This window comes from Mesoplodon densirostris, chromosome 12 (assembly GCF_025265405.1).
Source record: "Mesoplodon densirostris isolate mMesDen1 chromosome 12, mMesDen1 primary haplotype, whole genome shotgun sequence".
In the NCBI taxonomy this organism is placed as follows: Eukaryota; Metazoa; Chordata; class Mammalia; order Artiodactyla; family Ziphiidae; genus Mesoplodon; species Mesoplodon densirostris.
This window is the reverse complement of record NC_082672.1, coordinates 42,345,779-42,634,136: the sequence shown is the minus strand read 5'-3', so window position 1 is coordinate 42,634,136 and position 288,358 is coordinate 42,345,779. Positions and strand designations below refer to the sequence as shown.

General features: G+C 39.0%; 3 protein-coding genes and 1 pseudogene across 6 annotated transcripts in view; 2 read left to right on the top strand and 2 right to left on the bottom strand.

Moving 5' to 3' along the window:
• Window positions 1-81,570, bottom strand: part of MCM9 (minichromosome maintenance 9 homologous recombination repair factor) — an 82,717-nt gene extending 1,147 nt beyond the window's left edge. Inside the window, exons 1-13 of one of the 2 annotated variants that reach the window (XM_060114801.1) lie at window positions 81,452-81,570; window positions 78,803-79,121; window positions 69,380-69,696; window positions 68,611-68,692; window positions 64,917-65,117; window positions 60,535-60,660; window positions 58,966-59,085; window positions 31,588-31,762; window positions 10,398-10,600; window positions 9,575-9,778; window positions 8,392-8,474; window positions 7,756-7,901; window positions 1-2,206 (exon numbers count right to left, since the gene is read on the bottom strand). The exon at window positions 1-2,206 is cut by the window's left edge and continues 1,147 nt beyond it. In XM_060114801.1, the coding sequence (XP_059970784.1) occupies window positions 733-2,206; window positions 7,756-7,901; window positions 8,392-8,474; window positions 9,575-9,778; window positions 10,398-10,600; window positions 31,588-31,762; window positions 58,966-59,085; window positions 60,535-60,660; window positions 64,917-65,117; window positions 68,611-68,692; window positions 69,380-69,696; window positions 78,803-79,106 (3,435 nt within the window). In that variant the 5' untranslated portion in view covers window positions 79,107-79,121; window positions 81,452-81,570 and the 3' untranslated portion in view covers window positions 1-732. The remainder of the gene's footprint in view (window positions 2,207-7,755; window positions 7,902-8,391; window positions 8,475-9,574; window positions 9,779-10,397; window positions 10,601-31,587; window positions 31,763-58,965; window positions 59,086-60,534; window positions 60,661-64,916; window positions 65,118-68,610; window positions 68,693-69,379; window positions 69,697-78,802; window positions 79,122-81,451) is intronic. The other variant, XM_060114802.1, reaches the window with a different exon arrangement.
• ASF1A (anti-silencing function 1A histone chaperone) lies at window positions 43,104-55,441 on the top strand. The gene is made up of 4 exons (XM_060114803.1): window positions 43,104-43,543; window positions 49,339-49,454; window positions 53,560-53,736; window positions 55,012-55,441. Exons 1-4 carry the CDS (start codon window positions 43,435-43,437, stop codon window positions 55,222-55,224), a joined length of 615 nt encoding a protein of 204 aa, XP_059970786.1. The 5' UTR covers window positions 43,104-43,434; the 3' UTR covers window positions 55,225-55,441.
• An 86,152-nt stretch (window positions 81,571-167,722) lies between the features above and the next one.
• FAM184A (family with sequence similarity 184 member A) lies at window positions 167,723-282,352 on the bottom strand. 3 transcript variants are annotated; one of them, XM_060115121.1, is made up of 18 exons: window positions 282,088-282,352; window positions 229,154-230,008; window positions 228,300-228,435; window positions 226,489-226,670; window positions 222,169-222,366; window positions 218,204-218,326; window positions 209,736-209,897; window positions 207,411-207,532; window positions 206,793-206,943; window positions 189,282-189,494; window positions 186,840-186,993; window positions 182,977-183,104; window positions 181,413-181,597; window positions 180,823-180,969; window positions 174,388-174,505; window positions 172,340-172,444; window positions 169,629-169,831; window positions 167,723-168,037 (listed from the first exon to the last, which is right to left on the bottom strand). In XM_060115121.1, the coding sequence occupies exons 1-18, from the start codon at window positions 282,253-282,255 to the stop codon at window positions 167,956-167,958; spliced, it is 3,432 nt and encodes a 1,143-aa protein (XP_059971104.1). In that variant the 5' UTR covers window positions 282,256-282,352; the 3' UTR covers window positions 167,723-167,955. The 3 variants fall into 3 exon arrangements, with proteins under 3 accessions (XP_059971104.1, XP_059971106.1, XP_059971107.1); XM_060115123.1 differs by lacking the exon at window positions 180,823-180,969; XM_060115124.1 differs by lacking the exon at window positions 169,629-169,831 and having other exon boundaries at window positions 167,945-168,037.
• Window positions 240,342-241,115, top strand: LOC132500158 (spindlin-1-like; annotated as a pseudogene).
• Window positions 282,353-288,358: the final 6,006 nt, after the last annotated feature.

The following is a 288,358-nucleotide window of genomic DNA, read 5'->3' as shown; positions in this document are numbered from 1 at the left end:
AGGTAAGTCCCCAAGACATAAAAAAGAATCTGAAGCACAAACTGTTGGCTCAAGAAAGAAAGGAAAACTCAAAAGGTCAATACCCCAAGAAAGCTACTATTTGACCAGTGGCCAGATCTCTATGACTATCATGCAACTGTGAGACCTCTCAAAGAAACAAAAGCTTCAGTCATATTTAATCTGACACTTGAGAATAAATACAAAAAAATTAGAAAAAAATCACATGATTTTGGCAAATCATAATAAATATTTACACACTCAGCACATCTTGGGTGAGAAAAAAAAAACACAGAAAAAAACAAACAAACAGAAAAAGAGTTCATCTGACTTGTCAGCACTGTGAGTGTTACCTTCCTGGCATTTGCTCCTGAGTGAACGAAGGGATCACAGGAAAACCTACCGCCTAAAAAAAAAAAAACACCAAACCCAAACAAAACAAACAGAAACATCTTTGGGAATATAAGTACTCTGTTTGCAAAAATCAAGTACAATTGTTAATTAATTAGATTCAATTAGATTCAAGCACTGGTATCACACTGACTTTGACTGATTGTACAGCTTTTCAAGTCATGAAGATAAACCTGAATTTATAAAACCTGATGGGGGGGCTGGTGTTCAGAATGGCGCCCAATATGGTCAATACGTCTATATATCCATAAACACCATGTTGATATCCTGAAGGTGCTGGCTTGAGTGGACGAGGGTGAAACTTGACCAGAAAGCTTTTCATGATTATGGCTTTTTTCTCATTTCTTCATCCCAATCAAAGTCTAATGGTTCATTGTCTAGTTCCGGTAAAGCGAAGAGAGATGTTTTGGAAAGACTCAGTCTCTCGGTGGATCCCCCCAGCTGAAAAGTTTTCCTTTTCCTGCCAAGCACTGTAGCTGCGGTCACAAGAAGAGGGCTGGGGCCTCCCTCACCCGGGTTCTTACTTTCAGGAGGAGGAGGGGATTCTGATTTGGATTCAGAGGGGGAAGGAAAGGAGAAGTTTGCCAATCTTGCTAATGTGCAAGCATGAACCTTGCCACTTTTACTGTGGCGCGAAACCTCTTCCTTTCTGTCCCTTTCAGAAGGAAGATGGAAACGTCCAGTGTTGCTCCCAAGCTCTAATTCAGGCTGGACAGCTCCCTTTGCAGGGGCACAGTCCCTCTTCTCTCTTGGTCCGTCTTTGTCCGGTGGCTGCCGTAACACCTCCTGTGTCTTACCTTGCAGCTGAGCTGGGCTTCGGATTTCGGAGGCAGAGGCCAGCTTTTCTGGACCCTTCCCAGGCAGAGCTGCTTTTCCTCTTGCTCTACGTTGGGGAATTTCAGGACTCTGAACTGCTGTTTTACTTGGGCCAGGAGACACATGGCTGCAATCTTCAGGAGAGTGCATCAGTTTTGACTTCTGTTTGAAAGTAAATTTTGCCAGTTTGGCCACAGGGGGACCCGGACTCTCAACACTTTCAAGGTGGGGCTCTTGCACCCGAGCAAGGGATTTCTGTCTCTTTCTTTTGGGAATTCCAAGCACTCTCTCTGGGCTCTGTACAGGAGTGGGCCGAGGATGAGGAGAGTTTGTGGGCTGCGAGGGCGGCCTGGCAGGATTCCTGCACAACTCCTGGGCCCTCTCCTTGCGCAGCTTGTGCAGTTTCCTGGGGACGTGATGAGTCACTACTGAGTCTGGCTCATCAGCAGATACTGCTGCTTCAGAAACCATTGCTGCCTTTTTTGCCTTTTCACCCTCAAGGCTGTCTGGCCTCAATGGAGCTTCTGTCTCTTCTGGTGTTGGAAGCGGTCCAGTTTCCAGTTGGCTCCTTTGGCCTGGCTCCCTTTTTTCCTTACCCTGAGATTTGTTGTTGGACATTTTCAAAGTCATTTCCCCCCCACTTGTTTTGGGACTAGGAGACACAGGAACAGTGTTTTTAGGTTCCATCGGATGAGTTGCTATGGAGTCAAACCAGTCCAAACTGTCATCTTGGCTATTTTTGTGCTCGGCTGAATGCCTTCTACTTGTCAGTCTATCAGGCCCCAGATGGGATGGGGGACTGAGAAGTGGGCTTCCCCCGGGACTGCCTCCAGTAGAGGACAGATGTGTGCTACAGTTCACTTCCTGCTGAGCTGATGGTCTGAGCTTTGATTCTTCCCCTGGATCATCTCTCAGGGACCCTGAAGTCGTCTCTGCTTCCATTGTACGTGGCTGGTGTTGACACACACTCTGATTCTGTAACCTGTAGAAGATAAGGAAAACGTGTACTGCTTTAATCTTTTCATTTCTTTATTCTCTGAGATGCCATCTAAAGGTTTAAGTCCAATATAATTCCGGGTTAATATGACATACAGTCCCTTAGAGCAGCAGGAGGAAATTATACTTTCATCAGGATAGAATTCAAGTGTTCTGATAATCATTCTAATTTGACCTAAAACGGTAGTAAAATAAAGAAAATGAAGTAGCAGGTTTGTGTACATATTTTCAGATCTCTCTGAAAGTCCATTTCATTCATTTTAGAATGCTCAGTCTTCTCTCTCGTGTTAAATGTTCTCCTACAGGACAGACTGGTGGCTATGTGCAGAGTCGCTGATTACGGACCAAGAGAAGTGGCTCGAGTTGTTTGGTAGCCAGGTTCCAGTCTGCAGATCTGAACCAAAGTGAAAGACTATAGTTTACGAGCTCCTCACATCTCTTGACTTAACTGAGGTACTGAATTTTCGTGCATCTGAAAAATCACCTTCCTCGGGAGAAGGCAGACTGTGACTCCTCCGTGCTGTGGCCCCTGCCCCTCCAGCAGCCACCTGCATGGCAGACCTCCTCCAGGCAGCTGTGACCTCTTCCCTGCCTAGCCCAGCCACGTTTCAGCATGTGTTCTGGGCAGCCACTCTCCATTAGACTGATACAGAGTTGAAACCTACTGACCGGCCCAGAAGGCGGAGCTCATCTTGTGATATTCGTTTTAAACTGGAATAATGCCAGAGGACCAATTTCTAACAGGGATTGTAGCTTCTCAAAAGGAGGTCCCTTAGAAAGCCCTTCCTAACAACCTAGAAATGCCTTCTCAGTATAAGGGGCAACATGACGCTGCTTCCGTGCACTAAATCCAAACAGAAACTACACCAGAAAGCAGATGAGTAAATTATTCTAAAGGTTATGGGTAATCATAGAAAAAGGAACAGAAGAAAATATGTTAAAATTAAATGGATTTTAAACTTAAATATATTTAAATACATTAACATGTTAATGATAGCTCTCTCTGGGAAACAAGATTATGTCTGATTTTTTCCTTATTAATTTATTATTGCTACTTTCAAAATACTCTATAAAGAATGTGCATTATTGCTTACAATTGGGGAAAAAAAATACCTGAAAATTATTTTGGGCTATAGTCACGGGTAGACTTGGGAACATCAATACAGGAAAACCTAGGTTCACTGTAGTCACAGCCAGACAAAAGCAAAACAACAACAAAAAAACCCCAAATAGCTTTCAAAATTACTACTATCTAGTATACTTTCAGTATCAAATTGAGGTCAGGGATGCTCGTAATTGTTAACGCTCCATAACTTTAAAAATTTATGGGAATTTTAAGGGTAGAATAATTTAGCCCTACTATCTTAGTCTGATTCTGATGTGGGAAATTAATTTCTCCACTGTTTAAATTCTGCATTTTAGTATACTCCTAAGACATCTTTACACGCTGTTTTTGTTTTTTTAACATCTTTATTGGAGTATAATTGCTTTACAATGGTGTGTTAGTTTCTGCTTTATAACAAAGTGAATCAGCTATACATATACAAATATCCCCATATCTCCTCCCTCTTGCATCTCTCTCCCACCCTCCCTATCCCACCCCTCTAGGTGGTCACAAAGCACCGAGCTGATCTCCCTGTGCTATGCGGCTGCTTCCCACTATCTATTTTACATTTGGTAGTGTATATATGTCACTGCCACTCTCTCACTTCGTCCCAGCTTACCCTTCCCCTTCTCCGTGTCCTCAAACCCATTCTCTACGTCTACGTCTTTATTCCTGTCCTGGCCCTAGGTTCTTCATAACCTTTTTTTTTTTTTTTAAGATTCCATATATATGTGTTAGCATACGGTATTTGTTTTTCTCTTTCTGACTTAATTCACTCTGTATGACAGACTCTAGGTCCAGCCACCTCACTACAAATAACTCAATTTGGTTTCTCTTTATGGCTGAGTAATATTCCATTGTATATATGTGCCACATCTTCTTTATCCATTCATCCATCGTTGGACACTTAGGGTGCTTCCATGTCCTGGCTGTTGTAAATAGAGCTGCAATGAACATTGTGGTACATGACTCTTTGAATTATGGTTTTCTCAGGGTATATGCCCAGGAGTGGGATTGCTCGGTTGTTTTGAGATGGGTGGAACAGCCACCACGTGAGGCTGGCTGTCACTAGTAAAGCATTTTCCCAAATAAGAGTGATAAAAATACAAACAGCTGTATTATTAACATGTGCTCTCCTTAAGAAATAGAAAGCTCTTTCCCAAGGGGATAAACCCACGTGCTACTGGGGGTTTTCCCTCTTGCTAAGCTTAGCTTTAGAGTGTGTCTTGGAGGTAATTCAGTTCCTTTGCGGGGCAACTGGCTTTGCTGCTGTGAGGATCAGCTCCGGAACATGCCCCTTGCATTACAGAGAAATACCAGAAGAAAAAAAACATTTTAAAGGCCACTTTAAGGTCTATTTTTTAGACCATCACCTACTCTTTTTTTGTTTTCCTTCTTTCCCTCCAGGAGGGTCATTTTGAATTTGGTAAGTCCAATTGCTATTTTTCTATCACACAACACTGGTTCTGAGCCTCACATCCCTTCTTTCCTGAATCCAGCATGTCAGTTTAGGGTAGTCAAAATGACTAGTTTCTGGTCACTCAAAATGAGCATCCTTTCCAAAAGCAAAGCCAACCCCAGGACAGGCCTGAAAAGGATCAGCTACATCAAACTATAAAAGAACCAGAGGAAGAGCTTTTATCGTGAGAAAGCCAGGAGACCAAAAAAAAAAAGAGTCTGATTTTAGACAAAGTGCAAGTTTACTGCAGGCTGGCACCTGGGTATTAGTGGGACAAAACCAGTCCCCACACTTCCCCAAAAGGCAGTGCTGAGGTTTTATAAACAGAACAAGAACACTGCTGGATGAAGAGAGTGAGCAAATAGGAGAGAAACGCCAGGAAAAGAATTCTCGAGGTTTTACTTCAACAGTCAGTAATCCCAGTGTGCTCCCCAAATTCTCGCTGTACAGCTGCTCTGCCCCCACATGCCCTCCATTCACCAGCCCCCAGCTTTGAGATCAACACCGGTAACCAGATGCAGGTCAGTCAGTAACCCACTCACACGAATGAGGAAGAGGCCCGATGGACACACTTGCCATCCCTCACTCTTGCTTCACAGGCACAGACTCAAAGGCAGGCTTTTTAGAAGCTCACGTATTTAGGGAGCATGCAAACGTGAAAGTTCAGGCAAAAATTCTTTAGGTAATGTGTGTGACACGTTCCTTCCCACATGTCCACATTTTAACAAGTCACTAGAAAGGAGAGTTTTGAAACATTGCTGTTGTCATTCCTGAGTTGTTCCCCTGTAGGATGAAAAGCAGTTCCTTCATGGTCTTCCCTGGTGGCAAAATCCCAGTGTGAATAACGCCATAAAATCAGTCATTTATTCAGTAGTCCATGTGAGGCACTGTGCTGAGTCCTGATACTAAAACAGAATATTTAAAATAACTGTCGGGACTTCCCTGGTGGCACAGAGGTTAAGAATCCGCCTGCCAGTGCAGGGGACACGGGTTCGAGCCCTGGTCCGGGAACATCTCACACGCCATGGAGCAACTAAGCCCGTGCGCCACAACTACCGAGCCTGCGCTCTAGAGCCGAGAGCCACAACTACTGAGCCCGCGTGCCACAACTACTGAAGCCCATGTGCCTAGAGCCCATGCTCCTCAACAAGAGAAGCCACCATGATGAGAAGCCTGCGCACCACAACGAAGAGTAGCCCCTGCTCGCCGCAACCAGAGAAAAGCCTGCACGCAGCAACGAAGACCCAATGCAGCCAAAAAATAAATAAATAGGGCCTCCCTGGTGGCGCAGTGGTTGAGAGTCCGCCTGCCGACGCAGGGGATACGGGTTCGTGCCCCGGTCTGGGAGGATCCCATATGCCGCGGAGCGGCTGGGCCCGTGAGCCATGGCCGCTGGGCCTGCGCATCCGGAGCCTGTGCTCCGCAACGGGAGAGGCCACAACAGTGAGAGGCCCGCATACCGCAAAAAGAAAATAAATAAATAAATAAATAAATAAATTTATATTAAAAAAAAAGAAAAACAGTTCCTTCTTTAACATAAAATACCTCATTCTCACTGGGGAGTTTTTTTTAGTCTGACTGTTAAATTGTAAACTTTTAAAAGTCACGGATTTGGGCATGTAGGGAAGGAAATCATGATGCTGAAGGGAAAGTCAGTGCTGCTGCTAATGGACCAGGAAGGCCTTTCCTGGGTGAGAGTCAGTACTTCTATCTCTACTTCTATAACATTACCAGTGTTCCAGCACAGGCTGGCCTGAAAGCAGTCTGGGTCTCTACCTGCGATTTTCTTCTACCAGAGATAGATAATGACTAATGATCAAATATTTATTATGCTTTGAAGAAAGCTTTACAAACAGTAAGAAAAGAATTAAAATATTAATAAGCACTAAGATTCTTTATGTAAAAGCTATTGCACATGTCCTCGCCTGGTGATGAAACACGATACAGCCAAGTTATAAAATATTTTGTGTCTGGGTCTGGCCCAGGATGGGATGGATCACTCCCTCCCAACTTCCTCTTCCTCAACAGCAGTCCCAGCCACCTCTCTGAGTAGCACTGCTCTATTTCTTAGACTGAGCCAAGGAAAGAGAAGAAGAAACAGTGGTGGCAGTCAAGAGGATACAGCCCATTCACCAAGGTTTCTTGATGGAAACTGTGTGTCATACTGGGTGTAAACTGTAGGTGGCACACCTTGGTGCTTCTCCTATCATCAGGACGCAGTTTATTACATATAGTAAAGGACCAGTCAGTGTTCTCCATGAGGCTCACCAAACCAGTAAGCCAAGGAAATGCAGCTGTGGAAGGTGGTCTCCAAAGAGGCAGCCGTCAATTCCCTCATTCCTGTATGACTATGCCACTTCTCCCATCAAGAGGTGGTGTCCATTTCCCTTTACGTTGCATGTGGGTTGACCCTGTGACTTGCTCTGAACTACAAAATGTGGTAGAAGTGATGCTGAGTCAGCTCTGGCCCAGCCCACAAGAGGCCTGCAGCTTCCACTTTTGCTAAGCTACTTGAGTCCTAAGCTACCACCTCAGAATTCTTACTACCTTACAGTAGAGAGAGCCCAGCTAGCCCCCGGCCATTTAAGCCACCCCTGCGAAGGCACCACACGTGATGGAAGCTATCTTGGATGTTCCAATTCCAATTGAGCTCCCAGCTAAATAAATGCAGGTATATGAGTGACCCCAGCTGGCACTATGTGGAATGGAGATAAGCCATCCACACTGAGCGCTCCTGAACTTCTGACTCCCAGAAAAGTGAGTGCTAAAAAGTTGTGGTGGTTTTTTTTGGTTTGTTTGTTTTGTTTTTAAGCTACTGAGCTTTGAGGTAGTAGATCATACAGTACTAGATAACTGAAATCCCCTACTGAGAGTACAGACAGATTTTCCACTTACTTTATACTTCTTCCATTTCACTAAATGCCAAACAAGCATTTTCCATTATATGCTTTTCTTGGTTTTCTTTTCTCACCTTTCAAGTCTTCTTAGCTCTTCCCTTAAGAGGCTGTGCAGCTCCAGCTTTTCCAGAATAAGTTCACACTGATTCTGGTACTGCTCCAGAGGGTTATCAGGGAAGGATGTGTGGAGTGCATTCACACCTCCCAGCAGAGCACCTCCCTGAAAGGGTGAGAAAATGGAAAATACCAGGGACAGTCACCAGGCTAGCCCGCAGACAGGAAGTACACACTAGGGGCCACTGATCCCAGATGGCTGAGACCAGCCCTCTACAGCCCCATCACGGTATCAGAATCAGCTGGGAGCCTTTTTCAAATTTCAGTGGTCCTCTCCCTCAATTCCTGGTGGCATGCATTGCTCTGGGAAGCCACACTGTCTCTAGTGGGACCATAAGCATCTCCCAGGAGTGTTGAGGAGAAAAAGGATTGAGACCCACTGCTTTGTACCAGTGGGTAAAGCAATGCTACTGATGCAGAGACTGTTTCTATGACAATTTTTCCCCCTTCTTTTAAATAGTTTCCTTTGGATATATTTCCAAGAATTACTAGGTCTAGAATATGATCATTTTTATAACTCCTGATAGGCTATAAACTGTCTTTTTTAAACAATGCTTGTAAGTAGGGTTCAAACATTAGGTACAAAATATCCTTACCTGCATGGAGGACTCCATTACCGACACCACTGTAATAGCATCTTCCAGAGTCACTGTGTCACGGAACATCAGGCGAGCATGAGCTAATAAGGTGCATTTGAAATTATGAAGAATTATTTTTATGAATTTTTGAGGTGATAAATGTAATACTCTCCTTGATCCCCCCTATTCCAAAACTGTATTTTATAAATGAGCTACTAATAACAAATTTTACTAGAACAAGCACATAAGTCTAACTTCAACTAGCTTTAAGGTTGTTTCTCTAATAATGGGCCTAATCCTTCTGCACAGCCCATGGCAATTCTGTGTATTTACATAAAAAGGTACTCTGGGCTCCAGCAAAGAAAGGTGCTCTGTGGCATATATTTAATATTCAGTGACTTTTAATCCTTACTTTCTAATCTATTATAAATCATACAAAATTAAAATTAATATTCATTTCTCATCTCTGGTACATCTCTTTATCTGTGAGCTTTTCAAAACTGCCAAATTTGCAAGCCTGAATCTTGGGTATTTCTTGCCTTAATATTAGTTATAAATCCTTGAAAAAGTGAGGCACTTTTGTTTTATAGAACTTTTTGGTAAGCATATATTATATCATCATATGATACAGTCAGCTCATGTGAAAAAAATTTAGGATTGTTTAATAAGGGCTAAATGTAAAAGCTGGTCTTAGAAGAAAAAAAAAAAGTCTGGAGATGCATATTAGCTGCAAGTATGCATGTAAGTCTCATACCTTAGGGATGGGATAGAGCATGGCACTGTTAATTCAGCATTATGGTGTTAGTGGTGGGCTGTGAGTGGCAACTGGTGAGAAATAACCCAGGGTGCTATACAGGAAACATTTCCCAGTAAGGGAGTATTCCAACCCAAATGCTAACAGAAGCCATCGAGAAACAAAACATCCGTAAATAAGACTGTCTAAATGAATGATGTCTTAAGTTATGGGAGGTTCTGAGATGTCACAAAGATTCCTCTTTCTGAACGACGCTTCGTTCCGCTCAACATCTATAATCCGTCCCCAGAAGAGTAGTTTCATAACTCCGGGTTTTTACTTTTTAAGCAACTATGAGCAAGCACCTCAGAGATCACCCTCCCTCATCTCTGAATTCACGGTGCCAAGCCCCATGCCTTGCTCACATTGGACACCCAATGAAAGTATTATCCTCTGAAGGAAATAAACCTTCTGCTAATCGTATCAAGCTTTCCAGCAGGCGGATGGTTGTCCGGGCAGCGTTCCGGGAATCACTCTGCCTCTGCATCTGGTAGTACCGGAGGAGGACTTGATTACCCTCATCAGACAGTGCGGGCTGCAGAGTCCTAATGAGGCAGAAGTAGGTTTTCATCTTTTCCATGCTCCAGAGCTTCTCTGATTTGCTTGGATAACCTGTATATATCAGGTATTGGGTCAGTAATTTCTAAGAACAGGCAAACATCTCATATTAAGGGTTTTGCTAAAGTTCTTGTACTCATTTTTAAAAAGATAACCTTCAGGTTTTGGGGCCATTGAAATCTAGATGTGTCTCTGCATATAGTTCTATAATAAACAGTCTTAGGCTCGAAGCTTAATAAAAGTAAGCTTCCTACAGAGGTTTAAATTATTCAGAATAATTCTGTTCTGCCATATACAGAAATAAATAGTACTTGGTAAATCTAAGTTTTTGACAGAAGTCCCACATTTAGAATTCTGTTTCATAAACTCAGTCCATTTTTTGTGTGTGCAAGAGGTGAACCACGTGGTAATTATATACCATAAGGTTGCCCCCGTTCACCACAAAGGACACGTTTACCAACTTTAATCTCATCAATGGCAAGCAGAGAAAGACCCTCTTCCTTCCGTTTGTTATTCTGGGCTCACTAACCGAGTCATCTCACTGCTATCTAAGCCTCTCTCTACTGCCCATTAGTTACGGTACCTTGGGTATTTATTTAATTTTCTTCAAGGAAAATTTCATTTGTTACATCTACTCTTTGTCAATTTGAATGATTTGTTCGTCTCCACGTACCTTTGTTTTCTAAGATAAAGGCAGAAATTATACGATCCCAGTCTTCATTCTTGGTATCAAGCAAAACCAGGATCAGGTCGAATCGACTTAAGAGTGGGCTGCCAAGGGCAATGTTCACTGACACAGACTCATGGGGGTCGTACTGGCCTTTGGGGTTGGTTGCTGCGAGGATGGTGGTCCTTGTGTTCAGCTTGCACACAAGGCTACCAAAAGAGAAGGTACAATTCACAGACTGTTGAGATTCAAATGAAAAGCAAGATTAAACTTGTTAATAGACAGGGACTGCTCTTGCACCTTGAAAATCTACAGTCATGTGAAAGAGAATGCGAATGATACAAACACCAAGTTCAAATGAAGGACGTTTACACTAGCCTATCTTGAAGAGAAGTAAGTATTTAACAAACACTTCTTATGCCCTGAGTATGAGCAGACCCCTCTGCTAAGGGGTGTTAAGAGATGTACAAAGTTAAACCACACATGGATACTGCTCTTAGGGAGCCTGCAGCCCACTAGCTATGATGGTAAGACAAGGCAGAATATGGTAAGTTCTAGAAACATAAATTTCCCAGGGGAAATAAAGATGATGTGTATTCATCTATGTGGATGGAAGAGACACTCAGAGAAACATTACGAAGTAGTTTTTGACCTGGGCCTTTCATGACATCTGGACTTATTCTGTGCGTTCACTTACTTTGTTTCGCTTTTCTAAAAGTGAAAGAAACAGGATGAAGGGAAAGGGAGGGAGGGAGGGATAAAAGAAGACGAAATCAGGAAAAAGAAAGGTTGATCAGCATAGTTTTTTTTTTTTTTTTTTTTGTGGTACGCGGGCCTCTCACTGTCGTGGCCTCTCCCGTTGCGGAGCCCAGGCTCCGGACGCACAGGCTCAGCGGCCATGGCTTACGGGCCCAGCCGCTCCGCGGCATGTGGGATCCTCCCGGACCGGGGCACAAACCCGTGTCCCCTGCATCGGCAGACGGATTCTCAACCACTGCGCCACCAGGGAAGCCCCAGCGTAGTGTTTTTGAGGAGCAACAGTGAAGGGAAGGCTGCGGAGGAGGGCTGGTCAGACGGGGAAGGACCACGGACCGGACACATGGGAGAGACAAGGGCAGTGGCCCAGGAAGAGGCACTCAAGTCTTCAACAGAGCAGTGACAGGATAGATACGGAGGTGACACAGCCTAGATGTTGTTTTTAAACTTGTTTATGCTGGGCAAGCCCTCAAAATACTATGGCACGTTCACTGACAGTAACAAGTATAGCATTCTTTCTCCGTGAAGTTGTATGCTGTCTAGTGATGACTGTTTTCAGTTACAGCGGCATGTCTGCCTCTCAGCAGTCACAACCCTGGGACATCGGCAAACATGTGCTATGTCTGTTAATCCCTGATCTATTTCCAGTTAGCTCTAGCAATTACCTCATGCCTGAACACTGAAAGAGTTTGAGAATTTTTATTTGTGGTAAATGTCACAAGAAGACACAGAAGAGAAAGACGAACAAGGCACTTTCACTGAAAACTAAATCCTCTTTTTAAAAAAATTATTGATAGGGAAAAAGTTTGAACAGAGAGTCCATATCTTAACATTTATGTACCAAAATGACTTTGTAAAGGCAGCTGTTTAGAACTCAGATTCAAGTTTGCCATAAAACCAATGTAATAAATGGTCCCTAACTAATCCCACAAAAAGCACATTTAATCCAATACTGAAGCGAGGCTGTTTGCATTTATCATAAAAAAGGAATATTGCTGCAATACTGGCAATGAAACAAAATACAACTGCATATGAATTAATCTCTCAAAAATTATTTTCTGAGAGGTAAAATTGATTGTTCTTCCTCTCTCTGACCAAGAGCTATTTACAAGCCATTTCCTGTGTGCAAAGGACTGTACTGAGAATTGAGAAGCGTGTATAGCTGGTCCCGGCCTTCAGTTAGTTTACAATAGGACTGCTGGAGGATAAGGAGGCTCAACACAGCGCCTGCCAGACAGGACGTGTGCAACGGAAGCTGGCGGCGGCGTCAGCGTTAGTGTCCGCAAAGAGAGACTTCTGTGGAGATGCCTGGATACGTGTAAGACATAGAATCTTAACGATATCCGTGACGTGAGAAGGAAAATGAGTAAGCCAAGACAGAAAAAAGGTGGTAAGTTATTCCTGAGGTAACTGGGAAAAAATGAAAGGAGAAGCTTAGGGAAGGGGGCTAAGGAAGATTTATACGTGAAGAAAACAGGTTTCCTGTGGGGCAGCTTGTGGAAATTCAAGCAATGAAGGTAGAGCGGTGGGCAGGAGAAGAGGAGACTGTGTGGGGTAGTAAGTCAGGCAGCTGCCAGTAGCAGAGAGGAGGATGGGGACGGCGTCAGAAGGGACAGAGTGGCCTCGATCACTTGAAAGAGGGGAAGACAGCGTATAAACCTGGTGGCTGCAGACCTGTGTACAAACATGACTGCATGACAAACTGAATGGGGCTGTAGCGAACAAAGATACTCACACAGTCTAAGTACTGTGTGCACAGTAATGCTTCGCTAAATACTACTGAATGAGGAACTCATGAATTAGGGGAAGGTAAGGGTCATTTTCCCAATCCAATACAAGCTCTACCTTCCTCAGTAATAAGAAGATAACTACCATATTTGTAATACCAAGCACTGTGTTAGGCTTTATGTATACATATTACCCCTAATCTTCACAACAACCTGAAAGGTAGATATTACTATCACCAACTTGGAAATAAGGAAACTAGAAGTCCCAAGATGTTAATAACTTCCCCAAGGTTACGTGGAGAGCCACAGAGCTGTGATTCAAACCCAGATCTGCTTAACTCCAAAACCAATGCTCTTTCATCTCCAGACTGCCACCCTGGTGGTGTCACATTTTAAACACTTCCTGTGGTCTTGAAGATTCTGCCTCATGTTTTAGGTATTCATTTCCTTGCCTTATTTTTTTCCTACTTAATTTGATCCCCCTTGAGGGCCTGTGACTTACTGTATAATGCTCACACTGTCACATACTAGATGCTCAATAAACCTATACTGAATAAGTGATAAAAAAATTAATCTTTACTTTACTTAGTACAGTATTTCTAAAAATTCAGAGTCATTTTATACCAACAGGCTTCATCAGTCATAAAATAATCACGCTAATATATTTTGTTTTCTGCATTAACTTCAAGGAGTGAAAACATTCCAGTTTCTGAAAAAGCTATTTTTCCATTTTTAATCCACATGTTTAAAACTTCCTACATACATGGGAGCACTTCTTCTAAACATCGTAAAGTTAAGTTACATAAATTATTTTTACCATGACAGGCCCTCCGGACAGTGTCCTTATTTTTGTGATGGTCCGCCATTACTCTCGTTACATCTTTACCGGTGATCCCCATCTTTGCTCATGGGTTTAATCACTACCTATAGGATGGCACTTCCAAATTTAGCTCTAGCCTGTGGCAGTGGCTGCTCTGTGTTCACCAAACCTTGTTTTCCTTTCTCCCTGGGGACAGAGCAAGACTAAATTTCTCATCCTCCTTCCCAGTTAAGGACAGCTGTAATAGCAAGTCTTGCCGATGGAATGGGGGTAGGAGAACATATGCTACTTCCAGGTCAGGCTCCTAAAAGCCTTCCTGTGCAACCCTCCCCGCTTCTCTCTCTCTTTGCTGGTACAGATGAGGATAAGGCCCTGGAGTCAGACAGCCACCTGAGGGACTATGGAGCACAGCGCCTCACCCTCCACCCACATCAGACTGTGACTCAAGCAAGAAAAACTCCCTCTGGCAAAACACTGCAGGAAGAGATGAGCACAGGAGAGAAGTGACCACTTTTTAAGGAGTAATGAAAGAGAATAGACAGCTCAGAAAGTTGAGGCTTTGAAGGGCTGGAAAAGACAGTTGCCTCTAGACCCCAGAAAGTAAGGGGAAAGACTGAAACAGGCCTTGATCAACAAAGGCCCAGTCAATTTTCTCAGTAGTATAAAGTGACCCAGATTAAGAGTGAAGCCTTCAGCTTAGATGGCCTTAGGGTAGCCACCATTAAGTTGAAGAAAAATGGAACGAAGGCCCACCCGTGTTCACAGCAGCTATCCACAACAGCCAAGAGGAGGAAGCAATACAAGTGTCCATGGATGAATAAATGGATAAACAACACACACACTCACACAATGAAATGTTATTCAGCCTGAAAGAAAGGAAATCCTGCCGCAAAATACAACATGGATGAACTTTGAGAACATTGTGGTAAGTGAATTAAGTCAGTCACAAAAGACAAATACTATATGATACCACTTATATGGGGTTTCTAGAGTAGTCACATTCATAGAAACAGAAAGTAAAATGGTGGTTGCCAGGGACTGGGGAGAGGGGAAAATGGGGAGTTGTTGTTTAATGGGTGTGGAGTTTCAGTTTTGCAAGATGAAGAGTTCTGAAGACTGGTTACGTAACAATGTGAATGTACTTAACACTACTGAACTGTATACTTAGAAATAATTAGGATGGTAAATTTCATGTGTTTTTTTTAACCACAATTTAAAAAAATGGAATGGAGAGCGTTATGGACTGAACGTTTGTGTCCCCCGAAAATTCCTATTTTGAAGCCCTGACACCCAAAGTGCTGATATTATGAGTTGGGGAGCTTAGGAAGGTAAGCAGGTTTAGACGGGGTTATGAGTGTACAGCCCTCATAATGGGATTCACATCCTGAAAGAAGAGGATGAGGGACAAGAGCTCTCTCTTCCGGCTCGCACGTGGAGGGGAGGCCATGTGGGCAACAGCAAGGATGCAGCTGTTTAAGAGCAAGGAAGTGGGTCCTCACTAGGAATCGAATCTGCTAGCACCTTGACCTTGGACTCCCCAGCCTCTGGAACTATGAGAAATAAATGTCTGTTGTTTAAGCCAATCAGTCTACAGTATTTTGTTATAGCAGCCCAAGACAAAGAAGAAAAAACCCCCAAAACCCAACAAACTGAGCTTGAGAAATATGTCAAGAAAGGAATTCTGGATACTGGCATATGCAACTGACTAGAAGCAAAGGGATCAGAGACCTAAATGACTACGGGATCTGCACTGCCAAAGAAACCACAAACTCAGTCTGAAGAGGCCTTTGTTGTGATGGAATAAAATTCATACTTTATGGCAAGACAAGAAAATTTAAACATAAAATTCTTCTCTGCCTATTTGGGCCTCCTCCCTCCCCTTTAGTGTGTATTGTGTACCTGCATTAACCAGACCTCTTTAGGAGATAACCTTCCTTCTTAATCTTGTAAGGGGCCACAATGATCCATGACCCACAACTCACTTTGTATGTGTAGATCTGGATTGTGTAAACTGTCAATAATACATCATTTGACATATAACCCTTCATGTCAAAAACTTATATAACTCTGCTTTGACCTCAGAACAGTCCTCAGAGCTTCCTGAAAGACTGTCACCCAGGTTATAATCTCAGGTTGGCTCAAATAAAATTTTCCATTTCTTTCTTAGATCGACTATTGATTAATTTTTTTCATTGACAATTGCTTTCAAGTTGTAAAAACAACCTTTTGCACATATGACACCAAAAGCACAAGTAAAAAAAAAGACAAAATAGGTAAAATGAACTGCATCAAAATTTGAAACTTTTATGCTTCAAAGGATGCCATCAAGGAGGTGAAAAAACCCACACACAGAATGGAAGAAATTATTATTTCCACATCATATATCTGATAAAGGACTTATATTCAGAACATACAAAGAACTCTTAGAACTCAACAATAAAATGATAAATAACCCAGTTAAAAATGGGCAAAGGATTGGAATAGACATTTCTCCAAAGAAGATATACAAATGGCTAATAAACGTATGAAAAGATGCTCAATGTCTTTAGTCATTAGGAAAATGCAAATCAAAACCTCAGTGAGGAAACCATAAACAAAATAGAAAAGACAACCTACAGAATCAGAGGAAATATTTGCAAACAATGCTACTGACAAGGGATTAATTTCCAAAGCACACAAACAGTTCATATAGCTCAATATCAAAAAAACCAAACAACCCAATCAAAAAATGGGCAGAAGACCTAAACAGACATTTCTCCAAAGAAGACATACAGATGGCCAACAGGCACATGAAAAAAGGCTCAACACTGCTAATTATGAGAAAAATGCAAATCAAAACTACAAGGAGGTATCACCTCACTCTGGTCAGACTGGCCATCTTCAAAAAGTCTACAAATAATAAATGCTAGAGAGGTTGTGGAGAAAAAGGAACCCTCCTACACTGTTGGTAGGAATGTAAAATGGTACAGCCACCATGGAGAACAGTGTGGAGGTTTTTTAAAAAACTAAAAATAGAGTTACCATATGATCCAGCAATCCCACTCCTGGGCATATATCTGGAGAAGACTATAATTTGAAAAGATACATGCACCCCAATGTTCATGGCAGCACTATTTACAATAGCTAAGACACAGAAACAACCTAAATGTCCATCGACAGATGAATGGAAAAAGAAGATGTGGTATATTTATACAATGGAACATTACTCAGCTGTAAGAAGAAAGACATAATGCCATCTTCAGCAACATGGATAGACCTAGAGATTATCATACTAAGTGAAGTAAGCCAGACAGAGAAAGACAAACATATAATATTGCTTATATGTGGAATCTGAAAAAAAATAAGATACAAATGAACTTATTTAAACAACAGAAATAGACCCACAGACATAGAAAACAAACTTATGGTTACCAAAGGGGAAAGAGGGGGTAGGAGGAATAAATTAGGAGTTTGGGATTAACACATCCACACTACTGTATATAAAATAGATAACCAACAAGGACCTACTGTATATAGGGAACTATACTCAATATTCTGTAATAACCTATAAGGGAAAAGAATCTGAAAAAATATCTATATATAGATATATAGATATATAACAGTATATATATCTGGATCACTGTTAATCAACTACACTTTAGTTAAAAAAAAAACACAGTGAGATACGACTTTAGATACACTAGTACTGTTATAATCACAAAGACAATAACAAGTGTCAGCAAGAATGTAGAGAAATTGGACCCTTCATACATTGCTCGAGAGATTGTAAAATGGTATAGTGGCTTTGGAAAACAGTTTAGCAGTTCCTCAAAAAGTTAAATATGGAGTTACCATTTGACCCAGCAATCTGCTCCTACGTATATACTCAAGAGTAATGAAAACATATGTCCCCACAAAAACTTGTACTTGAATCTTCTTAGTAGCATTATTCATAATAGCCCAAAATTGGAAACAGCCTAAATTTTTATCAACTGATGAATGGATAAACAAAATGTGGTATATTCATATAAAGAAAGACTATTCAGCCATATAAAGAAACAAACTATTGATACATGCAACAACCCGGATGAACCTTAAAAACAAGTGAAAGTTGCCAGACACAAAAAGTCACATCGTATATGATTCGATTTATATGAAATGTCCAGAACAGGCAAATCCACAGAGATAGAAAGTAGATTAGTATTTGCCAAGGACTTGGGAGAGACGGAAAATGGGGAGTGAGAGCTACAGGATATGGGATTTCTCTTTGGGGTGATTAAAATGCTCAGGAACCAGTGGTAATAGCTGCACAACTCTATGAATACACTAAAAACCACAGAATTGTATACTTCAGAAGGGTGGACTTTATGTAGTATGTGAATTATACCTCAAAGCTGTTAAGGGAAAAAGTCAGAGGAAAGGATAAAATAAAATGGTGCATTTGTAAAAAAACAAACAAACAAAAATAACAATCTTGGTCCCCTAAGCTTGCTCCAGGAGGATGCAGGCTGGGAAGTTCAGGCGCCACCTTCAGATATGGCCAAGGAGGATAACGGACAAGAAGAACCCTCTGTGTGCTGAGCTGAGCCAGGGGCCAGAGAACAGTGCGAAAGGAGTTATCTTCGAATTAGAACCAGGGTTTAATCACAAAACCTCCCTTAATAATGCCCGCTCAGCAGGACCCCAGAATTTCTACAGTCCAGTGCCCGCCATGTATTTTCCATTCTCCCCCTTTCTAAGTAGAGGCTGTCACTGTGATCAACCAGTCTGGTCCACCGTGGTATATACTGTGTGGGGTGGGAACATACTTGTCTTTCTCAGTTCGACAGTGCATTGCTGGGTTCCGTCGAAAGCTGACTTCTGAGACAAGGATTTAGGAACAGGGAGTTTATTTGGGAGGCAACCCTAGGAGTGGGGAAAGTCAGACCAGAAAAAGAGAAAAGTCAGTAAAGAGGACAATGAGGAGCAAGTTATGACGGCAGGAAATTGGGGCTCAGTCCCGCCAGGGAACCTCGAGGAACGTACATTAGAATTGTGCCACCCAGGGATGGGGAAGCAAAGATTACTGACTGACGATCCCTCAGTAGTTGAGGGTTACTTCTTAGGTTGTGTTAAGCCACGGTTTGCTACAGTGGTTAGTGTAGCCTGACCTGACTAATATATAGCACATCTCTCTACTGAGCTCCAGATCTGCTGGCTATGACAACAACCATCCCAGTGTTTAAGTGATCTCCTCCTAACCTAAAGAATCAGGCCAGAAAACAGCCTGGATGCAACATTCACATATCAGTTTCTGGATTATCCAACTTTTCTAGATTAACAGGGCCTCGATTTAAAAATAAAAATGTTTAGCACTCCCCAGAAATGGGAGGAAAAACCCCACAAAACTATACAAAACAAAAACATAATCATGATATTCTCACAATCCATTACATTCTTTTTGGCAATCTTAAACGCTGAGGTACACACACCCTCCCCTGCTTTCTAACAAGTTACCTTTCACATCTAGATTGACCCAATGAGGGGTAACAAGAGATGCACCGGCAATGGGAATAGGAAAGAGGAAAGGGGTGAAAGTACTGCTCGTATGTATCGTCTAGAAAGAACAGGACACTCTCCGAGTACCTGATTTGCACTTAGATTTTCACATCTTGGTGGCATGCTTGGATGCCTCTAAGGAACACTTCTCAATCTGTTCCCTCCTCTCCCTGTTTCCCCCTCTTAACCTGAGGCTAGTCTGTGAAGGATGCTACCAGAGAAGCAGCTTTTCAAGATCCTGGAAGGAGGAGGCAAGCTGGGTGCCAGGTGTGGAGGCATCTTACCCTGGAGCCATGCTTCCCAAGCCTGGCTTGTCGATGAGAACCCAGGTGGGTTTTAACAATACACATTCCCAGGTCCCACCTCCAAGATTCTGACTGGTAGGCCTGGTGTGGGCTAGAAAACTGAAGATCAGCCCAGTGGGGACTGGTGCTGTGACTCTTCCATGGCTATTAGAATCAAGGTGTACAATAAATGTTTACTTGTCTGTCTCGCTACAAGGTTGTCAGCATCTTGAGAACAAAGGCCTTGTCTTTTCATCTTTGTGGTGATAGTAGCTAGCAGAGACCATGATGCTGCTGAGTGTTTAAGACATGTTTACGGAGCAAGACAAGAAATTGCCATCTTGCTGTTTTTAAATTTTAGACTGTACTTCTACCTAGGCATATGAGTATAATTTAGTAGCAGCAAATATATAATTGCAATGTCAGATTTTCTCCTAAAATGTGTCCTCAGCAAATAGTGAGGGTATCCTCTATTATTTAAGAATCTGATACCCTGCCTTTGACGAGAAGCTATCCTAGTTAAGATTGAAAACAACCTGGAAAATATATGAAACATTATCTTTCCCAAATCAGTATTTAGTTTAGCATTCTACAGCCTTAAAGATCATCACCACATAAAGCTCTCTCAAATGACTTCACACAGTCATGTGGCATTGTGCTGCCATTTGCCAGTTGCAGGGACTGATTTGCACAGCTTAAACAGGTACATTCAAATACTGATACCCCCCTTTAAGTTTATACTGCATCCTTTCCTTCTTGGTTTCTTCTTCTATTTCATTAAGCAGCCAGGACAAATGTAAAGTGTTAAACTCCCAAACTTTAAAAATGTTTTCAGATTTAAGTAACATAAGCAGAGAACAATAAAACTATTGGTCTTTTCAAACAAATATGGATTCAATAAGACCTATATTTTGGTACTAACACTGTAAGTTACATTTTAGTAGACTGTAGACATCCGTAGTAGACATCCTGAGTGTTTTAGCATTTTTTTTCTATTCTGACTGCCCATAACAAGCTTTTACACCACAGAAATCATATTGACTGATTCTCTCCCAGCCCCTTGTGCATTTGAATGGTGAGTATACGGCTTATGATATGCCCTCGCAGGTATATGCTCACCACACGGATAAACTTTAACCTCAACTTAAAAAACAGTTTGTGGAACTGGCACAGTTACATGGAACAATTAAGTGTGTGGGTCTTATTTTTTAAAAGAATTCTCTACTTCTATGTAATGTATATAAAGTCACACACACATACACACACACACACACCCCTCTCTGCAAGATTCCCTGCAGCCTTGGCGGCCAGCCATTCTGATCCAGCAGTTCACATTGATACCCTAAAGGGAGATTATAATTCAAACAAAAATTCCTTCACAAGTCAATCAGACTTTAGTCACTTGAGACATGAGAGAGACAACAAGACAGAGAAAACAAAAGCATACATATCAAAGAGTTCCTAAAAATGATGCTGCAAGGTATCAAACATCTCAAAGACAATCTTGACATGGTCCTAGAGAATGGGCCCAGAACATCTGGATGATGATGGCTCATTGAAGGACTCCTATTCTAGGGGACAAAAGCCAAAGGAAGAAAAGTCTGAACTGGGGAGTGATGAGTAGGTAAGGTGTTTCAAGAGGAAAATTCAAGAGTATCCTTATTTTATTTTAGTTGAATACATGATTAAGTATTCCCTTTTCATACTTAACCCTTCTAACCTGCTTACTAATGAACAACCTGACATGCTTTATGTATCTAGAGACATTTTCTGAAAGAGTTCTGCATTTGGCAATTAACTGTATACTTGCCACTAGGAAGGTTAACAGGCTTCTAATTAGGGGGAGTGAACTTAAGATTCTGAAAACTGTTGGCCACAAGATTAGATGAGCAACTGCTTGAAGCAGATCCAACTTTTTCTTAAATTATAGAGTGACCCAGAGTAAGTGCTATGAAAAATGAACACATGAGTTAAGTGGAACCTGGAGAGTGTTTTCTTTGGTTCCCACCACCAAGGAGATGATAGATGGACAGTGGTAACTGAGGGCACACTTAACTGCCAGCCCAAGAGCAAAACCAACATGTACCATATTCTTGCACTTTTCTGTAAGTGGTATTACAGCTATTACAGTGACGTCAAAATAAAAGTTAAAAAAAAAACGTAAAAGGACAACTTGAATGGAGGAATAAAGATCACGTAAGCTATGGGAGCTATGATCTGGGGAGAAATTGTAAGAACTTCTACAAACTACAGAGCTTGACCAAGAGTTTACAACTCACTAGGTGCATGTGACTAAGTACTGTCTTTTAAAACCCTGCCATCCTTTTTGTCCATCTCTTTGAAATCCACTGAGCTCGAGACTTTTCTCATGAAGAGCTACCTCCTATTTAGATTGATTGACAGGGTACTCTGTCTGTGTAAACAAACTATTGTTTCCCAGCGTGGACAAATCTACTAGTACTTACAACTGACATATGACTTGTTCTTTGGTATATTTCTTAAGTGATTCTTTGTCCTCATTATAGTCCTGGACAGGCCAACCACTGGAATGCCCACCAAGCACATAACTCCACAATCCCTTGTATGTAAACTGCCGTACATGGACGACTGGCTGGGCCTGATATTGGAACCTGACCCAAGAGCAGTCAGCCCATAAACTGGCCAGAGGTCTCTGAGCTGCTCTTGCTAACTGGGCCTCTCTTGAGGGTATCTGACATGGACACAAGAGGGAGAGCTGAACTACTAAAGAGAGGTGAACAAGCCTAAAAGACACACAAACACACAGATAAATCAAAGACAGAGAAAATATGTGAGTCACAACAATGGGAGAGCAGGTCTGACAATGAATATACTTCTGATGCTAAGGTGGCAATGAGATAATATAGCTGCTATTTTATATCTACAAACTCCCATCCCCCAAGTTATGTTCCAGTCACACCAAAATGCAGCTTTTACTCTCCCACATACCCTAGCAGGCCTGGCTTAAGGTCTATTTCAGGTAACTTGAGCTAGTCTCATTATAACTTTAGAAAACCTTTACAGTTATCATCCACCTTGTAGCATTCACTATTTCATCCTAGAGCAGAACCATGTTTTGGCTGACAGCTCAGGGATCCTAGACAAATGCAGGAACCTGATGATGATGATGATAATGGCCCATATTCACTTATAACAATTTCAAAATCCAAAAAGCTCTTAAAAAAGGCAAGGTTTTCATAGGTAATCTGGCAGCAAACTCCGACCTAAATTGATGTGAGTCTTTATCCCATTTAGTGTGAAGTATTATAAGTTTCACTAAATAATTATTAAAGCGTTTGAATACAGAGTGCTGTCTCCGACACTGCTAGTGGGTTTCATAATACACGACACATGCATTGTAGTACTTTCTTAAAATTGAAACAGAAAATCTGAATTCCAACATGCATTTGGGCCCCAAGAGTTTCTGAAAGGAATTATAGACCTATAATAGTTAACACTTAAATGGCATTTATTATGTGCCGGGTTCTATCCTAAGCACTTTACTGGATTAACTCATTTAATTTTCACAACAGCCGTATGAAACAGAATAATTCTCACCATCCTACCACGAGGAAGCCAAGGCACAGAGGAGTTGCGTAATATGCCTGGCTAGTAGGAAGTGGAAATGGAACCTCAACCCAGCCAGACTAGCTCGGGGACTCTTGCTCTTCATCATTATGATAATTCTTTCAATACCCAATACATTCTTGTGGTCATTTAAAAAAGGTAGAGCTCTTGATGCAGTTTCCTGAACTTGTTCCATGTCTAGCACAGATCATGTTTCATATTTCATGATATAATGTGAAACCGTATTTTATGTATGTACATATTCTGCAATAAACCAGCCAGCAGCTGAATTCGTTCATCATGGCTGAGTTTGTGGGCCAGCCCATAATTTGCAGCATCTCATAGGTGGCACCTTAAAGGTTATCCATTTACTCATTAGATGCTTGAATTCCTTATACAATTTTTTCCTAGATGAACTTGAAGACCTCTAAACCCTATAGGCAGTCTACTTATCTCTAGGCAGCTCTAGCCACTAAGAAGTCTTGCTTGTACTGATTCTAAATATGCTTCCCTGAACCTTCAATACATTGATTCTAAAGAATATAGAACAAGTCTAATTCCATATCTATATTTGAGCCCTTCAAAATGATTGCAGATAACAATCTGTCAAATTACTTTTTCTGGAAATGGTTCAAGGAAAACACAGGTAATGTTTTAAAAATATACAGCAAAAGTTGGTGTTATTTAAACAACAAGAAAGAATAGCTTAAAAAACAAAATGTTGACGTCCAGGCTTCCATAGGATAATGGCAGCTGCTTATATCCAAATCTCTCAACACATGGTCCAGAGACCTTAGGGATAAACAAGAAGAGCAAATAAACCTGTAAAACAAAACTGAAAGCTAGCCAAGAGACAGAATACTACAAACTTCAATTTCCATGTAAACAGACATTAGAAACCAGCAAAGCTAATCTAGAGCCCATATTGGAACAGGAAGATGGATGGAGACTGAGTGAAAAGGAGGAGAGGGCAATGGGTTCCTCATGATGGAGGAACACAGATAAAACCACCCTTACAAGGAGGGAATCCCACACGGAGCAGGGAAATATTGAGAACAGCCTTGAGACCTCATCAAAGCAGTGACTACTGGGCAATAGAAAGAGGAACCTGAAAGTTCCTGGGACCAGAGGTGGCAGGCTTGGGAAGGGTCCTGGAGTGGATGGAGGTGACTTACAAGGGGCAAGGGTCCCTTGGAGTGTTGGCAATCAGGAGAAGGAGGCAAGTAGTATATTAAAGATCCACAGCACAAATGAGAAACACAAAATCAGAACACATCACCTGCCCCCCTTAAACCTTAGGAAAAAACTCTATTAAGTAAAATGCACTGAGCTGAGATTACTCTGAACTAAAAACTAGTACACCATCCAAACCTCTGACCACTACCTTAATAGAATAACTATTACTGATTAAGGAAAAGATAAGACATTTCAGAATGAATGGAAATAATATGCATTATTAGTACAAAACTACCACAAGAATCAAAATACCTTAGTTGACAAAACCCCCACCCCACCTCCCCCTAAAAAAGCCCACAAAGCAGAAGAAATCTGTATTTAATACGCTCACTTAAATTAAATATTCTTAAACAAACATTTGTATGTATGAAGAACCATTCCAAATCAGAATTCAAAAACCCAGAACAGAAAAATATAAAAAAGAGGAAGATGAACATCCAGAGATGACACAGGGAAGAAAATGGGGGAAGGGAGGGAGACAAAATAATTTCAGAACTGAACATTTAAATCTGGGCACCCAAAGAGAGGACAGACAGGAATGAAAATATAATAAAGGGTACTAAGGGGAGGAATACAAATGCCAAGAGAATAAAAACAAAACACAAAAGAGCTAAAAAGTCTCAGAAAAAAAATTGGTTGCTATAGAATCTAGGCAAAGAAGACCTAACATACATGTAATTGGAATTTCTGAAAAATAAAAACAAAACAAAGAACAGAATATGTGAAACTATAATTCAAGAAGCATTTCCAGAGAGAAATGAAGTCTTCTATTGATACATTTCAAAGAGCTCACTAACATCTAAAAAAAATGACCAAGGATAATCAACTAAGATATAGCCTAATAAAAGTATTACACTTAAACCACAAAGAGAAAAATCCTTCTGGGCCTTCAGGCAAGAAAATCAAATCACCTACAAAGCAAAGGATATCAGGATGGCATTAGATTTGTCAACAGCAACATGCAAAGCAAGATGACAGGAAAGAAAGTATAAGGCTAGGTCTTTATATCCAGTCACGCTGTTCTTCAAGTATCAAAGCTATGAAAAAGATTAATAGCTTTAAACCTGCACAAACTCAGTACAGTATTCAGGAACCCCTCCCAAGGAATCTGTTAGAGGAGACCTTCATTAAACCAAGAGATGACAGTGATACTCTGGCAAAAGGATTGATGGTGAGCCCTGAATATATTTAATTTTAGGTCTAAGACCAAAACCAAGGAAGGTATAAAAGTAGAAGAAGAGTATATAAATATAAGTGTTATTTGTCCTGACAAAGTATAAATAATATAACATTTTTTTTAATAGTAAAGAGAAGGGAGAAAAGGGAAAGTAGCATATGCTCATTGGTTACCAAATGGGTAATGAAGTACAGTCAAAGGATATTATTTAAAGCTCCCAAGGGAAGATAAAGGGGGCTGCAGGCATTATAAAAGGTATTTATAGGGCTTCCCTGGTGGTGCAGTGGTTGAGAGTCCGCCTGCCGATGCAGGGGACACGGGTTCGAGCCCCGGTCCGGGAGGATCCCACGTGCTGCGGAGCGGCTGGACCCGTGAGCCATGGCCGCTGGGCCTGCGTGTCCGGAGCCTGTGCTCCGCAACGGGAGAGGCCACAGCAGTGAGAGGCCCACATACCGAAAAAAAAAAAAAAAAAAGGTATTTATAGGTAAGCCCTAGAACAGGTGTCGTCAAACTACAGCCAGCGGGTCAAATCCAGCTCACTATCTATTTTTAAAGTAAAGCTTCACTGGGCAACAGCTACACCTATTCTTTTACATATTGTCTATGGCTTCTTTATTCTGTCCACATCATAGACATATTGATGCAGTCATATTGTCTACATTAGCAGAGGTGAGTAGTTGCAACAGAGACTATATAGCCCACAAAAGCGTAAAATATTTACTATCTGGACCTTTATACAAAAAATCTGCCAACTCCTAATGTATAACAAGAATGCAAACCTTCCTAAATGCCAAACAAATAGAAAAAGAAACGAAGTTTTTAAAAAAATGAAACACTTGACACCAAGCATATTGGTAATACCAATAAATGTAAATGTGCTTAACTCACATTAAAAGAAAAAGATTTTCAGGTTACTTGTAAGACAAAGCAAAGTAAAATAAAACCAACTTTATGCTGTATACAAGAGAACAAATTGCAATCAAAAGGCTGAACATAAAGGAAGAGGCAGATATATCAGGCAAATGTAAATAATATGAAATCAGGAGTTGTAATTTTGATACCAGGCAAGGTAAAATTCAGGCCACACAGCATTAACACAAACTGCAAATGCTAAAGCCACAGCAGCTACCTTGATAAAGCAGAAACTTTATGCAAAGTTTCTGATGTGAGAAATGCAAAGAGAAAACAACAGACACACAATAATAATACTTTAACAAACCACTTTCAGCCTAAGACACATCAAACAGACAAAAGGTAAATAAAGATATAAAAGACCTCATAACGTATAGTTTATAGGTGTGTGTGTGTGTATCACATCCTGATTATAAAGAATATAACTTCTCAAACAAAGATGGGCCAGTCATGAAATTGTTCTAACATGAGGCCACAAAGAAAAAAAACTCATGAAGTTCCTTAAAGTAGAAATAATACAAACAACATTCTCTAACCACAATGCAATAAAACCAGAAATGAATAGCACCATTGAAAAACAAATAATTTTCAAAAGGTCCTTCTACCTGGAGGTTAAAAAACTCTTTAAAACAAACCTTGAGAAAAAGGGGATGTACAAACCAAAACTGCAGAATTTATAAAAAACATATAAAAAATGATAATGAGGACACTACATATAATAATTACAGGATACCATTAAAACAGTGCCAAAGAGCATATATATTATGCTATCTTTTGCATAAGAAAGAGGGGAGGTGCACATGCACGTGTGCACAAACACCCACACACGTGTTTTTGATTATTTTTGCTAAAACAAAGAACATAGGAAGGATAAATCAGAAACCAAGGTTTATGAAAGGGATAGGAGAAAACAGAATGGAAGGTGAAGGGATATGAGTGTAACTTCCTTGGTATAATAGTTTTGACTTTTGAAATATGTTTTACAAATTCAGAAAACAAAATTAATCAAAAGGCAAACTCTAAAAGTGTACACAAACATAGGTTTAAAGACCTGTTTCCTAACTGTATACCAAATCAGTAATATGACCACACAAAGAAAAGAATTAATTCAAATAACTTTTGAACATGCACTCTGACCATATATAACCTTAGTGGAATATACTCTAAACCCAAAAAGAACTGCAAAGAAGGCTTAAATATTACTTAGTTTCTTTGTGGTTGTTGTTATAGGCAATGGTGTTGGGGTAATAATTCTGAAACTATTTTGGAGAATCAACTGAGTTCATAAACACAAGGAGTCCCTGTGAACACCTTCATATACAAATGAAGTAAGTAAGTTTGGAGAGTCATAAGTATCTTCTCACCCTCACTTTCCTATTGGCTAGAAAACTCTTTTGAAAAGTACATAAATGGTTGTACAACAATGTGAATGGGTTATATTTTTTCAAATTTGTATATTATTTTTTATTGTGGTAAAAAAATGCATATCATAAAATTCACCATCTTAACCATTTCTAAGTGTACATGCAATAATGTTAAATGTGTTCAAATTGTTGTGTGACCAGTCTCCAGCACTTCATCTTGCAAAACTGAAACTGAACTGCAAAACTGTTATCCACAGTGGCTGCATCATTTTATATTTTATATTTCCAATAATCCACAAGGATTCCAGGTGCTCCAATTGCTCCCCACCCTCACAAACACTTGCTCTTTTTGTTTGTTTGTTTGTTTGCTTTATGGTAGCCTCCTAACATTTGTGTGGTGATATCTCATTGTGTTTGATTTGCATTTTCCTAGTGATTAGTGATGCTGAGCATCTTTTCATGTGCTTGCTGGCCATTTGTGTATCATCTTTGGATAAATGTGTATTCAAGTTCTTTGCCCAGTTTTTAACTTGATTATTTTGTGTTGCTGAGCTGTAGGAGTTCTTTATATATTCTGGCTATTAACTCTTTTTCAGATACATTATTTGCAAATATTTTCTCTGATTCCACATGTTAATTTTTCACTCCATTGCATCCTTTGATGCTCCGAAGTTTTAAATGTTGATGTGGTCCAAATAAATAAATCTATCATCTTGCTAATTATATTCTCTTTGTCTCATCTATTCTTTGTTCCCTTTTTCTTCTCTTCCTGCCTTCTTTTGGATTATTTATGATATCATTTTACCTCCACAACTTACATATTAGTTTTAGTTTTGTCTCTTATTTTCTAGTGGTTGTTCTAGCATTTACATCTTTAATTGATTACAGTCTACCTTCAAATAATACCATACCACTTCAGGTAGAGTGCAAGGCCATCACAGTTAGGCCGGGGATTGGCACTGCTGTTGTGATCTTTACCCTTAGTGCAGCACAGACTTCAAATTCTTTCTATGCTGAGCTGTCATTACCCTGTGCTTTGTGTGGCGGTGTGGGGCAGAGCTGGAACATTATCCTTGGAGTTTCTGCTCCACCTTCAGCTTTCAGCAGTCCCTGCATACCTGCACCAGAGGGGTCTCATTCTGCACTCCAGTGCCTTCCCCAGTGGCAGACTGCTATTGCGTGTTACTGGTGTTAGGCTTGTTTTGGGGCCAGGTTGGTTCTTGGTCTCCTGGTCTTAGGCAGGCGCTGTGTATCTACTCTTGGAGGGGACAGACCAGAGAGAGAGCTGTAAGCCTTCCTGTCCCTCCCACCTGTGGCAGCTGAACCCTGCCATGTATCTGCGGTGGGTCTCAGGCAGGAAGTGTCTTTCTCTCCCTTTCCCAGTGGCACGGACCTCTGCTTTGTATTGGGTCAGAATCCTGGACCCGAGAGATTTTCCTGCCCTTCCCTTAGGAGATGATGGCTTTTGTTTCTACCCTCCTCCCCAAAGCAGCATCTTTTTGCCTGGCTCCTTTGGGAAGAAAGGAGGGAAGATTCTCTAACCTCCTCCTGAGGCAGAAGGATTTTTTTGCTTCTAGCCTTCCTCCAGAGGCCCGGGGATGAGAGGGTTTGTTGCCCTGGTCCCAGTGAGTTAAAAATTTTGCTTCATATGAAAGATGTGTCTGGAGAAGCAGCAGGGCTTCGTGCCTAGTACCCAGCAGCAACCCCCCCTCAGGTCTGCATGAATGATGAGGGCAGGCGAGGCATCTGTGGAGACCCAAGGAGGAAGGGCTTACAAGTGAGAACTCCCCTTGTACTTGGGGCTCCCAGTTATTCTAAACTGATACCCTATCCCATATTTGGACTTCAGGGAATTTAAAATTTTTTAGTTATTTCCTCTTATTTGCTTCTATGGCAGCCACCACTTCCTCTCATGCTCTGTCAAAGGTGAACAGTCTATGTGGCTCATCTCTCCTAGGAGGGGCCTGTCACGCCTTGGAATTGAGTCCCCTTGATTTCCTTGTAAACTCAGCCCTCTGATACATTCGGAAAGTTATGACTTTTGTGGGCTCTCTGGATTTTTCTCATTAGGATGAGAGTGACATTCTCTTACGGCTTTCTACATCCTAAGTGGAAGAACTCAGGCTTATGGTTTGTATGTCTTTGCCTTTTTATTTCATTTAAAAAATAAAATTTATGTTATAAAAATATTGCTCTGTGGTGGATTGAAAAACAACAATAAAACTGGTCCTTCACCACAAATAGTACGAAAAGCAGCACTGTTCCAGTGCATAAAGTCGTCATGGTTATGACAAGATTGTCCAATCTGAGGGCACACTGTTTAGCTACAAGAACATTTCTTTTGGACCTTATGACATACTTATGGATATAGCACAAAAGGTTCATACTAATTCACATTTAGCAGAGGGTAAGGCAGTAGGAGTGGTTAATAAAATATTTTCACTTCCAAAGATTTCTTCTGTAGACTATCATACAGCGCTGCTAATTTTCTCCCTTTCTAAAACAGGTTCATAGCATTTGTCCCAATTTTACCTGATGTAAGGGTTAATTATTTAGGAATCTTTCAAAATGTCTCAGATTGCCTCTGGAAAAGGCGTATCAAAATAAACCATAGGTTCTACCAACCAGCAAAGGTGCTAATTAAATGGAGACATAATGAAAAGAGAAAGTAGCCTTGAAGACACTTAGTAAACTATATCTCTAATTTCCCCTGATAAAGAGTTTAGAAGCAATCATTATTTTAAAGTATGTTCTCTTATAACACTTTCATTATGGACTTATCCCTTTGCTGCTCTTCAATCTTTCCCAACAAAATACTGAACACCTCAAGGATGGTGTTGTATCCATCTTTGTACTTCTCAGGGTCTAGCCCAGTGCCTGGCATATGCCAGGCTCTGAATGATTATATATGAAGTGAAATGAATAGATGTGATAATGGTTCCGCATAGCTTTTTCGTGTATTTTTTTCCTCTGGGGTATATCCTTCTCTTTCCGCCCTCTCCCCTTTCCTTTTTTGTGAGTGTATATATAGATCTCACAGAATCCCTAACTACCAGTGTCTGCCTGGCTCCTAGGTACCCACTGCTGTTTGAAGACTCTGCTGGCAGCCCTTTTTGCCTGATCAGCTAGCCTCACATCTATAATAGGAGCCTTAGGACTGAGATAGTTCTGGCTCTGTTCTTTGCTTGGATGACCTGGCAGCCTGCTTGATGGTCAGTCTTTGTAGCCAGGTAAGTTTCCCATAACCACCTCAGCACCTGGGTGAATGGATTTCTATCTGAACCTACCTAAGTTTCCTCCTCATTGGTCACGTGCAGCCAGAGACTCACATACCTGAACCTCTGAGTCTCCTTGAGTCACAGTAGGTACTTCATCTTATGCTATTATTTAGGTTTCTATATGCAGTGATAAACCTTCCATTAGGATATATAAGGAGAATGCCATGGAAAGCAGAAATTACATTTTTTTTCTTTTCAAATCTTTCAAAATTCCTAACATAGTACTATGCCCAGAGTAGACACACAATTACTGAATGAGAGGACAAGTTGAATGCTGCATTGAAAGCTCTTCATAAGTTCCCTGCAAGAATTAAGTCAACTTACATTTATACTTTAGCCTTCCCTTACTTTTTCTCAACACCTCATTTTTACTTCTTCACGTATCTCCATGGGAAGACTAATGTGTGTTGAATGGTGATAATTAATAATCTCTTAGAGGACCAAACATACATTGCAGTTCAATATGGTTCACATTTTCCCATAATCATATATTAACTAATCTCACTATTCCCATACATTTTAAAGAAAAGAAACTCTTACCCAGCCTTAGCAACACTTATGGTTTGTTGCTCCATTGCTTCGTGGATACTGGTTCTGTCATGCTCTTTGAGGCTATTAAACTCATCAATACAGCAAAGGCCTGCATCTGCAAGGACTAACGCCCCAGCCTCCAAATTCCATTCTCCTGAGTCTTTTACAGCAGTTACCGTCAGACCTAAGGAAACAAGCAAGCTATGTTAGCTTTTATTTTCGAAAGTGTATCATATAACTATGAAGGTAAATAAATTCCTATATTTTAAAGGGAAGGGGATAGAGTCAAGGCTTTAATTTCTACCAACAACAGATGGCATCAGGACAGCTACTTCAGGTATCCATTCACTGGAAGATCTCGGGAGATTCTATGTTCTGAAAATCTAATATGTGTTATTGAGTATTTTGTGGCAGACAGAAGTCCCCAAATTTTCTGTCTGTCCTTGGTAGGTACGCTCACTGAGCAGTCTAAACTTTTAGATGGAGCAACAGATCTCCAGAGATCTTATGACAATAAGTGCTGAACTACATGCTGTTTACAGAGAAGAGTCCAAAGACAGAGAACAGTAGATACTGCAGTCCAGTGATGAAAATGAAACGTTTGCTGCCAGTCACAGTGTGAAGGAGAGGATTCCCTTCATAAGTACTATCAGATTTTGAGTCATCCTTTATACCAGTCAATAAAGCAGAGCTGGTCAAAAGCAAAGGCTTTGGAGCCACCTAGACTTGGATTTGAACCTTGGATCTGTCATTCTGGCTGTCATATTGTAGACAAGTTTCCTGATACAGGCATACCTTGTTTTATTGAGCTGTGCTTCACTGCACTTCACAGATACTGTGTTTTTTACAAATTGAAGGTGTGTGGTAACCCTGAGTAGAGCAAGTCTACTGGTGCCATTTTTCCAACAGCATTTGCTTACTTCATGTCTCTGTGTCACATTTTGGTAATTCTTGCAATACTTCAAACTTCTTCATGATTATTGCATTTCTCGTGGTGATCTGTGATCGGTGATCTTTCCTGTTACTACTGTAACTGCAGGTGTGGTGGGAATAGTCAGAGAACTAGAATTAGAGGTGGAGTCTGAGGATGTGACTGAATTGCTACAATCTCACGATAAAACTTTTTGAGGAGTTGCTTCTTATGAATGGGCAAAGAAAGTGGTTTCTCGAGATGGAATCTACTGCTACTGAAGATGCTATGCAGATTACTGAAATGACAGTAAAGGATTTAGAATATTACAGAAACTTAGCTGATAAAGCAGCAATAGGATTTGAGAGAATTGACTCCAATTCTGAAAGAAGTTCTCCTGTGGGCAAAATGCTACCAAATATCGTCACACGCTACAGAGAAATCATTGGTGACAGGAAGAGCCACTGATGTGGCAAACTTCCCTGGTGTCTTATTTTAAGAAACTGCCACGGCCACCCCAACCTTCAGCAACCACCACCCTCATCAGTCGGCAGCATCAGCATCGAGACAAGACCCTCCACCAGCAAAAAGATTATGACTTACTGAAGGCTCAGATGATGGTTTGCATTTTTTAGCAATAAACTATTTTTTAATTATTTTTAATAGAATAAGAATCCAAAAATAGGCCCACAAATATATGGTCAAGTAATTTTTGATAAAAATGAAAAAGCAATTCGATGGAGGAAGGATAATCTGTTCTACAAATGGTGCTGTAATAATTGGATATCCTTATGCAAACAGAAAAAAAAATCAATATTTCTCCATACCTCACATTTAATACAAAAATTAACTCATAATGAATTAAAGACCTAAATGAAAAATGTAAAACTTATAGAAGAAAACACAGGAAAAAAGCTATGTGAGCTCCTCTGGTTTCTGGTGCAGCACTTAAAGAGCTCAGAAGTTGCTAATCCATCCTAAAAAGTGAAAACCTAAACAAACTGAAAAATCAACAATTGTTCTAAGATCCATCAAAAAAAATGAGCTCACAGGGCAAACTGCTGCCCCCAAAATTGGAAAGACAGAGAATTATAACTTACCAGAACAGAAGCCTCTATGGGCACCAGCACTGGGACAGGAAACCCTGAACTGTAACTGGCAAATTGCTGGAGTCTCCGTGTGGACAACTCTGAGAATTAAAAATTCCTTAGGAACCCAGTCATGGAGGGGGTGGGTACACACACTTCTGTGTTTCACCTCCAAGAGCTCTACCAGGTTCTCACATTGAATATCAAAAATTTGTCTCTGACATTGTAAACAGATTAAAAGTCTAAGAAAAAATCAAAAAGAAATTCTAGAGATCAAAATCACTAGAGATGAAGAATGCCCTTGATGGACTCACTTGTAGAGGGGACATGGCTAAGGAAAGAATCTCTGAGAATAAGGATACTCAGTAGAAATTTCCAAAACTGAAAAGTAAAGAGAAAAACATGGAAAATAACAGAACAGAATATCCAAGAACTATGGAACAACTACAAAAGGTGTAACATATGTGCAGTGTATGTAATGGGAATACCAGAAGAAGAAAGAGAGAAGGAACAGAAGCAGTATTTGAAGCAATAATGAGAAATTCCCAAAATTAACGTCACACACCAAACCATGGATCCAGAAAACTAAGAGACTATAAAGCAGGAAAAACACTAAAGAAACCATACCTATGCATATGATTTAAACTTTAGAAAATCAAAGGTAAAGAAAAAAGTCTTGAAAAAAGCCAGAGGGGGGGAAAAACCACCTTACCTATAGAGGAGCATAAATGAGAATTATATCCAACTTCCCCTCAGAATATTTCAATACAATCTCAAAAATACATTAAGGCAAGACTAGCATTCAGAAGTGAAGATAAAATCACACTAAGTTCTGCACTGGTTAGATAACATCCAGAGCAGGAGTCAGCAAACTATGATCTGTGGGCAAAATCTGGCCCAACCACCTGTTTTTGTAAAAATCATTTTCTGGAACAGTCATGCTCATCATTTACATATTGTCTATTGCTGTTTTCACACTACAATGGCAGAGTCAAGTAGTTGTGACAGACATTGAATGGCCCTCAAAAATCTAAAATATTTATATCTGGCCCTTTACAGAAAAACGTTGCCGACTCCTGATGTACAGTATTAATATCTACATTGAGACATCAAATTTTAAAAGAAATACTAATAAAAAAGAAAGTAAACAAATAATGAAGGACATGGAAATAATGCCACTTAAAAAGTAGTTTACTGCATAGGCTATGATTAGCCTGAAACAAAGATTTAGAGAAGAGAAAGTACTAATTATTACATATTTAGAGAACTATCCTATGGAAGATCAATTAAGCTAATTTGGGGTGGCTTCAAAAGAAATAACTGAGACCAACGTGCAGAATTTTACAGGGAACTACTGGAAACCTTGAGGTGTTTAAAAAGGAATGAGCTACTTTTCAAAGTAATAAACTTTTCATCAAAGTAATCTTTAAGTAAAAGTGGAAAGTCTACTTATCAGAGATAGTGTAGAAAGGTATTTATGCAATGAATAGGTGGCTGAACAACATGAAATTAGAAAACACCGAGATGAAAGAAAATGAAGATACAACATACCACAACTAATGGGATGCAGCTAAAGCAGTGCTTAGAGAGTAACTTATAGCTATAAACGTCTACATTAAAAAAGAAGATAGATCTCAAATCAACAATCTATGCTGCCACCTTAAGACACTGGAAATAAAGCAGAGCAAACTAAATCCAAAGCAAGTGGAAGGAAGGAAATAATATATAACAGCAACTACTGAAACAGAGATATAAAAACAATAGAGAAAATGAATAAATCCAAAAATTGACAAATTTTAGCTAGACTGACCAAGCCAAAAAGAGAGAAGAATAAAATTACTAAAATCAGGAATCAAAAAGTTGGGACATTATAAATGACTTTACAGAAATAAAAAGTATTACAAAGGGACACAACAAATAACTGTATATCAACTAATTAGATAATTTAGATGAAATTGACAAAACTCTAAAAAGACACTATCAAAACTGACTCAAGAAGAAAAAGAAAGTCTGAACAGACCTATAATAAGTAGGGATTGAATTAGTAATTTAAAAACTACCCACAAAGAGAAAACCATACACAGATGGCCTCACTGGTGAACTCTACCAAACATTAAAAGAATCAAATATGAATCCTTCACAAACTCTTCTTTAGAAGTAGAAAAGGAGGAAATACTTCCTAACTCATTCTCTATGAGAACAGTATTACCCATACACCAAAAATCAAGTAAAGACCAATATCTCTTATGACTACATATACGAAAAGCCTCAACAAAATACTAGCAAACCAAATCCAGCAATATATAAAAAGGACTATATAACCATAACCCAGTGAGATTTATCTCAGGAATCCAAGATTGGTGGTATAACATCTGGAAATCAATTAATGTAATATCCTCATATTAACAGAATTAGGGACAAAAGGCATATGATCATCTCAATAGAGGCAGGAAAAGCACCTGACAAAATTCAACCACACTTCATGAAAAAACACTCAAACCAGGAACAGAAGAGAACTTCTTCAACCTGATAAAGGACATCTTCTTCAACCTGATAAACCCAGAACTAACATCATTCTTGATGTAAGACTGAATGCTTCCCTGTTAAGATCAGAAACAAGACAGGGATGTTCACTCTCACTACTTCTATTCAACACTGTACTGGAGGTTCTAGGAAGGGCAATTAGGCAAAAAATGAAATAACAGACATCCAGAAGGGAAAGGGAGAAGTAAAACTATCCCTGTTTGCAGATGACATGATCTTACATATAGAAAATCCTAAGGAAACCACTAAAAACTACAACTAAAAAATGAGTTCATCAAGGTTGAAGGATACAAAATCAATTTTTAAAAATCCATTGTATCTCTATATACTTGCAACGAAGAATATGAAAATATAATTAAGAAAGTAATTCCATTTACAAAGCATCAAAAAGAATAGAATACTTAGGAATGAATTTAACAAAAGAAGTATATAAAACTTATACTGTGAAAAGTACAGAACATTGTTCAAAGAAATTTAAAATGACATAAATGAAAAACACCCCATATTCAGACTTTTTTTGCTTGTGCTTTTTATCATCTCTCAAAAATACTGCCTAATCAAGGGCCAGAAGATGGATGCCTGTGTTTTCTTCTAAGAGTTTTATACTTTTAGCACCTTACGTTGATGTCTTTGAGCCAGTTTGAATTATTTTTTGCATATGGTGTGAATAGGGATCCAAATTTATATTTTTGCATGTGGATGTCCAATTTCCCAGCAGTAACTTTTGAAAAGACGATTCTTTCCCTAATGAATTGTCTTGGAACCCTTATCAAAAATGAACTGACCATAAATGTATGGGTTTATTTCTGGACAATCAACTCTGTCCTGGTGGTCTACATCGTTATGCCATTACCACATTGGACTTCATCAAAATTAAAAGCTTTTGTGATGCAAAAGACACCCCCAAGAAAATGAAAAGATAAGCTACACTACAGGAGAAAAATGTTGCAAACCTGGTAAATACAAGTCTCTTATCAGAGACTATATATTCTATATATATTTAGAATATATAAATAACTCACAATCTAACCATAAAAAAGACAAATAACCCAATTTTTTAGATGGCTAAAGGAGCTGAAAAGACACTTCTCTACAGAAGATACATAAATGACTGATAAGCAAATGAAAAATGCTCAACCTCTTTAGCCACCAGGGAAATGTAAATCAAAACCACAGTGAGAACGACTTCTCACAGCACCCACAGATACAATCAGAAAGACACAGTAACAAGTGTTGGTGAGGATATGGAGAAATTGGAAAGCTTATACACTGTTGGTGAGAATGTGAAATGGTGCAGCCACTCTAGAAAACAGTCTAGTAGCTTCTCGTTACCACATGATCCAACAACTCCACTCTTAAGCATATACCCAGAAAAATGAAAACATATGTCCCCCACAAAAATCTGTATACAAATGTTGATAGCAATATATCTGTTATTAAAAAAAAATCACTGTGTGATCATACTGCGGGTATTTGGAGATAGATTCTTTGCATGCTGGATTCAAGGCCTTAACGGGCACAAATTCTACCAACAAGATCTACCAATTAATTAGCTATCAGTTCACTGTGAAACCTTTCCACTTCCTATCCTTTCTAGTTTTCTACCTTTTCTAAATAACCCTGCATATAAGGCCTCCAATCTCAGGAAGCTGACTTGCCTAGCTTCCGTCAAGCGTGACTCCATCTAACGTCATTTGTCTCTATAGTAACCGACTAAAAAAGCTGCTGTGCTTAGCAGAGGCTTTGTGCAAGCAGTGGTTCAGCCTAGAGATGTTTTAAAGACTTGAGTTCCCTCTCTACTTACCACTGAATTCTTCCTGATGCTAAGAAAAGGAGAGAGCCTCTGACAAACAGGAGAGGTGGAGGGTGAAAGAGAAAAGGACAGAATGTACAACATGAAGGACAGTGGACTACAAGCAGAGACTGAGCTCCAAAGGAAACGAGTTTAGAAGGAGCGTCATTTATAAGAGGACTAAGAACACATGGTTAAAAACTAGATACAAGAAACAGAATATAATTATCAAGCATTTCCATCCATATTCTTCTGGTCAGAAACAATACCATGATATTGAAATCATCAGCAGATTGTCCACAAGAAACATGATTATGGTGCTTCACAAAGCTGACTAACTGACAGCGATCCAAAAGGTGTTTAACAGTAGAGTCCAGCTATGGATAAGGGGCCAAACACAGCTTATCTCTTCAACAAATCTGTAACCTAATGGTGGGTAGCAATGAACACAAAACAGTGAAACCGTTACAGAGAATGGAGGAGGGGGACATACGTTATGTAACAAACATAAAAACCTTATTAAGAGTGTAATGATGCATTCCAGGATCTATCCTCCGCCACCTCCCAATCACTCCTCCCTCAACAGGAGACTTGGCCTCTGCAGCCTCAATGGGGAGGCTCCCACAGCTCTGCCTTGGCTGTAGCCTCCTCTCACTCCCGGTATATACTGGGGCAAACCTCATTCATGGAGCTTTGTTCCTCAAGAGTTCATTCATCAAGTCATTACTACAGTGTCTGCCAGCCTGTGGGTTCTTCCAGGAAATTATACCAACTGCATTTCTGCACGTAAAGTCCACTTTAAATATTATCCGACACAGTGGACAGAAAACAGAGAAGCACTAAGTCAGCACTTAAAGGAGCAGGTTTCTGAGCACCAGTGTCCTCATTTGTTATCTGGAGATGATAATACCTTACCTTCCTACCATACCAGCGTGCTACAAGGCTCAAAAACAGGTTATTTAAAAATTTGTTTACAAATAGTAAAGAAAACATCATAGGTATGTACATATATACTATATATCTGTATGTATACCGTATATATATATATATATACACACACACAGCCTTTATTGTGATACCATATTTTGCCTCCCATAGAACTTTAACCATTACTGTTAAAATTGCATCTAACACTTCTATTCTGTACCATACTGACTTGATTACGTAGTTCTCTTTCCTACTGGACCATAAGGTCTTTGAGGATAATGTCCACATACGTTTTTGTCTTTGAATATTCCGCAGAGCTTAGCACAATAATTCACATAATAAATACTTTCTCTCTATATATATAATGAGTTATTATTATTAAAATCATTACTCTAGGAGTTATTCCTTCTAGAAATGTCTGTAAACTGCAGCAAATCTCTACGTTCTACATTCATACAGAAATTTTCATTTAAAACTATCGTGAAATTTTGACATCCTATAACTAATAAGAATAGGGAGCCATTTAAAATAACTAAAGATCATATTACAACAAGGCTTACATGAGAATTTTTTTAAGAGATGGGGACAATAACGCAAATGTCTTCTCAAAGAGAATTCAACACAGTGATAATATAATTACCCCAGGTGAAATTTAGGATTTGAACAAAGGCAAGAGGTCAGCATTTCCATACCTATGATAACTTCCGCAGCAGGGAGGGTCTGAGACTTGATTTAATTCTTAGTTCTAATACATTTTAATCCAGTATATTTTAATTTATTTATTTTTTATTTTTGGCTGCACTGGGTCTCTGTTGCTGCACCCGGGCTTTTCTCTAGTTGAGGCAAGCGGGGGCTACTCTTTGCTGCGGTACACTGGCTTCTCATTGCGGTGGCCTCCCTTGTTGCGGAGCGCCGGCTCTAGAAGGCAGGCTCAGTAGTTGTGGCGCACGGACTTAGTTGTTCCGTGGCATGTGGGATCTTCCCGGACCAGGGCTTGAACCTGTGTCCCCTGTATTGGCAGGCGGATTCTTAACCACTGCGCCACCAGGGAAGTCCCTAATCCAGTATATTTTAACTTAATCCAATTTAAGTCTAGTACATTTTAACTCACTCCTTCATCTAGTTTTGTGTGTGACCTCAATTTAACTTCAAGTTTAAGATACTCAGGAGCCCTCTGTAGATGAGCTTTGGAACACAGATGCGAGTTGCATGTGGTCTGCTCAGAATTTAAGGTGTGCACGCCCTACAGCAGGCACTTCCTCTGAGGAACAGCTACAGCACCCCATCTCACCCCACCCCACGACCTGCTGGCATGGCTAAATGGCCCCTTGATAGATGGACAGTACGTGGATTAAACACACTTAGAGTACCAAATAAACTTAATTCTGGGAGGAGAAGTTACACCTGCATTAGTTGGCTAGGGCTGCCATAACAAAACACCAGACTGGGTGGCTTAAACAACAGAAACCTATTTGCTCACAGTTCTGGAGGTTAGACATAAAAGATCAGGTGTCAGCAAGGTTGTTTCCATTTGACTTACAAACGGCCGCCTTCTTGCTGTGTCCTCACCTGGTCTTTCTCCTGTGCATGAGTGCCCTTGGTGTCTCTTTTTACGTCCAAGTTTCCTCCTCGTATACAGATGCCAGTTAGAATGGATTAGGGCCCAACCTAAGGGACTCACTTTAACTTAACCACCTCTTTAAAGGCCCTGTCACCAAATACAGTCACAGTCTGAGGCACTGGGGGCATAGTAGTGCTTCAACATATGAATTTGGGGGTGGAGGGCACAATTCGGCCCATAACAATAGCTAACTAGGTTCATTTATCTCTGTCCTAGGCATTAATTTAGGCTTTGTTCATTTAAGAGCCAAAGCATCCTTTTTCAGCCATCCTTCCCCCAAGCAGTCTGTACAGAGAGAAGTGATTTGGGGATTACATTCCGTGTAGATCTCCAAGCATCATGTGGGTCCCCTTGGGTACCTAAGACATGACAGCATTCATGGTGACCCATCTGTTGCAATATGGTTAACTGTTTGAGGGTCACCAAAAAGTTGTTCAGCAACAGATCTTATAGACTGCCTCTGAAACCAGAATAATGCTTTTACAATCTTTACCCCTATGGCATGCCAGTTAATTTAGAGATATGCGAGGGTACATCTGAGCATCCCTTTGGCCTTTCCTAGAAAGCACTGTCAATGGTGAGGAAACCATTGGAGAGCATACCCAAAGGCTCTTTAATATTTCTGAGGGGCAGTAACAAAGAGAGTTAAGATGGGAAAGGCAATATGAAAGGCCTGGAGCCAATTCTGTGGCTTCCAGTGAACTAATAGGGAGGGTTTTTTTCCCCCTTAAATACTGTTATATACGACATGTTAAACAAAAGATGTCAAAGAAAATAAGCCAAACTAGTAGTATCCAGTAAATCTTCTCATTCTTCATGCTGCATATCCACCAGAAGCAAATCTTATAAGACGCACCTTATTATGACACACCTATGGTCAGATTCAAAATGCCCTTGATTTTACCAAGCTGATAAGGTCATTTTTATAAAGCAAGTGGATTAGAATCTCCTCTTAAGTGTGCCTGCAGTAATCAGGAAACTCCATACATCATTCTCAAGGGAGTCATGTTTTATACTTCAAATGGTTATCTTATATGTCCAGTGTGTCTTACAGCATACAGCAATTTATACTTTATCTGAGGCGGTGTTAGGCCCAGCACTAATAACAGCGAACAGGAAATACAGTTTATCACTCAACGTAATCTGCATCTGTCGCCACAGTATCACTCTTATAGTCTAATGCACACAAGCAACTGGGCTTGAGGCAACCTCTTCTAGTAGGTCATATTTGACTGCTAATCCACTGACGATAAAATGGGATCCCCATTCTAAGTACTCTCCCTAAATGCGGGGAGGCCTGGTATTAGCTGTCCCATATTAATTTTCAAAAGACCATCAGATGAAGAAGTCATCAAAAGCAACCTACTTAGGTATGAACAATGCCCAAAGAATGATAACTGAAAAATTCTCCACACCATACTAAGAGAGAACTTCCAGCATAGATGATACTTAAGAAATAATTTTCTCTCTAAATTTAGCCAAGTTTAATGGTTTCATTCAAAGTACTTAAGGAAAAAAATGGTTTATGCAGCAGCAGCAGCAAAAAAAAAAAAATCCCTTTATACCCCTCTTACTTAATAAATAGAAACAGTTCAACAACCTTACAAATGCATTACAAGCTCTCCCTTTCCCTACAGAGGTAGTCAAGCAGCATAAATACACTGACACTGAATGGAGAATAATCAAGCAAAGGTTCCTCTGAACTCGTGGTGTCAGCCACAAATTTTTACTTACTAACGGTTTAGGTCATGAATTTTTTGAAAATTGCATGTCCTGGTATGCTTTTGTGGTTTCTCCTCTGCTTTTCTCTTCTCTGTTATATCTGTTGCCCTTTGGTCTCCTGACACTTCCATTTTCTCCTTTTATGCTCCTGCTGTGCCCACCGCACGGGTGAAACCTGGGCGTAACTGATCCCACCTTTAATCATCTTTTTCTTATTCCAGACTTTCCAGGTTGGAATGCGAGGAAGAAGACCCAGGTGCAGCCCAAATATTACCTATTCCACAAAGTGTGGGTGGAAAAGCGTCTCCTCGCCCTTCATTTTGTATCTATTTAACTAACGGCGCTGTCGTGCCCAAACGCATACTGGCCAAGAACTAGATTTCCAAAATGGCTTTGCTCCTTTCGAGCTGGCATCAGTCTATAAAATGCAATTTACTTCCACTGCAAGTAACCCTTCCCTCTACCTCAAAATACTACCCAATATACAGACAACTGAACCTAACCTAGCGTAGACAGCGGATTCACATCTGCTAAATTCAGTAGAGAGCCGGCACAGCCGTTGGACTTATGTAAAGAAAGCGTTAAAAGAAAAAAAAAAAAAAAAACACACTAAGCAAACCCGAGGGGCGGGCTTCGCCGGAGATCGCGCCCTCCCGCCGCCGTGCCGACGGTGAGCAAGCCTTCCCGCCGTGGCCACGCCTCCCTCCCCCTCGCCGTGGCCACGCCTCCTCCTCCGACCCCGCCCCTCCGAGGCCACGCCCGACGTGAGGCGCGGGAGCCGCCGGGCCGGAGGCGGGGCCTGAGCCGCCCCTCCCACCGCCGCCGGCGGCCTCCGCGCGGGCCTCATAGCCCGTATTCCACTCACTTTGTTCTCCGCCTTTGTCCTAATCCACACCAGCAGGTGGAGCCGCAGTTAAAGTTTCCGAGTCCATTCCGAGAGCGGGAGCCCATCTTGCTCGCCGCGGAGGCCCTCGCTGGAGGAGGAGGGTCAGAGCTCGGGTGCAGCCAATCGTGGACAACGCTGCTAGTTATCAGAGCAGAATGGGCTGTAGTTTAGTGAAATAGGAAAGCTGCAAAACACTGTGGAGTGTTCCCGTGTAAATAAAAAGAGGAAAAAAGTTTCTCAAGTCACCGCTGCACGACATCGGGCCGGCGCCGGGGCGGGGGTCTGCGCTCTCCCGAGCGGCCACGCGCTGGACTTTATTGTGCCGCAACAAGCCCCCGTTCCCATTGTTTGTGCTTTTTTCAAAATATGGCAAAGGTTCAGGTGAACAATGTAGTGGTGCTGGATAACCCTTCTCCTTTCTACAACCCATTCCAGTTCGAGATCACCTTCGAGTGCATCGAGGACCTGTCTGAAGGTGAGTCGGGCGCCCGCCCGCCGCCGGGCTGTCAGTTGCGGGCTGCAGACGTTGAAAGTTTGCCGGGCCCGGCCTCGCGCGGGCGGCCGGTGCTCGGCGCCGGGCGGGCGGCGGGCTCGGCTCTGCGGAGGGAAACTTGAAGTTGATGGACGACGGCCGGCGAAGCGCGCGCGGCGTTCGGCCGCAGCCGGGGCGCCTGCCGCGGCTCAACTTGTGAGGAACTTGTTCGAGCGGAGGTAGCCATGTTGTCAGCTTTGTCTGGCGGGCGGACGGTTCGCGAGACCCGCACTCGCGCCCATGGCGCCGGCCGGGGGTCGCGCCGGGCTGGCCCCCCGGCCGCGAACGGCCTCTGCGGCCCCCACGGCCCCAGTGAGGAGGTGGGAAGGCGAGGCATGTGTGTGTGGTCGCGCCGGCGAGTTCGCAGCGGAGCCATCTTACCGAGTAGAGAACTGGGCCACCGACCCCGGCGTCACGACGCCTCCTCTCCGCGGGTGACGAACGCGGCGCCCCGCCTGCCCACCTTCCTGCCCCCGAGCAAGAGGCAGATCCATTTTTAGGGCTTACGCTGGAGTTGCCGTACTCTCCTGGGTGGCCATGCCCGGCCGCCTCGGGGAGGAGAGCGAGGCTGTCCTCGCGCTGATTTCTGGCTCCCTGGACCAACCAGCGGGGGAGGCGGGCGCAGGCTTGGCCCCTCGGCGCCGCGGGCCGGTGCTCCCGGGGGCCGCCGGTGCTCGCGGTCCGGCGCTCCCCGGCCGGTGCCTGGGATGCTCGGGGCGCCTGGGGATGCTGGCTCTCAGGCTCGCCCAGACCAACGTGGAGTCCTCATCCTTAATGACCGAAATCTTCTCTCAGGAAGAAAAATACTGCTAAGCTAGGAAGTTACATTTAACCCGAGAACAGAAATAAGTAAAATACTTAAATAATTTCCAGGACTTAATCACTGGCTTCTAAGTAGTCTGAAAGAAGACTTTCAAGAACGTGTTGAAATCTAAACACAGTAACTCCACATTCAAATACCCTGAACATAAAACACTACAGTGGGCTAGGAAATAAAAGGTAAAGTCCTGATGGCAATGCAAAATTTTTTACTATTTTTTTCTAAGTACTTTTTAAGGTCTTCAAAAAGATAAATATTTAATATATACAGTAATAAACTTAGAAAGCTAAAATTTGCCAAGGTCTTTGCGACTTTATTAAAACAACCCAGTGCTCCATTTTCAAAATTTGAGGGGGAAAAAGTTTAACTTCATCAATGGTAATTTAACAGTTAAATAGGGGACATACTTCTTTGAACTTACAAGTATGTTTAGCAAAATGCACTTTAAGTTATATGCTAATCAAGGCATGTAAAGCACTTTCACTTTAAAAATTAGTTCTTAATCTCTGTATAATGTATTTTATGTAGGGTGTTAACTTGTTAACTTTTTAAATTACAAAAACAATATATGCTCATTGTAATAGAGTTTTTAAAAGTTGTACATACATATATAAAGTTAACAGTCCTCTGTACTCAATACCTTCCCCCATCTCACTCTAAGTAACCATAATTAACACTTTAGTCTGTGCTCTTCCATATAGTTTTACTACATATATAAAGCACAAATGCACATGTATAAGTAGGGCACATTCTGAAAGACGATTCATTTATTAAACTAATTCCTAAATAGGCCATTGGTAATAACATTAAAGGGAATTTTTCTTATTACGGTACTTTGAAACTATTTGGTTACTTTCCCACAGTACTACCATAAGCACTTCAGCCACCAGGCCCATTTTCATGCCCATTAAACTAATTTTCCCTTTTTATTACCAATTGCATATAAAAATGGGCAAATGCATGAAAAACTATTGAGTCCTTTCCAACTTATACTACAGTGTTTTAGGCATTAGAACTTCTTGAAATTACGGGTATTTCTAAGTGATACCTTCCATTTTAGGAGCCAGTTCTGAACAAGGAAGTTAGATGGTTCAGGATGTTGTTACAGGGCTTTGACATTGAATGGCTGAAACCTGCCATTGATGTGTTCTGTTTGTTAACTAGGATCTGTTCAGAACCCAGCTGAATCACATCAAAGTTTTTACTAATGTCAGGAATATACCTACTTCTACTTGTATACCTCACTTCCCAGGGCATCTATACTGGGTGTTTATTTAGTATTGTTTAAGAGTTTAAGCTGAGTCATACCAAAGCTGCAAAGGAATCTTTCAAAAAGGTGCCATGCTTATGTACTCCACCTAGAGGCTGTGTGGATTAAGGAAATTGCGTTTACTTAGCAAAGGTTTCTTATAGGTCCCTCTTTTATACTGCAGTTCTTTAAAAAAAAAATTGTTCTTGAAATTGAACTACAGAATATTCTCAAGAGAAATTTTCACTTTATAATTTTGTCTCAAGTCCCAAGCCAGAGGTTGGCCGCCATTTTCCATACTTTAAGTTGTCAATAGCCTGCAAATGTTTTCACTTTCCTTTAAAAGCTGCCCTGTAGCTTTGCTTCAGAAAAAGCCTTGAGGAGTACTTACTCTTAAGAGAATTTACTTGTTTCTACTGTAAGACCTATACAGGGGTAGGACAGCAATCCACAGATTTAAGCAGAGGCTTTCCTGTAAATCTGGGAGTAGGAGACCTTGGATGTGTTTCATCTGATGGTCACCAAGCCTGTACAAGTTTTGATTGACTTTATTTCTCTCTTTGTTATGCCTTGTGGATTGCTGACTCTCTGCTTCTTTACTGAATGGAGCCTTTTTTTTTTTAAGTTGATCAATATCAATAATTATAGCTACTGTCAGTTGAGTACTTATAATGTATCAGAACTGAATGCTTCCTACTTTAAAACCTCAGGCTTGTACTAATTCACAAAGACTACATACTTCCCCCTAGATCACAGGTCTTCGCAAGTAGTGTAATTAGTTTGAAATTCCCTTGGTGACTTCCCTCACTCCCACCACAAATGGAGATAATTTGCAGGCTGAGATTACCATGATTAAATGAAACAGTTAACTTTTTAAATAAATGAGTAAACTCCTTCAAGTGATAATCTGTGCAAAGCATCTGACCATATCCCTTCTTGTTTCAAATATAGGAGACAAGGGAATGAAAGCTGGGTTCCAAAAAAAAAAGGACAAAACAACTGATGCTGATTTATAAATAAGTACTGAGCATTTTAAACTCAGTAGCTACAGCAAGCATCCATAAGCATAAAAATTAAGGTACAGGTGTTCCCTGAGTTACAGCCTATACTCCTTAAGGCTAGATTACCTCCTCATGGCCTCTGCCCTCACCCATTCCTTCCCACCTCCCACAATTAAGTTCCTTTATTTCACTATTCATTTGAGAGCTAAAAAGGGAAGAATTTATCTTCCTTAGATTTTTGGAAAGAGCCCAGGCTTTGGAGTTGGGTCCAAGTTGGGTCCAGGCTTTGGAGTTTATGTCCAAGCAGAGACATAGCTTGGATTCTGATTCTTCTATTTACTAGCTATATGAATTTGGGTATGTTACTTAGCCTCTCTGAGTCTCAACTTTCTTATTTGTATAATAGGTATAATTAAATCCATATGATACAAAGCTGTTGAGGTTTTAAACAACAGGTGTGAAGTGGCAAGACCAATGCCCAGCACACAGTAGGTATTTTATGAAAGTAGGTTTTTAAGTCATAACCATGTTCCTATGCCAGACCACAAATGCCAATTTATACCAGTTAAGCTAAGAGCACGATACAGAGTAGTACAAATACACATGAAATGAACAAAGCATTATGAAAACCTCTATGTGACAATTCCCAGTGTTATCTCTACTCAGCTAGTTTAGTAGCTTCCACACCCCTTTCTTCTTAAAACCATTTCTCCGATTGACTTTTGGGTTACCTACCTCACTAGCCACTAGTTTTGTAACTTTATTGATCTTATCTCCCCAACCTCTTAACTCTGGAGAGCACCCAGGCTCACTCCCTAGGGATCCCACCTATTTTCAACTAAATTTTTACCAGACCTATTCATTATCTCCACTTATTCATTATCTCTAGAACTCCTGATTGTTTCCCTCCCCTGCCCCCTGTAAAAATAAGTGGCTCTTACTGGCTCTATTTTCGGGATTTATCCAAAATATTACTCCTTCTCGCCCCCAGGGCTACATGTGGTCCAAGCCACCATAATTTCTTGCCTCAACTGAACTATTCTCCTGTTTTTTTCCCTTGCCCTCTTACAGTCTACACTGAACACAGCAGCCAAAATGATCCTCCTAAACTGAAAGTCAGATCATGTCACCCCTCTACTCAAAACCCTCCAGTGGCTTCCCATGCCACTCAGTGTAAAAGCCAAAAATCTTTACGATGGCCTTCAAAATCTTGCATCATCTGGCCACGGCTTTCGCCCCCAGTCTCATGGTTGGCTGTTTTCCCCTTTGCTCATTCTGCTCCTGCGCTGGCGACTTTGCTTTTTCTTGAGCATGTCAAGCATGTGCCTACTGCCTGGCCTTTGTACTTGCTCTTCCTTCTGACTAGATATTCATACTGCTTGTTCCCTCTCTTAATCTTCATCAACAAACAGATCTCAAGAGATGTCAGATGTAGGACCCTGCATCTGGAAATGTGCTAGAAACTGGAGATAAACTGGTCTAGGTCTGGGACAGAACCATGACATAATAAGAGAAAGTATAAACCTAAGGGATCTTTTAGTTCAATAACTTGCAGTTTGTAATACAGTATGAATGAGTATTACCTATACTATTTCTGTTATCTATTTAGGGAACAAAAATATCTACAAAGTTACACAAAAATGACAACACATGGTGGCATTAACTGGATTCTCCACAGGTGACCCAGAAACACCCTCCGGGATTGCTGGTGTAGACTCTGTGGAGTGAATCCAAGAGGCAGGCCACACGGTGCCAAACACCCTAAGAGGACCGGGAGGTCTCAGAGAATTTGTATTTGTAGAGTGGTCTTTCTCCCCCTACTAAAGAGGAGGCCTCTTCCAAAGAACAATCATTTGACTCATCTCTGGGTTCTTCTCACAGAGCACACTGTAAAGGGTGCTCAATAAAGTCTGAATTGCATGGAACGTCTTAGGTTGCACTTTATTCTGTCTTGTTACTCGTGCCTGTTCCCACTGTAAATATTCTGATGTATCAAGTGGTATAAGGATCCTTGGTTTCCTCTTCCCAGTGTAAAGAATGTATGCCATGAAGGGGTGCCATGAGGGAAAAACCCCGCTGTGGACCCTTAACAGTTGATGAGTTGAAGCCCTAAGGGGCTTCTGAGCCACAAGAGCAGTTTGCAAGTAATGATTTTTCCACTTTGGAGCTCTCTGATGATTTGGATCTGTGCAACATAGCATGGGGGAGCCCTTCCAAAGTGTGTTTAGCAGGTTGTTAAAAGATGACATACAGAGAAGGGGGGAGGGATTCCTTAGCCAAATAAATTTGGGAAACACTGGATTAATGGTACTGGTGTTCCTTATTGAAGGATTTTTCAGACCCCTTGCTCTGCCAGTGTGCTTTATGAATCCTCAAGAGAAGGTTGTAGCATTTCCCAAGTTTTTGGCCATGTTGTTTTGTTTGTGAGGAGCCCTGCCCAGGGACCAGTATTTCACAAAACAGCATTTTGAGAAACTCTGCTATGAAATGTAAGAATTTCACACCCGAAATTTATAAGGAGCACCTTCAGTGCCCTTCTGGATTTTCTGCTATGAAAAGCCAATTTTAGCAGCCAATAAATGGTGTAAGTGGACATTCAAAGGGTCTTTAATGTCATCTCATAATGTAATTAATGAATATGAAATAATGTTTTGGTTTTTAACCCTAGACCTGGAATGGAAAATTATCTATGTGGGCTCCGCAGAAAGTGAAGAATACGATCAAGTTTTAGACTCTGTTTTAGTGGGCCCTGTTCCTGCAGGAAGGCATATGTTTGTATTTCAGGTAAGATTATTCTTGGTAAATATGTATGCCAAATACATTTCTAAATGGTCCTTAACCCTTTCCTTTTGGGTTAAGTCACTCTGGTTCTGCTGCATTCACTTTTTGTCTGCTTCTATCTTGTTTTAAGAAGTCTCTGTCATGAAGGAATGCCACTTCCTGATTTTGTGTGCTGAGAGATGTTACTGTGATGTTTATACTTCAGGGTTTGCACAGCATGCAGTAAACCTTATACTCTGTCAGGGCCATGTGGTGGTTAATTTGGGGCTCTTCCTGTGAATAGTCCCTTAGTATGAGACCTTCAGGGTGGCTGTCCAGCAGCCCAAAACAGGGATTCAAAATGCTTACTACTAACTGGGGATAGTTAGTAATATGCATTTTCAGATTATAGTTTCAGCCACTAGGAATGATGATGATATAACAAAAACAACAACTTTATTTCAGCATAATCAATAACTCAGCTAGGTTATCAGGTATGTTAGAAGATAGAGATCTACGAGATCTTGGGTCACTGGAACTAAATGAAGTTCAGTGGTCTACTAAAGCATCTACTCTACACTTCTTATAGAGGATTACTGTTACAAATCCATAACTCTATTTATCATTTGTGAGGAGAAATTCTACTAACATAATTATGTTCTCAGATACCACTGACAGTATTTAGGTTTGTGCCGAGTCTTCAGACATTGTCTTCTGCATTCAAAAATATTACTTCTTTTAATCCATGTCAAATTGTTGTATAAAACCATTCAGTCACTTCTCAATTATCCATGTTTATTAGAGGGAGATATTTATAATAATCCAAAGAGTAACTAGCCATTGCTTTTTTAAAAACTATTATTCTTAATTTTGTTACAAGTATTTCTACCCAACGGAGTCTCATTAGTTAAGTAGAACCCACTGAAAATCTAACTTTTCTCTCCCTGACCTCTCGCTTTGCTCACTTCACAGATGGGACCAATTTAAATAAATACCGTTGGTCAAATAATCCCACCAGATATGAGCTAAGAATCTCTCAAACATATAGTATCTCTAGAGCTGCTACTGCTCCCTCCTGTCTCCTAAATATAGAATTCAGAATTTTGTTCTCCTAGCCCTAGTGCTTTTTATTAAATAAAAAGCAACAAATACTATATTTTAAATAAACGGTTAAGAAAAGCTTAAATATATTGACTAAAAGGCTCAAATATATTAAAAGTGCCGTGAAGCTGAGTTGTGTGACTGTGTGGGTATGCACTGCAGTTGTAGACCTGGTTCAGATCCTACTCAGCTGCTTATTAGCCACATGTGACTTCAGACAGGCTCCCAGCCTCCCCTAGTCACTCCAGTCATCCCTAAAACGTGGATACTAGCCTACCTCATAAGGACGTTACGAGGATTAAATGATGAATGAAGCAGTTTAGTTTAATCACTGACAGACGGTGCCTATTTCTATAACTGGAACTAAGCTTTTATTCTCTTAGCTTCTTGAAATTGTTATACAAAGAAACAGTATTTGCTCTGACCCACAAGCCTGGAGAACCTATACTTCACAGATGATAGATAATTTATGATGCAAGAAACTTGATTTGAGAGGTAGTAATATACCTTCCTATGCTGCTAAAACAAAACAAAACAAAAAACAGAACTTGCAAATAAATGCCATGTTTTTGAAACAAACTTAAAAATCTTTTCTATGTGTTTATGTTGGTTAAGAATACTCCTTAGCCTTTGGCTTGAAGTATCATAGGAAAAAAATTACTCAAAACTATTTCCCTCCAGTGATTTTTACCTTGGTATTCTGTGCACATGTTGCCAAAAGTACAAAGGAAGTACAGTGTGATTTAGATCATATGTTTAGCCTATGCATTTTTCAGAATTCACCATTATCAGCAGAAAGGAACTAAAACAGTTTTTATTTTATGTTTTAAACAAACTACCATAGCATTCTCCTGGTCTGCCAGGATTTTGCCTCAGAATAAGGCTAGCAGGAAGGTGCCCGGATGTCTGCCTAGTATTGCTTGTTGGAGTCAAAGATCTCTGCTGATCACTTCTCCATCCTAAATGATCTGAGAGGCTTGCAGCCTTCTCTCCTTGAATTTGCTCAAGCTGAATCCTTTAGCAAACAGCTTTTAAAACACAAACATGCCTAGAACCAATTTGCTGAGGGGATGGGAAGCAATAGAGGGGAAAGTTCCCATAGTACTGAACTACCTGTTTCCCATCTCCACCCAAAGGCAAACGGCATATTCTCAGGACAGGCCCTCTGTCCCCATTCTGGTATCTCTCCAAGAGAGATCATAAACCACGTCAGGGCAGGAACTGAGTTACGAATGAATTTCAAAATACTAAGTATATACTGTGTGCCTAGAGCTATGCCCGACTCGAGATCACAAAGATGAGCTGGATGGGATGCCTGCCCGAGATAAAGCTTAGAATCGCAGAGAAAACTGAAGGGGAAACATATTTAGATCATTGGACATATATTAATAGAGAAATTGTGTTGAATAATGAGTGCATAAAAAGTGCTATTAATTACACCTTTGAATTAGAAAGCATTTCACTAAAAAGGATACACTTGATGCAAGCTTCAAAGATGAATTTTTCAGAATGTTAGGGAAGGAGTATATGTAAGGCACAGAGGCATGAAAGCTTATTATTACATTTTAAAGAACCTACATTTCTAGATGAAGAGATGTGGAGTTAAGGGGGTTGTGATGTTGGTTGGAGACCAGTTGTGAAGGGCCTTATAAATGAAGTTAAAAACTGAGATTTTTATCTCAGAAATGAGGGTAATCATCTGAGGTTTTAAAACCTGGTAAAGGGATGGGAATGGATCTGTGCTTAGATAGCTAATGCTGGCCGTAGTGCAAATAGGCTACTGCTGGGGGAGACCAGTAGGGAAGTTTTAGCAATATTCCAGATAAGAGAAAAAGAACTTGAATTCTGCTTTCAGAGATGGGAAACATTGAAACTGCCTAGATGGAGGAGGTAGGGAAGCTGAGGGTGACAGATTTTTAGTCTGGGTAACTAGGTGAGTATTTTATGCCTTTTTGGGTCACCTACATGTGGTAGGTATACTGTAATCATGAGTCTTCTATGATAATGGCCTGATTGAGAACACTAGTCAGAAGTGTTCCCAAGCTAAGGCATTGGCTGAAGTGTTCACCGAGGCCCAGGGATGGTCCTTAGTGTCGTAGCAAGAGTAAGCCAATCCTCTGGGACTTCATGCACTTAACACTCAGAATAGCTGCTTCAGGTCATGCTCAGTGCCTCACCATCACTACCTGTCCCCAGTCTGTGATTCCTTCCAACCAGTGTCCTTACTGTCTTCCACGTGGCTGTGGACAGGGCGCTAGCCTTCACTCATGTTCTCAGCCACCTCTAGCTCACTTGCCCCACCTTCTGCATTCCTCAAGGTTCAGCTTACAGCACTTTGATTCAAAACAAGATCATTGATTACATCTGCTTCAAACAATCTTTACCTTCATTGAATTTCCATATGTGGGACTATTTGTATTTTTTGAAAATCTGCTATATAACTATTTCCATTCCATTTTCAGTTTTATATTAATTTACTATTAGAATATCTATGAAGGGTGGATGAGTGGATATGAGAATATGTGTCCTGGGAAACTGGATAACAAACATTTGCTGCCAAAAGGCTATATGGAGATAACTGAACATTTACTAATTTAGGTCTGAAAATTATGACTGGGAAAACTGAATATTTACTAATTTAGGTCTGAAAATTATGACTGGGAAAGGTTGGAATTAATAAGACTATTGATTTGCTTACTATATTTTATAAAAGGTTCTATAATTGAATATTGCATAATCCCTCATGAACAACCACACACTGTAGCCAGAATTATTTTTCTCTAGATGTAGTGATGCTTTCAAGAGCCCAGGGTACTTAGGTATACTGTGGAGAAACATGTGAATTATATTTTCTAGCTATAAGTTAGTTTCAAAAAAAAAGAGTGAGCATTTGCCTTCCCAGTATGATTTCCACGTTTTGGTTGCTGCACCCTTAACCAAAGGTGCTCAGTGTAACCAAAACTCCAGTTTTGCTTATGGTTAACAACCTTTTGTGATGTGTGTTTCTTTTCTTTTTAAATTATTCTAGGCTGATGCACCTAATCCGGGACTCATTCCAGATGCAGATGCAGTAGGTGTAACAGTTGTGCTAATTACATGCACCTATCGAGGTCAAGAATTTATTAGAGTTGGTTATTATGTAAATAATGAATATACTGAGACAGAATTAAGGGAAAATCCGCCAGTAAAACCAGACTTTTCTAAGGTAATGCTCTGATTATTCCTTTTTCATTAACTACTATACAACTTTTTTAAGCAATTGCCATATCATGTTACACTATGAAAATGGCTTTGAGACAATAAATTGGAGGTCCCTGTGCCAACTGAGCAAACTAATCTTTGTTCCATTACCATGGATGACCTCAAATCCTACCTCCAGATTAGTCATTAGTAATTACTGTTGGTTCGGCACCTTGAGAGTCTCTGATGATTTAGAAAATTGAAAGTGCCTCCTATAAGAAACAGGTCTCTATTAATGGCTCCCTGTATGACATTCCCCATACATCATGATTCTATCCATTTCCGTCTTTAGACATTCAAATTCATGTTTGTTGTACTGACTATTCAATAATATTTCTGTCTATAACTCTTCCCAAAATTGTGGGGGGAAGTTTTGTGTTTGTTTTTCATAGGAACATTGTTATCTCAAAGCTCCTATATGCCTTGCTTTATGTGCTATTCTCAGGTTAAACTAAAGGTCTTAAATATTATCTGGTGGTGAAAACAGCTTAGCTTCTGAGTGAGAAGCTGAAAATCTGTGATTCGGTATTCTCAAAAATACTAAGTACTTTATGATTTTCCATTGGGAGCTGTAATAGTTTAGTAACTGGTAATTTTTGTGAGATTGAACATAACACTCTATCTGCCAGACCATGCAAGAAAAATTACATGGGAGTAGAATGGAATGTTCTCCTTTCTGATAAAAAGGCTGGAAGCGTTTTTATTCTGATGTGGAACGTTCCATTTCTAATTTATTAGTTACCTGTATGGTTCCTTGTATAGCAAAAAGAGAAGAAACTAGAATATTGTTTCTAAGAATGAGCCATAATAATTAAAAGATAGGAAACCATTAATAATGAGAGGTCATATGTGGGAATATTAATATTAGTGAAGAAACACCACATTAATCTAGAAAGCATGTTAATTTGTTAAATAAAGTATCCTCTGAAGCATTCAAGAGATTCTCTCCACTTTAGGAAATAAGTACAGAGTTAGAATACTTTGTTGGATAGTAAAAGAGCTGGATAATTCCCTCAGGTTCTCCACATCTTGCTTCCATTAGACTAAAATAATTTCTTTGCTTCGGCCCTATTTCTTGTTTATTGGTTATGTTTAATGTGCTTTACTTGACTTACACCTTTGTATATGAATTAGCCCTTTAGGAGTACTAATATAAAGAACCATTCTATTAAGGTCTATTTGTGTATGGTAATCTAACTTTCTTAGTGTTTACCATTTATATATTCCCTTCTTCCTCTAGCTTCAAAGGAACATTTTGGCATCCAATCCCAGAGTCACAAGATTCCACATTAATTGGGAAGATAACACAGAAAAACTGGAAGATGCAGAGAGCAGTAATCCAAATCTACAATCACTTCTTTCAACAGATGCATTACCTTCAGCATCAAAGGGATGGTCCACATCAGAAAACTCACTAAATGTCATGTTAGAATCCCACATGGACTGCATGTGACCACCTGCCATCCCTATAGTACAAATTAAGCTATAAAAACACACAGAACTATTTCCCTCAAATTCCGTAAGTCCATAGTCAAGATACAATGTGAAGAATTTGTTTAAAAAACATCCTGTAGAAAGTTTATAAGAAAACCAGTATTTGAGCAAATTGTGGAATATAAATACAACTATTTTTAAGTAATTTTTTTCTCTAATGTGTTATTTTATTTGTTCTGAAACTAATCTGATTAAAACATATATATTATTTTCTTTTCCTCTATATGTAATTAAAGCACTTATAAAGAAAAATGAATCACTAGACCAGGTTGTAAAGATGTCTTAGCCTCTTGGACAATAATCTTTGGACCACTATTTTACTAATCTTTGAAAGAACAAAGTTAACTTCAACTAAAATGTGTCTTCCTGTGATAACACATAATTTGGTTTGATTTAAGGGGCAAGTTTTCATTCTTTTTACGGCATGCCCTTAAAGAAGGGATTTGAAGTCAACTGTATGCTACCAAGAACTCTAGGATCTGATTTTCCAGGCCACCTTGAAGCCTCTTATGGCTACTGTTCAGTTCATATAATGTTAGACAGCATTCAGTTTGGTTTCTAAGACAACAAATGTGGTTAATTGTTGATAAGGTCCTCTGGCTATGATTTTTGTTTTTATAACAGTTCAGGACATCAGAACACTCCGTGAATCATACATCATTATTACCCAGTGAATTCAGCAGGTCAAGAGCAGATACAAACTCCCTAAGTTTAAGAACAGGAGAGTATAATGACTTCGTTCCGTTCATTAGATTTATAATACTATGAACTTAACTCTTTAAGACTGTTTTGCTAGGTCATCTGTTGTTGGCAGCATTTATATAAAACCAGTGGATTTGGAAAGATATATCTAGCTTTATCATAATAGATAAGTTACTATTTTGGAACTATATATATTTTCACATGTAGTACTCTTCTCCGTATCCCCTGACACTCATGCACAATAAGATTAGGCATATTTGTGGTGGACATATTTTAGATAGCTTTTCCAGGTAAGTTTTTTAAAAGCAGTCTTGGAAAGGAATGCATTAACTAAATGGGCCAAAAAGTTCTTTTTCTTTGATGAGAGCTAGGTCCTTCCTCAAAAAGTTTCTTATGCTCCAGTAAATTAAATGTAGAATATTCTCATTACTCTTGCTGCTAAGCAAGACATTAGCCATATAATGCAGAGTTATGCAGTGCCTTCATATCTAAAACTTTTATACTGCACTTTTTAAAGCTTTTATTTTGAGGAAGGGAAAGGGGCATTTGTCTGAATATGGATTCTAAGTTGTATATATTTCCTGTCATTCTAAAAAGTGACTTTGTGAAGCAAAATTTTGCTAAATGTTAAAACTTTGAAATTTAATATACCAGATAATTAAAATACTGTCCACTAACTAGTTCATAGACTTTAAAAGTAAGATACATCCGGCTGTTAAAACAATATGAAGAAAATTTCATTTTTGTCTAATTGCAATTAAAAGAAAATGTTAAAATATTAAAATGAAAATAAAAGTAATACTTTCCAACCAAGAGCTCAGTGATTAATATAACAAGAACACAATATGTGCTTATTAGGAATAAAGCATATATAAGCCAAATTTCCAAATCAATTCACTGCTGAGTTTTTATTCTGATTAATTATGATTGGTTTGTACTGACATCAAAGGGTTAGGTTTTTATATCAATTTGTAAACCAACAGCCAATTTTCACAAAAGTTTGAGACTTAACAACTATTATCTATTATTTAAAATTTTTATGGTTCTATAAGATAATTTTAAAAATTAAAATAAAGATTTAGTATTCAGACATTAGGAACTAAGAAACTGTAATGCATAGGCTGTTTTTTATTTTTCCTGTTTAGCTAGATGCTGCCTGAATTATAGCTAGCAAGTTTAGAACTGTTTTTTTCCCTTTCTGATCATAGTAAATAGCTGTGTCCTGAGAAGATAAACATGAACAAATTAGTTATGCCACAAAAGAGGCACATAGGCTGGAGGGAATGAGGATATCATTTGAGCTGAGAAAACAGGCAGAAGTCTGAGAAACGTGCATGCATTCGTCCATTTATAACGTTATACAACCGTAGGCTTCCATATGGTCTTACCCTCAGGTTTGGGGTTTCTAGTTTTACCAAGAAAGCCTGTGGCAGCGGTTTTCAAAACTTTTTATGTAATCCATGGTAAAAAAAAAAAATTTAAGTATGACCTGATAACACAAATATGTATTTATATTAACAATTTTCATGAAAATGTGCCCTTAATAGTGCACCTTTACTGTGTGCACTAGTATATTCTAGTATCTTTTATTTTGTTTTGAAAGTGCTGGTTTTGACCCACTGAAATAACTTTTTATGACCCTCTAATGGGTTGTGATACAGTTCAAAGAAAGGCTAGTCTGGCCCTTTGGGTAGACGAGAAGTAGCAATAACTTTTCTACAGTTCTAAAATTTATATTCCCTCTACCTGTCATTTCTTTCATATTCGGATTATGAATTTGGCAATAAGAAAAAGAAGGAAAAGGGCTAATACAGTGAATTCATCAGCCATTCCCTTTAAAACTGTCCAAATACTCTGAAGTTACTAATAGTCCACAAATTGGACTCATTTCTTGACACTCCATATAATTAACTTAGGAAACATTCCACATTGATACTCAGGAAACACCTTTATTTGTTTGTTGTTAATATCATTTAATACAGAACTCTAGAACACTGGGTCATAACAATTTTAAAATGCACATGAAGTGTTCTTCATACATTCTTGCCTCCAGTATCCTAAAGCTTGTCTACGCCTCTCAATCCATAAATCCCTTCTTATCAGTGCTTAATATACTGTTTAGTTGTATTTCAAAACCTAAGAGTCGCTTAAAATGGGGCTCTTGTTACACTGGAGCATTTGCTGTTTTATGCTAAGTTTTAGACTATAAGCTTCTCATAAGAAATTTGAGCACAAGCCATGGACAGTAGGCATCCCTAACAAGTAACAAATAACATTTTTAAAATGTGTGAAACCGAAGGCCTATTATAGGAGAATAGGAGAAATATTTCCCCAATCAAAACAGTGTAAAAATTCAAAATGGCATCAAAACATGTTTTTTAAAATAATTTTTTCCTGAAGTCACTTTATAATCAAATCTTGACTTTATATCAGCAAAGGCTTTAAAATTTAAATATACTTGTTGAAGAATCATTACAATGTATGAATGAAGCTACACGTTGCAATGATGAAAGTACGCTTTCCACATACTAAGACAAATTTTCTACCTAAGAATTTTCAGTAGGAATTACTGTTGCCCGTGAGATCCATGAGCATGAAAATGTCTTAAGCTTTACGCCAGCTATGTACTTTTATGAAATGAGATTTTTCCCCCTATTTAATTAATTTCAACACTGTTTTCTGGGTCTTCACAGAATAACAGATGCTGCATAAACATGTTTGAAAGTAATCATTAGAGAATGAGAAAATTGAATAGGATCATTCAAAACTAAGATACAAAAAGATATACGGAATAAGCTTTTGGAAAATAAGTGAAGGTGGAGGTTTTAAAATATTTTCTTGAAGCTACAAAAGTAATACTACATATTTACTTAGGTTTTTGGCAGTAACTCAAAAATCTTGAAATGTATCCTGTTATAGGTACTTTTTCACAAGAAAGCAACCATTGTGTTAGCTTCTGCAGTAACATTAAATTAATTGAAATTGTCACATAAAATACCTGCACTAGTAGATCCAATTCCTGTGGTGAGCACAGACCTTGGTGTAATTTTTGCTGCATATTTGAGGAACTGAGATTTCCCTGTGCCAGGATCCCCAACCAATAAAAGATGAGATTCACCTAGAAAAACGTAAATAATGTAGTTTTAAATTTCTATGAAAAGACTCGTAAGTGTAATTAATCAAAAAGAAAATGGTCCACTTGGGATGCCCACACAATTTATATTTTATATGGTGCGTTTGCTTAAGGTCATTCAAGGAAGGATTTAACCAGAATATCTTAGAAAAGTTAACTTTCAAGGTAAATATTTAACAATCTTTTAATTGATTTCTGAATACCATTTAAAATCTAAATTTTTTAACAGATTTTTGTGCCATTTCCAGATGTTTAAGACTGTTTAACATTTAAAAATTTTTTGGCTTATAAAGTTTCTGATTTTATTTAATCTTTTAAATATCAAAATACTGTGATTAAATCTTTCCATCCCACCATATAAGTATTTTATTCTATTTTTATTTAAGTATTTTTAAGTGTCTGGGACTTTATAAGTGCTTTATAAATACCAAATCACTTATAATTCTAACAGTTAAGTGAAAACCTTTTCATTCTATGAAAATTTTAGTAGTTTAATGAAATATCTATCTTAAAGTACTCTTATTTTTCAAACATAACATAGATGAACATATGAACATCCTGCAGCATATGTTATCTCACTGATCAAGCAAATTTATTCAGTAATAATCAAGTATTTTCTGAATACATTAATAGGGAAATACTATATAAGCTCAACATTTAGCAGAAGGCCTTGCAAACAGTAGGCAATCAAAACATACAATACACATAAACCGTATTATACTTACTATTCTATACTGTACAGTATGGTTTTTGAGTCCCTACTACCAGTCTGATTTACAATAATGTCCTTTTAGTCTTTCGGTTAAGCCTTTGGTTATTATGACCCTCATATTGCCTATATGAGGGCCATAATAAACCTAGTTTATGCCAGATTCAGGTCAGTTAAGTGTGTTAACCACAAAAGAGCTTTCTGCCATTTGGATGTAATTACACACTTAGAGTAATTCTTGCTGGAATGCATGACCTATGGCAGCACCTCTTGGCAGATGGCACGTTTGCTACCCACCAGCAGAAGGGAACCAGCAGGCAGATGACTGAGAGCAGCAGTCTGAGACAAACACACTGACAGTCACAGATGGAGAGACACTGACTTGGAGACATTAAAAAGCACTATTTCTAATCTTTTCCTCTTGGAGAGAGACTGGGGATCCAATGAAAAACACAGACAGTAAAAGAAATGTAAAGATTTTATTTTGTGGCACCCTGATTGGCTGGAGCAAAAATATATACTCATTGAAAGTCTTTGGAAAGACTGGTATTCTACACAGTAGTTCCTGATGCTGGACTGAGTATTACATAGTGAACAACTGTCAGTTTTAAAAGATTACATTTGGAAAATAAAGCTCAACAAGCAATTTTTGTTCAGGAAAGAAAAATTCTAGCTTCTCTTCTTACTCTGTTAATATTTCTCAAAAATTTTAAATGGGTACTAACCTCTGACCCGTGTTCCTGTAGCATCGGTCCTTTGAATCCCACCAGCTAGCACCATGGCCACAGCAAGCTTTACTAGGTACATTCCAAAAACTTGAGGGCACAAGCTAGCCAATATTTCATTCCTTCCTGGGAAAGGCAGAAAGATGAGTTACCAATAATTTTCAAGAAATCCTAGCTGAAATTTCCCTTTCTATCCTATCATCTTAGAAACACTCTATGCTCTAAAATGATCAAGGGTACCATTTCCAAACGACTAAAAGGAGTGAATAACTTTGTTTTGGTCCTAAAAGTCCTTCTCTTATTATAATGCCATGAGATGAAAATTCTTTTTATTCCTGGGTGCTACCTGTTTGTTTCTATAAATTTAGCGTACTTTACAAGGGACAGAAAGAAATCTCTTTTCTCCCTCATTGGACCAACACTATCCCTTAAAAATAATACCAGCTGCACTTGTGCAATAATTTCAGTAAAATTACTCCACTGCCTAAATAAAAGGAAGGTGTTCGATCTCAGAAACAATGAGACAGATTGTAGAAGCCTGTAATCTTTAAATACAAAAGGTACTTGGAGCTCATGGAGCTTCTCCAGAGGTATAAGAGAGGTAAAATCAACCCATCCTGCAAGTCAATTCAGCATTTGCTCTGAGCAGTTTGGTAAACTGTCTTATCTAGACTAAGCATCAATGTATCAGGATATTTAGAAGATCATTATAAACGACAACTCTATCAATCCAAGCTGGAGGTCTTAGGATTCTTCTGATAACATGCTTTAAATAAGCGATTACCACGGTTTTAGGTTCTGTTTTCAGAAATATCAAACACCAAATCTGAGATCTGCCTATGCCATCAATGAATAAAGTAGGTATTTCATTTTGTCACTGGCCAATCAACCAATGAGGCCCACAGAATTTACGAGACTCTAACAAGCCCCTACGGAGTCTGTCTTATACGGAATTCACTATTATGATGGTACTCTGTATGTCTACATTCATGTTACCAGGAATTAATGTCCACATGCTGGTAACTAATCTGCACGTTTGAGGGCTTTTATATTTAACTCTGAGCCTGTACTCATGTTTCAATGATAGCTCTTTTGAGGAGGAAAATAATCATACAAGTACTACTTTAGCTGATGATTCCAGTTCCAGAAGCTTTTCCATCAAGATAAAGGAAAGGGCCTTCCTCCATAATTTGTGTCCCTATGCACAAAGGCTACTTTTCGTAACGAATCAAAATTGACTCAGCGGCAATTAAGCTATGGTGATGTGACCTGGGATGGCAGAAATGGGTAAGAAAGAAAACATTTTAGTAAAAAGGGAACCAAAAAGAAGAATTAGTAAATCCTGGAAGGAAGTTCATTAACTGCTGGAGGGAATCCCTCCTTTCCTGAGGTAGAAAGTCTAGAGAAAAAAGATGAAAAGTCTGAGATCTACATAGTTAAGACCCGACAGCAGGTATGTAAATTCTGACCAGAATCTGGAGATTACACATACAAAGAAAGAAAGAATAGCCTCAACAAGCAGGGAACAAGTAGGCAAACTGACCTGGAAGACACTCAACGCGGAGCTGTTAAAGAGCCAGCTTTTTCAGTAAAGGTGGATTCAGTGACTAATGTGCTGAGAGGAAGCAAATCCCACAGGCTCTGGTGGCAGAGCCCAGTGCTACTGTTTACTAGCTGTCTGACCTTGGGCAGGTTTCTTACTCTCTCCACCTCCATTTCCTTATCTGTGAAATGGAGATAATGATGGTATCTCGTAGGGTTGTTAAGGAGCTAATAGGTGCACAGCATACAGAATAGTATCTGGCACATAATAGGAGCTACTTACTTGTTAACTATTATATTACCTGTGCTACTTGTGCTTATTTCTCATCTCAAGGTTTCCGCACACTGTGGTCAATACACAACATACACTCTGAAGTCAGGTCTGAGGTACCAGAGAAAAGCAAAGGGGAAGGTCCATTCCCTAAATTTGTTATCTGAAGTTGAAAATCCCATGACTGTATCATGGAAGAGAATGCATTAGGGTGAACACTACCCCATTCCTTCCCTCCCTCCCTCCCTCTCAAATTTCTGGTTCTAGACCATGTTAATAGTGTGCCCATGTAATCCACTCTTGTGGCGTGGCCTTCAGTTACCCCAAGGAAGAGAACTCCTTAGATTGAAGATAAATGAGTCACCCTGGAGTGGGCTAAGATGGCCCAAAGGATCCCAACCCCTACGTTTGGGTTTCTATCTATGCATCAGGGCCAGGGGATCCCTGAGATCAGCATAGATCAGAAGAAAATCTTTAATTCCTCATCCATACTTACAGCACCAGAGCTTAATGCAGCAGGCCAGCCTCCCAGAGCTGAGCAGTGAAGTCATCTCTGGCTTTAGACCAGCAAAATGAAGACACACTTTTGGATGCAGCTCCGCACCTCCACCCTCCTCCCCACACCCCCCAACACACACACATACACTTTGAGATGGTAAAATATAGTGGGCTGATAATTGGTACTTAGGAAATGAAGAAAGCAGAATCTGTTCATACTAAAAAGAAAATAGTTGCCTCGTTTTCTCCCTGTCTTCTCACAGAATATTATATTTATTTCTTCTTTTCATCCAGTAAATGAGATGTATAGCTATAGCCTTCTAATTAAAACAAGATAGACTAATCACCAGCACAGAGAACTTCTGACGGCCTAGTTGGAACACTGTGTGATGCCCTTCCTTCACTGTTACTAGGTGGAGTGTAGCTGTGGCGCTGGCATTAAGAAGGAATGATTATGATCCAAGGAAGAGTTACAGATTTTTGTGAGGATTTGAGCCTAAGAAACAATTTTAAGTAAAAAAACTTATTTAAAAATACATATGGGGCTTCCCTGGTGGCGCAGTGCTTGAGAGTCTGCCTGCCGATGCAGGGGACACGGGTTCGTGCCTCGGTCCAGGAAGATCCCACATGCCGTGGAGCAGCTGGGCCCGTGAGCCTTGGTTGCTGAGCCTGCGCGTCCGGAGCCTGTGCTCCGCAATGGGAGAGGCCACAACAGTGAAAGGCCCGCGTACCGCAAAAAAAAAAAAAAAAAAAAAAAAAAAAAAAAAATACATATGATTCTTAAAAGGTTTGCTTAATAAAGCCACAACAGAGACCTTTGGTTCTTTCTGTGTGGATCAAGTAAAAGAATGATCTGTAACTACCATACTCGTGTTACACACATAAGCAAAAAAAAAAAAAAAAAAAAAAAAATCAGCCCACAAAATAAAAGCAAACTGCCTATATTTAGGCAAGGGAAAGCCTTTTCTTAAATTAATTAATTAATTAATTTTTATTTCATTGAGCCATGCGGCATGTGGGATCTTAGTTCCCCGACCAGGGGTCGAACCCACATCCCCTGCATTGGAAGCATGGAGTCTTAACCGCTGGACCACCAGGAAAGTCCCTGAAAGTCTTTTCTGGTGAAATGATATCTGTCCAGGTCAGCATGTGATTTAAGAATAAAGTAATCACTGTGTATTAGATTTGAGGTGAGGTTTATCAGAAATAGTCTTTTACTGGCTTCCGTTTATTTTTCTCAGAAGATGCCTCCAAGGAAGAATGAAAATAGACATTTGAAAATTTAATTGGTGTTTTATACATTTGGGATTTTTAAATAAAAAATACTCTACAAACCCAATGGCTATGTTTTAATCTGTGTAATGACATCTTAGTGTCAGTCAAAATTTTTTGCTGTGATGATAAAGCTTATTTTTTGCATCTCTTTCCTACTTCATATTTTTAAATCTTCAGCTAAAACCATGTGAAGCTGTCTTAACTGTATAAGATACATCAGAAAAGAAATGGTTTTAATAGGATGAAGTTTCATAATAGGATGAGTTTTGCCTATTTAAGGCAGAACTATGTATTTAATTGGTAAAGAAGGTAGAAAGCTCTGAAACTATTTTGGCAATATAAGAGATGTTAAAATAATAGTTGGAAATGGAAAATCTCTTGGAATTTCCAGTAAGATCTCTAAATAGAAAAGATTATACCAGAAAAGGGCTGCAAAGGGAGACTACAGCTAGAGGTACTGACTAATGCTACACCCTTTGAACACCGTCACTGATACATAGCATGTAAATCACAAACATTATATTTAACTAATGAATGAAATGCCGTTAATAATTATCAGCTCTAGGGCTTCCCTGGTGGCGCAGTGGTTGGGAGTCCGCCTGCCAATGCAGGGGACGCAGGTTCGTGCCCCGGTCCGGGAGGATCCCACGTGCCGCGGAGCAGCTGGGCCCGTGAGCCATGGCTGCTGAGCCTGCGCATCCGGAGCCTGTGCTCTGCGATGGGAGAGGCCACAGTGGTGAGAGGCCCGCGTACCGAAAAAAAAAAAAATTATCAGCTCTATACCCTTAACACAAACCTGCAAAAGGATCGCTCTTATAGTATTCCCAAAAATCTTCAAATTCTTTTCGGACCTCCTCATCCATGTTGATCCCTGCAGACTGCTCATTATTTACTTGGACGTAATTGGCTTTCAGGACTATCTCCACTTCACAGCGCACATCTTGCTGAAAGGGCTTCCACCGTTGCATTACAACCCCATAAATAGTGAGGTCATCACCTGGGACAAAGCACCGAGTGAGTCCAGCAGTAGCATCCTGCCTGCTTGGGCACAAACTCGACAAAGGACCAGAACCAGGAAATAAACCACTACCCCACCATGGTTTAGAGTAGTACACATTCTTCCAGAAACCATTTGGGGCAAAAGAACACCACAGAGTCCTGATTTTTTATTTTTTTTTTAAACAGGCACTTGTATTTGCACGGCTAAAAGCTAAAGCCAGCATTTTAATTTTTCTTAATCTGCCACATGATAGTCACACCAAATTCTAAACTTTCCCTGGGAAAATAGTTTACTGGATGATTTATTCATCGTGATTATACTGGGTGAAATGTTCATCCTCTCAGAATCTCTAACCATATAGTTCTCACTTAAAGAAGAGGTGGGAACTGCAGCCAAAAGGTTAAAGTACAGTCTGCCCTCAGTATCTGCAGGGGATTGGTTCCAGAACCCACCTCAGATGCCAAAATCCATGGATGCTCAAGTCCACAGTCAGCCCTCTGAATCTGAGGTTCCGCATCCGCAGATTCAAGCAACCATGGATCATGTAGTACTGTAGTATTTACTACTGAAAAAAATCCGTGTATAAGCGGACCCACAAAGTTCAAACCCATGTTGTTCAAGGGTCAACTGCATAATCAATTTGGTGTCAGGAAAGGAGACAACCTCGTGATAATGGATACTATACTAGTTTTAGTTTCTTGTATATTTCATTTTTACTTAACTGCATTTGTTAACATTCACTCACTGCCTTTTTTTTTTTTAATGAACAAAAGAATGAGTGCACTAAGAAATGAATGAATACTTGTTCTACTTCAAAGCTCCTTTCCATAAGCTATGAAAGCAAAAGATACAACCCTGCTTGTTCTTTCTTGGTTGGTTCCTTCCCATCTAAGGAAACTCTCCCATTCCTAATTGATGGGTAGAATATTAAACTTTTACAGATTTTCCTAAGAGGCCTTGGTTAACTTATAGGCACAATGACAACTGTTTTTATTATTATATACAATTCAGTTAACGAGTATAGGTGAGTGCTTGGCATTCGATATTTTGGTACTGGAGAAAAGGGGGCAGAAAAGGAAAGATAATCCTAGTCCCCCAGATTTCAATCTTGTTGAACATAGGATGTTGGACATACCTTAAATCCAATCCTAGTATTTATACTCTGAACTAACAGGCAAGTCTTCATTTCCAAGCCTATGTCAAATATATGATATCTGCTGATACAAAATGCCTTTCACTCTCTAAATGTCAATGTGTAATGTGTAATCTGCAGGGCTTTTGATTTCCTGAAGAAAAGTGTTCTGTGAATGCTAAATGCATGGAACTGGTGGTAGCAATTCACTGAATAGAAGGCATCTATTTCTAGCCAAAGGCGACTTCACAGTAAATGGTGATGAACACATTAAATCGTTTCTTCACGCATTTTCAAGATACTTCCTCAACCACTGCTGGATGGTTTTCAAATCCAATCAGGAATAGTGATCATTTACTATATTGTCTGCCCCCATTTTTTTAGATGAAAATGGCCAGGGCAACTTTATATGAGCACTTCAAAGAATTCTCTACTATGGTCATTTTAATGGGTTATATATAGGTTGTTTCCACATTAAGTCAAATGAGAAATTTAACTTTCAGGTGTTGCACCCACTAGTAATAACCTGACTTTACTAAGCAGCAGTAATGTGGAAAATGCAAAGTACTCAAGAATGGACAAGAGCACTGACTCATCAGATGTGGATTCAAATCCCAGCTCCACCACTCACCGGCTGTGTGGCAAGCTACCTAATAAACTGAGCTTATTTCTTGACCTACAAAATGGGAATAATTATACTTACATCATAGAACTATAGTGAGAATTGGGTCAGATAATGTATATAAAGTACTTCATGCAATATCTAGAATACATGCTCAATAAATATTAGCTATTATTATAATAAACCTACTTTATATTTGTAAAGCAACTAATACCATTAAACACCCTTTAATATATACATGTTTCCATTTACTCAGATATTTGAGAGACAGATTCATATGATCATCAGAACAACTGTGAGGTATACATGATAGTCCAAGGCAATAGATACTAATTTGAAACTTGCATGTTTTTCCATAGTAAATGTTACTGGAAAAAATGTTATTTTCAGAAAGCTAAAATCCTTACTTTTACAATCCAATCTCTTTGTCCCCTCTATCTTCTGCAGCATATTTACCACTGCAGCCACCCTGGTCAGACCCATCTTTGATCTCCTGCAGCACTTAACAGTTATCAGTACACAACCTCCAACTTTAGTACTCTGCAACGTCAGACTGGGGTTCCTAACTAGACTGTAAATTCCTGAAGGGCAAGGATTATGCCATTTATGGCTTCTGATTCTCACAGAGGTTTGTAACAATGGATAAATGAAAGATAGCTGATGACAGACTGCTTCCATCCATTCTCTATTGTTAGTGACATGTGAAAGAAAAATAGCTTAAGATTTTTTTTTAATTGCAGAAAGAATTCAGTTTAGATGAACTGCATGAAAACATCTTAATCTCTATCAAAGGACATTTTCATGTTCTGGCTAAGCTCATACAAGCCCTGCTTTGCTGATCCAGACATTACAGATTCTGGTTAAAAGCTAGAGTCTTATATGAACAAGGTACTTTGACACAGCCTTGTCCATTAAGCAGGCAAACCATGATCAAAGCTGTTATTTACTTAGAATACTGTTTAGACAAGTATGAACTGTTAATATATTTGACATAAATTTCAAACTATGGGTTGGTGATTCTTGGTGGAAGGGGAGAATATTTTGACAAGGAATTATTCTTGACTCTAGATACTGAACTCTTTGTTTCCATAGAGCCTTTGCCTCATCATTTTAATGAAACAGCAGCAGCTCAGTAAAAATGAGGCATTTGGAGAAGCTTAGGGTTAAGAAAAGGAAATGATGGAATTTAGAGACATAAAGCATTTTCGACTTGTCCAGTAGGGGAGCACTGGGATATGAAATAAGAGGTCAGACATACCTGTTACTGCCCAGGGGACACATTGGTGCTATTTTTTTTTTTTTAAATAGAGATTAAGGGGTTCTTAGTGAGGATGGGAAATATTTAAAGCAGGAAATGTTTAAGTTAGTTGAAAGGCAATCGTTGACAACAATCATTTGCATTTTCTGACCCACCTTCAATTTAAATTAAATGTTAAACAGCCAGTGGAAATTGCTAGGCAAACAGTAAAAGCAACAGTTTTTAAGTTGTTTGGAATAAGAGGAGGAAACACAAAGAATAAGCTCTCATGGGCAAATCAGGTTCTTCATCTGTAAAACAAGCAGCTAGACTAGATTGCTGAACTCCAGCCCAGCTTCTTTCCTGCTATTACCTACCTCCTCATGCCAGTCTCTGTTCTCAAGTTCCCCACACTCACTTGCCAGTGATCTTGGGAAAATAAAAAGTGGCTTTTCCTAGTCAATACTTTAGGACCTACAATATAAACTAACATTCTCACCAGATTTGCAACTGTCTACTAAGTCATCTTCCAGGATAACCTTCATTGTTCGTGGGATACTTCCAACAGATAGCCTTTGAACCTAGCAAGGAAAAGAAAGCAGACACTGAGTATGCTCAGATACATATTAAGTATTCAGAAGCCTAGCAGTTCTTGAAATTACTGTTTCTATTTCTCTGGTATTATCAAACAATTTAATTACGATGGGGATTTATGGAATTTTCTTGAAACTTGTGCCTACTATCAGTTTAAGAATTCACTAAGGTCTTCCCTGGTGGCACAGTGGTTGAGAGCCTGCCTGCCAATGCAGGGGACATGGGTTCGTGCCCCGGGGAGATCCCACATGCCGCAGAGCGGCTGGGCCCGTGAGCCATGGCCGCTGAGCCTGCGCGTCCAGAGCCTGTTCTCCGCAACGGGAGAGGCCACAACAGTGAGAGGCCCGTGTACCGCAAAAAAAAAAAAAAAAAAAAAGAATTCACTAAAACTACAATAAAATAAAAACAACCATATGGAAAATATCTCAAAATATAATCTACCTTGTGGATGGTCAAAATAAACACATGCTCCAACTACTAAACACAATAACATTTACTTAACTAGAAAAGAGAAGCAGTTCTTTCCTGCATCTAGTCATAAGACAAATCACTCGGTTCCTCTGATTATTTCTTAGTAACAGATTACAAACGTGTCCCCTAGTCCTGGCAGTTTGCCCATAGCTGAAAAACACTTCTTCTAATTTGTTATTTTTCGCATTTATTTGATCACTTACCTGTTCCTGAATTTTGATTTCCTGATAATCTCTACATCTAGTTGGAGATGAAGACAAGTCTGAGAGGCAAGTGAATTTTGCAGAATCACAGCTCTCCAAGCTGGGACATGAGGATGGCCGACAGAAGGTATAATACTGCTCAAAGTCGGCCCTGACCACAAATACATGCTTGCATTTGTTACACATGTAATCCCTTTCAAACTCCAGGATCTTCACCAGACTCGTTCGAATCACTGTCCCAGTGACAGATAAAAAGTGTCCCACATCCTTGGTTCTAGGGATGTGCTCCCTCACCAGCTCAGGACAAACAGGCAATCCTGATGGAGAAACAAAACAAAAACACATCGACTTCTACTTGGGATTTGACTCCATGCAATATATTTTTCTCATGTTTCCTGAGGGAGAAAGTATAATTTCAGGAAAAAGAAATCTTTGTGTTTTACTTAAGAAAAAAGATCAACTCAAGAAAATATAAAAGAATTATTTCAAATAACAATTATCAATGGACTCTCTTTAAAAGTACGTATCTAGATGATATACTGATAATAACCTGGATTAAAAAAAGAATTGATTCTCTTAAGAGGGCTATCTCAGTAGGATGTAAACAGTATATAATTTTAACCTCATTCAATGAAGAATATACTGCCACATGCCACACATAAAATCAAAGTTGAGTGATAAAGAGATGGTAGTGGAATGAACAAATGCTAGTGCTTTTTCTAGTTAGGTTCAGGATTTATTAATACATAAATCAGATAGTGTTTTCAAGTCTTGAATTACCTAGAGGTTTACCTACAGCACCACTTCATCCTTTAAAAACCTTGTGTTTTTCATCATTAATAAACAGGCAACTTAAAAGGTGCAAAATGCCAAAGAAAATTCTTATGTGGAAATGCCCTCTTTCTCATATTTGGCTACAAGGCACCACTGGAGTAGAGAGATGCTGCCTGTGATGGTCAAAGGCTGCCTCCTAACAGGTTTATCAAGGGGGCATTTGTTACACTGGTTCATGTCCCGTGGTCTATGGTCTTGCCCTTGAACTTAGCTCTGAAACCTGATAAGCATGAACACTGAAGACAGATCTATTGGATTTGCCAAGCTCATAAGATATAACCATAATAGGCATGATTACACTTTACAGTTTCTATGGTCAGAACGTTTTCTCCCTGTTTATAGATCTATTCTGAAAGCCAAATCATTATCATCACTGTCATCATCATTGTCATCAGAAGGCAGTTTGGGATGCAAGGAATTTAAGGAAAAAAAAAAAAAAGCAGCAGATTGGTTAAATGAACTGAATGCTTAAGGCGCCAGGCTACATTAGTCTGGTGATACAGCCTAGACGTGTACAGACAGACTTGAATTTTCTCTGCTGCTGGCTGAGACTCTCTCTCCATATATCCTACACTGTATAAACAGGGTGGGCACTGCAACATTTGCCACTATGACTCCTTTCTCTATGTTTCCAAGGCTGACTTGCCTGATTTCTAATGGAAACACTCTTTATTTATATTAACTTGATTGTATCACAATTTGCCAGTAAGGGAGCCATACTTTTGCTTATGATGATTTTGTGTATCTCTGCTCTGTTCTGTGTCAGCTTTACAGTTTAACTATCAGAAAACAAACTTATTTTCCTATTTTCAAATTCCTAGGGAATGCTTCATTATAACACCCTGGGGCTCAACAGTGCTACATCATACGTGCAGGAATAGACAGAGAGGTTGGGGCAGGAATAAAGTAGGTTTTATCCATTAAAATATCCACTGTATTCATTTCTCAATGCTCATCTCAGGCGTCTGTTAATTCAGCTGCATGTAGCTAAAAGTTGAGAACACACCAATATTTCTAGTTACAACCAAGTAAAAGCCAAACTAACAACCAAAAGCTTTTCATTAAGAACAGGTCTAGTCCTCATATCCTCATTGCTTATGTTTCAGGGGTACAATGTTCTCTTTTAATTCCCATCCTAGAATGTTAAGAAACAAAAAAACACCAAGTGACAATGTTTCTTTTTACTTGGCCTTAATTAGATGTACATCATGGCAACACATCTTCACAATGCTTGCAGATTCTCAATTACCTTTTTCTTGCTCCCCACATGAATGCTTTTTAAAAATTAGGATATAATTTAGGTACCATAAATTTGTCTTTTTAAAGTATATAATTCAGTGGTTATTAGTACATTCACAAGGTTATACAATCATCACCACTATCTAATTCCAGAATATTTTCACTGCTTCAAAAAGAAACCCTGTTCGCAATAGCAGACAGTCTCTATACCCCCTCCCCTGAGCCTCTGGCAACCACTAAGCTACTTTATGTCTCTACGGATTTATCTATTCTGGACATTTCATGTAAATGGAATCATAAAATATGCACCCTTTTGTGTCTGGCTTCTTTTACTTAGCATACATTTTCAAGATTCACCCATGTTGTAACATGTATCAGTTCTTCGTTCCTTTTTATGGCTGAATATTCCACTGTATGGATATACCACATTTTGTTTATACATTCATCAGTTGATGGACATTTGGGTTGTTTACATTTTTCTCCTACTATGAATAATGTTACTACAAACATCTATGTGCAAGTTTTTGTTTGAATACCTGTTTTCAGTTATCTTGGGCATACACCTAGGAGTAGGATTGCTGGGTTGAATATACTATTTATAATAATTTTAATTTTTAAGTTTTCAAAGAATCACTAAGCGTTCTCTATTGTAAGTATATAAAAGGATACTCAAGTGGGAAACAGGATTATTAACCCAATTTGCTTCTTAAAGTATAAACAAAATCTATCAAAATTACTTCTGAGAAAGATGAGCAAAGTGAGGAGGAGAATAGGAAAAAAAAGTGATGGGTTAGAGAACTTAACAACAATTATATTTTTGAAAACACTTAGATTTTTGAAACATCCATTCTCTTTCTTGGTTCCTAAAGAAATAACACTTTTCATCCCACTCCTCTCATTCCTAGCTCTGCTTCAGATGCAAATTGATTGTTCAGTGTAAATTCTACTGTCAATATATTAAAACTTAAGAAAAACTAAGATCACAAGAACTGGGTTATGGAGAGTGCTATGTTACTCCGATGCCATGCATAGAGCAGAATGCCCAGTGAAACCACAGACTGCAGACTCTGGATGTTCAATATGATGAAGTCATACATATAACGAATGAGGTCTTAACATAATCATTTAGTTAGATGCTTGCTATTTTTGTCCTAAAAACAAACTTCAGTTTAAAAATGAAGCTATGTATAATTTTATTGTAGTTTTTTCCTAAAAAGCTACTTTTAAATTGATTCTGTGCCTTACTCTGAAGAGCATCTTCAAATGGAAGAGTAAAACACCATATTCCCTGGTGCTTCTATAGTAATCCAGGCAAGAAATAACAAAGGCCTAACTTTTAATCTCCTCCACTTAACCCTTCCATGCTGCTCCCAGATCTAAGAATAAGGAACCAAATGTGGGATTGGACCACAGGACGTTTTGTGATGGGCTTCTTCTCACACCAAGCCCTCTGGGCACTCAAATGCTCTCATACAGTGTCCCCTTTGCCTGACACTCTCCTCCCTACTCCGTCCCTCAAAAATGCCCACAGCAAGAAGCAACATAAGGGTTCAGAATACATACTATGGAGCCAGAATGAGTGAGTTGAGTCACAGCTCTATCACGCACTAGCTGTGTGACCTTGGCCAAATTACAACCTCTCAGATTTCCCTCCTGTAATATGGCAATAACAACAAAACCTACCTCATAGGATCACAAGAAGATTAAAAGAATTCATATAAAGTTTCTTGGAAAAGTAACTTGCATATAGCAAGCACCATTTAAACCTTAGTTCTTATATGTAATCTTATCATTTTCCCCCTTAAAAGGCTGGCTTAAACATAATTTTCTTAATGAAATCTTTCTTTACCCCATTTCAGGTTAAATTCCCTCTTTTATGTGCCTTAACACACTGTTCTTCTCCTTCATACCACTTACCACAATTTAAATAAAAAGAATACGTAATTATTATGTTTCCACACTAGAATATAAACTCCATGGGGGCAAGGCAGAGGTAAATTTTATTTGCTACTTTATTATCATCGCTTTATAAATAGTAAGCATTAAAAAAGAAAAAACTTGAAAGAAAGATAGATGAAAGGAAGGCAAGGAAGAGGGGAGGAATAGATACTAAAGATACTACATGAGCTTTGAAACCAATTAGAGATAAGGTATAAGGAAGAGGGTGAAATTTAGAGTGACTCCTAGTTTTCTGGTTCCATTAACCAAGTCAGGGAATTCTGGAAGGCCAATGGTAGTCAATCAGTAAATATCTATTGAAAGAATAAGGAAATACGATTTTCAGATGGAGGGGGGCACAGAGAGGGGAGGGAAATCATGACTACACTTTTTGATACACTGAGTTTGCAAGAAGATATCTCTAGTTTGAAACATCTGACGGACAAGAGGATGTTTGAATACAGAGCTTAAGAGACAGATTCTGGCAATCAAGCAATCAATCAATCAAGTTGGCACTTGTTGCTCTGTAAGTGGCAGCTGAAGCCTAGGTTCAGCATGGAGGCCACCCCATCAGGAAGAGAATGCAGGATGCAGGAGCAGATGGCCACATCTGCACCCTGAGGACCCCACACCTACAGGACCAGTAAAGGAAGAGGCTCCCAGAGCAGGAAGAAAAGCCACAGCTAGAGAGGGAGGAAAGGGCAAGACATTGCTGTCAGTGCAGCCAAGGCTGGAGTTTCATAAACGGGGAGGAGGCAACAATATCAAATCCAGCAGGGAAATAAAGGAAGAGAAATCCCCACACTTGTCCCTCAGTCTGGCCGTGAGGCAGTCACTGGGAAGGCGGGGGAGGGTGCGTTCAGTGTGGTGGAGGTGAAAGGGTGAATGGGGGAAGGTTATGCTAAAGAAGGCATGAACTCTGTCAAAACATTGCCATGAAAGGAGAGTAGATGGAGGGTAGAGGGGACACAGAGTTGAAAGAGGGGCCTCTCTCCTGAAAGGGAGAGAGAAGGGATTCCTGGTCATCCTGGCCACCGCCCACCACACCCCCATAGGCTCCATGCTTCCCCCCCCCGGGGTGCTGGTATGAGTCGGTGACTGACTTCTAGCACCTGGCTTACCCATCTCCCTAAGATGGTAACTTAACAGGATGCCTGTCTCATCTAAATCCAGATTCTTGAGTAGAGGCCATGGTTGGGCTTTAGGAAAGCCCTGAACCTCTTGAAATTCAGGCAGAAATTTAAATATATATACACCTGCATTTTCTGAAGAGCATCTGTAACTTTCTCAACATATAACCCTGAAGAACCTCTTATTTAAATCCTCAGTCCCATAGTTCTGTTGACTTGCATATCATTACCTCTAAGAATAGAAAAAGGGGCTTACATTGTGGGAACAGTCGCTAAACCTCCCTCCCCTCCTTTCATTTAATAGTAATGCCCTAATGTCTCTTATTGCCTACTCAGCTTCTGCTTAGATCACATCCTACACGACCTGCCCCAAATGCTATGACAACATGACAGGGACATTCATAATCACTTACTGCCTGGACCAGTCATTTAGGACGTTAGTCACATATTGCTTTGCACTGCTCCTTAACTGTTTTGTATCTGGAGGGTAGCGTCACTTCTTGAGATCCTTTTCATGCTCCTCTGTGCCCAGCCCAGTGCTTTATTAAGCACTTTTAGATAAGGAGAAAATTAGTGAATAAGAGAAGGGGAAATGGGCTTTCCCTCTCTCTCTAGCCTTCCCTTTATCACATCTGGCCTCCAATCTCCTAGTCCAGACAAAGTGTATGAATTTCTCTGTGCATTTCATGGTACCTCTGTAGCTTTCCTTAGGCATGCTGCTTTGTCTGGAGAACTCTCCCCAGTTCACTCAGCCAGGAAGAGTACACTCAAGTTTACCCTTTTGCAAGAAAACTTCCCTAAGTCCAGGCTAGCACCCTCACACAGACACAAATGGAACAGCTAAGCAAAATGGTCAAATGAATGCATCACTGCATAAAAGATGCTTCTTATATCTGGAGGAAACTTCTGCCAGGAAGAGTGAAAAAGGAGATACTCCTTACGTCCAGAGGCACCTTCCTTTCCTTGCACATGATAACTCAGGCCTGTGTATACTGGGTCATGACAAGTCTATGCAATACTGATTTTATTTCAATCAGCATAAGGAGATGTGCTGGAGAGATATTACACACTCAGGAAGAAGGCAGGTGAGAGGTGGAGGGCGTCAGGCTAAGCCACAAGGGTCCCTTGTATGCTCACCAACCTTCTCTGTGTCCCTCCTGAAGTGTGGCCAGCAAGAGTGAATTCCCTGCCGCACACCTCCAACAAGGGGCCTGTGTCTAAACCCAATTACAGCACCTCTAAAGAAAAAAACTATGTAAACATTTACAACCAATTTTTCTAAGATTAGCTTTTCATTATCTTCTATACTTTTATAATACGGGGCAATATGCCACCCTTAATGTTCTTATCTTACTGAATGGAATCATGTATATGGTACCTGTTAGGATAAACATTTTTTTTTTTAGAATCAAGCAAATTAGTCTAAAACATGATATCATTATCATTAAGTGGTTTATTTTGTATAGTAAAGTAACTATATTATTTTAAGAAAGGGGTAGTAGAGGTGAGTACATTTTTGGATCTTCAGATTTTTTACTTTCATATCACAATTTTTAAAGTAAATTTATAATATAAAGACAGAGGTAAAAGTAACATAATGTTAAGCACAACTGACCACAAAAATCAAAACCTTAGAACGAAAATAGGGTAAGGGACAGTGTTTTGATAGAAATGTCAATTCATTTTCATCTTTCTGTCTTACTATATGCTACTAAGTGTGTTCTTCAACTATCCCAGTGAAGCAGGGAACATCAGGCACTAAGCCACCATTAGTGCTAAACAACAAAACCTTTGTCATTCTCTGACTCATTCACTGATCAAAATAAATAAATAAATAAATTTTAATTTTAAACAGAGACATGTCCACATCTGTGTTAGAGATATGTCCAGATCAATTACTTCAGGTCAATGGTTTCCAGCGTGCAGTCCCTGGAAATTGGCATCAGCCTCAGAGCTTTGAGAAGTGCAAATTCTTGGACCCCAGGCCAGACCTCTTCAGTGAGAAACTCTGGGGGTGGGGCCCAGCAATCAGCGCTTTAATAAGCCCTACAGGTGATTCTGATGCCCATTAATGTTTGAGAAACTACTTTAAATAACACGTGAGGGCTATTTTTTCTTCCTCATTTATTCAATACTTTGATGCTAACTGCGTATTTGAATACCTTTCATCGAAACCACTGGGAATAGCAAGTAAACTTTAGACCAGTAAAAATGCCAGAAGACAAAGAGCAATGCAATGTTCCTAAGGAGACTGAACCACAGAGGCATCCTGGGTTTTACTAATTCAGTGCCTTGTCTGGAGTCCAAGATGGAGGTGCAATATACCTAAAACCAGACTTTTCCCATCCCTGGTTCATTCTGCCTGGGACACCTGCATCCCTCCCTAATCTCACCATCTAGTCTTGAATCTTTGGGTGAAACCCCTAGGACAATTCACTCCCTGCCCAGTGAGCTAATATATCTCACACATACCTTGAGTGATGCGTGCATCACATAAGTAAAAGCTGCCAGTAAGCTCCTTTACAATTATGTTTAACATGTACATATGCATGTACCTGTGGGCGTACATACACGATATTGTAAATATCTGAATATACAGCTGTCTCCCCTACAGCCTTGAACTCCTTTAGATGAGGGACTATATCATATTCGTTTTGGTTTCCCAAGGGTCTAGCAAATGCCTACACGGGATATGTTTGTAGAATGAATGTTACTATGGTAGTAACATAATTTGCAACTCACTTTCTCAGAGAATAATGAAGAACTAGGCTAAATTCACCTGAAACCAATAGGGTCACTTAGGCAGACAGAACTTTAGTATTTAAACTGAGCATGGAAAAGTGTCTAAACATAAGAACAGCCTAAAACCATTTGCTAAATACCATTTCAATAACATTAACTAAAGCCTCTTGTAACAATCCTTCTGCAACATTATCAGATGACATTTCTTCTTGATCCTAGCAAGAGATTACCTAGTGTCTGATGCATGAAGATTAATAATCTTCATAATTTTATTCCAGTAAGTGCAATCGCAGATACTAGTTTTTCACTCAGGTACTGTTTTTTTCACTTAAATCAAATGTCTGGAATTTTCTTTTGAATCTTAATTTATCTCCAAGAAATTCTATAGTGACTCCTAACCCTTTTTGGAATCACAGTAATCATTTTTGTTGATTATAAATCCCCACCTTTCTGAAATTACTATAAAGTAAATATTTATTTTTAAACAAAATGGTACATGTGTTCTCCAACTTAATCAAAGAGTGCAGGAATTCAAAGACACAGCTTCGACACAAGTTGCTGATTGCTCCACTGCAATTTCTTGAAAGTTAAGAGGCTTTATCTGTCCTTCATTCAAAAAAAGTTATTGAGGGCCTCCCTGGTGGCGCAGTGGTTGAGAGTCCGCCTGCCGATGCAGGGGATACGGGTTCGTGCCCCGATCTGGGAGGATCCCATATGCCGCGGAGCGGCTGGGCCCGCGAGCCATGGCCGCTGGGCCTGCGCATACGGAGCCTGTGCTCTGCAGCGGGAGAGGCCACGACAGTGAGAGGCCCGCATACCGCAAAAAGAAAAAAAAAAAAAAAAAAAAAAAGTTATTGAGTGCCTAATAGGTGGCCAGCACAATGTTAAACTTGATATATAAAAATAATGAATTTCCGGGGCCTCCCTGGTGGCGCAGTGGTTGAGAGTCCGCCTGCCAGTGCAGGGGATGCGGGTTCGTGCCCCGGTCCGGGAGGATCCCGCATGCCGTGGAGTGGCTGGGCCCGTGGGCCATGGCCGCTGGGCCTGCGCGTCCAGAGCCTGTGCTCCGCAGCGGGAGAGGCCGCAGCAGTGAGAAGCCCGCGTACCGCAAAACAATAAAAAAAATTAAAAAATAAAAATAATGAATTTCCTAAAATAGTTTTGAAGATCACTAGGTAGCATCTACCACTTTGCTAATTCTTTGAATTATCAATTCTTTCATTGTCAGGAGTCATAAAAGCTCAGAAAGCTGAACTAGTTTTGTACACACATACATATATGTATATATGCACACAAATATACTGCCTCCACACATTCTCCCTCCTCTCAGTTGGCATGGCTAGTACCCCAGCCTTCCAAATGTCCAGAGAAAACAGTATAAAATCATGATTCTTTTCCAAAAGTGACCATCAACTACATAATGGATATATTTTTAAGTATAAATGCCAATTAATTCTTAGTGCTTAAATTCAATATATGTTGGGATTTCTCAGAATCTTTCTAAACAATAACATGGCAGTAAAAGCCTTAAGTGATTCACCTGATATCCTGGCGTGAAGATTCTGCTTCATAGAGACACCTTCAGGCTGAGAAAGGGACTGGAGAATTGTCAAGGCTGATCTTTGAAGTGCACTATCAAAAATAGTTAGCACTTCATTAGGGAACACGTTGAAATATTCCCCGATTTCCATGTTGGTCTCAAAAAGGGTCATGGCATTAACCACAACTGGGTAATGAGCATCTTCATCTCTTTCCTTCAAGATGAGAAGAATATCGTTCTTATGGTACTCCGAAACATATGACTCAAACACTTGACCAACCAGTGTAACTTGATCGCTATTCATCTTGGATCTAGGTAACTAAAGAAAGACAAAGGACTGTATTATACCTTTGATTTTCTAGACTTATACACTAGTTTACAAAAAGATTGGTTATAAATCATTCTGACTTTGGGCCACACTCTAATCTCAAAATACTATCTGAATTCAAATCTTAATTAGATCTGACAGTCAGAGTCACTTATCAAATTTATTTTTTTCAGTGAGTGAAGTTAATTTTAAGTCAAAGAATTATGTTGGTACTGATAACCGAAATCCAAAATGGTCCAATGTCTTTCCCATATCTTTTCCCCAAACTTCCTCCTCTTAACCCTATAATATGTCATGTAAACGTCCTTTGCCTTTTCTTTAATCAGATTCCATATATGCGTTTGCTCTCAAGTATAAAATCTTAAATGCCAGTCTTTTGGTTTAAGTTACTCCTAGTAGAGTTCTTTGCAAGCATCCTGGTTCTACATTTTATTCACATAAAAAATGTATCTTTCTCTCTGTCTCCCCACAACCTAGTTACACACACGCACGCACACACACACATTCATTTGTATTCTGCTACTTAAACGGAACACACACTACTATTCAGATTGGTAGCCAATTCTGACTTAAATAGTTAACAAATTGGCTTTAGAAATTTACATTTGGAGGTGAACTTGTTCCTATTTTCTTTTTCTAACCTAGGAAAACTATTGGCTTCAGCAAAAACAGCTGTCAAGAGTCTAAAAAAACTAGATCATTAAACTGAGGAAAGGAAATTGGTCTCTAAATAATAAATCACTACGACTGAAAGTAAATACAGTATATTACATTCCTGGCTATATGTATATATTTTTTAATTTGTACCTACAGATTAAAAGGGCCTACCCCCATTCTATTTTCATGTATACACGTAGATATCTACCATGTACAAGGCACTATTCTGGGAAATGAAAAAAGCATAATAAAAGGTCCTCTATGCCCTCAAAGAACCAAGGAACAGATCAAATGAAACGGTGCTCTAACAGTGGCAAAAATGCAATACAAATAGGAGCACAAAGAAGAGAAGGATTAAATTTAAATGGAGTGACAATCCCAGATGTGGCAATGGACAGTTACAAATAAACTGTCCAAATGGATCATTTAAGAAATTCTTATTACTCAAAGGACTTTGACTAATTTCGTTCAACCAACATTTATTGTACTAGGCTTTAGAAACAGAAAGATTAAAGAAGATTATGACATTCACAGTTTAGCATCCAAAATATGTATTACACGTGCTATTAGCAATATTTGCCTTCTCTGGGAATCTACTAGAAGGTGTTGGGGGGGGCACGGTATACCAGTTAGGTCAAGAATCCTGACACCTAGAGGATACCAATGTGAGATTAAGAGATGTGTAGGCCACTATATTGGTAAGTATTTAGTCTGGATTAGGTAATACAAATTCACCTAAGCATAAAGCAGAAAAGCACTTGGGAAGGAATAACTAATCATACAGTATATTCACGATGTGGCCTTTGCTAAAAAAAAAAAAAAATCTGGAATCCCAAGAGTGGCTATAAAATAATCTCTAAGATTCTATAAATGCATATTAAATTTGGAGCCAGAAATTTAGCAATTTAAAAGGCAGTTCCACATAGGGCAGAAAGGGGACAGCCGCAGAATTCATGGTTCAGATTAAGATCAGATTAAATTTCGCCTAGTCTTTTTGAAATAGCATCGCTGAAAAAAATAGTATTCACTTTCAATACCTGGGCACAGCTGACTAATCAAATATTTCTTAGCAGTTTGCAAACGCTAGAAACATGCTCACCCAGATTGACTGGTGGCAGTGTTTTACAACTTTCAAGCTCCTTTTCCTTTTTCTTATGGAACATTTGAAGACAAAATAAATAAAGCCAAGTTGTGCTACCTTATTCTCTTGACTAAAGTGCCAACAAGAAAAATCCGGGAGGATGCATCAGCGGCAATCTAGCTGGGTCCCTGGTGACCTCAGCCCGCCCCCCGCCGCACCGCCCCTCCGGGAGCCGCGCCCCTCCGCGTCCCAAGACCCGCCCCGCTGGCACCGCCCCTTTCCCGCCCGCCCGCTTCAGGTCGGCGCCTCTCCTCCAAGCCTGGCTTGCCGCGGGCGCTCGGCAAACGTGGAGCCGATTTGTGCCCGGAGAACTGCTTTCCACACTTCCGTCTCTGGACGTAGCCCGTACCCTACAAGAACTCGGCAGGTCTCTGACACTTCTCAGGCTCGGCTGCGGGCAGCTCCGTCGCCGGCCTGGTCCCAGAGTTGAATAGTTTTGGAACTAACCAGGGTGTGGGCGAGACTTGGGACACACTGTGGGAAAAATAAATAATGGTGCAACAAGGCAGCAGCTGTCACTTACTGGCGGATACGCGGTGTCAGAAGTCACCGGGGGCGCAGTGCTCCCGAGGCCGAGAGGCGCGGAGAGCTCAAGCCGATCGGCGGGGTCCAAAGAGGCGGGAGGAGGCCCGGGTCGGGGCGGGTCGGGGCGCGCGCGTGGGGCCGCGCCGGGCGCCGTCGGCCGCGGGGGCGCGCAGGCTCCCGCGCGCCCACCTTGCGCCCGGACGAGATAGGCGCCACGCGGGCGGCTCTGCCGGGCCCGCGCTCCCGAGGGGCGCCGGGACGTGCACTGCCTCAACTTGGCGGCTCAGGTGGCTCTTCCGGGTGGAGAAGCGGGCGGGCGCGCGCCCCGCCAGCCGCCGCGGGACGAGAGGGGCGGGGCAGGGCTGGCTGGGAGGGGCGAATAGGGTCCCGGGCGGGGCTGGGCGGAGCCGCCGCTCGGTAGTGGGGAGGAGTGCCGGGCTGTGCGTTGGCTGTGAGGGAGTGTACGGCCCGGGCTTTACGGCTCAGAACTCCTCCAAAGCTAAGGCCACAACGATTATCTGTCTGCTTCTAGAAGTTTTAGAATGAAGGTTTTAGGTTTAGGTCTGTGATTCATTTTGAGCTAATTTTTGGATATGATGAGAAGTGTGGAGCTTAGGTAACTTTTTGTCATATGATATCTACCACTATTTGTTGAAAGAGCTGTATTTTTTCCACGGAATAGCCTTTGCACCTGTGTCAAAAATCAGTTGTCCTGGGCTTCCCTGGTGGCGCAGTGGTTGAGAGTCCGCCTGCCGATGCAGGGGATGCCGGTTCGTGCCCCGGTCCGGGAAGATCCCGCATGCCTCAGAGCGGCTGGGCCCGTGAGCCATGGCCGCTGAGCCTGCGCGTACGGAGCCTGTGCTCCGCAACGGGAGAGGCCACAACAGTGAGAGGCCCGCGTACCGCAAAAAAAAAAAAAAAATCAGTTGTCCTTATATGTGGGTCTAACACTTAATATTTATGTTCCCCAATCTATTTGTCTAACTATAAAAACACGACGTTGTCTTAATTACTCTAACTATAATGAGTCTTGAAAGCGGGTAGTGTTTGGCGTCCAATTTTGTTCTTTCAAAGTTGTTTGGGCTCTTCTCTTTCAATATGAATTTTAAAGCCAGCTTGTCATTTTCTATTAAAAAGCTGGGATTTTTCTTGGAGTTGCATGGAATCTATAGGTCAATGTGGGAAGAATTTATGTGTTAATAATATTGAATTAAATGACCTTTGATCAAAGTAAACCTCACCATTTATTAAATGTTATATAATTTCAAAAATGTTTGATCTTTTGTCAAATTTATGTCTCAAATTTATCCCTAAAATCATGGGGAAGGAGGAACCATACTTTTTAAAATAATTTTTATTTACTTTTGGCTGTGTTGGGTCTTTTGCTGCACGCGGGCTTTCTCTAGTTGCGGCGAGCGGGGGCTACTCTTCCTTGTGGTGCGCGGGCTCCTCATTGCGGTGGCTTCTGTTGTTGCGGAGCACGGGCTCTAGGCGCGCTGGCTTCAGTAGTTGCAGCACATGGACTTAGTAGTTGTGGCACGTGGGCTCTAGGCACGTGGGCTTCAGTAGATGCGGTGCACGGGGTTAGTTGCTCCACGGCATGTGGGATCTTCGTGGACTAGGGCTTGAACCCGTGTCCCTTGCGTTGGCAGGCGGATTCTCAACCACTGAGCCACCAGGGAAGTCCAAGGAACCATACTTTTTGATGCTATGTAAATGATATTTTCAATTTCAATTTCTGATTCTTTCCTAGTATGTAGAAATACAATTGATTTTTAAATTTTTATTATTAAAATTTTTAAATTAATTTTTTTTAGAGCAGTGTCAGGTTCATAGCAAAATTGAGCAGGAAGTACAAAGATTTCCTTTATGATCCTTGTCCCCACACACCCACAGCCTCCCTATCAATATCCCTTTACCAGAGTGGTGGGCTTATTACAACTGATGAACCTGCATTAACACATCATCATCACTCAAAGTCCACGGCTTATACTAGGGTTCACTCTATGTGTTGTACATTCTGTCCGTTTTGACAGATGTATAATAACCTGCATCCCCCCCTGTAGTATCATACAGAATAGTTTCACTGCCCTAAATAAAAATCTTCTGAGCTCTGGCTATTCATCCCTCCCTCCCACTTAACCCCTAGCAACAACAGATCTTTTTACTCTCTCTATAGTTTTCCAGGATATCATATAGTTGAAATCATACAGTATGTTGCCTTTTCAGATTGGCTTTTTCACTTAGTAATATATATTTAAGGTTCCTTCATGTCTTTTCAAGGCTTGGCAGCTCATTTCTTTTTGGTGCTGAATAATAGTCCATTATCTGGACGTACCACACTTTATCCACTCACCTACAGAAGGACATTTTGGTTGCTTCCAAGTTTTGCCAATTATGGTTAAAACTGCTATAAACATCCGCGTGCAGGTTTTGCCGTAAGTTTTCAGTTCCTTTGGGTAAATACCAAGGAGCATGATTGCTGTATCATATGATAAGAGTAGTTTTGTAAGAAACCATTAAAATGTCTTCCAAAGTAGCTGTGCCATGTTGCATTCCCATCAGCCATGAATGAGAGTTCCTATTGCTCCATATCCTCTCCAGCATTTGGTGTTTTCAGTGTTTTGGATTTTAGCCATTCTAATACATGTGTAGTCTCTCATTGTTATTTTGCTCTGTACTTCCCTGATGACATATGATGTTGAATATCTTTTCATCTGCTTAATTTTCATCTATATATCTTCTTTGGTGAGGCGTCTTCAGGTCTTTTGCTCATTTTTAAATAACATTGCTTATTTTCTTATTGTTGAGTTTTAAGGATCCTTTATCAAATATGTCTTGCAAGTATTTCATCCCGGTCTGTGGCTTGTCTTCTCATTTTCTTGACATTTTCATTCACAGAGCAGATCTTTAATTTTAGTTAAGTCCAGCTTATCAATTGTTTCTCTCATGGACTGTGCTTTTGGTGTTATATTTAATAAGTCATCACCCCAGAGTATCTAGATTTTCTCCTCTGTTCTAGGACTCTTATAGTTTTGTGTTGTACACTTAGGTCTATGATCCATCTTGAGTTAATTTTTGTGAAGAATGTAACATCTGTGTCTAGATTTGTGTGTGTGTGTGTGTGTGTGTATGCACACGTGCCTGTGGACATCCAGTTGTTCCAGTACTATAACAGAGAAGAACAAACTTGACTCCATGTTGAATCTATTCCTTTAGCTCTAACCCTTGTGCTCTGTTGCCTGTGCTTAGTCATGCTGGCTCTGAACCTTTTATAAAAGAATGTCGCCTATAGCCTGGAATATACGGGATAGCCCATTCTCAAGGCTCTGACCTTTAAAGCTGTAACACTTTCCCATTCATATAGAGATAAAAAGCTGCAGAACAGAGAATAACATTTGTCTTGTTGGAGGTTTGTAGGAATATTGTGACCAGACCTACCTGGACAGCTGCAAGAACAAAGGATTCCAGTACCAAGAAGTTTACAACAACCAGCCACACCCCTCTCCCCTTTTAGCACAAAAGAAGCCTGAGTTCTAACTGAGGAAAGATGGTTCTTTGGGACACCATCTTCTCAGTCTGCTGGCTTTCTGAATAAAGTCGCTGTTCTTTGCCCTAACCACTCGTCTCTCGATTTATTGGCCTGTTGTGTGGCAAGCAGTAAGTGCTTGGACTCAGTAATAGTACCATTTGTTGAAAAGACTATCTTTGCTCCATCTGTCAACAATTTGTATTGCCTTTGCTCCTTTGTCAAAGATCAGTTGGCTATATTTATGTGGGTCTACTTCTGGGCTCTCTATTCTGTTCCACAGATCTATTTGTCTGTTCTTTCACAAATACCACACTGTCTTGATTACTATGGTTTTATAGTGAGTCTTGAACTCAGGTATTGTTATTCCTCCAACTTTTTTCTTCTCCCTCAATATTGAGTCTGCTATTCTGGGTATTTTGCCCTTTCACATAAACTTTAGAATCAGTTTGTCAACATTCACAAAATAACTTGCTGGGATTTTGATTGTGATGAGATGACTCTATAGATCAAGTTGGAAAGAGCTGACATTTTGACAATATTGAATCTTCTATCCATGAACATGGAATATCTATCTCTTCACTTATCTAGTTCTTCTTTGATATACTTTATCAGATTTTTATAGTTTCTGTCATATAGATCTTATATATATTTTCTTAGATTTAAACCAAACTATTCCTTTGGGGAGGGTGTTAATGTAAATGGTAATACGTTTTTAATTTCAAATTCCACCTGTGCATTGCTGGCATATAAGAAAGCAACTGACTTTGCATATTAACCTTATATCCTGCAATCTTTCTATAATCACTTATTAGTTCTAGAAGTTTTTTTGGTGGATTTTTTCCATATTTTCTATATAAACAGACATGTCATATGCAAATAAGGGCAGCTTATTTCTTCCTTCCCGATCTGTATGCTTTTTATTTCCTTTCTTATTTCATAAAGTAGGACTTCCAGTATGATATTGAAAATCAGTGATGAGAGGGGACATCCTTGCCTTGTTACTTATCTTAGTAGGAAAGCTTCAAGTTTCTCACCATTAAGTATGATCTTAGCTGTAGGTTTCTTGTAGATGTTCTTTATCAACTTGAGGAAGTTCCCCTCTATTTCTAGTTTGCTGAGAGTTTTTGTCATGAATGGGTGCTGGATATTGTCAAATGCTTTTTCTGCATCTCTTGATATGATCCTGTGATTTTCTTTCATTATCCTGACCATGTGAGGGATTACATTAATGGATTTTTAGATTGGAACCAGCCTTACATATCATGATAAATCCAACTTGGGTGCGGTGCCTAATTCTTTTTATACAATGTTGGATTCAATTTGCTAATATTTTGTTAAGGATTTTTGCATTTATGTTCATGAGAGATATTGGTCTGTGGTTTTCTTGTAATGTCTTTGTAAGATTTTGGTATTAGGGTAATGCTGGCCTGAAAGAATGAATTAGGAAGTATTCTCTCTGCTGTCGTGTTCTGGGAGATTGTAGAGAATTTGTATAATTTTGTCCCTAAATGTTTGATAAGAATTCACCATTAAACCCATGAACCTGGTGCTTTCTGTATTAATTATATATATATATATATATATGTATATATATATGTATATATAACATAAATACATATATAAGCCTATTCAGACTCTATTTGTTCTTTTGGCAGATTGTGTCTTTCAAAGAATTGGTCCATTTCATCTAGGTTATCAAATTTGTGGGCATAGAGTTGTTTGTAATATTTCATTATGATCCTTTTAATGGCTGTGAGATCTTTAATAATATCCCCTCGCTCATTTCTGATATTAGTAATTTGTATTTTCTCTCTCTTTTTCTTAGGCAAGAGGCTTATTAACTTTATTGGTGTTTTCAAAGATTTTCTCTATTGATTGCCTCTTTTCAGTTACATTGATTTCTGTTCTGATTTTTATTATTTCTTTTCTTTTGCCTACTTTGGATTTAATTTGCTCTTCTTTTCCTAGTTACCTAAGATGGAAGCTTAGATGATTGATTTTGGATTTTTCCTTTTTTCTAATATATGTATTCTATGCTATAAATTTCTCTCTAGGCACTGCTTTCACTGCATCTCACAAATTTTGATAAATTGTATTTTCATTTTCATTTAGTTCAAAATATTTAAGATTTTCTTTTGAGTTTTTTTCTTTGACCCCTTAGCTATTTAGAAGTGTGTTGCTTAATCTTCAAGTATTTTGTGTTTTTCCATCGTTCCTTCTGTTACTGATTTCTAGTTTACTTCCACCATGGTCTGAGAGCAGACACTGTATGATTTCTGTTCGTTTAAATTTGTTAAGGTGTGTTTTATGGCCCAGAATGTGGCCTATCTTGGTGAATGTTCTATGTTAGTTTGAGATGAATGTAATCTGCTGTTATTGGATTAAGTAGTCTATAGATGTCCATTATATCCAGTTGATTGATAGTGTTGTTGAGTTCAACTATGGCCTTACTGATTTTCTGCCAGCTGGATCTGTACATTTCTATAGAGGGGTGTTTAAGTCTCCAACTATAATTTAGACTCATCTGTTTCTCCTTTGAGTTCCATCAGTTTTTGGCTCACATATTCTGAGGCCCATACATATTAAGGATATGTGTTATGTGTTCTTGGTGTGTTGATTCCTTTATCATTATGTAATGCCCCTCTCTCTCCCTGACAACTATTCCTGCTTTGAAGTCCACTTTGTCTGAAATTAATATAACTGCTGCTTTCTTTTGACTAGTGTTAGTATGGTATATCTTTCTTTATCCCTTTACTTTTAATCTATAGGTTTTTATCTTTAAAGTGGGTTTCTTATAGATAACATATAGTTGGGTCTTATTTTTTTAATCCACTCTGACAATCTCTGACTTTTAATTGGTGAATTAAGACCATTAGACATACAAAGTGATTATTGACATAGTTGGATTAATATCTACTATATTTGTTAGTCTTTTCTACTTGTTACCCTTGTTCTTTTTTCCTATATTTGCCTTCCATACTTTTTCTGCCCTTTGTGGTTTTAATTGACCCTTTTGTATAATTCCATTTTCTCTCCTTTCTTAGCATTCAGTTGCTTCTTTTTTCTTTTTAATTGGTTGCCTACTAGAATTTACATTATAAGTATCTAAGTCCACTTTCAAATAACATTATACCACTTCAAGGGTGGTGCAAGTATTTTATGGTAGCAAAGTAATCCTGAATCTTCCCTCCTATCCCTTGTATCATTGCACTCATCCATTTTGTTTATATAAGCTTATAAGACGTAGATATGCATAATGACTACATTGTTGCTATTATTATGTTGAACAAATTGTTGTCTGCTAGAGCAATTAAGAATAGGAAAAACAGAAGTTTTTATTTTATTTTTATTTAGTCCTCCTTCAATACTCTTCCTTACTTTATGTAGATCTGAGTTTCTGACATATTATTTTCCTTCTCTTCAAAGGACTTTTAACTTTTCTTGCTAGGCAGGTCTGCTGGCAGCAGACTCCCTCAATTTTTGTATGTCTGAGAAAAATCTTTATTTCTACTTCACTTTTGAAAGGTAATTTTGCAGGGTACAGAATTCTACGTTGGTGGGATTTTTCTCTCAACACTAAATATTTTACTTTCTTCTTGCTTGCATAGTTTCTGAAGGTAAGCTGAATATAAATTTTATCTTTGTTCCTCTACAAGTGGTCTTCTTTTCCCCCATGACTTCTTTTAGGATTTTTTATCTTTATCATTAATTTGACATAAATTTGGAGGAAGTCCTCAGTCATTATTACCTTAAATATTTCCTGTGTTCCTTTCTCTTACTAGTTTTGGTATTCCCAATATTTGTATGTTATACCTTTTGTAATTGTCCCACAGTTCTTGGATATTCCAGTGGGTTTTTTTTTTTTTTTTTTTTTTTTTGTCTTTTTTCTCTTTGCTTTTCAGTTTTGGAGATTTCTACTGACATATCCTCAAGCCCAGAGGTTATTTCCTCAGCTGTGTGCAGTCTACTAATGAGCCCATCAAACACATTCCTTATTCAGTTACAGTGTTTTTAATCTGTAATATTTCTTTTTGCTTCTTTCTTAGAATTTCCATCTCTCTGCATACATCACCCATCTGTTCTTGCATGCTGTCTATTTTATCCATTAGAGCCCTTAGCATATTAATCATAGTTGTTTTAAATTTTCAGTGTGATAATTCCAACATCCCTGCCATATCGGAGCCTGGTTCTGTTGCTTGCTCTGTTTCTTCAAACTGTGTGGGTTGTTTTTCTTTTTTTTTTCTTTTAGTATATCGTATAATTTTTTGTTGAAAGATGGAGATGATGTACTGGATAAAAGTGCAATAAATATGCCTTTAGAGCTTCCCTGGTGGCGCAGTGGTTGTGAGTCCGCCTGCCGATGCAGGGGACACGGGTTCGTGCCCTGGTCCGGAAAGATCCCACATGCCGCGGAGCGGCTGGGCCCGTGAGCCATGGCGGCTGAGCCTGCGTGTCCGGAGCCTGTGATCCGCAACAGGAGAGGCCACAACAGTGAGAGGCCCGCGTACCACAGGAAAAAAAAAAAAAATGCCTTTAGTAATGTGGTGGTACGGTGTGCAGTGGGAAGAAGTTCCATAGTCCTGTGAGTACGTCTCAATCTTTTAGTGACTGGATTATCTTTGCCACTGGATTATGAAGTTTGCATGTTCTTCTCAGCCCCTTCCCCCTGTATGTGGGAAAGGATGGTTAGAATGGGCTAGAACTGGATATTTTCCTTCTCCCATGTGGAAGGCTAAAGGAGGCTGGAGTTGTGTATTTTCCTTCCTTCATGTGAAAAGCTAGAGCTGGCTTGAGATGGATATTTCCCTTTCCCAAGGTTGATTAGACTCTGATACACCCCAGCAGGTGAGGCTCTGGTTAAATAGTTTCAGCTGAGGGCAGAGCTTATTAAGAAGAACAGAATGCTCTGGTGTATTTCAAAATGGCTCTCTTTCCCCAGCTCCTGCCAGAAGCAGGAAGGGATTTTTCTCCAGTATTTACTGTGAGAACCTGATGAACTCCTGGAGGTAAAACCCACAAAAGTGTGAGTGGATCCCTCTGGAGTTTTTAACTTTTCAGACTTGCCTGCACCAAGCCTCCAGTGATTTGTCAATTACAGTTCAAGTTTCCCTACCCCAGCACCGGTTCCTGTAGAGGTTTTCAGCTCCTGAGTTTCTACTCTGGTAAGTTGTGATTCTCTATTGTCTCTTCAGTTTGGAGGCAATAATTTGCCCTGTGACCTCACTCTCATGGATTTAAGAAGAGTTGTTGATTTTTCAGTGTTTCAGGTTTTTAGTTGTTAGAACTGAGTGGCAATTTTCAGGTTTCTTACCTGCTGGACAAGAAATCAGACATCTCAATCATCTTTCAAAGAAATTTAAATAACAAGAAAATAATTGTATATATTTATGCATGCAGTTATGATTTCCAGTGCTCTTCCATTATTTCTTCATGTATTTTCTGTACCTCTTCCCTTTGGCTCCTTTGCAGATTTTCTATTTATCACTGGGTTCAGCAGTTTGTGATTTGCCTGGATGTATTTTTCTTCAATTTCTCGTTGAAAATGAAAAACTCAGTTTTTTCTGTGTTCCTTTCTATGTAGGAAAAAAAAAAGTTTTTTTCCTACTATGTGTTTTTTTCTCTGTGAGTCTCCTTTAGTCCTCACAAAAATACTTCACTTCTGAACACCAAATGTGTGGAGGTTTTACCCCACAAAAACATGCACGTCTGACAGCAGTGGGGTGTCTTACAATTTAACTCCATTCTGATATTATCTACCCAGAACTAGCATCAGATCCCATAGGTTAAGGGCTCAGTCCCACAAGATTGAACCCCTCCTCCCACACACACATACTTCAGACGCCAGTTGCAAGCCCGGGTTATCACCTGTGCTTCTGACCAATCTGCTGTAGATCAGAGGTTCCAACGACCCCCTCCTTGGGTTTGATCAATTTGCTAGAGCAGCTTACAGAACTCAGGGAAATACTTATGTTTACATTTATAAGTATATGATAAAGGATACAGATGGACAGGAGATAAAGAACTACAATAGGATCACGTCTGGGAAAGCCCCTGAGTAGCTTCAGTCCCATGGAGTTGGGGTGCATCATCCTCCTGGTGTGGAAGTGCTGGCCAACCTGGAAGCTCTCCAAACCCCATACTACTGGGATTTTAAGGAGGCTTCCTCACATAGGCGTGGTCTGTTATTAACTGTTTCCAGCCCCTCTCCCCTCTCTGGAGAAATGTGGGAGACTGGCTTAGTCTTTCTGGTGACCAGCCCCATTCAGGAGCCATCCAGGAGCCCTCTAGAGTCTTCTCAATAGAACAAGAGATGCTCCCACTGCTCTTATCACTTAGGAGTTTACAAGGGTTTTCAGAGCACTATGTCAGGAACAGCATCAAAGATAAATATTAGAGATGCTCCAGTGTTCTTATCACTTAGGAAATTACAAGGATTTCAGGAGTTCTGTGCCAGAAACCAGAGGCAAAGCCCAGTATAGTTGATTCTTGAAAAATGTGGGGATTAAGGGTATTGATCACCTGCATTGTCAAAAATTCAAATATAACTTTACAGTTGGCCCTCCATACCTGCAGTTCCACTTCCAAAGATTCAGCCAACCTCACATGATGTAGTACCGTGGTGTGTATTTATTGAAAAAGCCCACATATAAGTGGACCTGCACCATTCAAACCTGTGTTGTTCAAGGGTAAAATGTATATATCTTCTGTTATCTCACACTTGTGTTTTGGATTTGTTGAGTTTCTTGGATCTGTGCGCTTATAGTTTTCATCAAATTTGGAAAATATTTTGGCTTTTACTTCTTTTGATATTTTTCTGCTTCCCTTACCCCTGTCCTTTGGGGACTCCAATTATACATATATTATGCTACTTGACTTTGTCCTACAGAACTCACCGATACCCTGTTGAATTTTTTGGACTCTGTTTCCTTTTGGAGAATTTCTATTGCTATGTCTGTAAGTTCACTAATCTTTTCTTGGGCAATGTCTAATCTGCTGTTAATCCATTCAATGTATGTTACATCTCAGCCATTGTAATTTTCTTCTCCAGAAGTTAGATTTGGGTCATTTAAAAAGTATTTTCTATCATGTCTCCACCTAACATGATCCTCTACCACTTATTGTTCATATTGTTAATTATGGAGTTTTGAATCTTTTATCTTGCTTTATTTCTGTAAATTTTTAGTTGTATAGTTTAAAATTATTATACTGTGTTACAAGAATTCTTAATTTCTATTTTTTTTTTTTTTTTTTTTTTTTTTTTTTTTGCGGCATGCGGGCCTCTCACTGTTGTGGCCTCCCCCGTTGCGGAGCACAGGCTCCGGACGCGCAGGCTCCGGACGCGCAGGCTCAGCGGCCATGGCTCACGGGCCCAGCCGCTCCGCGGCATATGGGATCCTCCCAGACCGGGGCACGAACCCGTATCCCCTGCATCGGCAGGCGGACTCCCAACCACCTGCGCCACCAGGGAGGCCCTTAATTTCTATTTTTGTCCTACTGTTTTGTATTTTCTTTTATTCTACTTTCTCACAATTTACATTCTGCTGAAATGCAAGCAGGAATTTTTGTTGGTTTTGAAGCTACTAAAACAGAGCCTTTCACATAGTAGATTCTGAATACTGTTTGTTGAATTGAATTCTTGTCATATTACTGAAATGTTTGTTCTTATAACTTGGTTCTAGTCTTTAAATATGTTTTTCAGTTTTTAAAATTTTCATCAATTTATTGCATATCCACTGCTTTCTTCCTTTGCTCACTCCAATACAGCAACAGTGCTGCTGCTTAGACATTCCTGCTTTTACTAGCACTTTGCATTTGCTGTTACACCCGCCTGGAATGCTCACCCCCCAGTTACCTACCTGGTTCAGTCCCCACATCCCCACTCCCTGCCTCATACTCCATGTCTTCCCTCCCTTCTTCTTCTCCATTTTATTTATCATTACCATCTGACAATACACAATTGTGCTTTTTACTGATTTTTTTAATCTATCATATGTATATATGTATACAGATACACACACACACTCCCACAGCACTATAAGCTCCACAGAGCACACAAAGCAGGTTTTTTGCATTTTTCCCCTCATTGGTATATCCCTAGTCATAAAACAGTTCTCGGCATATTGAAGGTGTGCAACAAATGTTGGAAATATTATTTTTTCATGACTAATTTTTTAAAAATTTACTTCAACCTTTGACCTTTTACAGTTTTGTTTTTGTTTTTGGTGAGACTAGCTCACAAGGTTCACAGGATGTCTTTTTCAATGTTTCCTGCTCTGTGAATTCAAACCATGGTCCCTAATAGATTCCAGCCTTCTCCTTAGAAACGGACAGGCCTCTTTAAACTCAATTTGAACACATAGATTCATTCTGTCTAGATTTGGCTTCCTAACAAGGATATTTAATATGCCTACTTTTTTAAAATATAAATTTATTTTATTTATTTATTTTTGGCTGTGTTGGGTCTTCGTTGCTGCCCTCGGGCTTTCTCTAGCTGTGGCGAGCGGGGGCTACTCTTTATTGCTATGCGCGGGCTTCTCATTGAGGTGGCTTCTCTTGTTGCAGAGCACAGTCTCTAGGCGCACGGGCTTCATTAGTCATGGTGCATGGGCTCAGTAGTTGTGGCTTGCAGGCTCTAGAGCGCAGGCTTGGTAGTTGTGGAGCACAGGCTTAGTTGCTCCGTGGCATGTGGGATCCTCCCGGACCAGGGCTTGAACCCATTTCCCCTGCACTGGCAGGCGGATTCTTAACCACTGCGCCAATAGGGAAGTCCTTAATATGCCTATTTTTTACACCCCTCGTTTGAGAGGGCACATTTATCGTTTTGCTGCCTGCTCTCCATTCAACCAATGAAGTACATATTCGTCTCTGACCATCTCAGTGCCACTGTAGGTGATGGTGTTGCTAAATCCTTTATGGAGAGAATATGGATTGGAAGAATATTTTCCCATGGATCACTCGTCAATGAATCAAAGAGAAAATTTCAAGCTCCAATAATTTATAATGCATTATTTGGAAGGGCAAGTTATAGGAGAAAGTTTTCATAGAGAAACCTTTATCTGTGATCTGAGGAAGCAGTATTCAACCTCAGGGGGTGTGCAAGACGAACCACTGCAATGAAGAGACATTTATTGGAACTTCTATTTATATATTTTATATTTATTTTTGAGTCTAAAAATAATATATTTAAGTATTTATTGTTGGACTTCCCTGATGGCACAGTGGTTAAGAATCCACCTGCCATTGCATGGGACACAGGATCGATCCCTGCTCTGGTAAGATCCCACATGCCATGGAGCAAATAAGCCCACAAGCCACAACTACTGAGCCCACATGCCACAACTACTGAAACCCATGCGCTCTAGGGCCCTCCTGCCACGACTACTGAGCCTGCGTGCTGCAACTACTGAAGCCCGCATGCCTAGAGTCCATGCTCTGCAACAGGAGAAGCCACCAAAATGTGAAGCCCACGCACCGCAACGAAGAGTAGCCCTCACTCACTGCAACTAGAGAAAGCCCGTGCACAGCAATGAAGACGCAATGCAGCCAAAAACTTTTTTAATTTTAAATCTTCAAAAAAGTATTGTAAAAATTGCAACTGGACCCTTATGTTTATGTCAGATGATTTTCAGGTAAAATTCTTGAGTTTTCATGGGAGAGGGGGAGGTCTAAAATTGCATGTGTGGACTGTAGCACTGTACCTCAATTTCTTTGTTTTCTGTTGTGACTATGTTGCAGTTTGTGTATAGATCTACAGATTATGTATTCAGGATATATCGTATTTTTATTATGATACAAGTAATATGACATTGATGTATTTCATTAGTATATAACAATGATATATTATTTAGATATATGTGGTCACCCTACAGATTATATGTCTCTAAATTTAACTAAATTGACATAAAAAAACTTAGATTATATCATCTACTATCATTAGCCATGAACTATGCCTGAAGAGGCCTTGAAATATAAATGCCATCACCATAGTGATGGGTTTTTTTCTATATAATGTGTATATCAGTACAATAATATGTGCATCTACATAAATTAGTTACTTCTTTGGGGTTGTGTGCTCAGAGACATTTTACTATGGGTATATAATAAACAAACATTGCTTTAGGGTTATGGTTATGAAAAAGTTAGCCTCTCTTTTTTTTTAACCATCTTTGTAGCTCACCATGTGAAACAAATTCTTATTAAAGGCTGATACCTTGGCTCACCTGAGACTCATGGAGTAAGAATCTCTGGAGGTGGGGCCCTGAAGTCAGTATTTTAAACAAGTAACCAAGGTGACTCATGCATACCAAAATGTAAGAACCACTGTGTTGGATGATGTTTAAATATTTCCCCTCAATCTTAATTTTCAAAATAACAATTTCTGAGCCCATTGGTAACTATATTGTTGAAATTAGAGTATTATAAAAGCTAAAATGAAGCCAGCTATCTGAAGATCTTTTGAACACTCCTAATTTCCTATGAAAAAGTTTCCCTCTTCATCTCCTACTAAAGCCTTAATGACAGAAGGAGATCAATCGTTTTGTCATGTTTGTGCAAATGAGAGTATCAACACACAACATCTGTCACCATACAAAGATAATTGTTTTAACTTCTGGTTAACCTAAGACTGCAGGGAAGTGAAAAGACACCTGGCTAAGGCAGCAAAACAATATGCAAAAGTGCATTTGATAGAGATTGTTCATGAAGGTAAGTTTAAATCTTAATGCAAACTTCTTAGCTTCAAAGTAACAAGTGAAATAAATGCCATTAAGAGGGCACAGACTTGGCCAGATTATTAAGGATAAATCTATGGATATTATTTCCACGTGTATGTGTTTTTAAGGAATTCTTGGCTGCAAATAACAGAAGCTAACTCAGTATAGCTTCAGTAAAATTCCTATAAAGATACTAAGTACCTTAAAGAGCCAAAGAGGGGGAATTCAGGCACCTCAGGGAAGGACTTAACCAAGAAGTGACAGCCCTCAGGAATCTCTGAATCTTCAGTCTCTTTCACACTTCTTTGCTCCATGGTTTCTTTCTGTTGGTTGCTGTTTCTTACTCCTCGGTTTAGTTGAATTTGGTGGCCTTGCAGCTCCAAGTCTTAGGTGTTACAGATGCAGCTATATGATAAAATTAACTGAACTTGCTTTGTGCTGAGTTCCACATTCTTGGTGAGAGAATCAGATTTTCTCAGTTAGAGCTCTATACTGATCTTTAGCGAGGCCGGGCAGGTCATATAGTTAAACATGACTGCCAGGGGCCAGCCCTGTGGACCAAGGAGTGTTTTTAGGGGAAGTACACAGAGAAAACAAGAATTGTTGATTCATTAGCTGGGCATAGATCCCCACTGATTCTCAGGAGCCTCCAAATGCCTGTATTTTTATGGATCCCAAATACCCACCCAGTGGAGCCCAAATGCCCACCCAATGCTGGGATCCAGAACTCCTCTAGCCGTAAATCATTTTATTAAACATCTTAAGTTGAGTAAATTAGAGTAATGATCTCTTATTACTAGGACACTTTAAAGCCTATTCTGGTTTCTAGATTATTTTGGGGGATGGATATCGCTGATGCGTGCCTGGCTATCATAGTCAATAGGACAAATTTCCCCACTTAAAACGTTTTTAAGAAATATGAATTGTGGCCTATTTTTAAATTATTAGAAAAAAGTGGTTCAACGGCAACTACAGATGCATTTTGAACACTAACTGGCACATAATGATTATGCACCAAAGTTATTAAATGAAAAATAAAATCAGTGACTTTTCCACAATATGTTATTTGTTTATGACATTGCTACACAGAAAATTGAAGTTTAGTCTGGAAGGACTTTTTTTCTTCAGTTTTTTCAAGATATAATTGACTTACAGCACTGTATAAGGTTTATAGCATAATGATTTGACTTACATACATCATGAAATGATTACCACAGTAAGTTTAGTCAACATCCATTATCTAATATAGATACAAATTAAAAGATAAGGGGACTTCTCTGGTGGCGCAGTGGTTAAGAATCTGACTGTCAATGCAGGGGACATGTGCTCAAACCCTGCTCCGGGAGGATCCCACATGCCATGGAGCAACTAAGCCCGTGGGCCACAACTACTGAGCCCACATGCCACAACTACTGAAGCCTGTGTGCCTGGAGCCCATGCTCTGCAACAAGAGAAGCCACTGCAGTGAGAAGCCCATGCACCACAACAAACACTAGCCCCCGCTCACCCCACAACTAGAGAAAGCCCGTGTGCAGCAACGAAGACCCAACACAGCCAAAAATAAATTAATAAATTAATATAATAAAAAGATAACTCTTAGGATTTACTCTCTTAACAACTTTCATATGTAACATACAGTGGTGTTAGTTATATTAATCATGTTGTACATTGAATCCCTAGTACTTACTTTCTTATACCTGAATGTTTGTACCTCTTGACCACCTTCATCCAGTTCTCCTCCGCCTAACCCCCACCTTCATCCAGTTTCCCTCCCACTATCCCCCACCTCTGGTAACCATAAATCTGATCTCTTTCTTTTATTATAAGTTTGTTTGTTTTTGAAGTGTAACTGACTTACAACACTCTGTTAGTTCCTGGTGCACAGCATAGTGATTCCATCATTCTATACATTACAAAATGATCACAATAAGTTAGTTAATGTCTGTCACCATACAAAAATAATACATTATTATTGACTATACTCCCCACTCGGTACATTTCATACCTGTGACTCATTTATTTTGTAACTGGAAGTTTGTACCTCTTAACTTCACTCACCTATTTGTCTCCTCCCCTCTGGCAACCAGCTGTTTGTTCTCTATATCTATGCCTCTGTTTTCTTATGTTTATTCATTTGTTATTTAGATTTCACATGTAAGTGAAATCATACAGTATATGCAGTATTCACTTGGCATAATACCCTGTAGGTCCAACCATGTTGTTGCAAATGGCAAAATTACATTCCTTTTTATGGATGAGTAACATTCCATTATTATGGGCCGGAGGAAGATGGCGGAAGAGTAAGACGCGGAGATCACCTTCCTCCCCACAGATACATCAGAAATTCATCTACACGTGGAACAACTCCTACAGAACACCTACTGAACGTCGACAGAAGACCTCAGACCCCCTAAAAGGCAAGAAACTCCCCACATACCTGGGTAGGGCAAAAGAAAAAAAGAATAAACAGAGACAATAGGATAGGGACGGGACCTGCACCAGTGGGAGGGAGCCGTGAAGGAGGGAAGGTTTCTACACACTGCAAGCCCCTTCGCGGGCGGAGACTGCAGGTGGCGGAGGGGGAAAGCTTCGGAGTAGCGGAGGAGAGCACAGCAACAGGGGTGTGGAGGGCAAAGCGGAGAGATTCCGGCACAGAGGATCGGTGCCCTCAGGCACACACCAGCCCGAGAGGCTTGTCTGCTCGGCCGCCGTGGCGGGCGGGGCTGGGAGCTGAGGCTTGGGTATCGGCTTTCAGTCGGAGCGCAGGGAGAGGACTGGGGCTGGCGGCAGGAAGAGAGCCTGAAGGGGTTAGTGCACCACGGCTAGCCCGGAGGGAGTCCGGGGAAAGGGTCTGGAGTTGCTGAAGAGGCAAGAGTCTTTTTTCACTTTCACTTTCGTTTCCTGGTGTGCGAGGAGAGGGCATTAAAAGGGCTGCTTAGGGAAGCGCCGGAGACAGGCGCGAGCCGCGGGTAAGGCGTGGACCTCGGAGACGGGCGTGGGCCGCCGCTGCCCGCCGCCGCCGCGGCCCGCCGCCGGCCACCGCCCGCCGCCGCCCGCCGCCGCCGCGGCCCGCCGCCGCCGCCGCCGCCGCCGCCCGACGCGGCCCGCCGCCGCCGCCGCGGCCCGCCGCCGCCGCCGCCGCTCCCGCGGCCCGCCACCGCCGCCGCCGCCGCCGCGGCCCGCCGCCGCCGCCGCCCCCGCGGCCCGCCACCGCCGCCGCCGAGGCCCGCTGCCGCCGCCGCCCCCCGCCGCCCGCCACCGCCGCCGCCTGCCGCCGCCCGCCGCCGCCGCCGCAGCCGCGGGGCCTGTGTGCGAGCGCGGGTCACTGTCCGCCCCGCCTTCCGGGGGACCTGTGCACCCCGCCACTGCCGGGGTCCCGAGACCCGGGGACGGCTTTCCCGGGAAAGCGCACGGAGCGCCACGGGCTGCTGCAACGTCACGCCGGCCTCTGCCGCCGCAGGCCCGCCCCACACTGCGCGCCCCTCCCTCCCCTCTGCATGAGTGAGCCAGAGCCCCCGAATCAGCGGCTCCTTTAAACCCGTCCTGTCTGAGCGAAGAACGGACGCCCTCTGGCGACCTACGCACAGAGGCGGGGCCAGGTCCAAGGCTGAGACCCGGGAGCTGTGAGAGCAGAGTCAGGGAAATCTCTCTGTGCAGCCTCGGAGGCAGCGGATTAAAGCTCCACGGTCCATTTGATGTGCCCTGCGTCTGTGGAGTGCATGAATGGACAGCGAATCATCCCAAATTGAGGAAGTGGACTTTGAGGACAAGATTTAAGACTTTCCCCCCTTTTCCTCTTTTTACAACGAATTATTCCAAAGTAAGGAGGTGGACTTAGAGAGCAAGATTTCAGACTTCTTGCCCTTTTCCTCTTTTTACAACGAATTATCCCAAATTGAGGAGGTGGGCTTGGAGAGCAAGATTTTTGATTTTTCCCCCTGCTCTCTTTTTGTGAATGTGTATGTGTAATCTTCTGTGTAAGATTCTCTCTGTATAGCTTTGCTTCCACCATATGTCCCAGGGTTCTATCGGTCCGTTTTTTTTTTTTTTCAATAATTACTTTCTAATTTTAATAACGCTACTATATTTCATACTTTATTCTATTTTACTTTACCTGCTCTTTCTTTTTTTCCTACCTTCCCTTCCTCCCTCCCTCCCTCCGCTCTTCCTTTCCTTCTTTCTTTTTCTTTCCTCCCTCCCTCCCACCCTTCTTCTTTCCACTTTCTTTTTCTTTCCTTCCTCCCTCCCTCCCTCCTGTCTTTCTTTCTTTCTTCCCTTCCTCCCTCCCTCCCTCCCTTCTTCCATTCACTCTTCCTTTTGCTTTCATTGCCCCCTCCCTCCCTCCTTTCTTTCCTTCTTTCTTTCCATCCTTCCTCACTCCCTCCCTCCTTTCTTTCTTTCTTCCTTCCTTCCTTCCTTTCTTCCCTTCTTCCTTTCTTTCCCTCTCTCTTTCTCTCTTCTACTAATTCTTTCTTTCTGCTTTTTCTCCCTGTTATTCTGAGCTGGGTGGATGAAAGGCTCTTGGTGCTGCAGCCAGGAGCCAGTGCTGTGCCTCTGAAGTGGGAGAGCCAACTTCAGGACACGGGTCCACAAGAGACCTCCCAGCTCCACATAATATCAAGCAGCGAAAATCTCCCAGAGATCTCCATCCCAACACCAGCACCCAGCTTCAGTCAACGACCAGCAAGCTACAGTGCTGGTCACCCTATGCCAAGCAACTAGCAAGGCAGGAACACAACCCCACCCATTAGCAGAGAAGCTACCTAAAAACATAATAAGGCCATAGGCACCCCAAAACACACCACCAGACGTGGACCTGTCCACCAGAAAGACAAGATCGAGCCTCAACCACCAGAACACAGGCATTAGTCCCCCCCACCAGGAAGCCTATACAACCTACTGAAACAACCTTAGCCACTGGGGTCAGACACGAAAAACAACGGGAACTACGAATCTGCAGCCTGCAAAAAGGAGACCCCAAACACAGTAACATAAGCAAAATGAGAAGACAGAAAAACACACAGCAGGTGAAGGAGCAAGATAAAAACCTACCAGACCTAACAAATGAAGAGGTAATAGGCAGTCTACCTGAAAAAGAATTCAGAATAATGATGGTAAAGATGATCCAAAATCTTGGAAATAGAATAGACAAAATGCAAGAAACAGTTAACAAGGACCTAGAAGAACTAAAGATGAATCAAGCATCGATTAAAAACACAATACATGAAATAAAAAATACTCTAGATGGGATCAATAGCAGAATAACTGAGGCAGAAGAACGGATAAGTGAGGTGGAAGATAAAATAGTGGAAATAACTGATGCAGAGCAAAATAAAGAAAAAAGATTGAAAAGAACAGAGGACAGTCTCAGAGACCTCTGGGACAACATTAAACGCACCAACATTCGAATTATAGGGGTTCCAGAAGAAGAAGAGAAAAAGAAAGGGACTGAGAAAATATTTGAAGAGATTATAGTTGAAAACTTCCCCAATATGGGAAAGGAAATAGTTAATCAAGTCCAGGAGGCACAGAGAGTCCCATACAGAATAAATCCAAGGAGAAATACACCAAGACACATATTAATCAAACTGTCAAAAATTAAACACAAAGAAATCATATTAAAAGCAGCAAGGGAAAAACAACAAATAACACACAAGGGAATCCCCATCAGGTTAACAGCTGATCTCTCAGCAGAAACTCTACAAGCCAGAAGGGAGTGGCAGGACATAATTAAAGTGATGAAGGAGAGAAACCTGCAGCCAAGATTACTCTACCCAGCAAGGATCTCATTCAGATTTGATGGAGAAATTAAAACCTTTACAGACAAGCAAAAGCTGAGAGAGTTCAGCACCACCAAACCAGCTTTACAACAAATGCTAAAGGAACTTCTCTAGGCAAGAAACACAACAGAAGAAATATACCTACAATAACGAACCCAAAGCAATTAAGGAAATGGGAATAGGAACATACATATCAATAATTACCTTAAATGTAAATGGACTAAATGCTCCCACCAAAAGACACAGAGTGGCTGAATGGATACAAAAACAAGACCCATATATATGCTGTCTACAAGAGACCCACTTCAGACCTAAAGACACATACAGATTGAAAGTAAGGGGATGGAAAAAGATATTCCATGCAAATGGAAATCAAAAGAAAGCTGGAGTAGCAATTCTTATATCAGACAAAATAGACTTTAAAATAAAGACTATTAGAAGAGACAAAGAAGGACACTACATAATGATCAAGGGATCGATCCAAGAAGAAGATATAACAATTGTAAATATTTATGCACCCAACATAGGAGCACCTCAATACATAAGGCAAATACTAACAGCCATAAAAGGGGAAATCGACAGTAACACAATCATAGTAGGGGACTTTAACACCCCACTTTCACCAATGGACAGATCGTCCAAAATGAAAATAAATAAGGAAACACAAGCTTTAAATGATACATTAAACAAGATGGACTTAGTTGATATTTATAGGACATTTCATCCAAAAACAACAGAATACACATTTTTCTCAAGTGCTCATGGAACATTCTCCAGGATAGATCATATCTTGGGTCACAAATCAAGCCTTGGTAAATTTAAGAAAATTGAAATTGTATCAAGTATCTTTTCCGACCACAATGCTATGAGACTAGACATCAATTACAGGAAAAGATCTGTAAAAAATACAAACACATGGAGGCTAAACAATACACTACTCAATAACGAAGTGATCACTGAAGAAATCAGAGAGGAAATTAAAAAATACCTAGAAACAAATGACAATGGAGACACGACAACCCAAAACCTATGGGATGCAGCAAAAGCAGTTCTAAGGGGGAAGTTTATAGCAATACAATCCCACCTTAAGAAACAGGAAACATTTCGAGTAAACAACCTGACCCTGCACCTAAAGCAATTAGAGAAAGAAGAACAAAAAACCCCCAAAGCTAGCAGAAGGAAAGAAATCATAAAGATCAGATCAGAAATAAATGAAAAAGAAATGAAGGAAACGATAGCAAAGATCAACCAAACTAAAAGCTGGTTCTTTGAGAAGATAAACAAAATTGACAAACCATTAGCCAGACTCATCAAGAAAAGAAGGGAGAAGACTCAAATCAATAGAATTAGAAATGAAAAAGGAGAAGTAACAACTGACACTGCAGAAATACAAAAGATATGAGAGAGTACTACAAGCAACTCTATGCCAATAAAATGGACAACCTGGAAGAAATGGACAAATTCTTAGAAATGCACAACCTGCCAAGACTGACTCAGGAAGAAATAGAAAATATGAATAGACCAATCACAAGCACTGAAATTGAAACTGTGATTAAAAATCTTCCATCAAACAAAAGCCCAGGACCAGATGGCTTCACAGGCGAATTCTATCAAACATTTAGAGAAGAGCTAACACCCATCCTTCTCAAACTCTTCCAAACAATTTCAGAGGAAGGAACACTCCCAAACTCATTCTACGAGGCCACCATCACCTTGATACCAAAACCAGGCAAGGATGTCACAAAGAAAGAAAACTACAGGCCAATATCACTGATGAACATAGATGCAAAAATCCTCAACAAAATACTAGCAAACAGAATCCAACAGCACATTAAAAGGATCATACACCATGATCAAGTGGGGTTTATCCCAGGAATGCAAGGATTCTTCAATATACGCAAATCAATCAATGTGATACACCATATTAACAAGTTGAAGGAGAAAAACCATATGATCATCTCAATAGATGCAGAGAAAGCTTTCGACAAAATTCAACACCCATTTATGATAAAAACCCTGCAGAAAGTAGGCATAGAGGGAACTTTCCTCAACATAATAAAGGCCATATATGACAAACCCACAGCCAACATTGTCCTCAATGGTGAAAAACTGAAACCATTTCCACTAAGATCAGGAACAAGACAAGGTTGCCCACTCTCACCACTCTTATTCAACCTAGTTTTGGAAGTTTTAGCCACAGCAATCAGAGAAGAAAAGGAAATAAAAGGAATCCAAATCGGAAAAGAAGAAGTAAAGCTGTCATTGTTTGCAGATGACATGATACTATACATAGAGAATCCTAAAGATGCTACCGAAAAACTACTAGAGCTAATCAATGAATTTGGTAAAGTAGCAGGTTACAAAATTAATGTACAGAAATCTCTGGCATTCCTGTACACTAATGATGAAAAATCTGAAAATGAAATCAAGAAAACACTCCCATTTACCATTGCAACAAAAAGAATAAAATATCTAGGAATAAACCTACCTAAGGAGACAAAAGACCTGTATGCAGAAAATTATAAGACACTGATGAAAGAAATTAAAGATGATACAAATAGATGGAGAGATATACCATGCTCCTGGATTGGAAGAATCAATATTGTGAAAATGACTCTACTACCCAAAGCAATCTACAGATTCAATGCAATCCCTATCAAACTACCACTGGCATTTTTCACAGAACTAGAACAAAAAATTTCAAAATTTGTTTGGAAAAACAAAAGACCCCGAATAGCCAAAGCAATCTTGAGAACGAAAAAAGGAGCTGGAGGAATCAGGCTCCCTAACTTCAGACTATACTACAAAGCTACAGTAATTAAGACAGTGTGGTACTGGCATAAAAACAGAAAGATAGATCAGTGGATCAGGATAGAAAGCCCAGAGATAAACCCACACACATATGGCCAACTTATCTTTGATAAAGGAGGCAGGAATGTACAGTGGAGAAAGGACAGCCTCTTCAATAAGTGGTGCTGGGAAAACTGGACAGGGACATGTAAAAGTATGAGATTAGATCATTCCCTAACACCATACACAAAAATAAGCTCAAAATGGATTAAAGACTTAAATGTAAGGCCAGAAACTATCAAACTCTTAGAGGAAAACATAGGTAGAACACTCTATGACATAAATCACAGCAAGATCCTTTTGGACCCACCTCCTAGAGAAATGGAAATAAAAACAAAGATAAACAAATGGGACCTAATGAAACTAAAAAGCTTTTGCACAGCAAAGGAAACCATAAACAAGACCAAAAGACAACCCTCAGAATGGGAGAAAATATTTGCAAATGAAGCAACTGACAAAGGATTAATCTCCAAAATTTATAAACAGCTCATGCAGCTCAATAGCAAAAAAACAAACAACCCAATCCAAAAATGGGCAGAAGACTTAAATAGGCATTTCTCCAAAGAAGATATACAGACTGCCAACAAACACATGAAAGAATGCTCAACATCATTAATCATTAGAGAAATGCAAATCAAAACTACAATGAGATATCATCTCACACCAGTCAGAATGGCCATCATCAAGAAATCTAGAAACAATAAATGCTGGAGAGGGTGTGGAGAAACGGGAACACTCTTGCACTGCTGGTGGGAATGTGAATTGGTACAGCCACTATGGAGAACAGTATGGAGGTTCCTTAAAAAACTAAAAATAGAACTACCATATGATCCAGCAATCCCACTACTAGGCATATACCCTGAGAAAACCATAATTCAAAAAGAGACATGTACCAAAATGTTCATTGCAGCTCTATCCACAATAGCCCGGAGCTGGAAACAACCTAAGTGTCCATCATCGGATGAATGGATAAAGAAGATGTGGCACATATATACAATGGAATATTACTCAGCCATAAAAAGAAACGAAACTGAGCTATTTGTAATGAGGTGGATAGACCTAGAGTCTGTCATACAGAGTGAAGTAAGTCAGAAAGAGAAAGACAAATACCGTATGCTAACACATATATATGGAATATAAGAAAAAAAAATGTCATGAAGAACCTAGGGGTATAACGGGAATAAAGACACAGACCTACTTGAGAATGGACTTGAGGATATGGGGAGGGGGAAGGGTAAGCTGTGACAAAGCGAAAGAGAGGCATGGACATATATACACTACCAAACGTAGGCTAGATAGACAGTGGGAAGCAGCCGCAGAGCACAGGGAGATCAGCTCGGTGCTTTGTGACTGCCTGGAGGGGAGGGATATGGAGGGTGGGAGGGAGGGAGATGCATGAGGGAGGGGATGTGGGAACAAATGTATATGTATGACTGATTCACTTTGTTATAAAGCAGAAACTAAAAAAAATAAAAAATAAAAAAAAAATAAAAAAAAAAAAAAAAAAAAAAAAAAAAAAAAAACATTCCATTATTATATACCATATCTTCTTATCCTTTCATTTATTGATGGGTATGAAGTTTGCTTCCATATCTTGACTATTGTAAATACTGCTGTAATGAACATAGGGATGAATGTGTGTTTTCAAATTAGTATTTTTGTTTTCTTCAGATAAATATCCAGGGGTGGAATTGCTGGATTTTATAGAACTTATGTTTTTACTTTTTGAGGAAACTCCATATTGTTTTGTTTTTTATTTTATAATTTTTAAAAATTGAGGAATAGTTTATTTACAATATTGTTCCATACTGTTTTTCATAGCAGTTGCACCAATTTACATTCCCACCAACAGTGCACAGGTGTTCCTCACCAACACTTTTTTTGTGTGATCTTTTTGATAATAGCCATTCTGAAACATGTGAGGTGATATTTCATGGTTTTGATTTGCTTTTCCCTGATGATTAGTGATGTTGAACATCTTTTCATGTGCCTGTTGGCCATCTGCATTTCTTCTTTGGAAAAATGTCTATTCAGGTCTTCTGCTCATTTTCGATTGGGTTATTTTTTTGATACTGAGTTGTATGAGCTGTTTATATATTTTGGATATTAACCCCTTGTCAGTCATCATTTGCCAACATTTTATCCCATTGTGTAGGTTGTCTTTGTCTTTTCATGTTGTCAGTGATTTCCTTTGCTGTGTAAAAGATTTTAAGTTTAATTGGGTCCAATTTATTTACTTTTGCTTTTATTTCCTTTGCCTTGGGAGACAGATCCAAAAAATTACTACACCTTACGTCAGAGTGTTCTGCCTATGTTTGCTTTTAGGGGTTGTAGGGTTTCAAGTCTTACATTTAGGCATTTAATCCATTTTGCATTTATTTTTGTATATGCTGTGGGGAAATGTTCTAATCTCATTGTTTTATATGTAGTTATCCACTTTTCCCAGCAGCATTTATTGAAGAAAATGTCTTATCTCCATTGTATATTCTTGCCTCCTTTGTCATAGATTAATTGACCATAGGTGCATAAGTTTACTTCTGTGCTCTCTATTCTGTTCCAATGAACCTATGTGTCTGTGTGCCAGTACCATGCTGTTTTGATTACTTTAGTTTTGTAGTATAATCTTAAGTCTGGGAAGGTGATGCCTCCAGATTTTTTTATTTTTCTCAAGATTGTTTTGGGCAATTCAGGGTCATTTGTGGCTCCATATTTTAGGATTATTTCTTATAGTTGGGTTCAAAATGTCCCAGGTATTTTGATAGTGATTGCATTAAATCTGTAGATTGTTCTGGGTAGTATGGCCATTTTAACAATATTCTTCCAATCCAAGGGCTCAGGATAACTTTACATTTCTTTGGATCATTTCCTTTATCAGTGTTTTATAATTTTCAGTGTATAGGTCTTTCACTTCCTTGGTTAAGTTTATTCCTAGGTATTTTATTCTTTTTGATGTAATTTTTAAATGGGAGTTTTAAAACTTTATGATAGGGCTTCCCTGGTGGTGCAGTGGTTGAGAGTCTGCCTGCTGATGCAGGGGACACGGGTTCGTGCCCTGGTCCGGGAGGATCCCACATGCCGCAGAACGGCTGGACCATGCAGGCATGAGCCTGCACGTCCAGAGCCTGTGCTCTGCAATGGGAGAGGCCACAACAGAGAGAGACCCGCATATCGTAAAAAAATAAATAAATAAAAATAAACTTTATGATAGTTCATTATTTGTGTATAGAAAAGCAGCAGATTTCTGTATATTAATCTTGTATCCTGAAACTTTGTTGAGTTCATTTATTAGTTCTAGTAGTTTTGGGGTGGAGACTTTATGGTTTTCTATATAAAGTATCATGTCAGCTGCAAATAGTGACAGTTTTACTTCTTCCCTTCCAATCTACATGCCTTTTCTTTTTTTTTTTTCTTGTCTGATTGCTGTGGCTAGGACTTCAATACAATGTTAAATAGAAGTGGCAAGAGTGGGCATCCTTGTCCTGTTCCTGAATTTAGAGGAAAGTCTTTCAGCTTTTCACCATTGAATTTTATGTTAGCTGTGTGTTTCTCACAAATGGCCTTTTTAATGTTGAGATATAATCTCACCCACTTGCATGAGATTTTTATCATGAATGGGTGTTGAATTTTGTCAGATGCCTTTTCTGGTCTATTGAGATGATCATGTGATTTATCCCTCCTTTTGTTAATGTGGCATATCACACGAATTGATTTGCAAATATTGAACCATCCTTGTGTCCCTGGAATAAATCCAACTTAATCATGGTGCATGATCCTTTTTACATATTCTTGGATTTGGTTTGCTAATATTTTATTGAGAATTTTTGCATTTATATTAATCAAAGATGTTGACCTGTAATTTTCTTTCTGTAGTGTCTTTGTCTGATTATTATATGAGGGTAATTGTGGCCTTATAGAATGAATTTGGGAGTGTTCCATCCTCTTCAGTTTTTTGAAGTGGTTTGGGAAGGAAGGTATTTTTTCTTCTTTATATATCTGGTAGATTTTCCCTATGAAGCTGTCTGGTCCTGGACTTTTGTTTGCTGGAATTTTTTGTTACAAATTCAATTTCTCTACTAGTGATTGGTCTCTTCAAATTGTCTGTTTCTTCCTGATTCATTTTTGGAATTTGTGTGTTTCTAGAAATTAGTCCATTTTTCTAGGTTATCCAGTCTGTTGGCATATAACTGTTCATAGTCTTTTTTATGATTTTCTGTATCTCTGTGCTATCGGTTGTTAGTTCTCCTCTTTCATTTATTATTTATTTGGGTCCAATCTCTTTTTTTCGTGAGCCTGGCTAAAGGTTTATCAATTTTATTTACTTTTAAAACAACCCAGCTCTTGGCTTCATCTTTTCTTTTTTTTTGTTCTATATTTTATTTCCTCTCTGATTATTCTTATTTCCTTCCTTTTGTTGACTTTGGGCTTTGTTTGTTCTTCTTTTTCTAATTCCTTTAGGTGGTAGCCTAGGTTGTTTGAGGTTTTCTCGTCTTCTTTTTTTTTTTTTTGGCCATGCTATGTAGCATGTGGGTTCTTAGTTCCCCCAACCAGGAATCAAACCTGTGCCTCCTACAGTGGAAGCATGAAGTCTTAACCACTAAACCACCAGGGAAATCCTGAGATTTTCTTATTTCTTGTGGAATGCCTGTATCACTATAAACTACCGTCCTAAACTCTTCTTCCTGCATCCCATAGATTTTGGAGTGTTGTGTTTCCATTTTCATTTGCCTCAAGGTATTTTCTCATTTTCTCTCCTTTTTAAAAAATTTATTTATTTTATTTATTTGTTTTTGGCTGCATTGGGTCTTCGTTTCTGCGCACAGGCTTTCTCTAGTTGCGGCGAGTGGGGGCTACTCTTCATTGCGGTGCGTGGGCTTCTCATTGTGGTGGCTTCTCTTGTTGCGGAACACTGTCTCTAGGCGTGTGGGCTTCAGGAGTTGTGGCTCACAGGCTCTAGAGCGCAGGCTCAGTAGTTGAGGTGCATGGACTTAGTTGCTCTGTGGCATGTGGGATCTTCCCGGACCAGGGCTGGAACCCTTGTCCTCTGCATTGGCAGGCGGATTCTTAACCACTGCGCCACCAGGGAAGCCCAAGGATATATATTTTTATTGTATATCATCCATGTAGTCGCTTCTAATCGTTTTTGAATGGAGCAGTATGTGTCTATATTTCTAATGTATATCTACATATATGTTAAATTAACATATATCTTCATATATAAAATGACAGTGAACTTAGAATGTAAAAGAATTTGTGTATATGTGTTACCACACACATATGTACATGAACATATGGAACACACAGAGGCATTTTTATTATTTATTTTATTTATTTATTTGGTTGTGCTGGGTGTTAGTTGCAGCAGGCAGGCTCCTTAGTTGTGGCTCACCAGCTCCTTAGTTGTGGCACATGGGCCCCTTAGTTGTGGCATGTGAACTCTTTGTTGTGGCATGCATGTGGGATCTAGTTCCCTGACCAGGAATTGAACCCAGGCCCCCTGCATTGGGAGCATGGAATCTTAACCTTGCACCACCAAGGAAGTCCCAATCATTTTCTCTTCAAGATACAGACATATTTTATTCTATTCTTCCAGTAACCTACTAAGTGTTGGGCATTGTACTAGAAGGGAAAGGCAAAAGATAAATTACGTAGTAATTGACTTTGACATTTTGGGGAGACAGGAAACAAGTCTTTCCTCCTGTATCACTTTTTTATAAGGCTAACACAGACCATTCTGTTTAATACTGCATCATCCCCATCCCTTCTCACCCTCTGCACTCTTACACATCTTTCCCTTTTGTCTATAGCACTTATCACTTTCTAACATTAAATGTATTCATGATGTTTATTGTCTCCATCCCCTGCTGCTAATCTAAGTTCTATGAGGACAGGGATATTTGTCTTTTTCAATGATATATTCATCCCAACCACCTTAAGTAACACCTGGCACTTAACAAATATTTGTCGAATGATTGAATAAATGTAATATAAATGCTATAGGTGTGCCTAGAAAAGAATGTCTAATTCAGTGTGAGGGTGTGGATAAAGCTTTCACAGAGGAGGTGACAAGAGAGTTCACTAGGTGTCAACAGAAAGATATTTCAGATACAAGCCCAGATTACTCAGAAATAAGAAGGGTAAATGCCTTGGTAATACTCTGGATAGAACCCATGCATTGGTCTGTACATGACATCCCCCCAGCATCTGAGGTAATCTTCAGTCATCCTTCTCCACCTCTCTGACTGTACATTCCAAGCACTTTCTGTTCAGATAACATAACTTAAACATACTGAGGTACCAAGAGCAGAACTTTCATTTGTGTAGCAAATGGCATGTAGAAAAAAAGTAAAAGGAATGGAACTTATTAAACAGAAAAGATTTCACCTTGAATAATTTGCAAATATAGCACCTTATAATTATGTTTATTCAGAAAGCAATGAAGAATCATTGGGATAGTATTCTACTAGTTAGTCTTCTTTTTTAAAAGAAGTTTTAATTTAAGTGTAATTGACATAACATATTAGTTTTATGTGTACACCATGATTTGATATTTGTATACATTGTGAAATGATCACCACAATAAGTCTAGTTAACATCTATCACATTACATAGTTATACAAAATTTATTATTTTTGTGATAAGAACTTTAAGATCTACTCTCTTAGCAACTTTCAAATATGCAATACAATATTATTAACTGGTCACCATGCTGTACAATTCATCCCTATGGCTTATTGATTTCATAACTGGAAGTATGTACCTTTTGACCCCCTTCACCTATTTCTCACACCCTTGCTACCCCCAACCCCAACCTCTGGCCACCACCAATCTGTTCTGTGTATCTATGAGCTTGTTTTTGTATTTTTAGATTCACATATAAGTGAGATCATACGGTATATTTTTTCTCTGACTTATATCATTCTTTTTTTATGGTTAAATAATATTCTGTTATGTATAAATATATATACATGCATGACACATTTTCTTTATCCATTCATTCACTGATGGTCATTTAGTTTGTTTCCATGTCTTGGCTATTGTAAAGCTGCAATGAACATGGCGGTGCATATATCTTTGGAGTTAATGGGGTTTTTTTTTGTTTTTTTGGATAAATACTCAGCAGTATAATTGCTGTATCATATGGTAGTTTTGCTTTTATTTTTTTCAGGAATCTTCATACTGTTTTCCAGACTGGCTGCACCAATTTACATTCCCACTCATAGTGCACAAGGGTTCCCTTTTCTCCACATTCTTGCTGACACTTGTTTCTTGTTTTTTGATAATAACCTTTCTAACCAGTGTGAGGTGATATCTCATTGTGGTTTTGATTTACATTTCCCTGATGATTAATTATGTAGAGCATCTTTTCATATAACTGTTGGCCATCTTTATGTCTTCTTTGGAAAAATTTTATTCAGATTATCTGCCTATTTTTAAATTGTATTGTTTGTTTTTTGCTATTGAGTTGTATGAATTCTTTATATATTTGGGGTATTAACCCCTTATCAGATATGATTTGCTAGTATTTTCTTTTTTTTTGAATTTTATTTGTTTTATACAGCAGGTTCTTACTAGTTATCCATTTTATACATATTAGTGTATATATGTCAATCCCAATCTCCCAAATCACCACACCACCACCACCACCCATACCACTTTCCTCCCTTGGTGTCCATAAATTTGTTCTCTGCATCTATGTCTCAATTTCTGCCATGCAAACTGGTTCATCTGTACTACTTTTCTAGGTTCCACATATATGCGTTAATATACGGTATTTGTTTTTCTCTTTCTGACTTACTTCACTCTGTATGGCCGTCTCTAGATCCATCCATGTCTCAACAACTGACCCAGTTTTGTTCCTTTTTATGGCTGAGTAATATTCCATTGTATATATGTACCACATTTTCTTTATCCATTCATCTGTCAATGGGTATTTAGGTTGCTTCCATGTCCTGGCTATTGTAAATAGCACTGCAGTGAACATTGGGGTGCATGTGTCTTATTTTTTTTTGCGGTATGCAGGCCTCTCACTGCTGTGGCCTCTCCTGTTGTGGAGCACAGGCTCTGGACGCACAGGCTCAGCAGCCATGGCTCACGGGCTGAGCCGCTCCGCAGCATGTGGATCGTCCCAGACCGGGGCACATACCCACGTCCCCTGCAATGGCAGGCGGACTCTCAACCACTGCAACACGAGAGAAGCCTGCATGTGTCTTTTTGAATTATGGTTTTCTCTGGGTATATGCCCAGTAGTGGGATTCCTGGGTCATATGGTAATTCTATTTTTAGTTTTTCAAGGAACCTCCATACTGTTCTGCATAGTGGCTGTATCAATTTACATTCCCACCAACAGTGCAAGAGGGTTCCCTTTTCTCCACACCCTCTCCAGCATTTGTTGTTTGTAGATTTTCTGATGATGCCCATTCTAACTGGTGTGTGGTGATACCTCATTTTAGTTTTGATTTGCATTTCTCTAATGATTAGTGATGTTTTGCAGCTTTTCATGTGCTTCTTGGCCATCTGCATGTCTCCTTTGGAGAAATGTCTATTTAGGTCTTCTGCCCATTTTTGGATTGGGTTTTTGTTGGTTTTTTTTTTTTTTTTTTTGTGGTACGCGGGCCTCTCACTGTTGTGGCCTCTCCCATTGTGGGGCACAGGCTCCGGATGCGCAGGCTCAGCGGCCATGGCTCACGGGCCCAGCCGCTCCGCGGCATGTGGGATCTTCCCGGACCGGGGCACGAACCCACATCCCCTGCATCGGCAGGCGGACTCTCAACCACTGCGCCACCAGGGAAGCCCAAGGGTTTTTGTTTTTTAATACTGAGCTGCATGAGCTCATTTGATTTGTTTGCAAATATTTTCTCCCATTCTGAGGGTTGTGTTTTCGTCTTGTTTGTAGTTTCCTTTGCTGTGCAAAAACTTTGAAGTTTCATTAGGTTCCATTTGTTTATTTTTGTTTTTATTTCCATTACTCTAGGAGGTGGATCAAAAAAGATATTGCTGTGATTTATGTCCAAGGGTGTTCTTCCTATGTTTTCCTCTAAGAGTTTTATAGTATGCGGTCTTACATTTAGGTCTCTAGTACATTTTGAGTTTATTTTTGTGTATGGTGTTAGGGAATTTTGTAATTTAATGTTTTACATGTAGGTGTCTAGTTTTCCTAGCACCACTTATTGAAGAGACTGTCTTTTCTGCATCGTATATCCTTGCCTCCTTTGTCATAGATTAGTTGACCACAGGTGCGTGGGTTTATCTCTGGGCTTTCTATCCTGTTCCATTGACCTATATTTCTGTTTTTGTGCCTGTACCATATTGTCTTTATTACTGTAGTCAGGGAGTCTGATTCCTACAGCTCTGCTTTTTTCCCTCAAGACTGCTTTGACTATTCAGGGTCTTTTGTGTCTCCATAAAAATTTTAAGATTTTTTGTTCAGGTTCTGTAAAAAATGCCATTGGTGGGCTTCCCTGGTGGAGCAGTGGTTGAGAGTCCGTCTGCTAATGCAGGGGACTCAGGTTCGAGCCCTGGTCTGGGAGGATCCCACATGCTGCGGATTAACTGGGCCTGTGAGCCACAGCTACTGAGCCTGTGCGTCTGGAGCCTGTGCTCCACAACAAGAGAGGCCGCGATAGTGAGAGGCCCGCGCACCGCGATGAAGAGTGGACCCCACTTGCCATAACTAGAGAAAGCCCTTGAATAGAAACGAAGACCCAACACAGCAAAAATAAATTAATTAATTAATGTTAGATGCAGGCTTGTGACATCCTCTGTCACATAGGGGAGGATATAAGCCAGGCACCAGAAAAAAAAAATTGCCATTGGTCATTTGATAGGGATTGCATTGAATCTGTAGATTGCTTTGGGTAGTATAGTCATTTTCACAATATTGATTCTTCCAATCCAAGAACATGGTATATCTCTCCCTCTGTTGGTATCATCTTTAATTTCTTTCATCGGTGTCTTATAGTTTTCTGCATACAGGTCTTTGGTCTCCCTAGGTAGGTTTATTCCTAGGTATTTTATTCTTTTTGTTGCGGTGGTAAATGGGAGTGTTTTCTTAATTTCTTTTTCAGATTTTTCATCATTAGTATATAGGAATGCAAGAGATTTCTGTGCATTAATTTTGTATCCTGCAACTTTACCAAATTCATTGATTAGCTCTAGTAGTTTTCTGGTGGCATCTTTAGGATTATCTATGTATAGTATCATGTCATCTGCAAACAGTGACCATTTTACTGCGTGTTTTCCAATTTGTATTCTTTTTATTTCTTTTTCTTCTCTCATTGCCGTGGCTAGTTTTTCCAAAACTATGTTGAATAATAGTGGTGAGAGTGGACATCCTTGTCTTGTTCCTGATCTTAGAAGAAATGCTTTCAGTTTATCACCATTGAGAATGATGTTTGCTGTGGGTTTGTCATATATGGCCTTTATTATGTTGAGGTAGGTTCCCTCTATGCCCACTTTCTGGAGAGTTTTTATCGGAAATGGGTGTTGAATTTTGTCAAAAGCTTTTTCTGCATGTATTGAGATGATCATCTGGTTTTTATTCTTCAGTTGTTAATATGGTGTATCACATTGATTGATTTGTGTATATTGAAGATTCCTTGCATCCCTGGGATAAATCCCACTTGATCATGGTTTATGGTCCATTTAATGTGTTGTTGGATTCTTTTGCAAGTATTTTGTTGAGGATTTTTGCATGTATATTTATCAGTGATATTGGTCTGTAATTTTCTTTTTTTTGTAGTATCTTTGTCTGGTTTTGGTGTCAGGGTGATGGTGGCCTCATAGAATGAGTTTGGGAATGTTCCTTCCTCTCCAATTTTTTGGAAGAGTTTGAGCAGGATGGGTGTGAGCTCTTCTCTAAATGTTTGATAGAATTCTCCTGTGAAGCCATCTGGTCCTTGACTTTTATGTGTTGGAAGATTTTTAATCACAGTTTCAATTTCATTACTTGTGATTGGTCTGTTCATATTTTCTTTTTCTTTTCTACTGCCATTCAGTAGGTTGCCTTTTCATCTTGTTGATAGTTTTCTTTGTTGTATAGAAACTTAGTTTCATGTTGTCCCGCTTGTTTATTTTTGCTTTTGTTGCTTTTTAAAATTCGGATTAAACATGTATAACACAAAATTTATCATTTTACCCATTTTTAAGTGAACAATTCAGTGGCATTCAATTTATTCACAATGTTGTGTAATCATCACCACTAGCCATATCCAGAAATTTGTCATTGTCTCAAACAGAAACTCTGTACCCATTAAATAGTAACTCCCCTTTGTCTCCTTCCCTCAGTTTCTGGCAACCTTTGTTCTTCTCTCTGTCTTTAAGAATTTGTCTATTCTAGGTACCTCACATAATACAGAATATTTGTTCTTTAGTCTGGCTTATTTCTCTTAGCATGTTTTCAGCATTCATCTGTGTTTTAGCATGTATCAGAATTTCATTCCTTTTAAAGTTTGGATAATATTCCATTCTATGTATATACGAAATTCTGTTATTGTGAGATAATAGATAACACATAAATTGGTCTAAAATAAGGTTATACAAAAACAGACATTTTAGTGATATGACAAAAATTCAATTCCACAAGCAGTATTGAGTGGCGCTAATTTAGGAGCTTCAGAATCAATAAAAATTCCTGCTCACATTTTAGCAGAATGTAAATTGTGAAGTAAAATAGAATAAAAGAATACAAAATAGTAGGACAAAAATAGAAATTCAGCAATCTTGTAATACAGTATAATCATTTTGATCTACACAACTAAAAATTTACAAAAATCAAACAATACATGTTTTAAAAGTACATAATTAACAATATGAAAGATTAAGTAGTAGAGGAACATGTTAGGTAGAGACGTGATAGAAGAAAAAAATTTTTTAAGACTCAAACCTAACTTCTGGAGATGAAAACTACAGTGGCTGAGGCGTAGCATACGTTGAATAGGATTAACAGCAGATTAGACATTGCAGAAGAAAAGATTAGTGAATTTATAGACATAACAATAGAAACTATCCAAAATGAAACTGAGAAAACAGCTCCCAAAATTCAACAGGGTATTGGTAAGTTTTGTAGGACAATGTCAAGTAGCATAATACATGTATAATTGGAGTCCTCAAAGGCCAGGAGTGAGGGAAGCAGAAAAAGTATTAGAAGAAATAAAAGCCAAAATATTTTACAAATTTCATTAAAACTGAACCTACAGATCCAAGGAATTCAGCAAATGCAAAGCATACGTGTGAGAGAATGGGAAATAAGTATTGATCTCTGCTGTTGGTCCCTGGCACAGAGCTCCTGAAATCCTTTCCTAAAATGATAAAAAATTAGGAGCATCTCTTGTTCTAATATTGTCTTTAACCCCGTCTCTGACACAGTGCTCCAAAAACCCTTATAAATTCCTAAGTGATAAGAGCCCTAAGAGCATCTTTTTTTGTTTTTTGCGGTACGTGGGACTCTCACTTGTTGTGGCCCCTCCCATTGTGGAGCACAGGCTCCAGACGCGCAGGCTCAGTGGCTTGGCTCATGGGCCCAGCCGCTCCGTGGCATGTGGGGTCTTCCTGGACCGGGGCATGAACCCATGTACCCTGCATTGGCAGGCGGACTCTCAACCACTGCGCCACCAGGGAGGCCCTAAGAGCATCTTTGTTCTATTGAAGTGACTCTAAGTGGGCTCCTGGATGGCTTCCAGATGGGGGGCTAGTCACCAGAAAAACTAAACCTTGATTCGAAGCTTAGAATTTTTCAGCCCTGTCTCCCCCATTTCTCCAGAGTGGGGAGAGGGGCTGGAAACAGAGTTAATAGTTGATCATGCCTACGTGAGGAATCCTCCATAAAATCCCAATAGTATGGAATTCAGGGAGTTTCCAGGTTGGTGAACACATCCACACTGGGAGGGTGACACACCCCAATTCCATGGGGACAGAAGCTATTACCCTCAGGACCCTCTCAAACCTTGCCCTGTGTTTCTCTTCATCTAGCTGTTCATCTGTATCCTTTATCATATCCTTTAATAAACTGGTAAATGTGTTTTTCTGTGTTCAGTGAGCCCGTCTAGGAAAGTAATCAAATCCAAGGAGGGGGGTCATTAGAACCTCTGATCTGTAGCGGGTTGGTTGGAAGTACAAGTGATCACCTGGGCTTGGGCTTGGGACTGACATCTGAAGTGTGTGTGTGTGGTCTGTGCAGTCCTGTGGGACTGAGCCCTAAATCTGTGGGATCTGATGTTATCTCCTGATAGTGTTGGAATTGAGTTAAATTGTAGAATGCCTGTCTGGTGGTGGAGACTTGCATGTTGTTGTGGAGAGAACCCAAAACCCACCCACACATTTGGTGACCAGAAATAAGGTGTTTTGTATAGGGAGTAAAGAAGACCCACAGGAGATATACTGAACTAAGGATTTTCCCTACAACAGGAGGGAAAGACTCTGTTTATTTTAGTTATCCATTTATCTGTTGATGGACATTTGGATTGTTTCCACTTTTTGGCCACTGTGAATAATGCTGCTACAGCCATTGGTGTACAAGTAAATGTTTGAATTCCTGCTTTCAATTCTGCTTTTGGGACTATACCTAGAAGTGTAATTCCTGGATTATAAGGTAATTCTCTGTTTAAATTATTGAGGAAATGCTAGACTATTTTCCACAGCAATTGTACCATTTTACATTCCCACTAGCTGTGCAAAAGGGCTCCAGTTTTTCCACATCCTTCTTTTTTGTTTTTTTCAAATAAATAAAAGCTAACCTAATGGGCGTGAAGTGGTATCTCATTGTGGTTTTGACTTACATTTTTCTATTGGCTAGTGACATTGAGAAGCTTTTCAAGTGCATATTGGCCATTTGTATATCTTTATGGAGAAATGTCGTATATTTAAAATATGCAAATATTGTCATATAATATCATAAAATATACGTAAAATGTCGTATATTTAAAACTTTAGTATATCGTATAATTTTTTGTTGAAAGATGGAGATGATGTACTGGATAAAAGTGCTGTAAATATGCCTTTAGGGCTTCCCTGGTGGCGCAGTGGTTGAGAGTCTGCCTGTCGATGCAGGGTACATGGGTTCTTTCGTGCCCTGGTCCGGGAGGATCCCACGTGCCACGGAGCGGCTAGGCCCGTGAGCATGGCCGCTGAGCCTGCACGTCCGGAGCCTGTGCTCCGCAATGGGAGAGGCCACAACAGTGAGAGGCCCGCGTACCACAAAAAATAAATAAATAAATAAAATGCCTTTAGTAATGTAGTGGTACGGTGTGGAGTGGGAAGAAGTTCTGTAGTCCTGTGATTAGGTCTCAGTCTTACAGTGACTGGATTATCTTTGCCACTGGATTATGAAGTTTCCATGTTCTTCTCAGTCCCTTCCCCACTTATGTGGGAAAGGATGGTTAGAATAGACTGGAACTGGATATTTTCCTTCTCCCATGTGGAAGGGTAAAGGAGGCTGGAGTTGTGTATTTTCCTTCCTTCATGTGGAATGCTAGAGCCAGCTGGAGATGGATATTTCCCTTTCCCAAGGTCAATTAGTCTCTGATAGACCCCAGCAGGTTAGGCTCTGGTTAAATAGTTTCAGGTGAGAGCAGAGCTTATTAAGAAGAACAGAATGCTCTGGTGTATTTCAAAATGGCTCTCTTTCCCCAGCTCCTGCCAGAAGCAGGAAGGGATTTTTCTCCAGTATTTACTGTGAGAACCTGATGAACTCCTGGAGGTAAAACCCACAAAAGTGTGAGTGGGTCCTTCTGGAGTTTTTAACTTTTCAGACTTGCCTGCACCAAGCCTCCAGTGATTTGTCAATTACAGTTCAAGTTTCCCTACCCCAGCACCGGTTCCTGTAGAGGTTTTCAGCTCCTGAGTTTCTACTCTGGTAAGTTGTGATTCTCTGTTGTCTCTTCAGTTTGGAGGCAATAATTTGCCCTGTGACCTCACTCTCATGGATTTAAGAAGAGTTGTTGATTTTTCAGTGTTTCAGGTTTTTAGTTGTTAGAACTGAGTGGCAATTTTCAGGTTTCTTACCTGCTGGACAAGAAATCAGACATCTCAATCATCTTTCAAAGAAATTTAAATAACAAGAAAATAATTGTATATATTTATGCATGCAGTTATGATTTCCAGTGCTCTTCCATTATTTCTTCATGTATTTTCTGTACCTCTTCCCTTTGGCTCCTTTGCAGATTTTCTATTTATCACTGGGTTCAGCAGTTTGTGATTTGCCTAAATGTATTTTTCTTCAATTTCACGTTGAAAATGAAAAACTCAGCTTTTTCTGTGCTCCTTTCTATGTATGAAAAAAAAAAGTTTTTTTCCTAGTACGTGTTTTTTCTCTGTGAGTCTCCTTTAGTCCTCACAAAAAAACACTTCACTTCTGAACACCAAATGTGTGGAGGTTTTACCCCACAAAAACATGCACGTCTGAAACCAGTGGGGTGTCTTACAATTTAACTCCGTTCTGATATTATCTACCCAGAACTAGCATCAGATCCCATAGGTTAAGGGCTCAGTCCCACAAGATTGAACCCCTCCTCCCCACACACACATACTTCAGACGCCAGTTGCAAGCCAGGGTTATCACCTGTGCTTCTAACCAATCTGCTGTAGATCAGAGCTTCCAACGACCCCCTCCTTGGGTTTGATCAATTTGCTAGAGCAGCTTACAGAACTCAGGGAAATACTTATGTTTACATTTATAAGTATATGATAAAGGATACAGATGGACAGGAGATAAAGAACTACAATAGGATCACGTCTGGGAAAGCCCCTGAGTAGCTTCAGTCCCATGGAGTTGGGGTGCATCATCCTCCTGGTGTGGAAGTGCTGGCCAACCTGGAAGCTCTCCAAACCCCATACTACTGGGATTTTAAGGAGGCTTCCTCACATAGGCGTGGTCTGTTATTAACTGTTTCCAGCCCCTCTCCCCTCTCTGGAGAAATGTGGGAGACTGGCTTAGTCTTTCTGGTGACCAGCCCCATTCAGGAGCCATCCAGGAGCCCTCTAGAGTCTTCTCAATAGAACAAGAGATGCTCCCACTGCTGTTATCACTTAGGAGTTTACAAGGGTTTTCAGAGCACTATGTCAGGAACAGCATCAAAGATAAATATTAGAGATGCTCCAGTGTTCTTATCACTTAGGAAATTACAAGGATTTCAGGAGTTCTGTGCCAGAAACCAGAGGCAAAGCCCAGTATAGTTGATTCTTGAAAAATGTGGGGATTAAGGGTATTGATCACCTGCATTGTCAAAAATTCAAATATAACTTTACAGTTGGCCCTCCATACCTGCAGTTCCACTTCCAAGGATTCAGCCAACCTCACATGATGTAGTACCGTGGTGTGTATTTATTGAAAAAGCCCACATATAAGTGGACCTGCACCATTCAAACCTGTGTTGTTCAAGGGTAAAATGTATATATCTTCTGTTATCTCACACTTGTGTTTTGGATTTGTTGAGTTTCTTGGATCTGTGCACTTATAGTTTTCATCAAATTTGGAAAATATTTTGGCTTTTACTTCTTTTGATATTTTTCTGCTTCCCTTACCCCTGTCCTTTGGGGACTCCAATTATACATATATTATGCTACTTGACTTTGTCCTACAGAACTCACCGATACCCTGTTGAATTTTTTGGACTCTGTTTCCTTTTGGAGAATTTCTATTGCTATGTCTGTAAGTTCACTAATCTTTTCTTGGGCAATGTCTAATCTGCTGTTAATCCATTCAATGTATGTTACATCTCAGCCATTGTAATTTTCTTCTCCAGAAGTTAGATTTGGGTCATTTAAAAAGTATTTTCTATCATGTCTCCACCTAACATGATCCTCTACCACTTATTGTTCATATTGTTAATTATGGAGTTTTGAATCTTTTATCTTGCTTTATTTCTGTAAATTTTTAGTTGTATAGTTTAAAATTATTATACTGTGTTACAAGAATTCTTAATTTCTATTTTTTTTTTTTCTTTTTTTTTTTTTTTTTGCGGCATGCGGGCCTCTCACTGTTGTGGCCTCCCCCGTTGCGGAGCACAGGCTCCGGACGCGCAGGCTCCGGACGCGCAGGCTCAGCGGCCATGGCTCACGGGCCCAGCCGCTCCGCGGCATATGGGATCCTCCCAGACCGGGGCACGAACCCGTATCCCCTGCATCGGCAGGCGGACTCCCAACCACCTGCGCCACCAGGGAGGCCCTTAATTTCTATTTTTGTCCTACTGTTTTGTATTTTCTTTTATTCTACTTTCTCACAATTTACATTCTGCTGAAATGCAAGCAGGAATTTTTGTTGGTTTTGAAGCTACTAAAACAGAGCCTTTCACATAGTAGATTCTGAATACTGTTTGTTGAATTGAATTCTTGTCATATTACTGAAATGTTTGTTCTTATAACTTGGTTCTAGTCTTTAAATATGTTTTTCAGTTTTTAAAATTTTCATCAATTTATTGCATATCCACTGCTTTCTTCCTTTGCTCACTCCAATACAGCAACAGTGCTGCTGCTTAGACATTCCTGCTTTTACTAGCACTTTGCATTTGCTGTTACACCCGCCTGGAATGCTCACCCCCCAGTTACCTACCTGGTTCAGTCCCCACATCCCCACTCCCTGCCTCATACTCCATGTCTTCCCTCCCTTCTTCTTCTCCATTTTATTTATCATTACCATCTGACAATACACAATTGTGCTTTTTACTGATTTTTTTAATCTATCATATGTATATATGTATACAGATACACACACACACTCCCACAGCACTATAAGCTCCACAGAGCACACAAAGCAGGTTTTTTGCATTTTTCCCCTCATTGGTATATCCCTAGTCATAAAACAGTTCTCGGCATATTGAAGGTGTGCAACAAATGTTGGAAATATTATTTTTTCATGACTAATTTTTTAAAAATTTACTTCAACCTTTGACCTTTTACAGTTTTGTTTTTGTTTTTGGTGAGACTAGCTCACAAGGTTCACAGGATGTCTTTTTCAATGTTTCCTGCTCTGTGAATTCAAACCATGGTCCCTAATAGATTCCAGCCTTCTCCTTAGAAACGGACAGGCCTCTTTAAACTCAATTTGAACACATAGATTCATTCTGTCTAGATTTGGCTTCCTAACAAGGATATTTAATATGCCTACTTTTTTAAAATATAAATTTATTTTATTTATTTATTTTTGGCTGTGTTGGGTCTTCGTTGCTGCCCTCGGGCTTTCTCTAGCTGTGGCGAGCGGGGGCTACTCTTTATTGCTATGCGCGGGCTTCTCATTGAGGTGGCTTCTCTTGTTGCAGAGCACAGTCTCTAGGCGCACGGGCTTCATTAGTCATGGTGCATGGGCTCAGTAGTTGTGGCTTGCAGGCTCTAGAGCGCAGGCTTGGTAGTTGTGGAGCACAGGCTTAGTTGCTCCGTGGCATGTGGGATCCTCCCGGACCAGGGCTTGAACCCATTTCCCCTGCACTGGCAGGCGGATTCTTAACCACTGCGCCAATAGGGAAGTCCTTAATATGCCTATTTTTTACACCCCTCGTTTGAGAGGGCACATTTATCGTTTTGCTGCCTGCTCTCCATTCAACCAATGAAGTACATATTCGTCTCTGACCATCTCAGTGCCACTGTAGGTGATGGTGTTGCTAAATCCTTTATGGAGAGAATATGGATTGGAAGAATATTTTCCCATGGATCACTCGTCAATGAATCAAAGAGAAAATTTCAAGCTCCAATAATTTATAATGCATTATTTGGAAGGGCAAGTTATAGGAGAAAGTTTTCATAGAGAAACCTTTATCTGTGATCTGAGGAAGCAGTATTCAACCTCAGGGGGTGTGCAAGACGAACCACTGCAATGAAGAGACATTTATTGGAACTTCTATTTATATATTTTATATTTATTTTTGAGTCTAAAAATAATATATTTAAGTATTTATTGTTGGACTTCCCTGATGGCACAGTGGTTAAGAATCCACCTGCCATTGCATGGGACACAGGATCGATCCCTGCTCTGGTAAGATCCCACATGCCATGGAGCAAATAAGCCCACAAGCCACAACTACTGAGCCCACATGCCACAACTACTGAAACCCATGCGCTCTAGGGCCCTCCTGCCACGACTACTGAGCCTGCGTGCTGCAACTACTGAAGCCCGCATGCCTAGAGTCCATGCTCTGCAACAGGAGAAGCCACCAAAATGTGAAGCCCACGCACCGCAACAAAGAGTAGCCCTCACTCACTGCAACTAGAGAAAGCCCGTGCACAGCAATGAAGACGCAATGCAGCCAAAAACTTTTTTAATTTTAAATCTTCAAAAAAGTATTGTAAAAATTGCAACTGGACCCTTATGTTTATGTCAGATGATTTTCAGGTAAAATTCTTGAGTTTTCATGGGAGAGGGGGAGGTCTAAAATTGCATGTGTGGACTGTAGCACTGTACCTCAATTTCTTTGTTTTCTGTTGTGACTATGTTGCAGTTTGTGTATAGATCTACAGATTATGTATTCAGGATATATCGTATTTTTATTATGATACAAGTAATATGACATTGATGTATTTCATTAGTATATAACAATGATATATTATTTAGATATATGTGGTCACCCTACAGATTATATGTCTCTAAATTTAACTAAATTGACATAAAAAAACTTAGATTATATCATCTACTATCATTAGCCATGAACTATGCCTGAAGAGGCCTTGAAATATAAATGCCATCACCATAGTGATGGGTTTTTTTCTATATAATGTGTATATCAGTACAATAATATGTGCATCTACATAAATTAGTTACTTCTTTGGGGTTGTGTGCTCAGAGACATTTTACTATGGGTATATAATAAACAAACATTGCTTTAGGGTTATGGTTATGAAAAAGTTAGCCTCTCTTTTTTTTTAACCATCTTTGTAGCTCACCATGTGAAACAAATTCTTATTAAAGGCTGATACCTTGGCTCACCTGAGACTCATGGAGTAAGAATCTCTGGAGGTGGGGCCCTGAAGTCAGTATTTTAAACAAGTAACCAAGGTGACTCATGCATACCAAAATGTAAGAACCACTGTGTTGGATGATGTTTAAATATTTCCCCTCAATCTTAATTTTCAAAATAACAATTTCTGAGCCCATTGGTAACTATATTGTTGAAATTAGAGTATTATAAAAGCTAAAATGAAGCCAGCTATCTGAAGATCTTTTGAACACTCCTAATTTCCTATGAAAAAGTTTCCCTCTTCATCTCCTACTAAAGCCTTAATGACAGAAGGAGATCAATCGTTTTGTCATGTTTGTGCAAATGAGAGTATCAACACACAACATCTGTCACCATACAAAGATAATTGTTTTAACTTCTGGTTAACCTAAGACTGCAGGGAAGTGAAAAGACACCTGGCTAAGGCAGCAAAACAATATGCAAAAGTGCATTTGATAGAGATTGTTCATGAAGGTAAGTTTAAATCTTAATGCAAACTTCTTAGCTTCAAAGTAACAAGTGAAATAAATGCCATTAAGAGGGCACAGACTTGGCCAGATTATTAAGGATAAATCTATGGATATTATTTCCAAGTGTATATGTTTTTAAGGAATTCTTGGCTGCAAATAAAAGAAACTAACTCAAAATAGCCTCAGTAAAATTCCTATAAAGATACTAAGTACCTTAAAGAGCCAAAGAGGAGGAATTCAGGCACCTCAGGGAAGGACTTAACCAAGAAGTGAAAGCCCTCAGGAATCTCTGAATCTTCAGTCTCTTTCACACTTCTTTGTTCCATGGTTTCTTTCTGTTGGTTGCTGTTTCTTACTCCTCAGTTTAGTTGAACTTGGTGGCCTTGCAGCTCCAAGTCTAACTGAACTTGCTTTGTGCTGAGTTCCACATTCTTGGTGAGAGAATCAGATTTTCCCAGTTAGAGCTCTATACTGATCTTTGGTTCAATTAGCTACAGCGAGGCCGGCCAGGTCATATAGTTAAACGTGACTGCCAGGGGCCAGCCCTGTGGACCAAGGAGTGTTTTTAGAGAAAGTACACAGAGAAAACAAGAATTGTTGATTCATTAGCTGGGCATAGATCCCCACTGATTCTCAGGAGCCTCCAAATGCCTGTATTTTTGTGGATCCCAAATACCCACCCAGTGGAGCCCAAATATGCACCCAGTGGAGCCCAAATACCCACCCAGTGCTGGGATCTAAAACTCCTCTCGCCGTAAATCATTTTATTAAAAATCTAAGTTGAGTAAATTAGAGTAATGATCTCTTATTACTAGAACACTTTAAAGCCTATTCTGGTTTCTAGATTATTTTGGGGGATGGATATCACTGATGTGTGCCTGGCTGTCATAGTCAATAGGACAAATTTCCCCACTTAAAACGTTTTTAAGAAACATGAATTGTGGCCTATTTTTAAATTATTAGAAAAAAGTGGTTCAACAGCAACTACAGATGCATTTTGAATACTAACTGGCACATAATGATTATGCACCAAAGTTATTAAATGAAAAATAAAATCAGTGACTTATCCACAATATGTTATTTGTTTATGACATTGCTACACAGAAAATTGAAGTTTAGTCTGGAAGGACTTTTTTTCTTCAGTTTTTTCAAGATATAATTGACTTACAGCACTGTATAAGTTTTATAGCATAATGATTTGACTTACATACATCATGAAATGATTACCACAGTAAGTTTAGTCAACATCCATTATCTAATATAGATACAAATTAAAAGATAAGGGGACTCCCCTGGTGGCACAGTGGTTAATAATCTGCCTGCCAATGCAGGGGACATGAGCTCGAGCCCTGGTCCGGGAGGATCCCACATGCCATGGAGCAACTAAGCTCATGGGCCACAACTACTGAGCCCACATGCCACAACTACTGAAGCCTGTGTGCCTGGAGCCCATGCTCTGCAACAAGAGAAGCCACTGCAGTGAGAAGCCCATGCACCACAACAAACACTAGCCCCCGCTCACCCTGCAACTAGAGAAAGCCCGTGTGCAGCAACAAAGACCCAACACAGCCAAAAATAAATAAATTAATTAATTAATAAAATTAAAAGATAACTCAGGATTTACTCTCTTAACTTTCATATGTAACGTACAGTTGTGTTAGTTATATTAATCATGTTGTACATTGAATCCCTAGTACTTACTTTCTTATACCTGAATGTTTGTACCTCTTGACCACCTTCATCCAGTTCCCCTCCCCCTAATCCCCACCTTCATCCAGTTCCCCTCCCACTAATCCCCACCTCTGGTAACCATAAATCTGATCTCTTTCTTTTATTATAAGTTTGTTTGGTTTTGAAGTGTAACTGACTTACAACACTCTGTTAGTTCCTGGTGCACAACATAGTGATTCCATCTTTCTATACATTACAAAATGATCACAATAAGTTAGTTAATGTCTGTCACCATACAAAGATAATAAATTATTATTGACTATACTCCCCACTCGGTACATTTCATACCTGTGACTCATTTATTTTGTAACTGGAAGTTTGTACCTCTTAACTTCACTCACCTATTTGTCTCCTCCCCTCTGGCAACCAGCTGTTTGTTCTCTATATCTATGCCTCTGTTTTCTTATGTTTATTCATTTGTTTTTTAGATTTCACATGTAAGTGAAATCATACAGTATATGCAGTATTCACTTGGCATAATACCCTGTAGGTCCAACCATGTTGTTGCAAATGGCAAAATTACATTCTTTTTTATGGATGAGTAACATTCCATTATTATATACCATATCTTCTTATCCTTTCATCTATTGATGGGTATGAAGTTTGCTTCCATATCTTGACTATTGTAAATACTGCTGTAATGAACATAGGGATGAATGTGTGTTTTCAAATTAGTATTTTTGTTCAGATAAATATCCAGGGGTGGAATTGCTGGATTTTATAGAACTTATGTTTTTACTTTTTGAGGAAACTCCATACTGTTTTGTTTTTTATTTTATAATTTTTAAAAATTGAGGAATAGTTTATTTACAATATTGTTCCATACTGTTTTTCATAGCAGTTGCACCAATTTACATTCCCACCAACAGTGCACAGGTGTTCCTCACCAACACTTTTTTTGTGTGATCTTTTTGATAATAGCCATTCTGAAAGATGTGAGGTGATATTTCATGGTTTTGATTTACTTTTCCCTGATGATTAGTGATGTTGAACATCTTTTCATGTGCCTGTTGGCCATCTGCATTTCTTCTTTGGAAAAATGTCTATTCAGATCTTCTGCTCATTTTCGATTGGGTTGTTTTTTTGATACTGAGTTGTATGAGCTGTTTATATATTTTGGATATTAACCCCTTGTCAGTCATCATTTGCCAACATTTTATCCCATTGTGTAGGTTGTCTTTGTCTTTTCATGTTGTCAGTGATTTCCTTTGCTGTGTAAAAGATTTTAAGTTTAATTGGGTCCAATTTATTTACTTTTGCTTTTGTTTCCTTTGCCTTGGGAGACAGATCCAAAAAATTACTACACCTTACCTCAGAGTGTTCTGCCTATGTTTGCTTTTAGGGGTTGTAGGGTTTCAAGTCTTACATTTAGGCATTTAATCCATTTTGCATTTATTTTTGTATATGCTGTGGGGAAATGTTCTAATCTCATTGTTTTATATGTAGTTATCCACTTTTCCCAGCAGCATTTATTGAAGAAAATGTCTTATCTCCATTGTATATTCTTGCCTCCTTTGTCATAGATTAATTGACCATAGGTGCATAAGTTTACTTCTGTGCTCTCTATTCTGTTCCAATGAACCTATGTGTCTGTGTGCCAATACCATGCTGTTTTGATTATACTGTAGTTTTGTAGTATAATCTGAAGTCTGGGAGGGTGATACCTCCGGATTTTTAAATTTATCTCAAGATTGTTTTGGGCAATTCGGGGTCATTTGTGGTTCCATACTTTAGGATTATTTTTTATAGTTGGGTGCAAAATGTCGCAGGTATTTTGATAGTGATTGCATTAAATCTGTAGATTGTTCTGGGTAGTATGGCCATTTTAACAATATTCTTCCAATCCAAGGGCTCAGGATAACTTTCCATTTCTTTGGATCATTTCCTTTATCATGTTTTATAATTTTCAGTGTATAGGTCTTTCACTTCCTTGGTTAAGTTTATTCCTAGGTATTTTATTCTTTTTGATGTGATTTTAAATGGGAGTTTTAAAACTTTATGATAGGGCTTCCCTGGTGGCACAGTGGTTGAGAGTCCACCTGCCGATGCAGGGGACATGAGTTCGTGCCCCGGTCGGGGAGGATCCCACATACCGCAGAGCGGCTGGACCACACAGGCATGAGCCTGTGCTCCGCAACGGGAGAGGCCACAACAGAGAGAGACCCGTGTATCATAAATAAATAAAATAAACCTTATGATAGTTCATTATTACTGTATAGAAAAGCAACAGATTTCTGTATATTAATCTTGTATCCTGAAACTTTGTTGAGTTCATTTATTAGTTCTAGTAGTTTTGGGGTGGAGACTTTAGGGTTTTCTATATAAAGTATCATGTCAGCTGCAAATAGTGACAGTTTTACTTCTTCCCTTCCAACTTGCATGCCTTTTTTTTTTTTTTTTTTTTTTTTTGTCTGATTGCTGTGGCTAGGACTTCAATACAATGTTAAATAGAAGTGGCAACAGTGGGCATCCTTGTCCTCTTCCTGAATTTAGAAGAAAGTCTTTCAGCCTTTCACCATTGAATGTGATGTTATCTGTGTGTTTCTCACAAATGGCCTTTTTAATGTTGAGACATAATCTCACCCACTTGCATGAGATTTTTATTATGAATGGGTGTTGAATTTTGTCAGATGCCTTCTCTGGTCTATTGAGATGATCATGTGATTTATCCCTCCTTTTGTTAATATGGCGTTTCAAACGAATTGATTTGCAAATATTGAACCATCCTTGTGTCCCTGGAATAAATCCAACTTAATCATGGTGTATGATCCTTTTTACATATTCTTGGATTTGGTTTGCTAATATTTTGTTGAGCATTTTTGCATTTATATTAATCAAAGATATTGGCCTGTAATTTTCTTTCTGTAGTGTCTCTGTCTGGTTATTATATGAGGGTAATTGTGGCCTTGTAGAATGAATTTGGGAGTGTTCCGTCCTCTTCAGTTTTTTGAAGTGGTTTGGGAAGGAAGGTATTTTTTCTTCTTTATATATCTGGTAGATTTTCCCTATGAAGCTGTCTGGTCCTGGACTTTTGTTTGCTGGAATATTTTGTTACAAATTCAATTTCACTACTAGTGATTGGTCTTTTCAAATTGTCTGTTTCTTCCTGATTCATTTTTGGCAGTTGTGTGTTTCTAGAAATTAGTCCGTTTTTCTAAGTTGTCCTGTCTGTTGGCATATAACTGTTCATAGTCTTTTTTATGATTTTCTGTATCTCTGTGCTATTGGTTGTTAGTTCTTCTCTTTCATTTATTATTTATTTGTGTCCTCTCTCTTTTTTTCATGAGCCTGGCTAAAGGTTTATCAATTTTATTTACTTTTAAAACAACCCAGCTCTTGGCTTCATCTTTTCTTTTTTTTGTTCTATATTTTATTTCCTCTCTGATTATTCTTATTTCCTTCCTTTTGTTGACTTTGGGCTTTGTTTGTTCTTCTTTTTCTAATTCCTTTAGGTGGTAGCCTAGGTTGTTTGAGGTTTTCTTGTGTGTTCTTTTTTTTTTTTTTGGCCACGCTATGTAACATGTGGGCTCCTAGTTCCGCCAACCAGGAATCAAACCTGTGCTTCCTACAGTGGAAGCATGAAGTCTTAACCACTGGACCACCAGGGAAGTCCTGAGACTTTCTTATTTCTTGAGGAAGGTCTGTATCACTATAAACTACCATCCTAAACTCTTCTTCCTGCATCCCTTAGATTTTGGAGTGTTGTGTTTCCATTTTCCTTTGCCTCAAGGTATTTTCTCATTTTCTCTCCTTTTTAAAAAATTTATTTATTTTATTTATTTGTTTTTGGCTGCATTGGGTCTTCGTTTCTGCACGCAGGCTTTCTCTAGTTGTGGCAAATGGGGGTTACTCTTCATTGCAGTGTGCAGGCTTCTCATTGTGGTGGCTTCTCTTGTTGCAGAGCACAGACTCTAGGCACACGGGGCTTCAGTTCTTGTGGCTTATGGGCTCTAGAGCACAGGCTCAGTAGTTGTGGCACATGGGCTTAGTTGCTCCACGACATGTGGGACCTTCTGGACCAGGGCTTCAGCTCATGTCACCTGCATTGGCAAGCATATTCTTAACCACTGTGCCACCAAGGAAGTCCCTCGCTTTCTCTTTGATTTCTTCATTAACACATTGGTTTTTTAGTCACGTGTTGTTTAGTCTCAAAATGTTTTTTGTTTTCCCATTTTTCTTTATGTAATTGACTTCTAGTTTCATACTGTTGTGGTCAAAATATATTTGATGTAATTTTTATCCTCTTAAAAATCTGAGACTCGTTTGGTGGCCCAGGTAGAATGTGATCTATCCTGGATGATATTCCATGTGCAATTGAAAAGAATATATATTATGCTGTTTTTGGATGGAATGTCCTGTGGAAATCTATTTACTCCAACTAGTCCATTGTGCCAGTTAAGATGAAGTTGCCTTATTGATTTTCTGTCTGGATGATTTATAGATTGATGTAAGTGGGGAATTAAAGTTCCCTACTATTATTATATAATTATCAACTTCTCCTTTTTATGTCTGTTAGTATTTGCTATAGGTATTTAGCTCCTGTATTGGGTGCTTGTATGTTTACAAGTGTAATAATAACCTCTTCTTTTATTGCTCCCTTTATCATTATATAATACCGTTCTCTGTCTTTTGTTATAGCCTTTGTTTTAAAGTCTTTTTTTATCTGATATGAGGATTGCTACCCTTACTTTCTTGTTGTTTCCATTTGCATGAAGTATATTTTTCCATCCCCTCACTTTCAGCCTGTGTGCCTTTAGCTCTGAAGTAATTCTCTTGTTTACAGTGTATAGAAGGGTCTATCTACCCTATGTCTTTTGATCAGAGTATTTAGTCCACTAGCATTTAAAGTATTTATTGATAGTTATGTACTTACTGCCATTTTGTTATTTGTTTTCCAGTTGCTTCCAGAGAAGAACAGTTCTTCTCTATTCATTACTTCTTTCTGTTTCTTCTCTTTTGGTTTGATGATTTTCTTTCATAGTATGCTTGTGTTCCATTCTTTTCAATTTTTTGTATCTATAGTAGGTTTTTGATTTTTGGTTACCATGGGGTTCATATATATGTTGTCCTGTAACTATATCTACTGGTAGTCATTCAGTTGAAACACATTCTAAAAGATCTACATTTTCTCTTCCCTCCCCCACATTGTGTGGTTCTGATGTCATATTTTATACCATCATGCTTATCCTTTACCTGTTTATTATAGTTATAGTCACTTTGTAAACTTTTTATGTTTTAATCTTCATACTGTCTTAAGTGGTTGATCTTTAGTCCTTACTATATATTTGCCTTTCCTAGTGGGATATTCCCTTTCCTATAGATTCTTCTTTTTGACTTGGGGAAGAATTTTTAACATTTCTTTTGGTAGATTTAGTAATGATGGACTCTTTTAAGTTTTTACTCGTCTGAGAAGTTTTTTTTCTCTCCTTCTATGCTAAAGGATAATCTTATTGGGTAAAGTACACTAGGTTGCAAGATTTTCCCTTTTAGGACTTTGAATATATCATGCCCCTTTTGGCCTGCAAAGTTTCTGCAAGGAAATTATGTGATAGCCTTGTGGGGATTCCTTTGTATATGACTCTGTTTTTCTCTTTCTACCTGTAAATTCTCTCTTCAACTTTTGCCATTTTAATTATATGTCTTGGTTTGGATCTGTTTGGGTTCATTTTGTTTGGAACCCTCTGTGCTTCCTGTACCTGGATGTATGTTTCTTTCTTCAAGTTAGGGATGTTTTCTGCCATAATTTCCTCAAGTATATTTTTTTAAATAAACCTATTTATTTTATTTTATTTTTGGCTGCATTGGGTCTTTGTTGCTGTGTGCGGGCTTTCTCTAGTTGCAGCTAGCCAGGGCTATTCTTCGTTGCGGTGCGCAGGCTTCTCATTGTGGTGGCTTCTCTTGCTGCGGAGCACAGGCTCTAGGCACATGGGCTTCAGTAGTTGTGGCACAGGGCTCAGTAATTATGTATCACAGGCTCTAGAGTGCAGGCTCAGTAGTTGTAGCGCACGGGCTTAGTTGCTCTGTGGCTTGTGGGATCTTCACGGACCAGGGCTTGAACCCGTGTCCCTTGCATTGGTAGGCAGATTCTTAACCACTGCACCACCAGGGAAGCCCTCTCAAGTACATTTTTGATCCTCTTCTGTCTCTCTTCTCCTCTTGGTACCCCTATAATGTGAATCCTCATAAGCTTAATGTTATCCCGAGATCCCTAAAATTGTTTTCATTAAAATTTTTTTTGTTTTCTAATTGGGTGATTTCCATTACTGTATCTTCTAGATCACATATACATTCTTCTGTATCACTCAGTTTGTTATCCATTCCTTCTAGTGTTTTTTATAATTATATTTCATCTATTGAGTTCATTTCAATATTTGTTTGGGTATCTGTTATATTTTCTAGTTCCTTCTTAAAGTGTTCACTATGTGCATAAATACTTTTCCTAATTCATTTAATATTTTTATGACCAATATGTTCAATTCTTCATCTGGTAAATTACTTATTTCTATTATTTTTAAGGGGTTTTCTCTTGTTCTTTTTAAAAAACTTTTTATATTATATTGGAATATAGGTGATATGTTAGTTTCAAGTCTACAGCAAAGTGATTCAGTTATACATATACATATATACATTCTTTTTCAGATTCTTTTCCCATATAGATTATTACAGATTATTGAGTAGAATTCCCTGTGCTATACAGTAGGGCCTTGTTGATTATTTATGTTATATATAGTGTATCTGTTAATCCCAACCTCCTAATTTATCCCTCCCCAACCCCCACCTTTGCACTTTGGTAACCATAAATTTGTTTTTTAAGTCTGTGAGTCTGTTTCTGTTTTGTGAATAAGTTCATTTGTATCAATTTTTTTTTAGATTCCAAATATAAGCAGTATCATATATTGTCCTTCTCTGTCTGACTGACTTCACTTCCTATGGTAATCTCCAGGTCCATCCATGTTGCTGCAAATGGCATTATTTCATTCTGTTTAATGGTTGAGTAGTATTCCATTGTATATATTTACCACATCTTCTTTATCCATGCATCTGTTGATGGACATTTAGGTTGCTTCCATGTCGGCTATAGCAAACATTGGCTGAACATTGGGTTGCATGTATACTCTTTTTTTTTTTTTTTTTTTGTGGTACACAGGCCTCTCACTGTTGTGGCCTCTCCCGTTGCGGAGCACAGGCTCCAGATGCGCAGGCTCAGCAGCCATGGCTCACCGGCCCAGCCGCTCCGCGGCATGTGGGATCTTCCTGGACCAGGGTACAAACCCACGTCCCCTGCATCAGCAGGTGGACTCTTAACCAGTGCACCACCACGGAAGCCCCGTGTATACTTTTGAACTGTGGTTTTCTCTGGATATATGTGCAGGGGTGGGATTGCTGTGTCATATGGTAGTTCTGTTTTTGGTTTTTTAAGGAACCTCCATACTGTTCTCCATAGTGGCTATACCAGTTTTCATTCCCACCAACAGTGTAGGAGGGTTTGCTTTTCTCCACACCTTCTCCAGCATTTATTGTTTGTAGATCTTTTGATAATGGCCATTCTGATCGGTGTGAGGTGATACCTCATTGTAGTTTTGATTTGCAGTTCTCTAATAATTAGTGATGTTGAGTATCTTTTCATGTGCCTCTCCACCATCTGTATGTCTTCTTTGGAGAGATGTCTATTTGGATCTTCTGCCAATTTTTTATTGGGTCGTTTGTTTGATATTGAGCTGTTTGCAAATTTTGGAGATAAATCCCTTGTCACTTACATGGTTTGCAAATTTTTCTCCCATTCCATGGGTTGTCTTTTTGTTTTGTTTATGGTTTTGTTTACTGTACAAAAGCTTTTAAATTTAGTTAGGTCCCATTTGTTTATTTTTATTTTCATTATTCTAGAAGGTGGATCAAAAAAGATATTGCTGGGCTTCCAAGGTGGCGCAGTGGTTGAGAGTCCGCCTGCCGATGCAGGGGACACGGGTTATTGCCCTGCTCCGGCAGGATCCCACATGCTGTGGAGCGGCTGGGCCCCTGAACCATGGCCGCTGGGCCTGTGCCTCCACAGCCTGTGCTCTGCAAAAAAAGATATTGCTGCAATTTAGGTCAGATAGTGTTCTGCCTGTTTTCCTCTAAGAGTTTCATAGTATCTGGTCTTACATGTAGATCTTCAATCCATTTTGAGTTTATTTTTGTGTATGGTGTTAAGCTGTCCAGTTTTCCCAGAACCATTTATTGAAGAGACTGTCTTTTCTCCACTGTATATTCTTGCCTCTTTTGTCATAGATTAATTGACCATAAGTGCGTGGGTTTATTTCTGGGCTTTCTCTCCTTTTTCATTGATCTGTGTTTTTCTTTTTGTGCCAGTACCATACTGTGTTGATGACTGTAGCTTGTAGTATAGCCTGATGTCAGAGAGGCTGATTCCTCCAGCTCCAGCTTTTTCTTTCTCAGGATTGCTTTGGCTATTGGGGGCCTTTTGTGTCTCCATACAAATTTAAAAACATTTTGTTGTGGTTCTGTGAAAAATGCCATTGGTAATTTGATAGGGATTGCACTGAATCTGTAGATTGCCTTGGGCAGTATAGTTATTTTAACAGTAGTGATTCTTCCAATTCAAGAACACTGTATATCTTTCCATGCTTGTGTTATATTCGATTTCTTTCATCAGCATCTTTCCTTTCATCAGCATCTTATAGTTTTTGGCCTACAGGTCTTTTGCCTCCTTAGGTAGGTCTATTCCCAGGTATTTTATTCTTTTTGATACAATGGTGAATAGGACTGTTTCTTTAATTTCTCTTTCTGATCTTTCATTGTTAGAAATGCAACAGATTTCTCTGTTTTAATTTTGTATCCTGAAACTTTACTGAATTCATTGATGAGCTCTAGTAGTTTTCTGGTAGCATCTTTAGGATTTTCGATGTATAGTATCATGTCATCTGCAAACAGTGAGAGTTTACTTTTTCTTTTCAAATGTGGATTCCTTTTCTTTCTTTTTCTTCTCTGATTACCATGGCTAGGACTTCCAAAACCATGTTGAGTGAATGTGGACCTCCTTGTATTGTTCCTGATCTTAGAGAAAATGCTTTCAGTTTTTCACAGTTGATTATGATGTTAGCTGTAGGCTTTTCATATATGGTCTTGATTATATTGAGGTATGTTCCCTCTGTGCCCACTTTCTGGAGAATTTTTAGCATAAATGGATGTTGAATTTTGTCAAAAGCTTTTTCTGCATCTATTGAGATGATAATATTGGTTTTTTATTCTTCATTTTGTTAATGTGGTGTATCTCAGTGATTGACTTATGGTTATTGAAAAATACTTACATCCCTGTGATAAATCCCACTTGATTGTGGTGTGTGACCCTTTTAATGTATTGTTTGATTCAACTTGCTAGTATTTTGTCGAGGATTTTTGCATCTATGTTCATCAGTGATATTGGCCTGTAATTTTCTTTTATTTGTGGTACCTTTGTCTGGTTTTGGTATCAGGGTGATGGTGGCCTCATAGAATGAGTTTGGGAGTGTTCCTTCCTCTGTAATTTTGTGGAAGAGTTTCAGAAGTATAGGTGTTAACTCTTCTCTAATTGTTTGATAGAATTCACCTGGTCCTGGACTTTTGTTGGGAGTTTTAAACTCACAGTTTCAATTTCAGTGCTTGTGATAGGTCTGTCCATATTTTCTACTACTTCCTGGTTCAGTCTTGGGAAATTTTACCTTTCTAAGAATTTGTCCACATCTTCTAGGTTGTCCATTTTATTGACATATAATTGCTTGTAGTAGTCTTTTATGAGCCTTTGTATTTCTGTGGTGCCTGCTGTAACTTCTTTTTCATTTCTAATTTTATTGATGTGAGCCCTCTGTCTTTTATCTTGATGAGTCTGGCTAAAGCTTTATCAATTTTGTTTTTCTTTTCAAAGAACCAGCTTTTAGTTTCATTGATCTTTTCTATTGTTTTCCTTGTCTCTATTTCATTTATTTCTGGTATGACTTTTATGATTTGTTTCCTTCTATTCACTTCCAGTTTTGTTTGTTTTTCTTTCTCTAGTTCCTTTAGGTGTATGATTACATTGTAAATTTGAGATTATTCTTGTTTCCTTAAGTGAGATTGTATTGCTATTAACTTCCTTCTTAGAACTGCTTTTACTGTGTGTCATAGGTTTGGATCATCATGCTTCAGTTGTCATTTGTCTCTAGGTATTTTTTGACTTCCTCTGTGATGTCTTCAGTGATCCATTGTTTTTTTTTTTGTTTGTTTGTTTGTTTGTTTTGCGGTACATGGGGCTCTCACTGTTGTGGCCTCTCCCGTTGCGGAACACAGGCTCCGGACGCGCAGGCTCAGCGGCCATGGCTCACAGGCCCAGCCGCTCTCCGCATCATGTGGAATCTTCCCGGACTGGGGCACAAACCCGTGTCCCCTGCATCGGCAGGCAGACTCTCAACCACTGCGCCACCAGGAAAGCCCAATCCATTGGTTTTATTCATACCGTATTTTTTTTTACCCTCCACCTGTTTGTGTGTTTTTTCGCAGTTTTTTTCTTTCACTTGATTTCTAATCTCATAGCATTGTGGTCAGAAAAGATACTTGATATGATTTCAACTTTCTTAAAATTTTGGAGGCTTGCTTTATGTCCCAGCATGTGATATATCCTGGAGAATGTTCATGTGCAGTTGGAAAGAATGTGTATTCTGCTGCTTTTGGATGGAATGCTCTATAAATATCAGTTAAATCTATCTGGTCTAATTTGTCATTTAAGGCCTGTATTTCATTATTAATTTTCTGTCTGGATGATCTATCCATTGATGTAAGTGGTGTGTTAAAGACCCCCACTATTGGGCCTCCCTGGTGGCGCAGTGGTTGAGAGTCCGCCTGCCAATGCAGGGGATACGGGTTCGTGCCCCGGTCTGGGAGGATCCCATATGCCGCGGAGTGGCTGGGCCCGTGAGCCATGGCCGCTGGGCCTGCGCATCCGGAGCCTGTGCTCCGCAACGGGAGAGGCCACAACAGTGAGAGGCCCACATACCGCAAAAAGAAAAAAAAAAAAAAGACCCCCACTATTATTGGGTTACTGTCGATTTCTCCTTTTATGACTGTTAGCATTTGCCTTATATATTGGGTTACTCCTATGTTGGATGCATATATATTTACTATTGTTATATATTCTTCTTGGTTTATGCCTTGATCATTGTGTAGTGTTGTTCTTTGTCTTTTGTAACAGTCTTTATTTTAAAGTCTATTTTGTCTGAGAAGGGTGTTGTAACTCGGCTTCCATTTGCTTTCCATTTTCATGGAATACCTTTTTACATCCACTGGCTTTCAGTCTGTATGTGTCCCTAGATCTGAAGTGGGTCTTTTGTAGACAGGATACACATGGGTCTTCTTTTTGTATCCATTCAGCCAGTCTGTATCTTTTGTTTGGAGCATTTAATCCATTTACATTTATGGTAATTACTGATATGAAAGTTTTTATTGCCATTTTGTTAATTGTTTTGGGTTTCTTTTTTTAAAAAGTATTTATTTATTTATTTTTGGCTGTGTTGGGTCTTCATTTCTATGCGAGGGCTTTCTCTAGTTGTGGCAAGCGGGGGCCACTCTTCATCATGGTGCGCGGGCCTCTCACTATCGCGGCCTACCTTGTTGCGGAGCACAGGCTCCAGACACGCAGGCTCAGTAGTTGTGGCTCACGGGCCTCGTTGACCCATGGCATGTGGGATCTTCCCAGACCAGGGCTGGAACCCGTGTCCCCTGCATTAGCAGGCAGATGCTCAAACACTGCGCCACCACGGAAGCCCTTGTGTTTGTTTTTGTAGGTGTTTTTTCTTCCCTTCCTCTTTTGTTCTCTTGTGATTTGATGATAATCTTTATTGTTGTGTTTGGATTCTTTTTTCTCTTTTGTGTATATATCTACTGTAAATTTTTGCTTTGTGGTTACCATGAGGTTTTGACATAGCAGTCAATCTGTATATGAGATTGTTTGAAGTTGCCGGTCTCTTAAGTTCAAATGCATTTCCAATAACCTGCATTTGTACTCTCCTCACGATTACTGGTTTTGATATCATATTTGTGTGTGAATAATTTTCTACCTTTACTCTATTTTGCCTTTACTGGTGAGCTTTCCCATGTGTCATTTTCTTGTTTCTAGTTGTGAGCTTTTCTTTTCCACCTAGAGAAGTTCCTTTATGAATTGTTATGAAGCTGGTATGGTGATAATGAATTCCCTTAGCTTTTGCTTGTCTATAAAACTTTTGATTTCTCCACTGAGTCTGAACAAGAGCCTTCCTGGGTAGAGTGTTCTTGGTTGTAGGTATTTCCCTTACATCACTTTATTATTATTATTTTTTAGAATTTTAGAATTTTATTTATTTTTTTATACAGCATGTTCTTATTAGTCATCAATTTTATACACATTAGTGTATATATGTCAATCCCAATAGCCCAATTCATCACACCACCACCCCCACCCACCTGCCGCTTCCCCCCCTTGGTGTCCATACATTTGTTCTCTACATCTGTGTCTCAATTTCTGCCCTGCAAACCGGTTCATCTCTACCATTTTTCTAGGTTCCACATATATGAGTTAATATATGATATCTGTTTTTCTCTTTCTGGCTTACTTCACTCTGTATAACAGTGTTTAGATCCATCCACGTCTCAACAAATGACCCAATTTTGTTCCTTTTTATTGTTGTGTAGTATTCGATTGTATATATTGACCACATTATCCATTCATCTATCGATGGGCATTTAGGTTGCTTCCATGACCTGGCTATTGTAAATAGTGCTGCAGTGAACGTTGTGGGGCTTGTGTCTTTTTGAATTATGGTTTTCTCTGGGTATATGCCCAGTACTAAGATTTCTGGATCATATGGTAATTCTATTTTTAGTTTTTTTAGGAACATCCATACTGTTCTGCATAGTGGCTGTATCAATTTACATTCCCACCAACAGTGCAAGAGGGTTCCCTTTTCTACACACCCTCTCCAGCATTAGTTGTTTGTATATTTTCTGATGATGCCCATTCTAACTGGTGTGAGGTGATACCTCATTGTAGGTTTTTTGTTTGTTTGTTTGTTTTTTGCGGTACGTGGGCCTCTCACTGTTGTGGCCTCTCCCGTAGCAGAGCACAGGCTCCAGATGCACAGCCTCAGTGGCCATGGCTCACGGGCCTAGCTGCTTCATGGCATGTGGGATCTTTCCGGACAAGGGCGCGAACCCGTGTCCCCTGCATCGGGAGGCAGGCTCTCCCGATGGTAGGTAGGTTTATTCCTAGATATTTTATTCTTTTTGTTGCAATGGTAAATGGGAGTGTTTTCTTGATTTCACTTTCAGCTTTTTCATCATTAGTATATAGGAATGCCAGAGATTTCTGTGCATTAATTTTGTATCCTGCAACTTTACCAAATTCATTGATTAGCTCTAGTAGTTTTCTGGTAGCATCTTTTGGATTCTCTATGTACAGTATCATGTCATCTGCAAACAGTGACAGTTTTACCTCTTTATTTCAAATTTGTGTTCCTTTTATTTCTTCTCTGATTTCTGTGGCTAGGACTTCCAATACCACATTGAATAATGTTGAGAGTGAACATCCTTGTCTTGTTGCTGATCTTAGAGTAATTGCTTTCAGTTTTTCACCATTGAGAATGATGTTTGCTGTGGGTTTGTCATATATGGCCTTTATTATGTTGAGATAAGATCCCTCAATGCCCACTTTCTGGAGAGTTTTTATCATAAATTGCTGTTGAATTTTGTCAAAAGTTTTTCTGTATCTATTGAGATGATCATATGGTTTTTATTCTTCAATTTGTTAATGTGATTTATCACAGTGATTGATTTGCATATATTGAAGAATCTTTGCATCCCTGGGATAAATCCCATGTAATCATGGTGTATGATCCTTTTAATCTGTTGTTGGATCCTGTTTGCTACTACTTTGTTGAGGATTTTTGCATGTATATTCATCAGTGATATTGGTCTGTAATTTTCTTTTTTTTTAGTATCTTTGTCTGGTTTTGGTATCAGGTAATGATGGCCTCATAGAAAGAGTTTGGGAGTGTTCCTTCCTCTGGTTATTTTTGGAAGACTTTGAGAAGGATGGGTGTTAGCTCTTGTCTAAATGTTTGATAGAATTCACCTGTGGAGCCGCCTGGTCCTGAGCTTTTGTCTGTTGGAAGATTTTTAATCACAGTTTCAATTTCATTACTTGTGATTGGTCTGTTCATATTTTCTATTTCTTCCTGGTTCAGTGTTGGAAGGTTATACCTTTCTAAGAATTTGTCCATTTTTCCAGGTTGTCCATTTTATTGTCATAGAGATGCTTGTAGTAGTCTATTAGGATGCTTTGTACTTCTGTGGTGTCTGTTGTAACTTCTCCTTTTTCATTTCTAATTTTATTGATTTAATTCCTCTCCCTCTTTTTCTTGATGAGTCTGGCTAATGGTTTATCAGTTTTGTTTTATCTTCTCAAAGAACCAGCTTTTAGTTTTATTGATCTTTGCTATTGTTTTCTTTGTTTCTATTTCATTTATTTCTGGTCTGATCTGTATAATTTCTTTCCTTCTGCTAACTTTGGGTTTTGTTTCTTCTTATTTCTCTAGTTCCTTTAGGTGTAATGTTAGATTGTTTATTTGAGATTTTTCTTGTTTCTTGAGGTCGGCTTGTATAGCTATAAACTTCCCTCTTAGAACTGCTTTTGCTGCATCCCATAGGTTTTGGATCATCGTGTTTTCATTGTCATTTGTCTCTAGGTATTTTTTGATTTCCTCTTTGATTTCTTCAGTGATCTCTTGGTTATTTAGTAACTTACTGTTTAGCCTCCATGTGTTTGTGTTTTTTACATTTTTTCCCCTGTAATTCATTTCTAATCTCATAGCCTTGTGGTCAGAAAAGATGCTTGATATGATTTCAATTTTCTTAAATTTACCGAGGCTTCATTAGTGACCCAAGATGTGATATATCCTGGAGAATGTTCCATGCACACTTGAGAAGAAAGTGTAATCTGCCTTTTTTGAATGGAATGTCCTATAAATATCAATTAGATCTATCTGCTTTATTGTGTCATTTAAAGCTTCTGTTTCCTTATTTACTTTCATTTTTTATGGTCTGTCCATTGCTGTGAGGTGTTAAAGTCTCCCACTATAATTGTGTTACCGTCGGTTTCCTCTTTTATAGCTGTTAGCAGTTGCCTTATGTATTGAGGTGCTCCTATGTTGGGTGCATATATATTTATAATCGTTGATATCATCTTCTTGGATTGATCCCTTGATCATTATGTAGTGTACTTCCTTGTCTCTTGTAACATTCTTTATTTTAAAGTCTATTTTATCTGATACGTGTATTGCTACTCCAGCTTTCTTTTGATTTCCATTTGCATAGAATATCTTTTTCCATCCCCTCACTTTCAGTCTGTATGTGTCCCTAGGTCTGAAGTGGGTCTCTTGTAGACAACTTATATATGGGTCTTGTTTTTGTATCCATTCAGCAACCCTGTGTCTTTTGATTGGAGTATTTAATCCATTCATGTATGAGGTAGTTATCGATATGTATGTTCCTATGACCATTTTCTTAATTGTTTTGGATTTGTTTTTATAGGTCCATTTCTTCTCTTGTGTTCCCTACTTAGAGAAGTTCCTTTAGCATTTGATTTAGAGCTGGTTTGGTGGTGCTGAATTCTCTTAGCTTTTGCTTGTCTCTAAAGCTTTTGATTTCTCCATCGAATCTGAATGAGATCCTTGCCAAGTAGCATAATCTTGGTTGTAGGTTCTTCCCTTTTATCACTTTAAGTATATCATGCCACTCCCTTCTGGCTTGTACAGTTTCTGCTGAGAAATCAGCTGTTAACCTTATGGGACTTCCCTTGTATTTTACTTGTCTTTTTTCCCTTGCTGCTTTCAATAATTTTTCATTGTCTTTAATTTTTGCCAGTTTGATTATTATGTGTCTCGGTGTGTTTCTCCTTGGGTTTATTCTGTAGGGGACTCTCTGCGCTTCCCTGACTTGGGTGGCTATTTCCTTTCCCATGTTAGGGAAGTTTTCAACTGTAATCTCTTCACATATTTTCTCAGGTTGTTTCTCTGTCTCTTCTCCTTCTGGGAACCCTATAATGCAAATGTTGTTGCATTTAATGTTGTCCCAGAAGTCTCTCAGGCTGTCTTCATTTCTTTTCATTCTTTTTTCTTTATTCTGTTATGCAGCAGTTCTGTCTTCCACGTCACTTATCCGTTCTTCTGCCTTAGTTATTCTGCTATTGATTCCTTCTAGTGGAGTTTTCATTTCAGTTATTGTATTGTTCATCTCTGTTCTTTAATTCTTCTAGGTCTTTGTTAAACATTTCTTGCATCTTCGCGATCTTTGCCTCCATTCTTTTTCCGAAGTTCTGGATCATCTTCACTATCATTATTCTGAATTCTTTTTCTGGAAGGTTGCCTATCTCCACTTCATTTAGTTGTTTTTCTGGGGTTTTGTCTTGTTCCTTTATCTGGTATATAGCCCTCTGACTTTTCATCTTGTCCATCTTTCTGTAAATGTGGTTTTTGTTACACAGGCTGCAGGATTGTAGTTCTTTTTGCTTCTGCTGTCTGGCATCTGGTGGATGAGGCTATCTAAGAGGCTTGTGCAAATTTCCTGATGGGAAGGACTAGTGGTGGGTATAGCTGGCTGTTGCTGTGGTGGACAGAGCTCAGTAAAACTTTAATCTGCTTGTCTGCTGATGGGTGGGGCTTGGTTCCCTCCCTGTTGGTTGTTTGGCCTGAGGCGACCCAACACTGGAGGCTACCTGGCTCTTTGGTGGGGCTAATGGCATACTCTGGGAGGCTCATGCCAACAAGTACTTCACAGAACTTCTGCTGCCAGTGTCCTTGTCCTCACGGTGAGACACAGCCTCCCACTGCCTCTACAGGAGACCCTCCAACACTAGCAGATAGGGCTGGTTCTGTCTCCCCTAGCGTCACTGCTCCTTCCCCTGGGTTGCGATGGGCACACTACTTTGTGTGAGCCCTCCAAGAGTGGAGTCTCTGTTTCCCCCAGTTCTGTCAGAGTTGTGCAATCAAATCCCGCTAGCCTTCAATGTCTGATTCTCTAGGAATTCCTCCTCCTGTTGCTGGAGCCCCAGGTATGGAAGCCTGACGTGGGCTCAGAACCTTCACTCCAGTGGTTGGACTTCTGTGGTATGTGTTCTCCAGTTTGTGAGTCACCCACCCAGCAGTTATGGGATGTGATTTTATTGTGATTGTGCCCCTCCTACCATCTCATTGTGGCTTCTCCTTTGTCTTTGGATGTGGGGTATCTTTTTTGGTGAGTTCCAGTGTCTTCCTGTTGATGATTGTTCAGCAGTTAGCTGTGATTCTGGTGTTCTCTCAAGAGGGAGTGAGAGCACATCTTTCTACTCTGCCATCTTGGTTCAGGCCTCTCCTTTCATCACTTTAAATATATCGTGCCATTCCCTTCTGGCCTGCAGAGTTTCTGCTGAAAAATCAGCAGATAACCTCTGGGGATTCCCTTGTATGTTATTTGTTGTTTTTCCCTTGTTGCTTTTAAATTTTTATCCTTGTCTTTAATTTTTGTCCATTTGCTTAATGTGTGTGTTGTCATGTTCCTCCTTAGGTTTATCCAGTATCAGACTCTGTGTGCTTCCTGCCCTTGCGTGACTCTTTGTTTCCTCTGTTAGGGAAGTTTTCAGCTACTATGACTTCACATATTTTCTCAGGCTGTTTCTCTCTCTCTTCTCCTTCTGATACCCCTATATTGTGAATGTTGGTGCATTTAATGTTGTCCCAGTGGTCTCCTAAACTGTCCTCATTCCTTTTCATTTTTTTAAAAAATTCTATTCCTCAGCAGTTATTCCACCGTTCTGTTTTCCAGATCATTTACCCATTCATCTGCCTCATGTATTTTGCTACTGATTTCTTCTAGTGTATTTTTCATTTCACTTTTTGTATTGTTCAGCAGTGTTCATTTGTTCTTTACATATTCTAGCTCTTTCTTAAACATTCCTTGTGTCTTCCCTGTGCCTCCATTCTTTTTCCTAGAGTTTTGATCATCTTTCCGATCACTCCTCTGAATTCTTTTTCAGGTAAGTTGCCCATCTCCACTTCACTTGGTTGTTCTCCTGGGGTTTTATCTTGTTCCTTCAACTGGAACGTAGTTTTCTGCTGTCTCAGTTTACGTTTCTGTTTTGTGGTCTCACAGGCTACAGGGCTGTAGTTCCTCTTGCTTCTGGCGTCTGTCCCCTCATGGGTGAGGCTAGTCTAAGGAGCTTGTGCAGGCCTCCTGGTGGGATGAACTGGTGCCTGCCCAGTGGTGGGTGGAGATGGATCTTGTCCTTCTGGTGGGCAGGTTCATGTCAAGGGATGTGTTTAGGGGCAGCTGTGGGCTCAGGAAGACTTTAAGCAGCCTGTCTGCTGATCAGTGGGGCCGTGTTCCCACCCTTGTTTGGTTGGCTGGCATGAGGCATCCAAGCCCTGGAGCCTAAGGGCTGTTGGCTAGGACCAGGTCTTGGCATCAAAATGGCAGCCTGCAGGACAGCTCATTCCAATGAGTACTTTCCAGTAACTCCACCAGCAGTGTCCTTGTCCCTGCAGTGAGCCACAGCCACCCCCTGCTTCCCCAGGAGACTCTCCAAGACCCGCAGGTAGGTATGGCTCAGGCTCCTTTGAAGTCACTGCTTTTCCCCTGTATCCTGGTGCACACGAGACCTCATGTATTCTTCAAGAGTGGTGTTTCTGTTTTCCCCCAGTCTTGTGGAGTTCCTACGATCATGCCCTACTGGCCTTCAAAACCAGTTGCTTTGGGAGCTCCTCCTCCCGATGCCAGACCCCCATATTGGGGATCCTGACATCGGGCTGAGAACTCTCACTCCTATGGGAGAACCTCCTTAATATAATTATTTTTCAGTTTGTTGCCCACCTGCCCAGTATGGGATTTAATTGTATCGCAAATGCTCCCCTCCTACCATCTCATTGTGCATTCTTCTTTGTCTTTGGAAGTAGAAAATCTCTTTTGGTAGGTTCCAGTCCTTTTTTGTGAACGGTTTTTCAGCAGTTACGTGTGATTTTTGTGTTTTTGTAAGAGGAGACGTGCTCAGGTCCTTCTACTCCACTGTCTTGTCAGGAAAACCTGTGATTTTTTTTTCATTGAGATAGTTGATGTACAATATGATATAAGTTTCAGGTGTACAACATAGAGATTCACAGTTTTTAAATATTATATTCCATTTATAGTTACTATATACTATTGGCTGTATTCCTTTGTTCTACAATATATCCTTGTAACTTATTTTATACATAATAGCTTTTACCTCTTAGTCCCCTACTCCTATCTTTCCCTTCCCCTGTTCCCTCACCCACTGGTAACCACTAGTTTGTTCTCTATATGTGAGTCTATTTCTATTTTGTTATATTCACTACTTTGTTTTATTTTTTAGATTCCACATAGGAGTCATATCATAAACTTTTTGTCTTTCTCTGTCTGACTTATTTCACTAAGTGTAATACCCTCCAAGTTCATCCTTGTTGTTGAAAATGGCAAAATTTCATTCTTTTTTATAGCTGGGTAGTATTCTATTTTGTGTGTGTGTGTATATATGTATGTGTAATATACACATACATACCACATCTTATTTATCCATTCATCTGTGGATGGACACTTACGTTTCTTCCACTCTTGGGAATCGTAAATAATGCTGCTGTGAACATCGGGACGCGTTTTTTTCTTTTTGAATTAGTGGGTTTTTTGTTTATTTTTTCCGGATATTTACCCAGGAGTGGAATTGTTGGTCATATGGTAGTTCTATTTTTAGTTTTTTCGGAAACCTCCATACTGCTTTCCATATTGACATTCCCACCAACAATGTATGAAGGTTCCCCTTTCTAAATATCCTTGCCAACATTTGTTATTTGTGTTCTTTTTGAAGGTAGCCATTCTGAAAGATGGGAGATGATATCTCATTGTGGTTTTAATTTGCGTTTAGCTGATGATTAACGATATTGAACATCTTTTCATGTGCCCATTACCCATCTGTATGTCTTCTTTGGAAAAATGTCTAGTTCTTCTGCCCATTTTTTAATCAGGTTGTATTTTTGATGTTGAGCTGTATGAGCTGTATATATATATATATACACATATATATATATACTATATATATATATACACATATATATATACTATATATATATATATACTATATATATATATAGTATATTAACCTCTTATTGGTCATATTTGTGAATACTTTTTACCATTCTGTAGGTTACCTTTTCATTTTGACAGTGGTTTCCTTTCTTGTGCAAAAATTTTTAAGTTTGATTAGGTCCCATTTGTTTATTTTTCCTTTCATGTTCTATGCGTTAGGAGACAGATCTAAAGAAATATTGCTAAAATTTATATCAAAGAGCATACTGCCTATGTTCTCTTCTTGGAGTTTTAGTATTTATGGTCTTACATTTAAGTCTTTAATTGATTTTGAGTTTATTTTTTAATACAGTGTTAGAGAGTGTTCTAATTTCATTATTTTACACATAGCTGTCCAGTTTTCCCCATACTTCTTATTGAAGACACTGTCTTTTCTTCCTTGTATGTTCTTGCCTCCTTTGTCATAGATTAACTGACCATAGGTGCATGGGTTTATTTCCGGGGTTTCTATTCTGTTCCATTGACCTATGTGTCTGGTTTTGTGCCAGTGCCATACTGTTTTTATGACTGTCGATTTGTAGTATAATAGCATGATGTCAGGGGGAAAGATTCCTCTAGCTATATTGTTCTTTCTCAAAATTGTTTGGGCTATTCGGGGTCTTTTGTGTTTCTCTACAAATTTTTAAATTATTTATTCTAGTTCTGTGAAAAATGCCCATGGTATTTTGATGGGGGTTGCACTGAATCTGTAGATTGCCTTGGGTAGTACAGTCATTTTAACAAAATTCTTCCAATTCATGAACATGGTATATCTTTCCATCTGTTTGTGTCATCTTTAGTTTCTGTCATCAGTGTCTTATAGTTTTTCGAGTATATGTCCTTTATCTCCTTAGGTAGGTTTATTCCTAGGTATTTTATTCTTTTCGATGTGATTGCAAATGGGATTGTTTCCTTAATATCTCTTTCTGATATTTAGTTGTTAGTGTATAGAAATGCAACGAATTTCTGTATATTAATATTGTAACCTGCAACTTTACCAAATTCACTGATGAGCACTAGTAGCTTTCCGGAGGTGTCTTTAGGATTTCCTTTTTATAGTATCATGACATCTGCAAACAGTGACTGTTTTACTTCTTTCTTTCCAATTTAAGTTCTTTTTCTTTCCTTTTCTTTTCTGATTTCTGTGGCTAGGGCCTCCAATTCTGTTGAATAAAAGTGGTAAGAGTGAGTATCTTTGTCTTGTTCCTGATATTAGAAGAAATGCTTTCAGCTTTTCACCACTGAGTACGATGTTAACTGTGAGCTTGTCATATATGGCCTTTATTATGTTGAGGTATGTTCCCTCTATGCTCACCTTGTAGAGAGTTTTTATCATAAATAAAATGGATGTTGAATTTTGTCAAAAGCTTTTTCTGCATCATTTAAGATGATCATATTTTTTTATTCTTCAAATTGTTAATGTGGTGTATAACATCAATTGATTTGTAGATATCGAAAAATCCTTGTGTCCCTGGGATAAATCCTAATTGATCGTGGCGTATGATCCTTTCACTGTATTGTTGGATTCTGATTGCTAATATTTTGTTGAGGATTTTTTCATCTATGTTCATCAGTGTTATTGGTCTGTAATTTTTGTTGTTGTTGTTACCTTTGTATGATTTTGGTATAAGGGTAATGCTGCTCTTATAGAACTAGTTCAGAAGTATTCCTTCTTCTGCAGTGTTTTTGGAGAGTATTGGTGTTATCTCTCATCTAATTCTTTCATAGAATTCACATGTGAAACCATCTGGCCCTGGGATTTCGTTTGTTGGGAGTTTTAAAATTATTATTGATTCAATTTCATTACTGGTAATTGGTCTGTTCATATTTTCTATTTCTTTCTGGTACAGTCTTCGGAGATTGTACATTTCTGGGAATTTGTCCATTTCTTCTCAGTTATCCATTTTATTGTTGTATAATTGTTCATGTTAATCTCTTATGATCCTTTGTATTTCTTGGTCTCACTTGTGATTTTCCTTTTACATTTCTGGTTTGATTCTTTTGGGTCCTCTCTCTTTTTTTCTGGGTTTATCAATTTTATCATCTTAAAGAACCAGACCTTAGTTTCATTGATCTTTTCTAATTTTTTGTCTTGTTTCATTTTTTTCTGCTCTGATCTTTACTATTTTTTCCCTTCTACTAACTTTGGGTTTTGTTTGTTCTTTTTCTAGCTCCTTTATGTGTACGGTTATGTTGTTTATTTGAGATTTTTCTTGTTTCCTGAAATAGGCTTCTATTGCTATAAACTTCCCTCTTAGAACTGCTTTTACTGTGTCCCATAGATATTGGATTGTGTGTTTCCATTTTCACTTATCTCCAGGTATGTTTTTTATTTCCTCTTGATTTCTTCAGTGACCCATTGATCACTTAGTAGCATATTTATGGTATTTTTATGGTAGCATATTTTAACCACTACGTTTGTGTTTTTTGTGGTCTTTTTCTTGTAGTTGTTTTCTAGTCTCATAGTGTTGTCAGAAAAAAATTCTTGGTATAATTTTAATCTTCTTATTTTATTGAGACTTGTTTTGTGGCCTTGCATATGATCTATCCTGGAGAATGTTCCATTTGCTCTTGAAAAAATTATGTATTCTGCTACTTTTGGATGGAATCTTCCATATGTGTCTGTTAAGTCCATCTGGTCTAACAAGTCATTTAAGGTCAGTGTTTCCTTATTATTTTTCAGTCTGGATTATCTGTCCATTAATGTAAGTGGAGTTTAAAGTCTCCTGCTATTATTGTGTTGTCAGTTTCTCTCTTTCTGTTTGTTAATATTTGCTTTATGTATTTCGGTGCTCCTGTGTTAGGTGTATATATATTTATTTATTTTTGGATTGATTCCTTGATCATTATGTAATATCCTTTCTTATCTCTTGTTGCAGTCTTTGTTTTAAAGTTTATTTATTCTGATATAAGTATTACTACTCCAGGTTTTCTTTTCTTTTTGGTTTCTGTTTGCAAAGAATATCTTTTTCCATCCCTTCTCTTTCAGTCTGTGTATGTCTTTATTTCTGAAGTGAATATCTTGTAGGCAACATATACATTGGTCTTGTTTTTTCAGTCCATTTAGCCACTCTGTCTTTTGATTGGAAAATTTAGTCCATTTAAATTTGAAGTTATTATTGATAGGTATTTACTTATTGCCATTTTGTTAATTGTTTCTGGGTTATTTTTGTAGTTCTTTTTCTTTCTCCTTTTGCCCTCTTTTGTGATTTGATGATGAACTTCAGCGTTATGTTTGGGTTCCTTTCTCTTTTGTGTGTGTTTATCAATCATAGATTTTTTGTTTTGTGGCTACTGAGAGTTCTATCTCTATCTATCTCTGTCTTTCTCTATTTGTGATTATTTTAGGTTGATGAATTTCTTAACTTCAAATGCATTCTTACTACCCTGCATTTTTACTCCCCCCTCCTCATGTTGAATGTTTTTGGCATCATATTTTACATCTTTTTGTTTTGTGTATCACTTAACTGCTTATTGAGGGTAGATGAATTTACTACTTTTGTCTTTTAACTTTCCTACTAGCTTTATACGTGGTTGATCTACAACCTTACTGTGTATTTGTGATTACAAATGAGATTTTCCTTTTGTAATTTTCATATTTCTAGTTTAGGTCTTGTCTTTTCCACTTACAGAAGTCCTTTTAACATTCTTTTAAAAATCTGGTTTAGTGGTGATGAACTATTTTAGCCTTTGCTTGTCTGTAAAACTCTTTGTCTCTCTGTCAGATCTGAATGATAGCATTGCTGGGTAGAGTATTCTTGGTTGTAGGTTTTTTCCTTTCATCACTTTAAATATATTGTGCCAGTCCCTTTTTGCCTGCAGAGTTTCTGCTGAAGAGTCAGCTGACAGTCTTATGGGAGTTGCCCTACACGGAACTAGTTGCTTTTTCCTTGCTGCTTTTAATATCTTTAATTTTTGCCATTTTAATTACAATGTGTCTTTGTGTGGACCTCTTTGGGTTAATCTTCTATCAGACTCTCTGTGCTTCCTGCACCTGGATATCAGTTTCCTTCCCCACATTAGAGAAGTTTTCAGCTATTATTCCTTCAAATAAGTTTTCTGCCCTTTTTTCTCTTCTCCTTCTGGGATCCCTCTAATACAAATGTTAGTATGCTTGATGCTGTGCCAGAGGTCTCTTAGACTATCCTCATTTTTTAAAAATCTTTTTTCTTCTTGTTCAGCTTGTGTGTTTCCATTATTGTCTTCCACTTGCTGCTCTGTTCCTCTGTATCATCTTATCTACTCTTGATTCCTTCTAGTGTATTTTTTATTTCAGTTATTGTATTCCCCAGCTCTGTTTGGTTCTACTTTATATTTTCTATCTCTTTGTTAAACTTCTCACTGTGTTTATCCATTCTTCTCCTGAGTTCATTGAACATATTTATAATCATTACCTTGAACTATTTTTTTGAGTGGATTGCTTATCTCCAGTTTGCTTAGTATCCTGGCATTTTATCTTGTTCCTTTGTTTGGAACGTAGTCCTTTGTCACTTCATTTTGCCTAATTTTCTGTGTTTATGTGTGTATTAAGTAGGTTTGCTACATTTCCCAACCTTGGAGGACTGTCCTTATGTGGGATATGTCCTATGGAGCCCAGTAACACACTTCTTTTTGGTCACCAGGGCTATGTGATCTCAGGGTGATCCCTATGTGGGCTTCATGGGTCCTTCTGTTGTGTTGGGGTGGACTACTGTGGGCACACTGGTAGGCAGGGCTGGTCCACTCCTAGGTTGACTGCCACAGCCTGCCTCGTGTGGAGGCTGCCAGCCACTGGTGGGACTGGGTCATGGTGTGACTCGGTCCATGATTAGGGGTGTCCTGCTGGTGCTTGGAGCCAGGTTCTAGCACTAATAGGAAAAGAGGGAGGACTCCAGGATAGTGCTTGCCAGTACCACTGTCCTCATAGTAGAACAAGCTTCCAGAAAAAGGCTGCTGCCAACATCTTTGTGCCTAGGGAGTCCCAACTGGGGAGTCCCAGTTGCCTCCTACCTCTCTGGAAAGCACTCCAAGATCAGGTGGGTTTAACTCAGGCTCCTTTCAAATTCCTGCTTCTGCATTGTAACTGGAGCATGTGAGATTTTTGTGGACCATTTAAGAGTGGAGTCTCTGTTTCCTACAGCCCTCCAGCTCTCCTGTATGCAAGCCCTGTGGGCCTTTAAAGCCAGATGTCTAGGGGCACTTCTTCCCAGTGCAGAAACCCTAGGCTGGGGAACCCACTATGGGACTTGAACACCTTGTTCCTTGGGGAGAAACTCTGCAACCCTCCTGTTTGTGGGATGCCTACCCTGGAGATATGCGTCTTGATTTTACCAAGTCTCCACTCCTGTTACTCATCTCTTTGTGGTTCCTTCTTTGTATCTTTAGGTGTGGAAAATCTTGTTGGCTAGTCTCTAGGTCATTCCCATCAATAGTTGGTCTGTAGATAGTTGTAATTTTGGTGTGTCTGTGGGAGGAGATGAACTTTGGGTCTTCCTCCTCTGCCATATTGGTCACTTCCCTTTAAGGACATTTTTCAGCTACATTATATACCAGGAAGTCATGCAGCTCTAAACAGATGCTACAGGGATGCAAGGCTGAGGCTGTTCTTTAGCCGTGTTGGGTGATATCAACAATTGCTTTGAAAATGTTCCAGCCAAAATTATTTTGGCTATGCTTTATGACATGGAAGTCTGGAATTCAAGTAGAGTGATTTTAAAATTAAAATAGGGCTTCCATCGTGGCGCAGTGGTTGAGAGTCCGCCTGCCGATACAGGGGACACGGGTTTGTGCCCCAGTCCGGGAAGAACCCACATGCCGCGGAGCGGCTAGGCCTGTGAGCCATGGCTGCTGAGCCTACGTGTCCGGAGCCTGTGCTCCGCAACAGGGGAGGCCACAACAGTGAGAGGCCCGCATACCGCAAAAAAACCCCAATATATATATATATATATATATATATATATATATATATAATATTTTAAAATTAATAAAAGTAAAATAGATTCAGTTAAAAGCAGATTTCTGAGGAAAATTTTCATTTTGCTTGAAATAAAACAGTCAGAGGAGATAGTCATAACATAGGTAATTTCAGATTTCATAATTTGATTGCAAATTTACCATTTCCAAAGCATATTGTTCTACCATTGGTTAGAAATACAAAATAACAGCATTCCAGGTATTGTCATCAGTAGCTTGTCTGATTACAGCCTCTTTCTTTTATCCAAGAGTCTAGCTAAGAGAAATGATATTTAAGGAAACTTGTCCAAGGGGCTTTTCACACCTTTGTTTACAGTTCTATCCTAGGATCATGTTAGATATTAGACAGTTACTGCTTATTAGTCTGACATTTTTTACAGAATTTCTTAAATTGAGTTTTTAATGCTACAATTTCCCTTTTTATATAAGGTTATTCAAGATAACAGCTTTACAATTCACATGTTTTGTTGTAAAAATAATTGAGAATACCATTCATTATCATCAATTGAGAATTGATTGTCTCCTATAATGAAGTTCTATGAGGAATTACTTCTAGAATTCAGGGCTCAGAAATCTTTTTATCCTCATGAGAACCATTCCTCTTTTATGATAATAAGAATCATATAACCATACATCTTTTCACCCTAGCTCGAAGACACATCAGGCAAATGCTGAGGTTTAATTTAAGACTAGTTATGTTAGCCTTCAACTGCATGTTTGTATTCTCCTTTCAGTTAGTCCTGATTTTCCACTGCCATATAATTAGTTGCTTTGATAAAGAATATATATACTTTAAAAAAAATAAGTTTATTTATTTATTCAGTTTTGGCTGAGTTGGGTCTTTGTTGCTGCGCGTGGGCTTTCTCTTGTTGCGGCAACTGGGGGCTACTCTTCGTTGCGGTGTGTGGGCTTCTCATTGCAGTGGCTTCTCTTGTTGCGGAACACTGTCTCTAGGCGTGTGTGCTTCAGGAGTTGTGGCTCACGGGCTCTAGAGTGCAGGCCCGGTAGTTGTGGTGCATGGGCTTAGTTGCTCTGTGGCATGTGGGATCTTTCCGGAGCAGGGATGGAACCCTTGTCCCCTGCATTGGCAGGTGGATTCTTAACCACTGCGCCACCAGGGAAGCCCAAGGATATATATTTTTATTGTATATCATCCATGTAGTCACTTCTAATCCTTTTTGAATGGAGCAGTGTGTGTCTATATTTTTAATGTATATCTACATAAATGTTAAGTTAACATACATCTACATATATTAAATGACAGTGAATTTAGAATGTAAAAGAATTTGTGTATATGTGTTACCACACACATACATACATGCATATATGGAACACACAGAGTCATTTTTATTATTTATTTTATTTTATTTATTTATTTGGTTGCACTGGGTCTTAATTGCAGCAGGCAGGCTCCTTAGTTGTGGCTCACCAGCTCCTTAGTTGTGATACATGGGCTCCTTACTTGTGGCATGTGAACTCTTTGTTGCAGCATGCATGTGGGATCTAGTTCCCTGACCAGGAATTGAACCCAGGCCCCTGCACTTGGAGCATGGAATCTTAACCACTGCACTACCAAGGAAGTCCCAGTTATTTTGTCTTCAAGATACAGACATATTTTATTCTATTTTTCCAGTAACCTACTAAGTGTTGGGCATTGTACTAGAAGGGAAAGGCAAAAGGTAAATTACATAGTAATTGACTTTGACATTTTGGGGAGACAGGAAACAAGTCTTTCCTCCTGTATCACTTTTTTTATAAGGCTAACCCAGACCATTCTGTTTAATACTGCATCATCCCCATCCCTTCTCACCCTCTGCACTCTTACACATCTTTCCCTTTTGTCTATAGCACTTATCACTTTCTAACATTAAAGGTATTCATGATGTTTATTGTCTCCATCCCCTGCTTCTAATCTAAGTTCTATGAGGACAGGAATATTTGTCTTTTTCAATGACATATTTATCCCAACCACCTTAAGTAATACCTGGCACTTAACAAATATTTGTCGAAAGATTGAATAAATGTAATATAAATGCTATAGGTGCACCTAGAAAAGAATGTCTAATTCAGTGTGAGGGTGTGGATAAAGCTTTCACAGAGGAGGTGACAAGGGAGTTCACTAGGTGTCAACAGAAAGATATTTCAGATACAAGCCCAGATTACTCAGAATAAGAAGGGTAAATGCCTTGGTAATACTCTGGGTAGAACCCATGCATTGGTCTGCACATGACATCCCCCCAGCATCTGAGGTAATCTTCAGTCATCCTTCTCCACCTCTCTGACTGTACATTCCAAGCACTTTCTGTTCAGATAACATAACTTAAACATACTGAGGTACCAAGAGCAGAACTTTCATTTGTGTAGCAAATGGCATGTAGAAAAAAAGCAAAAGGAATGGATCTTATTAAACAGAAGAGATTTCACCTTGAATAATTTTCAAATATAACACCTTATAATTATTTTTCTTCAGAAAGCAATGAAGAATCACTGGGATAGTATTCTACTACTTAGTCTTCTTTTTTAAAAAAAAGTTTTAATTTAGGTGTAATTGACATAACGTATTAGTTTTATGTGTACACCATGATTTGATATTTGTATACATTGTGAAATGATCACCACAATAAGTCTAGTTAACATCTATCACATTACATAATTATACAAAATTTATTATTTTTGTGATAAGAACTTTAAGATCTACTCTCTTAGCAACTTTCAAATATGCAATACAATATTATTAACTGGTCACCATGCTGTACATTTCATCCCTATGGCTTATTGATTTCATAACTGGAAGTATGTACCTTTTGACCCCCTTCACTCATTTCTCACACCCTTGCTACCCCCCACCCCAACCTCTGGCCACCACCAATCTGTTCTGTGTATCTATGAGCTTGTTTTTGTATTTTTAGATTCACATATAAGTGAGATCATACGGTATTTTTTTTCTCTGACTTATATCATTCTTTTTTTATGGTTAAGTAATATTCTGTTATGTATAAATATATATACATGCATGACACATTTTCTTTATCTATTCATTCACTGATGGTCATTTAGTTTGTTTCCATGTCTTGGCTATTGTAAAGCTGCAATGAACATGGCAGTGCATATATCTTTGGAGTTAATGGGTTTTTTTTTTGTTTTTTTGGATAAATACTCAGCAGTAGAATTGCTGTATCATATGGTAGTTTTGCTTTTATTTTTTTCAGGAATCTTCATACTGTTTTCCAGAGTGGCTGCACCAATCTACATTCCCACTAATAGTGCACGAGGTTTCTCTTTTCTGCACATTCTTGCTGACACTTGTTTCTTGTCTTTTTGATAATAACCTTTCTAACCAGTGTGAGGTGATATCTCATTGTGGTTTTGATTTACATTTTCCTGATGATTAATTATGTAGAGCATCTTTTCATATAACTGTTGGCCATCTTTATGTCTTCTTTGGAAAAATTTTATTCAGATTATCTGCCCATTTTTAAATAGTGGTGTTTGATTTTTGCTATTGAGTTGTATGAGTTCTTTATATATTTTCGGTATTAACCCCTTATCAGATATGATTTGCAAGTATTTTCTTTTTTTTTGAATGTTACTTTATTTGTTTTATACAGCAGGTTCTTACTAGTTATCCATTTTATACAGATTAGTGTATATATGTCAATCCCAACCTCCCAATTCACCACACCACCACCACCACCCATGCCACGTTACTCCCTTGGTGTCCATAAATTTGTTCTCTGCATCTATGTCTCAATTTCTGCCATGCAAACTGGTTCATCTGTACTACTTTTCTGGGTTCCACATATATGCGTTAATATACGATATTTGTTTTTCTCTTTCTGACTTACTTCACTCTGTATGACAGCCTCTAGTTCCATCACCGTCTCAACAACTGACCCAATTTTGTTCCTTTTTATGGCTGAGTAATATTCCATTGTCTATATGTACCACATTTTCTTTATCCATTCATCTGTCAATGGGTATTTAGGTTGCTTCCATGTCCTGGCTATTGTAAATAGCAGTGAACATTGGGGTGCATGTGTGTACCAATTTTTTTTTTTTTTTTTTGCTGTATGTGGGCCTCTCACTGCCGTGGCCTCTCCCGATGCGGAGCACAGACTCCGGACGTGCAGGCTCAGCGGCCATGGCTCACGGACCCAGCTGATCCGTGGCATGTGGGATCCTCCCAGACCGGGGCACGTACCCACATCCCCTGCGATGGCAGGCGGAATTTCAGCCACTGCGCCACAAGGGAAGCCCGCATGTGTCTTTTTTTTTTTTTTTTTTTTTTTTGCGTTACGCGGGCCTCTCACTGTTGTGGCCTCTCCCCTTGCGGAGCACAGGCTCCGGACGCACAGGCTCAGCAGCCATGGCTCACGGGCCTAGCCGCTCCGCGGCATGTGGGATCTTCCTGGACCGGGGCACGAACCCGTGTCCCCTGCATCTGCAGGCGGACTCTCAACCACTGCGCCACCAGGGAAGCCCCCGCATGTGTCTTTTTGAATTATGGTTTTCTCTGGGTATATGCCCAGTAGTGGAATTGCTGGGTCATATGGTAATTCTATTTTTAGTTTTTTAAGGAACCTCCATACTGTTCTGCATGGTGGCTGTATCAATTTACATTCCCACCAACAGTGCAAGAGGGTTCCCTTTTCTCCACACCCTCTCCAGCATTTGTTGTTTGTAGATTTTCTGATGATGCCCATTCTAACTGGTGTGAGGTGATACCTCATTGTAGTTTTGATTTGCATTTCTAATAGTCAGTGATGTTGAGCAGCTTTTCATGTGCTTCTTGGCCATCTGTATGTCTTCTTTGGAGAAATGTCTATTTAGGTCTTCTGCCCATTTTTGGATTGGATTTTTGTTTTTTAATACTGAGCTGCATGAGCTCGTTTGGTTCGTTTGCAAATATTTTCTCCCATTCTGAGGGTTGTGTTTTCATCTTGTTTGTAGTTTCCTTTGCTATGCAAAAGCTTTTAAGTTTCATTAGGTCCTATTTGTTTATTTTTGTTTTTATTTCCATTACTCTAGGAGGTGGATCGAAAAAGATCTTGCTGTGATTTATGTCCAAGAGTGTTCTTCCTATGTTTTCCTCTAAGAGTTTTATAGTATGCGGTCTTACATTTAGGTCTCTAATTCATTTTGAGTTTATTTTTGTGTGTGGTGTTAGGGAATGTTCTAATTTAATGTTTTACATGTAGCTGTCCAGTTTGCCAAGCACCACTTATTGAAGAGAATTTCTTTTCTCCATTGTATACCCTTGCTTCCTTTGTCATAGATTAGTTGACCATAGGTGCGTGGGTTTATCTCTGGGCTTTCTATCCTGTCCCATTGATCTATATTTCTGTTTTTGTGCCAGTACCATATTGTCTTGATTACTGTAGCTTTGTGGTATAGTTTGAAGTCGGGGAGTCTGATTTCTCCAGCTCTGCTATTTTCCCTCAAGACTGCTTTGGCTCTTCAGGGTCTTTTGTGTCTCCATACAAATTTTAAGATTTTTTGTTCTATTTCTGTAAAAAATGCCATTGGTGGGCTTCCCTGGTGGAGCAGTGGTTGAGAGTTTGCCTGCTAATGCAGGGGACTCAGGTTCGAGCCCTGGTCTGGGAGGATCCCACATGCCACGGAGCAACTGGGCCCGTGAGCCACAACTACTGAGCCTGTGCGTCTGGAGCCTGTGCTCCGCAACAAGAGAGGCTGCGACAGTGAGAGGCCCATGCACCGTGATGAAGAGTGGCCCCCGCTTGCCACAACTAGAGAAAGCCCTTGCACAGAAACGAAGACCCAACACAGCAAAAATAAATAAATAAATAAATGTTAGATGCAGGCTTGTGACATCCTCTGTCACATAGGGGAGGATGTAAGTCAGGCACCAGAAAAAAAAAATGCCATTGGTCATTTGATAGGGCTTGCATTGAATCTGTAGATTGCTTTGGGTAGTATAGTCATTTTCATAATATTGATTCTTCCAATCCAAGAACATGGTATATCTCTCCATCTGTTGGTATCATATTTAATTTCTTTCATTGGTGTCTTATAGTTTTCTGCATACAGGCCTTTTGTCTCCCTAGGTAGGTTTATTCCTAGGTATTTTATTCTTTTTGTTGCAATGGTAAATGGGAGTGTTTTCTTAATTTCTTTTTCAGATTTTTCATCATTAATATATAGGAATGTAAGAGGTTTCTGTGCATTAATTTTGTATCCTGCAACTTTACCAAATTCATTGATTAGCTCTAGTAGTTTTCTGGTGGCATCTTTAGGATTCTCTATGTATAGTATCATGTCATCTGCAAACAGTGAGCATTTTACTTCTTTTCCAATTTGTATTCTTTTTATTTCTTTTTCTTCTCTGATTGCCATATGTAGAACTTCCTAAGCTATGTTGAATAATAGTGGTGAGAGTGGACATCCTTGTCTTGTTCCTGATGTTAGAAGAAATGCTTTCAGTTTTTCACCATTGAGAATGATGTTTGCTGTGGGTTTGTCGTTTATGGCCTTTACTATGTTGAGATAGGTTCCCTCTATGCCCACTTTCTGGAGAGTTTTTATCGGAAATGGGTGTTGAATTTTTTCAAAAGCTTTTTCTGCATGTATTGAGATGATCATCTGGTTTTTATTCTTCAGTTGTTAATATGGTGTATCACATTGATTGATTTGGGTATATTGAAGAATCCTTGCATCCCTGGGATAAATCCCACTTGATCATGGTTTATGGTCCTTTTAATGTGTTGTTGGATTCTTTTGCTAGTATTTTGTTGAGGATTTTTGCATCTATATTTATCAGTGATAGTGGTCTGTAATTTTCTTTTTTTGTAGTATCTTTGTCTGGTTTCGGTATCAGGGTGATGGTGGCCTCATAGAATGAGTTTGGGAATGTTCCTTTCTCTCCAATTTTTTGGAAGAGTTTGAGCAGGACGAGTGTTAGCTCTTCTCTAAATGTTTGATAGAATTCATCTGTGAAGCCATCTGATCCTTGACTTTTATGTGTTGGAAGATTTTTAATCACAGTTTCAATTTCATTACTTGTGATTGGTCTCTTCATATTTTCTATTTCTTTTCTACTGCCATTCAGTATGTTGCCTTTTCATCTTGTTGATAGTTTCCTTTGTTGTATAGAAACTTAGTTTCATGTTGTCCCACTTGTTTATTTTTGCTTTTGTTGCTTTTTAAAATTGGGATTAAACATGTATAATACAAAATTTATCCCATTTTTAAGTGTACAATTCAGTGGCATGAAGTTCATTCACAGTGTTGTGTAATCATCACCACTCGCCATCTCCAGAAATTTGTCATTGTCTCAAACAGAAACTCTGTACCCATTAAATAGTAACTCCCCTTTGTCTCCTTCCCTCAGTTTCTGGCAACCTTTGTTCTTCTCTCTGTCTTTAAGAATTTGTCTATTCTAGGTACCTCAGATAATACAGAATATTTGTTCTTTAGTCTGGCTTATTTCACTTAGCATGTTTTCAGCATTCATCTGTGTTTTAGCATGTATCAGAATTTCATTCCTTTTAAAGTTTGGACAATATTCCATTCTATGTATATACCAAATTCTGTTATTGTGAGATAATAGATAACACATAAATTGGTCTAAAATAAGGTTATACAAAAACAGACATTTTAGTGATATGACAAAAATTCAATTCCACAAGCAGTATTGAGTGGCGCTAATTTAGGAGCTTCAGAACCAATAAAAATTCCTGCTCACATTTTAGCAGAATGTAAATTGTGAAGTAAAATAGAATAAAAGAATACAAAATAGTAGGACAAAAATAGAAATTAAGCAACCATGTAATACAGTCTAATCATTTTAATCTACACAACTAAAAATTTACAAAAATAAAACGATACATGTTTTAAAAGTACATAATTAACAATATGAAAGATTAAGTAGTAGAGGAACATGTTAGGTAGAGACATGATAGAAAAAAAAATTTTTAAGACCCAAACCTAACTTCTGGTGATGAAAACTACAGTGGCTGAGGTGTAGCATACATTGAATAGGATTAACAGCAGATTAGACATTGCAGAAGAAAAGATTAGTGAATTTATAGACATAACAATAGAAACTATCCAAAATGAAACTGAGAAAACAGCTCCCAGAATTCAACAGGGTATTGGTAAGTTTTGTAGGACAATGTCAAGTAGCATAATATATGCATAATTGGAGTCCTCAAAAGCCAGGAGTGAGGGAAGCAGAAAAAGTATTAGAAGAAATAAAAGCCAAAATATTTTACAAATTTCATTAAAACTGAACCTACAGATCCAAGGAACTCAGCAAATGCAAAGCATACGTGTGAGAGAATGGGAAATAAGTATTGGTCTCTGCTGTTGGTCCCTGGCACAGAGCTCCTGAAATCCTTTCCTAAAATGATAAAAAAATTAGGAGCATCTCTTGTTCTAATATTGTCTTTAACCCTGTCTCTGACACAGTGCTCCAAAAACCCTTATAAATTCCTAAGTGATAAGAGCACTAAGAGCATCTTTTGTTCTATTGAAGTGACTCTGAGTGGGCTCCTGGATGGCTCCCAGATAGGGAGCTAGTCACCAGAAAAACTAAACCTTGATTCGAAGCTTAGAATTTTTCAGCCCCGTCTCCCCCATTTCTCCAGAGTGGGGAGAGGGGCTGGAAACAGAGTTAATAGTTGATCATGCCTACGTGAGGAATCCTCCATAAAATCCCAATAAGTATGGAATTCAGGGAGTTTCCAGGTTGGTGAACACATCCACACTGGGAGGGTGACACACCCCAATTCCATGGGGACAGAAGCTATTGCCCTCAGGACCCTCTCAGACCTTGCCCTGTGTTTCTCTTCATCTGGCTGTTCATCTGTATCCTTTATCATATCCTTTAATAAACTGGTAAATGTGTTTTTCTGTGTTCAGTGAGCCCGTCTAGGAAAGTAATCAAATCCAAGGAGGGGGGTCATTAGAACCTCTGATCTGTAGCGGGTTGGTTGGAAGTACAAGTGATCACCTGGGCTTGGGCTTGGGACTGACATCTGAAGTGTGTGTGTGTGGTCTGTGCAGTCCTGTGGGACTGAGCCCTAAATCTGTGGGATCTGATGTTATCTCCTGATAGTGTTGGAATTGAGTTAAATTGTAGAATGCCTGTCTGGTGGCGGAGACTTGCATGTTGTTGTGGAGAGAACCCAAAACCCACCCACACATTTGGTGACCAGAAATAAGGTGTTTTGTGTAGGGAGTAAAGAAGACCCACAGGAGATATACTGAACTAAGGATTTTCCCTACAACAGGAGGGAAAGACTCTGTTTATTTTAGTTATCCATTTATCTGTTGATGGACATTTGGATTGTTTCCACTTTTTGGCCACTGTGAATAATGCTGCTACAGCCATTGGTGTACAAGTAAATGTTTGAATTCCTGCTTTCAATTCTGCTTTTGGGACTATACCTAGAAGTGTAATTCCTGGATTATATGGTAATTCTGTTTAAATTATTGAGGAAATGCTAGACTATTTTCCACAGCAGTTGTACCATTTTACATTCCCACTAGCTGTGCAAAAGGGGTCCAGTTTTTCCACATCCTTCTTTTTTGTTTTTTTCAAATAAATAAAAGCTAACCTAATGGGCGTGAAGTGGTATCTCATTATGGTTTTGACTTACATTTTTCTATTGGCTAGTGACATTGAGAATCTTTTCAAGTGCATATTGGCCATTTGTATATCTTTATGAAGAAATGTCTATTTTTAAAATTTATTTATTTTTAGCTGTGTTGGGTCTTCATTGTTGCGCCCGGGCTGTCTCTAGTTGTGGCGAGTGGGGGCTACTGATCGTTGCAGTGCGCGGGCTTCTCATCGTGGTGGTTTCTCTTGTTGCAGAGCATAGGCTCTAGGCACGTGGGCTTCAGTAGTTGTTGCACACGGGCTTAGTTGCCCCATGGCATGTGGGGTCTTCCCAGATCATGGCTCAAACCCATTGGCAGGTGGATTCTTAACCACTGTGCCACCAGGGAAGCCCTGGAGAAATGTCTATTTATGTCTGTTGCCCATTTTTGAGTTGTTTTTTTGGTTGAGTTTTAGTAGTTCTTTATATAGTCTGGATATTATTAATCCCTTACCAAGTGTATGCTTTATAAATATTTTCTCCTATTTGGGGGAATTGCATTTTCACTCTGTTAGTACTGTCCTTTTGTGAACATGTTTTTAATTCTGATGAAGTCCAATTTATCTTTGTGCTTTTGTTACCTGTACTTTTGGTGTCATGTCAGAGAAATCATTGCCAAATCCAATATCATGAAGCTTTACCCTATGTTTTCTTCTAAGAGTTTTATAGTTCTTATGTTTGGGTCTTTGGTCCACATTGAGTTAGTTTTTTTTGTATATGGTGTAAGGTGTAAGGGTCCATGTTCATTCTTTTTTATGTGGATATCCAGTTTTCCCAACACCATTTGTTGAAGACTGTCCTTTCTTAATTGAATGATCTTGGCACCCTTGTCAAAAATCTTTTGGCCACATATGTGAGTTTATGTCTGGGGTATCTATTCTATTTCAAAGAGATTTTGACTATTAATAAGAGTAAATTAAAATTGTTAAAATTAAATATAGCTACATTCAGAAAATTACAAAGATATTATATTCCTGGTATTACCAGAGGTGGTTAATGTGTAGTAATCTTCCAAACTGAAATTAATATGGTATAATCCATTATCACAGTGGTGTCATGTGACAGAGAATTTGGAATATTTGTAACAACATGAAAAGAAAAATTATGCACACCATTATTGTCAAAGAATAAGTCTATTCCAAATAATGTTGATCTTGTTTTGTTGGAAAGATAAAATGTGTTCTCGTTTCGTATATGAAAAGTTATGAGACTTCCTATGGATAAGTTTTAGCTGGGTCCAAAGCATGATACTGCTCTCAAAATATTTTCATATGCTTTGATCATTAACACACTTTTTAGAGTCTGAATGCATAACTAAAACTTGTTTTAGACATATTTCTAAACATCTAATTTGTATTGTTTTTGGACAAACTTTTGCATGTTTCCTGTGTACATGAATGAAGCATTTCCTACCATGTTATACATTTTTCCTTCTCCACTCCCTAATCCACATTAACATTCCCTACAATATAAAGAGGGACACAGCAACAAAAACCAATCGTGGTTCAGCTTTGCAAGAAGCACTTTTTTTTGCTCTCGCTGTAGTATAGAGTGCCAGATATAGAAAGAAAATATTCCTTACGATTGTCCCATTAGGACCTACCTCTTCACTCCAGATTTAAAATCAGTATTTGGGAAAAAGCTATGAGTTAGAAACTTACTGTTTGATGATAATGAAAAGCCTTAGGTAAATATTTTAAGATATGATGTAAGATAAAAATAAGAATTTTAATCATACCTACATATGACTGGTTATGAAGGAGGTGACAGAATGAGATAAAAACTAAGAACTAAACATCTTGACCTAAATACAAAGATTAATTTGACAACTTCTAAGGTAAGAATGATATTGTTTATATATTTGGTCTTTGTCCCAGTTTCTGGCACAGAGCTCCTAAAAAACCACTGGCATTGCCTAAGTGATGAGAGGAATAAAAAGGTGTCTTTTTTTATGTTAATAAGGTGATTTTTGGACCCCACCTAAGGATAGTTGCCAGAAAAACCAACCATGTGATTAAAGGGTTAGAGCTCCTTGGTTCTCAGGGAAGGGGAGAAAAGAGGGGCTGGAGACTGAGTTCAATCACCAATGGCCAATGAATTTAATCAGTGGATTACGCTGATAATGCCTATGTAATGAAGCCTCCATAAAAACCCAAAGGACTGGGTTCGGGGAGCTTCCAGGTTGGGGAACCAGTACACTTTCATGTGTCATCATGCTGGGCCCCAAACTCCAGTAGCACAGAAGCTCCTTTGTTTGGGACCTCACGCTATATATATTTTCATCTGGCTGTTGATTTATGTCCTTTAATATCCTTTATAATAAACCAATAATCTAGTGAGTAAATGGGTTTCCTGAGTTCTGTGAGCCACTCTAGGAAATTAATCAAACCCAAGGAGGGGGTCATGAGAACCTCTGTTTTACAGCCAGTAATAGCCTGGGCTTATAGGCATCTGAAGCAGAGGGTAGTCTTATAGGACTGGGTCCTTAACTTGTGGGATCTGATGTCATCTCTGGGTAACTAGTGTCAGAATTGAGTTGAATTGTAGGACACCCAGCTGGTGTCAGAATTGGATGTGTGGGGAAATGTCCCCGACACACATTGGAAATTGGTGACAAGACCCTTTGGTAAGGCAATTGATAGTATTTGTCCACTGTGGTTTTACTTCTAAAATTCTAGTGTAAAAAAAATAATAATCAGTTCTCTGCAAACACTCTTGCTCCTCTGACTTTATTCCTTTTGTTGTACTTACCTAACAAAATCCTAATCCTGGTTAAGTGTCCATTATTATCCTTTCCTATAATCCTGCATCCAAGTAGCTGAACATGGTCAAAGAGCAAAATCATGCTGCTGGGTGTCAATATAAACATATAGCCTCTGAGCTCAGCCACTGCCTGACAATCCTTGTACACTTCTCCAGTATATTTGCTCTACTTTCCAAGACAACTATTTACTCACCTACAGTAATTTATACCTTTCTCACACTCTCTCATTATCTTTGTAGGAAGGTAGGCTAAGAGTATCCATCTTACTACAAAGCCCAGGAGACTGAGTCCCAGAGGTTAAGATACTTGTTGGTGGCAGAGCCAGTAGGCAGGGAGGGCACCTCAGAGGAGGTGAGCTTCCCATCACTGAAGTATTAAAGTTCACTCAGGGATGTTAGGAGATTCAAGCATTCTGTGGGAGATTAGAAGAGATGGCCTTTAAGGCCTCTTCTAACTCTAAGATCCTAGGATTCCATGTTGCTTCTTATATTCTATCAAAATAAAGGTCTTGCTGAAACTTCTTCAATCACAATGTTAACAATGTTATGGGACTTCTTTGACCATCTCTTTAATGTTATTACACGTAACCCAGTGACACAGTTGAAGGTTATAAAATTGTTGCTTGTCTCTTCTTTCTCCTTCTCCCCCTCCTCGTAGCAAAATATGATAAAACGCAAACAAAACCCATCTGACCCCCCACCTCAGTCTCACTATTACCTTCTCTGCCTCTTTCCCCTTACCTGTATAGCCAAATGTCCTCAAAGAGGGGTTTTCACTCACTCTCTCAACTCCCTTTCACCTCACTTCTCCAGAATCTAGCTTTTGCTCCTGCCGTTTACCCTGACTCTGCTTTTGCTAAGACCATTTTCTAGTTGTCAAAACCAACAGACACTTTTCATTTTTTCCCCTTCCTGATTTCTACAGCACTTGACACTGTTGGTTGACTGCTCTCTCCTTGAAGCATTCTTCTTCCACAGCATCGTGCTTTTGGGGATCTATAACTCTACTTCTCATTCTCACCCGAGGTCTGCGTGCCCTTTAAGTGTTGGTGCCCCCCCCCCAAAGTTCTGCTCACAACTCTATTCCATGTTGTTTCATCCACACACCTTTGGCTTTACTCATCTCATATATGCCATACTCCACTCCAGACCCTGTGTTTAACTGCTTCTGTTATTCCAGAGAAACTTTAATTTCAACATACCTGAAATCACACTGCATCTTTTGCCCACACTTCACTTTCTTTCATATTCCACACATATCTGTCACCAACTCCCAGCAATTCTACATTTTCACTCTTTATTCCCTCATTTCCATTCCCACGAACAATTCTTCCTTTCAGTCTTCATCTGAACCAATTCAATAAATCTTGAATTGGTCTTGCTGTTAGGTCCCCATATTTTCTGAACAAACTGCGGCCAACATGCTGACTAAACAGTTTAAAACCTAACCATGCTATTTATTACCTGCTCCAAATACTAGAGGATCAAGTTGAATTCCTTACTAAGCATTCCAGGCCGTTTGTAGCATAAAGAGTACAGGTTTCAACCTTTACGAGTTGTGTGTGTGTATGTATGTCTGTATAGTGGGGGGATGACAAAGAGAGGGAGTTCAGGTTTTTCATCTGGGTGGCTGAAGGGTAGCTTGACACCGTAGGCAAGTAGCCACCACTTAAGTAGCAATCACTTCCTCTTCCCCATAGAGCTGATTGTGGCCCTTCTGATACTGCTGTAAAAAACCATTTGGTACTGAACTATTTCAGCGAGTATATGATTAGCTCCTTGAGGCCAGGTGTTCATCTTTGTATGCCCATAGTCACCTGCAGGAGTTCTAATCATCAACTCTTTGGTAAATAAACATCCAAATTATAAGATATGTATAAACTAGGGGCAAAAAAATGAGCTTATAACTGTGTTTTCTGAAATAAGCATTAACCATTTTTTGTTGGAAAATTCAATCTCTTAGTTGAAGAAAAAATTCAAAGCAAGCATTTTATAAGAACTTTTTCTCAGGATAATTTAAAGAACACACCACCAGCCATGCACACTCATATGCAGTGGTTTATTCCTTGAAGATTTTGTGAGGATTAAATGAGATAATCTTTCTACTGGCCCCTCAGCACAGTGCCTGACACATAACAATCATTTAAAAAGTTGGTCTTTAACATTATTATAATCATTCATAGATCATGTTCATCCAGGTTCTTCTAAAATCTACATTACTGAGTCAACTATAATTACTGAGTCAACTATATCTGGCACTCTTAGAAATGGATGCATTCTTTCAGGCCACAGGATACAGTACAGTAGCCTGCCAAGGTGGACTGAAAACTTAAAGGAAGAAAAGGTCTCATTAACACGTGATAGTGGTTAGTTGGGTCCATGTTCATGTGTCAGTACCAAATTGCCTATTTAGAAAACTAACAAGCTGGCTTCGTAACACTGAGCATAGATGCTGTACTAGAAATCCTAGGTCCTCAACTATCAGAATAATTTTAAAAAACAATATAAGTTGGCAGTATTTTATATACTTGAAAGTCCATAATTTCCACATGTTTTCATTCTAGCCTTGTAAACTTAGAGAACAGTTACAGTTATACACGGAAATGAAACAAATTAACAGGTTATATTTCCCTATCCTGATTTTGTTATTGAAGTAATTTGATATTTTATGATTATTTTGTAGTAAAACTTTTTCTGGCAAGTCTTACCTGGAATTAAAAAGTATTTAAAAGTTAAAACAAACTTACTAGCAAAAAAGAAACACTGTTTGTTCTAACAAAATTTATTATGCAGTAATTACAAAGATTAAAGACTCTCCCATCTCAAATAAAAATAACTGTTATAATTACACACATAATACAGTACCTTATAGAGTGATTCCAATAAATATCACAGGAAATACAGGGCATTTTCAATTGGAGAGACAAATACTTTCACCGTGTCTGACACAGGAAACCCTGTTCACATAACGATCTGCATAAGGTCATGCTTTTAGTAACAGTCCACCTAGAACTGTGCCAAAGCAATTCTTTCAGAATGTGAAGTACCGGGCAAACCACTCCTGGCGCTGGGGATCTGGAGAAGCCACCGGGGAAGCTTCACTCTGAGGAGGACTGAATTCATAAAAAGAGAGACATGTAACCCAGCATTAAGCTGTTTTGCAAAATGAAGGGAAAAGCACATAAAACATCAGTGCAGATGACCACAACTGGTTCCCTACGTTAGGAGATGCATTTTAAAGATCTGCTACTTCCTCTACACTGGACTGTGTTCTCCACTCCATGAGAGTGCAGCAGCAGCTCAGATGAAGTCCGTGAAGGAGGAGCCACATTACAACAATTACAAGAAACAAAAAAATCAAACAGTTGAGTAAAGTCAGGTGACCTTCTTGGAATAAAAAAGTTCAGGAGGAACTGTAGGAAATAAGAGAGAACCAGGTAACATTCTTCTTGTCCAGCACCTTTTCTCTTTTAGTTAATTTAAAAAAACTTTTAGAATCTGACACAAGCATTTCTTACAGATGTGTCCTTAACTATAACTAAATTAAGTAATTAAATCATTGTATAATATTTTTTATATATGTATGTTTATATTAAACTTTCATAATTCCATAAGCAGATACTCTAGGGGAAAGGAGTACATTAAAATGCCCATTTCCCCTCCATCTTCAAAGTTATATAATTTATACTTATCTTAACTCTAACTAAAGATTCTTTGGGCTAGTTAAGAAAATAAAAGAATCCCTACCGTCTTTGGGGGAAATTACAAGGCACGCAACAATGTGTAATGGAAACTCCAGTAGTCATGTTCCTTGAGCCCATGCACATGCATCTTACTGATACCTGAACATACCCATGCACAAGGGAAAATAAGCAACACAAAATATTTAGCAGGAGACACATTCAAAGGTGTATTTGACTATTTTTCATTCTTGCTATTTTTTTCTATTTAAAATAATGTCATTAACTAGTCATTAATCACTTAGCCTAGAAAAAAAAGTAGTCTACCTGTATGATTATTACTAGTGACACTGAGACTTAGTAAGAATAAATCAAAAAATAAATTTTAAAATAGCACAAGATCAGTAATAGTAAGGTAAGCACAAAATGACAGCACTTTCTGACTAATTATTTAATGGATAAACAATTGGATTTCATTCAAATTTTACTTGTTAATACATTTATTCAAGGACTCTGAGATAAAACTGGAATAATAATTATAAATTTTTTTTTCTAAATTTCCTACTTCTATCATTAAGTTCCCAGAGCTTATATATTTTTATTTTGGCAATAAGTGCATATATATTTATAAATAAGCAAGAGAAAAATAAACAGATAAGAAACAAAAGCCACTTAATAAATTTAAAAAATCTTGAATTTCTGTAATAAGGGGGATGGATTATTAATGAAAAACTGGTGATAATTCTAAAAATGAAGCACCAGTCCATAAATATTAAAATTCTAAGCATATGAATTACATTAGTACCTCTTGAAGCATTTAGAAAATTGACAAGAAAATAGAAAAAAATCTCTTTAACAGAGTTAAAAAGGAGTTCTCTAGAGAGGTGGTGAATATATTTTGAAAATATTTCACAGTAAAATTTCTTTTCCTAGGCTGTTCTTAAAGTAGTAGATTTCTGCAATGTAAGAAAGTAAACTTCTCAAGTTAAAAAAGAAAAGAAATCACTGGTGAGACGGGGCTCACCTCAAAAATGTCTTGGGCTCTTTGGGTGGCACTGGCTGTGGAAGTGGTTTGCTGCTGTTGAACTCAATATCGTGGACTGGAGAATTAGGAATGGGATCCAGGCGGTTAGGATGTCCATTGCCCACTCCACCAGATTCCAGAGCACTTAGATTGGGAACACTCACAAACCTGTTTGTTGGTGATTTATTGTTCTTCTTCTTTTGCTGTATTAAAAATAATACATGTGAGGACAGTCCCTGCATAAGGACGAATGAGAAAATAGGAACAATAGAAGATACAAATTTGGCATGGGAAAATTTTGGAAGCTGGATGTTAAGATGAACCAGTGTTACCCAAAGTGTGGTCTGGGGATCCTTGGAGGTGCTCTTTATCTACATGGAATCCTCACAGAATCCTCACAGACAGACATGCTGCTAGGACAGAAAGAATGAGGAAGAAATGTTTAGGAATGTGGTTCATGGGGAGGAGAGGAGGGGGTGGAAAGAAGGCCAAGGGATAAAGAATACTGGGAGGAAAAGGGAAAGGGGGAAACAGTACATCTCACGGATACCATGAGGTCAAATGGGTTTAGGCTAAAATTAGGAGAAGGTGAAAAGTTAACAATTTTAAAAGAGAGGTCTGTGAACTTTAGCCATCTGTCAAAGGGAGGCAGTTCTTGCCTGGAAAATAAAAGGAATGAGAAAATGCTTGGCAAAGTAGTTTGAATCAAGTCTCACATTTCTACCTAAGACTTAGAGCTGACCTAGAGAAATAATTTGGTTTTAAATTCACTGCACCATCTCTCTGAAGAGGGAAGATGAAATCTGTATACTTAAGTCTCAATTACCAATTAACTGGTAGTATTACCATTAGCTCACAATCTTTGAAAAAAATTTAAAGGTTATAAAACAAAACCGATCAATGTTTATCTTTTAATTGGTCTTTAAAATTGATGGATGAAAAGAGCAAAACAATTTCAGATTATTAAAATCTATCAGCTTTCAAATCATTAACTTTAGTCTCTATTCATCTGTAGATTCAATGAACATCATCTTGCTTTATGTAATAAAAATTAACATAAATGTGTGCTAATTTATGAAATAATTTTTGCAAAATGATTCCAGAGTTTGAAAAAAATGCAATTAATAGACAAGATGGTCCTTTTCCTTTACTTATAATGATCTCAACTATCTAGACATTGTCCTTTGTCATTTTCTGTGAATCACAAAGTCTCTGAAAAGAAGCCTATTTTAGCATAACTGCAAAAAGAAAGGAAGAACAATATCTTCTTCAGAATTATTTGTGAAAATTGAGTCCCTATTAGGAGTCAGAATTTACAAAGATGTATCTTTAGCATTTTCTTGTTCTAGTCATGAGAGGGCATAATTAAACCTACTTAAGGTTTCTATTTTAAGAAATCAAAAGTATCATTGGTAAAGTTCTACAGTAATGGTTTTGTGGCTAAAAATGTAATTCCAATAAAATAGGTAAAAAGGAAATATTTCTAATCTTGTTTCAACAAGTCTCATAACCTAGCTTTTTAATTAAAAGCTTATTTCACCCTAAATAATGCATTTAAAAACTGAAACTAACTATATTCATTCATTCACCAATTATTTTTTTGAGAGGCCTTTATGTGCCAGGCACTGTTCTGGACTCCGGAGATACAGCTATAGGTTTCCTGACTTTAGTCATTCCATTTTGCAAATCATTCAAGTCATTCTGTTTTAATAAACATTTAAGTTTAAAGTTTGGAGCACTTTAAGTTGTGAAGAAAGGATAGATTCCATCTTCTTAATAGAGAAGTTTTGTGAGCTTTGAAAGCAGAAATTTTTCTGGCTAAGGGCCTAAGAGAAATTAGATATGATGTGCAAATTAATTAAATCTGAATCCAAAACATAGCTTTAGCATGGGCATTTTTATTTCTACTACTGATTTCTGCTAAAAGATAAGTAATCCCTCTAAAGCCCATATACATAATTATTTATTCTTTATTACTTGCTTTATTCACTAGAATAATTTGTAGTAGCTTATAGAAAACATGATGAAATTTTGCAACTGAACAAATATTTACTGAGTACCCACTATACCTATAGCACTATGATGGGAGTCATAGGAAGCTCGGGTACAAAGTTGTATAAGACTTAGCCATGTCCATTCATTTATCTGCAAGGCTCTTCTATCTGTCCTAAGACAGCAACAAAATGTAAGAATAGGTCATGTTCAATTTTAATTGTCAAGAAAGGTGATTAAGACTGTGAGAAGTAAGGCCCTCCTCTGAAGATTAGTGGGCAACAAAATACATGTCCAACCCAAGGCCCATTAAGATGGCAGGCCTTAAGTCAGGGAGAGCTGTTGGGTATACAGGGCTTGGAGTACTTTTCAAGACCCCATAGAGGACAGTGAACACTAAGGAAATGACAAGAAGTTATCCTGAGGATAAGTGAGTTTTCTTTTTTTTAAGAGATATAAAAAAACAAAATGGTATAACCAAGTTTTATAATATTAATAAAATACTATTTTAAGGAATATGAATTCTCAACAATAAATGAATATTATTAGCATCTCATTTGAAAATGAGTATATAAAGAATTCATAGATTTTAGTCCTAGATTATTAAACTTAAGAAAACATTTTTTGGAAGCTTTATCTTCTGCTGCTCTACATATTTTATAAAAATTTTAATCAAGTTTTAAACCATACTCCTATTTTACAATGTTTACAGCACATACCTTAGTCAGTGGATTAATAACACCAACAGTAGGACTTGAGTTAAACACTTTGTTGAAGTTAGTTTCTCGATTGACTAATTCCAGCTGATAAAATTTATTATCCTCCTATGCAAAAGAATTACAAACATTTTCTGTTGAATATTTAAAAACTTAATTGTATAAATGCCATTTCATTCAAAATTTAATATAAAACCTGAATGAAAATTTATATACCTTATTCAAAGATTTCTAGACCTGACTGTCAGGTCTAGAAATCTTAGAAATCTTAAAGTCTGCTGGTGGGTGAGTTTTCAACACATTTCAAACCCTGTGCTCCGGGATTCTTCTCTACCCTTTCATACATTTTCCCTCCAAGGCTAAAGCTAAATGTTTTATTTGGCCCATCTCTTTTCCAGAGGGCTGACTGTGCATTTTGAGCAGGCTTAACCTGCATTCATGGAGCTGCTCTGTGCATGGCTGAGTTGTTTCCAGACATGAAGATGGCACTATGGTATATCATTATTCTTGAGTACTGGAAAAAGTATTTGATCTTGCCTAATCTCCTCTGTGAGACATCAAAGTATTACAGCAATGTTAACCACAGAACAGAGAAAAAGTGAATGGCCCATGCAGAGATAAACCCTTTGCCTTTGGCTTCACCAACAGGTGCTAATTGAACAACCAGACTGTAGGAAGTAAACACATAAGTGAATGGATCACTGTGTGTGTGAAAGGCAGGGTTGTGTGCTCTAGGAGAACTAGATTTTCAACCCCCTCCTAGTTACCACTGACCATCATTAATCTCAGCCCATGTGCCTCACAGTCCACAGACTTAGGGTGTAGTGAAAAGAGTGTAGACCATTCCCTGGCTAGAATTGGAAAATCAACAGCTATTTCTAGCACAGATGAAACATAGTAATACATTTGCTAATTTCATATGTAGAATATAAGGTAATTTTTCATGAATCTACTGTTGTCAGATAGAGACAGAGCAAGCTATGATGCCTGTGCTCATGTTCACAAAGCCTGGAAAATTGGGTGCTTATTGGGATGAAGTAGCACATATTCTGTCTTTCCAATGCCTGCTCCTGGGCTCCATCTATGAACCCCAATCAACTACCTGTTGATTTTTGGCAGGAACTTCTAGTCCCATACAACAGGATGGCTTTCCTAAATGCTAAGAGAAATATGTTAAGGAAAAAGGACTTCAGAAATAAATACTCTTAGGCTCTCTTTGCATGCTAATGTCCAAAGTTTTCATGAAGAGATCAATGAGTAAACAGAATGATTAGCATTCTATTTCTAGTTTTACTCTTATTTTTATTTGTTAGTGGCAGTAAAAAGCAATATTTTAATTATTGATCAGGTCATATAATTTTAGAAGACTCTGAAATGTTTTATGAATTTTAAAACGTCTGTTATTTTTATTCTTGAGGAATAATGACTTTAATGAAGGCAGTGTATTTATTGTTAAATCTGTATTTTCTTCCCTGATGGACTTCTCAGAGCCGCTAACATCTCAGTGTGCACTGAGACTCTCAAGACAGCCTGTAGCTGTTCTTAGGCTAGAACCCTAAGAAAATAGAATCCTTTTTCCATGAAGTATGTCTTTGGACCAGGTTTTAGTGGGACACACTTTAGGAAGTTAACAGGACTAACTGGAAGTGTGCAATGCAGACTTGTGTGTGTATGTGTTGACCGTTCTTTCCCATCCAATTCTAATTCTACATGTACAATACACACACACACACTTCAATAGTAATATTAACTGTACACTGGCAATAACATATTATTAAACATTCAATATGTATTAAAAAGTATTTTTTAAAAATTACTGAAAAAAGACACAATCTCCTTACCATAATACCAAATTTAAAATTACTTTGTATTTCTTATCCTCATTCATAAACATTTTAATAAACGTTCAATCACAATACATATATTTTGTACTTTCAACTTTTGTTTAGCATTACTTAAAAATATTTTCTCATGTTTTCCCAATCAACAGTCTACAGATTACTAACATGGTTACACCACAACCCCCTACCCCCCAAACCAAAACAACTTACCATTAGTTTCTTTATAACCTGATCTCTTTCTGTAAGCATGGCTTTTAATTCTCCAATCATCTGTAAATCTTCTGGTTTTGATTCTCTCATTAGATATTTTTCTTCCATCTCTTCTAGTCTAAAAACAAGAAAACCTTTCATTGATATGATGCAGACATTCTTTTGCAATGCCTATATTTTTCAAATTGGTTCAGTTGAACACACCAAAATTTAAAATCAAACTTTTTCCTTTAAAACTTGTAAGCATAATGACATGATTGCCTCAAGAGGTAGTGTTATGAAAGGCTCTCCAAGTGTAGATGATGTTATTAGAGGCTTTGCAGATTACTTTTGGAAGAATTCACTTATTTTTAAGTCATTTAAGTGTATATGGGAATGAGTTGAGGTATGCTCTGTAGAAGAAATAATATACTGAATAATACTAACCTAGCAATGCAGGCTTGATGCTGGAAATGTAGGCTTACCATTAGGAGAACTTACCACATATACGATATTGTGTGATGACAAAGTTTGTTAACATATATAAAAAGGACAGAAGATACAGAGGAAAGGGGTACAAAGGACACACACATATGACATCATTCTTTACTGGTTTATGGGAAATGCAGTTTACAAATTCTGCATATCAGTTAACATAAACTGGAAAAAAAAACCCAGTTCATCGGATAAAAGAAGAATCGTATTTCCTTCTAGGCCTGTTCTGCCCTGAATGAAATGAGAAGGTAATAGAACTAAATGCCACTGAAGACTCTAGAATAGAGGCCATTTTTTTATGAGCAGAGGTGCCATGGACCCTGCAGAGTCTAAGAATATAGCACAGGGCAGAATGAAGAGGATGCAAATGGAAACTGCTAGTGTAGTTTGAAAAAAAGCACTCTTAATTTTAGAAAATTCAAATAATTAGAACAATTTTAAAACTTGTTTTCAAAATATGAAGAATAAACTAAGCTCAACAAAATTATGGTTAATGAAGATTCACAGAAAAATTTATTCAGTCAACACATATTGAATAACTTCTAGATGATCTATTCTAGGTATCAGTGATCCACTCCCACCCTCCAGTTCCACAGGGGTACCAGAATCTGTGCATTTTAGTACTTTTAGTAAATTCCACTAACTCAGCTCAACCCAAAGACTTGGAGATAACATTTTTGGCTCCCTACCCAGCCCCATGGCTGAAGTTCTAATCTGGGAAGTAGGGAGGTATGAGGGAGAGGAAGTGTGGGGTTAGGGAGTGACTGTCTCAGGATCATTTGGGACTTCGTCAGTTCAGTGTGAGGCTAGTTTCACTATCTTCACTTTTGTTCTTCTGTGACAATTCACTGAGCTCATATAAAGTAACCTTGCATTTTATCATGATGTGGCATTATATGGGCAAAGGTTTATATTTTATGGGCAACGGTTTTGAAAAGCTTGAGAAATGTGGAGAAAGGCATTTGCGTTTCATACCAGAGTAGCCACAAGATGTCACTGGAGTACTTTATCAGTAAAAACAAGGTACAAGATTTTTGAACTGTTTCCTGCAGCTGAACAAAAATACTTGGTAGTAAATGGTCACTAAAAAACTCAATTTAAAGCCTTATTTAAAACTATTATGTCTTAGAATAATTCTGAATGTTGCTTTTAAGTATGGAAAATTCAGAAAGCATCTTCTTGGGGTGTAAATAAATACATGTACTTCATTTGTAAAGTTAAAAAAAAAACAAACAATAAGTATTATGTCTTTTTGTTCCAGTACAATGAGAAGTTAAGGTAAAGTGAGTCTAACATGGTCAGTTACTATCCCTGAACCACCTTTTTTGCATAATAAAGGTCTCTGAACTTAAATTCCAGTGTATGTTTTTGTTTAGTTTCGACATTCTTTACCCACAAAATTATTATCAGTTAATCTTCTCCACAAAATACCTTTACAACACCAAAAATTTTTTTAAAAGATACCTGGATAGTAAAGGGGAAAAAAAATTGATTAAACTGAAGAAACATCCATATAAACACAAATGGGAAAGCATTAAAGGAGAGAACAAGTAATATGATGTAGATTTAACCTGCAAACATATTCCAAGAATTATTAGTCTTTCAAAATCCTGATGGGGGAAGCACACTTCGTCCTCTTCTGATGCCCATTCACGCCAACACCGGGCAGTCAACATTTTCCCTTTCAGTTGCCCCACGCAACTCTCTAAGCCAGCTGCTTCCCAAAGACTAGGTGTGAACGACTAGTGATACAGGAGACAGTTTAGTTTGTTCTCCTTTAATCTTTCTGACCACGAGGAGAAAGTCTGTTTGGTTCTGTGTATCTTGACTGGTCTTCATAGCATATATGCTTATTACGCTGTTTCACAGCACTCAAGCAGGCCTCAAGCAGGCCTCAAGCATCAGTGCTAGCCAGGATCTAATAACACTGTTGTATTTTCACAGAATTCACATTTATATAGTTATGGCTTAACTTCTATTTAGAAAAATGGATGAAATTTTTCAGTAGTGATAATGGTTTTACTGCAGAGTTAAAAAATTAACAGGAAAAGTTGATTAAGTTAAAACAAGTCAATTAAAAATATTAAGAAAGTAGTATCATAGGTAGCCAGAAATGACCAAATTCCCAAAGGCTATATAGGAAGGATTAAAACCTGGGAAACACTGCCTTGAGGGAACCACACAAGTACACACAGACTTTTACTCAAAATACAGATTCCCATTAGAAGTAATACAAAGAGAGAACAGACAGAAGTAGAACATATAAAATTACTAATTAGGGTCACTGCTGGATTCTCCCCAGGCACGCACGCCCTGATTTTTTTTTTTTTTTTTTTTTTTTGGCTCTGAGAATATATAGGTCAGTGTCTATGGCTCATGGATAACACAAACCAAAAATATGAATGCATAAAAAGCTGTATAAAAAAGTTTCCCAGCTGATAGTCCTTCCACACTTTTAAAATAAATAATTCACCCAAAAAAATCAGTAGGTTGAGATTTTAGAGCCAAACAACAGTATTATTAGTCACTAATGACTAATTTCTAAAATATGACTAAGTTCTAAAATAGTCATATCTATTTTAGAATTTTAATTGTATAAGATGAAAGAACTCTATTATACTGTCTCCTACAGCCTTAAGGAAAGGAAATATAGTAATTCAAGCAGCTTAACGTCAAACTTCTCTTTCCCATAAATTACAGGCACAGATTCAGACTTGTGACAATAGAACGACTTCATCCTTACCTCACAAGATTATGAAAATAAGCTGTATGGCAACTTAAAAATCAAATAACAACAACAAAAAACTATTAGGGTATTATAGATTAAAAAAACTCAAACAACTTTTAAGGAATAAGTAATTCTGGTGTGGTGGAGAGCTTCTTTTTAATCAGGTATTACTGACCCACTTAAAGTCCAAGTACAGAAACTCAAATGTTTCCCCCAAGAAGAAATTACCTTTTGGCTTCAGTATAGTGAGAAGTTAAGGTAAAATAACCCTAAACAATAATAATCTCTGAACCAAACTACCTTTTTTGCATAATAAAGACCTGCCATGACTCCAAGTTCTGTGTATATTTACAATTTAGCTTAAACAAAGTCCTTTAGAACAGCCCATTCTCATTTGTTTCTAAAACAAAAACCATGACATATTTCTTAGATACAATGTTTTTACTAAGATACTATACCACTCAAGAAAATAAAACAATTTCTATAGCATATCTGAAAACCTAAGTAGACTTTAATACCCAGCACTAGAGAAGAGGATTTCTGGTAATAATTCCGTAAGAGACATAGAACTCTTACCACCATTTCAACGACGTTTAGAGGGTACAGTCCCTCCTTTAAATTTTTGTCCCCATTTCATTTCCCTGGAGTCCAACAATGTTTGGGGCAGGGACAGAAGCAAGAAATGGCCAGCTGCTCCAGAGGCCCCTCCGCTGCAGGCTTCAAGTGCAGGCTGACCCGTGCTCCTCCAGTGCCTCCACCATACCCACCGCCAAGAACCCACAGGGCTTTGCCGATTTTGAAGTTTTAAAGTCAGCAAGCAGTTGATTAGGAACTTCAGTACGGTACCCTTAGTTCTCTGAAACAGGCTGAGAATAGTTCAAAAGTTGTTCTCCCCAGTTCCTTAAACTGGAATGGACCCTCCCTGCTTGCCATCTGTTTAAATCCAAACCATTCAGCAGATCCCAGCAGGCTGCATTTGAGGATATGCGCCAGAAATATCCACCTGTCTAAAACTGTGCTTTTCAATATGGAGGCCACTAGCCCATATGTGGCTATTTACATTTAAATTAATTAAAATTAAATGAAGTTAAAAATTCAGTTCCTTGGTTGCACCAGCCACTGTTCAAGTGCTCAACAGCCTTTGTGGCTAGCAGCTACTATACCGGACAGAGCAGATACAGCACATTTTTGTCATTACAGAAAAATCTACTAGACATTGCTAGCCTAAATACAGTTGTATATGTGTTTGTTTTTAACTAAATGAGTAGATACCTAAAACTAGAGGTTAATTACATAATGACAGCAGGTGAAGAAAGAAATATGATCGGTTAGCATAGACCTAGTTGAAGTAGAAAACAAATGGTAGATCTAGAAAAACAGATAAAATATTTGACTTATGAGTAACACTAATCCTTTGATTAAAAATGAATATTAAAATACTAAATTATTTTCTATCTACTGAAAGTTCATAATGCGCAAAACCATAAAAAATGGAATAAAGTTAAAACAAAGATATAACCCTTACTCTTTGTAACGTAACATTTCTAAGGAGACCGGACACACAGACGGACAGAGGTTATTCTTTCTGTAAGCATGTTTTCTCAGAGTATGAAGAGGGGGATATCAGGATTTTAGCCTCTGCATGATAAACAACACTGTGGTCACTGGGGTTCATTGTAACTCATCTCTTCAAAATGCCTGAGATTATGAGCTTTTCGACACAGCAGGTGTGCAAGCTCTTACTGCAGCTCACAGATTTAAAAATTACCCCCAATAACTGTAAACACCCAGAATCACTGTGACTGGGGAAATGACCTCATGAGTCTCTTTACCATTTCAAGGGTAACTTTATGAAGTGGTAAATATTATAGGGAATCCTCAAAGATTTTATTTGTGAAATATTCATTGAGTGCCTACTGATGTGAAAATTCTGTATGTGTCCATTAGAAAGAACACCTCACCTCAGAGGCCTCTGAAGTAAATGCCAGTGACTGGGAGGGCCTGTTTTCTGTTTCAGCTGAAGTGAATGTGGGCATATGTGGTACAAATTTAACAAGACTTACTGTGAGGCTTAGCTGGTTAAATGGATGAAATGCGAGATGATTTTTAGATTGGAGGAAGGCAATAGGTAGGAATGACATAGAAGGTTATTCTAGACTGTAGAGGATAACACAGGAGACTCCTAGAAGGAAACTGTGAGGGTCAGTGTGGCTGACACAAAGGTAGCAGACAGGGAATACGGGTGGCTGTGGGATGAGGCAGGAGATGGCACGCTGGAGCTAAGAGTTTAAGTTTGACTTTGACACTGAGGGTAATGGGATTAAGTCACTATTTTGACTTTATTGAAGTATATGGAGATATGTATATTTTTTTATGAAGGCTTTTTAATTGATTGGAAGAGGAGAGACTGAAAGTGAATAAACCATTGCAGCAGCTTAGAGTAAATTATTTCTGAGATAACTTAAACTGGACCACAGTTTAGGCCACAGAGATGGAGTGAATGCCAGGTGCATTAGCTATAGAAGTTTATAAGTAAGTGTGTAGGAAAGAGAGGGGCTATTAAGTATTTTTTAAAACATAAAGCAATAATTAGAACTTTGGCTTTTAATGATATTGGAGCTACTATATATGAGTACTAACTTTGTGATGTTTTACATTTATTGATTTTTAAAATCATAACACAATCCAATGCTTGTTGTAGGAACTCAAACAACGCGTAAGTAGAGTATGTAAAATAAAGAGGGAGTGTTTGCTCTTCTCCGTCTCCAGTACCTCCTAATCCAGTCCACAGATGGAATCACTACCATTAAAATTTGTATTTGTTTCTTTAAGATCTTTTGATACTTTTGTAAAATATGTATTATTAGTGTATATATAGGGTCATAATAACCCCACTGGTCACAATATGCTCTTTTTACTTAACACTATAGAATGGGTATCTTTTGAGTTTTCACCATGGCATGATAGTTCATGATCCTGAGGGACAGTCTTTGGACAACTATTGTCCTAGTAGAACCATAGCAGTAGCAGCTGATAAAACATAATTGTTCAACTGCCTTCTTGTAATTAAAGAATATATCATACTGCAGTTACCATCTGTAAATACAGCGCTTAAGTTTTCTTTTTGAAGTATCATTTAATTAGATTCAAAAGACTAGCTAATCTGAGGTTAGACACAGTGCTCCTCAGTTTATTCTCCACACATGAATTTTCTTTAATATAATGCGACTTACGACACTTGTAAAGCTGCATTTATTTCCTTGAGTAGCTCGTTAGTCTTATTAAAACCTGCCCGCATGATATTTTTCTCTCTGAGGTGGTCTGCTGTCATGACGTCCAGCTCTTTTTCAAGCCTCTTGTTTAAATCTTGTTCATGCAACCTGTTTAATTTATTTTTAGTTAAGAAAACGTTATTCTGAAGTCGAGCTTTCAAAACTTTCTATATTCTAACAGACTTGAAATGGTTTTAGGTATAATATACAGAAAATCAGTGGAAACAGCCTAAAGTAAAGTACTTACTTTGCTCTAATCTTCTAGCTTGTTAAAGTTGTCTCCTTTAATGCTTTTTAAAATAACATTTTTAAAAGATTTTCGTTAATTACATACAATTTCCAAAGTTAGTGAATGTATGTACATGTTTCAAAATATAAACATTTCTTCTACATCCAAATTATAACATAGTCAACAAATAAAGTAAGAAGTAGTCCTCAATATCTTACTAGAAGGCTATCTAGTCATAAAAATAGGCATGTATTGCTAAATACCATTGCAGTAGTCTTTCAGGTAACACTGCAAATTCCTTCTGTGGTGACTGAAGGCATACCTCATCTGTTGGTTGGATTCACTCCTTATTCTGAGAATTTCTTTTCCCTTAAATTCCAGTTCTTTGGTTAGGGCATTTATATTTTCATGAAGGTGCTGTACTTCTTTATCCAAGTCTGAGATGTGATGCTCTCTGTGCCTTACTTCGTCTTGTAGATCTGTTATTCTACACATGTGCTCCTTACTCTGAAAAATACAAATAGTCCTTAAAAGTTTTCTGCATATTTACATTCTGTGTTTAAGGGAAAGAAAATGACATACTGGAATGTCAAACGTAAATCTGACATTGCTTCAAAAGCAAACTGCTGAAATAAGGAAACCTCGAGGCCTCCTCTATTTTCATATATCAATATATAAGAAGTGTTTATATGGATGCAGCTTAAATAGTTTCAGGGCCACAGGGGACCCAAAAGACCATATAAGCACATCTCCCTCATTTTACTGATGAAGAAACCAATACCCAAGAGATGATTCGTCCAAGGATGATCTATAATCAATGGCAGAGCTGATATTAGAATACAGGGCTCTTAAGTACTCAGTAAGTTACATGGTCTTGCAGTAAAATGCTGGTGGCATCGTCCTTTAATTTAAAAAGGACCTGCATCTATGGAGGCCATCCCAATATATACACATCCCATTGCTTAGAAGACTCTGTCTGCTTCATTCTGGTCTAGTAGTTATCCTGTCAGACAGATAAGCTCCCTTCCATTTTCCTACAAGTCACTGTTTTCTGCAAATTCTGCAGGCCTAGACATTGTCAATTTCAGCAGCAGCCTAGTTGGAGAGAACATAAGTTCCCTCCATGGTTATAACGTGGCTCATTTAAAACTTTCTAGTAATGAAGAAAAATTTGAGCTGATCATTTAACATATTTGAAGCCTGACAAAGTGAAAGTCGTAAGTAATAAACTAATAAACAGGGAATAGCCTTCATTGTACTATGACTAGAAATCCGTTCATCCAGACATACATTCAGGATCACAAACTATCTAATTAAAGAAAGTACACTTGGCTAATGAGCAAAATTTAAAAAGTGTGAATAGTAGCTGTGCTAGTGATATGGAAATACATAAATTATCTTTTTTTTCCTGAGGACCTGCTACTTCGATAGCTGTGCTATCTGATATGGCTGTTTAAATTAACTTAAATAAATTAGTAAAAATTAATTAAAAATTAAGGTCCTTGGTCACACTAGACATGTTTGGCTTGTGACTATCATAGTAGATAGCACAGATATAGACGAGGTCCCTCATCATGGAAAGTTCTACTTGACAGACACTGCTGTTTTATAGTATTGTTTTCACTCTTTGTATTACTTATATTTCATTGTTCACTCAAGATGCAAATAAAATTCAAAATATTCAATTAAAAGGTCATAAAATAAACTGACCATTATACTAAAGTTGAATTACCTAACTCCCTTTAAAAATAAAACTCTTTAATATAGATAGTAAATAATTACTAGTGAAAATACTAGTTATTGCAAAATAATTTTCAGAAAACTGTGAACATTCAAATCTATTCACATTTATTTAAGAAGACATCACAGAACAGAATGTTCTTTACCTGTCTTCTGCTGATATCTATGCTTCTCTCTAATTCTATTTTAGCGGCTGCCAATTCTTGATGATGATTATGCCGTAACAAATCAATTTCAGCTGCATGTTGATGGTTTAGTTCTGAGCGTAAAGAAGCTGGAATCCAAGGAAAAAAGATTGTGTATTTTTTAAATATTAGTATTTTAGATAAAAATCATAAAAATTAGAGTATTTTTTTAAAATTAGGACACATATTCCCATTAAAATATCATAGGATTGTCTATGCTTCTTAAAATACTACATACTATCATAAAATATAAATTTAGAGGTCATCTGGCTTTGAAGAGGATAAGAAAGTTTTCAGCTGCTCAAATGGATCAAGGTTTTCTATACATGTTTTCAGTTTGCAAGTAAGGTGCTAATGGAGAGGAAATTTTTAACTCTTCTCACTCACTAGTAGAATAACACATTTTAGAGTTGAACGGTACTATAACGTATATTTAGGAGGCAACTTCCCACCCACATAAGACTTCTTCCATGATATCCCTCAAAGATGTTAAGCACTATCTGGTGAGTGTTCTTAGGGATTTGGAAGTCATTATTTTTATCTGAATTTGAGATTATTTCATATAATCCACACTTACTGAATGCCAGGCACTATACTATGGGAGAATAAAATATGACCCTGTTCTTATACCTGCACAGCCTAGAGGGAAGGGCATCAAGGAGTTAGGTGGGATGTCAGAGGTGAACATTATAATGAAATACAGTGTTTCAGTTATAATGAAAGCAGGGTGGTGTAAGAACCCAGATTTCCTAGGAGAGGGAAACTGGGGATGCTATCAACAAAGGAATTGTCATGGTAACACAGTCTGAAAGACTGAGCTGGCGTTCTCCAAGTGGAGAAAGATAAAAGCATTCAGGAAGGAGTAACATATGCAAAAGCAGAAAAACCCCGCTCTGTCAGACAAGCTATAAGAACTTTGGTATGGCAGGCACCCACAGAGCAAGTGGTCATATTGGAAAGAAAATGGAGCCCAGCCTCAAAAAGTTTCAGTACAAAATGATTTTCACTCCATGTTTAGATTCATGGTCCTCAAACTAAGATGTGTGTGGCAGTGTGCCTGAGGGACTTTTAGAGTACACATGACCATCTTCCAAAACACGAATTTTACATGAAGATTTTTGGAAAAGCCACTGTTTTTAATGTTATCACTGAATATATGAGTAAAATACAAGTTACCATTTCAAAGCTAAAACATGAGACTTCAAAGAAATGCTGTGCTTGTAGCAAGTCAATTTAGGCTCCTCCTGAGACCCTCATGTAGGGCATAAGTTCAGTTTCCCTTGGTGTTAAGGGCTGCCTCAGTGGAAAAATTGACAGGACCTGGGGAAGGATATGAGGAATCACTGAAGGATTTAAAGTGGGGAAATCACATGGTGAGATTTGAGTCTTGCAAAAATTAACCCAACTGGGGCTTCCCTGGTGGCGCAGTGGTTGGGAGTCCACCTGCCGATGCAGGGGACATGGGTTTGTGCCCTGGTCTGGGAGGATCCCACATGCCGCGGAGCGGCTGGGCCCGTGGGCCATGGCCACTGAGCCTGCACGTCCGGAGCCTGTGATCCGCGACGGAAGAGGCTGCAGCAGTGACAGGCCCGCGTACTGCGAGAAAAAAAAAAACAACCCAACTGGAGTTTGGAGAATGGACTGTGGGAAGGAAGATCAGAAAGAAGGTTGCGGTAATAATCCAGGTGAGAAATGATACGACCATGAATTAAGGGTGGCGAAAGGATGAAAGAAGGGCAAACAGATACAGAGAATATTTAAGAGGAGGAAATAACATGATGTGCAAGCGAAAGAAAAAAGGTTGAATGCATCTCCCAGATTCGTGGTTTTGGCAACTCAGTAAACAGTGATATCATAAATTCAAGTGGGAGGTATGGGAATGGAAATATATTTTAGACCTGAGGGAGATGGTGAGCTAATATTTTAAAACAGAGTGTGAGTTAGAACATCTAACAGTCTAATAAGCAGTAAAAAATATAAATCTAATTCACAAGGAAAGTAGATTGGTCTAGAAATACATATTTGGAGTCACAAGCACAACAGATGGCCGTTGAAGCCATAGATGTGTGTGTAGAAATAGAAACAATAAAATTGGAAAAGAAGATACACAAATGGCAAATGAGCACATGGAAGAATGTTCAACACCATTAGCCATTAGGGAAATGCAAAGTAAAATTCACAATGAGATATCACTACACTCCTACCAGAATGGCTAAAATAACAAAATAATGACAACATCAAATGCTGGTGAGGATGTGAAGAAACTGGATCATTCATACATTGCTGGTGGGGATGTAAAATGGTATAATCACTCTGGAAAACAGTGGCAGTTTCTTAAAAAACTAAACATACAATTATCATATGACCCAGCAACTCAACTCCTGGGCATTTAACCCAAAGAAATAAAAACTTAAACTTGCACACAACTGAAAACACACAGATGTCCTTCAGTGGGTAAAGGACAACAAATATGGTAGGTCAATACCGTGGAGTACTACTTAGCAATAAAAAGGGGCAAACTACTGACACATACAACAACCTGCATGAATCTCCAGAGAATTATGCTGAGTGAAAAAAGCCAATCTCAAAAGGTTACATATTGTACAATTCCGTTTACAACATTCTTAAAATGACAACATTATAGAAATGGAGAAGAGATTAATGGTGAGGGGAGGGAGTGAAGTGCATGTGGCTATAAAGGGGCAGCAGGGATACCATGGTGATGGGAATGTTCTGTGTCTTGACAGTATCAATGTCAACATCCTGGCTGTGACATGCACTTTAGTTTTGAAAATGTTACCATTGAAAGAAACTGGGTAAAAGGTTCAGAGGATCTCTCTGTGCTATTTCTTATAATCTCATGTGCATCTACAATTATCTCAAAATAAAAAGTTTAAGAAACCACAAAAAGTTTTTTGTCTACAAAGACAAATGTATTTAAATCATGTTTCAGTGGATACAAGTTCCAACACTTCGCCCATTTTTACCTCTCCTCGGGAAGAGGAGAGAGCTATAACAACTTGGCCTAGAACTCCCAGCAATAATAGAGAAGATGAATTGGGTCAATTGGTTTTCCCTTTGAGGCCCCAAATATTCATAACACTTTGGTCTTCTTTGTTCTCAGTTCTTACTTAGAAAAGAGTGTGCCACTGAGGTGTGACAAAAGATGTCAAAAACATTAGGAGAATTTGGAAAAAACACAAACAGAAGGAAAATGAGATGACCGGAATAAAAAGTCATTGAATGACACTAAAAAACAAAAAATCCTTTAAATACATATTCAGTTTTTCTTCCAAACTCAATTGATCTCCTATAAAAACTATAGTGATTTTACTACCTCAAAGATAAAAGTCCTATTTAATAAAAAATCTGGAAAATATCCAAACAAAAAGTCAGACCTAGACATGACTTTTCTCATTAAAACAAAATCCTTAAGTGGAAAAAAACCCCCAATATGATGATCTAGTCTAAAGACATGTGGCTCCATTCTTATCTATTCCTTTCAGTCACTGGATAGTGGGAAGCCTGAATGTTCTGACTCCGTTTAGTCCCTTAATGACAAATGGAAGCACCATTGCATGTTGCTTACACAGCCCGAGTATGAAGAACGTTGAGGGGACCTCAATTTACTGTTTGTGTTCTATCCATTCTACTCTGCCATACTTGCTCCTTCGTCCAGTAACTTCAAATAAAATATGAACAACAGTTAGATATTCATTTTGATGTTTCAAAAATTAAGAATAAAACTTCGTGATTTCTTGTTGAATTTTAAGTTAGAAGGATGTAAAAATAAATATGACAGGATTATAATCTTTTCAAAGTACCAAGCATAGCCTTTCCTTCATCTTCTAATTCAAACCGAAGCGTCTGAAGTTCCTGTTCCATTTCTATCCGGAAGCCCTCCATTGACTCTCTGTGTGCATCTTTTAATGATTGAAGCTCTGCAGAATGTTTCTGTTGTAAATGATTTTCAAGAGCCTAGAATAAGAGAAACATATTCAAATTATGCTAGAATATAGGAAAGGAAGTGGAAACAAAATAGAAAAATTACTAAAACTCAGTTATTATTTAAGGAAAACAAGTTTTTTAAATTCATTTTCACGAAAATTAGATATAAGATGATCATCATTGGAAAATAAATTAGTAGGTTCACTTCAGTAGAATAATCATCATGAAATCAGGTTGAGTCAATATACAGTGTTTGAATTGGGATACAGACCCTTTACCTAAGGCAGTTTTCAAATAAAGCTGTTTTCTGAAGCTCCTAAGGGACATAAACCACCTAAAATTAATGAATAATTCCTCTGTGTGCAGACTTAGACTTAGGAAAGAGGTGGGGGAGGGCACATCAGAAAAGATCTCCTTCTGATCAGGAAGAGAGAGATGAGGGCTTTTCCTACTCCAACCTTAACAAAATGTTTGTAGCTATTTTCTGTCATTCTTTGCTCCTGCATTTGTGAACAGAAGCAAAAGCTAAGAGGAGGTAGCTGGAAAAGTGAACTAAAGCCCTTCATGTGATTAATTTTAAAAGCCTAGCCAGAGAGAACAGACTACACGTGGCCAAGACGAAGAGAAGATATATGGCCACAAGAGAAAAAACACAGAGCTCAGGGTACTTCAAGTTTAGAGTGAACTGTAGCACTCAGCCAGGAAGGGTTTTCCTTACTATAATCTATAACATGAAAGGTTTCTGAGAAAGATACCACATTATAACTAGGGCTGTGTTTCTTCAATCACTACTCTAAAATGCTGCTTTTAAAAATTATTATTTGACTACTTATGTTCTTTCTGAAACGTACAGCGTAAGTCCCTTTGGATACAGGTAAAATAAAGGACTTCTCCTATAGACAACATGACTCAGGTAAGCTTGGCTACCTAATGACAGACAATAAAACTGCCAGTTCTGAAAAGACTGAATGTGTAAAATTAAAGCACTGATATGAAAGCTTACAAGTTATCACAGTTCACAAATGGAATCCAATGAATAGATTATTTAGTAATGCAAACAGGTCGAATTTTTAACCAAAGGAACTTCCTTGATTTTCTGGACAAGATCAATAGACTACAACTTATTGTACAGGCAAATGAGTTGTTTTTAAAAGGATATGACTTTTTTGTTTTAACAATCTTTAAATTATATACCATTTCTTAAAAGAGTATCTATACCCAAATAAAGGATTAAAAATGTGTATCTGTAATAAGTATACATGGTGAAAATTACTGTTAGTAACACTATCAAATCTTTATCTTTATCCATAAGGTCCCTAGAAGAAATTGAAAAATACAGTGTTAAGAAGTGAACTAAAAAAAAAAAAACTAAAAAAAAAAACCTAAAAACAAACAAACAAACAAAAGAAGTGAACTAAACCAAAATTAATCACACTAAAGCTATGTCAAACTAACATTTTAACACAGAACTAAATAATAGATATGGGGCGATTCTGGCATATAATTAAACAAATAATGTATCTGTTTAAGTCTTTTTTTAGTGATTTATTTGTATCACTACTTTTCATATAGCTGTTAGGGCTGTATATACAGAACTATACTATTTTAAAATGTCTCCCATTTCGACTCATTGTGAATTCTGTACATAAGAAAAAGTATGAGGGACAAAAATGTGAGATTAAAAAATATAAATTCCTTGGGTACATGTGTCTTTTGTAGATCCAGACTTAAGGAGAAAAATTAAAAATTTGATGAAAGACTATTGTAAGTTCAAGATAGTATTAAGTGATTACAGTGGTTACAACTAAATTTATTTTATTTTATTTTTTTTTTATTTGCTGTACGCGGGCCTCTCACTGTTGTGGCCTCCCCCATTGCGGAGCACAGGCTCCGGACGCACAGGCCCAGCGGCCATGGCTCACGGGCCCAGCCTCTCCGCGGCATGTGGGATCTTCCCAGACCGGGGCACGAACCCGTATCCCCTGCATCGGCAGGCGGACTCTCAACCACTGCGCCACCAGGGAAGCCCCTACAACTAAATTTATTTAATCACTGCTAACATATGACAAGCCAGACGGTTTATTAGTTTCATCATGAACTTGGCAATATCATGGGAAACAGAAATAAAATTTGTCTGCTATAGTGTATAATTAGTGTCTGTGTTTAATTACTGTGACCCCCTACAAGAAGTCATAGACTAGAAAACACAAATAAAGCAATATATAATTTTTTGGAGCAAAAATGAACTCTTTAAAATTAGAAGGCTAACAATTATTAGGCTGTTGATTACATTTGAACATATGTCACTTTAAACTTACTCTTTGTTCCTTTTCCTTTTCTTCTTCCATAGTTTGAAATGCAAGGACATGTGCTTCTTGTAAAGATTTATGTCTTTGTTGATGCTGTTCCTCTAATTCTTCAAGCTCTTGTGTAAGTCGTTGTCGTTCTTGTGTAAACTGGGCTTGCAGTTGCTGCAAAGAGGACTGAGACTGGGAAAGCTGCATCTCCAGATTGTGTTTCAGCAAGGAAATCTATGCCACAGAATGGTACACAAAGAAGAATAAATATAAGGCATGTTTCACATATTGCCTAAGGAAAAAAGCATTTCAAAGATACTAACAAAAGCAAAATAATTGCCTTAACAAAATGTCCATTTAACATGTTTTATAATATATCATAGATAACTAATCTTTAGGTATTACCACTTTTATTCTGTTTTCAGTAATTATCCTAAAAATAGACTGTTTTAGTGGTATTACGCTTGTAGACTCTCTAAAGAACACTGCAGCCCACATTTAAAAATACAACAAATACCTATGCTGCACTGCAACAAAAATTCATGATGTGAAATAAAAACAAAGATAGCTAACGTATTTACTAGGTTATGGTCACTTTACGGAATCACACTATCTAGTATGAGAAGTTAAACTGCTTATTTTTGAGGCAGCAAAGTTGAGTAGTTAGGACTGTGGGCTCTGAGTTAAAATTGTAGCTCTGCCACTTGTCACTGTCAACACCTCACCAGGCTGTGTCAGAGGGGAAAGTGTTACTACACACAGTTCACTCAGAATGGCCCCTGCAACGTAGTAAGTGCTCAATGAAAGCTAGCTAAGATTATTTGAGGATTAAAAAACTACTCTTTAAAAGATTTATTAGTTTATAATTTAGAATTCTTATGTTAAAAAAAGGGTTTTATTTTTGAATTTTGATTTAATTCAAAGGATTTCAAACTTTCAAGCTTTTTAAAAATCACAAACCCCTCACAATCCTCCAGTTACAGCCTTCTAATAATGACAGGTGCTTTTCATTCACTACGGAAAACTGATTTGTCTCTCCTTTTGAAAACAGACAAAGCACCCTTAATACGTCCACATTGCTTCTATGTGTTTTAAAATACTTAAATTTAAGTCCATTTTAAAGACTAAAAGCACAAAATACATGCATCTGTATATGTGTGTGTGTGTGTTCATTTACACATTTGTTGAAACCAAATTTTTATTTGATTTTTTTCTCTTCTCATATACAGGAAACTATAAACTTGAAACTAGATAACTCAATCATATTCTAGATGTCTGAGGCTAAGGGGAACTTAGGGGAACCAGATAAAAAGTTGCCAAATGTGTTCCATTAAATAACTTAAGATGCTGTGTTTATACACAAGTAAAACCGTTTCTGTGGCCAGGAAAGCTAATGGAAAGAGAGAACTTTAAAGTGAGTTTTTGTAAATGAGAAAAGACTTTCTTTCAATTGATGGAAGGCAGATATAGTCTGCCTCACATGTCTCACCAAGGAAGGTACGTGGGAAAGAAAGAGAAAGGGTGGAGAATCACCAGAGATGCAAAATAAGAAAGAAAAGAAAGAAGGAACTGGAAGACAGGAGAGGCCAGAGATCAGCGGCTGGAAACAGTCACAGACTGTAGTGAGCTTAGGGTGGATAACAGCTGTCTGGAAGGGCTTTGAGCAAAGTTATACACCAGGATTAGTTGTAAAGGTTGGCACGTGCCTTTGTGGAAAGGGTCAAGCACCGGTGAGAAATGATACAACTGACATATGTTCAATCTGTTTTAACGCATTTCCAAAGAAGTAAGTTTACCTATTGAAAGTTATATGAATTCTACTTATTAATTTCTACATAAGCCTAAGATTTCAGAGGTTATTTCATATGTTTGGAGTCATGGTGAACTGCAACATTCTGACCCCAGGCAATGCAACTCCCTACACCTCTAAATGGCAGTGGTACTCATGATTTACAGCTCAAATAAACCCTGCAAGTGTGAAAACTGCAGGAGAAAGTCACAGCAACAGCTAAGCCTCATTTGTGGAGAGGGAGGACCAAAACAAGTTATACGATGTGATTTCTTACCATTTTATGCAAAGAAAATCAGGGTGAGATGAATATTAAACACAACCCAGCAAGAAGAAACGAATCATAAAAGGGTAAAAGGCAATAAAAATGTTTGTGAACCCTGATGTGTAAAGTGGCAGAGCCATTTTCTTCCCAGCTAGGTGGTTCTTGAAACAGAGAAGGCACCTAGCCACTCTCTTCCCAAGCTCAACTCTAGTCCCAGACCCAGCACAGGGACCCACATGACTACCTTGTCTCTGGTGACAACTTGTTAGAACACATATGAGAACATTAGGAAAAGACTACTGTTACATGTAGAATAATGACTCATATTGTCAAAGCTATTATCTGGCCGCTGGCCACGTGAGGACTGATCTACCCAGTGAATGAAGTGCTCACCAAGCCATCTGGCCTGGTACGCATCCGTGTCCACTCAGAGAAAACGGGCATGATTTTCTGATTTGTACACAGGCACTATATGGGCTGGCAGTGGCCCTGGGTTCTGTCCTCCAATGAAGTGTGCACTCAGGTCAATAAGAAGCCAATCAGTTCACAGCAGTGTAGCTTATTTTCTGAAATACCTACTTCAAAAGTTCAGTGTCAAAAAGAGCTCCCACATGTTAATTTGACTATAATTTGACTCACACTTGAACCATTTAAGGATGAAATTTATCAAGAATTATAACATATAAGGAAGTACCACAGTAATATAACAGTTATACATTTAAAATCTAAGCACACTTTCAAACCTCTCAAGCTTAAATAAAATACACTTAAATATTTTATATCATAATATACTTTACCTTGAAAGAACTCCAAAGTAATTTTTTTCATTTTAGGATATATGATTAATCTTTATTATCTATGCTCAAGAAAACAAAGTATATACAAAAAGACATTATCATGCAATTTAGTGTTCAAGTATACTTAGTTTATATATTTTATATTCTTAATTTTGAAAGCACACCAAAATAATACTAAGGCTATCTAAAAATCTTTGGATTCATGCTCAAGACAGTAACATAAATTATAAGCAGGAAGCCTTTATCATGCAATGCAGCATCAAAACTTACTTTGTTCTTTTTACAAATTAATAAATTAGTAGATTGCATCATACTGTCAGCTTTTATTCAGCATGAAAATTACATGGCACTTTAAAGACAGAAATGAGCAAAGCAATGTAAAATGAACTAATGTTTTATAGCTATAACTTAAAACAGCAGAGTTTAGTATACTTTATGGAAATACAAATAATATAAATTTCATTAATTCAAAATAAAAGAGAATGACAGATTTTGCATTAAATACTTCTGGTAACCTTGATCAATACTTTTATTCAACACATGCCTTTCTATAATACTTATTACAGTATTATAGAAAGGCATGTGTTGAATAAATGAGAAGCAGTAGTTACTTCAAATTATATTTTCAAATTATGAAGCATATAGTACTAGTTTCTATACATTTGTTATAATTTTAAATCTTAAGGCTTTTTATTTTGCTGATCTTAAATAAACCAAAAAGAATATTTATTTCAGTAAAAATTTTAATCCTAATTAAAAAATGCTAACCACAGCAGTTTAGATATGAATTATATAATATATTCTACTGATCAAGGAGGTACCAGATACTTTCAAACAATTTTAAAAGCCAAACTTTGCTGAGAGTGATTGCTACCTTCTGATCTCTACCACTTAAAATACTATCTTTTTGAAAATAAAGTGTTGTAAAAATTTCAAAAAGACAAAATTAAAAACATATGGATACATTTTTCTGAAGAAGGGAAAGCTTTACCTACTTCCTACAGGGCAGTTTCACAAAGATTCTGTACCTCTACAACGGTGCTTGCAGAAATCCCTCAAAATAGAAACTGAAACATCAAATCTGAGGTACTGGATATGATAGGATGTCAACACGAGATATGTCATTAATTATGTACATCCTATGTTTTTGATGCACTGTTGGGTTTTTTTCCCCCTTTAAAAAAATCACTCTTATTACAGAAATGAAAGAATACAGAAAGTATACAAATAGTTTATCCTCAAAACAAAGTATTTCTTGAGATAGTAAATGTAATCTGTGGTTCTCAAACCTGGCTGTATGTCAGAATTATCTCTGTAGATGTTAATAAAGGTACTTGCCCAGGCCCTGATCCCTGGATATTCTGATTAAATAAGTCTGGAATTGAGCCCAGGCTACCTAACATATTTTTATTCCTAACTACCAAAGTAATAAGTGTTCATTGTGAAAAATAATTTTTTTAAATAAAGTAGTTTATAAAATGAAAGTGAAAGTCTCCTTCCTTCCCTTTTCCTTGCCAAATTCCAATCCCTAAGGGTAACCAGTTTTACCATTTTGTTATCTCCCCAGACTCTTATGACTTATTTCTCTTTTGATATAATTTCCTGTTTTGCTTTTTTTTTTTTTTAAACTACATTTTGTGTAAACGGGTGGATGCTTTTCACCATGTAGAGAGTACAGCTGCCATGACATGACAAAATATTGGCTATGTCTTACACACAAAAGTTACTTGGGGTCCCCAGGGCACACCTCAAGAGACCAGTGCTTAATGTCCAAAGTAGCTGGAACAGAGACCCATAGGGCTGCTGATTGGGACAGACATTCCCTATGTCTCACACAGAGAAAGAAACACTACTTCATTTGCGAAACCATGAGGGAGGGTGTCCAGACCTGCAGGTGTTGCTATGTGATGGAGTGGCTTTTCAAACACTCAAGTCTATGTAGCTCCCTTCAAGATGAGTGTACTCATGGATTTGCTCAATGATGGTCAATGATTTCTCCATTAGGGAGGCCAACAAGTTTGGTTTTAGAGGTTTGTTTTTCCTTGCACGGTGACATTTCTAGGGTACACAACCCATGACATGTAGGCATGCCCCATTCTTTTCAATGACTACATATAATGTGAATGGCGGGCACTGTTTCTTGCCTCCCCAAATGCCCATCTCCCCCTTTTCCTTTCTTCCCAGTTAGCTGAACTCTTGAGTTTGTTCACGGACTGAATGGAAATCCCTATCTTCAAGATGGTATGCCTCTCTCCCAGCACCAAGAAGTGAATTATGACTGGGATAAGAAAGTCACGGTAATCTAACTCTAAGGTCATATCACCCTGTCTTAGTTAATAAGCTAAAAGGAAGTATGTGGGGAATTGGGGTGGGGAAGACTTTATTTCCTGATAAAAGTAAAAAATGCTTAAGGAGAGTCTCTTGCATTAGCACAACTGTTCAAGAACATGACAGCTGGAGCTGTAGCAGCCATGTTGCAACTATGACATGACAAACTTGGGGTCCAGAAGTTAACACATTGAGCATGGCAAAGCAGAAGTACAGAAAGTACCTGAGCACTTAATTATCTTGACAGCTTGAGCCACTGTCACCTGGGTATTCTGCTGCTTAGAGCCAAATGTATCCTAATAGACATCATTCCAAAGTATAAATACACTATAATTACTTTAATTCTTACTGATGGAAATTCAGATCATCTCACCTGGTTTTGCTATTATAAACACTGCACCAACCCCACCCCCCAAAAAAACAAATGGTCTAAATGCACACACATATGAGTCTATCAGAAGGTTGTACATAACTCTCTTTTTTAAGTTTCATAGATGACTTTAATGCACAATCACAGTCAAGAACCACTGCCCCAGAATTCATAAAACAAAAGACTCCGGCTGGTTCTTTCATGATAATCTTAAAGCAATGTCTAGAGAAGTCTTTGAAGCCCTGGCCTTTTACTTGTCCTCTGCTCTCCGTTCATTTTATGAGATCACGGAGGAAAACAAAATATGTTCCTCAAGTAGTATTACCTATGGTTTTTTCTTCCTGTAGTTTTGATCAATTTATCAAGATATTGGTGAACTGTTTATCTTGTGCTTCTATGTGTTTTTGAAGGCTGTTCTATAAATCATGATTTTTCAAAAATGATTTGCTTTTTAGGGTAGAGGTTTTGTGTGAGAGAGTTCATTCATTTTTGTGAAAACAAGAAAATCAGTAAGAAAAAGCAATTTGAGAAATAGGATGTGTAAATATAATTTCGTTTTTCAATAAGTTATAGGTATGGCGTTGTGTTGAGCCAGAACACTTATTAATTTTGACAAGAAAGGCCAACACAAATTACTATAAAGTCTAAACCACATGATATTAATATTCAGTGCAATACTTTCAAATATATGAAGCAACATTAAAAACTGCTACCATAGGCTTAGTAGAGGACAGTAAGGACAATTTACTGCTATGTCAACAACTTACATAAATGCTCATGTAAAATGTTTGAAGGTGTCTGAATATTTTAATTCTTTCTATGCTTTTTCCTTTTTTAACCTCTAATTTGCTATTTTTGGAGAGTCTAGCTAAGAAAAGTAAACTTAAGCTTCTGAAATTATGACCATCCTGAAAAATTCTGAATTGTTCATAATTTTTTTGGTATTTTCTAAGACCTATAAACTGAGTTTATTGATTAAGAACCACAGTAATGCCTAATTAATGTCCTTAAGATATTTCTGGAATATGTTTCTAATCATCCTCTCATTCTTAGTTGAAAAAAATTATAAAGCTTTTATAAAGAACAGAGGAATCAACAATCACTTGTTTTTTTAGAACAAGACAGCATATAGTGGGAAACTTCTTGCATGGAAGGCAGGCTGAAGACAGTGTGTGGAGCGGGTGGGTAGATCTCACCCTGCTGAATGACACTGACAAGGTCACATCTTGTTTGGTTGATGACTGAGTGATGAGTTCATCCTCAATGACTACGATGTTACAAAAGAGAATTAATGAATGGGGATTTCAGTGTGTTACAAACCCCTTTTACTTATTTTGTAGGAGATGAGTCAATGTATTCTCATTTCAATTACTAATAGAGTCAACTTCAGTAAGGTTGTTTTTATTTTAATGAACACCTTTTCATTTATAACTATTTAGGAAGAAGTGACTGTCGTTGCAAGTATTCTGAAGTACAATTCAACTAATTTTTGACAATACTCATATCTTATTTGGGTTCTTATTTCTATCCCAATTAGCACATATGTCAAAAAATCTGGATTAATATAGCAATCATGCCCCAATTCTTACTATGTTCTATGTGACTGTTTAAAAAAATTTCTAAATGTAGCCTTATTTCACCAACATTGAGATAAATATCTTTATTGCTTACTTTAAAATATATTAAAGAAGCTGGCATTAAATGTATTCATGTATTTCTAATTTTTACATAGACAGTAAAGTTGAATATAAAGAGTAGATAAAAATTTTCTTGCATAGTAGAAAGAAATTAGAAAGGTATGAGAACATGTTTTTGAAGTTATCAAAATTTCACAGGCTATCTCTAGACTCAAGACCTGGTTCCTCTAGGTCAGGAATTGGCACATTACAGTCTGTTTCTGTAGATTAACAGATTCATTCACATATTGCCTGTGGCTGCTTTCACACAATAGCAGAGTCCCATAGCTGCCACAGAAACTGCATGACCCACAGAGCCAGAAATATTTACCATCTGGCCCTTGGCAGAAGAAGCTGGCTGACCTCTGCCCTAAGATATCAAGAAAAATATTCAAAGATCCTTAGCTCTCTGTTAACTTATTTTAAAAAAAACAAGTTGGGTATGGGTTTGATGTGAAAATAAATCTCATTTTCTCTCTTCAAGTGTAAAGAAAAAAATTTTTAATGAGTATTTAAATGGAATATAACTTTGAAGCTTAATTTCTGCACATTTTAGTGTACATAAGTAGAATAGCTTTGCCAATTCTTAGGAAAGGGATTTACTCCATTTGCTTTAAATCTTTTAGTAATTTTAACATTAAAATGTAAAATATGTTCTGAATCTATGAACCTGCACAACTATCTAATACTCTTAAGAAGTCAATTGATACTACTTTTTCAAAAAATAAACTAGTTTAACAAAAGAAGAAATACATTTATTTCCATTTTTATGAGAGTCAACAACTTAATAGTTTTTCAAAAATATTACTATATCTTTCAAAGTAAACATTAAAATAATGAAGTTTACGTGTGAGAGGTAAAATCTTGCTTGGCTTTAAAATAAAATACATGCTTATCAATACAATGTGGTAGATGTATGCACATACACAAATGCATGCCTGAAAGTTAGAAGCTTTTGTTACCCATATACAAAACATATCTTACTGAATGCCAAAAAGTGTATTTTTTAAAAATCATAAGTTAAAGCTTTAAAGCAGTGATGATGTTTATGCAAAACCAAAAGTGCAACATGCCCTTATGTACAAATTGTAAGTGCCGGTCACTTACATTGTTGATAGATTTATGCAAAGCTTCACCCAGAGAGTGCCTCTATGAAAAAGATCACAGGAATAAAGGGAAACATTCAGAAATCAACTAAGTGAAAGAAAGAATAAAAAGGGAGAGTAACACACAGAACATTAGTTACAATATGCTCAAGAAAAAAATAAGTTGAAAACAGTTCTGAGAAAGAAATCAGACAAAAAGAAATTTACATCATAGAGTCTAAATTATTTATAGTCCCTTAGAACAGTGTCTGATGCTTGTGGGCTGGCAGACTTACCTATGCAAGAGACCAAAGGCTAGTACAAGTAAACCAGAGGTCAGTTTAAAAGATAATGGTTACTGAAGCACCTAGAAGGAATATTACTGTTCTAAATGCCTCCCAGAAATCTGCAATATAATGCTTCAAAGCATTCCACTCAGCATTGGAGTAGGTTTTAGAAGGATTTCTCCTCTTATGAGAAATGAGCAGATGAGAACTGAAACACTAACTTGATTGACTACATAATTTGGGGGCCAGAAATAAATATGGATAATCATTGAAAATGTAAAGATTTGATAATAATCTGGTTTTATACTCAGGGGAAAGGAAGAAGAGATGCCTTCATATCTTTTCAACCCTATTTTCTAGGATATATTTGGTAAAATTATGTATGATCTAGGTTCATTTTTTAGAAGTTCATTGGAATTCTGAGTGACAAACCATTGGAAAAACACACACTCTCCCTCCCCCAAATGTGGAGAAAATGTGATTTCATTTTCAATTGCCTCACTTTTGTGCCTTCCAAGTATACAAAATGGTATTTTAAATTTATATTATTAATATAACTAGAAAAGTTCCTGTAAAATGGTTTTTACTTTGGACACTAATCAAATTTTCAGACAAAACATAATTTTCTTTTTTCCTTCATAATGTGAATATCCCTTGGTGTGTCATAAACTAAAGCTAGCTTTTATTTGATAAACAATTTTACCAAAGTTGAGAAAAACGATTAACTTTCTATTTGATTATACCATAACTTCTTAGTTTAAACTCTCATACTTTTAAATAAGTTAGTTTGTTAATTTTATTTTTTTTCTTTATGCTTTCTCATACTCATAATATGCTTTATATACTGAGACACTTAAAACTTAACTTCTCCAGACTTCACAAAACATATGAAAATCTGAGGGATTTTTTAGTTGTTTTTTTTTTTTTTTTTTTTTTTTTTTTTTTATCTCTTTGTATTTCTCTGAACTGATGTTCTGGCATTAGAAGTTAATGTAAAATGTATAGCATTTACTTATGAAGTAGATTTTTTCACTCTTTAAGGTATCATCAGACAAAAATATATATGTTATTTAGGATTCCTGAACTGATAGATTAGACCAATATGAAAGATCAGAGGTTCTCTGTAGGAATTCTAGATTTTAGATTTTATTTGAGAGTATATTTGAACATTTGGAATGTAAACTCATATGGTCACTAACTCTGTCAACATACTGTTGGCAGGCCATGGAAATATCTAAACCAAAGGCATGGTCGCTAAGCTGTGCCCTGGGGTGACTTACACCATAGACCTGGCAACAGCAATTAGAAAAGGCACAACAGTGGTGCTGGGTCACAATACTCTTATTGATGACTACATAAATGAAGTAAGATTTATTCTTTTGTTTAAAACTTTTTTATTAGAGTACTATTATATTCCAGGAAGTACAGAGTGATATAGAGAACTGAATAAGATAGTAAAACAAACATACACAAAAAATAAGAAAAAGTTCATGGTAAATATGACAAAAAAGGTTGATGTGACAGGAAATGACTAGAGGTGATACTGGGTTGATGGTAAGGAAAGATCTTTTGAAAAATGTGACATTTAAAATGGCATGATCCGATTTACATCATAAAAGATTACTTCAAGTTTGTGGAAAAAAGTGAAATTGGGGAGGCTAGATAGAAGGCTGTTATATGGTGTCTTGGACTAGTGTTTTCTAAGGGAGGTGGAAGCAGGTGGTGCTGGGATATGCTTTGAAGGTGGAATAAACAGGACTGACATTACATAAGAGATAAAGGAAAGAGAGAAAGCAAGGATGACTCCTCATCCTTTGAGCAAAAAGCAGTACCAAGAAGCAAAGATGATGGGATGGAGATTGAGAATCAATACTTTTGAGAGACTGAGAATCAATACTTTTGAGTCAGACATGCTAAGCCTGAGATGCCAATTAGACAACCAAGTGACTAAATTTAGGTGAAGACATCAAGGCTGGAGATCTAACTTTGGAAGTCACTGACATACAGATGGTGTTTAAACCACAAAACTGGATGAGATCCCCCAAGTAAATGTTTGCTTGAAAGAATATTGGATGAACTAAAAATCTGTATGCAAAAATATTATTTGGCCATATTCTATATGAGCAAGATCCATGCTAATAAAAATCAATGCCCTATATAATAGTCAATTTGTTTTAAAGCATCTTAAGCTACTTGTTAGTTTTTGAGATGAGTGAAAAGGGCCTCAAGAGGTCCTCTTCAGCTCATTGAGAGCACTTGGATACTTCAGCATAGAAGGCTTACTAATATGCTTCAGCATTTCTAGTCTTTTTTTTTTTTTTTGCGGTATGTGGGCCTCTCACTGTTGTGGCCTCTCCCGTTGCGGAGCACAGGCTCCGGATGCGCATGCCCAGCGGCCATGGCTCACGGGCCCAGCCGCTCTGCGGCATATGGGATCCTCCCAGACCGGGGCACGAACCCGTATCCCCTGCATTGGCAGGCGGACTCTCAACCACTGCGCCACCAGGGAGGCCCAGCATTTCTAGTCTTGAAGGACGAATATAATAAGACTTTCAGCTAAGTGAGGAAGAAAACTGAAAATAACTAAAAATTGCTGCACTTAATTAGAAATTTACAGCTTTGTACATAAGAAACTGTGCTCTTAGGAGTAATCTCATTGTTCAAAACCTCAGTTTATTCATTTAGAAAATAGCACAGGTTTTTTACATGTTTGTAGTTTACAAACATATTGGTATATAACTATTGAAATCCACTGAATTACAAGCTTTTAGAGGACCCTGCCTTGTTCATATTTTGTATCCAAAATGCCAAACTTGGTACCTGGCAAAGAGTAAGTGGTCAATAAACGTTTACTAGAAGACTAGATGAATGATATGGACTTTTATTATTGAGTTAGTTCTTACTACTCTCTGCCTTTTCCCCTTCCCCACAGTAACATAAGCAGTAATGAGAAACTTCTAGATAACGAAAAAGAAAGAAATTATTTAGAAAAAATATGTATATCTTGCATAAATCCTGTTGACAAAAGCCAACAGAATCTAAGACTTAGAAATGTAACCCTTCAGAGAAATGAACTAATGAGTATATTAAATATTTGTTCAGAAAATATTCATCTGAACAAAGACAGACTGCCAAGAGGGAAGCAACATACACTGAATGGCACCTATCTTGCCCTACTCTATTTTGTTCTCCATACTGCAGTCAGAGTTTTGAAATTTCAATATTTGAATGTGTCACGCTCCTGATTAAAACCTTTCAGTAGCTCCTCATTGCCCTTTAAAGTCTCAACAAGGCAAACAAGATCCGACCCTGCCTACCTCTACCACCTTCCTAGCTCTCTATTCCCCAGAACAAAGGTATATGGGGGCAGGCTGAGGGCCTCTGCACATACTTCCCCCTCTCCCCAGATTGCTGTTCTCCTTCTCCTCTTGGCCTGACTACTGCTTCTCTTCCAGGTCTCAGGTAAAGGATCCCCTACTCGAGAAGCCTTCCCCAAGTTCCCAGACTATGGTAGGTCCTCATGGTACATACACTTGTGTCCCATGGTTGTAATGAATTAATGTGTCACACTATTTCTATTTGCCTTCTTTTCTAGATTATAAGCAATGAGAAGGCAGAGATCATTACAACCCCATCACTGGTCTGACACAGTGCCTGGCATATCAGAAGCACTGAATTTTTGACATATGTCAAAATGTCATCAAATGCCAACAGATAGAATAAAATTTTCATTACTAACAAAAGAAATGTCATGTTAGATTTCTAAATTCCTTGAAGCAATATCTACACTAATCTTATGTTGCAATTCAAGTAAAATGTTAGATCTTAATAAAATGTTCCAAAATTAAATATTTAATATATAATACTGTAATTTCTTAAATTATGTAAAGCTTTTTCTAATATTAATTTCAAATATACTAATATCTAGAGAAAAGCAACCAATAAACCTAAGATTAGAAGTAGGAATCACAACTTCAATAATTCTCCTGAAGCAAAAAATAGAAGAAAAAGTCATGAACCACTGTTTAATATTTTAACTAAATTAAGTAATAACTGGCTTTTAAATGAAATTAAGGTAGAGAAAATCTAATACGTTAGGTAATCTTAACACTTCTCAGAGACTACGTCTTTAAATAACTTTATAATCCTACATCCATTGAATGCCTTCATATCCAAAATATTTTAATTCTTTTTAGTATCTTGCCATAGGAAACAGAGATAGATTAAATTGATTTATTACTACAATGCCATCTAGAAGTTCTTAAGTATTTTTCAGGTGTGTTCTGGGTCCTAGTACCCCTGAAGGCACAAACTGTTCTGCATTTCATCACAGTCCTACTATAGTATTTTGCAGAACAGATAAACACACACACACACTCAGTACACATTAAAACTACCCAGTATTTTAACATCTCTTTTAAAGTTAGGTATAGATATCATAGTTTCATCTCTTCACTCTCTTCTCCTAAAGATGTCAATATAAAAACTGGACAGACTTAAATTTGCAAAAGGGACTTTTTGGCAGGGAAAAGAAAATTAAATATTTTTTGATTTGCAAATTAATTCAGAAAGCAATTTAGTACTATTTATTTTAGAAGAAAAAAACTCAAGCAGAAAAATAACATAGGTCTGATAAAAGAGGATATATAACATAGTTGAAGTAAGAATGTCATTAATTTTTTTGACTGAAGAAAAATTTAAAACTTCCATATTTACTAAGGAAAACATTGCAAATTAACTTTGAATCCAGGAACTGAAGTAGGAACAATGAAGTATAATGGATGTTGGTTGGTTTTTGGTAGACCTTAATTCCATTCCACATTTTCTGAGAAAGCAAAATTGAGCCATGGCTGCTATTCCCACTCTCTGTTCTAGCTGGCTTTTCTCTTTTCTCCATGTTATTTCCCTTCGTCTTCCTGCTTCTTCTCCCTTTGACTTCCCTCTTCCTTACCCAAGTCCTCTATTTTCCCAGGGTTCAGGCTGGATCTCTGACGTTTCTTTTACATAGTTCCTGCCCTCCTAATTTCTAGGGAGAGGATTCTGAACCTTCAGGGTCAGCTTCACTGATCTCCTGGCACTGCTTAGGGCTTCCGTCAAGGTCATGGTTCGAATTAGCTGAGAAGAGATGATTATTCCAAGTCCTTTTCTAGTCCATCTACCTCAGAATCTGCTTGCAGCTATTCTTCCATTAAAAGGTAGTAGTTACTCATTTAAAATGGGCATAAAACTGATGAAAATATAATCTTTTTTCAACAGACAGAAATATGATTTCTAAAGAGAGAGAATTCCTTTCTTCCTAACATAAAACTTCTTAAAGAGTTAAGAGAGAGAGCCCGCAGCATGAGTCCTGAGCTTATAGTGCCAAATTTACTCCAAATTGTGCGTTCTAAGTAGTCTAGACCAGTGCTAATAGAATTATAATTCAGAGCCACATATGTAATTTTAATTTTTTAGTAGCCATATTAAAAAGAAAGTAAAATTATTTTGAGGCATATCTGTAACCCAATATATCCCAAATACTAGCATCTCAACATGAAATTATATAAAAAGTACTAGTGAGACATTCCATATTCTTTTTTTATACTAAAATTTTGAAACCCGGTATAAATTTTACACTGACATCTCAATCTGGATGAAGTTCATTTCAAGTGCTGAACAGTCATAGGTGGCCTGTCACTACCATTTTAGACAGCACTAGTCTAGAAATCAGAAAGCGGTCTGCAACAGCCTTAGGAAACTGGCTTTTCAGTCACTCTTGATCAAGAGCACTGATTTTAATGCTCTGTTTCTTATTCATGTCATTGTTCTTTCCTACTGAGTGTGACAAATGCCAAAATATCCTGGGACTGTAGAATCAATACGTCTAAAACCAAACTTACCACCTCAGCCCCCTTCAATGAAGTAGTTTGTCGTGACCTCCCTGTCTCAGATGATGATCTTCTTTTCATTATCCTGGTTTCAAATCCTGGGTCAGTTTTAACATTTCCTTCTCCTTTACCAAAGTATTCCATCAAATTACATGATTTGTTCCTTTACAATTTCTCTGGTAATTCTCAGTGAAATAAACTTGACTCAGGTCCTATTTGGGTAGAATTATTTGTACTTTATATATTTGACAACTTCCTCTTTGGATGCCGTGCCTCAGTTTTTCTTTATTCAACAACTACTGAGGGCTTACTACATGCCAGGCACAGCTTAAGCTGCCGGGGATGCAGCAGTGAACAATACAGATAAAGATCCAGCTCTCATGGAACTACATTCTAACAGGGAAGAGAATCAACATGATGCTATGTGGTAACAAGTGTTCTGAAGAAACACAAAGCAGAATAAGAAGACAGAGAGTGACAGAGGGTGCTCTTTAAAGTGGTCAAGGAAGATCTTTTTGAGGAGTTAAGATCTGAGCAGAGAATTGAACAAATTGAGGCACAAGCTATGTAGATCTGGGGAAAGAGGATTCTGTTTGGAGGGACTGGCAGATGCAGAGGCCCTAGGGTGGATTAAGCTTGGTGTGTGTGGCCCAGAAACTCCAAGTAGTCCAGTATGACTGTAAAAAAGGAAGGGAGAAAGTGGCAGAAGATGACACTGGCAATGCAGCCAGAGGCCAAATCACAAGGTCCGAATCACAAGGCTACTGCAGGCCATAATAAGAGTGTGGATTGTGTTCTAAACGCGATGCGAAGCCACTGGTGGATTTGAAGAAGAATAACTTCATCCAACTTAATGTTTTAAGAGCACCACTTTGGCTGGTTGGAAAGCAATTTGTAGGTAGGTAAGAGGAGAAGCAGGGAGACCAAATGTAGGTTCCAGGTGTGGTGCAGAAGAGAACTGCAAATGGCTTGGCCTGGGCTGGTAGTGCAGGAAGTGGTGAGAGACGGGCAGATCCGGGATTACTTACTCTGAAGGTAGAGAGCAGGAAGTGCTGACAGGCTGGCTGTTCAGCATGAGAGAGGAGGCTGAGCAGTAAGGAATGGCAGGGGTCTAGGAGGGGCGGGCTGCCTTAGGCTGGCATGGCAGAGGGGTGCATGGCACCGCCGTGATGACCCTGAATATGAAGCTGAGAAGGTATGTGCACAACCAGCTTGGTGAGCTGGTAGAGCTGCTGCACCATTGCTCCTACAGTACGAACTGTCCAGACCATTTATAAAGTCACTTACTACACAGTGACATTTACTGTAGGTATCTGTATACAAATCTTTCCCCTATTACACTGTAAATATGTGGAGAGTAAAAACTGTGTCATATACATCGCTATAACCAGCTAAATGACCTTGGGGCCTCAAAGTTCAAAATGGAACTTTGCAGCTTATCTACATTAATGTGTGTGCCCTACATATTTTAGAAGTGGCAAGAAAGGAAGATACTATAATTTTGGAAATGGCCTGAAGCAGCACAGAACAGTTTTACCTTTGGAGGCAATTAATTCTTGCTTATCTTGATATTTATGGTTAATCTGCTTTGAAAACTGATTTAAAAATTATTTCTATCAAGCTAGCAAAAATTGGAGCCACATGTAATAGACCTCGAACAAGATGCAAAGCTTTATGTCCCCTTGGGAATGAACAATGTAGACTAGGTATCCAAAAAAAAAAAAAAAAAAAAAAAAAAGACAAGACAAGAAAAGAATATCAGAGAAGCATGGATGAAATCTGACAATTTAATATAAGGAAGAGTAAATGAATAATGAATAAAATAATTTGATAGAAAACAGGTGGGAGAAGTGGTGGGCCCTCTTTACAGTGTCAAATCTAGCCAGAAAATGTCTATGTCTATACTTCCTGATTGAAAAACAAGGCGGACTTTTAAGGACGTTTTCCATTTTTATCATGTAGTTGAATTATATGATAAAATTAAATCTTCCAAAGTAAAGAACATCATAGAGGAGTAGTACCACTCTACCCAGTAAAACTTGTCCTTCTAGATCCCGAAGTAGAAATGTAATGTAAGTACACAGAAGGTAACTAATAAGCAATGCTAACATGCTGACCAACTTCTAATGAGAGTTGTTGTTTTCTTATTTTTGTTTCAAAGGTTTCAGATTTATTTATTCACGAAAGCTCATAAATATTCATGTAGGTACCCTTTCCAGAGTAACATTATAAGTTATTATGAAATACCAGTCACAAATTGGCAGGCTCAAAGTACTCTTGAAAGACACTGCACGTATGTACCTATGTAATAAATAATCTTACAAAAAGCTTGCCCTGTTTATTTTGAAATTCATCATGATCACAACAGAAAGATAATAGTGGATTTCTGGCACTACATTGCTGAGCTGCTTCTTGTCCAAGTTCTGCACTTGCTTATCAAGTGGTGACTCATGCAGTCAGTCCTATTTAATTACTGGCTTTGCAGGAGACTGTTAAGAATTCATAAATTTAGAAGTTGTGTAAATGAGTGAAAATGTGCAAATTCTTTTAATTATAGTTATAAATGTTCTGGAAATAACAAGCCGGACATAAGAAGATAGATTTAGAAAACCACCTTTCATTTATGTCATTTTGAAGCATAAGAGGCAACTTCCTGTTGGTGGGAAAGTAAATTACTCACTTCTGGTAAGTGGCTTTAGGAAATCAGAATAACATCTAATAAATTTTACCTTCCACTGCCCAAATGGTATCTAATGGCTTGGAAAAAGATGTTATATACTTGCAAAAAATAAAAGTTTTCCATTTAAAATCTTTAATGCATTCATTTCAACTATTAAACCAAAAAAACTGTAAGTGCTTCTCAGCATTTAGGACTGCAGATGTAACATAATTATTTAGCACACGGTTTCATAAGTTTATGTCTCCTTGATTTTATACATTTAAAAAATTTTAAGTTTGCCCTATGAAAAATGACAAAATACAGTGAATTAACATACAATGTTTTATATTTCTGTAGCTAGAGAATGTCAAGGAAAATGAACCTCCATAATCTACAAACTATTAATTACCTGGTTTAAGAGATCTTCTACTTTTTTCTGCCATGAATCCCTGGCTGCATTTTTCTCTCGCTCTTTTAACTGCAAAAGTTGAGACATTGCTGACTTTTTATCCTCTTCATGTTGAAGCCTTAACTCTTCGCGAAGCTTAGAACACTCTTGTCTAAAATAGAACAAATGCACTTAATTTGTGAAGAGAATTATTCCTCTCAATAACTGCAGTATAGTTGCTTGCAGGTTTTCTAAGCATTTAATTAATCCTCCTCAAAAGCCAACTCAGAATAAGAGGTGATTATTTCATAGTTAAGGATCATAAAGTAAATTGGTAACTTATCCAAGATCATTTATTTATCAAATTATTAACAGCAGAATAGGTACTAGAGCAATAAGTCCTCTGACTTCAGGTGAGTACTCTTCCTATGTTATAGTCCAGGAAATGAAATGAAAAGTAATCTATATTTAAGCAGAAAACGAGAATTCCAATTTCTCTACAATTAATCATGGGAAAAATTCATTAAAAATGCTGCTACTACAGCTTCAAGAATGAGACAATATAAGCCATATGACAGAAAACCATTTTCTTCAGCACGTCTGTATAGATAAGATTACATTACTGAGTAAAGAATGTACCTAAGGTTTTCAGTCCATTTTATCTCTAAGTCATGGGCCATTTTGTCCACTCTCAGTTTCTCCTCTTCTTTCATGGCAGCAAGTGTTTCTTCATGCTGTTGCCTTTCTTGTTCTAGCTCACTCTGAAGAATAAAAACTTTTCAATGAAGACTAGCCTTCAAAAGCAAAGTCACTGTTGCTTAGTTCAAATAACAGAGTGCTTGCATTATAACTTTTAAATTCTACAGCACAATAATTGATAGTGCTATCTATGACAATTACTTGAGATTTTTCTGACAATAAAATCATGGTACCCATTTAATATTTTAAATGCCCTTGTGCAAACTATATTTCATTAAGGCTTATAAGTTTGCAAATTATTTTAATAGTTTAAAGTCAGCATTAAATGAATAATCTTAACTAAATTTTTCGTATCATAGGTATCTAAGGATTCAATTATCTTCACCTGTACACACATTACATAGGCAGATACGCTGTTAAAATTCATTCCCATTCATATCAAAAGTATGCTATCTACAAAGCTTAAGCATTATCGTTGTATCTCACTGACCTGAGTAAAATAATCATGAGAAATTTAGGCTTCTATTTTCATCCTGTAACTTCAAACCGGTGGTCCATGGGTTTAGTGTTATTATGATATATATGAAATCCCTGTAGAGTAGCATAAATCAAGTGGTTTTCTGGAGCTTGGGGCTGGATAGGACCTGTTTGGACAACACTGGCAACCATCGATCCCTGCCAGCAGTGTAGCTGCTCTTAGGGTAACAATGGAAAAGGAAGAGATGATGGCCCATCCTTGTTAACACAACGACCCTTCCTGGATCACCCACGTGCTAGTAGCACATTGCAGCATTGTTGAGGGGCGTATCCAGATTGATGGGAAAGTAGCAAGTCAGGGCTGAAACTGTTGACCTGGCTAGTAAGCAGTAAGTATTGAAACCTGAATTCAGCCATCTTAGCCAACTGTCATTTTCACTAAGTACTCTGCCTCTAAGAATTATTTTTTTCCACCAAAGACAGTGTTGAATGGAGTAGAATTTCTCAAAGAGTATTTCTTTTACTGAATGCAAAGCACTTTATTAGACATTATTGGGGTGGGAAAAGAAGTAAAGAAAACACTTGCTCTTAAGCAGCTTACTCAAAGTTATGGTAAACTGTGATGCAGCACCTATATTTTCTCAATTAAATTTGTCCAGCAGAACAGAAAATGAACAGTTGATAAGGTTTTGCTTAAGTTTCTTATTATGTTCTACTATTTGATAGAAGAACAATGTAAATATGAGCAAGGAACTTAAAGAAATGAACCCAATGAACCCAATTCTAAGCTAAAAAAATCAAATTTGAAGGCAACATTTACTGAGTGCTTACTATCTTGCTAAGCACTGTGCTGTAATGGTTTACCTCAGTCAATTATGACAATAGCAGTGTGACGTGCATTAGCATCCCCCACCTCTCCTGCATTGTGTGAAGAAATTAAGACTGAGAAAAAGTAACTTGCCCAAAGTTACATACTAAGTGATAGATCCAGAATTCACATCCAACCAATCTGACTTCAGAGCCCACACCTTAACCATCTCTCTGAAAGAAAAAATAATAAATCTCTAGCTACTGTCCCCCGAGTTGTATGGTTCATTTCTCTACCTTCTAATGCAGTCTACATATTTGCTCTGCTTCATGACCCTGAAGAGGAAAGACGAATCTTTTCCAAAATCTGTAGGTCACAGAGAATCACTTAGTTGCTATACATGAGAGTTCAACTCTTACCAGTAAAAGAACTGTGCACACTAAGTGTTAACGGATTGAATCGTGTTTCCAAAAAGATATGTAGAAGTCCTAACACCCCAGTTCCTCAGAACGTGATGCTATTTGGAAACAGGGTCAGTGAAGATGTAATTAGGTAAGATGGGGCCACGCTGAAATAGGGTAAGCCCGTAATCCAGTATGACTGGTGTCCTTACAAGAAGATCTGAGGACACAGGAAAAATGCCATGCAAAGACAGAGAAAAGATTGAAGTTGTTCTGCTACAAGCCAAGGAATGCCTGGGGCTACCAGGAGCTGGAAAAGGCAAGGAAGGATCCTCCCTTAGAGGTTTAAAAGGGAGAACGGCCCTGATAACACCTTGATTTTGAACTTTCAATCTTCAGAACTGTGAGAGAATAAATTTCTGTTGTTTTAAGCCACCTTGTTTGTAGTACTTTGTTATGGCAGTCCTAGGAAACAAATAATAATTCTATATAAATGTGATGTTTGTAATAAACTTTAAGCAAAGTAAATTATATTTTTACCTTGCTGATATTTAGATTATAACAGGATAATGACATTACCTCAGCATTTAATAGAGCACCCTTGGTCTCCTTCAGCCTGCCTTTAGTCAAGTCCAGCTCATTTTGAAGTCTTTCCTGGGAGTCCTGAAGACTAGCAATGAGTCCTTCTGCAGAGCCAAGCCCTTGTTCACTTTTGCTTACCATTTCTTGGAGGTGGCCAATCTGCAAGTAAATACAGTACTTTTAATACACCTCAGTGTAATCGACTAGCAAACAGTCACGTTTGTTTTCTTAAAGTCTTTTCTTTAGATGTAATTTTACTGATGGATCTTTCTTGATGAATTTGGAAGAAGCACTCAACCATGATAGTCTTCATCTGTTGTTTTTTGAAAAGACCTCCATATTTATGATTTCCCTTTGTCATGGCAACCGTGTAAATACAAGGATACCTCAAGCTCCTGTGAATTCCTGGTTCTATCATATAATCAAATACTTATAAAAAAGAATTGAAGATAAAGATCATACCCAAGATTGAGAAAAAAAGGATCTTTTAGATAAAAATATTTTTAAAATTGCTCTTTAAAATTGAATCACTTATATTTCATTTGAGCCCTGTTCTCCATCTATTTATAAAAGTGATAGATTTAGGTCAATATTGATAAGCTGGTAAATGTAGCTTAAATTAGGATATGTTGTGATCTCTATGTTTCCATAAAAAATGTGTGTCTTGAAATTGTTAAGAGTTGAATTTACACACTCTTGAAATTAGGAGCTAATAGACAATTTGTTGATTAAGCAGACCTCAAGTAATGAGGTCTTTTATAACTATTATAAAATCAGTAAATGAAATACTTTAAATTATCTAGGAAAATATTACAAAGTAAAAATCTCATTTTTATAAAACAGCCAAGCTGATCAAAACTCTACAGAAATGACAACTGGTAATTAAAATATAATACCTGAATATTTCTCACTGTAAGTACAGACATCACAAAGAAAACTGAAAATCCTTCTTTAATCCCCTCTCTGACCCGAAATCCCCTGCCCCCAACTTCCTGTCTCCTTTCCATGAAAATATATGCACATGCTGAACAATTCCAGTGATGGTAGTATTTTATCTTGTTAGTATCTTTAAAGGGATGCCAACCTCATAAAATGAGCTGGGAGCTTCCATTTTTTTCTGGGCTCTGAAATATTTTCATAGCTAAGATTTACTTGTTTTTTGAAAATTTAGTATAATTCATCCATTAAAATCCTCTGGGTCTAGTGCCTCTCTAGAGGCATGTTGGACTATTTAGTTTCTTTCATGGCTATAGTTGGTTTGGCCAGGTTGTTCAACTACTTTGAGTCATTTTAGAAATTTAAATTCTCATATGAAGCCATCAGTTTTCCTTAAATTTGAAAATTAACTAGCATATTTGTAGATAATATTCATTTACAATACTGTAAAATTTTCTCTGTCACTGTATTTATGTCACATTTCCCTAGTCTACATAGATTACTTGTATCTTCTCTACTTTTTGTGTTCATCTGGCTTGCAGAATGTGTTTGTTCTGCAGCAGTGAATGAATGAATGAATGGAAGAAAAGTGACTGTTAACAGAGTTCAAGAGTACTGAATTTAGGAGAAAATCTAATTTCAAGTTCTGGGTCTGCCAGTATAAAGTAGCAGTAAAAATACCTACCTCACAGAGTTACTATGATAATTAAATTCAAGGATATATGGAAAAAGGTTCTTTAACTAGAAAGCAACATACAAATATTAGGTACCAATCAATACTCATACAATTTGCCAATCACCTATTCCACCCCTCCGTTTCTCCTCTCATAATTTTGCTTATGGCGTGTTTTGATATCTGTACAAATATTCTGTGTTTTTAATTCATGACACTGCCATCATATTTCAAAAAGCCTTCTTGGGCCTCCCTGGTGGCGCAAGTGGTTGAGAGTCCGCCTGCCGATGCAGGGGATACGGGTTCGTGCCCCGGTCTGGGAGGATCCCATATGCCGCGGAGCGGCTGGGCCCGTGAGCCATGGCCGCTGAGCCTGCGCGTCCGGAGCCTGCACGTCCGGAGCCTGTGCTCCGCAACGGGGGAGGCCACAACAGTGAGAGGCCCGCATACCGCAAAAAAAAAAAAAAAAAAAAAAAAAAAAAAAAAAAGCCTTCTTTGTCCTTGTATTTTTGTCACTTGAGTTTTGTATTTTATTTATATTTATATTCATGATTTAATATTATATTTCAATGCTTAGCCCACCTGGAACTTTTTTAGTACAAGGTTGAAGAAAGAATCTAACTTCATTTTCCTCTTCTCATCCATTTACATACAGTCTTAAAAAAGCACTGTCATCCACTATGATTCAGATTAAACCTATTAACTCTGGCCTCCATCCTACTATTCTACTGACATTACAGGTAAGTCCTCAGAGAACTCTTGATTGCATAACATTTTCAGGCCTCATAGTCTGATCCTACTCACTGTCTGACACTGACACTTCCACCCTCTTGCAAGTATCTGCTTTCATGCTTTTCTGATATCCATTAATCCTTGTTCTCATGCTTCTGATTTCTCCTTTTCAATCACTTTTCCTGGCTCTGTTAATTCAATATTGGTGCACTTCTTGTTACCAGCAATCTTCTCATTAGCTACCCTTGGGTAAGCTCTTCTACTTAAATGGCTTCCAGACTGCCTGATCTTTAGCTCCAAGCCTGCACACTCTACTTAGTTCCAGCCTAGATGTCTCACAATCACCGCAAAGTCAGCATAGCCAAACAACTCAATGTCTTGCCATCCAATGTAGTTTTCCTCTACAAGGAAGTACAGATTCCTATCTTCCAATAGTGGCATTATTATCTGTCCAAATACCTAAGCTAGATACCTGCGTCACTTTCTACCACTCACCATATCAAGCCCTATAAATTTTATTTTATTTAAAAATTTTTTTATTTTTGTATTTTATTGACATATAGTTGATTTCCAATATTATATTAGTTTCAGGTACACAGCATAGTGATTCAATATTTTTATAGATCGTACTCCATTTTAAAGTTATTACAAAATAATGGCTATATTTCTCCATGCTGTACAATATATCCTTGTAGCTTATTTTATACATACAGTATACCTCTTAATCCCATACTCCATCTAACCCCTCCCCCCCATCCCTACTGGTAACCACTAGTTTGTTCTCTATATCTGTGAGTCTGTTGCTGTTTTCTTATATACGTTTGTTTTCCTTTTTTAGATTTCACATATAAGCATTAACATAAAGAGTATTTGTCTTTCTCTATCTGACTTACTTCACTAAGCACAATACTCTCTGTGTCCATCCCTTGTTGCAAATGGCAAAATTTCATTCTTTTTTATGGCTGAGTAATATTCCATTACATACATATTGGGTTGGCCAAAAAGTGCCTTCAGCTTTTAAGTAAAAATAAAAGACACATTTTTCATTTTCACCAAGAACTTTATTAAACAATATATTCACCCTTTTGTTCCACTACCTTCTGCCATTTTTCAGGCAACTTCATAATTCCATCCTCCCAAACCTTTTTATCTTTTTGAGCAAAGAACTGTTCCAGGTGCCTTTTACAGTCTTCCAAGGAATTGAAATTTTTTCCATTAAGGGAATTTTTTGTAAAGACCGAAATATATGGAAATCCAAAGGTACAACATCTGGTGAATACAGCGGATGAATCAGAACTTCCCAGCCAAGCTGTAATAGTTTTTGCCTGGTCATCAAACAAACACGTGGTCTTGTGTTACCCTGATGGAAAATTATGTGTTTTCTGTTGACTAATTCTGGATGCTTTTCGTCGAGTGCTGCACTCAGTTGGTCTAATTGGGAGCAGTACTTGTTGGAATTAATTGTTTGGTTTTCCGGACGGAGCTCATAATATAGGACTCCCTTCCAATCCCACCATATACACAACATCACCTTCTTTGGATGAAGACCGGCCTTTGGCGTGGTTGGTGGTGGTTCATTTCGCTTGCCTCATGATCTCCTCCATTCCACGTTATTGTACAGTATCCACTTCTCATCACCTGTCACAATTTGTTTTAAAAATGGAACATTTTCATTACGTTTAGGTAGAGAATAGCATGTGGAAATGTGGAACCCAAACGTCAAAGTAATGAACATAACCAAGCTGGTGCAAATGATTTTCAATGCTTGATTTGGATATTTTGAGTATGTGGGCTAGCTCCCATGTGGTATAACGTTGATTGTTCTCAGTTAATGTCTCAATTTGATCACTATCAACTTCAGCTGGTCTACCCAACCGTGGAGCATCATCCAGCGAGAAATCTCCAGCACAAAACTTCGCAAACCACTTTTGACATGTTCGATCAGTCACAGCACCTTCTCCATACACTGCACAAATCTTTTTTCTTTTTTTTCTTTTTTTGGCTGCACTGGGTCTTCGTTGCTGCATGCAGGCTTTCTCTAGTTGTGGTAAGCGGGGGCTTACTCTTCGTTGTGGTGCACAAGCTTCTCATCGCGGTGGCTTCTCTTGTTGTGAAGCATGGGCTCTAGGCGCACAGGCTTCAGCAGTTGTGGCACATGGGCTCAGTAGTTGTATCCTGCAGGCTCTAGAGCGCAGGCTCAGTAGTTGTGCTGCACAGGCTTAGTTGCTCCATGGCATGTGGGATCATCCTGGACCAGGGATTGAACCCACCTTGTCCCCTGAATTGGCAGGCAGATTCTTAACCACTGCACCACCAGGGAAGTCCCACAAATCTTATTTTGTGTTTCGGTTGCGTTTTCACCTTTCTTGAAATAATAAAGCGTAATACGCTGAAAATGTTGCTTTTTTTTCCTTCCATCTTCAATATTAAGATGGCTATACAAAAATTAGCCAATTTTGGTAAGTCTTTTTTTAAATGCACGTTGATATGACAGCTGTCACATACAATCTAACAAAATTGTTTCAAATGAAGTTAAAGACAACTAAGGGCTACTAGAGCCATCTTGCGGAAAAAACCGAATGAACCTTTTGGCCAATCCAATATGTACCACATCTTCTCTATCCATTCATCTGTTGATGGGCACATAGGCTGATCCCATATCTTGGCTATTGTAAATAATGCTGCTATGAACAGAGGGGTGCATGTATCTTTTTGAATTAATGTTTTTGTTCTCTTTGGATATTTACCCAGGAGTGGAATTGCTGAATCATGGTAGTTCTATTTTTAGTCTTTTGATGAACCTCCATACTGTTTTCCATACTGGCTGCACCAATTTACATACCCACCAACAGTGTAGGAGGGCTCCCTTTTCTCCACATCCCTCTTCTCCACATTTGTTATTTGTTGTTTTTGATTTGCATTGTCTAATAATTAGTGATGTTGCACATCTTTTCATATGCCTGTTAGACATTTTTCCAAAGTAGACATATGGATGACTACTTAGGTCTTCTGCTCATTTTTTGATTGGGTTGTTTATTTTTCAATATTGAGTTGTATAAGCTGATTATATATTTTGGATATTAACCCCTTATTGGTCATATCTTTTGCAAACATTTTCTCTCATTCAGTAGGTTGTCCTTTCTTTTGTCGATGGTTTCCTTTGCTGTGCAAAAGCTTTTACATTTAATTAGGTCCCATTTGTTTAGTTTTGATTTTATTTCTTTTACCTTAGGAGACAGATCCAAAAAATATTACTACAATTGATGTCAAATATTTACTGATCTCCTACCATGTGTCAGGCAGCATAACAACTGTGACAGAACATCTTATAACAAACAAATCCAAATGCTTTTCATTTTAACAAAATATTGAAAAAATATATATCCACTTAAAAAGCTTATTTCCAGAAGAAAATCTACAACTTAAATGTTATAAGAACATTTTAAAAGACCAAAATGGTCAGAATTATTGATGATCCAGCCTACTATTTTGTCTTCAAAGGTGATCCCAAAATAACATTTCATAGGATAACACGGTTATCCTCCACCTGAGATTTTAAACTCACTAGCTTCCCTTAATATATATTATGATTCTGGCATTCACGAATTTATCATCTAGATCCACAGTTGAACTACTTACATTTTGAGGCTATTTCACTTGGAACAGTATCAAGATCTACCAACTTATGAAGATAGTACATTCTTTAATTTTTTCTAAAACAATCACTTTCCGTTTTTATGAACTACCCCCCTAATTCTTTCCTCCTGTCTTTCCACAGATGTATCTATTTTCCATCCAATAAATGTAAGTGGAATAAAATCTTTATTGAAAAGGCAAAACTTCTGACTAGGTATTTTTTAAAACGCAGCTATATGTGTTGGGCAAGAGGCACACGTAAACATAGGATGCAGAAAAACAGAGAGTCAGTGGATGAAAAAAGATATACCAGACAGCTTATACAATATCAAATAACACAGACTAAGCCAAAAAGTATGATTCGTTAAGTAGCTAAAACAATTTTATATTTGTATGCATATAACAAAGCCTCTAAATATATAAAGCAAAAATTGATAGAATGTAAGAAGAAATAAGCAAATACACCATCATAGTATCAGTGTTTAGAAACTGATAGATCAAGAAGATAAAAATTGAAAAGAATACAGAATATTTGAAGAAAATAGCTTAAAATCTTGATTTAATGAACTGGAATACAGACTACATTGCATTAAACGAGTGGATGCACTCAGAACATTAAACTTCTTTTATGTGTGAGGTCACAATGCTAGGCCTTAACAAGTTTCAAAAAGTGTTTTCACATGAACCACAATGCAATTAAGGTTACAAAAGCATTTCAATCTCACACAGCTTTTCCAGAGAACAGAAAAGGATATAAGTCCTACTTCATTTTATGAGGCTTGATATAACCTTGATTCCAAAACCAGAAAAGGATGGTATAAAGAAGGAAAAGTACGAAGCCATCTTATTTAAGCCTAGGCTTAAAAATCCTAAAATGAATATTACAAAACTGAATCTAGTATTATATAAAAAAGATATATATAATCTGTCATGACTAACTAGGACTTATTCTAGAACTCCAAAGTTGATTTAAAATTATAAAATTGATTAATGTAAGGTACCACATTAACAAGTTAAAGAAAAATGAGTATGTTCCCAATAGATGCAGAAAAATCAACATCAACTTGTAATTTTTTTTGAATTAGGAAACTAGAATTACAAGAGAATTTTCTAAACCTAATAAAGAGCATTTACAAAATAAAGCTTCAGAGAAGCATCATAATTAACTGTGAAATGTTGACGTCCTTCACTTTAAGAGCAAGAAACAAAACAAGAATGCTTACTGTCTCTGGAGATCCTAGCCAGCAAAGTAGGACAAGAAAGAAAATGTCCCAGCATGAAGGGGAGGCAGATACATACAGAGGGATGAGTCAGGCAGATTCTTGGGAGCCACTCTAAAGCAGCACCAAAATATTACCAAGGTGCTAAAACATAATTGAGAATGTATCTAGAAGCAAAACCAATTACATATTAATTAGAACTCTTCTCAGATTACAATATGTAGGTTGGAGGAATGCTGAAACCACTTGGAATTGAGAGTAGAACTCCAGGGCACCTGCATGAGAAACACAGATGGTCACTAAACCACCTTCTAACGACAGCAGGACACCATAACCACAAGGATCACAGACCACAAGAGAGGTATGCAGTGGATGATCTTGGACAATTGAAGAGAGACTGAGCTAATACCAGTAACAACATTAATTCTCTATTATATCCAAATGTCGTGCTTGGTACCTTCTCTGGATAAATGTTTAAAGATAATTAAAGAATACTGAGTGCAAATCATTAGCCTGCCCAGGGGCACTCATGTGTTTTGGTGTGGTGTCTGTGAGCAAGAGCAGAGTGATGAAAAAGCAGGACTTAAAGAATGTTGGGAAAGATGAGGCTAGTGAGGTAGGAACAGCTGACAAGATGAGACACATCAAGACAAGAACTTGTTTTAGGAAGACCAGTCTACGAGCCCCATGAAGGATGAGCTGGAAAGGAAGGAAAAAGAGGACGGTAGGGGGGATGTTCTAGGATGCAGATGAACCAGGACACAGGACAGCAAGGGATGGAACAAGCAATATTATAGCTTTTCAACTGTCTTTACATTTCTTCTATTCACAACTTTTTGATTTATAACATTTTATTCTATTCTATTCTTAGTCTTTTCTTTTCCAAGCTAAACAATACTATTTTCATATAGAATTTAAAAATTATTTTAGATGTCACTACCTAAAGATCCAGGGTAGAGAATACAAAGTCAATATTTTGCAAAAGGGTAGAAAAAACTCTTTTGTTTTCTTTCCTGTAACGGGACATTCTCCTTTGTTTTGCTTTTCCCCAAAAAAGCATCTTGGTCCAACATTTTTTGTAGTAAATTTTTACCTGGTGAGATATAATCAATGTCACTAAGAAAATTTCAGCATTAAAGAAAGTTTTCGATTATTTTTACTCCAGATATGTTACCTTCACTGAGGCTCATCTACTTATACATGTTACTAAATAAGGTACTATCAATGAGATATAACATAGGTGATTGATTGGCCTAAAGAATTCTTGCCTCTTGATTGGCTGAATTCAGCTTGTCTTCCAGTTCTTCCTTCAGGTTTTCTAGCTCTTGTTGAAGCTGATTTTTATCGTCTTCCAAGTTTAGCTTTTCCTTTTTATGTTGTGCCTCCAATTCCTTAGAAAAAGAAATTTTTAGAAATTAACAAAATTGCAAATATTGTATACTTCGAAGACTCCAAGAAAAAGACTACTCTGTTTTATATTTTGATGCCTTGCTCTTCAAGTTAGTCTTATACTTAATTATTAATATCAGAGTTAACGGTGAATCTAATTAATCCTAGGGGCTTAGATTCTATCATTCTGAATCACTTACGATGCAGTGGTTAAGTCATTTTTTAATTGATAAGAATATCTGACTAGTCTAGATCAACCTGAAGTCAAAAAAAAGAAATGTGTGATATAAATGATAATTTGGTGAGATAGGAAAAAATTCTAACTATCTCTTGGGTTCATAATTCTTTTATATTTGCATAAAAATACAAAATTTAGTAACACTTCTGGAACTCAGTGGTCTAGCACTGGAATGTAGTCAAGGATTAACAAGTAAGAAATTAAGGTATCTAAAGAGCAATACTACTAAAATTGATACTTACTGAAGAACACCTACTATTTGCCAGACATGCTACTTACTACTTGGGATACAAAGGCAAAAAGACATGGTCCCTGCCCTTAATAGGCTCATTATAGAATATGTGATTAAAATTAGATGTAATGGGGAGTACTGGAGTATATGAATAGGGAACTGGTAAGTGCTGGCTTGGTGTGAAACTTCCACAGAGAAAGCAATTCCTAAGCATAGTTTGGGGTGTACCAGTAAGAAAAGGTGGTGAAGCAACAGGGAGATATAACATTCTAGGCAGAAGAAAAAGCATGTGCAAAAACCATGGAGGTAGCAAAGAACAAGGTATGTTACAGGTGTTCAGTATTTCTACAGTGTAAGGTGAGAACAGTAATAAATAGGGTTCTATGTTGGGTGTCCCCAAGACACACTCCACGTTTGATGATTTGCTGGGATGTCTCACAGGACTCAGCATTTAGTTGTACTCACAGCTACTTGTATTACAGCAAAAGGATACAAAGCACAATCAGCAAAGAGAAAAGGCACATGGGGCAAACTCTGCATGAAACCAGCCTCAAGCTTCTAAGAGTCCTCTCACTCAGAACTCTCCTGCAAGTTGGGACAACACATGTGAAATGTCCACTAGGAAAGCTCATGAGGGAACTAACACAACACTGTAAAGTAACTATACTCCAATAAAAATTAAAAAAAAAAAAGAAAACTTTCATAGAATCAGATATTGGTAAATAACTAAATATGAGAAATATAACAAATACATTACTATAATTATTATTATTTTATAAATTTACCATAACCCTAAATAATATCCTTACACTTAGGATGGATTTGTATAATTGCCTTTGTGTCTATAAAAATGGTACAGAACTTTGTCAGTTCAGCCAAGGTGGTTAGGTATCTACTTTCACGATCATTAACTTCATTTCCCAAATAAATATACTCGGTGGAAAAAAGAAAAAAAGAAAGCTCATGAGGGACTTAGTGCCAGGTTTCTTAGTGGGGGCTGGCCAGTTTAGCATGTTCCAAAATTCAAGACTCCAGGAAGGAAAGTACATGTTCAGGATAAACCATATTGTTTGCATAAACAGTTTAGGCACAGGGAGCCATTCTTATCAGGGAATGGTGGGAACCCTCCTGAAATTCAAGTTCTAGACACCAGCCAAGGGCCAACCTTGCACCATGTTTTCTAAGGATGGCAGTTTCAGGCCTGCTATGTTATCTCTTTTCTTCATGGATTCTCTGTATATTCACATCCTTTTTGGTAGCTAAGTAATAAGGAATGGTGAAGTCACTTTTAGCTAAATGTTCTTTAAAAGATAATTTGACATAGGAGAAAGACTATTTGGAAGGAGGCTGGTTTTAGCTTAGGCTCAGACATGAACTAGCTAGGCAAGAAAGGAATGAAGCAGCAAGTGATAAGTTATTCTGAGAAAAGACAAGGGTAAAGATGAGGCTATCCTAAGAGGTTCTGACTGTGTTCACATACAGGAAATTCATGTCATCTGCCTTATGGCAACCATGCTTTAATGAAAGTTTGTAAGAAATGCAAATGGATGAAAGCAGATTTTCAGGTAGCTCAGAAATTGAAATTTAATGTTTGAAGGGATGATTAGAAGAGTAGTAATGAGGTAAAAATTATATTGATGAAAGATGCCTTGATTCTAGCACTTAGAACTTAATACAAAGGAATAAAGAGAGGCAAAAGGCACCTGCAATTTAAGTATTCCAGTAAGAGAGGAGGAGGTTAAGGTGAAAATAGAATGTAGAAATGAAAAAGAATAACAAAAAATAGCTATGGGAAAGATTACTGAAGCCACAGTTACTGCTAAACCCTTTACTATAAAACCTCGAACACTTGATACATATACTCAGAGTCGATAAGCATGCACACGCTTAATTAATTAACTAATCAATTAAAGCTGTACTGATTGGTCCTGGAATAGTGAGCTGGCACAGAAAAAAGGACAACCACAACTTTGAGAAATAACATATCATTAAGTTTTGTCTTTAGTTATATAAACATGTAACAGTATGTTTAGATAGAAATATTCTAAATGGAAGTTTTATTTTGAATTTTTAATTAACTTTAGGTGTTATTTTCTGGTTGTCAGAAAAGGAAGAAATATAGAGGCAGAAGATCTCAATTCACATGCTACCTCTTCTATTTACTAGGTTTGTGGCTCTGAGTAAATCATTTAGGTTTATTAAACCTATTTCACCACCCATAGAATAAAAATGTCGTTAATCTCCAAGACACAAACAATCAGGAATATATAAGAAAGCTTTCGGTAAACTGTTAAGTGCTATTATATACACACATAACAACCATCATTAATACATGCCTACATAATGTGGTGGCTAAATGCCTTAGGGTTTGATACCTGAGACCTGAATTCAAGGTCTGACTGATTCTTACTAGTTGCATGTGCTTGAGCAAGTATTTAACCCCTCTGTGCCTCCACCTCCTCTTCAGTAAAATGGGTAGAGCAATGAAACCAAAAGCAGTGTTATAAGGATTAAATGAAAAAATAAACGTAAAACATCAGGGCAGTGTCTGGCACATACAGTAAGAAATACTAACACTTATTTATCACTATATGCTCAGACATGTCTGGGTTTTTAACATTTTGCCTCACTTAACCCTCACAGGGATATTACAAGATGGATCTTATCTTCGTCTGTCAAATGCAGAGAGCATCAGAAATAGCTTTTGGGACCCAAGAATAAGCAGCTAGTAAGCAAAGAGCTCAGTGTAAGGCCCCAATCTGTCAGATACCTTGCTTTTTCTACTATATAATTACTGTCTGCCATGTATTACTATTAGTGAGCTGATTACTTATTTGAGGGCAAAACCAAAACAAAACAGATCATTTTTTTGTGTGTGTGTGTGGTATGTGGGCCTCTCACTGTTGTGGCCTCTCCCGTCGCGGGGCACAGGTTCCGGACGCGCAGGCTCAGCGGCCATGGCTCACGGGCCCAGCCGCTCCATGGCATGTGGGATCTTCCCAGACCGGGGCACGAACTCACGTCTCCTGCATCGGCAGGCGGACTCTCAACCACTGCACCACCAGGGAAGCCCAAAACAGATCATCTTCCCAGGGAAGGAAACTGTCTACAGGAGAATAAGTGCTTCAACTAGTGAGGCTTCCTGGGGAGGACACCAGTGTTGCTGTCTCAGGATGAAGGGAGTGTTTCTATTGCAGCTTTTTACACCAAGTAGAAGTGCCTCTTATCAACTTAAGAAACTACATCCCCTGTAAAAACTTTTATGTATGTTACCCGTTGAACCGAGATGTACAGAGTGATTACAAGACAGCAGCTAGATCATTATAGAAAGCCCACCAATGTACAATGCAATGCTAAGCTGAATTTTTACTCACCATTTGCAGTTTTCTCTTATCCCTAATCGCATTACTGTGGACAGCCTCCATTGCCATATGGTGCTTCCAAGCTAATTCTTCCAAAGTCTTAGAATGGGCCGCATTTAATTGGGCCACCTCTCCTTCCAGTCTATTTTGAAGGTTGTTTAGCTCCATCTCATAATATTCTTGCTGAGTTTTCTTTGCCTCATTTACTTTCTAAAATTGAACAAAAATAAAGATCAATAATTGGCATCTGCTTTTTCATTACTGCTATTAGTATTTTGAATACTCAGTAAATAGATAAACTCGGGTGAACTGAGTGCTACAGGATTTAGATATGGTACATGAGGATACACCATTGGGTGTTCTCAGAAAATGACAGGGTGGCACAGGCAAAATGAGTAATTTTAAAGCAAATGATAAAATACACTATTATTAGGTTAGAACCAAGTGCGAGTCAGCACATCTGCAGACTTAAGAGAAAAAGGCTTCCTATATGTCAAAGTTGTACACAAAATGGCTTACCAATTTACCCACTCAAATGATACTATTCAGTACAATTTTACTGCATGCCAATTATATGCCTTTTAAGCGTGAACAGTCTAATGATGAAAAAAAGTCAAAAGAGTGTGGCAGTATAATTTTTTAAGTTCTATGAAAGGAGCATGCATCGTATGTTGTGAGAGTATACAGGAAAGAAACCTAACCTGGATGGGGTGGGAAACAATGTGATGTGTGTGAGGGGGGGGAGGGGAGGGGAGGGGGAGGGGGAAGAGAGAGATTGATCGATCAGGGAAGGCTTTCCAGAAGAGAAAACATCTGAGCTGATGATGACACATTCTCATTTAATTCTCACAAGCCCACCAGGAAACCAGAGATGAGAAAATTTCAAACCTAGATCTGATGTCAAAAGCCTGCATTCATAACCATTTCCAGCATTTTGAAATCTGAGAAGCAGTTTACCAGGTGGTGAAGTTAGGGAGATAGAAATCCATGCAGCTGAGCAGTGTGGCTAGAACATAGGATTCAAGGCTGGGAGTGGAGAGGGATGAGGCTCAGAAGCAGGCAGGGTCAAATGATGACCAGGGGTCTTTTATGGTAAGGCCTCTGCATTCTATTCTGATGGCAATGAGAAATCACTGAAACTGACATTTTAATTTTTTTTTTTTTTTTTTTTTTTTTTTTTTGCGGTACGCGGACCTCTCACTGTTGTGGCCTCTCCCGTTGCGGAGCACAGGCTCCAGACGCGCAGGCTCAGCGGCCATGGCTCACGGGCCCAGCCCCTCTGCGGCATGTGGGATCCTCCCGGACCGGGGCACGAACCCGTGTCCCCTGAATCGGCAGGCGGACTCTCAACCACTGCGCCACCAGGGAAGCCCAAGTTACTTATTTTTAGTGTTTGCTGTTTAAGCCACCCAGGCTGTGGCGTTTTGTTATAGCAGCCCCAGCAAACCAAGATAACTTGTCAAGGGGAGGAGGTAGAAAGGAAACAAAGACAGGAAGAACTTTGGGAGGTATCTGAATTTTGGGAGCAGGAGGAAGGGGAGCCGGTGAAGGAGGTGCATGAGCCACGGGAAGGAGGAGAGCGTCACAGAGACAAAGGGTGGGCAGGGGGCAGCCAAGAGGTGTGAGTGCTGCTGAGAAAATGTGTACAGTTTCTGGGTGTGCTGGTTGTGTTCCCATTGATGCCTTAGGACCCAGTACAACAGAGCAGGAGAGGGGAAGCCAGGCCGAAAGGAGGAAATGGGGGTACTGGATGAAGGCCACTCTTTGAAGAACTTATGTGGTGTTACGAAAGAGGAAGACGAGAAAGTAAAACTTCAAGAAAATGAGGTTGAAAGATGTTTTAAATCTCTTTAGGGGCTGGAGCAGATCCCTCCCTCCCTTGATGCTCTGTAAGACTCTCGGAAGACAGACACACCTCCTCTGGATCGTTAATTCCTCCCGGATGGGCAGAGCGATCCTGCTGTCTGGCCTCTACAGCACCTGCCTGCCTGGCTCAGTCTGCAGGTCCCTAGAACTACCCAGGTGGAAATAAAAGGTCCTCACGTTATAGGAGGCAGCACACTGCAGAGGTGGAGAACATGGGTTTTGGAGTCTCACAGACCTGGGTTCAAGTTCCAGCTCTGCCACTTATTAGCCATGTGACTGGGGGTACCATGCGTGCATAACATCTATAAGCCTCAGTTTCTCCATCTGTGAAATGGGAACGATAAGGAAGAACCTCTTTTACAGGGTTGCTGAAGATGAGATAATGTGCCCCCAAATGTTTAGCAATATACCCAGCCTACTGTAAATATTTTATAGTTGTTAGCAATTATTTTACATAATAAAGAGATTATCATTATTCCCAAGGCCCAATGAGGGGGAAAAGCCCTAGGGAAGATTCTTGAATGTAAGGCACTGGACTTTCTTTCCTTTCAAAGCCAGAAGATGTAGACAGAGGAAACAGAAACTCCCAGCTTCTTCTTTCTTGCCTGGGCCAGACTGGGTGTCAGCTCTTCCCTTCAAGCCTCCCCTACAGGGATGGGGGTACTGGGGGCTCAGAGCAGTGTTCTAGAGCTGGATCCCAATCCCTCTGCTAGATCTCCCTGACTTGGGGTCACCAGAAACCAGAGCCCCTACTTGAATACATCATTTTTAAGGTTCTTCTACCACCATCACCCCCAGGGCTTTTTGTTTCATAGCTCAGACATGAAGTCCCCCTCATCATAGATCGTAGCTTTTGCCTATAAAACTGTACCAGTCAGAGCCCAACCAGAGAAGCAGGAAGGAGAAAGAAGGGGAGGGGTGCTGAGGAAGAGAGAGGCCATCAGGAAGGGTGGGCAGGAACTCTTGGGCATGGGCTAAAGCTGCTGTCTACAGGCAGAATGTCTTCAGTGATGGACATTTTAAAAAAAACAACCATCTTGGCAGTAGGCTAGTGAGCTGACGGAAGGCAGGGAGAGTGCAGAGCTGACAGGACTTGGGAACCGATAGGGGGTTAAGGAAACAGTAATCAAGAACGTCTCCCAGGTTTCTGATTTATCAAACTAGACAGACTACAGTGTTACTGGTTGAAGAAAGGAGTAAAGGAAATATAGTATTTTGAGGGGAGAAAGTTCTAGGCAGGTTGATTTGACACATCTGTGAGAAACAGATATCTAGTGGGAGTTAGATACACAGGACTCAAGTTCAGGGAAAAGATCTGGCCTAGACGAACGGCTTTGGGAGATATCACTGACCAAGTGACAGCGGGTGTTACTGGAATGGATGAGCTTGTGGAATGAGATGAGAATGCAAGAGGAACATCAAAGGTAAGCACACAGAAAAGACTCTAAAAAAAAGACTGATATATGTATATGTATAACAGATTCACTGTGTTGTACACCTGAAACTAACACAGCATTGTAAATCAACTATACCCCAATAAAAAATTTTTTTAAAAAATTAAAATTAAAAAAATTAAATAAAAATTTAATTAAAAAATTAAATAAAAATTTTTTTAAAAAAAGGTAAGGCCACAGAGAGAAGAGGGAAGCTCACAGACAAGACTGCAGGGCCTGGGAGACAGGAGGAAAGTGTGAGAGAACCGAAGAGAGATGCTGTAAATCAGAGGAGTCAGTGTCCCAGGAAGACAAGATCGCCCCAGTCCAGCAGCCAGGACGTCACTGGAGGCCGAGGCCAATGTCAAGCCTGTGGAGTGGTGGCAGGAAAAACCAGCCCACACGAGGTAAGGAGTGAGTGGGAGGCGAACAAGGGCGAGGAGAACAGACACTTTTCAAGTTCAACAGACACTTGGCTGCTGAGAGGAGGAGGAAGAGTGTCCCAAACCCTCACCTGGTATTGCAGATATGTGAAAAACTGGAATAAATATTCAGCAATTACTCTACACATCATATGTCTTATTTATTTCATTTAGAAATTAAGCATGTTGGTATATGAATTTTCAGGGCTTGATTTTGGTCATCCTTTTCAGTTTAGCAGACATTTCCTAGGTGTATACACAATAATACATTTCATCAACAGAAAAATAAATACGATTAACCGTAATGTACGTCCCACTGAAGTAAGAGTTCATTCAGCTTCTGGCTTGAAATAGGTTGAAATGTCCTAAGTTTTTACGTTATAAATTGTTATCAGCAATATTTGGAACATATACACAATATGGGATAGCCCAGCTTTATATCAATACCTTTTCTCCTCAAAATAAAAACAAAAAATTCCTAGAGTTAAGACATAGACTGTTACTATGAAATAGAAGTAAATGCTCTAAATAAAATCTGAAGAAGAGGAAAACTGAACTTTTCTTTCTCTTCTTTCATGGGGTGGGGGGGGGAGTTCTCCATCATTCTTTACCTTCTCCAGTTCCAACATCTGCTGCTTCTGCTCTTCATTCAGACTCTGGGTTTTGCTTTGCAAAAAAGCTCTTTCTTCTTCAAGTTGAGATAATCTCTCATTGGCCCTTGATTTTTCTGATTCTAGATCTTTAATTGTAACCTCCTGGGTCATTTGAGTTGCTTGAAGCATTCCAATATGACCTACCCCCCAAAAGAAAGCCCCAATTTAAAATCTGTTACATTGTGGTAAAAAACAGTTTATAGTTAACGACACAATGTACTTAATATGGAAGTAAAATAAATGGTCTGCATGTACAAATAGTTCTTTGGTTTCCTCACTGTATACAGTAGAAATATTTACCATGGGAATACTTATTATCCAAGTAGAATTACTTAAGTTAGAAAGCGGTCCATTTTCACATCACTGATGTTGCTCCCTGCACCTAGGACCATTCCAATCATTTTTGAAGATTTCAAGCTCTACAAGTTGAGGTAGAAACAACTCCTCAGGGTACATATAAAAGTCCTGGGAGTAAAACAAAGTAAGAGAAGATGCACTGAGTAGCACGATGGCACTAAAATGAGAAATTTATTCTTTTCTAATCTCTTTTTTTTTTTTTTGCAGTACACGGGCCTCTCACTGTTGTGGCCTCTCCCGTCGCGGAGCACAGGCTCCGGACGCGCAGGCTCAGCGGCCATGGCTCACGGGCCCAGCCGCTCCGCGGCATGTGGGATCCTCCCAGACCGGGGCACGAACCCGTGTCGCCTCCATCGGCAGGCGGACTCTCAACCACTGCGCCACCAGGGAAGCCCTAATCGTTTTTTTCAAATTCTAACATAAAGAGGAAGAAATCTGTACGCAGCGAGGAACGATGGCAGGCAGCAGTGTGGTTGAAGCTACACTTGTTGTAGACAACAGACCTGATAAAGAACTGAGGCAGGGCAAGAGGCAGGTACCGACAGCAAGGCTGTGGAAACCTAAGATGACAACAGCAAACAGACAGAAGTGGGGGGGGTGGTATGAACAGAGACAGAGAGATGGAAAGTGAATCTGAGAAAACATGCTCAGAAGGCATATGCGCGAGGACAGCGGTTCTCAAGCGCCCTGGTCCAGCTGCGCCTGGGAGCGCGGGTCACAAGTGAAGCTCGCCCCAGACCTACTGTGTCAGAAACTCTGGGGTTGGGGCCGAGCATCTGTGGTTGCACGAGCTGTCCAGGTGATTTTCATACACATGAAAGTCGAAAAGCTTCTGCTTCAGGGGGAGGGTAATCTGGGATTCACCAATGAGCCAGTCAATCAGATGACATGCTCAAAGAACTCATTCAAAGGCCTCCCCTGGCTCACCAAACACCCCAGTGAAATGTCACTTCAGATGGATACAGGTCACCCCCTCCTCTAGTGAGGGTTTCGAAATGAGCATGTCAGCCACGTCAGGATGGGCAACCAGCTTTAGGATGTAAAATGATCCTTATTAATAAGCCAAATGAAATGAGGCTGTTGTAATTTAAATATAGTTCCACTAATTTAAGTATTTTTAAATATTTATGTTTTAAAAGGACATGTTTTTAAAGGACAAAGCCTCTTAGAGTGTTTTTCTTTTAGTGACTGACTTATTGGTGCTAAAACCTATAATTCTTAATTTTTTTATGGAAATATATTCCTAAAAATAAGTTATCATTTGCTTATGATTGATTAACAAGATAACAGAACCCTTTAACATGTTTAGAACCTAAATAATTTTAAAATATGAGAAGAAAAGGCTAATTCTGTCTCGAATTAACATATTGGTTTTAGCTGAGGAATACACCAAGAACTGTGGTCAGACATACTAGCTTTGAGGACAAGATCTGAAGCTTGCTGCTGTAAACGTTCTCTGGCTGTAGCTAGCTCGCTTTCCACTTCCTTGTGCCTGCTTAATAAGGCCATTTCTCCCTCCTTGGCATCATCAAGCTGTTTTTGAAGAACCTAAGAAAAATCAAATAGCCATTATTAATATGCAAGAATGATGCTAAGATAAAAAATTCATTTAAACTACCAGCAGCAACTTTCTCTTATTCAAAAGTCACACTTAACAATACCTAGTTTTGAATCTGTATCAGTGACACATAACTTGTTATCTTCATAAGTCATATGACCCAATCATGAAAGGCTATTCGACCCTTTCTAATATATTTAAATGCTGCGCAGATATTAAAAACACACCTATGAAATTTTCTATGCCAAGAAACAAAGAGACTTGCCAGAGAGACTTTTTGGCTTTTTTTTTTTTAGACTTGTGCCATACCCCTATTTATAAAGCAATATTAATTTTTTGTTCAGTGTCTGGACATCAACTGATATGCAGACCCCATCATTAATGGAGGAAAAGGAAAAAAATATAATTAAAGACCAATATTTTAAACTTCCCAAATCACTGGGAAAATATTAACACGTTATTAAAAAATCCTTGCATAAACAATCAATAAGTTTTTAAGCTTATCTTTTTGGGCCTTTCATATCTGAAATTGTTGTAGGAAATAACAGCTACAGGGTAATAAAGATTACCTTTTCACTGATTTTCTCACAAAAGAAAAGTAGAAAAAAAGCAAAACGGAAAAAAAGAAAGTTAAAGTGGTCTAATCGAAAAGAAAAAGAGAAAAGTGAAAAAAAAATCCATGTGTTGAATGTAATATTCTTTACTCACCTGAACACTGTTCTCTGCTGTAACAAGTGCTATCTGAAGCTTCTGGCATTTGTCATGAAGACTTCCAGCTTCATCCTGTACCATCTGTAACTCTGTCTTTAATTTTCCTATGGTTTTTCGTAAAATTGCTTCTTGTCCCTGAAATTCTTTTCTAAGATCTGCTTCCTTTTCTTTGCTAGCCTGGAGGCTTTCTGCTGTAAAAAGCTGTGACCTTTTCAAAGTATCTAGCTCATGTTCATAAAAGGACTGAGCTTTACACAACTTGCCTTCATAATCCTCAATTAGCTTTTTCCGCTCAAGCCTTAGCTCTTCCAGTGTCTTGTTTAAGGCCTCCACCTCCATTCTGTGCAGCTCCTCCGCTTTCTCCTGTCCTTTACTAACTGAGGCACTGTGATCCTGCTGTGACTTCAGCAGCTCTTGGATCTCCCGTCTGTGAGCAGTTCGCAAATCTTCCAATGCCAACCGTTTGTCTTTTTCAAACTGTACTTGGACTTGTCCAAAACTCCGTAATCTTTCCTCAAATTTCCTTCTAATCTCTTCAACCTCTCTAGACATGGTTACTATGCGTTGGACATGCTGGGCTTCTGCACAAAGTTGCATGTCCTCAACTCTGTGCTTATAAGCCTCAAATTCTGTCAAAGCCTGCTGCTTCATTTTTATGTGATCTTCTAATGATGCTTCTAAAACTTGAATCTTTCTCTTAAGGTCTAACTCCTCTGATATTCTGCTTTTATACTGCAATATTTTTTCTCTTGTTTCTGCAAGAATTTGTTGGATTTCTTCTTCATGAGCATCTTTGAGGGCTTGAATTACAGATTCGTGCTCATCATTTTTAGTGTTCAAAGCATATATTACCTGCATGGTTTTAAAGAAAAAGGGAGAAGAATTCAGTAAACCATATTATTTTCTAATTGAAGTTAATTCTTTCATTTGGATTGACATTTTTTTCTATGCAGATAATATTGGCTATGGTAAATATTAAATACTAAAACTTCATGCACTGTTTTTGTACTTATAGATTTATTTAGCAAATTTACATAGCCCAATCTTAAAATCTGTACTTGAAGACTTTTTTGATTAGGATTTTAAAGCATTTCAAAATTAAGAATGTTTTCCTAGAAATGAAACAGTGAGGAGGAAAGAGACAAAGGAGGCTACCTGGTCTATGAGAATGGAGTTTTTCTACAGCCCAGTCTAGCTTCCTGGGGACTGTGGTGGGATCAGGAGAAAAGCCTCATGGTAAGTCTCTGCCCTGCACTGGAGGCCTAGAGATGAAGGAGGCTTTGCACGAGTGGAAGTTCTAGGCCCTACGTCTTCCCAAAGGCCTCTTTCAACTGCCTAAAGTCTGGTATATTTTAAATTTAGAAATTTCCTTTTCTAGTTCCATTATGGTCTGTTTTTAAAGCTGATCCTTTTCACTCCCAAGTGGTCTCCTTACAAAATGCAATTAGTACTTCTGTGCTCACCTATCAAATGTTGTAGTTTTACTCATTGCCTAATTTCCCCTCTGCCTCCAAGCAAGCCAGATTCCTAGAGCCAGAGGGTTCTGAGTACAGGTCTTTATTTTCATTTTTGTCCTTGGGTTTTAATGATTCCATTGAGATTTCCCCACCTTAATTCCAATGACAACATACTCCTTTTATAGTAACACTCCCACTCTCGTATGTTCCTTGATGTCCTCCACATAGCCCTGCGGTCCAACAGTAATATTCACAACTGTTACTTAAGGCTTAGAGATGTGCCTACTTTCTTCTGAAGTAAAAAAAAAAAAAAAAAAGTAAATACTATACACTCCAGCAAAAATCCAGAGGCTAAAAATCAGTGTCCTGGAACTTCGCTCATTTTAATATAATCTTACTTTGGCTTCAGAAATGAAGTTCAGCACCAAATACTACCTACCTACCTACCTACCTACCTACCTACCTATCTATCTATCGTTGTGTTGGGTCTTCATTGCTGCGCGTGGGCTTTCTCTAGTTGTGGAGAGCGGGGGCTTCTCTTGTTGCGGAGCACGAGCTCAGTAGTTGTGGCTCGCAGGCTCTAGAGCGCAGGCTCAGTAGTTGTGGCACACGGGCTTAGCTGCTCCGCGGCATGTGGGATCTTCCCGGACCAGGGCCTGAACCCGCGTCCCCTGAATTGGCAGGCGGATTCCCAACCACCACGCCACCAGGGAAGTCCCAGCACCAAATACTTTTGCAATTAAGATGCGGAAGTGTTGCCCTTTTTGTAGAGAACTTGTTTATGCAGACTGAGGCAACTGAGACAAACTACCTGGCTCTCCACAGATCCTGGTAACTCCAAATCCTGCTGCTAGATCTAGGCTGTCGCCTGCTAAGCCTGCAGCTATACTGGCAGAAGGCAGAATACACACTGGAGCTACCCCACTGCAGGGGCTTCACTCCCTCCATACAGGGCTTTGTCTTCCACACCCAGTCCCCTGTCCATACACTCGGCTAGGTCTGCTGTATCTATTTTCTTCAGCATGACTGAGATGTGGTCATACCAAAAGAAAAAAGGTTGAGAGACGGCAGGATTCCACCTGTCTTGCCACAACTACCCTTCTCCTACAAGGGCCACAGAGGAAAATAAATACTTATTCACGGTCTCTCTTTTTTAATAAACCTAATTCCAAATTCCACGTTATGTCCCTAAATGGGATAACACACATCCCCATGGAGGACTCCTGTTATTTACCCATTTAATCTTAAAGGTAGCCTATAAACCAAGAAAGTTGGGTGGCTTCCTATTCCCTTCCCTCAGGGTCATACCTGTCTACCACACTGATGCCAGAAAAGACTGGAAGGGGCACTATGGAAAAAGACACCAACCAGCTGGAGAGGAGTCCATTTGCCAGAGTGCCTGGAACAGAGCTGGTCTAGCCCACAGGTTGCAGACCTTCCCAGAGCATGTCTGCATGCATTCCCTCTTCATCTTACTAAGCACGTGGAAGGAAAAGAGATAATCCAAAGAGATGGGATCCCCAAAGGAAATAAGTCACGCTGTTAGCACTTTGCTCCAGGAAATGATCATGAAAAGGGCCAGTCCATGGCGGGATTCTATATAACTGGTGATGAAAAGGGAGAGGGAAGCAACATGTGAGCCTCCCCTTGTCAACTATTTATTGAAATACTCTTCTCTTTTTTCTAATTTAATTTCCCTCAGTCTTCAAGAGTCAGCTCAAGTTCTGCCTCTTTTAATAAGCCTTCCAAAGCCACCCACATCCATGGGATCCATGGGATTCTATCTTTTCTTTATATCCAACATCACCATTTCCTTACCACCACTCATTCCTGAAACTCAGCAAATGTTAGACTGGTTTAATTTGGGGTGTCCTGACAACAACCTGGAAAGCTGTGTGATGATGTTAGCCGAGAAAAGTAGCTGAAGGTAGAGAAGCTCAGGAGCACACAAAAATGTGAATAAAAAGGTGAAATTAAAGGGGGTCGAGGTTACGAATTAAAGCATTAAATTAAAACAGAATTTAAGAAAAGTAAACAAAACATCTGATAAAGAATAGGGAAATCTTATGGTGAGAAGTTCTATTTCATTTTGTATTCTAATCCAGGGATCAGCAAACTAGAGCTTACAGGCCAAATATGGCTGCTGCTTGTCTTTGTAAATAAAGTTTTATTGGAGCACAGCTAGGTCCATTCCTTTATGTATTGCCTACAGATGCTTTCCCACTACAACAGCAGAGTTGAGTTGTGGAAAAGACCTTATTACCAACTCCTGTCCTAACCTATACACAGCTATCTTACCAGCCAAAACTGGCAGCCAAAAATAAAAAAGTTTGATTTTGCACTAGCTTTGTTAACTCTCTACTAAACAGTCTAGGCTTTGTACCACTACCACTCATACACTGAGAACACCAATTATGTGATTCTGAAAGTATATTACATAAAATAAATACAGTATCATGCTGACCATATATTTGTATCTTCCAGGAAAGCAATGTTAAAATAAATTTCTAAAACCTTAAAAAGGAACAATAAAAAGATGGCAAGGACAATAACAAATGAGCAGTGCTCTTAGAAATGACCATTTAAAATATACCACTAATTATATTATTTTTAAATGAGAATGCTATATATGAATTTTCAAGTACCTTACTATACAAAGTATCTTCTAGCTATTCACTTTTCTGCATAATTACAAAGGCAACCATTTATTAGTATCTTTCTCTGATTATTATTTCTCAGACAAAGGTAATATAGATGGTTCTATGTTCTTTGAACACATGGAAGATATATGACTTGAAGTAACAGAATGGACCCAAACTGAATTTTTGACCCTAGGTAAAATAATTTCTCCAAGCTTCAAGTTTCTCAATATTAAATGGAGATCGTATTTATTCTACCCTAGTGACATTGTTGTTATAAGATCAACTTATCATTGTCATTTTAAAATGATGTTATATAAAGATTTTTAAAAATATAAAGCACTATAAGATACTAAGCCTTCCTTGTTAGTTGTATCATTTATTTATGGAGAGGACGAGACTAATTTTAAAAGAAACTTCAGTAAGTGATCATAATCATCCATAAAATTGGCTATGATTTTCCACATAGAAAAGGAAATTCTCTAACGTCTCTTTTCATAAACTATTTTAAAAGACATTAAGAGCCATTCGCAATTTTTCTGGAACTATGAACATTCATGGAATGGGACAGTACAATCATTTCAGCAATTTCATGCAATTTCACAGTTCCATTTTATGCCAATGAGGCATAATTTAACTATATAACCCATGATGAGTAAGCAATTGTGAGTAATTTTTATTTTTTCTATGAAGATTTTCAGATACTCTTACCCACAGATAAAATGAGAACAATTCTAGATCCTAATTTTAAAAATGCTACTTAGGTAAAAACAAAAGTGTCTGAAATAGTTCTCACTGTTGACTGCTATGAACTGAATTGTGTCTCCCCTGAACCCCACAAAATTCATATGTTGAAGCCGTAACTCCCAACATGATGTTATATGGAGATAACAGGAGGTAATTAAGTTTAGACAGGTCATGAGAATGGGGTCCTCATGATAGGACTTAGTGTCTTTATAAGAAGAGACACCGGAGCTCTTGCTTCCTTTCTCTGTCTCCGCCATGTGAGGACACAGCAAGAAGTTCTACAGTATTCTGTTATGGTTGACAGAGCAAATACATTGGCAATATAAATGTTCCCACTAAAAGCTAACTCATTAGTAATAAAGCATGTTCATTGATAAGTATGTTATATGAGCTTAAAATATTTTAAGCGGACCTCAATTGTTGCATATTATACCAACAGGTTTAACCCTGCTAAGGTAAGGGAATCGTTGAATAAATGATGGTACATTCCCACAATATAAAACCATGAAACCATTAAAAAGCACATCTCATTTAGGAGGATATTTCAAAGAAAAAGCTTGTAGTATAAGGCAAATACACATGCTACTATATACAATAAAATCCAATCTCATACAGAGAAAACAATGAGTGTGCATGTGTGTGCAGATGCATATTTAAAGGTGTATTAAGAAATTAAGCAAATTTTAACTGAGGATATTCAGTATTTCTAAGCCTTCTGTAATGAATGCATGTTACTACTATAATCAGAAAACAATAAACCATTTTAAAAGATTAACATTAACAGTGCTAAAAGAATGAATCAATACTCGAAATGCCTTAGCTGTAGAAAAACATGACAATGAAAATGAAAACAGAAAGTTAAAGGAACATTAATTCCAACAGATACCCTTCAAATTTCCTTAAAAATCACTGACTGAAATAAAACTGATTTATAAAAATCATCCTTAAACTTTTTCAAGAATATTGAACATTAATCATTACACTTATAAAAAAGAACACGTATTTTGGAAATGTAAAAAAAAATCTAATTACCTAGATAAAGTTTGATAGCTTACTAGCAAATCTTTAATGGTCAATTCCTACTTCATTCATTCTTCCCTTCAACAAAAATTTACTGCACACCTGCTATGTGCCAAGACCTATAATCGGCACAACGGTGAACTGGATGCATATGTGTGGTGTCTATTCTCTTGCAGCTTAGTGGAGACTAACCTTAAAGAAATATTTACTCAACTTGTCAAAGTGAAATATTGATACATCTTACAAAGGAGGAGAAATACAAAATGAGTCTTTGCTGGGGTGGGAGTGAGGATGGTAATGTATGAGTTTTCCCTTATTCTGAGTAAAATGCTTACTTTATCTTAACCAGAATCTCTTTTTTAAAAAATTTTTTACTGATGTATAGTTGATTTACAATGTTGTGTTAATTTCTGCTGTACAGCAAAGTGATTCAGTTATACATATATATATATATATTCTTTTTCGTATTCTTTTCCATTATGGTTTATCACAGGATATTTTAACCAGAATCTCTTTTAGTCAAAATATTAAGGGGAAAGCTATAGAAATGGAATTACAGGCTGAAGGAACAGTATGAGCAAAAGACACATCGATGGGTAAGCACGGGACTCCGTGAAGGGAAAGGTGGGCTGTGGAGCTAGAAAAGTGGACATGGTCCACTGCAGAGATACTCATAGCTGCTGAGCTGGACAAGATCAAGAGGGAGAAACTACTGAGGAAGAAGGAAGAAGACCGAGGACCAGGCCTTGGGTGGGTTTCCGCGGCGGGAGGAGGATGAGGACCCACAGACAGAGGCAACGTGCTGAGAGAGGTGAGCAAGAGTGGAAGCAGGGCAGCACAGCCCAGGGTGCGAGGGACGGGCAGGGCGTCTTGTCAAAAGCTGCACAGAAATCAAGAAAAATGAACACTTGCAGCCCCTGCACTCAGAATCTCAGAAATAACCTTTGAGAGAGCACATTCAGTAGAGTAGTGAGGGCAGAGCGCGTGGACAAGTGGATACTGAGTAAATGGAGGCACTCGGCTAGCAGAGAGAAAAAACTCCGAGAAACAGTCGGTCAAAGGAAGGAAATAAATAGGGACAACTAGGGGCCTCCCTGGTGGCGCAAGTGGTTGAGAGTCCGCCTGCCGATGCAGGGGATACGGGTTCGTGCCCCGGTCTGGGAGGATCCCATATGCCGCGGAGCGGCTGGGCCCGTGAGCCATGGCCGCTGAGCCTGCGCGTCCGGAGCCTGTGCTCCGCAACGGGGGAGGCCACAGCAGTGAGAGGCCCGCGTACAGCAAAAAAATAAAAATAAAAAATAAAAAAAATGGAAAGAAGACTTGAATGGACATTTTTCCAAAGAAGACATAAAGATGGCCAAGAGACATAGAGAAGATACTCAACATCACTAATCATCAGGAAAAGGCAAATCAAAACCGAAATGAGATATTACCTAACACCTGTCAGAATGGTTATTATCAAAAAGACAACAAATAACAAGTGCTGATGAGAATGTGAAGAAAAAGGAACCCTTGTGCACTGTTGGTATAAATGCAGATTGGTGCAGCCACTACGTACCGACGCACAGTGAAAGCAGTAAGAAGGTTCCTCAAAGAATTAAAAATTGAACTACCATGCAATGCAGCGATTCTATTTCTGGGTATTTTCCCAAAGAAAACAAAAACACTAATTCAAAAAGATATATGCACCCCTATGTTCATTGCAGCATTGTTTACAACAGCCAAGATATGGAAGCCACCTAAGCACCCATCAATATGTGACTGGATAAAGAAGATGTGGTACACCCACATACCCACCCACACACACACAATGGAATGTTACTCAGCCCTAAAAAATTGAATTAAAAACAATTTTATTTTATATTGGAGTATAGTTGATTAACAATGATGTGTTAGTTACAGGTGTGCAGCAAAGTGATTCAGTTATACCCATACAAGTATCCATTCCTTTTCAAATTCTTTTCCCATTTGTTATTACAGAATATTGAGCCAAGTTCCTTGTGCTATACAGTAGCGCCTTGTTGGTTATCTATTTTAAATATAGTAGTGTGTAAATGTCAATCCCAAACTCCCAATCTATCCCTCCCCTCCCGCATTTTCCCCCTGGTAACCATAAGTTCATTCTCTAAGTCTGTGCTTCTGTTTTGTAAATAAGTTCATTTGAAACTTATTTACAAAATGAAATCTTGCCATTTGAGACAACATGGATGGACCTAAAGAGTACCATACTAAATGAAATAACAAAACAGAAACAGACTCACAGATACAGAGAACAAGCAAGTGGTTGCGGGGAGGGGCACGGCGGGGGGTGGTGAGGGAAATAAGTAAGGGAGGTTAAGAGGTACAAACTCCCAGTTACAAAATAAACAAGTCGTGGGCATGAAATGTACATCATGGGGAATATAGAAAATATTGTATTAACTTTGTATTATGTCAGATGGTAACAGACATCACTTTGTAACATATAGAAATACCGAATCACTATGTTGTGCACCTGGAACTAATGTAGTGCTGTAGGTCAGTTATACTTCAATTAAAAAAACAGATCTCATACATTTTAAACAAAGGAAGAACTTCCCTAGTGGTGCAATGGTTAAAACTCTGTGCTCCCGGGCTTCCCTGATGGCGCAGTGGTTGAGAGTCCACCTGCCGATGCAGGGGACATGGGTTCGTGCCCCGGTCCGGGAAGATTCCACATGCCATGGAGCGGCTGGGCCTGTGAGCCATGGTCGCTGAGCCTGCGCATCCGGAACCTGTGCTCCACAACGGGAGAGGCCACAACAGTGAGAGGCCCGCGCACAGCAAAAAAAAAAAAAAAAAGACTCTGCGCTCCCAATGCAAGGGGGCCCAGGGTTCATTTCCTGGTCAGGGAACTAGATCACACATGCCACAACTAACAGTTCACATGCAACAACTATGGAGACCATGAGCCACAACTAAGGAGACCATGAGCCACAACTAAGACCTGGCATGACCAAATAAATAATTAAAAAAAAAAAGCAGCCCTAAACGCAGGAAGGATATGTTTCTATAATTCTGTTTTTATTATTAAACCCTCAGATACAATTAGCAAAAGGTTACTTGGTCCTTAAGCCACCAAAGTTAAAGAATATTGAAAAGAGTCTCTCAAACTTCTCAAAAACAGTGGGTTATTGACCTCTGCCATATAGGGTCTGTTCTATCTGTTCTAGAGCAATAACACAGACCAGAGAACTCTGCACCTCAATTTACATTCAATGGCACTCCCAGACCAGCCTTACAAATAAATGTTTCACAAATTATTAAATATAACTGATGAGCTCTAAGTAGCTAACTTAGAGAATCTAATGTTTCTATAAAATGGTCCACTTTTTGGAACCTGATTATTATTAGCATACTTAAGGGCATGTTAATGAAATGCATTTAAAATGTGTTTTAGAGGTGATGAAATTGCACAAATCCATCCATATTTTCTTACTATTCTACTGATGAGCAATAATAGCATATATTTATGCTACCTAGGTTATAGGATTAATCATTGCAATGTAAGAAAAGTTTACAGAACTGAATTTAAGAACTAGTCCCAAGCAGCTCCATGCTAGCAAAATGGGGTGGACAAAAGGAAAAAAATGAAATGAGAAGGTCATAAATGACCATTCATCCTGAAGGAAAAAAAACAAGAAGCAAAACCCACAGAACATCATTTAGTGTAAAATAAGCGTCTGAAAGAAAAAAATCCCAAACTCATACAGCACTAAGCATGTGCATGCGTGCACGCATGTGCGCACACACACACACACACACACACACTCTCTCTCTTTTTTCTGAACCATCTGAAAATAAGTTCCAGGTACTTGTCACCCCTAAATACTTTAGTATATATTTCCTAAGATCAAAGACAATAGCACTGTTATACCCAAGAAGTTCAGCCTAATGGAATATTAACTAATATACAGCCTATATTCAGGTTTATCAAATTATTCCAATAATAAAATTTACAGCAGCTTTTCTCTATCAATGCAGATCCAATCAAGGATCCCACATTGTACTGAGTCTTCAGTCTCCTTTAATCTGAACACTGACATTTTTGAAGAGACCAGGCTGGCTGTCTTGTAGAATACATATGATACAGACTCATAGAATTATGTCAAGTTCCTCTTTGTGGAAATTTTATGTTGTGCTTTCTCAATCCATCCTACTGGTGATTAGAGTACGTAATACCACATTATGAGGGCATAACTAGAGTAACTATTACTCTTCCCCAACCTTCTTCCAACCCACTGTTCCTTCTTCATGATGTCCTACTCAGTTTAAAGAAACGAGAAAAAAATGACAAAACGAATTTAATTTTGTTTAAAAAGGTTTAGTCCCTATGAAAGCCCATCCTACCTATATGTGACAAGCCTTCCAAAGGGGCTGCCTGAATAGTAAGAGCTCCCCCTGTGGGCTACCTGTCCAAAGGCCAAGCTTGAACTGCTCATAACTCTGAGGGGATTTTTTGAAGAGGCTGAGAGAACGGTTAAGAAACAAGGCAACTGGCAGGCTAGGTATTTAGAGAGAATTTTAACAGTCTTTTGGAATATGATATGAGATGTAAACCTTTTAACCCATATTCTCACAAAATATTAAGCCACATATTCATTTGCCATTATTAACTATGGAACTGGATCTACCAGGAAGATTGACAGAATATCTGTAGTTGAAGGTGAGTGGAAGGGGAACAGATGCTACCCATATACAGTAGTTTACTCCTGGCAATGAATTACTTCCACGTTTTTCTTTTCTTGGTCCAGTTTCTTTTGTTATAAGTTAGAAAAAAAATTTTTTAAACAAAGGCTGTTCTTATTCATTATGTAATCAAATTAATTCCAACAACAGACTTATGTCCCAATAAAACATTTACGAAGCAGTTAACAAAATAAAAAGTTCATCTGGATTTATTTAAGCCAAAGGTACTATAAAACTCTAAATTAAAAAGACCTTTGGGTAGTACGGCCCGTCCGGCCAGGGCCGGCCCGGGAGGTTCGGCCGGTGCAGTCAGAGGGCGCAGGGCACGTGCGCCGTGCGGCCGGGGGCGGGGCAGTGCCGTCTGGTTCTGTCGGGCAGGGGCCGGAGCTCGGCGCGGGACCACAGGGCCAGCGGGCTGCCGACGGTGGCCTAGGTGGCCGGCCGAGTACTTAGGATTTCACGTCTTTTTGCTGAACTTACAAAAAAAAAAAAAAAAAAGGCGCTTGGGATGATGGATTGACAAGAATATTGAAATTCTGTGAAAAGTTTCAAATTGGAGCATACTGAATTTTCATCCTAGTCCAGCAGCTCTGCTGCTCACTTAAATACAGATGAATGAAGACCCCATTCGGGAAGACACCTGGCCAGCGGTCCAGAGCGGATGCAGGCCATGCTGGTGTATCTGCAAGCATGATGAAGAAACGAACATACCACAAAAAACACCGGACCAGTGTGCGGCCGAGCAAACCTGTTTCCCAGCCCCGGAGGAACATCGTAGGCTGCAGGATTCAGCATGGGTGGAAAGAGGGGAATGGCCCCATCACCCAGTGGGAAGGAACCGTTCTGGACCAGGTGCCTGTAAATCCTCTGCATCTTATAAAATACAATGGATTTGACTGTATTTATGGACTAGAACTTAATAAAGATAAAAGAGTTTCTGCGCTTGAAGTCCTCCCTAACAGAGTTGCAACATCTCGAATCAGTGATGCACACCTAGCTGACACGATGATTGGCAAAGCAGTGGAGCACATGTTTGAGACAGAGGATGGCTCTAAAGACGAGTGGAGGGGAACGGTCTTAGCACGTGCTAATGAACACATGGTTTTACATCACCTATGAAAAAGATACTGTCTTGTACACGTACCAGCTCTTAGATGATTATAAAGGTGACCTTCAGATTATACCCGATTCTAATGATTCACCTCCAGCAGAAAGGGAACCGGGAGAAGTTGTGGACAGCTTGGTAGGCAAACAAGTGGAATATGCCAAAGAAGATGACGCTAAAAGGACTGGCATGGTCATTCATCAAGTAGAAGCCAAACCATCTATTTCTTCAAGCTTGATGATGATTTCCATATTTATGTCTACGATTTGGTGAAAACATCCTAGATGTCATCACGGACTCTGCCAAATTTGTGGAACTATTAAATGTATAATTTGTAGACATAAAGACTTGATTGCTTTCCAGTTTAATGAAAGCTTAAATGTCCCTATGAACCCACAATCTCTGCCAGTAGAACTGGTTTTGTTCTGAATAGTACAGATTTAGGTGAACACAAAGCATTTTGCGTAAGGAACTCCTTCCTCTTAAAGGAAGTCTGTCTGTTTGGAAGGGACTTACAGGCAAGTCTGGTAAAAGTTAAGCTAGTATCACAGTCATTTAAAACTGCAGTAGATCTTATCCACTTTCCCCTTCATGATTAACACTCTTATTCTGCTGCCACAATGCAAGCATAGTTTGGTATTTTTGCTATTGCCTTTTTTTGAGATATATATGTATCTATATCTACCTACCTATCTATATCTGTGTGTATACATATATAATGTATATATACATACAAATAGATCTGTGTGTACACACAAACACACTTCATGGGCAGTCCTTTCTTTGTGGGTTGGAGTGGGGCTTACATAATTTTCTCCAGTTTAACAGGATTGCTGACCCAAGCCATTTGTATTCAGTGTATTTAGTGTATTACTGCTGTTTATTCAAAATTAAATTTGGGCACAGGAAGCGCATCGGGACATTCAGCTTGTTTTGAAAGTCAAGTTCAGAGCACCATTTCAGTCTGGAGGCTTTAAAGTGTAAATTCAAATACGAATCACCTATGAACATTTAATGACCCACATTAGAATTTTACAAAACAGTTAGAAATCTGGGTAAAAGGCTGCCTTTAATTCTAAGCTTTGTACATTATTTGTTTACATTTTTTATCATAAATACTCCTTTTTAAGCAAAGCCCAGGTACTTGGTCCACATAGTGTAATGCAGGTGTACTTTGGATGGCACATTTGGTCCATTATTTGTACAAATTAGTAATCTGGATTTTAGCACATGGATTTAAAAGGCAACAGTATATCAATGGTTTCTGTGTATTTGGTAAGTTCCTGGAAGAACATAGTGCTTTTATATTAGAAATGTAAGTTTAAGAATGGTGGTGTTGCCTTTTAACAAGTTCTCTGGGATACCTTTATTTTTATTACTATTATTACTGATATATGATTATGGTCAGAAGGCTTTTCCCCCTCAGCTTTTCCCCTCAAAGAATGCCTAGACAAGTAACAGCTTAAATTCCTGACATCTTTTGTGGTGCTGTATATTCTTGCTCATGGTGTGCTGTTGATGTGGACTCATTCCATTTGGTGGATCTTGCCACATCAGGGTCAGTTACCTGCACTGGCTTGTGGGTGTGACTGAGAGCAGCCCTTAGCCATTGAATCCTTTCCTGCAAGTTGTCCTTAACTAAAATAGAACTGCAAAAGTGGTTCGTTTAGAAGCAAAACGTCAGTCTATCGCTTTGTTTTGGATGATCCCTGGCAGTTTGAAAGCTAGGAGAAAGATGGTTTGTGAAACCAGTCTTGTGGAGATTGAAAATCTTACCTAAGATTTGGGCAGAAAGCTTAAATGCATATGAATCTCAGCCAAACACCAGGTCTGTGTGACGCCTGTCATGGCTGTTCTTGATGTTAAGAGATTCTGTAGTTTCAAGGCCGCGCTATGCGAGGTTTGTGTGATGCCCATTTTCACCTTCAGGAAGGCTGTGCCTTGTTGTGCTGGTGGGTGGTAACCTCGCGCACCATGTAAATACAGCACCCCAGTTCTCTCCAGCGTGCCCAGTGCCTCACCGAGGGCAGCCAGGGGTGAGCTTCTCCATGCAGTGGGTACCCAGGTCTTAGATGTTCCTCCTGTGCTTGAAACAAGTGTCATGCTACAGATCTGTCATCTGTTCTCCCGGTGGCTCTTGTAAGAGTTTCTGCATGTGAATCTCAAGGCTGAGCCGAGCTCCCCGTGCCCAAGTGGACATGTGTGGCCCAGAGAGGGAGCTGTCCAGCGTGCACTGCATGAACAGGGCACAGTGACTTTGGACTGAAAAACAAAGTCCTTTGGAGGTATCCTGAGGGTTGGGTCAGTTGAAACATTTCTGGCATTACTTAATGACTTGCATTGTGGTTTTTCTGCAAGTACCTTTAGTAACTTTTAATACCACGTGATCTCTCTAAATGAATGTGACGTGTGATTTCTTATCATCTTTTTTTTTTTTTTTTTTTTTTTTTGCGGTACACGGGCCTCTCACTGTTGTGGCCTCTCCTGTTGCGGAGCACAGGCTCTGGACGCGCAGGCTCAGCGGCCATGGCTCATGGGCTCAGCCACTCCGCGGCATGTGGGATCTTCCTGGACCGGGGCATGAACCCGCGTCCCCGGCATCGGCAGACGGCCTCTCAACCACTGCGCCACCAGGGAAGCCCTCTTATCATCATTATTTTAATCATTGTTCCATTTATTGACTTTAGGGTTGAAGGAGGGGGAAGGGTCTTTTTGTTGTGGTTTTTCCTTTTTTTTCCCCCATTCTTTTTTCTTTTGGTGGCTTAAACCACGCTTCCTGATGCCGTGACTAACTCTGCTCCCCAGCCGAGTATTTCAGCCTTTGTCTAGGCTCATGTTTCAGATCTGCATGCATTGCTTGCATTTTCCTGGTACCGGAATGTTGGTTCCTTGTTCTAGGAATACAACATTAATTTCTAAAATTATCATGGGACTTGTGACAACACAAGACATGAAATCTGTATAAAATGTATTGGCCTTTCTCACTGACCTGCTACAGTATTATTGTGTCGTGTGTGTGTGTGTGCGTGCGTGATGTCTGGCTACCATGTCAAGCTTCAAAGGAAAACCTTAAAAGCAGACCATCCTTTTTTGCATGCTCTATTCTAAGTAGAATGTTCAATGTAACTAACTAAAATTGCATGTTAAATATATTTCGGTTTTCTCTTTTCTATCTTTGTTTTTATTTGTTTTCAGTTTCTGTATATTTGCTTAATTGTGCTGTTTTAGTGGTTGTAGGATAAAGATGCACTGGTGAAGCAAATGTAGTGCCAACAGAAGGTGATTTTCCAGTTGTGTATGTCATGCAGCATTTGAAGGGACTGTGCATTCTTAAAACAATCACAGTTGCTTCTAATCCAGATTTCATTTCTATTATTGCTTTACGTGCCAAACCCCGAAATGCATTGGTCTTGAATCTCTGAATGCTGTGGACCCATTAGAAGACTGTTTTGATTGTCACAAATTGTAGTGCCTGAAAACATTCTTCAAGCTGATTGTCTTAAAAAAAAAAAAAAAAAAAAGTTCTCCAAAGACAAAACAGGAATTATTTTAACAGAAAATAATTACGGTCGAAATGTCTGTGGTTCCTTGGAAATGCTGCGCTTTTTGTATTTTCCATCATTACTGCAGTTTGAACGAATGCGTATAGTTCAAAGGTCTTCATGTTCGCATTTTAAAATTAGGTAAATGACCTCATCTTTCAAGCTTGAATTCATTTTAATTTTAATTTTATTTTATACAACGTGTAGACAGTTCCCTGTTCTCTGCATTTAGAAGTATAAACAATAAAATCTGTTAATTCTGTAATTTTTATAATTATGATGTAACTCTATCCTATCCTTAAAAGATTTAAAACAAACCCTTTACGTACAAAAATCAATAAATAAAAATTAAAAAAAAATTAAAAGACCTTTGAAATCCAATTGCTTTGGGAAAGGATTACCTTTAAAGATATGTTTGCTCTATGCATTTCTATAATGATTGTTAGAAAAATCTTCTTAAAAATATAAAGTCTAATAACATTGGAGGTATTTTCCTTGATGGTAATAGAGAATACATCTGTTTCTCCAAGAAAAATTTAACTTGACTTTTGAAATAGCAAACAGAAGTCTTATTATAAGGCTTATTATTTAAGGTCCATGCAATGGGATCTGTGCTACCAAATCTTAATCCAAAAAACAACAACAACAAAATCAATCAACAAATTTTGAGTGAATGCCTTACTATGTTCTCAGCACTTTTAAAATATGCATTATGATAAAGAAAAGTCTAAATTTTCGTACTTAATCTTACTTAAATAGAACTGCTTAACACACACACAAACTAACGGCAGACAATTTTAGATAATACACGTAAAGTGGCAAGCTGTTGAGTACAGAATACTGTATATATAGCATGAGAGGTTTTCAGTAGAGGAACTGGATGAAGACTGCAGTAAACAGAAAGGCTTGAAAGGACAAAGGCCGGTGGAGAGAACTGTGAAGAAAGCAACCTGAGTTAAGGCACAAGACAGGAATGGTTTTGGTGGGTGGCTGGTATGGTCAGATAATCCTGAACAGAGAGACGTGTGAGTGCCAGGGAAAGCCAGATAGAGTCAAAAAGTTCCTGGTGATGAGTTTTGTCCCTGCAATTTAACTGGGAAATGAGTCTCTCTAAGTTTAGGAGATTTAGAATCTATACATATTTTTCTGTCTGTATGCTCACAGTGGTGCTGGACAATGATTCTAAGACATACATTTCTTTTCCCCCACATTTAAACATCTCATAAGTTGAGAAGAATCTTATAATCAATTGTGTATCACAGATGGACAGCATTTCTCCCTCTAAGTGGTTCATAAAACAATGATGCATCTTAAAAATCAACCACCACCACGAATCAAGAGTGCTATGAAGTCATTAGAAAAAACAAGTGGGCCTCCCTGGTGGCGCAGTGGTTGAGAGTCCGCCTGCCGATGCAGGGGACACGGGTTCGTGCCCCGATCCCGGAGGATCCCACATGCCGCGGAGCGGCTGGGCCCGCGAGCCATGGCCGCGGAGCCTGTGTGTCCGGAGCCTGTGCTCCGCAACGGGAGAGGCCACAGCAGTGAGAGGCCCGCGTACAGCAAAAAAAAAACAAAAAAAAACAAAAAAAACAAGTGAGTAAAGTCTTTTATGTTTAAAGTAGAATAATCAATTCTCAATTCTACAAAAAATTGTCTAAACCTTTTGCTCACAAGGAACAGAAGAAACCTGAGGGTCTACAGTAGGAAGGTGCAGGAACAAGTCTAAATTGACTTCCTTAACACAGAAAGTGAAGATGAGTCCAAGCCAGAGAGACCAGAGGATATAAGGCAAACGCAGAAATAGTAAATTATTCGTCAGAGTACAAGCTGTAAAACCTAAATGCTGAGAGAGAGAAATGCCATTGAAAAGCAAGCTGAATTGTCCAGCAGAGTGCTAGAAAACACGGGGTAAAACCAGGGGCTGATGATAAAGATGCTGTTTCCAAGTTTGTCAAGAGCAGTTAAGCCCTCAGGTCATCACTTGTACCAAGCAGACAGTTAACCCTCCTCTATGCTGGTAAAAAAACAGAAGAGAAGTGAACTGGGAAAATGAGCTGGAGCAGTTCCAGCCTGGGGAACCAGAGAAGGGCAGGTGATAAGGCATGAAACTAAGAACAGAGAATTCAGTGAAAATCTAATGAGCCACGGACTGGGAGATGATATTTGCAAAAGACATCTGATAAAGAATTGCTATCCAAAATCTACAAAGAACTCTTAAAACTCAACAATAAGAAAATGAATAACCTGATTTAAAAAATGGGCAAAAGATCTGAACAGACACCTCACCAAAGAAGATATGCAGTAGCAAATAAGCATATAAAAAGATGCTCAACATCACATGTCATTAGGGAATTGAAAATTAAACAATGAGTTACCACTATACACCTGTTAGAATGGCCACAATCCAGAACACTGGCAACATCAAATCCTGATGAGGAAGCGGAGCAACAGGAATGCTCATTCATTGCTGGTAGGAATGCCTTTTAAAGTGGCTGCACCATTTTGCAGTTTAGCTGTTTCTGACAAAACTAAATGCTCTCTTACCATATGATCTGGCAACCTTGCTATTTGGTATTTACCCAAATAAGTTGAAAACTTATGTCCACATGAAAACTAGCACATGTATGTTTTATAGGAGCTTTATTCATAATTGTCAAAACTTGGAAGCAACCAAGTTATCCTTCAGTAGACGAATGGATAAATAAACTGTGGTATCTCCAGACAACGGGATATTATTCAGCACTAAAAGGAAATGAGCTATCAAACGATGAAAAGACATGGAAGAAATTTAAATGCATATTATTAAGTAAAAGAAGCCAATTGAAAAGGATACATACTGTATGTATATGACATTCTGGAAAAGACAAAGCTATGGAGACAGTAAAAAGATCAGTGGTTGCCAAAGAGGAGGGAGGGATGAAAAGGCAGGGCACAGAGGATCTTTAAGTCGGTGAAAGTGTTCTGTACGATACTGTAATAGTAGATACATGTCATTACACAGTTGTCAAAATCTATAGAATATACAGCACTAAGAGTGAACCTTAATGTAAACTATCTATTTGGGGTGATTTTGGGGTGATTATGTGTCAATGTAGGTTCATCAGTTAACAAATGAATCCACCTAGCGCGGGATGTTGATAGTGGGGAAGGCTGTGTCCATTAGGGGAGGAAGGGTATGTGGGAATTCTGTACTTTCTGCTCAATTTTTCTGTGACTCTAAAATTGCTCTAAAATATAAAGTCTATTAATAAAAACTGCATCCTGTACAGTGAGTCCCCATTCCCCTCCCCTCCCTAGATTCCAAATGCCAGGAGTCAGGCTTATAACAGGTCCCTGGCAGCAGACTAAAGAACCCTCTGGAGGAAGTGAACCACTCAGAGCAAAAAACCTAATCAGAATGACATTTGGGTGTGTGTGCTCAATTGAAAAAAATCATCTGAGGGGCTTCCAGTTTCTGTGCAGGATATAGAAAGATGGAAAGAGCAATGCTCCTCAGTAACAACTAAAAATACCAAACAACCTACAAAATCATAAGTTTTCTTGAACCTCTCAAAGAGCTGAAATCACAACACAACCTCCTGGCTTTAAATCTAAGACAAGCCTCCCAGGACACACAGGACACAAACTTACGGCAGAGCACAGACATAAGATGAGGCTCTCATACAAGTGAGTAAGAAGAATTCAGCTAAAATTTATAACAAGCTGTTAAAGGTAGAGCGTGGGTTTAGCTAAACTACTCCACAACATTGCTGCCTCAGCATCCATTTTGTGTGGCCAATCGGCCTGCAGGGCCTTGAACTGACACTATCCTCTCCATCTAGCATGCATGACCTAGAAAACAGCCCACAGGCTCATAAGTAAATGTAAGTTCCTGATGTGACTCCCCCAGCTGCCCTGGTGATCATCAGTCTCCCCCACCTCCCAGGGTCTTCCTCTTGGGCCCCTTAGATAAAAACAGGCCCCTGAGAAGCTTACCAACCACCTCCCCCTCCTTTTTGGTTTGAATTGACCAATCTGGCCTTAGCCTGGGACCCCCCAAAGTACTCCCCCAGGATCCACCCCGATCGCTGCCTACGCCCTGCCTTAACCTCCCTCGTGGCCCCTTAAGGTGTGCCGTGTACCTCCTCCAGGACCTGTAAAGTAATAAACTCGATTTCAATTCTCTTGTGGTCTTTTACTGAACCATCCATCAAAAATGTTAACAAATGTTAATTTAACAAAGTTACAAATGTTAATTTAACAAAGTTACAATGGGCAAGTGTGAGAACACAGAACCCACGAATGCCACAGGCACATGGGATTGCGCACACTCACAAGCTCTTAGCCATGACCTCAGTGGGTGACCACAAGAAAGACTGGAGACAGGGCAGAAGACAAGAGAAAGCCTTCCTCCATGCAACAGGCCAGCCAGCCTCAGCTGAAAAAGCACAAAACCCCACCCAGATCCTTATCATCTAAGGAACAAGAGCCATAAGCTACCCGGGTAAGAGCAACAAACCTTGTTTCCCCATTGGCCCTACCTCCCCCCTCCCCCCAGGGCACAGGTGATAACCAACTGAGTCTGGGGAAAGAGAAAAAGAGTAAAACCTTTTGGGCAAGGTTGAAAATGAAAACAAAACATATCAAAACTTCTGAGATGCAGCTGAAATGGACTGGCAAACTGCAGCTTGTTTTTTTATATATTTATTTATTTATTTTTGGCTGCGTTGGGCCTTCCGTTTCTGTGCCTGGGCTTTCTCTAGCTGTGGTGAGCGGGGGCTACTCTTTCGTTGCGGTGCACGGGCTTAAGGCAAGTGAAACCATAAGTGATATTCCTTCCTTCATCTACTCATCTTCCATGGCTCTGTGGTCAAAAAACCATCTCAAAGACCCATGGAAAAGAAAATTAGCTCCTAATTACAAAGAAGCTAGGAAACCCTTGCTATATTGATAAAAATAAATCAAGAGTAAAGGAAGGCTTGTTCCTCTCTTCCACTCACCAACACAAAATGCTACTACTGTCCATGAGTCTCTCAAAACTTCTGCTTTTTTTGTTTTATTCTTCTAATTAGATCAAGGAAAGAGACCCTAATAGAAACTAGCCTTTTTTTAAAACCACTTACTGGCTTCTAGTTGTTTCTCCTCCTCCTAGCTGCTAAGCAGCTTACATGATCATCTCACAGGGCTGGCTCTTGCTCAGGTCTCCTCAAAAAGCCACTCTGGCATTACTCCCTTCCCTACCAAATCCTATTTCTCCAGTAGAAAAATCACCCACAGGGATTTCCCTGGTGGCGCAGTGGTTAAGAATCCGCCTGCCAATGCAGGGGACACAGGTTCGAGCCCTGGTCCGGGAAGATCTCACATGCCGCAGAGCAACTAAGCCCGTGAGCCACGACTACTGAGCCCTCCTACCACAACTACTGAAGCCCGTGCGCCTAGAGAAGCTCTGCAACAAGAGAAGCCATCACAATGAGAAGCCCACACACTGCATTCTGCAGCTTGGACTTGGAGGAGTAGGGATAGTAATGGAGAGGGAATGTGGAGTAGGCTACAAAAAATGGCAAAGGAGACCAGAGCGCCTGCCAACCTCATTCACAGACAGACGATGCATAAGGCACCACAATGAATTTAGTAATGAGAATGGCAAATAACAAAGCTGCAACAAAAAAGATTTCCTATATTTTCAAGTTCAACTCAAACTATCTTCTCAAATACAATGAAGGACAATTGTTTTTTAAAAAACATTTATACTGCAAAAATCTGGATTAGGGAAGTAGATAAGTATTTCATAACTAATTATGTTTTTCTCTGAACCTTTGCCAATACTCGTGTTCTCCCTGGAATGTCTTCCTCTTGTTATGTCCAATTATCAAAAACTATCTTTTTAAAAAACTATCTTTTAAAAAAGTTGTATGTTCCATATATTTTCTGATTACTAAAGTAATCTTTGTGCCTTGTAGAAAACCTGAAAAATATTGGACTGGCCAAAAAGTTTGTTTGGGTTTTTCCATAAGATGTTATAGAAAAACCTGACTGAACCCAAACGAACTTTTAGGCCAACCCAATAGAACAGATAAAAACAACAACAACAGGGCTTCCCTGGTGGCGCAGTGGTTGAGAGTCCGCCTTCCGATGCAGGGGACACGGGTTCGTGCCCCGATCCTGGAAGATCCCACATGCCGCGGAGCGGCTGGGCCCGCGAGCCATGGCCGCGGAGCCTGTGTGTCCGGAGCCTGTGTTCCGCAACGGGAGAGGCCACAGCAGTGAGAGGCCCGCGTACAGCAAAAAAAAAAAAAAAAAAAACAACAACAAAAAAGGAAAAAATATTTGTCACCCTTTATCCTATTACAATTGTTACTTTTTTTTTTTTTGCACCTCTCTCCTTATAACAGAATTTTGTAAGAGATTGGATACAAGGAACAAAGTACAAAGAAGAATAAAAATCACACTGATATTTGTAACCTGAGAAATCAGAAAAAGAGTTGTGTCTATGATGGAAAAGGTATACTTTGTAAAGTTAATTCTACCAGGTTGATCCTCAGATGAACGGACAATTTTGTAGTAATTGTTATGCCCACCAAATAAAAAATTGCCCAAATACACCATAACTATGCACCATAGTTTTTATGACACCCATCCAATTTCTACTTTTCTTCTCAAAGGAATTTCAGTCAGAGACATGCATAATATATAATACACTAATCAATATTGTCAAAACTGAATTGGTAAGGCTATGTAAAAGTATTTTTATATCTACCATAATATCACCTCTATTCCAACCAGCATATGAATCCTAGGGAGACCTACAATATGTAGGTTCCTATAATATTTTGAACACATCTCTACTATGGTACTTATTTAACGTGATATAATATATCCCATCCCCATAAAAATCTATTTTTTATCCTATATTTAGAGTCTTTGCAATAACTGGATATATAAGGTAAATGTGTATTAGTGAATACAGTATTAGTGAATTGTTAACCAACATTTTAACTCATGTCCTAGAAGGTTCTGTATCAGATATACAAAACAGGATAATAATAATATTCCAAAGATCCTGTGCTGTGGAAAGAGGATGAAGAGTAAAGTGTCATCAGCCAGGAAGAAGGAAGATGAAGCCAATGTAACATTCCAGCAGCTGACAAGTACCTTCTTTTCAGGAGGCCCAGGCAGGAAGCTGATTCTTCTACAATTTTCCTGCTTCTTACACTTCAAGAAGCAGTACATCCAAAGCATGAATTCCCTGTGCCACATATCAAGAGAGTGAAGCCATTATGACTGGTATGTCTCCAGTATTTGGGAGAAGCCACGTCAGACCCCAAACCCTACTTTTTTTTTTTGCCCCAGCCCTACTCTTACATACTCCAATAATGTGTCTCTGAATGGTCAGGAATTCAGAAAAGATATTAAGAGTGAATGTCACTACAACAATTACCTGGTACGTCACAGGATCCACAAGACTGTAGAATCTTTATTGGTAAGAACATTCTGCCACTGGATGGAGAGGTGGAGTTAGAATAGGAGGGCTATAGTGTATTATCTTGTCTATTATCTTGGTCTCAAATAAGTATGCTTTTGAATAAGGGCTTGGATGTCAGCAAAATGCAATAAGGTGAGTCATGTAAGATTGGAATAATGTTATTCCATACAACATACACTAAGCTCTTTAGAACCTGGTTGAATTTGGGGAGATACTCTCCATGAAAAATCAGAGCCTTCAGAGCCAGTGGCCCTATACAGAGGCCCAGGTCCCCAGACACCAGTGTTGAAGACTCAGGTCCTGAGCTGGGGTGTGGACTCCTGAATAGCTCCTGAGGTACAATCAGTCTCTCAGACTGGGCCCTCCACTATGTCAGCCCTTGACTAGCCCTTACGTCCTCTAAGTCACGCATTCCCTTGCTCAAGCATAATTCAAGGACTTAAAATAATATTCATTATCTGTTTTGGATGTAGACAACTATATTATATTTTTATCATTTCCTCGTTTTACACCTAAATATGCTATTTAGAATGAAAATATACAAATGTGTCACCTAAGAGTTCTTCCTTCTCTTTTCCTCACCTCCCACATGAAGTCGTTGTTAAGTCCTATCAGTTATACTTCCAAAATATATCATGAATCTCTGCAGTGTTCTCCATCTCCACTGCAACCACCCTAGTGCAAGCCACCATCACCACTGGCTCCAGAGCAAGGACCACTGCCTCCAGAGCAAGGACCACTGCAGTGGTCTCTTCAATGACCTCCCGGCTCCCATTTACGCTGTGCTGCAATCCATTCCTCACTCAACAGCCAAAGTGGTCCTCTCAAAATATAAATCATAACTAACCCTTGCTTTCAACCCTCTAATAGTTTTCCATCACAAACATACAGGGGAAAAAAAGCCAAAATCCTTTTCTGTGGCCTGCAAAGTTGTACTTGATCTGGTCCCCACTCCTGACCTAAGCCTAAAGCCACTTTCACCAAAGGAATCAACAAACATACCACCAGAGACAGGTCAGGAAGCAGCAGTAGCTGAGAGAGACCAACTGTGTAGCTGTGTTGAGAGAGGTTTTGTGTAAAACTCATGGGGCATCTGAATTTCTATATACTGAGTTTTCTTAAAGGAAGTACCCCAATATAATGAATCAATCAAAAGTCAAGGTACCAACACTTCACAGAATTCAATAAACATGCCTTTCTTTGTACATAATGGAGAACCAGTGAAGGATTTTAAGCAGAGAAATAACTAGATCTGACTTGCATTTTAGAAACTGAAATTCTGGTTGCCTTGTGGAGGGTATATGCAATGGGAGGAGACTAAAGAACAGTCAAAATGCATCAAAATAACTCAGGAAACAGCCTGAGGTTCCTACACAAATCGTGATGGGGAGGGATGAGACCTGACTGAAGAACTGTTTAGGAGGTCATACATAGCATGAGAATCTGGTGGTTGATTCAAGGTGGGAGGAGAGATACCCTCTCCGAGTTGTTCAGTCTGTCAGGGAGGTTATGGACCTCTACAAATTTTATTCTAGCTTCAAGCAGGGCTCATATCTGACGAGTTACAGGGACTTGTAATGGCACCCCTAACTGAGATTACTCACATGCTCCCCGCCCCACTGGCGATCTCTGGGCTGGGATGGGATGTAATGCAGGAGCCTCTGACTCCAAGCCCACCGTTCCATTCTGAGCGTGTATCTTCCCAGCAGAGCGGGCACTTCTAAAATCACACCACCCAAATTTCTCTAGCCTTCGCTACGGCTCGCTGTGCTGAACTATGTTCTACCCAACAACCAGAGGGCTGCTACACTCCCATTAATAACTTGTGATCACTGTGGTGGTCGTTCTCAACCTGATGTAGGGGTAGGACACAGTATAAGAATCAGCAAGTGCCCTTTTAAAAAACTACACACTCATTCCCCTCCCCTTTCAGATGGCTATCCACACACCCACCAAGGGGAGTGACTGATTGGAAAGATTTTTTTTTTAATTTTTAAAATATTTATTTATTTAGTTTTAGCTGCATTGGGTCTTCGTTGCTGCGCGCGAGCTTTTCTCTAGTTGCGGCTAGTGGGGGCTACTCTTCGTTGCGGTGCGCAGACTTCTCATAGTGGTGGCTTCTCTTGTTGCGAAGCACAGGCTCTAGGTGCGCGGGCTTCAGTAGCTGTGGCTCGCGGGCTCTAGAGCACAGGCTCAGTGGTTGTGCGCACGGGCTTAGCTGCTCCGCAGCATGTGGGATCTTCCCAGACCAGGGCTCAAACCCGTGTCCCCTGCATTGGCAGGCGGATTCTTAACCACCACGCCACCAGGGAAGTCCCTGCTTGGAAAGATTGAGAACTACCTGCAGCTTTACTAAATGCAAAGATAAGGGCCTATAAAATTAATTCAGTAATTAAAAAGAAGAAACACTATGCCAACCTATTCTATAAGAATAAGAATTATGAAACATAACAATAGTATCCTACACTGAGTTCCAAGAGAAGTTACTCTGTGTTTTTGAAATATTTTTTTCTGTTGTTTTTTATGATAATAAACATTTTCAGGTCTCAATTTATTTCTCAGCAGGAACTACATATAGTTTAATGAAATGAATATTATGATGCTCTTCCTACTGAGAAAACCTCAGTGCCATTCTGCAAGGATCTGAAGAAAGGTAATGCAATTCTAAAAAAGAACTTTAAAGTTGTCAATATTCAAATTCTTTAGAGAAAAAAATTCATATTAATGACCAAAACAAAAAACCCCACATATTCCTCTTTTCACCATCCTGTCTCTGCTTTTTTTATCAGCAAATTTTAAAGAAATTACTGTATGTAACCCTGAAAGGAAAGCTAAGATAAATGAGTGAACTACATTAAAATAAAGCAGGTTGGCTTAGAAATTAGATACAATAATCTAGATTTTTTCCAAAGTGTGACACAGGAGATGACTTTAAGTGTTCAATATATTTATTTTAATGGTCCCTAGAAACAACACAGTAGTAGCACATCAAATCTGTGAAGTCATATATTATTGCTTAAGATAAGATTAAAGCAGGCAGAGGAATGCGCACAGACATCTTGTCTTATAGGTCCTACACTCAGGAATGCTCTTGCTCTGAGCCTTGAGTAACGGAACAGTGTGACAATCCCTTTTAAAAAGATAACGACGAGATATAACTCACATACCATGAGGTTCACGCTTTTAAAGTGTACAACTCAGTTCTGAGGATATTCACAAGGTTGTATAACCCGTTACCGCTACCTAATTCCAGAGTATCTTCACCTAAAAAGAAACCCATGACCATTAGCAGTTACTCCCACTCCCCGCTTCCCCACAGCCCCTGGGGACAGCTATCCACCCTTTGTCTCAATGGACTGGCCTATTCTGAACATTTCAGAGAATGGAGTCATACAATATGTGCCTTCTTGTGTCACGTTTCTTTCACTTTTGATGTTTCCAAGGTTCATCTGTGTTTTAGCATGTATCAGTACTCATTCCTTTTTTTTTATGGCCAAGTAAAATTCTACTACATACCACATTTTGTTACCCATTCATCAGTTGACGGACATTTGGGTTGTTTCCACTGTTTAGCTATTATAAGTAATGCTGCTCTGAATATTCATGTACAAGTTTTTGTGTGGACGTCTTTTCAATTTTCTTGAGTATATACCTAAGACTAGAATTGAGGGGTCACGTGGTAACTTCACGTACGTTAACCTACTGAGAAACTGAAAACCTATTTTCCAAGGTGACAACATCATTTTACAGTCCCACCAGCAATGCACGAGGCTCCAATATCTCCATAACTTTGCCAACAATTTATTGGCCTCTTTTAAAATTATGGCCACCCCACTGGGTGTGAAGTGGTATCTCACTGTGGTTCTGACTTGCAGTTCCTTAATGACTAGTGATGGCAACCTAGCTCCTTGAAAGTGCACGTGGTACAGATAATACATCTCTCTGGTGTCCAATCTCATGTTCTACGTTGCTCTCGGCATTACAACAAGCTCTTCTACCCTCTCCTACTCTCTGCGGTGGATGTGGTTTAGTGCGGGCTTCTTCCACCCTTTCAGCCCTTGTCCTGACTGCCTCCCCAAAAGCCATGCCCTTCGTCTAACACACCTGCTCTCTTCTCCCTCCTACAAGGCCTGCGGTACCCACTTCTTCTCTGCAGAGAAGCCTGGTCTTTATCACTTTCCTGCTCCCACCCAACGACACATACTTCGCTTTACCTCAGAGAGCCCTGCCCTCATACCACTAGCCTCTGTCAGTCCTAACTCTGCAGGCTTCAGTCCTTCCCATTCTTTCAACTCCCTCTTCCATTTCCCAGTCTGACATTCCACATTTCCAAAGTCCTTCCTAGTTCCTCCACATTCCAAACCACCTCTCCCTGTGACTCCAGCCTCCTCTGTGCCCCTCTGGTCCTCTCCATGTCTCCCGCTCCTGACACGCCTCAGGCCACAAGCGCTACACCTAGCCCTTCACTGATGCTCTCTTCTACGCACTATGAAATGTTATCCCACTCTTGTTCTCTCCTCCCCACTTCTCACTACAGCCTGGAGTCTGTCTGCCATATGAGTTGTAAGTGACTAAAAGCAATAGTGGAAGAAAACCTTTTCCAATCGAAGTGCTGTGATGGTTAATTTTGTGTCAACCTGACTAGGCCATGGGGTACCCAGATATCTGGTCAAACATTATTCTGAGTGTGTCTATGAGGGTTAATCTGCATGAGATTAACATCTGAATTGGTGGACTGAGTAAAGCAGGTTGCCCTCCCTAACGTGGGTGGCCTCACCCAACCAAGTGAAGACCTAAATGGAATAAAAAAGGCCGAGTAAGAGGGAACTTCTTTGTCCCGTTTGAGTTGGCACATTTGTCCTCTCCTGCCCTTGGACTGGGCTCACCTGAGTCTCCAGCTTGCTGACTATAGATGTTGTGGCTTTTCAGCCTCCATAATCATGTGAGTCAATACCCAATAATAAATCATATTTATATACCCTATTATATATTGCTAAAAGATAAACTGAGGGATATTTACATTTTAAGAGTTTATTTGAGAAAAAATTGAGTCGCATTGGGCAGTACCAAACTGGAAGTGATTAGGAGCACTCCACCAACAGGAACTCAGGGAAGGGCTTTAACAGAGAAGAGGTGGAAGCAAAGCAAGGAAGTTACTTGATTGGCTACAGCTTAAAGCCTAGTTGGCTCTTTGTGATGGGTTCTCCTTAGGCTTAGATTTCATAATCTTGAGGCATTTACAGGCTTAGATTTTGGTTGGCTTACCTAGGCCACCATGGCATTAGAGCCACCTTAGTCTAAGAGCCACCTTGTTTAATTAACAATACATATCCTACTGGCTCTGTTTCTCTGGAGAAATCTGACTAATACTTAAGCCCTGGAAGCCCCTTGTCCCACGAATAGGCAAATAAGCAAAAAACATGCAGAGGAGTTTAGATTTGGTCTAGTGAACAAAGAAGAGAAAATGAATACTCACGCAGAGGATTACATTTATTAATCGTACCATAACACTAAGAAGCAAGATAAATTGAAATAGGGAGAGCATGAAAGTCAGGAGACTACAAAAACAAGGTCTACACTGATTCCTACCTGGGGGAATGCAAATGAAAAGGAAAATCTAATAGAAATACCAAAGAAAAAACCAAAAATACTTAAAAAGAAAAATTTAATCCCCAAATTCCACACTCAAAGGAAGGTAGGGTCAGACAGAAATGCTAGAGTAGAGAAAGGAAACTAGATTGTTTTTTGGCCTATTTCTTTTATTCTTTGGCATGTGGGAGATGTCTGACGGAGAAGATGATTAATTCAATTTTGGACATGTGGTATTTGAGGTAATGGCAGACATCCAGGTACAGGCGACAGACTTAAAAATTAAATGGACAGAAGCTTCCTAAAATTAATTTAGAGTTCTACCATCCCACAGCAACATTTTATGCTCACCAGATTATATCTCTCGTCTTATTCAAGGGCATCACTTGGCATCGGGCAACAAAGTAACTGGCTACTGAATCACAGTTCCAGCATGCAGTTAGTTTCAGCTCTGTCACTAAAATATTCAAATATCTCCCAAACTAAAATTATTCATATAATATACCAAGTATTTTATCCCTTTCCAAAGTGATGTAAATTTGGGCACTCACACATGCTGAGCATTTACACTGTGATAAAATGAAGCCAAGGACAAATACAAAGGGAAGAGCTGTCATAAATATTCAGTATTCGAACCACAATATCACTAACCTCCTTAAATCCCCCTAGATGGAACTATGTCCTAGATAATCCTGGCTTGGTGGGAACTCACCAGGGTGCTAAAGATTTGGTTCTCTTCCTTCCTGACACACCACTTATGTAAATACTACCATCTGCCCCCTTCTCAAAGAGGATAGAAATAAGAGCTTAATCAGATTGAAAATTTTCTTCCACAATATGGTTAAAAATTAATGTACTGTAACTTGAAGCCAATAAAGGCTGTTGCCCAAATACACACATACACCATTACCAAAGATCCAAAATCTTGGAAGTAATCTCCAAAAGCCTTGAAATTATTGTCTTCTTGCTTATTGTCCCAATAGGTAAGACTGGCAAGTGGCTAAGCAGTGACAATATCCAAAATGCACACCAGTATATTTTCTAACTTTCTGCTACACTTATAATAAAAAGTTTTCTTATTACCATATATTACCATATATCTAATAATGCCTTTGTTAAATGTTGAGGGAAAATGTCTCTGCTAATCTGGAGATTCTATATTTGTGTTTAAAATGGCAGTAAGAGCTATTTCCTAATAATGTATATTAGGTTACCATCTCTCTTTTTTTAATCCCTTAAAAGTTTGTGGTTAATCACTGAAAAAGCTGTAAATGTGACTTAAATGTTTTCCTCTCTTCCCAGAAAGTGTATGTTTGGGCAGACTGTATTTTCCAAAAACGATCACAACATTTCCCATGCCACATGCTCGTCTGCAGTGGGACCTTGCCACTCCCCCATCAAGAAGTAGAGTCTTGACTCTCCTCCTCTGAAATCTACACTGACCTTAATGATTCACTTGGAACCAACAGAATGTGGCAAAAGTGATACTGAGACTTCCAAAGCCTAAATCAGTAGAAGCCTTGCAGCTTTCTTTCGTATCTGGAGGACCCAGTCTCCAGAAGCCGGCAAACTGCAAAAAGCTCCAGCTACCTGGAGAGGACATGTAGTTCCTCTAGTCAACTGCCCCAGCTGAGCCCAGCCTTCAAGTCATCTCAGTCCAGGCACCACATGAGTAAAGAAGTCATCCTGGAAGTGGATTCTCCAGCCCCAGCTGTTTCAACTCCCCCTGATCAAGTCACACCCAGCTATTCTATTCTTCCCATCTGAAAATCCAGACATTGTGGGGCAAACCATCCCCACTGTTTCTTCTCTGAATTCCCAACCCAACAATGTATGAGAATAAAATGGTGGTTGTTTTATACAAGTTTTTGGGTGGTGTGAAAGGCAGCAACAGGTAACTGGAAGGTATGGTAGGTAACATGGCCATCTCCTCACTTTAATGACCATAGTCCACATTTTTCTTCCCGTTTACTTTACTGAAACTTTCATTTCCAATATTTTTTTTAGATGTCCCTGTTAACTTCCCCAATTTATTCTGACAGCTCAACTTTAGAAACCATCATATCCAATAAAACTGTTTCCTAGGGTTTGGTCTTCAGTTTATTTGTTTTATAAATTTATCTATTTACTTTTTTTTTTTTTTTTTTGCGGTACACGGGCCTCTTACTGTTGTGGTCTCTCCCGTTGCGGAGCACAGGCTCTGGACGCGCAGGCTCAGCGGTCATGGCTCACGGGCCCAGCCGCTCTGCGGCATGTGGGATCCTCCCAGACCGGGGCACGAACCCGTGTCCCCTGCATTGGCAGGAGGACTCTCAACCACTGCGCCACCAGGGAAGCCCTGTTTACTTATTTTTAGCTGCATTGGGTCTTCGTTGCTGTGCGTGGGCTTTCTCTAGTTGCGGCGAGCGGGGGTTACTCTTCATTGCGGTGCACAGGCTTCTCATTGCAGTGGCTTCTCTTGCTGTGGAGCACGGGCTCTAAGCGCATGGGCTTCAGTAGTTGTGGCACACAGGCTCAGTAGTTGTAGCCTGAGGGCTCTAGAGTGCAGGCTCAGTAATTGTGGCACATGGGCTTAGTTGCTCCGTGGCATGTGGGATCTTCCCGGGCCGGGGACTGAACCTGTGTCCCCTGCATTGGCAGGAGGATTCTTAACCACTGCGCCACCAGGGAATTCCCAGCTTATTTGTTTTAAAAGCTTCTTTCTAACATCCCTCTTTACTTATTGGAATTATTTCAGTTTTCTTCACCCTTTTATTCCAATCTGTGTTTGAATTAGGTCATGACTAAAGGCATAATTACTTGAAGCAAATGCTGTGCATCCAACTATACCATGATAAGTTAATATTCTGTCAGGCATAAGAATTATTCAGTACTTACCTGTACACTATACCAGTACTTCAGGCGTTTATCATTATAAATGCTGTGTTAATAAGAAGTGGCTATACTGAATTTTATCTACTCTTACCCATAAGAATTATCTTGGCAGAAAAGCACATTTTACTATTTTCAATAAAAAGACTATACTTATTTGAGATATAATCTTAATATAAACTCTTCAAACCATTGCATCTTTGTAAGTATAGCCCATTTTATAACTTGCTACTATATTTAATAAGTATAAATTGGTCAGTCACAAATCACAGCATAAAAAAATCAAATTCTTCATTTTCCTAATGGAACTTCATTTTCTTTATGAGTATTTGGTTGATGAAATGTGTGAAAATGAGTAGTAGTCACCTGCAAAAGCAGCAGGAAAAGGCAGTATCCTGGGGAGGGAGCCAGGTTTTCAATTAAAGTAAGAAGACGGCATATTTTCTGAAGAGATGTGGCTGCAGAGAAGTTCGCTGAGCATGGAATAAGAGTTCCAGAGAGCAAATATAAAAACCCAACAAGTGTCCAGGAGAAGAAAGTACAACTGCCTGAGGATAAGCCAGATGACCCAGGGGCTGTATGTGGAGCCAGGTCCAGGGACAGAGACGTGACGTAAGATAGAAAGAGCTGGCTTGAAGCTCCCAAGATGGGCTCTGGTCTTACCATTTTGAACGCAGCAGACTGTGGGTTTTACACAGGATCCCAGATATGTTAGAGAAAAGTGACCAAGGCCAGCCTTCTTATTTCCACTGTACACCTGTGAGAAAGTTACTTTAAACGTCTCCAAGCCTCGGGTTTTTTTCTGTAAAGTGAAGAGAATACTTCCAACTTCATAAACGTATGATGATGAAACAACACAAGTAAACTGCTTAATACAGGGCCTGATAAACTTTAGTGCGTGATACACTTTTTGGTTTAGTGGCTTTTGTTCTTGACGTGGTCCTCCCAAGAAACTGTAACCAGGTATGTGGGGGGCAAGACTGGTCGGTCCCACTGCCCCCCATCCGTGGTGAAGGCAGCTGTGCTCAGTAGAGGATGAAAGCACTCAGAATGTTCTTGCTGATCTGACCAGAGTTCCACGCACATGACGCTGACCATTAAGAGGTTTACTGAATACAAACACTGCTGTGCCTCAGGTAACTTGTCTCGTACCTCTGCTAGACTGCAGACTCTTGGAGGACGTGCTCCTGACTTACTCGTGTCCCCCACAGGGTCTAGTATTTGTCAGACACTCTGAATGGCTGCTCAATGACTATCCATACAGGGATAAAGTAAAACAGGCCAGGTCCCACACCTCAGAGATGTTCACCCCAGAGGCTATACTTTGCACAAAATCTCTTCTTTTGTTAAATAACTTCTATGCTAGTTTTCTAAAAGATGCTTAGATTTTACAAACTGTCATTTTCAGATTTAAGATTAAGTATCAATCAACAAAAAGTTGACAATCTAAAAAAAATCCCAGATATTTAGTAAATAGGCATTTTTATTTACATTATTCACTATTTTTAGGAGGACGAACTATCCAGAAATGTTGTATAAACAAGTTAATAATCAAGTTGAAAAAACAATTTGAGCAAATAATTCACTTAAAAGCATCACATTTTTCTCAAAAAAATCTAGCCTCTTGTTTTACATTTGTTGAATACCTATAATTTTCTAGTTGATACTAAAAAAAACGCTTAAGCAAAATAAGATTCTGTATTGTAAGACCATATATTCCAGCTTAGTTAGACATGGGAATGCAGAACGGCTGCAAATGAAATTCCAGTATCCATCCTCATTCCCTGGTTCCTTCACCCATCTCTGTCCCTCTCAGCCAAAGACACAGATTCTCTTCCAACAGAAGCTGGACTTTACATTGTACCTAATACATCATGGGGTCTGGAATTGATGCGGGCATTCACCTAGCTGCCTAATGCTGCTTTCTAAAAAGTCAGACAACCGAGGTTCAACTCCTGCCCCTTCTAGCAGCAGGGCCCAGAGCAAGTCACTTAAACTCTCTAATGCTCAACTTCCTCATAAAGTCTCATGACCTCACAGGGTATGGTAAGAATTGAATTAAATATAAGAAAATAACACGAAATGGTTGCTTAAAAATGGTACTTACTGTTAACCATTCCGAATCATTATTCTTCCCCATAATGAAAACTGCCCCTTGCTTTATGACTCATCCTATTACTTAGCTTTATCACTCCACCTGCCTCATCAGAGTAACAAACCAGGCTCCCAGTCACTGCCCACATTCAGAATAAATCTAGCCATGGGACTCGCAAATCCTCTATCCCAACTCTGCCATTATCTTTGGAGATTTCAAAAATGCATGTAGAATCCAAAAGACCAGACTTAAAGTTCTTTGGGATTCCTAACTCTAAGAACCTCACTCACCTATAAACATTCTCAAGACTGTGCCCTGGATCTTGTTATAACTTATTCCATCTTAGAAATCTTCATATAGCTCCCTCTCATGCTACAACTCCTTGTGTTATCCCTCAACCACTGGCCATTATCTACATTACACACCGATGGGCCTCTCAATTCCCAAATTTTCCTTTATCTGTTAGCTCCATCCTAAACCTCACTTCCTTCCCCGTGCAGCACACCAGGGTAGATTAACTGAACTATTCTCTATCAAAGCTCTTTAAGTCTCTTAAATCCCAGTTCTGCTACACCTCTCAGGCAAAACTCAGACTCTGGATTAATCCTTTAATAACATGCCTTTTCTCCTACATTTGGTGAACACTGGTCCTCTCCACAGTACGGCAGGACTTTGCAGAAAACTGCGCAGCATTCAAACTGATACCAAATATCACGTCTAAACTCCTCCTGGGACAACCACGCATCTCACTGATCCTTTCACTTGAATCCGGTTAGCTATTTTCTCCTCCTTCCCACTGCAGCTATTCTAAATGTTTTCTATTCTGCTTAAGGCCCCAATCACTCATGATTTTAATAATCACCTATATGAGGGGAGATTACTGCACCTCCCCTCATATTTAGTAATCTCTCCTCAACTCCCTCGCAACACCTGCTACAGAGAATCTCACTTGGTGAAGCACTAAAGTCCCACACTAACAGCCACAAGTCAACTTGAAGCTGGAGCCTCCAGACCCAGTCAAGTCTTCAGCGTGACTGCAACCGCACGAGAAGCCCCGAGCCAGAGCCACCCAGCTAAGTGACACCTGGATTCCTGGACCTCAGAAACTGGGAGATAATAAACGTTTGTTGTCTTAAGACGCTAAATTTGGAGGTAGTGTGTTACACAACAATAGATGTCCTTCCTATATTCCTATCTCAGTTGACATCAATCAACATCTATCTAGTTGCTCATTCATTCATTTAACCATTATTTGAGTACTTACTATGTGACAGAGACCTGTTATCCTCAATCTTCCCTGCAATAAATTGTCATAAAATCTTTACAAGTTTATCTCCAAAACGTTTCTCCAATCTGCCCCTCATATTTGAGATTTCCCAAATCACCTCTTTCCCCCTCTCACCATAGTCCTAATTCAGGCCCTCACAATTCTCACCAATACTATATTACCATAGACTCCCAATTAGTTTCCTTGATTCTCATCTGTCCCTGTCAAGTGTGATCTATTTAAGACACAGAGAAACAGCACATACACAAGAGTTAAGGTGGCAGGACCAGGAGAAAGTTCTCTCAAGCATTAGATGACTCTGTAGTCTTTGTACACAAGTAACTTAGGCTTGATAGTCTTCATAGTTTTAGTAAAATAGAAAGTAGCTTACCTACTCAATGTGTATACAGAAAGAGGAGAGGATACAACTGTGGACAATTCAGAGACAGCAACATGACACAGTGCAGCCATACTGAGTTACATGATGTTGATTAGATAACACTGGGTTACATGATGTTGTAGAGCAATATAAGTCCATGCACTGGTTCCCTGTTGCTACTGTAACAATTTATAACAAAGTTAGTGACTTAAAGCAACACAAATTTATTAATCTAACTGCGAAGGTCAGAAGTCTGAAAAGAGGCTCTTGGGGAGTATCTGTTTCCCTGCAGTTTCCAGCTTCTAGAGGTCACGCATTCCTTGGCTCGTGGTCCCCTTCCATCTTCAGTGCCAGCAATGGCTGTCAAGTCTTTCTCACACCCCATCACTCTCACACTGACTCTCCTGCCTCCCTCTTTTGCTCAGAAGAATCCTTGTGATTATACTGCCCCATCCAATAACCAAGGATAATCTCCATTTCAAGATCCTCAACTTAATGATACCTGTAAATGTAATGTAACATATTCACAGGTTCCAGGGATTAGGACGGGGACATCTTGGAGGTGGGGGGAGGGTGGCAGTATTCTGCCATGGTCCAGTCCCAGAATTTGCTCTAGCGATGTTCCACAATCCAGAAATACAAACAGAGAAAACAAATAGCAAGTGTGACTCAGGATTGAAGGTTAAAAATATGTAGAGTCCTAAAGAGCAATATTAAAGTGACAGGCTTGGCTTCAGATCAAATTCTTATTTTTTTCTACAGCAGTTAACTTTGCTAATTCCTTCATGACCACAGAGTAGTCTTATCTGGGCTCCTTTTCCCCAGTATTTTCTGATTATCACCAGGAGATTGGGACAAGAAAGCCTGTACCGATCTGAACATACCTTACAATTAACAACATTGAAAGTGCACATTCTTCTAGGTCATTTAATGAAGATATATGTCAGAATAGAAACCAGTAAGACTAATTATCTGCCAAAGACATTCTATATTTGAATAAATAGTTTTTAAGAGTTTTCTGTATGTTGCATGAAGTCAACCCAGAAACATCCAACCAATCGTGCTGTAGTCTCAGTGAGTAAAAGATTTCGAGTTCTCTTTAGGTGCCTAGACAAAGGCTTTTAACAAAACCAACTCCCACACTGACAGTTTGTGCTGGAAAGAAAGTAACTGTAACTGCAAACATTTTAAGCAAATGATGACTATAAAAAATAAGACTTTGTTTTACTTAAAATAAGTCAACATTATATTTTTAAAGGTTTCACTCCATGCCATGAAATAATTTACACATTTCCTTTTTCTGACCTAGGGCAATATGGTAGATCCAAGTTCAGATTATGTAGATTACAATTTACATACAAGGAGAGAATCTGATTGTAATTTTATCCCATGCTTATGATTGCAGGGTGGCTGCTAGGTGACTGGCAACTCACACAAAAGATGAGTATTCCCATCCCCACCATCCCTTCCAGCCCTCTCATTTAGGGAAATATTAAGTCAAACTCACACTCACATGAGGGTGTTTAGGGTGTAATAAGAGTCATAGTCATACAGGCCCATGATAACATCTGACAAACCAGAGCAAGACTAAGTAAACAGCAGATGCAAAGTTCTACATCCATTTTTAGATACACTAGATCCTCGTTATTCATGGATTCCATATTTCCAAATTCCCCTACTTGCTAAAATTTACAAGTAACCTCAAAATCTAACATAATATATTAGACAAGCTTTATTCAGGCATGAATTATAGTGCTGTTTGCTGTGAGTACTCTGTTAATGAATCAACAATATGTATTAAATAAAGTGTCATTAAACAGAAATACACCTAAAACAAGGTTATGTATTGATGGCTTGATGAAAATGTGACCAGAGGGTGTCAGGACCATAACCCCGTATTTCCCCTATATAACTTCATAGAATATAACTACCTCAAATAATGAGAATCAAATGTATTTTATTATCTGTTCAACCTTTACTTTTGATAGCTGTGGTCCATAATAATGTAGAATATATCCCCATCAGAGGAGAAAATATATACAAAAACAAATATGTTAGAGACAATGTCAGCAGAGGCTGAATCAAGTGGGAGAGGCCTGGAGAGTGGGTACTAATTGACATTTATTGACTTCCTCTCCTATACAAATTACCTTGTTTCATCTTTACAGTAATTCTGTGAGATAGGCTTTGTTATTCTTATTTTACAGATGAGGAGGCTGAGGCTCTGAGAAGTTAAAACACTTACTAAAGGTCACAGCCTAGGAAGTGGTGAAACAAATTCAACCTGGGGTCTGTCTAACCCACTGAACCACACCTCTGACCCATATGGCAGGCCCTGCTGCCTTACTGGGCCAGTGGCTCTGGGAACGTCACTCTCTAGCCCACAACAGAGACACCAAAACCCAAAACATACCCATGAACTCCTGGGACTCAAAAAACCGAAATTTCCCTCATCCCTTTACCCCTGGTCATTACAGAGGTTTGTAACCAGAGAATGTGTCAACCTTACTCTTTAAATTATTCTTAAAAGCCTTATTAAAGAAGTTGGAAGGTACTAGCATAGTTTCTTTATCTAAGAACACTAGATATATATATTCTACCCAAAACAAACAAACCAAACAGAAAAAGCTGACAATAATTAAACATTTAAAATTTGTCATATTAAACTAATCTCTTTTTTTTTTTTTTTCTTTTTTTCTTTTTGCGGTATGTGGGCCTCTCACTGTTGTGGCCTCTCCCGCTGCGGAGCACAGGCTCCGGACGTGCAGGCCCAGCGGCCACGGCTCACGGGCCCAGCCGCCCCGCGGCACATGGGATCCCCCCAGACCGGGGCATGAACCCGTATCCCCTGCATCGGCAGGTGGACTCCCAACCACTGCGCCACCAGGGAGGCCCTAAACTAATCTCTTGATTAAAATGTTCACCTACTTTATTCTGGTCACATTTTCTCAAAAGTCTGTAGAAGTTAGATAGCCTCATCCACAGAGGGCAGACAGCAGAAGCAAGAAGAACTACAATCCTGCAGCCTGTGGAACAAAACCCACATTCACAGAAAGACAGACAAGATGAAAAGGCAGAGGGCTATGTACCAGATGAAGGAACAAGATAAAATCCCAGAGAAACAACTAAATGAAGTGGAGATAGGCAACCTTCCAGAAAGAGAATTAAGAATAATGATAGTGAAGATGATCCAGGATCTCAGAAAAAGAATGGAGACAAAGATCAAGAAGATGCAAGAAATGTTTAAAAAAGACCTAGAAGAATTAAAGAACAAACAAACAGAGATGAACAATACAATAACTGAAATGAAAACTACACTAGAAGGAATCAATAGCAGAATAACTGAGGCAGAAGAATGGAAAAGTGACCTGGAAGACAGAATGGTGGAATTCACTGCTGCGGGAAAGAATAAAGAAAAAAGAATGAAAAGAAATGAAGACAGCCTAAGAGACCTCTGGGACAACATTAAATGCACCTACATTCACATTATAGGGGGTCCCAGAAGGAGAAGAGAGAGAGAAAGGACCAAAAAAAATATCTGAAAAGATTACAGTCGAAAATTTCCCTAACATGGGAAAGGAAACAGCCACCCAAGTTCAGTAAGCAAAGAGAGTCCCAGGCAGGATAAATCCAAGGAGAAACATGCCTAGACATATAGTAATCAAACTGACAAAAATTAAAGACACAGAAAAATTATTAAAAGCAACAAGGGGAAAATGACAAACAACATACAAGGGAAGTCCCATAAGGTTAACAGCTGATTTCTCAGCAGAAACTCTACAAGTCAGAACGGAGTGGCATGATATACTTAAAGTGATGAAAAGGGAAAAACCAAGATTACCCTGCAAGGATATCATTCAGATTCGATGGAGACATCAAAAGCTTTACAGACAAGCAAAAGCTAAGAGAATTCAGCACCACCAAACCAGCTCTACAACAAATGCTAAAGGAACTTCTCTAAGTGGGAGGAAACACAAGAGAAGAAAAGGACCTACAAAAACAAACCCAAAACAATTAAGAAAATGGTCATAGGAACATACATATCGATAATTACCTTAAAAGTGAATGGATTAAATGCTCCAACCAAAAGACACAGGCTTTATGAATGGATACAAAAACAAGACCTATATATATGCTCTCTACAAGAGACCCACTTCAGATCTAGGGACACATACAGACTGAAAGTGAGGGGATGGAAAAAGATATTCCATGCAAATGGAAATCAAAAGAAAGCTGGAGTAGCAATACTCATATCAAGTAAAATAGACTGTAAAATAAAGAATGTTACAAGAGACAAGGAAGGACACTACATAATGATCAAGGCATCAATCCAAGAAGAAGACATAACAATTATAAATATACATGCACCCAACAAAGGAGCACCTCAATACATAAGGCAACAGCTATAAAAGAGGCTAACAGCTACAAAAGAGGAAATCGACAGTAACACAGTACTAGTGGAGGATTTTAACACCTCACTTACACCAATGGACAGATCATCCAAACAGAAAATAAGGAAACACAGGCTTTAAATGACACAATAGACTAGATAGATTTAATTGATATTTATAGGACATTCCATCCAAAAAAACAGCAGATTACACTTTCTTCTGAAGTGCACATGGAACATTCTCCAGGATAGATCACATCTTGGGTCACAAATCAAGCCTAAGTAAATTTAAGAAAATTGAAATCATATCTAGCAACTTTTCTGACCACAACACTATGAAATCAGAAATGAATTACAGGGAAAAAAATGTAAAAAACACAAACACATGGAGGCTAAACAATACCTTACTAAATAACCAAGAGATCACTGAAGAAATCAAAGAGGAAATCAAAAAATACCTAGAGACAAATGACAATGAAAACACGATGATCCAAAACCTATGGGATGCAGCAGAAGCAGTTCTAAGAGGGAAGTTTATAGCTATACAAGCCTACCTCAAGAAACAAGAAAAATCTCAAATAAACAATCTAAACTTACACCTAAAGGAACTAGAGAAAGAAGAACAAACAAAACCCAAAGTTAGCAGAAGGAAAGAAATCATAAAGATCAGACCAGAAATAAATGAAATAGAAACAAAGAAAATAATAGCAAAGATCAATAAAACTAAAAGCTGGTTCTTTGAGAAGATAAACAAAATTGATAAACCATTAACCAGACTCATCAAGCAGAAGAGGGAGAGGACTCAAATCAATAAAATTAGAAATGAAAAAGGAGAAGTTACAACAGACACTGCAGAAATACAAAGCATCCTAAGAGACTACTACAAGCAACTCTATGCCAATAAAATGGACAACCTGGAAGAAATGGACAAATTCTTAGAAAGGTATAACCTTCCAAGACTGAACCAGGAAGAAATAGAAAATATGAACAGACCAATCACAAGTAATGAAATTGAAACTGTGATTAAAAATCTTCCAACAAACAAAAGGCCAGGACCAGATGGCTTCACAGGTGAATTCTATCAAACATTTAGAGAAGAGCTAACACCCATCCTTCTCAAACTCTTCCAAAAAATTGCGGAGGGAGGAACACTCCCAAACTCATTCTATGATGCCACCATCACCCTGATACCAAAACCAGACAAAGACACTACAAAAAAAGAAAATTACAGACCAATATCACTGATGAATATACATGCAAAAATCCTCAACAAAATACTAGCAAACAGAATCCAACAACACATTAAAAGGATCATACACCATGATCAACTGGGGTTTATCCCAGGGATGCAAGGATTCCTCAATATATGCAAATTAATCAATGTGATACCTCATATTAACAAACTGAAGAATAAAAGCCACACGATCATCTCAATCGATGCAGAAAAAGCTTTTGAGAAAATTCAACATCCATTTATGATAAAAACTCTCCAGAAAGTGGGCATAGAGGGAACCTACCTCAACATAATAAAGGCCATATATGACAAACCCACAGCAAACATCATTCTCAATGGTGAAAAACTGAAAGCATTTCCTCTAAGATCAGGAACAAGACAAGGATGTCCACTCTCTCCACTATTATTCAACATAGTTTTGGAAGTCCTAGCCACTGCAATCAGAGAAGAAAAGGAAATAAAATGAATACAAATTGGAAAAGAAGTAAAACTGTCACTGTTTGCAGATGACATGGTACTATACATAGAGAATGCTAAAGATGCCACCAGAAAACTACTAGAGCTAATCAATGAATTTGGTAAAGTTGCAGGATACAAAATTAATGCACAGAAATCTCTTGCATTCCTATATACTAATGATGAAAAATGTGAAAGAGAAATTAAGGAAACACTCCCATTTACCATTGCAACAAAAAGAATAAAATACCTAGGAATAAAGCTACCTAGGGAGACAAAAGACCTGTATGCAGAAAACTATAACACACTGACAAAAGAAATTAAAGATGATACCAACAGATGGAGAGATATACCATATTCTTGGATTGGAAGAATCAAGATTGTGAAAATGACTATACTACCCAAAGCAATCTACAGATTCAGTGCAATCCCTATCAAATTACCAATGACATTTTTTACAGAACTAGAACAAAAAATCTTAAAATTTGTATGGAGACACAAAAGACCCCGAATAGCCAAAGCAATCTTGAGGGAAAAAAGTGGAGCTGGAGGAATCAGACTCCCTGACTTCAGACTATACTACAAAGCTACAAATCAAGACAATATGGTACTGGCACAAAAACAGAAATATAGATCAATGGAACAAGACAGAAAGCCCAGTGATAAACCCACGCACATATGGTCAACTAATCTATGACAAAGGAGGCAAGGATATACAATGGAGAAAAGACAGTCTCTTCAATAAGTGGTGCTGGGAAAACTGGACAGCTACATGTAAAAGAATGAAATTAGAACACTCCCTAGGGCCTCCCTGGTGGCGCAAGTGGTTGAGAGTCCGCCTGCCGATGCAGGGGATACGGGTTCGTGCCCCGGTCTGGGAGGATCCCATATGCCGCGGAGCGGCTGGGCCCGTGAGCCATGGCCGCTGAGCCTGCGCGTCCGGAGCCTGCGCTCCGCAACGGGGGAGGCCACAACAGTGAGAGGCCCGCATACCACAAAAAAAAAAAAAAAAAAAAAAAAAGAACACTCCCTAACACCATACCCAAAAATAAACTCAAAATGGATTCGAGACCTAAATGTAAGACCGGAAACTATCAAACTCTTAGAGGATAACATAGGAAGAACCCTGTTTGACATAAATCACAGCAAGATCTTTTTTGATCCACCTTCTAGAGTAATGGAAATAAAAACAAAAATAAACAAATGAGACCTAATGAAACTTCAAAGTTTTTGCACAGCAAAGGACACCATAAACAAGACGAAAAGATTAACCCTCAGAATGGGAGAAAATATTTGCAAACGAATCAATGGACAAAGGATTAATCTCCGAAATATATAAACAACCCATGCAGCTCAATATTAAAAAAACAAACAACCCAATCCAAAAATGGGCAGAAGACCTAAACAGACATTTCTCCAAAGAAGACATACAGATGGCCAAGAAGCACATGAAAAGCTGCTCAACATCACTAATTGTTAGACAAATGCAAATCAAAGCTATAATGAGGTATCACCCCACACCAGTTAGAATGGGCATCATCAGAAAATCTACAAACAACAAATGGTGGAGAGGGTGTGGAGAAAAGGGAACCCTCTTGCACTGTTGGTGGGAACGTAAATTGATACAGCCACTATGCAGAACAACATGGAGGTTCCTTAAAAAACTAAAAATAGAATTACCATATGATCCAGCAATCCCACTACTGGGCATATACCCAGAGAAAACCATAATTCAAAAAGACACATGCACCCCAATGTTCATTGCAGCACTATTTACAATAGTCAGGTCATGGAAGCAACCTAAATGCCCATCGACAGACGAATGGATAAAGATGTGGTACATATATACAATGGAATATTACTCCGCCATAAAAAGGAACGAAATTGGGTCATTTGTAGAGACGTGGATGGATCTAGAGATTGTCATACAGAGTGACATAAATCAGAAAGAGAAAACCAAATATCGTATATTAACTCATATATGTGGAACCTAGAAAAATGGTACATATGAACCGGTTTGCAGAGCAGAAACTGAGACACAGAAGTAGAGAAAATACGTATGGACGGCAAGGGGGGAAAGTGGTGGGGGGGTGGGGATGGTGGTGTGCTGAATTGGGCGATTGGGATTGACATGTATACACTGATGTGTATAAAGTTGATGACTAATGAGAACCTACTGTTAAAAAAAAAGTCTATGAAAAAAATGAGAAAAATATATAGGCTAAAAATGGTACTATAAATTGATAGTATTAATTAATAGTGCCCAGCACAGTATCTTTCAAGGACTAGACAGTCAACAAAAGTTTACCAACCTTTTAGATCTACATGCTCTATTTTAGTCATATTTAAGTATACCTTCTCTTGTTGCTCTGAGTAGACCATTAAACACACACAAATACACAACTTCCTCTCAAAATTACTTGTACTTTGTTTACATAGTGCTTCACTAGGCAAAAGATCTAAGAATAGACGGGGGCAAGGGGGGAGGAGGGATAAATTGGGAGCCTGGGATTGACATATACATAGTACTATATATAAAATTGATAACTAATAAGAACTTACTGAATAGCACGGGAACTCTACTTGATACTCTGTAATGGCCTATAAAGGAAAAGAATCTAAAAAAGAGTGGAGATATATATATATATATGTATAACAGATTCACTTTGCTGTACACCACACCTGAAACTAACACAACATTGTAAATCAACTATACTCCAAAAAAATTTTAAAAAGAAAAAAAATGAATAGAATACTATTTAGTGTTTTGGTTATGAAATGTTTTCTGAAACAAATGAGATTCTGTTAAGACTGTGCTTAAGGAGAAACAGGATGAAAAATGCAAATACCTGTGAACACTCAGACACACATTTAGCAGAATAAACAAAATCTTTCCAACCAGAAAGTCCAATATCTAGAGTATGTAACTATCCAAACTCCACACTTCATTTTATAAGGAAGAGAGACATGGCAAATAAAAAATGAACATAACAATTTATTCACAAATAAAGTTTCAGCATTTGGCAAAGGACTGGTATAGGTCTGGCCTAATCTGTAAATATACTGATTATCAACAAGGATCTGGAAGTGATAAAGGACTCTACATAATTTATGAATGGTATGACTTGAATGTAAGTATATTATTTTGGAAGGTAGAAAATCATTAATCCCTATGGTTAACTTCTAGTTAACTAATTCATTCTCCAACAATTTTGAATAGGGATTTATCTATATTTTACTAAAATTAGCAATTTTATTGATAATTTAAATATTAGTAATGTACTTTATGAACCAACATTTTATTTTCAAACCTTCTTAAACCTCAAAACAGAGATGTACATATAAAGAAATACAGATTAGTAATTTTAAAAAGTCATTAAAATACCATCTCCCTTATAATAAATAAGGTGTTACCACGTAGCTGAGTCTATTATCCAAATCCCAAGTATTATGGTTAATCACTAAGTCTTGTTTTTCCATCCACTATAGGTCCTTTGGTAGTCTCAGCCTCCCTTTATATCTCAAAATGACAGTAACAAAAGATATAGGACAAAAAATTTTCACATATTCAACTTCACTACTTTTTATACATTCTTGTTAAAGTTTTGGTAGGAAAGAAAGATGGACTCATTAATGAAATAAGTTTGAGGCCTACAAATGACAGTACTCACTGCTGTAGTTTAATAAAAATCTAAAAATAAAAGGTTTATTTTCTAAAATATTTGCTCTGGTCTCAAATGTTAAGTATACCAAACTTAACTGACTCTAACTGGTGATCCTCAACCTGCAAAGATTGGTGTTTCCAAAATTCATTTCTATATATTAATTGATTGACAGTCAGAGACTATTTTCCAAAATATTTTAAAGAACCGTTATGGAGTTAAAGTAAAAAAAAGAAAAACCTTTATGGCTCAGAGCACACCTGAAAGTAGTATTTTCTCCACATATTTATAAAACAGTTTTTATTGAAAAAAAAAACAACCTGAATTCAGTTAGCAATTTTCTCCCATCTCTCCTCAGGTGTTTGTCTCCCAAAAGGGCTGGGGGACACCAATTCCAATAGACTCACTGTTGTTTTCATTCAAAAGTAGCCTGAAGGATAGAAACTTTCTCCGATGAAAAAACAAATATGGAATTAAGAATTTCTATTACTCACATCAATCCCATTTTCATGGCATAATATTCAAGTTTATTTGCTCACAGATAAGAGGTTTTTAATCTCATAACATAAATTGAAAGGGCAGAATAACAGTACTTTACCACTCCTCACCCCACCCCCATTACCTCCTATTGTCATTTGGAAGTTAACTGGCTTTACAGACCCAGGTTACTCCATTCTTATCTCAAATTTAAGATATGAAAATTTCAGAAATACTCATCATTTTAAGAAAGCATAGAAATTTACTTATTAATTAAAATAAACAAATTGTTTCTATCAAATTTTGCTGAACCCTTATCCTTCATACTACTTTTTAAGAGGTTGACAATTAGAAGACAGCACAAGATTTTCCTAAACAAATAGGACAGAGAGGGGTCAGGGGGAGAAAAACTGGAAAACTTCCAACGTACTGCCCTCAGAAATGGGACCTAAGCAACAATCCAATTAAGAAAGCAAGCAGTCAAAAGAAAAATAATTAAAATAACCACATAGTAGTAACTTTGACACCAAGTATGACAGTATCTAAGTCAACCTAATTAAAGAATTTTTAAAGTCTGGAATGACTGAAGCTGTTAATGAAAACATGAAAATATTATGACATTTATCTGAGAATATTAAAAAAATAGCTGTTACAAATCTACCAAAGCCACAGACACAAACTGTACAACCCACATATCCAGAAATTGTGCAGTGTATGAAAGAGGCAGGTGGGTTTCACTCTCATCAGGTCTGTGATTCAAATGGTAAGCAAAACATAGTTCCAACGAGGGGAAAAAACTCCGTGGCCTCTTAGGAGCTGAGTGGGTAATATTAGTTAGAAGGAAGGCATACACAGCAAAAAGAGACCTGCTAGTATGGCTGCCCCTCTCCTAGACCATTCCAGAGACCTGGGTTCGAATCCAAGATCTGCCAGTGACAAGCTATATAGTCTTCAAATGACTTTACACCCTCAACTTCCATACCTATAAACTGAGAGGGTTAGGCCGGTAAGAATCTATGGTTTCTTCCAGCTCTAAACCTTTTAACTCTAAAGGCAGTCGATTTATAAGTTTTTAGACAATTGATTAATAGCATATCATGCTTTTGTGCCCATTAGTAAAATACAGGAAATTAATTCAAACCACTCAGCTATGACTAAAAGATTACACCTAAGCTGCTGCATAATAGAATGTCAAAGCTGCAATGTAACAAAGGAGGGGGAAAAAGATGCTACGTTTGGCATATGCCAAGCTGAAACAATCCAAGTCATAACCAAAACTAAATATTAGTATGAAACAGTATTTAGGTAATTCAAACAAACCAACTAGTGAGAAATCAGTTGAAGTTAACATAGAGAAAACAGAATTGTTTGAAAATTTCACTGGTTTTGGTATTATATAAACACATTCAGGTTTTGAATATAGTAAAAGCAGAGTCAGTATTAAATGACTGATCAAAAGACTATTTTTCTGTATTTGCTAAGAATCTAGTATATCAATTACCTTCCTTTTGAAATGATAATATTTATATTTTAGGCAAAGTGCTTTATGTTTTTATTTTTGCATCAAAAATAATAATATATAGCTTTTTGAAGCAGTTTAAGGGGAAGCCAAATATTTAAATATTTAAGAGTAATTTAACTCAGCTGAAATGATCTAGCATTAATCCAGAAGAGTAGCAGATACAACTCCTCAAAAATATTTACTGACTTTCTCTACTATATAACAAAATTACGTGGTACATCATTATCTTCAATAAATATTTATTAAGCTTTTAAAACACTATGTGCAAAACATTCATATTAAGGTACATGAAATATATAGTCTCTACAGCTGAGGAACTTACAGCCAAATTAGAGAAACAAAGTATATTTATAAACACAATAAATGGTGTGCAAATGTGTATTATTAAGTATCAAATAAGAAGTACAGACAATAAATGTTACAGTAATTCAGAGTAAGGCAAACCCAAAAAGGCCCAGGTTGGTCAGGGCAGTTCTTGGGAGGAGACACATAAGCTGGGTATTAAAAGAAGACTTTTAAGAAGGGTTTGATGCTAAGCACAGAGAACACAAAGCAACTGTTCCTGCTCTTTGCAACCTTATACCCAACCTTATACTAGTTACGTCCGTAAGTGATAACTGGACTAAACTATATCAAAAGTGCAACAACTAAAAAAGTGTTGGATGGGCAGCTAACATGACAGGATGTTAAAAGGGAAGTTTCTACTGAGAACCAAAGACAACTGACATTCCAAAGCAGGTGCCAGAACATTCTCAAAATTTCCAAAGGAGGCAGTCTAAAGTGTTGAGATGTGTTACCTCCTACCCTCAACACTAGTGAGAGAAGCTTCAAGGAGAACACAGAGGGGGGTTCTGGAGAAGAGTTCCTCGGGGAGAGCTACAGGAACAAGTGCTCTTGCCTTCCAGCGGGGAGGGAGGAGATGGATGCCTGCCTCTCACCTAAAGCCTAGAGGAGAAGGCTTTGATGGGACCACTTGAAGAGCCTGATATGTCTCGAGCACTCTGAAGAACACACTGAACTGGCACCTGATTCACCCCTGGAAATTCCAAAGGATAAGAAGCTAGATGAAGAGGCATGTGAGAGCAGAAGAGAGAGAGCTTCATTGGGACCACTTCCAGAGTTTGTCTGGACAAAGAATGAGCGCTCCATATGGACCAATGTGGGTCCAATGAGAGAGACAGCGAGAGCTGGGGTGACGTCATTTGGGTCCAACCAAGAGGGTCACCTGCAGCTTGAACAGACCTCAGCAAAAGGAACATGAGGTCCTGCCAGATCCAAGAAGCTGAGGAAGACATAAAAAGCCAGCCAGAATACAGATGCATTCTCACTGTCAAGCAATGTGAGGCGGGCAATTGAGGTGGGGGGGTGGAGGATCCACAGGTGAAAGAAAGAACCTTAAACATCTGCCAAGTCTACAGCAGCACCGAAGCTAGAACACCAGGCACCAATCGAGTGTTAGTTAGCTAGTTGCGGCTCTTCTTTCCTCTCTTCCCTCCTTCCTTGTCCGACTTGGGAGAAGTCAGAAACTCGCAGAGGCAAGACAAAGAAGGAGCAGTAGAAAAGCCCAGTCAGAAGAAAAAAAACAGTCCCCGATTATTGGCTTCCCCCTTGCAATGGGCAGAGCTAGGAACTGGGTATGGGGGAGAAGCTTCATCTTTAACTCAGGTTTGGTTTGGGGTTTTTATTTGTTAGTACTAGACATTTTAATAATCAAATTGAGACTTTTGTGACTTAGTTACTGAAGGACAATTTTCAGTATCTAAAAGCAACCAGAAAAGTCAAGTTTATCCATGGGCAGGGAATGTGCCAGCCTCACCGCGTAAATTGAAAGGACTAGTGAATGACAAAAATAAAGCTGTTTTATAATTTCATCCCGTAAGTCCTGCTTCTCAATTGAATGCACTAAAAAGTCAACACAGTGGAGAGCAGAGAAGTACACAGATATGATCTTATAAAACATAACTACCCATCTAGCTTCTCTATCTTGAGATGGCTCAGTCATTAACAATTCCAGAAATCTGCCATAACATAACTCGGGAATCTAATAGTAATACTTAAAATTTGACATGAGCAACAAAATATGATAGACTCACTTTATTTATTTATTTGGTTGCGCCGGGTCTTAGTTGTGGCATGCATGTTGTATCTATTTCCCTGACCAGGGATCGAACCTGGGCCCCCTGTATTGAGAGCCCAGAGTCTTATCCACTGCACCATCAGGGAAGTCCCTAACGGACTCACTTTAAAAGCCAAAGACTGGGGCTTCCCTGGTGGCGCAGTGGTTGAGAGTCTGCCTGCCGATGCAGGGCACACGGGTTCGTGCCCCGGTCCGGGAGGATCCCGCATGCTGCTGAGCGGCTGGGCCCGTGAGCCATGGCCGCTGAGGCTGCGCATCCGGAGCCTGTGCTCCGCAACGGGGGAGGCCACAACAGTGAGAGGCCCGCGTACCACACACACACACACACACAAAAGGCAAAGACTGTCTTGGGGGCTTCCCTGGTGGCGCAGTGGTTGAGAGTCCGCCTACCGATGCAGGGGACACGGGTTTGTGCCCCGGTCCGGGAACATCCCACATGCTGCGGAGCGGCTGGGCCCGTGAGCCATGGCCGCTGAGGCTGCGCATCCGGAGCCTGTGCTCCGCAACGGGGGAGGCCACAACAGTGAGAATCCCGCATACGGCAAAAAAAAAAAAAAAAAGACTGTCTTGATCCCTGCTGTATCTCTAACACTTAGCAAAGCACGCCTTACATAAAAGATGCTTAAAGAACAGCTGTGTCCTTTCCATGTGATGGCTGCTAGGTTAGGTTCTTAGAAAACAGAATCTGAACAAATATGCCTGCAGCTGAGTATGCTTTTTAGTTAGTTTAAAATATGTCACTATGTGTAAACTTATAATGTAGATTACTTTCATCCTTCTCCTTTCATTGTCTGCCAAATCTCAGAAAAGTGCATATTGTATTTTTAATACTGTACTATAAAAACAGAGAGCAACTGTGAAAATTTTAAACTCTGATATTCAAATACAAGAAAAATTACTATCATTATATACATTTTTAACAATTTTAGCAGAAAACCCACAAAGAAATACAGTATCACATAATGCTATTAATGCAGGATGGTTTATTTTAAAAAGAAAGCATTTAAAAAGTATATTATCCAGTATTTTACTAATACTTTGTTGGCATATAATATGTCTTTTCAGTGACAGCCTGAATTAAGAGCCTACTATCTTAGAGAGTTATAGTATCATCATCTTTCTTTAGAAGATTAGGAGGGCTCTTCTGGTGGCACAGTGGTTAAGAATCCGCCTGCAGATGCAGGGGACACGGGTTCCAGCCCTGGTCCAGGAAGATCCCACATGCCGCGGCGCAACTAAGCCCGTGAGCCACAACTACTGAGCCTGTGCTCTAGAGCCCGCATGCCACAACTACTGAAACCTGCACACCTAGAGCCTGTGCTCCGCAACAAGAGAAGCCACCGCAATGAGAAGCCTGTGCACCACAACGAAGGTAGTAGCCCCTGCTCGCCACAACTGGAGGAATCCTGTGCACAGCAATGAAGACCCAACGCAGCCAAAAATAAATGAAATAAATTTTTTTTAAAAAGTTAGGAAATTGAGGCTCAGAGGTTAATGACTTGCCCAAAGTCATACTACTAGTAAATGGTAGAGCAGGAGTTTTAACTCAAGACAGTGTGTCAGATTCCCAAGCCATGCTAACAATAACATTGAAGAGGTGAGTTCTGTTGACTCATTTCCAAAAGAAATAAAATCTTATTTTAATGGTTACCTTTATAATGTCTAATTTTGAAATACAAGCTATTGCCAAGTTCCAAACATAGTTCTATTAACAAACCTCTACTGGTATGAATTTATTAATAAACTCTTCATGAGTAAAAACTCTATAAAGCAGATATCAGTAAAATTTCTATCAGTCAATATATTACTCATGATAGCATTCTTATGGTATTTACCATAAGTATATGTGACTATAAAATTGACAGTTTCCAAGTTGGTACCTAAAGCAAGCAGGTCTTATTGTATGTTTCAGAAACTGAAGGGTGTTGGCTGAAACACAGCCCTATTATCAGACTGTTCCATTCTCCTGCACTGTCTTAGTAACAGAGGTTAAGAGACGGGGTGGGATATTTCAGTGTTAATCAGCAGTTCTCCACCTGCTCGTCCCTCCCCTGGGAACATTTGGCAACATAAATTGGCCTGGAGACATGTGTATTGTCACTACTGTGTGTGCATGTGGGGACTACAAGTAGAAGCTGCTAGGTAGCACCAGGGATGGTGCTAAACATCCTACAGTGCACAGGGCAGCCCTGCCCACTCCCAAAAAGGAATTATTCAGTCTAAAATGTCAGTAGTGGGCTTCCCTGGTGGCGCAGTGGTTGAGAGTCCGCCTGCCGATGCAGGGGACACGGGTTCGTGCCCCGATCCCGGAGGATCCCACATGCCGCGGAGCGGCTGGGCCCGCGAGCCATGGCCGCGGAGCCTGTGTGTCCGAAGCCTGTGCTCCGCGACGGGAGAGGCCACAACAGTGAGAGGCCCGCGTACAGCAAAAAAATAAAAAAATAAATAAAATAAAATAAAATAAAATAAAATGTCAGTAGTGTCGAGGCTGAGAAACTCTAGTGTGAGATTAAAATGTCTGAGGCACTTAGCAGAGAGGGTGGCGTGAGTGTTTAGAGACTGTAACTATAAACACTAAATCAGAGTCCAGTAATACCAGGACAGATTAGATATAGCACTCAAGCCGTGATGAGAGCACTGGCAAGAGGGCAGCCTCCTGCTTTGTTAGGTTTGAGGTGGGTAGTGTAAAGAAAGTGACTGCAACTTCTAGTAGTGCTCCAACATTTCACAGTTGTGATTTTTTTTTTTTCTGACAAAAGAACAGGAAATTGAAAAAGTAAAAGTAAAAAGAAAAGTAGTTTGCTGGAGAGAAAAGAAACTTCATTTGTTAAACTGTACACAGTTCCACTACCAGCTTACTGAGTGTTTCTATGACTTACAGCTGGGCCCTAGAGGGTTACAACCTAAAACAATAATAATGGATGTTTTGGACACACTATAAGAGAAAATCAGAATAAATAAATATACATGTGCTTCATTCTGGACATCAGTATTCTAAAGACCAAACATGATTTCAGAAAGCCTGGCTTTTAGCTCCCAAATGTGTAAATGCTCTGATGGTATACTACTGTTCCTTCTTGGGCCTTCCCTTCTCTGAATTTGGGGACCCTCAGTCAAAAGAGAAAACAGTAAAATCTGGACACGTAGCAACCTCTGAGATGGTGCTGACATAAAACAAAAACCAAACACCAACAAGCAAAATTGCTTGGAGTTGAAAGAGTCAGACTTCAGAGGTTATCTAGTAGCAAACCCCACAATGCCCGCCTCTGTTCACATACCAACACTCCTAACAAGTGGTTAGCCGACTCCACTTAAACACTAAACTAAGGTCTATCACTTCTACTAGCTTCCAGAAACCACGAATCACTTCTTCTCACGTAATGGGTATTGAAAGATTGCTCCTGAGCTCTCAAGAGAGCAATGTAATTGATCTAAGTTGCTCCTGCTTCACAGATACCAACTGTTTCTCATTATCAACATTTCCTTAAAGCAGAAAAAAAGCTCACCATCCAAAGACGATTCTAAACTACAATTGGCCAAATCTGCGGGCGTATTTGCCCTTTGAAAATTATCTTCTGATAGATTGAAGCATTTAACTAAATGCAGACACATGATTCATCTAAAAAGCCTTGTTTGACATTGTCAGTATAAGGAATGACTCATTAAATCCTGAAAATGGCACGCTAGGTATGTTTTATCCTCCTACATCGCTCAGCAGGATTTATTCTCCCCTTAACTACGTAACCAATGAAAGATACTGATGGAATTCGAAGACTCCGGATCATGTTGGGTAAATACGGTACTGTACTTTATACAGTTACAGTAAAGCCTCGTGGAGCCTCGGCAGATGCACGAGAGCAAAACTAAAGTGATTTATTATTGTGCCGTAAAAGAAGTAGATCCTAATTTGTTCTGTGCTGGCTTACCCCAAAAGGGTAGCGGGGGGCAAGTCCCATAAACCGAGCTTTGCTGTCGAGTTTAATTTAGTTTAAATTAACGTCACCGGCGTTGCACCGAAGTTTGAACGGTTACAGGAGGTAAGTCTCTGGCGGTTGCTTCCCCCAAACAGCCCCCTTTCAACCCGCCCCGGGCGCAGGGCGCGCAGCCTCCCAACTGGGCAGGTGGGCCCCGCGCGGCGTCTCCGCAGTGCCCAACCCGCAGCCGCTCCCTTACCTTGGTGAGCTGGGCGATTTTCTTGCTCATTTTCAGGTGCAAGTCCTGGCTGTAGTCCATGCATTGCCCCGCCTGCTGCGCGGCGGCCGGCGAGGCCGCGAATTTGGCCGCCCCGGCCGCCGAGCCGCCGTAATAGTGCTGCTGCCAGCTCATGCCTGGGGTCGCCATCTTCCCGGCAGACCCCGGCCGGGGCACCGGTGCCCGCGCTCGGGCGGCGGCCCGCCGAGCAACGGCGACGGGGAGGCAGGAGCCGGGGCGGCCGCTTCCGGACCCGACACCCGGCGCCCGGCAGCCGCGGCCGACCGCGCCCCCCCGCCCGCGAACCCCGAGTCACCGCCGTCCAGGGACGGGGCGGCCCCGCCGGCCCGAAGCTGCGGGCGACACCGGCGCGGGGCAGATGCCCGGGGTGCGGCGGCGGCGGCGGCCCGGGGCCTGATCCGCTCTCGCCCTCTCTTCAGCTCGCGCCTGGCGGGCGGAGACGTGGGCGCTGTGGCCCCGCAAGTCCTGCTCCCACCCGACACCCAGCGGGACAGCCGCCTAGGGGGTTGCGGAGGGAGGAGACTGGGCGGGCTTCTGCGGGGGTAGGCGGGGACCTGGAGGAGGACGCGGGAGCCGCGGAGCCGCCGTTAAGAGGGCGCGCGGAGCGCGCGGGGTGGCGACGTCATTTCCCCGCAGCCAAGCTCCGCCCCGCGCCGCCGCCTGCCCCGCAACCCGGCGACCGGCGCGGGCTTCTCTTGCGGGGCTCGCAGCCAGTGTCTACCCCTGCGGCGGGGAGCCCCTAGCTCCGGCCGGCTCGTGGTAATCCCCGTGTGCCGCGCGTGCCAGAAAAGACTGGGCCGTGGTCACCTTCGGTGTGTAGAGCGCGTGCCGATTTACCGAGCCTTTCCACGTGCATCATCGCGTGCGCTGGGCCCAAGCGGCTCTTTCCCAAGAAAAGCGGCAAACTCACATCCTGCTCACCCCCAACGATGGCCTCAGCACCGGAGACGTGCGTAATGAAGTCGCGGGGAATCCGATACCCCCTACCCAGACCCTTCCTTCCAAACTCACACAAACATGATTGTTACAGTGTCTTAGGCTGACCAACTACGTGCCAGGCACTGTCCCTCATTCAACACCAAGTGTCTATGTGGAGAGGACACACTTCATCAGTCAATTGGTATAGCATTGCACCACTACTCTTCCCAGTCTAATGGAGCCCCAGACAATTATATATGAAATCTACTTGGCTGCAAGTAAAGGGGAAACAGAAGCTGAACAAGATGTCCTTAAGGATTTGGAGCTGGGCTAAAATGTGTCATTACTTGTGCATTTGCACCTTACTAAATGTGTTATTTCCTACTAAATTTCTCCTAACATCTCTACTCCTGCAAGTCAAATAATTTTTTTTAACGTAGTGTCCTGTGTTGAAGTAAATCAGTCATTTTAGAGCATTCTTAACACAAACTTTAAAAATATAGAATCGTGCCTATTTAAAAAAAATATGCTCTCATGCAGTTTTGCAGGACTGAATCCTCTCCTAATATAATTACGTATTATAATACGTAATTTCTCTTCAGCATGCAACTAACCACCATATAAATCTGATATTATTAACAAATCCGATTGGGGGCCATATTAAAGTATTTGTGACAAAATCTAAATCTACAAGATGAAGGCCGAATCGGATCTTGAAATACTTCTGGAACTGTTGGAATTCCAGAAAGGAATTTTGAAATTGGCCACCTCTTTTCCCAGATGCTAAGTACTCAGCCTTCCCTCTAACAGAACTTTCAGAAAATAAGTTGCCTAGTTCCAAGGTCCTGAATGGAGCAGATGGCCAGAAACAAATATCATGCAAATTTTGCCCCCTTCTTAAGCTCTATTGATTAAGTGAAATTAAAGAGAATTAGAAGGTGGGTTATTTCATCAAATTCTAGGCATGGAAGATTCACAATCATTTTAGAACCCTCATGTCCTTTATATTCTATGCAGAAGTGTGTGCTCCAAATGCTCCTAAGTTTCCCTAAATTTTTATAGCTAACTTTTGCTAGGGCAAAGAAGGTGTTTTTTGTTTTTGTCTATGATATAGTGGAAAGAATATAGGACTGGAAATAAGACCAACATGTAGCCTCAACTGAGTCACCAATCTTGTTCATCCCTCAGGTGCATCCTCTGAAGAGTTATCAGCCCCTTCCCGGTCTAACTTGGGAGTTAAAGGTTGTAACTCTGGCCCACTAGTAGTTCACTCTGAGCCCCATCACAAGAGTTCCTGCCATTGCTATACAGCATAGCCCAGGAGGAGCCTTTTCCTAAATACTCTGCTCAATAGACACCCAGTGTCATTCCATGAATTAAATAGTTTTACCTGACCACAGTAGGATAAAACAGGTCATCTGATACAGAATTCTATTTAACTATGAATGATACATAGAAATATAAAGTCTAATATAATACACTCATAATCCCATCACTCAGGATCACACTTTTAAAAAATTCAGTAAAGAAGTTGTGCAATAAGAGAGAAAAGAGGAAAAGCTAGTTAGGCAAGAAATCTTTGTTTAGCACCTGTATCTCCCGTGAGATGGTTTATGCAGAAATATTTCTCAAAAGCCTATTGTGTGCCAGGTGCTGAGGCTGCAGTGATGACTAAGAATCAGTCTCTGTTAGCAGTCTAGTGGGAAAGACAGACAAGTAATAAGGTGCAATACAGTGTGGTAAGTGTTAATCAAAGGAACTCACAAGAGGGGCCCTTAACCCAGCCTTGGAGTGTTGAGAAGGCTTCACACATGTGAAAAGGTCATGTCTGAATGGACTCCTGAAGGATGAGTTCTTCGGAATAAGAGAGATAGTAGATGTGGACCGCTGGCTCTGAGGACAGCAAGGGCAAAGCCCTGGGGATGAGAGAGAGCATAACCCATTTAGGGAACAGCAAGTGGTATGATGTGGCTGAAGCAAAGGGTTTGATGGGATGTCAAAATATGAGGCAGAGTATGTAGCAAGATTATTCGGGAGGGAGAGCTTATTTGCCTTGATAAAGAGGTTGGGACTTTATTCTAAAGGCAATAAAGACCCACTGAAGGGCTTTAAGCAGGTGACTGAAATAATCACATTCACAGTTTAGTAACGTTAACTCTTGTGACTGTGGAAAATGGGTTACATGGGCAACTTTGTAGACATGGAGACTAGTTAGTTGGGAGGTTATTGCACTTACTCAGGTAAGAGAGGATGGACCAGTGACCTAAAATATGGCGGTGAGAATAAAAGAAATGGATGGATCTGAAACAACCATAAGTTAAAATAGAAAGGACACTGGGGCTGAGGAGGAGAGAGTAGTCAGGGGGTCCCCCTGAGACAGGGACTGGAGAAGGAGGAAGAAGTGGGGGAAGGTGATAAATTCAAGGTAGAACGTGTTATCTTTGAGATGCCTGTGGAACACCTAAGTGGAGATTTCAATTGCAATATAGAATAGGAGAGGTAAGAAGAGTAATCAAATTTAGCACAGGGAGATCAGCTCGGTGCTTTGTGACCACCTAGAGGAGTGGGATTGGGAGGGTGGGAGGGAGACACAAGAGGGAGGAGATATGGGGATATATGTATACATATAGCTGATTCACTTTGTTATAAAGCAGAAACTAACACACCATTGTAAAACAATTATACTCCAATAAAGATGTTAAAAAAAAAGACAAAAAAGAGTAATCAAATTGAATACAGGGCTTCCCTGGTGGCTCAGTGGTTGAGAGTCTGCCTGCTAGTGCAGGGGACACAGGTTCGAGCCCTGGTCTGGGAGGATCCCACATGCCGCGGAGCAACTAGACCCGTGAGCCACAAGTACTGAGCCTGCACGTCTGGAGCCTGTGCTCCACAACAAGAGAGGCCGCAATAGTGAGAGGCCCACGCACCGCGATGAAGAGTGGCCCCCGCTTGCCACAACTAGAGAAAGCCCTCGCACAGAAACAAAGACCCAACACAGCAAAAATAAATAAAATAAATTAATAAACTCCTACCCCCAACATCTTCTTTAAAAAAAAAAAAATTTGAATACAACAAGAGAAGGTAAGTACTGCTTACATGAGAAGACCAGAAGCCATCGGTATGTGAAAAGGAGCATCTGTCTAGGTGGGTTGTCATCTATGACATGATAGAACTTATCCTTGAGAAGTAGTTGTAATCCATAGATGGAAGCATCAGGCCCAAGGAAGTGGGCTTTTAATGCAGAATTTGGGCACAGCAGGAGTAGAGGCTGATGCAGGGGAACAGTCACTGAAAGCAAGTAGAGGGATGAGCTGGAAGTAAAAATAATTTTGAGGATTAGAGCTGTAACAACTTCAAGTCTCTTATTTTACACATATTAAAGATTAGAAAGGTTGAGTTGCACAGATTTTAAAAACCAGTTAGAGCTAGAATTATGACCTAGATATTTTAAACCCCAGTTCTCTCTGGTTTACCAAACAATAGTTTAAAGCTGTTTATCAGAGAATCTCTGTTCTGGTATTCTTTAACTAGACATTTCTTATGCTAATATTTCCATACACTGATCTTTCAATTATGATTTATATTTGCAATGATGTCGCACAGGCTTGCAAATCCCCTACACACTTTCTGAATTGTTAGAAATGGTGGGAGGAGGGAAGAAGAAAGTGGTAGTGGTCAATGTAAAGACCAATTAATGATGAAGCTAATGAGGCTCATGTGATTCCTTCCAGGCGGTGTCTTCACGAGTGATAACATGATTATAAAATTCAGTAAAAATTTATAAAGACAACATTTTTTGTATTTTTCCATTAAACTTCCCAAATTGTGTATACCTCAGGCTCCAGAAAACCTAGATTAACCCCAGGCAGCAGTACCTAAAGTTAAGAATTAAAATGAGGACTGGAATGGAATATTTCATACAATGGACTATTACTCAACCATAAAAAAGAATGAAATAATTCCATTTGCAGCAACATGGATGGACCTAGAAATTATCATATTATGTGAAGTAAGACAGAGAAAGACAAATATATGATATCACTTGTATATGGAATCTAAAACAATGATACCAATGAACTTATTTACGAAACAGAAACAGACAGACATAGAAAACAAATGTATGGTTCCCAAAGTGGATAGTGGGGGGAAGGGGATAAATTAGGAGCTTCGGATTAACATATGCACACTACTATATATAAAATAGGTAGACAACAAGGACCTACTGTATAGTGCAAGGAGCTATCTTCGATATTTTGTAATAACCTATAATGGAAAAGAATCTAAAAATATATATAATAATTTTTCAGAAGAATTTCATATGTATTTTATATATATGTATAACTGAATCACTTTGCTGTATACCTGAAACTAACACAACATTGTAAATTAGCTATACTTCAAATTTTTTAAATGGTAAACAACATTTTTTAAAAAATGAGGATCAAGATGCATACTCAAAAGTTAGTGGACCAAAAGCCCAGGCAACAAAAGAAAGAACAGGTAAATTGGACTTCATCAAAATTAAAACCTTTTGTGCATGAAAGGACTTTACCAACAGGGTGAAAAGGCAACCCATCGAGAAAATATTTGCAAATTATATATCTGGTAAGGGATTAATATCCAGAACTTATGAAGAACTCCTATAACTCAACAATAACAAAACAACGCAACTGCAAAATAAGCAGAGGACTTGAATAGACATTTCTCCAAAGAATATATACAAATGGTCACTAAGCACATGAAAAGATGCTCAAGGGCTTTCCTGGTGGCGCAGTGGTTGAGAGTCCGCCTGCCGATGCAGGGGACACGAGTTCATGCCCCGGTCCAGGAGGATCCCACATTCCGCGGAGCGGCTGGACCCGTGAGCCATGGCCGCTGCGCCTGCGCATCCGGAGCCTGTGCTCCGCAACGGGAGAGGCCACAACAGTGAGAGGCCCGCGTACCACAAAAAAAAAAAAAAAAGAATGGTATTAAATATCTACAAAAATGCATGACAAGTGGGGGTGGCCAGGTGATCTCCAAGGAACCTTTTGCTCTCATCTGCATCACATTGTTAAGCCTCTTAGGAACATTCAGCACTTGAATGGGACTTAATCTAAGGTCATGCAACAAGGCTTAGTTGCATAAGGGACTCAGAATCAATAGAGACTGTCTACCAGCAACTGAACTTCAGTGGAATCAATAAACACAGTAGATCTGTGTAAGACTTCACACAAATACAGAAAATATTTTGCATTAAACATTTTTCAAATGACTACTATTCTCTTTTTTTAAGCCTTTTTTTTTTTTTTTTTGCGGTACGCGGACCTCTCAC

Excerpts from the sequence above, each read along its gene's own strand:
- ASF1A (XM_060114803.1), top strand. The coding sequence starts at position 43,435 with ATGGCAAAGGTTCAGGTGAACAATGTAGTGGTGCTGGATAACCCTTCT. Across the intron at positions 49,455-53,559 it reads GGCATATGTTTGTATTTCAG|GCTGATGCACCTAATCCGGG; the intron begins GTAAGATTATTC and ends AAATTATTCTAG. Across the intron at positions 53,737-55,011 it reads TAAAACCAGACTTTTCTAAG|CTTCAAAGGAACATTTTGGC; the intron begins GTAATGCTCTGA and ends TTCTTCCTCTAG.
- FAM184A (XM_060115121.1), bottom strand. The coding sequence starts at position 282,255 with ATGGCGACCCCAGGCATGAGCTGGCAGCAGCACTATTACGGCGGCTCG. Across the intron at positions 186,994-189,281 it reads AAAAGGAAAAGGAACAAAGA|GCTCTTGAAAATCATTTACA; the intron begins GTAAGTTTAAAG and ends CTCTTATTCTAG. Across the intron at positions 180,970-181,412 it reads GAATCCAACCAACAGATGAG|GTTGCATGAACAAGATTTAA; the intron begins GTATGCCTTCAG and ends TAAATTAAACAG.